General features: G+C 40.8%; 3 protein-coding genes and 3 long non-coding RNA genes across 9 annotated transcripts; 2 read left to right on the plus strand and 4 right to left on the minus strand.

The window, feature by feature from the left end:
* Positions 1-11,246: 11,246 nt before the first annotated feature.
* On the minus strand, positions 11,247-73,989 carry syne3 (spectrin repeat containing, nuclear envelope family member 3). Of its 2 annotated transcripts, none has more exons than XM_031321449.2 (19): positions 73,844-73,989; positions 68,876-69,033; positions 66,038-66,210; positions 62,786-63,095; positions 58,477-58,632; positions 56,091-56,450; positions 53,012-53,148; positions 52,103-52,277; positions 47,923-48,105; positions 45,294-45,437; positions 43,884-44,018; positions 42,277-42,438; positions 41,300-41,472; positions 39,209-39,734; positions 31,279-31,422; positions 25,067-25,252; positions 23,713-23,763; positions 14,494-17,187; positions 11,247-13,895 (listed from the first exon to the last, which is right to left on the minus strand). In XM_031321449.2, the coding sequence occupies exons 2-18, from the start codon at positions 69,017-69,019 to the stop codon at positions 17,005-17,007; spliced, it is 3,342 nt and encodes a 1,113-aa protein (XP_031177309.1). In that variant the 5' UTR covers positions 69,020-69,033; positions 73,844-73,989; the 3' UTR covers positions 11,247-13,895; positions 14,494-17,004. The 2 variants fall into 2 exon arrangements, with proteins under 2 accessions (XP_031177309.1, XP_035850880.1); XM_035994987.1 differs by lacking the exon at positions 73,844-73,989 and adding an exon at positions 73,298-73,774.
* Positions 68,293-89,088, plus strand: LOC118493793. The gene is made up of 3 exons (XR_004895803.1): positions 68,293-68,303; positions 70,656-70,659; positions 88,900-89,088. It is a non-coding gene; the product is annotated as an uncharacterized LOC118493793 (long non-coding RNA).
* Positions 80,101-174,208, minus strand: gabrr2a (gamma-aminobutyric acid type A receptor subunit rho2a). Of its 3 annotated transcripts, none has more exons than XR_004895796.1 (10): positions 139,321-139,637; positions 134,958-135,064; positions 108,151-108,218; positions 103,981-104,204; positions 98,426-98,508; positions 93,907-94,047; positions 92,010-92,162; positions 83,588-83,796; positions 80,226-81,241; positions 80,101-80,186 (listed from the first exon to the last, which is right to left on the minus strand). XR_004895796.1 is itself a non-coding variant. In XM_035994993.1 (10 exons), the coding sequence occupies exons 2-10, from the start codon at positions 139,440-139,442 to the stop codon at positions 80,903-80,905; spliced, it is 1,446 nt and encodes a 481-aa protein (XP_035850886.1). In that variant the 5' UTR covers positions 139,443-139,587; positions 173,918-174,208; the 3' UTR covers positions 80,115-80,902. The 3 variants fall into 3 exon arrangements, 2 of the variants coding, with proteins under 2 accessions (XP_035850886.1, XP_031177320.1); XM_035994993.1 differs by adding an exon at positions 173,918-174,208 and having other exon boundaries at positions 80,115-81,241; positions 139,321-139,587; XM_031321460.2 differs by having other exon boundaries at positions 80,115-81,241.
* LOC118493789 lies at positions 95,121-96,286 on the minus strand. Its single transcript, XR_004895799.1, has 3 exons — positions 95,620-96,286; positions 95,487-95,488; positions 95,121-95,449 (listed from the first exon to the last, which is right to left on the minus strand). It is a non-coding gene; the product is annotated as an uncharacterized LOC118493789 (long non-coding RNA).
* Positions 147,750-164,368, plus strand: LOC116065820. The gene is made up of 4 exons (XR_004108822.1): positions 147,750-147,760; positions 150,747-150,750; positions 154,098-154,101; positions 164,290-164,368. It is a non-coding gene; the product is annotated as an uncharacterized LOC116065820 (long non-coding RNA).
* A 29,111-nt stretch (positions 174,209-203,319) lies between the features above and the next one.
* Positions 203,320-244,901, minus strand: rragd (ras-related GTP binding D). The gene is made up of 7 exons (XM_031321461.2): positions 244,617-244,901; positions 236,402-236,691; positions 234,792-234,991; positions 233,648-233,762; positions 223,065-223,207; positions 211,615-211,763; positions 203,320-204,068 (listed from the first exon to the last, which is right to left on the minus strand). The coding sequence occupies exons 1-7, from the start codon at positions 244,741-244,743 to the stop codon at positions 203,917-203,919; spliced, it is 1,176 nt and encodes a 391-aa protein (XP_031177321.1). The 5' UTR covers positions 244,744-244,901; the 3' UTR covers positions 203,320-203,916.
* Between the last annotated feature and the right edge of the window lie 2,216 nt (positions 244,902-247,117).

The raw sequence follows: 247,117 nt of genomic DNA on the forward strand, positions 1-247,117 counted from the left end.
TAGGTAAAAAAATAGTCATTGGGCATCAAAAAACTACCAAAGAATACTTTCAAAAGGAAGTCCTACATTTGTCTTTGTGTTATATAACACCAAACATAATTTTTTTCTGTGTTTACTGCTATAACAAGAACTCCTACGCACATGCATGTTGGTTGATGTGAAAACAAGTCATTATCTTCTGCAGAGCACTCTGGTTTAGTATTCCTTCTGGTTTAATTTGTACATAAACAGCAGCTGAACGAGGCTTCAAAGTGATGTGCAGCTGAAGAACTGCGGTGCGTCTCTTCCTGTGCTGCAGTCATTAAGTCCAGGCTGAAGCTGGGTCTGCTCTCTGTACACTGTCACCACATGGGAAATGAGGATCATATCAGTGAAGCATGTTTATGCACTTCAGACAGACAACCATTTATCAGTTTACAGTGGAGCTACGTGGCTTAAAGCTATAGTGCGTAGTTTCTGTCTCCCCCATGAGGAATTCTAAGTGATGACAACAAAAATGTTGGCGCGTCCACATGATACAAGCCTTCTGTGATCGTGCACCCCCCCCTTGCAGTTGCTAGTAGCCAAGGACGACACGGAGGATTAAAAAAACATGAACTCTTCAGAAGAGGTCATTATCTTTACTCGAGCTTCTGCGGACGCCACAATCTTCTGAACATAGTCATACTGAGAAATCCAGAGAGAGTTGTGTGGAACTGATAGTCTTAATTAGATTTGTAGCAACTCATTTGGCGATGGCTTGAATGTAACGGACATTCATTAAAGGTGCACTATGAGTTCCTGCATGGTCACTTCTGTTGATGTTCCAAATACCAAACAAAACAGAGCAAGCTCACCTCTCCCCCCATGTTTCCGTAACTGTCGTGACTAACTGACTAATTGTCACTAACCCCCACCCCCAACCATCTTGTCGGTGATTGGCTGGAACGTGGTTTGTTGTATTTTGGTGCACAGCCTGTGCCCCTAGTGTTTGTTTGACATTTACGACCAGCTAGCGGATCAAGGAGAGATGCCTACGATTTGAGACAAAAATTAAATTGTGCTGAAACCATGCAGGAACGCATAGTGCACCTTTAATATTAAAAAGTTACACACTAAAGCTTTAAGAGGGGTCGATGTAGACAGACTGACAATGAATTAAAAAATACTTCATTGGCGCCCTTTTCGGTTTGTGCAATTTGGATGTTTGAAGAATGATACGAAACCAGTTCTGTTTAAAGGTCCTCATATCATGCTCATTTTCAGGTTCATATTTGTATGTTGGGTTTCTACTAGAACATGTTTTCATGCTTTAATGTTCAAAAAACACATTATTTTTCCCATACTGTCTGTCTGAATATACCTGTATTCACCCTCTGTCTGAAACGCTCCGTTTTAGCGCCTGTCTCTTTAAGACCCCCTCCCGAAAAAACAAAACAACAGTCTGCTCTGCTTGGTCAGCATTTCCACGTCTTCCATATCTGCGCTCTCGGCGTCTTTGTACCATCATTGCACATCGTTATTAAAGAGCAAGATATCTGGGCAAGCACTGCCAAACTACCATTATATTTCTTACTGTCGGAGACAAATTTCCAGTATTGCAATGAAATCGTGAGTCCTGCTAGAGTTGGGGCGCGCTCCCGTCGTCTCAATCGTTTGCTGTAAGGTTGTCATAACACTCAGTCCGAGCTGTCTTAAATCAGTCTTTTATCCCGTCTTGACGTTCCGACAAAATATTTAGTGTCTGGTAGGCATTGCCCTGCCTCCAAATGTTGTTCATTGATTTTATTTCACATTGTGGACTTTAGACTTTTGTTTAATTTATTATTACTTTGTATTTTAAAAGAAGTTCATCTCCACTTTTAGTGCCTCTGTCTCCAAGTCAAATAACATTTGTATCAGCAGGTTTTAAATGTAAGATCGCTACAAAAAAAGCATGTTGGGTGGCCGGGTCGAGTCAGTGGGTAGAGCAGGCGCACATATATTGAGAGGTTTATGCCTCGACGCAGAGGTCCAGGGTTTGAATCCGACCTGTGACGATTTCCTGCATGTCTTCCCTTTCTCACCTAGCTGTCCTGTCAAAAAAAAGCATTTTGGAAAAAGCCCCAAAAAAATCATCTTAAAAAAAAATAAAAATGCATTTTGGAAAAATGTGTTTGCTTTTGGAGAGTAATAATGTCAACATAACTTTGGAAAGAGCCTGGCTCTTTCCAAAGTTCAAAAATAAATAATAATATTTTTTTTTTATACTATGTACACAAACAGAAATGTAAAAACAATTTGTAATTTTTGTTACTGTTGACTCTTGACAAACAAAAAGGCTGTTGAAAGTTAAGGGAAGTCCAGGCATTTACACTTAAAACAGAAAATGTATATTGTACAACACGATAGAAAAACTTGACATTACATAATAAAAAGGAGACATCTAAGAACTGTATGCCAGATATTTAAATACAAGATAATACATTCCTCTATAACCTTTGGAGGGTCAGCCTACACTAACCCACACAAGCTAATACACAAACTAGGATTTCTATAAATAAATATAGATGAGATAGAGGCAGATTTTCTGAGAAGACCCCATTTGCATGCTGACCCACAAAAAACCCAGTTGGGAGGTTATTTTCTCCCTCTCGGATGCTATCTTTTGAAAATCAGTGTCAGTGCACCCCCGCCCACACAATATAAAGCAGAGGCACACGTTACATGATACATTTCAGAGTGCAAAGTGATCATCTTCCTACTGAAAAACACATTTTTTTCGCGGCAAAAGCCACTGAAGTGAATCAACGCTAAAGTTGGTCCTAATCTTTGCAGAGGCTAAAATCTAAAACCCGCCAGCCGATATCATCCGGAGTAATCTGTTTAAAAGCCATCTGGCACATTTCCCTGCAACCAACTGTTTAACAAATAATCAAATCACACGGCAATACTTCCGTAGAAACAATGTGCTGCTTACAATGTATCATCTTACAACCAGCACACAACACGACTCATCCTGTCACAGGGCTAAAAACAGCTCTGCAAAGGTAAACTGTCCCTCTTTGAAAGCATGTGGTGTCCTTGTATACAGTATATGGAAAATGTGGATCTAAGTAATGTGTGTAATGTGTAATGTGATGAATGTGACAGATGATGTGTAATAATAGGTGGTAGAGCTGTCAGTCTTCCTCTATAATACCATTCAAATTCCATTTTTTTTTTTTTTTAATATTCAAATATTTAATGCTCATATGGAGCCTGTTATAAATATGTACTACACTACTAAGCCAAACGGTGCTGTCACTACTATTTTAGTGATTTAAAAGCAACCTGTTTCTTGCAGATTGTCATGTAACTGATAATACAGCTATTAGAAGGTAATATATGAAGTCAAAGCTAACTCTGACAGCTGTAGGACAGCTAACATTAACTTTAGCTGTCTCCATGAAGCTCCCAGCTAAGCTAACGTTACTGTGCCTCGCGACGCAGTTAGAAAACAAGAACGAGCAAACTAATGTTAACATAATCATTTTGGCTCGGTGGATGTCGATTGTAAAGTCATGTTAAAGCTATTTCCCATCCTTCTTCCGATTTCCAGCCGCAGCCTGTCACTCCCCCGTGTACTAACATTACTCGGTACGTAACGTTAGCTCTGTAATGTTGTACTGATGTTACTCGGTACGTAGCATTAGCTCACAATGCCTTGTGTTTCTCACTCCCGTAACTTAATGTTCATCAGACATGAGAAGAGGGAGATTAGCTAATGTTAGCCAACCTATTTATAAAAAAAAAATCACATTTGAATACTAATTTCAGCATTCGAATGGTACTGATTTTTTTACTATTCGAATTATATTCGACTTTCGGAATTCATTCCAACAGCCCTAATGGGGGGGTCCTCTGCAGTTACTCTCAACTACTCTTCTTTAATATTTAAGTTCTGATGTTGCTATTCTGTTTATGGCATGTACCTTTGAGTTGGATAACAATGCACAACAATAATGTAAGGAAGACATGAATATTAATATAGTAACGGGGGAACCCTGAAAATAAAGAAACTTATTAAATAAAAAAAATAAAAAATTCTTCTTTTCAGTTATTCATTTTTTATTTTTTTATTTTGTTTGCTTATTTTGGGGTTTTTCATCTTATTACCGCTGGTATTCTGGTACTATCCTCTGGATGTTTTACTGCTGATAGAAAGTCGGATCTCAATGATGGACAATAAACTATATATCTTCTGATGTTTCTCCTGCTGGATGAGAACACAATTGTTGTACATTTTAACCCTCTGAGGACGCAAGACGAATATCTCCATCCTCAGGAACTACTTTAGGCTTAAAGCTTACATTCAAGACTTTAATTAAAGCCACTTGAAATTCATTTTTTTTGTTTCTGTTTGACTACAACCTTTTTAGACAGAAGACATTTGAAATGTGGAGGTAGGAAAAGCAAAGGTCTATATAATAAAATGAATGATGGTTAAATTTCATTTAGCTTTGATTTCAGGGTCAAGGTATGGTTTATGCTGGCTTAATGTCACTCTCTTACTGGAACACTTGAATAGAATAGAGAACCATTAGCATAAATTACTGTTTTAGTAACACCTGGGTCAAAATGTCTGCTGAGAGAAAGCTATACTAAAGGTTCTCTCAAGCAATTTAGTATTGCACTTCCATAGTTGTTGAACTTCCAAGATTCATATAATGTTTAAGAAAAATCAATTCAACAGAGGCCAATGCTGTGTCTCAAATCACGCACTTCTGTTTTTACACTTGCTATTTTGATTACATAGTGCTTTTTCACATAATAAAGATATTGATGGAGAGATAAAAATGGCTCCGCATATGTTGTTCCATGCACTGCTGTCGTCTCTCTGATGTGGATTTAAACATAGCTCCATGTCATATGTAATCACACACTTGTGTTGGGTTCATTGACCCTGTTGGCGTGTGCGGCTTCTTAGCTGTAACGCTATCTGGAAGTGGATCAGCGTTGTAATTGCTCGTGGGGAATGCAGAGAATGCCACAGATGAGAGGGGGCCGTTTACAGAGGGATGTCAGTCTTACTACATGTGTCAGAAGGCTAAGGAAGCTGTTATGTTATGCACTGTACAATTACAAGGAAGAACGATAGCTGCAAGTTGCAAAACAGTTAGCCAGGAAGGTCTCAACCGGGACGTTTGTATGTGGATTCTCATGTTTCTCGCAACTCAAACATTTGTGACCCATTTAGTGAGTGTGTTCTCATTATGTTGGTGGCAAAGCTCTGTACTTTCACATAGGGATAACTGAATCCAGATTTTTGGGGTTCGCCGAATACCGAATCCACTGGTTAAGATTCTGCCAAATCCGAAACCGAATCCTACTCCCATCCTCAGTCCCACAGGTTTGTAGCTGTGACTGTCCTTCCTTTGCCGTACCTGAAGTTGCTGCATTTTGGCTGCTGTCTGTAGATTCCTTCATGCACAATTCGTATTCTTTCGGATGTTTCATACGCAAATGTTTTAACAGCAGCGATATTGTGCATTCACTTCACTTTACACACGCACACGCAAATATATAAACACGTCACAAACAAATTCCACCTCTTCCTATCACAACCACAGTGCTCCTCTCCCTGTCCATTTGCTGTGTCACTGCATGGACACACACACACACACACACACACACACACGCTACAGTCATCGTCAGTTTCGCACATTCCCATGCTCTGACACGCACACACGCAGACACACATACACATGCACATACGCTACAGTCATTTTCAGTTTCACCCAATCCCATGCTCTGACACACGCACGTTACAGTCATCGTCAGTTTCACCCATTCCCATGCTGTGACACACACACACACACACACACGCTACAGTCATCGTCAGTTTCACCCACGCACACGCACATGCACACACACTCAGTTTCACCCATTCCCATGCTCTGACACTGCATGCAGTCAGAGGAAGGACGAGTTAACACTTGACTGCACAAACACAGAGCTGTTTGTCTCCTCTTACCACAGTGACATGTCAGGAAGTATTACTGTATGCTCAGTGAGTGTCCACATCTGAATTCAGAGCATGATGAAACTGTTGAAGACGTTGTTTAAAGACGGCAGCATGGGTAGGACTAGCTTGGAAATCAACAGTAACGATCATATAAAGATGATTTAGTGTGTGTACTTATTAACAACAGCAGGACTTGTAAAAAACCAAGATCAAATATCCTAATGTAATGTGATCATTCTTGTTCTCTTTTCATATAACCTCTGTTTCATTTTGCATACTGTAGATGACAGGCTCTACTCATTTCACTTTCAAATCAGCTCAGCTGCAGTCCTCAGACTGTTGATAGAGCCTTATATCACCAACAGGTGTTTAATACACCCCACTACTGTACTGTATGTGAGAGAGTTATTAACTAGTCTCACATTGCTAGACCTATCTCCCAAAACGTCCCAGTTAGAGAGGAAATGCCATAAACATAGTCTTTGTATCTTTACAATCATTCCCCGAAAGAACCAAGCAGACCTGCCTTGTTGCACCATTCACATTTTCTTCAAAACTTTCCATTTTCAGCGTGTAGCTTGCTAGCTCAAAGTCTGTTGTTGTTTCCCGAAGAGAACAGAGTTTGAGAACGGCAGACGAGAAGAATGTCAGGGACATCGGCGCGGGATGTCAAGCAATTATTCTGGAAATGTACTTCTGTTGCTCCAGACTCTTTAGAACATCTTCTCTTTTCACTTCACTGTGGTCCTTTAACCTCCATGACGCCCAGCGCACACATACAGACTCAAACACTGGCGATACAGAATGCTATTCATTGGTAGTACAAACATTGAAACACACTGTACTGTTGCTGCCCACCACTACTTGATGACTCAAAAAGCCCCCAGTGGCATTATGTGGTGAAGTTGAGAATGCAAATGTCCTCCTCTGACAACCAGAAGACAACTAATCACACTTGTTTTGAGTCCCTCTTAACCCTCCTGTTGTCCTCGGGTCAAATTTGACCCGTTTTCAAAGTTTCTACATCAGAAATTTGGAGTTTCTTTCAAGCGAATTGCCCCAAAATAACATGTGTTGTTCCATACAACGCTCTTCTCGAGTAAAATGAAGGGTCAGATTAGGGCTGGGCGATATGGAGAAAATCAAATATCAGCGATATTTTTGACCAAATACCTCGATATCGATACCGCAACAATATTGTAGCGTTGACTATTGGTGCTTTCACTAAATATTTACACAATGAGATTTTTGATAAATAATCATCAGTAACGTGGATATAATGACTAAATGGGTAAAGGCAAATAATAGAACAGTTACAACAGTCTGTTAAGTTCAGAAAATGACATCACTTTACTGTAATGCAGCCTTTAAAACCAGGAAAAGACAACACTTGCCATTTTCTCTCTCTCTCTCTCTCTCTACCTCATCAGCTGTGTCATCAGCTGAATGTGGGCGCTTACTCTTTCAGTTGAACCAACCAGATTTGCCACAATCTCCGTGAGCCATCGCGTTGATGTAGGGCTGGACGGTTAATCGAAAATGCATCGACAACGGAATTCTGATGCTGTTATCGACGTATTTTTCCCATGACGATAATTTCAATAATGTGTTCCTGTTGATAGGCCTAAAACATTCTACCGCGTGTGTAGTCACGTGACTTCTCCCGGACCAGTCAGCCGCATGGAAAGCATAACGGAGGATAACTCAAACAACGAGTCCGAGTCAACTGAGCATGTCTGTCGTCTGGAAACATTTTGGCTTCAGAAAAGATGATTTAGAACAACGTGATTAACCCTCCTGTTGTCCTCGGGTGAAATGTGACCCATTTTCAAAAAGTTTCTATATCAGAAATTTGGGTTTCTTTTTAACCAAATTGTCAAAAACAAATTAAGTGGATTGTTTTGTACAACGCTCTTCACAAGTCAAATAAATTATCAGTTCATTACTTTGATTGAATTTGGGTGTTTTGTTCAATTTTAAAGCATTTGATTGAAAAAATAAAATTGATAAAAGAACGTTGAAAAAAGTGACAAAGATGTCAGAAAAAAAGCTTCAAAAACGTGGGGAAAAGCACAGAAAAATGTCGACAAAAACGTCGGAAAAAGTGACAAAAAAAACGTGGAAAAAATTGACTAAAACGTTGGGAAGACCTTAAAAAACATCGAACAAAAGTGACGAAAACATCGGGGAAAAGTGTCAAAAAAGAAGACCAAAACTTTCTGACCCAGAAAAACTAAAAGTTGCACGGGAAGACAACACAAGAGTTAATTATCGTTCATCTATCGTTATCGAGGTAGAACGTGCAATTATTTGCGTCATATCGTGCAGCCCTATGCTGTTGCATTCAACCTTTAAATCTGTTCTCCTCTCTGCTGCTGTCAGTTGTCATTTCAGGCAAAATCCAAGAGACCCTCCTCCACCCCGTTCACCTCCTCTTCCCATCATTCCCAGCGCCCGGGGTTCCTCCATCAGAAGCCCCACTTCACATAACTTAAAGTCTCCCGAATGGACTCACAATAAAGGGAGACCGAGCATTTCGTTTTTCTTCCTGCTATGAGATCATCTAATTCAACTGATATTAAAACAAAAAACTTTGGTTCACTGGCGTTCCCTCACTTATCTTTACTGACGTTCTGCTTTTTTCCCCCTGGATGTTATCTCTGTTGATCTCAGCATTATGCTAAGACTGGTAGAGCATGCTGGGATGTGGAGTGAGTGGATTCAGGTTGATGGGCCTATCTGATGGGCCCTGTGTGTGTGTCTGAGTGAAGAGAGAGACACACACACACACACACACACACACACACAGTGCGTTTCACTATCTTTGTGGGGACCCATCATTGACATAATTCATTCCCTAGCCCCTTACCCTAACCTTAACACTGTATTCCCGGTTTTTGGACCCCACGAATATAGTCACACACACACACACACACACACACACACACACACACACACACACACACACACACACACACACACACACGAGATGCATCATAAATGATAGACCTGGCTTACTAAAAAAAGATGCAACTCTATAATTCAAGAGAGATTACGTAAATCTGAATGATAAAACATATGCAGTAGCCGATTCAGAAAAAAGTGATAGCTTTTAACCATATTTCAGCGCTATGATACACATAGGGTTTTAGCCAATTATCATTTGAGAGTATTCTGCAGAAGCATACAGAGCAGTACACCGCCAGAGTTTCAGCATTTTCCCCACAGAAGTTTATGCTGTACATAATGTGTTTCACACAACTGGTATAAAAACCTTCACACACACACACACACACACACACACACACATTACAGCCAGACTCTGTGACCTGCTAATCCTAAAAGACTTGTATCAGTCTGTGTATAAATAGAGTTTTTAATCCTTAGATGTTCTAAATGCTGTTTTAGAGACAGGTTCACCTTCACAATAATGACAGACACAGGACAGATGGGATCAAGAGAGGGGCATGCAAGAAACATCTGGCCCATAATGCTTTAACTTAAGGTGTGTACAGACCAAACACACAGCACACACACACACACACACACACACACACACACACACACACACGTATTTGTTGTCCACAAAAGACATACATTTATATTGTGATACAGCAGTATTCATTATAACAGTAATCAGTATTTTTTTTATCTATTTAGAAAACGTGAAAACATTTGTGGAACACAAAATGTAAAAGCTTTGATTAACTGGCCATAAACTGAGTAACTCTGTGGTTTGGCTACAGATATCAGAGTTAGTTTCTAGAAATTATTTTATTCTACATTTTTCTACAGTGCTGCAGATGGCTGAGGACTGGCACCTTGTTTGGTAGAGAAACTGCTCTGGTATTTTTGCTCCATAGAGTTGGCAGAGCGTGAGCTCCAGATTGCAGCACAGCTCGGTGGGCCTGGCTGAGAAGCCGAGGTGAGAGCAGCGTAGGAGGCGTATGGACACACACAGGCATGTAGATCACACGATGAAAACATCATGATAATGTCCTGGAGAAAATGAACTGTGGTAGCAGGAGATAGTAACAAGTACATTTATTCAGGTAAATACTTAAGTACAAATGGTGAGGTACGTGTTCTTTACTTGAGTCTTCTCTTTTCATGCCACTTTCTACTTCTACTCATTTCAGAGAGAAATATTGTACTTTTTACTCCACTAATCTGACAGCTTTAGTTACTAGTTACTTTACAAATTAAGATTTTTGCACACAAAGCACATGTAGTTTATAAAATATGTTTTATTTTAAACTAAACTACCCAAAAATGTCCAGCTGAAATGATTAGACCATTAAAAAGCAAATTCTCGCCTCGTTACTTGCAGGAGTTTGACCATGGGATCGTTTGTGTTAATTTGCGTTACTTGTGCGAGATACCAACAGTGTTTCTTTCTGCCATTTTTCCCCATTATCAATATGGCCGCAGTAACCCCTATCGCTGCTTAGAACCTGTTGCGGAAATCCCAGATTCGAGGTAAAAAACAAACGCATCATCCAGAGGCACAAACAGTCCGGTGAATTTCACCGCCCATTGACGGCTACAATATTTTTTTCTGGCCTTTCTGATTCGTCCGGAGAATCTCAACACTGATGGGATTTGGTGACACAGCGTCACGCAAATGTTGACCGAATTTTGCATATTTACGGCATTCTTGTTGTCTGGCGAACAATTCCCAAGTTTGCGTCTTTGCATTAACTTTGTATGGGATTGTGCCACGCGATAAATTTGCTTTGGTTTGAACAAACTATTAGTGTGTAATTGTACAACATGAACTTCTGTGTCCACTTTTACAGTATACTGTATCATTTGATATTTAAACATAAGGATGGTATTATTCTACTTTTTTTTTTTTGTCAGTCAAAAAATTCCACAAAAAGACAAAAACTAGAAATGTGTTAGTCCGTCTCTCAATACTTTCTGCCCCACCGGTGTTTATATAATCAATCTCTTATAGTTCAAGCTCTTTAAAAGAACAGTCCCCCATACTGGAAAATGAATTAGTTTAAGTATAGATATAAGATGTTCAGTAGTTTGTTCCTTCCTGTGTGTGCAGTGGAGATATATAAATGGTTACATGTTCAGCCTAGCTTCACACAAAGACAGGAAGTAGATGGAAATGGTTAGTACAAAAAGTGACAAATGATTCCAAAGGTGTCTTACCTGCCTGTATGTATTCATGTATGACGGTGGTGGAAAACAGAGAGCCCCTGGCAACGGTAGTCACAAGATCATATTCTTTACATTGTTAAACACAAAAAATTTATTCCAGCACAACATATTCAAACTGCATTTTTATTTCATCAGAATAAAAAAAAAACATTGGTTAAATACGAGCACTCTTGAATAATATGAGCTTTTGTTCTTCTTATTAAATAGACTTAAAAAAGCTCTCATTTGTCAATCATGACCTGCATATTTTCATAATGAATACCTCGATCTGAGAGCAGACACTGGCATTTAGGACATTTTTTTTGCATAACAAGTGTACTCAAACTATTCTGGCAGCTTTTCTGCTGTATGTTTGCCACACATGCACAGTATGTGTAAAGGACCAGTTGTGCTCAGGAGATTCAAGTCGTTTCATATGTTGCATAAGGTATCAATGGACACAATGTAGGATTTGAGCCAGGCATTGCATAGGCTTCGAAGCGACATGCATAACAGACAGAAGGGCTTCGCAATAAGCAGCAGTGATCATTGATTCAGTTTACAATGCAGCATTAACACACGACAAAACCTTATACCTAACTTAGTTATTAACTGTTATATAGTACATGAGAGTGCTTTATAAAGCTACATACTGAATAAATACAGAAAGTTATGGCACTGAGTACAGCTGATTAACTGGAGGGTACACACAAAGCTTTAAGGCCATGGTAATTGTATGTCTGCATTAATATGTGATGCAACTTTTCAGCTACTTGCAAGCAGGGGCGGAGCAAAGGGGCTGGCTTCTGGGGCTCCAGCCCCCAATGTTTTCTCAAAAGCCTCTAATCTTTTAGGTTTTTAAAATAACTTCAACTTTGTGTCATTTCCCCCTCAGTCACTCCGACAGGCCCAGCAAATCTATGGAGTTAAAGTTATATTATTGGGGAAGTATCGCCTTCATTTGAAGATTAGTAATGCTGTTCACACCAAATTCCTACCCTACCTATGTTATGTAATTTAAAAAGAAATTCACATCAGACAATTTTTGCCTCTCGTTAGGCGGCAGGAGTGAAAATAATTCAACCTCAACATTTGTGGTGTTCTGGTTCCAGAACGATGAAGACAGGAGAACAGTTAGATACAAAAGAGAATGTAAGCTCTACAAGATGTTTTTTTCCAAATGATGTACAGGTTTTTAGCTATTTTATTGTCAAATGTCTTAAAAAAAAAATAGTGCATATAGCTGCCATAAATGAAGCATGCCCCCTATCTTTAGGCTGAGCCCTGAATGATTACGTCTGGCTCCGCCCCTGCGTGTACGTTTTATAACTGACAGTCTGTTCTAAACACCTGGAGAACTTATGATTGCAAACACCTATAGAAAACTTGTGAATGTGAACGTTACCAAAAGTGTGAACAAAAGACATATTTGAACCGTTTTAAAACTTGTACACTACTAATACCTATAATAACTTGTGTCATGGTCCCAACTCAACGAAACATAAGTTACTGAGAGACATTGTAGTTTAGCCTAAGCAGATACAATGTAAGGCCGGGTCATGCTGCCAAGTATCAGTAGGATTTAAAAGGAAGCTTAAAAGTACGTTAGGGCAGCGCTAGAGACTGAGGCAAACATCATTTAAAGGGAACGTTGTTCCATACCTAACAGCTTAATCTAAAGGATGATAGACAGTATCGCCCATTAAAAGCTAAACTTTGCTTTCTGCCATAACGTGAGCACAGCGTTCTTTTCTGTGGGAAAGAACTGTGCCCTCACTCTGATTTGTGCCATTGAGGGCAGTTAAAATATCGTGTTCGAGTTATACTTTCATGTCTGCCTGAACCAGAATTGTGATTTAATGAAATTAAAATGTAACATCTTTGTGCACTTTCATGCCCAAGCAAAAGCTGAATTCAACATTAAATAACAAGTATGGCAGCTAAAAAATACTAAAACTGTAAACAATACAACATGGCTCTTACACCGGAGTACTTGTGAAATTACACATTCACTTGATTTGGCCACTGTTGCCACAGCAACATGCTAAATCAATCACACACAAACAGCCAAAAAAAGGGAAAGTAGCTGTGTGTGTGTGGAGGTGTTTGGGTGTATATTTAGGGGTGTGTGTGTGGAGTGGAAAGAGAGAGTGATTATTTTGGGTTCTAAGTTGCTAAGTTTTACAGCTCGGGCATTGGCATCAGGAGTACACTGTGCTCCGAGAGAATGTCAAGGGCTTTCTAATTGTTTTCACTGGTGGTTTAGGCTGTGAAAAACACTGATCGCGTTGTTCAAGCTAAAGTAGCACCTTCAGAAGAGAACAGCAGTTGAACAGATCTCATGACATGCTTGTACAGTTAAAAAAAGAAAAGAAAAACAAAATCATGGACACCTCCTTATTCCTGCATCAACAGTGGCAGATTAGCGGTCAGGAAATCCGTGCCAACTGGATAAAAATAAAAGATTGAAAATCTTAAACTTACATGCAAGAACACAAAAGACCTTTGAGTATGTACTGTCAAATATTCTACTGACAGGGGCACCTGGATAGCTCACCTAGTAGAGCGTGTGCCCCCTGTACTAAAGCTCAGTCCTTGTCGCAGCGGCCGCAGCTTCGACTCCGACCTGCGGCCCTTTGCTGCATGTCATTCCCCTCCTCTCTCCCCTTTCACAACTTCAGCTGTCCTATATAATAAAGCCCTAAAATGCCCCAAAAATAATCTTAAAAAAATAAATATTCTACTGACAGAATCAACCTAAGGAGAATTTTTGGTTCTTTAAAAGGTGCTCTAAGCGATGTTGGGTGACGTTACTTCTTGTTGACGTTCAGTATTGTCAAACTAGAGGAGGCTAGCTCGCCCCTCCCTCCTCCTCCTCCTCCTCATCCCGTCCCCTGCCCCTCCCTTCTGTGCTTCCTGAAACAGTCAGGAAACAGTGTGGAAGTAGCCTACGTGCTAACGCTGCTGCGGTGCTGTCGGTTATTGGCTGGAACACCGTTTGTTATGTTTGGTGGTGCAGTTTGTTTTTGTTGCCGTTTGTGGAGCCTGGGCTGAGACCGCATTTTTTACAGTGTGTTCAGGGGACAGGCAGCTAGCAGATAGTGAGGAGATGTTTTTTTACAGTGTGTTCAGGGGACAGGCAGCTAGCAGAGAGTGAGATGTTTTTTTACAGTGTGTTCAGGGGACAGGCAGCTAGCAGATAGTGAGGAGATGTTTTTTTACAGTGTGTTCAGGGGACAGGCAGCTAGCAGAGAGTGAGATGGTTTTTTACAGTGTGTTCAGGGGACAGGCAGCTAGCAGATAGTGAGGAGATGTTTGCTGTATGTGACAAAAACTGTTGTAGCCTAAAAAACGCGTGACATCGCTTAGAGCACCTTTAAAGTACATTCTGCAAATGCTAAACTAATATCGAAACGTCCTTCTTAACTAGAATTCAGAGCACTGGATGAGGTGTACATGATCCAACATTGTAAGAGTAAATATTGTATCATGTGCTTATGAATCTTCATGTGTACCACTTCAACTAAATTGTTTCTGAATGAGTGGACCACGTGTGTGTCTACACCGTGAGCAACCTGATCAAAAACTGTTCACGTTTCACTTTTTCAGCCAGACTCTAAAGAAACCCCCAATCAGATGAGCTCAGGACTTTGGCCCTCGACTCAAGCCAGCTGATGGTGGACTGGTCGAGTCTCCAGAGGCTGGTTTCAGAACAAAAGGAGCGTCACCTGTTTCAACAGCCAATAGCGAAGTCATCTGGTCAAGACAGCTACAAACTATAGAAATAAATTGATCCATGATCCATTTTAGTTCAATGTTACAAACTGTCAGCTGGTTGGAAAAGCAGAGTTTTACACAGAGGCTCAACGACCATCCGCGAGCACCGTATGTGGTGGAGCGAGCTACAGTGACTGAAGAGAGCGAGCGGCGTTAGAACAAACCCGTGAATCAGAGAAATAACATGTTTTTGCCGTTTCCTCACTAGAAATGCAGCTGTAGCAAGCATCTCACTATCACTAGCGTTATCCACCTTCATATTTAGACGCAACACATGATAGATCCAGCTACAAAAAAGCCTGAAAGTCGGAAGTTAGACAGAAGTACAAAGAGTGGTTGCTATGGAGATGATACATCGTCATGAAGGTGTCCGGTCTTCCTCACTTTTCTCTCACAGTCACAACACAAGGGTTAGCATTAGCCAAGCTGCTCCCAGTATGAACACACAGTGACAGCCCTGGTTGATTTCATAATACTAGGAACACACGTCATTTTTTTTTTTTTTTTACCTTAAAATAGTTTAAAAAAAAAAAAGATTAAACATAACCATTTCAAATATAAAGCTGCACTTTGTAATTCTTTGCAAACTAGTTATTTAACATTGCTACATATCATTAGCACAGCACTGGCTGAAGCATTGCTTTACCTCAGGGAGTGTATGTTGGTACCGCTGCAGGGTGGAATTAGAGATATATGTCAACAGTGTCATGTCCAGGTCTGTTGCTGTAGTCTTTGGTTTGGATCTCCTGGTACATGTTCCACATTATACGGACCGATTGACTTTGGCTGAGCATCTCTCACCTGTGTATAGTTTCACCTCATAATCCACCTGTTGGTTCCTATTGGCCGCCAGGCTGGGGTGGGTGTGGCTTATATGCGTCACAGGGCTGAAAAGTGGAAGTGAAGCAGACATGAGAGAACACGACACATGTTGTCGTCGTGACGTTTCCCCACGGAGTTTGTGTTAATGTTACGTCCTCGTTGTGAATGTCTAACAAGTGAACTGTCAACTGAGTGTCAACGCTGTTTGCCGCTGCACCGACTGACTGAGTGGAGAGGAGTGGGCCGGCCAGCGTCGAAGCTGAGGACACGCCGAGACAATGGGTGCCAGGTAGGCCTCGAAACTGCAGTCAGGCGGCTAAATGGTTAGCTTTTCTTGTTTTTAAATGAACGAGTAAAAGCAAGCTCCGGTATAATCCTAGACGTAACGTGAGTAATCAAGTTTCCACAGGGTTGCTTATACCATGACAATAGTAGGAATTTAATCGACTACCGCTTATTTGCATGAAAACTATGATTTTTATGTTTCTAGTATGATGAGAAGCATTTATTGTTTAATGAGATTTGTTGTTTTTGTGTAATAACAAGAAAGTTTCAATGATATAATGTTGTTATAGCCAACATAGATACGTTGGTTAAGTAGTAATACCAAGAAAAATATATGTAGACATGAACAGTTTCTCTTTTTTTTGTCATGATGGCAGCAATAGGCTGCTGTAAAGTGACTTTTAGCAAGCCCTGATAACGGGTTATATTAGATATTATTAAAACAAAGTTATTAAAGGAACGAGGAACATCATTTTGTCTCCATTAGATAAACTACCATATTGGGAAGGCATGCCAATGAAAGATGACAAAATATGACTTTGGTTAACAGATGTTGCAGCTTCTGCGGGCTGGTTATAGTACTAAGAAAGAAATTCTTAGAATTCAATTCATTTGATTTGTAGTCCTATTGGACCTTTGTATACTCTTCGTGATAGATACTTTAAATGTTAACAGATCACGATTTTTAAACTATAAAGAAGCAAAGGATGTGAGGCTCAGCAGAGCTGACATTTAGTCTAGAATGTGTAAAACGGTTGTTTGCACGCTTTTCTAGGTTTTGTGTTCCTTCACAGACCGTGGTCCATCCTAGCAGAGATGATATTAAAGGAGTCCTTTTTTAAAAATGAGTAAAAGTTTTGTTGCAAATCCTTTGGATTGGACTGAAGGTTTGTGATCAAAGAACAGTGGTTAACATTTCCTACATAAGCCATGGTCTATTAAAGCATCGCACGTTTCTGTAGAGAGCGAGATAAGATATTACTCTATCCAAGGAGGTTATCCTAAGTGGGCGGTGGTCCGTCGTAACGGAGCATGATGTTGAAGGATCGGGCGAAGTTGTTGGAGAGGGAGCAGCTGTTGCCGTGGTCCATGAGGGGCAGCAGGAAGGCCAGGAGCAGCAGAGCCAGGAGCAGGAGCCACAGAAGCAGTGCCAGCCGACACACCCGCTGCAACAAGCCGGGCTTCTGCAACAACAGCAGCAACAACACATTAACGCTAGGGCTGGAACGATATGCCTTTGGGTGCCGATACGATTTGTATTGCGATTTTCATTTACTGCGATTCTGGAAGTATTGCGATTCGATAGTATTGAATATTTTCTTGTTCTTTAACAAAAACAAAAGTTGAATAACACACTTTGAGACACAATATATCATGAGACATTTCTAAAAACTGTTTTTCAGAAAGAACGCACATGACATGTCAGTCAGTCATTTGTAAAGAAGAACATTATTACATTACACGTCATTTAGCTGACACTTTTATCCAAAGCGACTTCCAATTGCTGTATACTGTATGTCAGAGGTCGCACGCCTCTGGAGCAACTAGGGGTTAAGTAAATGTAAATGGACTGTATTTATATAGCGCTTTTATAGTCTTAACGACTACTCAAAGCGCTTTTACATACACATAGTACAGGAACCATTCACACACATTCATACACTGTGGCTGGGGCTGCCGTTCAAGGTGCCACCTGCTCATCAGATAAACATTCACACAACTTGGGGTTCAGTGTCTTGCCGAAGGACACTTCGACACTTTGGATCGAACCACCAACCTTTCAATTGGCAGGCGACCACTCTACCAGTGAGCCACAGCTGCCCCGAGCAAGTGTCTTGCTCAGGGGACACAATGGTTGATGTATCGCAGTGGGAATCGAACCCAGATCTCCCACCCCAAAAGCATGTGTCATATCCACAATAAGCTCCCGCAAAATCAGGCATTTTGGGCCGCAACAATCTCAAAAAAAGGCAGCGAAATCCTGAAGGGACTGGACAGCCCAGATCCAATAAGGATGTATAGCATCATCATTCAGAAGCATACGTCAGGTCATGTGGGAAAACGTTTTAAGAAGTGCTTGGGAAAACAGCACTCTGATGCTAAAACATATGTATTTTGACCAACATATCATTATGTGGATTTGAATAGATAGGAAACACTTATGAGAAACAACATAATTTTATACAAACCTCAAAAATAAATAAATAAAGAACTCGCACAGCACTCTCTCTTTAAACCTGGTCTTAAAGACTGCACCTCCATATGTGCCTAAACTGCTTTTCTGGATTTCTGCTGCAAATTCTTCAGAATTTTTAGGATTGTTTTGATTTTGTGATTATTTATTAGCTGGGAAATGCTTAAAAATAAAAATGTTCTTATCAACACGTGGGCAGATCTACATTTAAGCCTGGTAAGTGAAGGGAAAGTGAAGAACCATAAGATGAAAGCAGTTCACCCACACACTCCCAAACATCCTGCACACAGTAAGTGATGAGCTTTAGGCCCCGACACTCTTTCCCATTTCTCTCACACTTGTTATTCTGTGAATCATGTTTACCGCCTACGTCCATCTTTCACCTCCTGAGCACTGCGTCACACAGACTCACTGGAAAAAAAACTGAATGTAAAACCACACAGTTGCCTGCAAAGTTAAAAAATTCACTGAGGCCCAGCATCAAACGCTAACACATCAGGCAACAGATGGGCGGTTTCTGTGTAAGATTGTTATGTGAATATTATTTGCTTAAATAAACTACACTGACACACTGTAGTACTAAGAAAAACGTAGTGTAGTTCCCCCATACACCAGTGTGAGAAAAATATCATTCTGCAGTTGTTTTTGTTCAATTTTTAAAGATTCTTGTTGTGTTGATGCTTTCACTGTATTCTTATTTCGGTTTCTGCTTTGTTCTAATGTTTGTGCTCATATTTTTACCATCGAAGGGGACATAACAACCCTGTTTTTAATGTAAAACACTTTGGGTTTACGTGTGTGAAAGGTGCTATATAAATGAAATTCCCATGGTATGATTGTCACACTTTAGAAGCACAATGTGCCTTATTACTTATGGCCATTATAAAGTGTAAATAATTCTAGGGATCTATGTTTGCTAAATGCACTATATGCTGTGTAATGTATCTGTATTCATCCAACAGTTTCAACATTTATGGATATTGTTTTAACCCTTTTAGATGACCAGTGCCAATAATCCCTCATTGCACAGGAAAACTGTGTGCATGCACTACCACATCAAGTACAACAGGTCAAAGTCGAAGTAGGAAGTGGTTCTATAAACTGTTCGGGAAATAATTTCACTGTTTGTCTTTGTTTTCTCTTCCAAACATTTGACTAACCTGGGAGTCTGATTGTCTGACCTATTGTTGGGGATACCGCCGCATTCCGACATCACAATTACTGTGTTGAGCACAATATTACATCTTTATAAATACTATTTTACTATTTATACATTTTTATTCCCAACTTGTATATATACGTTTGTACACTCTTTCCTTTGTATTTTTTTCTTTATTTTATTATATATATAAGAATACTTTATTTGTTCTTGTATTCTATCTTATTTATTATTTCTTGTATATTCTGTATGTGTGCTGTGTGTCTGATATTTTGCTGCTGTAGCACTAAAATTTCCCAATTTGGGATTAATAAAGTCTATCTAATCTAACCTAAACTAATCTAATCTAATCTAATATCACAACCGATAGAGCTGATGGCGAATCTACAAAAATAAGTTTGTTGTAGAATCCAAGTCACCTAGCATTGTCTCTGTTAAGTTATAAACGCTCAAAATGCCCCAAAATAACCCCTCATACATCACCAGTGGATTAATGAGTAGGTTTTGGGCACACATGTGGAGGTAAGATAATGATGAAATCTTCATAACCATTTTCAGGTGTTTAAATGATGATTAAACCTCATTAAAAGGTCTTCCGTTTAGTTCAATCTTGACAACTCAGTTCCGCAGTTTTAAAACGTTTATTTCTTCCTGTGCTGATTTCTCACTGAAAGTTTAATATAGCTACTTGCATATACCTTTAACATAACTGTCTTTGATTAAGCTTAATGGATCCTGCAGACAACTTGCTACAATGTCAAACAGGCTTCAATGAATACATGAATCATTTGACGGAGAGCTTGATAAGCGTCATGAAAACATGAACACAAATCCAAACCAAACAACGTGGTCAAACACTTCAGATGGACAGAGGGAGAGAGAGAGGGAGAGATGGAGAGAGAGAGGCTGTGTGTAAAGATTAATGATTGATGGAGAAAATGAAACTAGCTAATCATAAGTCCATATGACAAACACCCACAGGACAAAGGTATGTGTCTTATCTGCACACACTACCTCACCTTACTGTTAAAGATTGATTAGAACTGATAAACGTACGTCTTATTTCGGACATCATTTTGACAGCTTCATGAAGCCCAACACTAGCAAAGCAGACAGGGTGTATACTGTTGAGCTGACATGCAAAAAAAAAAAAAAAAAGATGCCTGTCATTCCAAAAATAAATACACATTATTTCTTCCAATAGACATCAAGGAAGAACCCAAGGCACACGTCCCTCCTTCTTCAGAAAGTTACTTCCTGAAGAAGCCTGGACGCCGAAACGAGTTGAAGTTGTTTTTTTTTTTTTTTTTTTTTTAAAATCTCATTCTATTGAGAATGTGCCAGATGTATTAAAGGCATTTCAAAAGAATAGTTCTTGGAGACGAGTGCCTTGGGTTCTTCCTTACTGTCTATTGGATTTGTTCATGGCCCCTAACCAAAGAGCACCGTCTGTTGTTCACGAACACTGTAGTTATAAAAAAGCTCTCCAGTCTCTTCCAATCAGACATTATTTCTTGATTCAAAAGACTCATAAGGAGAATTATGAGTCTTTTGACTCATAATTCTCTGAATTATAAGGACCTTAAATTCAGAGAGACTTTCCCAGCACACCAATTAATTGAATCTGGCAAAGTCATAACTAGCTGCTAAATGGTGGGTGTTTTTGCTTCATTAGAAAAGAAAAACAAATGCAGTGACTCAACAAAGCATCCAGTCAAAACAATCAACCGCCCTCCCCCGAAGATAAAGGCTGATAAAAGCGAGCAGCAGCAGAAGCCTCCTCCTGTAAAAAGTGTGTGAAAAGACACAGGAATGTTTGAAGGGCGGTTTTAGCTGAGGGGTCAACAGGGTGCTTTCATCTGCTCACTGAAGGAATGAATGAATGAAGGGTTGGGGGGTTGGTTTGATATGCTTGACTTGGTGCCAGTCCTGGGTGGTCAGGTCAGGTGCTTGGCTCTCCGCAGCCCAAAGACTTCTGGGACATTTCAATGTGTGTCATTGAATGCACTCGGGCACTTGGTTTAAATCTTTAGGACAGACCCAAACATTTAGAATTAGAGCAGGTCATTTTGCCTCACTACTCCTCCACTACACAGGAAGAAAACACGTTATGTTCCTTTGTTCCTAAGAACTGGGTGGTTATGATAAACAGCGATAGGCACCACAGCTTAAAAGACAAAGGAAAGAGCGCTATCTGCAGAAGTTCAACTAATTCTTCTAATACTCCTCGAGGGTTGGGTACCGAAACCCGGTTCCACTATGGAACCGGTTCTTACGCAACCGGTAGGAATCGGACCGGATTAGAACGCAAATTTCGGTTCCTCATTTTGTTTCCACTTAATGTGTCGACTGAAATATTTTCCCTCTGTCGCTCCGAAATGGACGTAAAAATATCACACTTTCTCTGTAGTCTACCGTTAGCTAGCTACCGTAAATGTAGACTACTTTTAAATGCCATATTTTCCCTGCGGGCTCACCAAAACGGACGTAAAAGCATATTACGACTAGCACAGCTATAAAAGAGCCTTTCTTTGAGGTCATTTTTCAGTTTTTCAAGAATCGGTTTAGGAATTGGAATCGTTTTAAAATTACCAGTTCGGCATCGGAATCGTAAAAATCAAAACGGTACCCAACCTTATACTCCTAAGTGCTGAAGCAATTAGTTGATTAATCAATTTGACAATTTTCTTTTTACTGTTATTATTAAAACAAAATAAATACATAAAGTGGAGACAGGTCAACCAAAACATCTGTCTAAAAAGGTAGGTCTTTATCTGATTTTCAAAAGACAGATGTGTTGCTCTCGTCTCTTACATATCACTCTAAAGTGAATATCTTTGGGGTTTTGGACTGTTGGACATAAGACATTTGAAGATAGCTCTTAGGAATTGTGAAGGTCACTGTCACTATTTTCTGACACGTTGTAGACCAAACGATTTATGGATAAATCAGACAAATAGACAGATCAATCCATAATGAAAATAATTAGGAAATGCAGCCCTATCTGATTCCCAGGTGGATCAGATGTTCTGTATATTAAAGTGCCCATATTATGAAAAAAATAATTTTTTCTTGGATTTGGGGTGTTATTTTGTGTCTCTGGTGCTTCCACACACATACAAACTTTGAAAAAACCCATCCATGCTGTTTTGAGTGAGATATGGGTTTCTGAATGTGTCCTGCCTTCAAAACACTGCTACAACACACACAAATTCACCCTAATCTACAAAATAAATTGTATACAACTACTTACATGTCCCTGTTCTGCAGGTATTACACGCAAAGTTGGAAGTGCGCCCTCGTTTAGAAGAATTCTCCCAGCTAATCCTGCCTCGTACAGGCCGAAGTTGGAGAAACAGCTAGCTGATGTGATCCTTACCTAGCTACTGAGCATGTGCAACTGACAACAAAGATGTTACAGCAGTGAGAGGTCTCACTCTGTAGCTAAAACAGACACATGAACACAGGGTGAAAAGAGGAGCTGCAGCAATGTGCAGTACAACAAAAAGATGGTGTTTTTTGAAAATTAAACCATGTAAACCTATTCTGATACAATCTCAAATTACAATTAGGAACCTGAAATTGAGCATAATATGGCCACTTTAATGTATTGTTGCTCTCTTCCACCAGAGCTACAGTGCTTCCAGCATGCTGCTGTTCTCTCTCTGTGTGGGTCTACTCAGGTCAACCACATTTTGGATCATTACATTTAATTATTATTAAGGTGACGCTTTTATCCAAAGTGACTTCCAATAAGTGCATTCAGCCATGAAGGTACAAACTCCGAACAGCAAGAATCAAGTACATTAGCCTCAAATAATCCTACAACTACAAAGAGCAACATGTAAGTGCATTTCTTTTTTATAACAGTCATCATCATGTCTTTTTTTTTCTTCAGAAAATCCATTTCTGCAAAATCAGTTCAGGTGGATGTTCCACGAGTCCGTTTCAGATGGTGAAGAGTCTGTTCGTATTCTTACACTCTTTTCAACACTAATAAGACGGAGGCAGTAGACACGGCTATATTCCACAACTGTGTGTCTATAATCAATAATCTCCTGCTACTTTAAAATACATGCATGCCACTTAATAGAGTACTAGCTGTACAAGGTTTTTCAACTAAAGGTACTGTATAAATGCATTATTTTAACGTAAGGGAAGACTTGGTGTGAAAGTGATTACATTTACATAAAATAAATGCGAAAGTTTGAGGAATTTCATATTTTCCAGTGCTTTGGGTATGATCATGGTAATCCTACTCTCAGTATTGAGCAAATGGATACTGATAATAATTTCTGCAACAATTGTGATGTCCAGTTATTTTGAGTAATCTCTTCCTAAATAATTTGATGTTACCTTTTGCACCTTTGCAGCGACGGGCGGCTCCTCTTGTTCGGCTTGGACTCTCTGCAGAGATATGAAAAAAAAAAAAACTCAGCAAGAGGTACAAACATCATACTACAGCAACACCGTTGAACTGACAGGTGACATTTTAGTGTCATGTTGCACAGCCCAGGGCGTTGTTCTTAAAAATGATGTTCGAGATTCTAAATCCTTTATTAATCCCACAATGAGGAAATTCACACTGTTGCAGCAGCAAGGGATAGTGGGAAAAGTACAAGACACTCTAAAGATAATCAAACAATAAATAAATATAAGTAAAGAGAACAAACAGTAAAATGTATTTACAGTATTGCACATTATTATTGCACGGTTGATTGATGTGGGATTGAGAATACTTTTTCATTCGGTTCCACCACATCTGGAGAACACTGTGCAATCAGCATCCAGTGTACTGAGCAGCAGCTTCTTGACAGATGTGTGACAGGGAATCCTAACCGTCACTGTGCAAGCAGTGCTCTAAATGATGTTGCACTACCACCTTGTGGTGAAAAAACAACAGTGCACTGAACGGGGGAATCCCATGACAGCTCATCACTGAAAGCACATGAGTTAATGCAGGACCCTGACATACAACAGCAACTATAGACAGTTTCCTGAATTGAGCAGAGTTTAGGGCTGTCCTGGACTAAAGAACTTCTCAGTCGACTAACACTCAACATGATTTTGTCGACTAATTGATTAGTTGATTTAATTGACAGATCTGTAAAACTTAAGTTTCTCCTCAAAAAATCATGCAAAAGCATTACTTTACATTTAAGTAAGTAAGTGGCCTGAAGTTTATACTTGTGCGTTGGTGTGTGCGTCGATCTCTAATGGCAGGGCCGGCATGTGTGTGTGAGAGAGTGCGAGACTTCGGAGCAAGTAGTGACTTAGTGACTTAGTCATAGTGAGAGAAACAAAGAGTCTCCCCTGTGCTTTCTGACCACGGTGGGAAATCTATAGCAGGAGAAGTTAACCCTCTCCTTGATTTTATGTTGTTTATGGAGAAGGAGAACCAGGAATTGAGTCGGGGGAAATGCAACGCTACCAAGCCACGGCCGAGTGACGTGCAATGCCGCGATGTGTAATTAAATTGTTTTGATAGGTGCACGTCAGGCTACGGTGTAGGGTATGTATCTCCACGTACCTATGTGTGTACCTACACCGTCGATTTAACAAAGAAGCATAAATTGGCCTCAAAAGGGGGCAGCCCTAGTACAATCTCATTTTCTCATCATCAGCCTGAGATTATTCTCCCCATCCCCGCTATTCTCTGTGAATTGAAATGCAAGCAGTTTTCACTCTACATGGTCAGCTCTCCTCTCACCTTGCCGCCGGTCCTGGCCCTGACCTCTCCCACATCCTTCAGTTTGGACTTGTAGAGCATCCAGCGGTAGCGAAGTTCCTCCAGACCCACGTCCTCTGCCGGTCCAGAACCAGCCTCACTGCCCGGACTCTCCTGGAGCAACAGCTGGAACTGCTCCTGACCCCCGGCCACACCTGCCTTCAGAGCCTGCACCGGGACAAAGCAGAGACGTTTCGCTATGCTTGACTAGAACAGGAAGCTCATGGTGTCTGAATGACAAGCAACGTAAGGTGCAACAGAACTAGACCTGTAAAGATTAATCGTCCATTTATTTTGATAAAAATGTGCACTACTTTCTTTTTTTCCTCTTTTTGGCATCATACCTGCAGTGATAGAGCTTTCACCATTGCAGCCCCCTCCCTCTGGAACTCCCTACCCATACACATCCGTTGTGGTGAAATGTATCTAAGTACATTTACTCAAGTACTGTACTTAAGTACAAATTTGAAGTACAAATTTTGATTTTTGCAAACAAAACACATGAAGTTTATAAATACAATGTTTTATTATAAATTAAACTACCCAACAATATAACAGCCTACATGTCCAGCAGAGATGATTAAACACTTAGTTGATTGATAAAATAGTTTTGATCGTTTCCCGTAAAGTAAAAATTCTCTGATTCCAGCTTCTTAAATGTGAATATTCAGTAAATGAATATGTTTAAGTTGTGGAAAAAATAAGACATTTGAGGACGTTGTCTTAGGCTTTGGGAAACACTTTTTTTTCTCCACAATTTTCTGACTTTTTATAGACCCAACAACTAATTGATTAATCACAGAATTAATCGACAAATCAATTGATCGGACTAAAACCTTGACCACAAGAGGTCAGTGTAAAAGGGCCTTTCAGCTTGATGTTTAGTTACTCACAGGTCAGCATAATTGAGGCTAAACATTACAGCAGTTTACTGTGAGTTAACATTTAGAATATATTGACAGATCACACCAGCATGACTCTTTTTCTCAAGCAACAAAAACATGCTGCTGTGTATTCTAGATTACACGTTACATTTCAGCTTGTTTTCGCCGCTGCCGCCTGCAGCTGTCTCGCTTTTCACTGGACCAATTTCAAAGATTGTTGTTCCCATCAGTCACTTAAGGGCCATTCACATTGTACGTGCAAACGGCAGTGCTGCGCTATGAAACCCATTATTAATGGCTTGCGCGCGCAAGAACTGGTCTGCCGCTGCGCTGAGAAAAGCGCAGCGCAAGTGGCATTTTGCGGCTGGCCGCTCTTGCGCGTGCCGTGGTCAAAGTTCAACATGGTTCAACTTTGACCGCGGCATGCGCAAGAGCGGCCGCGGTACGCTGTGATGTGTCTGAATAAAAAGAAAAAAAGTAAACACCGAACACACGTGGATCCACAAACGGAACAAGACTTTCCTATGTTTCAAAGACAGAAACATCGTCTCCACCAAATCACTACTGTGTATCCTACACAATGTTGCATGTAGCCTACTGCAGTCTGATGTAAACAGCGAACGCAGACGTGACGTGCATTCAAATATTGGCGCATGTATGACGTAAATTTGCGTTGAGCCCGGCGGCGAGCACAATAAATATAGTTGGGAATAGGACAACCTAGTGGCGAGCGCAGCGCATTCCGCGTACAATGTGAACGGCCCCTTAGACACAAAAAAGGAAGGAAAATAGATCCAGGTTGAAAAAACCACAAAGTTACACTTTAAAATATTGTTTAAAGTGACTATATGTCACTTTTACACGTTTCTCTAACTGTGTAATGTTCCACCTGATGATCGTAAATTTTAATTTTTTTATTTAACCTTTATTTAACCAGGTAGGCCGTTGAGAACACATTCTCATTTGCAGCGGCGACCTGGCCAAGAAAAGCGTAGGCGTGCAGGACAACATACAGTTTCACATTCAATACAATACAAGAATACAGATTACAGTAGTAGTACATAAAGTACAGAATTAAGTGGGCATTTCAAAGCCGATGCAAAGTGAGGTGTAAGGAAGTCGGTGGATATGCGAAAGTGATAAGGTAATAACACGAAGGACCTGTAACAGCAAACAAGTCTAACAGTGAAAAGAGTGCTAGTTTTATATACTGTTTGTTAAGGCCTCTGCCCAGGTGCGATTTTTCCCGCAAAGTCACAAAATGATTTACTGCAGGTAGACGGCGCTACAGAGCATTCTGAAGGGTCACAGATTTTGTTGCATCACCGGAAAAGCCTGTGTTATTGTATCCAGCCAGGTAAAGGGTAGCAGGAAATGTCTTTATATAGGCCTAATTGTATTTTAATTTTATTTTAGAGGTTATCTGCTGTAGCTATGGCTGATACTGGGGCAGGACCATCACAAAAAAGAAGTACATTAAACGAAGAACAACTAAAAGCTAAAAGGGAAAGGGAAAGACGACGGGTCCCACTCAGTCGGGCTTTCAACAGATGGAGACAATTACGGGATTGTAAATGATTCCAAACCGACCCCGAATTGGCCCTCAGGTATGTAATATGTCTATTTTATTCTCAAAATAACTTCACAGTGCACAATGCGTTTGTACGGCAGTAGACAACATTGAATTACGTCCCCCTTCCATTTAGCACGGACGTGTTATTCCTTTTAGTCCGTGTTTGTGTTGGCCTACTAGTTTCTTTTCCCTTGTCCCCCTGTACTTGTGTAAAGCGTCCGTGGGTTTGATGAAATGTGCTATGTAAGTTATTATTACGTTGGTTGCTACAACAAACTCTTAATGCTTTGGCTTGTGACACAGTGACAGTGATATTGTTACCCGGTTTAGCTCCCGATAACATCCAAAAGGGCTAAGTTACCGTATGCAACACTTGAAATGCAACGACGCATCTGTAACGTGACTATATGACCTCCCGGTAACGCTACCTTATCTCAGGGGTTAAAGTGAAAAAAAATCCTGAGCCTGAACTTTTTTTTTTTTTTTTTTAGACGGACTTAATGGCACCATTTATTTTCAAGTATTACGGCTGTATGTTAAAATTGTAACTGAAATACGTAAATAATGTAATGCAATAAATTGGCACAAACGTATTTTTAAGTCGCAGACACAGTCAGTCATAGACAACGGTGTGTCAGCTGTAACAGTTGCTCCCGGCAACATTGTGGTAAGTTTGAGTGCACAGGCAGCGGCTCTATGACCGGGATCTAACTCATGACAAGCACTTTCTTACCGCTGCTGGCATAGAGTAGCTTCCTTGAGCAAAACGTACAGAAACAAGCAGCAGGCTCTCTCAGTTTCTGGCACCAACTGCCAAAAGGCTCGCCGTCTCTACCTACTTCTTCTATCCATGCCCAGCGCCATTTATTTTTGAATCCTTTACGGGAGGAATCACACTGTGTGCCGCACGCCGGAGATCCGGCACGGTGCCGGAATACTTTATTATATGCTTATCTACAGTGGGCAATAAAGCACTGGAAAGAAAAGACCTTTACGACAGCAGGTGAAAGCGGCCGCTAGAATCAACACAAACTGAAAGTTACAAATAGCCACTCTAAGGAAGCAAAAAAGTGGAGCAAGGGTATGGTTAAGAAACACCTTTCCACCACTTGGATTTCGTAGGACTTTTTATATGTTATAGAGGAGACTTTAAACATTTTCTGTTGCAATTTGAGGGATTTTCACCCCTTTTTTTCCTTCACAAAATGCTTGTACTAAGAGAAGGTTTGGAGTTTCCGGATCCTTAGGCTATCCATCCTTTAATATTAAAACACATATTAGTGTGAATACGTTTGATTCTCCAAACTGTGTCAGATTTCTGCCCCGAGACATTCAGTTCAATCACAGTGAATTCAATTTTCTTAACACATTAACAAACCGTTAGCCCCTTTTCACTGCAGGAACAACCCATAACCTGGGGGTCGTCATAACTCAAACTTCTAGGAACCTTTTGAGGTTTTGGTATTAGGTTCTTCGTTGTGTTATGTATTTTTCAAACTGGGACATTTTTTTAATGAATGCCATTCAACAGGCAACGGCAGGACCGACAATGTTGTTTTATGTGCTGTTTAGGAGGTGAGTGAAGTTAGCAGTTGTGGGACAGACAATTTCTTTTCTTTCATGTTTTGGCTGAATCAAGGGTAGGGCAGGGGTCAATGCACGCCAGTTTGTTCCACAGTGCACACAATTATCCTTTACTACTGTGATGATGTCTTTACAGGTCTCCCTTATTCAGAACGCTGCTGCTCGACTCCTCACTAAGACTAAGAAAGTGGATCACATCACTCCAGTTCAAGTCTTTACAAAGGCTTCCTGTCCCTCCTGAATTGATTTCAAAATACTTATTTTGGTTTATAAAGCACTGAATGGTTTATTTCTGATCTGCTGCCACTTTATGAACCACCCAGACCTGTCAGTGGTCTGGGACAGCTCTGCTTCCTGTCCACAGAGTCAGAACTAAACAGGGAGAAGCAGAGTTCATTTTTTATGCTCCACATATCTGGAACAAACTCCCAGAAAACTGCAGGTCCGCTGAAACTTTTGACGTTGCCTTTCTTTAAATAATTGTTAATTTCTTACGCTGCATTGTAACTTTTATTCTTGTATTTCATATCTGTCTTATTCTATTTGAGCTGTTTTTATATTTTTTTATTTATATTAGATATGTGCCACAAATAAAGCTGCCTTGCCCTACCTTTATTTTTTTCTATAATCTTGTTTCCTCCTTCAATTTTTTCCCTGCAGTTTGGATGTGTTGCATCCCCATTTCTGCTGGCCTCTGAGTACAGTAATCTTTTTTACTTCAGCTGGCCTCCTTTTCACAAATACTGAAGGCCGGACATGTTGGTTTGTGCAACAAGCATCGCTCTACCTTCTCCATACAGATGTGGTCGTAAAATGGCTGCGTCTGCTGTTGTATTTGCTGAAGTTGTCTTTGCTGTGATGTGAAGTCACACATGCTTACTACCAGGCATTTTCAATAGGTATCACCTCGTGAGCAGTGCCCAAATGGAGCTGCAGGAACCCATCCCCCAAATGGGCAAAAAAACCATAGAAAAGCAGAACACAAGACAATTGATACAGGTTGCATTCTGTTAAGTTCCTGCAGTGAAAAACGTATATTTGTGTTGCTTTGGTTTATGATAGCACTGTTAAACTTAAAACTAAATTATACAATCAACTCAAAGTTTGCGCTAAGATCATTGGTCAACCTGTTGCACACTCCTTTCATAAAACGATACAGTTGTATTGTTGCAGCTTGCATCTGAACAAAAACATATCAGTTCAGTGCCGACTGTATGTTCACATTTCTGCCATCACATTCTCAGGAAGCACAAACAGTGTGAAGTATATAACATGTGCAGCTTTTGGTCGGATTTACCAGTGCACAGATTATACTGTTTTCCCGTCCGTTTAATGTACTCATGCATTTATACATAAGGTTTCTTATCACTGCCTAACACGTGGGTACATTTACGCAGACAAACATATCAACACCACAGGTGACCGACCTGAGCAGTACCTTCACATCGTTTACATTACAGAGCATTACCCAGAGCATTTTATTTTTTATATTATATTCCATTAAGCTTTCTGTAAAATAGGATCCAGAGTACTTGGCCTCATTCATTACTTTAAGTGCAATTCCACTTAATCTATCATTACATCACTCTTAAAAAGGCATATACTAAGGCTGCACGATATGAGGAAAATATCTTATTGCGATTATTTTGACTGATATTGCGATTGAGATATGATTCACGATATTGGAGGGAAAGATAATTTTTGTATCATTCTCCCATTTTTATTGAAAAATATTAAACATTTAAACAACTAAAATGATTATAGTGCGATTTATTCGAGGATCTGTACTAAACAAAGATTTCTGTCTGTAGGATAGGATTTGTAGGCCGGGACATCTCTGCAGCTCCACAATACTTCATTCAGAATGGTTTGATACATATTTTGCCTTTAACAAATACTACCGACTAATAATCACTTATACAATTACAATTTGGCATATCTAAACAAAATCAACAATTACTAGTCATACGCCTTAAGACATTAGCTAATGTTAGCAATTAATTGCGGTTAAACAAAGAAACTGCGGTTATGTAAAAAAATTTTTTTGACAATTAGAAAAATATGTTAAAACACACTACAGTCTTAACATCTACCTCCAAGAACGAGAGGCGGTGTCATACTTGAACTACAGACTGAGCTGTAAATAAACTCACCTTGAGTGTGTCCTGTCGGATCTTGAGTTCTTTGGCGCCGGGTGTTGCTCCCTTGGTGCAGAGGATCCCTGAGAGGAGTTCATTCTGTTTGGACAGCCAGGCCTCAAACCCCCTCTTCTTGGATTTGTACCGTCCTATGCTCTCCTATGAAACCACAAACAACTCATAAAAACTCTTGCACAGCACACACTAACACTGACACAATCAACAAGTAAGTAGTCCAGGAACACCATGTTGTGGTATGATGGGACTCCGTACGTGCTGAAAGATCAACTATACGGGCAGCGGAAAGGAAATGGCAGAAATCTAAACACCCAGATGATCTGCTTACCTATCAGTCTCTTCTTTCCTCCTTCACTGCCTCTATTTCTGCAGCCAAAATCTCTTTTTATCAAACCAAAATTGAATCCTCTTTCTCGAACCCCAAAAAACTTTTTTCCATCTTCTCTAACCTCCTAGATTCCCCCAGTCCACCTCCTCCCTCCTACCAACCCACTTTGTCAACTACTTTGTAAAAAAAGATAGATGACATACGCTCTTCATTCTCAACCACACCTCCTGAAATCATCTTACCATCCATCACTTCCAGTACTCTTTCCTCTTTCACCCCTTTATCTCCAAACCAAATTCTTACTTTGATTACCTCTGCCCGCCCAACCACCTGCCCCCTGGATCCTATCCCTTCTCACCTTCTCCAGTCCATTGCTCCGGACCTCCTTCCTTTCCTCACCCATCTCATTAACATCTCCTTGTCAACTGGCTGTTTCCCCGATGCTCTCAAAGAGGCAAGAGTGACCCCACTGCTCAAAAAACCAACACTCGACTCCTCTGATGTAAATAACTATAGACCCGTCTCCCTTCTTCCATTTCTATCTAAAACTCTTGAGCGTGCCATTTATAATCAACTCTCTACCTATCTCCACCACAACAATCTTCTTGATCCCCACCAGTCTGGCTTCAAGGCTGGCCACTCAACAGAAACTGCCCTCCTTGCTGTCACATCGCTAGAACAACCTCTCTCTCTTCCATTATCATCCTTCTGGATCTTTCTGCTGCCTTTGACACAGTGAACCACCAGATCCTCATTTCGACACTCCGAAATCTGGGTGTCTCAGGCTCTGCACTCTCATTACTCACATCTTACCTGGCAGACCGAACCTACCGGGTAACCTGGAGAGGGTCTAGCTCAGAACCTTGCCCACTTAAAACTGGGGTTCCTCAGGGATCAGTCCTGGGTCCCCTCCTCTTCTCTCTGTACACCACCTCTCTCGGGTCTGTCATTCAGTCGCACGGCTTTTCTTATCACAGCTACGCAGATGACACCCAACTAATTCTCTCCTTTCCTGAGTCTGAAACTCAGGTAGCAGCACGTATCTCGGTCTGTCTGACTGACATCTCTTCTTGGATGTCCACACACCATCTGAAACTCAACCTCGACAAGACTGAGCTCCTTTTCCTTCCAGGGAAGGGCTCTCCTACCCAAGACCTGACTATAACAATTGACAACTGTATAGTAGTCCCCACCAAGACTGCTAGAAACCTGGGTGTAACACTTGACGACCAACTCTCCTTCACTGCTAACATTGCTGCAACCACCCGATCGTGTAGATACATGCTGCATAACATCAGAAAGATACGTCCCCTTCTAACGCAGAAGGCGGCTCAGGTTCTGGTTCAGGCTCTAGTCATCTCACGTCTAGACTACTGCAACTCCCTCCTGATTGGCCTGCCTGCATGTGCCATCCAACCCCTGCAGCTCATTCAGAATGCAGCGGCTCAACTTGTCTTCAACCTCCCCAAGTTCTCTCACACTACACCTCTCCTCCGCTCTCTTCACTGGTTACCAATTGCGGCCCGCATCCGCTTCAAGACACTAGTACTTACGTACAGGGCCACGAACGGATCAGCACCCGCTTACATCCAGAACATGGTCAAACCATATACCCCAACCCGCCCACTTCGTTCTGCATCAGCCAAACTGCTGGCTGCCCCCTCACAGCGAGGGAGAACTAATCACTCAACGAAATCCCGACTGTTCACTGTCCTGGCTCCCAAATGGTGGAACGAGCTCCCCATCGATATCAGGATGGCCGAAAGCCTACACATCTTCCGCCGAAGGCTAAAAACGCATCTTTTCCGACTACACCTCGGATAAAAAAAAAAAATTCTTGAACTTGCACTTTCATTTGTCTCTTTGTACCTTTGCCTATTTAAAGCTACTGTATTTGCACTTACTACTTGTGGTCTGGAGTTTGAACCTTCACAGTTGAAAGCACTTAATTGTAAGTCGCTTTGGATAAAAGCGTCAGCTAAATGATGATGTAATGTAATGTAATGTAACAAAGGGAACACTTAGACAACATCAGGTCACATGTCAGGGGATGAGAATATTCAACCAGTCTCTAATAACCTCTCTCTACAGGAGTATAGACAGCTGCATGATAAGGTAGTGTTTTGTCTCTTTTTGAAGGTCGGTGGACATGCCACACGTTAGCATACTTACTTACTCATCCCAGAGAGAGAGAGAGAGAGAGAGAGAGAGAGAGAGAGAGAGAGAGAGAGAGAGTCAGAGAGAGAGAGAGAGAGAAAGAGAGAGTCAGAGAGAGAGAGAGAGAGAGCGAGAGAGAGAGAGCGAGAGAGAGTCAGAGAGAGAGAGATAGAGTCAGAGAGAGAGATAGAGAGAGAGAGTCAGAGAGAGAGAGAGAGAGAGAGAGTCAGAGAGAGTCAGAGAGAGTCAGAGAGAGAGAGAGAGAGTCAGAGAGAGAGACAGCGAGTCAGAGAGAGTCAGAGAGAGAGAGAGAGAGTCAGAGAGAGAGACAGCGAGAGAGAGAGAGAGAGAGAGAGAGAGAGAGAGTCAGAGAGAGAGAGAGAGAGTCAGAGAGAGAGAGAGAGAGTCAGAGAGAGAGAGAGAGAGAGTCAGAGAGAGAGAGATAGAGAGAGTCAGAGAGAGAGAGAGAGAGAGAGTCAGAGAGAGAGTCAGAGAGAGAGAGAGAGAGAGTCAGAGAGAGAGAGAGAGTCAGAGAGAGAGAGAGAGTCAGAGAGAGCGAGAGAGTCAGAGAGAGAGTCAGCGAGAGTCAGAGAGAGAGAGAGAGAGTCAGAGAGAGAGAGAGAGAGTCAGCGAGATAGAGAGAGAGAGAGAGAGAGAGAGAGAGAGAAAGAAAGAGAGAGTCAGAGATAGGTTGAACTAGGCTTTTAGCATCTGTGTTTATGGCGCCTGCAATATCTTTGTTTACCTTAAAGGTTCAGCTAAACATAACGCCTCCAGAATAAGTTTAAATATACCTTCAGGAAGACAGGAACTTCAAAGAGTTGGGATGGCACTGCACAATAACACATCTTGGTTAAACTGTACTGCCTGCTTAATTGTCTCCTCAATTGAGTGTTCATTAAATGCTCCTGTGTAAGTCATCAAGGTCTCCCGAACCTTCTTCACGTATGTGAAATGACTTGTGCTGCTCCTGAGTTTTTCTTTAAATCCATCAGTGAGAACGAACGGTCATCTGTCACCAGATTTCTGTGCTTCTTTTTTTTCCTATCAACGCATTCTCATGAACGGGTCCGCATGATATCATACTAAAATGTGTGCACACCAAAACGTATAATATCCTACGAAATTAGGAGACCGCCGGCTGGTCATGTGATGCCGGGTGGTCACGTGACGCCGGCTGGCTACGAGCTCCATGACGCCCACCCATCCACCCTGACCTCCTCCCTTCGCGGCCAGCCGCATTCTCATTCTCATAGTGGCCGTCAATGTAGTGAATGCAGCAAAATAAACGTGGAATGCTTACGAATTACAGTGCTTACCTTTTTGAACGAATAGTTAATGACAACAGGCTGTTCCTATCGATGTGATTTCATTTCAAAAACAGTTCTTCTGCAAGACAAGTGCCAAATGGGTGCAAAGATGATCACAGCCATTCAGAGCTTGCCAATATCCTACAACTAAAACTGGAAAGATGACAGAATAAACGTCTCAAGACTGATGCCTGAACAGCTGCAGCTATCGCTGGAATGAATGGTGAGCTCTGAACTAACGGTTCTTTTTGACTAATTCTACTTCTCAATACTTTTGAGCCGAGTTTGAGATTTCTGAACCAGAACGGCTGTCGTTGGATGTCTAATTTGAGATGCGTTGTGATGCCTAGTTGCTCAAATCTGGCTGTTGGACGATTGGATGGATCAGTTGCTGCAGTTTGAGCAGTTTGGTTGTCACAACTGTCACATGGCTGCTGTCAAAAGATCTGCTGTAAAAGTTCTTTTAATATTAATGGAGTAATATTTGACATGTAGGACAAATACTGTGCTGTGTTAATAACACTTAGCTGCACAGCAGACAGACAATTGTGTCTCTTCCTAGCCATCTCCAGCTCCATATTATTCTATGTCTTCTTATTTTCCATTCATAGTAGATTAGCATAAATCCTTTTGTCAACATTGTTGAAGGTTTTCTGCACAGTACTGGCCAAACATTGCAGAATGTTGATCTGTGGTTCAGCCTTGACAGGCAGCCGGGGATTTTTATGTTACATTTTTTATTCACGTTTTATCCATTGTCAATCTAAGTGACTGGATGTTTCATATTTCTCTCATCCTCCTGACATGGGAAAGAAAATCCTTCCTGTTAAATTACCAGTACAAACAATGAACCACTGTGCTGGAAAATTCTGGTTAGTTGAATAAAAGATTTAAGGAAAGAAGCTGACTGCGATGCCCAGAGAGCATTGCCCTAACAACTCATGAAATACTTTCAGCTGATTGAATCAGTTCAGTGGATCAGTTTGGGATGAATGGTGAGATGTTTTGCAGCAGCCTGTAATACTAATGAGTATTGACGTATTTAGCACATCATTAAGGAAGGAAAACCATAACCCTTTGGTATTGTTCAATTATTGAGGAAACTCCTGTGTTTTGGAGTAGGGTTGGGTAACATTTTACCATTATACCAGTAATAAAACAATACTTTTAAAACTTTAGGTTACTTTTTTAAAGAATATTTTTTGGGCATTTTTAGGCCTTTATTGACAGGACAGCTGAATAAATGAAAGGGGAGAGAGGGGGAATGACATGATGACATTTGAGTCAAACCCGGGCCCGCTGCGCCGAGGAGTAAACCTCTATATATGTGCGCCTGCTCTACCAACTGAGCTATCCGGGCGCCCAAAACTTTAGGTTACTTAACGTAACCCCGGTTCTTTGATAACAGAGTGAGGTGTTTCACTATGGGATTCACCTCAGCATGACCAACTATGGAAGCTCCGATGACACCACGTCTGTCCGTGACAGACAGGTCGAACTGTGCTAGGGCCACGCCCCCTCACATAATCACAGTCGACCAGCTCCTTACAAATCATTGCAGATAGGTTTCTTTCCGTGTCTCTGCAAGGAGGGACGTGTTGGTGAAACACCGCACTCTGTTATCAAAGAACCGGGGTTACGTTAAGTAACCTAAAGTTCTTTTTCTAACTTTGTTCGGTGTTTCACTATGGGAGATATAGACCACTCCCGGATTGCATGAATCTCCCGAAGCCAAAATCATATTGAACCGAGAGTCACACTGACCCCGGCGCAGTAGCCTCCAACACAGCCTGTGCCAAGGACGGTGCGGAAACATCCAGCCTGTAAAACCTCACAAAAAAGTGTGAGGCGTAGCCCAGCTTGCCGCCGCACACATTTCCTTCACTGACACACCTCTGAAAAGGGCCCATGAAGTGGCCATGCCCCTTGTAGAATGAGCTCTCAGGGACGGGGGGGCCTGCAAACCTTTACACTCATAGGTCAATGGTATGGCCTCCACAATCCAGTGGGACAGCCTCTGGCGGGACAATGGCTTACCCTTGTGGGGAGTAGCCCAGGACACGAACAGCTGATCCGCTTTTCTGAACCCAGCCGTCCGACTCACATACATGATTTATTTTAAAATGTAATAACACTAACGTATGTTACCAATCAATTGCTGTTAAACGACAAAAAGAAGAAACCACTAGATGGCAGAAGGGTTCTTTACAACAACATTGAATGCACCATGAGCTTACGAGTTGCAATTAAACGCACCATTAAGTCTCATCAGTGTTGTTTCATTGATAACTCTGGCAGAAACCATGGTGCAGCTAGTCTCCTCTGTGTGGTTAGCTACAGACTGTTGGACGTCCCGGTGAAATACAGCCACACGTTAGACCATTTAGCTCTCAGCATTTTAACCGTGTTTAAAAGGCACACTATGCAAGATTTGTACCTTAATATAACAGCTTCAAAGTCACTTCGATGGTAAACAAACTCGTAGTAGGGCGAATCACCTCGATAGCAAAGCAGGGGAGGGACGCCTCTGAGAAAACCAACAATGCAGGTTACGGAGGTGGCACCCCGCTAAATCTAGCAAGAATCACGAATTGCTTTACTACTGTCGGTTCTGCGAACATCCGTTACACCCACCGGAACCTTTTGGACATCAGTGACCAGCACCAGATATCTATTTCGAGTGTCTTTCACTATACGCACAACATCCCAGACGACACAGCGAGACCGCCGGGCTCTTCGTGGATTGTTGTCGGTCTAGGAGGCGGCGCAGACGGAGGAGGGAGAGGAATAGCAGGGCCGCAGGTCCGGTGTTATGCTAAAGCTAGCATAGCACACAAGCCACCTCTACCGAGCCTCTATCTCTCCAATGCCAGATCCCTGGTGCATAAAACGGACGACTTGGAATTACAACTCGCTGGAAATCGCTATGTTTGTGACTGCTGTGTTTTGATTATCACTGAAACCTGGCTTCACCCGGGGATACCCGATGCTAGCATGCAGCTAGCAGGCCGCGCTCTGTATGCACGTGCATGAGAACTGGTGTAATAACGGGACAATTATAGAGAAACACTGTTCCCCTGACTTCGAGTACATGTCTGTAAGATGCCAGCCTTTTTTTCTACTGAGAGAGCTAACAGTAGTGATCGTTATGGCTGTGTATATTCCACCCAACGCCAATGTAAACACGGCGCTCTCTCTCCTGCTGGACAATATAAACCAACAGCAGCGGACCCAACGCGATGGTGTTCACATAATCGCAGGAGACTTTAATAAGGCCAACTTGAAGACTGTACTCCCAACATTTTACCAACATGTCGAGTAAACTTGCTTGCGTTCTATGTTGTATGTTGTTGCGCTTGCTTGTTGTATGTCAGTTTTTACCACCACCTGCCTATACTTTGTACTTTGCACTTCTGGTTAGACGCAAACTGCATTTCGGTGTCTTTGTACTTGTACTCTGCACAATGAATGAATAAAGTTGAATCTAATCTAATCTACGAAGTTGTTGATCCATCCATTGTTGATAATAAGACCAGTCCTACAGGGGGGAGGGGTTCAGGCCGTGAGTGCAGAGACAGCTCTGCGTGAGTGGTATTTACAACAGTAACGTTAAATACAAGTACTCCACAGCGACTCTAGGGGTAGCTGTTTGACAAAAATGGAAACTGCATAGTATGCCTTTAAGCCAGCTACTAGCTAAGGGTAGGCTAACGTTACCTGCTGCCACATGAAATGTTAACTAGTGTCATGTGCAGTGGTGCTTCTGTTGCCTGTAACATCCGTTTCGGAGCACCAGAGAGCAGCGCAGGCATTTAAGTGGCACCAAGACGAGGCACCAAACTCTGTGTTCGGTAGATACCAGCCATTTAGGGTTTCAGTACCCAACCCTATATCTGTCTCCCAACCGGCGGCGGCAGATGGCAGCCCACCAAGAGCCAGGTTCTGATGTTCTGTCCGAGGTTTCTCCTCACCACTGTTGCACCAAATGCTTGCTCTTGGGGGGGGGGGAATTGTTGGGTCTCTGTAAACATTAGAGTGTGGTCTATCTGAAAAGTGTCATGAGATAACTCTTGTTATGATTTGACACTATAAACATTGAGTTTCTGATTCTTCGCCCCTCACCAAAGCTTACCTTTGTGCTTAAAGCTGTTCCCCCTCTGTCTACGGCCAAGATGCTGCTGCTGCCCCCTGTTGATTCATCACTGTTGGAGCTTCCATCAGCGACGGAGTCTTTGGAACCTTTCTGACTCGCTCTGCTGAAAATGCCCCAGGCAGAGGAATCTACTTGGTCTCCTTTAAAGGAGCGTCCACTGTGCTTGCCTGTCCTGGATGGACTGAGTTGTTTATGGTCTTGTCCAGCCAGAATGAGGAGACCTTCACCATGGCCCTGGGTCAAACTGCCCTGCCCTGTCATCACCCCCTCTGCTGCCTGTCCCTCCAGGCTTCCTCCTCTTCCAGGTGCAGAGCCAGCCAAGTCTTCATACAGCTCAGCTGGCTTGTCTTGTTGTTGGCCTCTCTGGCTCCTGGAGCCTCCTGTCCTGAGCAGACTGTCTCCCTCCCCCAGACTAAACTTTGCTGTTAGGGATGGGCCATCTACAGACAGGCCTCCAACGCTCCAAAAGTCAGTCTCTGTCTGCTCTGTGGAGCTGTTCAGCAGTCTGGGAGAGAAAGAAAGAGAGAAGTTAAGTGTTTTCATAACTCACCGGGTCATCCCCTGGAATTTCTGACATACAACTTTGAGCAGCAATAAGCAGACGGTCAGAAAGAGAGAATATCACTCCAGTGACTGAGCTTGAATGGTTATTCATGACCTTTGAAACAGCATTTCTCTTGTCAACAAGAAGTTTGACAAGAGAATCTCAATTTGAAATGTGGCTGGGAACTTTGTAAACAGTAACTGGACCTGATAACATTTTTTGGCCAAACTTCTACCATGAATCTGTCAGACATAGAGGTTTCAAACCACACTTGGTTCCTTGGTAACTAAATGTAATAGCAACATTCAAGAAGTGGTCAAACACAAATCTGACTGTTGAACAAAGTATTCAAGTATTGATATGAAACATCATGTTTACAATTCAAAAAATGTGTCTATGTAATACAAAAACAATAGCTTGACTTCCCCAACGTGTCTTATTTCACTCATTCTAACGTCTTTCTGGCCAGTCCTCCCAGTCTATTTAACCCCGCCCGCCCCGAGACCAGTGTGCAGCATACCCTTCACCTAGCACCATCATGATTTCATTCTATGTTTAGTTATTTCCTTTGTTAGCTACTGACAACATGCACCACTGTTGAACTATTATTTAATAAATATCACCTTGGTTATTATTAAGTTGGCTGTGCATTTCCCTTTTTTGTTGTGGCCTGTGAACCGGTCGTAACATGTTGGGGACTCGTTTGCCGTGAGTATAAAACCAGGACCTGTTTGTGGTTTTCTTTAATTACTCCTAGTTAGTTTCCATTGAGTTAATTTGGTTTCGTTGAGCGCTTTATTTGTTTGCATGAGGGCACGTGTCATTCCGGTTTGAGCGGCTGTGTGTGGAGACAGCCTTTGCGCCCTCCTGTGAAAGTGACGCCAGGTGTGGGGGAGTCCCCACGTGACTGGGACGTAAGTAGCCTTATATGGTATGTTTGTTGTGCTCTGGGAGATGTACTTTGACGTCTTGAGTTTAGGCACATTTGCATTTTTTTTTTTGGTTGTGTGGTTATATCTAAAATAAATAAACTAATAACAAAATGATGAATAACAAAAAAACTGAATTTCAACTTAACACTAGGCCCATTCGAAAAGGGATAGGTAGAAGCCATAGGCTTATCAGGTCCTACCCCCAGTCTTTACCACAACGAAATCACAGTCCAACAAGATAAATCAAACAGACCATTTCATACAATACAAAAATACTATTACATGTTCGTCCTACTTCATCTAGCCATTAAGAAAAAGAACAAAAAACAAGCACAATTAACATCAGTGAGATTTTCACTCTTCTTCCTCACCTCTGTACTTAATAAATACATCTTTTGTACCTTTTTTTTTTTTTTTTTTTTTTAAAGTGCACTATATTCACACTTTGTTTGATCGATTCGTCCAGACTTTTTACACAAAACAGGTCAGAGTGACTTGTGACTGTAACTGAGCTTTGTGATAGTCTTGCTTACCATCGCCACATACTTAGCATACCAAACTGCAAAAAAAACAACTCATACTTTTTTCAGGTACCTGTGAAGATTGAGACTCATATTGTACAGGGCCAACCAGGACTCGCGTAGGCGCTTTATGTCTCGCAGAATGTGGACCCGTCCCTCTTCTGAAGTCCTCTCCAAAACCCCCTGACCCTGGACCTCCATCTGCTGCAGCTGAAGCTCCTTCTCTGGAAACTCTCCCAGTGCTCTCTGTGGACAACGACATGGCACTTTAATCACAGAGAGGGGATCAACAGCTATGGAGGCTCAACAGCCAGACTGTTTTTAATCATGCAGCAATCCTCATGCAGCTGCCATGAATCCATTTCATACAGCGTAACATCATTGTACAGGTAGTATTTCAAAACTGACACATGGTTCATTACTTTTAGTAAGCAGTCGCAGCACACCTATACTGTATGTCACATGTCTGTCTGTAAATCCAGCTGAAGTTTCTTAGTGAAGAAACAGTTTATTAACTAACACAAAAGCCCAAAACATAATCTTCAAAAACAAAAACATACTACTCAATCCACAATTTATTTAAGAACTGGCAACTGTCCTATATCCATTAATGTGTACATCCCCCTTCCAAATCCTACAGTAATATAAAAGTAAGGCCTTAAGACTGAATACTTTTCTCTAAAAAGTGCTGATTGTAAAACAAGACAGACAGACACGTTTGTTTCACTATCTTTGTGGGGACCCGTCATTGACATAATGCATTCCCTAGCCCCTTACCCTAACCTTAACCATCACAACTAAATGCCTAACCTTAACCCTTACCCTCACCCTAACCATAACCTAATTCTAACCCTAAAACCAAGTCTTAACCCTCAAACAGCCCTTTAACCTTGTGGGGTCCAGCATTTTGGGCCCCACAAATATAGTCACACACACACACACACACACACACACACACACACACACACACACACACACACACACACACACACACACACACACACACACACACACACACACACACACACACACACACACACACACACACACCTCAGCTTCGTGCTGGCGGCCCTCAGTGCTCCACTCTCCCGAGGGGCTGTGGAAAGACTCCAGCTTCTGCTTCATGATCATCAGCCACTTCTCTATGTTCAGCAGGCTGTCGTGAAAGCTCTCGTGGTCTGCGATGCTCTCCTCACTCTCACGCAGCTTCACCTGCAAACAAAAGAAACAGATCAGCTGGACTGTCAGCGGCTGGGGAAAAAACATTTAAAAATGCATGGAATGCATTGGAAATATCTGCAAACAGTTGCCACTATGCAAACAGTAACTTTCCATTACAATACTGTAAAATTCATTTTTACCAAGACATCAAAATAAATCCTCGGTGTTTGTTTTGCCCTGTGTAACTGTTTCATTGTAACAGATCAGTGTACTCGGTCACTTTGGAAACAATATATATCAGTTTTTAGTCTGAGTAGGGTCCAGTGTTGGTGCCATGTTGTTTCGTATGGAGCCAGTTTACTCGAGAATCATGCTGGCAGTATGTTTTGGATGAAATCACACAGTATTTGGTGAGTGGAGGGATTGTGAGCAAAAGTGCCACATTTGGGTTACCACAGTGTGCACAGAGAGAAACAATTCAATTCACTTTATTTATCTGTTAGGAACTGCATTTGTATAAAGTTCACATATCCAGCAACACAACACAATATACCACACACATCACATAGCAGCAGTCCAACAGTGATCAGTAGGTAAAACTCACAAAGCACAACACATGAATCAGGCAATACAAAAAAAAAAACATTAAGAAGAATATTAAAATGTGTATATAAATAAATGAATAAATAAATAGATCAACTATTCATGAGTCAAATGGATGTAGGCACGGAACTCGACATGGCTCTCTTAGTCCTGAAAGTGAGTGAGCTGTATCTGTGGCCTGAGGGTAGTATTGGCTGTACAGTGTGCGAGTGGTGTCTGAGGCTATTTGTGTTCCTATTAGTCTAGTCCTTCAGTTGTAAATACTGATCAGTGGTTCCCGATTAATGAAACATTTGTAGAAAGCTGTCAGGACTGACTGGTGAAACTGAAGTTTGCGGAAATACATGCGCTGATGAAAAGATAGTTTTCAGTGAAAAGGGTGCCATCAATCCAGGAGTGGGCTTGTGAGATGGCTAGGGTAGCCGCGTTTGAAAAAATGTCATAGAAACGGTTTGCCAGATTGGATGTCTATACTAGAAAATGGAGAAAGTACCTGAACTTTCTGGAGGGCTCCTAAGAGGCTTTTTGCTGGGGAGAGACGTGTACGATGGGCTTAGTTTTCTTAGCGTCAGCACTGTGTATGTGTGACACAGCACTGTGTGAACATTAACGCCATTTCAAACCAGGTAAATAACAACAGAAGTAGGTTGGATGCCGTTAACTGTTCTGTCATATTGCTTTTTACAAAACTTTATACTGCAACGCAAGCTCAGCTGGCTTTGTTTTTACATGAAGGCCTCTTCTGCTCCGTGAGTTCGCTGGTCTGTGTGTGCGTTGCTGCTGTATTGTGTGTACAGGATGTGGATTTACTTGATAGATGCGCCCTGAAGATGCATATGTGAAAAACAAATGAGTCAGAACTTTATCCATTTGAAACCACTCTCCTGTCTTACCCTGGCTGCCTTGTGCAAATGCTTCCAGTCAGCATGGAGCCTCTCAAACTGAGTCCTGTTGCTCTGACTGGACGAGACCAGCGTCTCCAACGCTGCGATGTGGGCTTCACAGTCCTCCAGGTCCTTCTGGATCACCTGAGGACACACACAAGACACACAGTGTGACAGCAGGCCAAGGGAAATAACACAACAAAGCACAACTATCAGTTCAGGCAACACTTTAACATTCTTTTAAAAAAAAAAAACATCTAATCTGTAGATACTACAACATTCAGTTTGAAAATTTCAGCACAATCGTTTATAATAAATGTAATCACTTTGACAACACACAGTGTTCACAGTGATTACCAAACCCAAGTTTCAAGGCCCTGCAGTCGATTCTCATCGTGAACTGAAATTAACTGAAACCAGTGGCTGCCTGAAGGGAGCAAAAAGCATAACACCACAGCATTCAATCACAAATGACTGTGATGTTAAGTGTTCAAATGTAGTAATTTAAACACACGGCATTATTCATGTTGTCTGTTATGGATCAGACAGTGTAACTTCCTTCCATCAAGCACTAGTGTCTAGGGCTGTCCCGAATACCATTTTGTGTGCTTCGAAGCTTCGGTACGAATCAACAGCGAATATTCAAAACTTTGGCCGCCGTGGGGGAAAGTCCTGCTATTTTTATTTAACCCCCCAATGTCGCAGATGTAGACTTTATAGTTCACAAATGCTTTTTTTGGTCAGATCGTTTATCGATCTTGACATTTCCGACTGCACTCGATGGCAGCTTCATTTCACGGAGAAAGAGAGAAAGAAAAGAGACGGAGGGACTTAGGAAACCGTCAGCTGTTACACAAACTCCTGGGCAGTTCAGTGCTTCTTGTGTTTTGTGTTTTACCCTCATAGGGTTTTAAAACTTTCTGGTGGTAGCGATAAAGGCAGTGATGTTTCCTGTTTCCTGTACGGGACTCTCACACCGCCTCAAAACACAAGTCTGATCGGCGGTTACATGACTGGCCATCGCAGCGTGACGTAGGGTTGCATTTCACCAAAAGCTGAATCGGTCTCAACTATATTACAGTACTGTAAAAAAAGAAAGAAGAAACATTCGAATCCCAAAATTGGAATTGAAAAACTACACAAAGAACGAACGTCTGAACAGTTAAATATTCGGATCCAGCCCTACTAGCGTCTTTGACTTTTTTGAATATGATAAAGCCTACACTGCAAAAAGAGTAATTTTCTGATCTTCTCACTGTGGCTATCTACTGTAACTTTAGAGAAGTTGCATAACACTTGACTTAAATTCATCTGCCTGAGCTGATGGAGGCTACGATGTGACAGTGTACACAGAGCCTCTTGTGTTCCGGCACACATTTGGGCTGACTTGGCCCTGGTTTAGTCTGGGATTAAACTCACCCTGAACTGGTCGGACTGGCTTTTCTTAGCCAGGATGTCAGGCTGGAGGCCGTCAGCTGCCACCAGTTGGTCCCGGTGGCTGGCCAGCCGCGAGCGAATCAACTCTGCGGCGTCACCAAAGTCCTTGGTTCTTGAGATTAAGCCCTGAGAGTGGGGGGGGGGGGAGAGAGAAAGAATGAATCATCAAGTGTTGTTGTACAGCCGGTCATGTCCGGACTGTATGGTGAAGCATTGTATGAGGAGGATGTCCTCTTTGTTTTCACATTTTGTTAACAATTCACATTTCCAAAATAGTCTTTTGTACAAAAACATCCCGTGGTCAGTTTTCAATCGAATTTCGTGGAGTTATTTTGTGACCGGCACCTTCAGACACCGCCTACCAAGAGCCTGGGTCTGTCTGAGGTTTCTCCCTAAAAGGGTTTTTCCTCGCCACTGTCGCACTAAATGCTTGCTCTTGGGGGAATTACTGGAATTGTTGTGTCTTTGTAAATTATAGAGTGTGGTCTAGACCTACTCTATCTGTAAAGTGTCTTGAGATAACTCTTGTTATGATTTGATACTATAAATAAAATTGAATTGAATGAAAATGTACATTTAATGGATTCCTCTGTGCCATTTTCTATGAATAAAATCAGACTTAGAAGTGCCCTGCTGTCTAAAACATTTGATTTGGAGGAAAAAAAGATTGCTCTTAGAAACGGTTTATTTATACTGTAAATATGGCAACTACTACTACATGTGTTTCTCTTTTTTACATTTTTTATGAAACTTAGAACACTAATACTGTACTGGTCAGCTGAAGAAATGGCTTATAGATAATCAGATATGTACACATTAGACTACTGACTGCCTGTTGACTTTTGCTGCCTGCCTGCAGATTGTCTTGGTTTTTTAGTTGCTGTCTTTATCTGATATGTTGTGTTGTTACTTGTTGTTGTGTATTGTGCCTGTCTGAATGTTGGTCTGTGTATGTTGCTTTTACGTGATGACTGTAATTAAATCACACATAATACGTTGTTTTTTTTAGGTTGCCATTTTTAAAACTGACCAGGGACAACAGATGACACTTACTTTGCTGTTGATTAATGAGCATTGTGCCTGTCAAACAAACAAATAAATGAAAAGAGATTTTGAGTTTGGTATGTGGTTTCTCCCACACCCTCAGATATTTTATATTTCTTCAGTGTGATTAGTATTTATGTGTATGAAACAAATAAGCAAACAAACAAACCATCCAGCACAAGGAGCTTGGGCCTTCTAAACTATTACTGCACATTACATGTCTTTCATTACATTACATGTCATTTAGCTGACGCTTTTATCCAAAGCGACTTACAGTTGCTACATATGTCAGAGGTCACACGCCTCTGGAGCAACTAGGGGTTAAGTGTCTTGCTCAGGGACACGTTGGTTGATGTATCACAGTGGGAATTGAACCTGGGTCTCCCACACCAAAGGCATGTGTCATATCCACTGCGCCATCACCACCTCTTTCAAACACTATTTGGAAATATTATTTTAGATTTCATTTAATAACATTGACTTTTTGTCAGGATGTGCTCTGAAAGTTGCCAACCGTGAGAGAAACAAGAAATATAAAATATTTGGTTGTCCTTCAACTGATTTCCAGGTGTTTGGAACTTCTGCCGCGTGTGTGAAAGAGTCGTATAAAGCTTTAGTGTCTCCAGAGGGGGAGGTGTGTGAAGTCTGATAAATGTCCTCAGTCACTTGAGTCTGCGTCGGTTGGTTTTGAAGACTTCACATTTGATAAGAAAAGAAATCTGGAGGTGTGGAGTTAGAACTAAGTGTCCCAGAGCTCTGTAGCCCGCTGCTCATCTCGGATGCAGGCAGGATGCTCCAGGCTACATAAGCTGCTACTAGCATAAACACACCTGATTCTCAACCTGCTAGCTGCCCAGTGGCATATAGGATATAGGAGGATGCTATAGGAGTGCAATGCTAATACTTTTTAAAAGCTTTGTAGACAAAAACAGCCAACATAAAAAAAAAAGAAAAAAAAAGTATCTCCTGGGGTAAAAATCTCATAATGTGACTGCTGCTAGGACCCACGACTAAAAACCAACCAATCGAGATATGTCTTCAAATATCACATTTAAAAAGAGTTTTGAAAATAACGACACAGAATACATTGGCCAACGTAACGCTGTAAGCACAGTTTTTGACTAAAATGCCAGCTCTATAAGTTATTTATTTTTTATTTTGCTGAATTCCAAAATAAGAGGGTGGTGCAGGTGGATGGGCTGAGTTTTTTTTTTTTTAACATTACAATTACAAATTTGAAGAGTTACATTAAGAGGCAAAACAATTCAGATACGTAATTTCAATGCATAAATATTCAGTAGAAATTCAATTTTTTTCTTTCAAAATCCGATGAAACTGATTGACTTCCATATTACAGTATGTAAACATGTAATAGTAGAATCCCACAATACAAGTATGAACATGGAAATGAGCATAATATGGGACCTTTAAGATGGGCCCCTTTACACAAGCTTCAAATAGCTAACCAAGATGTCCCATTTCACATATCTGCATTATGACTGTACTTGTCTTTGACTTTTGTGAATAAGATGAACTGAACAAATGAATGGCAGTAGCGTGTCCGTACCTGTAGCCTGCTCTTCCTCTGCAGCAGTTGAGTGTGCAGCAGCTCTCGGTTCCTGACGGCAGAACTCAGCTCGCCCTGCAAGCCGTCAGACCTCTCGGGACCGAAGACCGAGTCCAGCAGGTCCCCCTTCACCTGCAGCAGACTGAAACGCTCCTGCAGCTGGACACTGTCCTTCAGCAGACGCTGAAACAAAAAGGACCAAAAAGGAGAACACATCAAGTCGGTTGCAGTGGTGTTGAAATTAATCATTGCATTTCCACAATTCCGCATTGACAGACCATAATCAATTATTGCCCAATAAAGTAAAAATTCCCACAAATGACCATATTTCGCCGAACACCGAGGTCTTGTAAAAATATTAGTCCTGTGCGAATCGACATGTCTGTGATTTGGCGGGGTCATATATAATTTTTTTTCAAGGTTATGGTTTCCTGTGCGCATTTTTATCCCTCTCGCGAAGACGGATATGGGCTGAAAGGTGGGACCCTGATGATACTAATCCCGTGTGAAAAGGGCACTAGTCGGATCTTTTATTCAGGCAACCTTTCTTTAAATGCTACACTGCTGGTATTGACATAGTTGAGTCTAGTTTGGTTTATTTGCACAAAAGATATAAAGTACTTACAATAGATTGTGTCCTCCCCTTATACAAACGAAAGAAAAATACAAAAAATAAAAAGATTGTGCAAATATGGATATAAGTGCATTTACTTTAATTTTATAAACAAATCAATATAGTTACTCACGCATTTTAAGTTCAACTTCGGAAAATCTCTCCAGACAGAATTACGTTCAGAACTTCATACAGATTTTTTATGAGTATACTTCAGTACTGCCACAGTGACGCAACTCTTACACAAACTTTGACTTTGAAATTCATTTGACTGTAGACTTAAAATTGAGAGTTATAAATCTTTCTGATCTTTTTTTTAGAAGGCAGGGATGTGGGAGCAGCAGGGGGATAGCAGGTATGTTATTGCACTGACCTGCTATCGCCCTCCTCTTTCCGTCTGTCTTTTTTTACTTTTATTTCCTTGGTGAGCCTTGGGGACACAGTGCATCCCAATTCACGACAATGTATTACGTGACAATGTTTATCCCCTCATTGCTTTATGTGATTGTGTAACCGTAGAGAGAAGCTTGGTGAGAAAGCTGAGGCTGACGTGCAACAAAGATGCCCTGTGAACAGGTTTCTGAACTGAACTTGTCAGAGCTCCCACTGTCTCTGATGCAACAAATTGAGCCATAACTGAACTGAATGCCACAGAGTTTTGAGTTTAAGGATGAATTGTTCAGTGTAGGTCTTCTTTGCGTGGTATGCCTGCGTTTTGGGTTTTAACTTTCCTTTTTAACAAATACCATACCTCTTTATATTAGGGCTGCTCGATTTTGGGAAAAATCATAATCACAATTACTTTGGTCAATATTGGAATCACGATTATTTAACACGATTACTCATTGACTTTTGAAAAGATGTTGCATTTTTTGTTATTTTAAAAACAGTGAAACAGTTCAACAAATCAACAGTGAAAACACTGGGAAATGTGAAACTACCCTTAATACTATTCCCGTTGAACTTTTTTTTCTTTTCATTCAGAACACAAGAGTTTAAAGAGTTTACTTGCAAAACGTAATGTGCAAAATAATCGTTTCTCTCGATTACATTTTTATTGTGATCGTTAGAAGCCAAAATCAAAATTGCGATTCAAATTTGATTAATTCCACAGCCCTACTTTATATATTTTTATAGTGACTTTAGAGACTATATATATATATATATATATATATATATTTTTTTTTTTTTAAGAGGTATATAAGGAAGGGAATTACAGTTTATTTGTGATGACCCAATTGTAAAATTCCCTGACATCAGAGACATAATCAGACTTCAATCAGATTTGTTAGCTTTCTCTGTCTTGTAGATAACTCTCACAGTTCCATAAAATATGTATGTATTTCAGACATAAAATCAAAGATGTGTGGCAACCACTTCTGTGTAATTTAGAAAGGGTTGGAGCACAGTACAAATAGGTTTGATTTGTAATTAGTAGGGGTGATCTAAGATTAGATCTAAGGAGCCTGATCCGACTGCCAATGAAAGCAAGAATGCGACGTGTTCCGTCGGTCAATTGATCTCCTCGGCTGAATCCAGAACGTTTCAACAACAACTGAAACAAAAGCAAAGCCATAGTCTCATCATGTATCTCGGCCTATAATGTGGTTGTTTTGTGTGCGGGCAAAGTTATAACAAGGAAGGCGCGGGGAGGCTAAATTTAAAGCAAAGTGAAAAAAAAAAAAAGTCAAGTTGTGCCGCTGATGATTCTCTGTAGGTTCATCACTATGAAGCGACACACAGAGGTGGAATGTAACTAAGTACATCTACTCAAGTACTGCACTTAAGCACAAATGTTGAGGTACTTGTTCTTTACTTGAGTCTTTCCTTTTCATGCTACTTTCTACTTCTACTCCACTACATCTCAGAGAGAAATATTGTACTTTTTACTCCACTACATTCATCTGACAGCTGTAGTTACTAGTTACTTTACAAATTAAGATTTTTGAATAAAACATGATGTTTTATTATAAATTAAACTAGCCAACAATATAACGGCCTACACACAACTGTTTGGATTGTTTCCAGTTTCTAAAATGTGACGATTTTTCTGCATGTCGTTCGTTCGTTCTGTCTGTCTGTCTGGAACAATCAACCTACTTTAAAAGAGGAAAAAATGTATAAATAAAATAAAACACAAACATAAAACACAATCGTATTCAAATCAATCCAATTCCAGTTTGAAAAGAAGCAGGCAGAAGCATAATAATCCTGCCCCTACTTCACAATATCATATTATTACAAAAACAAATATATATGCATATTCAAAATTGTAGGTCATACAACAACCCACACAATACTAGAACACACTGTACATCAATACACTTACATTACCATTCAATTCCTATGTTTAGTTCTCTTCCTGTCTTATTGTTCAAGTATTGGTTTCTTCTTTAAATCGGTTTTTGAACTGTATAATATTAGGGCTCTGTTAGATTTCATTGTACAGTCCATTCCACAAGGTCACCTCACACACTGAAATACACACGCTGTTAACAGTATTTCTCACAAGAGGTTGTTTAAATATGAACGTACTTCTTAGAAGACATCCCCTATTTCTATCTTTAAACACTGTATGTTATATGGTAAATCATTTTGTTTAACTTTAAACAAAAATATACCAATACTCCTGGCCACCTTAGTGCACAGATATTTAATGTGGGGCTTCCAGCACAGTTTGTGGTCAAGTACAACACCAGAAATTATTTTCATAGACTCTTTCAATTATTTTGTTATCAATTACTATTTTAACATCTGTATTTATTGTATGATTTCCAAATAACATTAATTTTGTTTTAAATAGAACTTACTTGAATCAAACCAAAGTTTGAATTTATTAGTTTCTTTTGTGGCCATTTCCAACATGTGCTGCAAGTCATCCCAACAACCAAAAATGTGTGTCATCTGCAAAAACAGAAAATTGTAGTAAATGTGATACTTTACAAATGTCATTAAGGTAAAGGATAAACAGTTTTGGGCCCAATACTGACCCCTGTGGGACGCCACAGGAACTGTTGAGGCTCACTGACCAGTGATGACCAATTTGTACAAACTGACTCCTGTTTTCAACGTGGCTTTTTTTTCCAGTTATAGGCCACCCCTCTGATGCCATACCTTTCCATCTTTTGAAGTAGTATTTCGTGATCAACAGTATCAAAAGCTTTTTTACGATCAATAAAAATCCCCACTGCATAGTTTTTGATTTCAATACAATTCATTAATTGTTCTACTAACTCCATTGGTGCCATAGACGTTGATCTACCTGATCTGAACATGCATTGACTGTCCATTAATAACTTAATTTCATCAATGAAATTATCCATCCTTGTGACAAAGAGTTTTTCAAGTATTTTTGAGAACTGAGAAAGCAAGGATATTGATCTATAGTATTATATTAGTATAGTATCTATAGAGTATTTTTAGAGTGTGGTATTAGTACTTTTACTTAAGTAAAGGATCTGATTACTTTTTTCCACCACTGGCAACACCCCTTCACATTACACATTATGTATATATTATAAAAAAAAATATCATTATAGCTTCTTTCAGGAAATGTGTGTGTTTTACCTCCATAGTCTGGACCAACATGGCGATATGGGAGAAGTCAGTAACCTCAGCAGAAGCCTCCAGAACCTGAGAGACCATATGGCTCCACTGTGAGTAGACCAGCAGTGGATCCTGGAGAATGTTTCTCAGCCCCGACTCGGACTCTGAACACAGCCTCGTCACTCTGCATTTCACACTGCAACATGAGCACACGAGACATATGCAACATAGACAAAACAACATTTTGGTTATAAAGTTATTTTAAGGGAAAATAGTTACATAATGTTGTTTTAAAGCATGGATTTAGTGTGACAAACTTAAACTAGCCGTTTAATTTGGGCTTTTATTGTGAAGAATAGAAACGGAAGGAGTGAAGCTAGCGTTATGTGCTGTCGTCACCGTGGATGTATTATAATAGGTTTTTACTACGGGAGTTAATAATAATAATAATAATAATAATAATAATAATAATAATAATAATAATAATAAAAGTGTGTGGGCCGCCTTGGTTCATGCTGGTTGAGATTACGGAGCCTTCATGTTTTTACTACAGTAGTTTGCGTGGCTGAGCTCAGAGGTCTTGGCTGGTTTACTTTAGATTCCTTTGAGACTGTTTAGAGCCGTACAGTGCCTCCCCCCCCCCACGTAATCCAGTGAATGACTTTATTCAAATCCAGGATTTTGGGGCGATGATGTAATTTGAAGATTCATCCAAACGTAAAAAAGGTATTATGTGGCCACATGTGGGCCACAGTTCAATCCAATTCAGTTTATTTAAGAAGGGGACAGTGCAAATTAATAAAACGCATGATTATACTGTACATAGCTTAAAATGCCAGAATTGGCCTAAAGGCTATTTTTCATCTGTAGTGTCCCACAAGGTTTTGACTTCAAGGGTTTTTAAACAATGGTAGGATTCTTGTCACAGACCTCTGATGTTCTTTGACAACAGCCAGGACATCATCTGAAAGGTGGCGCGAGTCCTCCGAGAACCTGAAGAGCTCCTTGAGCTGAGCCTTGAGTAGTTCCACTTGCGACTCTTCCCCTGCCAGAGTATTCCTCACACCCTGCAAGACAAAAACACGGAACACAAGCAAAGTGAGCTGTTCATATCATATATCATACCATTCAGACCATAAATAGTCAAAAAGTCAGCCTGCTAGTGTTACTTCGGATTTGAAGTTATAGGAAATTCCTGGCAGACACAATATCTCTCTGTTGGCTGAAAGAACTACAAAAATGTCAACAAACCTTTGGAAAAACGACTGCGGAGTGTGTCAATAAAAACCCAACAATAATACATTCATTCAGCCATAGAAAAAGCATCTATAGACTGATAATGACGAATAATGGTCACCACATGAACGCCGTTTGATGGAAAGTCAAAAGCTTTACTGGATATGTTTAACCTGCTAGGAAAAGGACATTAAAGGACAGAATCTGTCATTTCTGTTGGCGATATGACTATGATTCAAAATTGTTCTGTAGATGTATTCAGGCCGGGACTCTCATCAAATGTGTGAAATTTGGCAAATATCTGACCATGTGGAGTAGAGTTACAGTTTTCTTTTTCATGTCAAAACATCAAAATGCATTTTCAACAACAATACAATAAAACTGTATTTTCTTTACGGTTAGGGCCATTACTGGAGCATGTTCTATACAATTGTTTGGCATTTCTTACCATTTACTGTCTATGCCAATTCTCAGTAGTAAATTATTTCAGCTACAATGGCATGTTAACAATTTAGATAAACTGGAGTTGTTTACAATCCATTTCAGGTCTAAAACTAAAAGTAAAAACAGGTTTTGTCGCAGTGAGGTGACAGCCCGTCTAGATTGCAGCAGATGAAAGACAGTTGAGTCCAACAGCTCATTTAGCGTTCCAGTCACACCCAACAAAAGCAGCTCCACGGGGTAGGTTTCTCTTTCTAATCCTGCAAACATGTACATCAAAACATATGAAAGCTAAACTCCATAGAGGCAAAGTTTGCCACGTTCATTTCCCACTTTTCCACAATACAAAACTGCTTCTTAATCCATAGCCAGCGGTTTGCCAGACAAAGACAAAGAGAGGGATGAATGTGGCATGTGTCGCAGTGTGAGTGACCCAGATAGAAATCATAAGGAGATTGTGACTCTACCACACCTATCTGAGGAATTCAGTGGATCCACTAAAGTGATAAAGCAGCTTCACTGACAGGGCAGCAAGACTCCAGTGCGTCAGGCATGTGAGATAAGGTTGTAAAATATACTGTGATGGAGAAAAGAATCCAGTTAAGAGTCATCATGTCAGGGCGCTAGGCCTGCACAATTAATCGTGATTCACCCCTGTTCGCAATTCAATTTTGAAATGACTTTTTTTTTTTCTTTTTTGATAGGACAGCTGAACACATGAAAAGCAAGCAGTTAAAGAGTGTGTTAAGAAATCATTCCGTTTTTGATACTGTACTTAAATTGGCAATTGACAAACTCCATTTCTCTAGAGACTGAAGCTGTAGCATGTTGATTGACATATTTTAATTATGTAAAGACATGTTCAAGGAGTTCCGATAGAGCCTGTATCAGGGCCATATTTAGTTCAATGTGTTATATGTCACTATTTTTGGTAGCCTACTGTACTTAAATGGCCAGTATGTACTTTATTTTCTTAATTCATTGAAGCCTCTGTGTTTACAGGCTTGTGGTGATGCTCAATGTGCTATAGGTGGCAAAAAAAAAAAATCTATGTTTGGTACTGCCAATTTGTTTGGTTTTGTCATGGTTCATGCGTGCAATAAACATTACACTTCGTGAGAAAAAAATCGTGTGGGATTTCCCCCTTTCTGGTCTACATGTCCCTGCCTCTGCTGAATTAGTTTTATCCCCAGTGGGGACAAAATGTAGCCCCCCCCCCCCCTATAATAATGGTAAATATTCTTTAATAAAGTTATTTGTTTAGGTAAGCTGCCTTCTGAGTATCTTTGCAGAGTCTTATCCATAATCCACATAGAAAAGGTCTATTTTCATTCCAGCTCTCAAAAATTCACTATATGCTGCCATATTGGTAATCGGTGAATATTTTGCCTCTAAAATTGGTCGCAAACTCAAAAATCCCATTCTGGTCAGGCTTATCTTCCTTGTTGGTAGTCCTGTCTGCTTCTGCAAACTGGAGGTGTGCAGTTTAACAGTATTCCTACTAGGGATGCACAATATTAGGAAATATATCTAATTGCGATTATTTTTTAGTGATATTGCGATTGCGATTTGATTCACGATATTGGGGGGAATGATCATTTTTGTATCATTATTCTCATTTTCATTGAAAAAAAAAAAAAAAAAAAATTAATTGTGCAGCCCTAATTCCTACACACTCTCAGTGCAAGTCATATATGTTATACATCCACCTGACCGTAATATCTCCAGAACTGTCACTGATAATTTTACCTTCTTTTCGGTGTATTTGCATTCTCAAGATTCATCTGACACAGAACTTTATGAGAATTACATCGCAGAAATACTTCACAGGTTCCTGCATCACTTGAGTAGCCACTGGGGCTGCACAATATATCGCTTTTTTTTTTTTTTTTTAAATCACAATCATGATATCAAATGGCACAATAAACACATTGCGAAAGGCTGCGACACATCGCAGAAGACACTTAGAGATCTTTTGTGCTAGTTGAAAGATTATATCAGTAGAAAACTGCACTTTAAAATGCAACTGTCATTGTTTTTTTATTGGCGCCTTTTATATTCAATTCAACTATCAATTTGTTCAATAAAAATGTTGGAAATTTCCTTTCATCTGTTTTAAATTCAACATGCAAGTTGTTGTATTTTAGCAGAACACTGAAAGCAGTAGAAATGCAGAAATGAGTACTCTTTAATAACTGTTCTTTATCGCATATCTTCCTCATATTGTGCAACCCTAGTATCCACCAATACATATAACACAATAGGTTTCCTGCATCTAGACTACATTTCCACTAAACTTTATAATACTGCTGATAAGTTTAGAAAAACCTACGGTGTATTTCCTCCACTGGCCCACCATCTGCTCCTCGGTGCGCTCGGTGCGGTCCCTGGCCTCGCGGCCCTCCTCCAGTTCCTGATCCAGCCCCTGCAGCAGCACCCTGAGGTGGCCGATGTCTTCTCCCAGCCGCAGGCATCTGGCCATGTACTGACTGTGGGAGTCCAGGTTGGAGCGCAGGCCCTCCTCCGTCTCACACAGGCCCTGCCTCAGCCTGTGCCAGCCCAGCCTCAGCTCCTCGGCCTCCTCCACCACCACCTCCGCCCCGGAGGGAGAGGTGTTGCCCCGCACCGCCTCCGCCACCCCCTCGATATGCTGCAGGGTCTTCTCCTCGCCGGCCACGCTGTCGTCCAGAACCTGGCACAGGGGCAGAGGAAGAAAACATTACAATGGATGCTGTAGGTGGAGCTGTCCACTGCTCCTAATACTTAGGCTGGGTTTAAATGCAGTAATTCAATTCTACTACATTGTACTGTGTGTATGTGACGAATAAGAATAAAGGTATAGAAAAAGTGCTCGTTTTGCCACTGACAGGCTCAGATTAATATTCTAAGTGTCTGACAACATTATGGAAAGGATTTCTAAGGAGGTCGACCTTTCTGTTAAAGAGTAAGATCCTTTTTTTTAAACATAAAAACAAACGTGAAATTGCGTTCGCTAAACCCAACAGAGGCCTGTACTACGAAGCAAGATTTGACGTTAACGAGGTAACTTCAGGTTCAACCCAGGGTTTTGTGTATCACAACGGTGGATCACTTGTTAGCGGGTTACATCGCCGTCGTCAGTGGCAAATGCATGATGCACATTTGCCCCAAATGGTTACATTGCAGCTCGATCTGTCTGCCGCTTACAGCGTTCACGCTTAATACTGGACCAATTTCAAAGACTGTTGTTCCCATCAGTCACTTGCACACAAAAACATAGGAAAATAGGGTTGAAAAAAACCCGAAATTACCCTTTAACAGGTAAAAACAGTGAGCGGTGGAATCACTCTTAGTATAACAGCTCACACGGTAAACTCACTATTATTTATTCATGGAGTTCACTGCATTTAATTCATAATAATTTCTACAGCACTAATTTCCTTAGCAGAACAACAGAGACATGTCAGACTCACCACTCTGCTGCTCTCTATCTTTTTAAAAACACAAATGCTGTTTTTTTTTTAATTTACTTATTCATTACCTTAGCTTTTTTTGAGAGTGGTTAAGTGGCCATAAAGAAATATAGGCCTATGTGTTGGCTTGGATAACAAAGGTAAAGTTGGAAATATATTTTACATCTTGGTTTCAAATCAAAAAGTATTTCTCTATAACATGAAATATTTGTGACGACTAAAATAAAGGCCAGTAGATAACAAAGGCCAGGTAAAAACAGTGAGTAGTGGAATTACCCGTAGTCTAACAGCTCACACGGTCAACGTACTATTATTTATTCATGTTCACTGCATCCAATCGATTATAATTTCTACAACACTAATTCCCTTAGCAAAACAACAGTTATGTCATACTCAACACTGTCTGCTACTTTACCTTTCTCTTTTTAAAGACAAATTCTGTTTCTTATATACTAATTCGATTTTAATAATTATAATTAGATTTTAGGATACTTTATGCCTGCTCTGTCTAAACGATACAGTTTGATTACAGGTCCCATGGCATGAAAATTTCACTTTGAGATTTTTTAACATTAATATGAGTTCCCCCAGCCTGCCTATGGTCCCCCAGTGGCTAGAAATGGTGATAGGTGTAAACCGAGCACTGGGTATCCTGCTCTGCCTTTGAGAAAATGAAAGCTCAGATGGGCCGATCTGGAATCTTCTCCTTAAGATGTCATAAGGGGAAAGGTTACCTCCCCTTTCTCTGCTTTGCTCGCCCAGAGAACTTGGCCCACCCATGAGAGAGAGAGAGACATCATGGCTTGCAAACAAGTGAAGCATGGCAGTTGGTCTGTCAATGTTTACTTTGGTTTGGTCAGCAATCGTACTACTATAGTTTCAACCATTTATCCACTACGTTTAGCTAATTATTTCAATCATTTAGTCAGTACTTTTAGCTAAGCATTTCAGCCGCCTAGACAATACTTTTAGCTTTAGCTCCAAGTATCCGGGGTTGGGAATCACCGCTATAGACCACTCTTATTGGATCCATTTTTTATGCTCTTTTGATGTCATGCGGCACCATGAGGATAATTATAATTACTCTCCCTTTGGTTGGTACTATTGGAGTTCAAAAATGCATGTCACACAGCTGGGAATATTTATTCAAAATCCAAATAGAATTCTCTCCCATTTCTTGCTGAAAATAAACGGATAAAGACTAAATAAAAAAAGGTTTTGAGAGATCAAACAGCAGCTTCCTAATTCCGCTTTAGTGCGTCTCACTTGTAAGGCTTTGAGCTTGTTCTCGGCTGTATCCTCCCTCTCCATCAGATCAGTTAGCTCCTTGGTCTTTGACAGCAGCCAGGACTGGAACCTCTGAACGCAGCCTTGGTACGTCTGGTGCTCCTCCGCCATCTTCTGAAGCAGTGACAGACGCTCCTAGCACAGCAGGAGAATATTTAGCAGCGCACTTGTTCAAAACCAATGAACATCTATCAGCACACATCACAGACTTCATATTTGTGCATCTGAGCGAGGAGCGTGAAAGTGAAATTGTATTCTCCTGTGACACTGAGATCTGTTGTCTGTTATCTCAACTACAAGACTTTTGATAGCACGTTGATATTTTAGATAAGAACACAGAGATTACCAAAAAGAGAGTTCAGAGGCGGGAGGCGCTTTCAGAAAACATCATCCCGTACACAAAGCGTTATTTAAATCACAACATTCCCATTTGGAGTCAAAAGTGCAGATTTGCCAGCAGATGGTGTGTTCACGTGAATGCATGATGTAGGTTAGGGCTGCTCGGTTATGGACGAAAAAAAAAAACCTCATAATCACAAACCACGAATATTTAACACGATTACTCGTTGACCTTTGGAAAGACGTTGCATTTATTTAACTTAAAAAACAGTGAAACAGTTAAATCAACAGTGAAAACACAGAACTGTGAAATTTCCCTTTATACTTTTCCCGTTTGAAAGTTGGTTTTTTTCCATTCTGAACACAAGACAAAATAGGAGTTTACATACAAATCCCGATTACAATGTTGATTAATTGCACAGCCCCAATGTGGGTACATAAAGATGGATGTGGATGTAAAATCTGACAGCCTCATGGACGGGGAAAGCAGCGGGCATGCATTTGTTACTGTTGACTAATCCAACAGTATCTCCACTCTGAATGTTAATCATTCCCGTCTGAAACTCTGAAAACAATAATCTCTCCCTATGCAGCATCTGGATTTGCTTATAGATATACAGAATAAATATCATCGCGCTTTTCATTAACCTCAAATGTATGTGCAGTTGTGTGGCTGAGGGACTTGCTCATAGAAAGAGTAAAGTACACAAGTAAACATGAATTAAAGATTGAAATGATTGCTGTAAATGTAAACTAAGGGATCGCTGATTTGTGGGCACTGTATGCTCACTTTGATTCAACGCAGGGCTGTGCAACTCATCAAATTGTGATCATGATTTAGATCACAAAAATAATGTAATCGCAAAAAAACAATTAGTTTAAACTCTTATTTTGTCTTTTGTTCTGAAGGGGAATTCAAAAGGTTCAACAGGAACAATATTAAGGAGACATTTCTCAGTTCAAGGTGTTTTCACTGGTCATTTGTTTAACAGTTTCACTGTTTTTTAGGTTCAATTAATGCAACATCTTTCCAAAAGTCAATAAGTAATCGTGTGATTATGATTTTTTCCCAAAATCAACCAGCCCTAACTTAACATGTCACTCGACATCAAATATAATGCGAATCCCACTAACACAATCACACGCATACGTAGGGTGGGGCATGGTTTTGATTTGAACAATTCTGATTTCAATTCCGAGTCTTCCTTTCGATTCCGATTCTTTGAGGGGTGGAGTTGAAACAAATTTTTGTTATTTTGATTCAATGGTGATTTACAGTTTTACCCGGCTTTTTCAACGTAAAATAAAGCCATTTTAGAGCGCCGCTTACTGTGCTCCGTGGCTGCAACACAACAAGCAAGCGGAAGTACGCTGGCTGCCACGGAAACCCAAACTTGCGTGTGATAATTTTGGAACCGATCGGACTCGAATTCGAGTAATTTTTGAAACTATTCCAAGTTGGAACCGGTTCTTGATAGGGATGTCCAGATCCGATCACGTGATCGGAAATCGGGCCCGATCACGTGGTTTCAGACTCGATCGGAATCGGACGTTACCTCCCGATCAGGACTCGGATATATATGTATATATATTCTCATTATTTTTTAACACATCTATAGTTATGCGGTGGCACAGAGTTAGACCCTTTTGACTCCACACAGAAACAGCAACGCGTGCGGCATGACATCACTTTGTTCCAGAGACGCTATTGGTTAAATGCCGGCAAAGTAGAACACGGAAGCAGCTTGAAGCAGAAAGCGCGAGTATGTCTTATGTCTCATAGCAAACTGTGAGATATGTAACAGAAGTGCTCTGTTTGTTAACAGAGTTGTTGAATGTTAAAATAAGGTGAATTAAATAAAAAATAAGGAACATCCTGGATCTCTTTTTTCGCTCTTCTTTATTCTTTTTTTATATATTATAGAAGTATCGGATCGGGACTCGGTATCGGTAGATACTTAAAATCAAATGACTCGGACTCGAGGACAAAAAAACCTGATCGGGACATCCCTAGTTCTTGATGCCCAATCCTACGCATATACGGCAAACCAGATAGCTTCCACCGCACCATAATCTCCTCTAGGGAGTAGAGATACTAGAGCTGGGCAATATGGAGAAAATCAGATATCACGATATTGTTGACCAAACACATCAATATCGATATAAATATTTTTCACAATGAGATTTTAGATAAATAATCATCAACAATGTGGTAAACAGTTTCAAGTGAAATTATACAGAAAAAATAAATATTTGTTTTCCAGCTATATACTGACTGTGAGTTAGTATGTGCTTGTTCTTATCAACGTGATTTTATATCACAATGTCTCGATATATGATTTCATCACGATACGATTCCATTGAAAGACGATAAATTATCATATTGAATCATTGCCCAGCCCTACTGTATACGTGTGTGTGTGTGTGTGTGTGTGTGTGTGTGTGTGTGTGTGTGTGTGTGTTTTGGTCTTCGTCGATTAGTCATTCTTTTTAGTCTTTCATGCTGATAAATTTATGTCCAAAAAACTTATGAGTACATTTCTGTTAAACGCAGTATTTAAAGTGGTGCTTTTTGCATGATTCTCTGTGGAGAAACTTTTTACAGATGGTAAATGGACCGCATTTATATTGCGCATCTAGTCTTAACGGCCACTCAAAGCGCACAGATCTGTCGATTGAATCAACTGACCGATTCGTCGACAAAATCATGTGAGTGTTAGTCGACTAAGAACTTCTTTAGTCCAGGACAGCCATAAAAATGACAGTCTCTATTTCAAGCCACCGGCATCGCAGCAGACAGTGTTTCTCGAGCTCTGTGCTTCCTGTTACAAAGAAGCTGTTCCTCATTTGTTTTAGATTAACATCCTTTCACTGCATGGTTCATTCTAATTTTCTTCCTGCGAGTATTTCTTTAGTTCATCCATTAAATTGTCTTCTCTCCTCTACTGCTCAGAGTGTTATTAAAGTGTTGTTAAAGTATTATTCTACGCATGTTCTACCAGCTAACTTGTGTGCACTTTCACATAAACCACAAGCCCACGCACCATACATCCTTTCCACTAGCATAAGCAGAGCTGTCACAGACTGGGTGCAATGCTCTGATCACTGACATGCACAAACAACAGTACATGACTTATAATTACTCCAGTTCAATCCATTTTGATCTATCCATTTACATGTCCCACAAGCACTGCAGTCACAGCCTACGCTCCCAGGCCAGAGCTTGGCAAAAAGGTTTTTTCTCTTTTTTTTTGCCCCCTCTACTTGGAATACACTGCAGCAGGATCTAAACCTGTCCAGCTTGATCCCGCTGGGAAAAAAACATCTTTGGAATCTTGTTCTTGCTTTTAGTATTCTAAGTCTACTTGGCACTTTCGTTTAAATATTGTATATACTATTTGGTAAATCTTGTACGTACTACTGTAATCTGTCTGTCTGTAACTGATGTTGTGTATTGTCCCAAACAGGTCTCTCCTGAGAATGACACCCTGCGTCTCAATTAGATTACCTGTATAAATAAAGGTTAAATAAATTGAATATACAAAACACACACACACACACACACACAAGCTACCTATTGGACATCTTCCACATGGGGTCCGTGACCCCTAGGGGGTCCTCAGAATTAGTTTTTCAAAAATTAAAATAAGTCTGAAAATAATTTTAAAACATTGACGATAAGCTTACTATAGGTAAGGTAGCCACTATGGTAGCCATACAGTTGAGCTTAAGGTTTTACTGTGCTTTCCACATGTATGTTTAACGTAAAAACATGGTGTATGAAGAGTGTCCATTTATTTTTCATCCATGTGTGAATGGTTTAAAGAAATGCCATTAAACCAGAGCATGTTTTTCTCCCATCCCGTAATGCTGTGTGGACTAGCCAGACCTTGTCCCCGCAGCGCTGTTGATGAAGGTCTAGCAATGACCAAATAAATAAGCCCCTCACCTCTGCTCTGTCTCGGACGTCGTTGTAGGCCTCCTGCAGCCTCTCCTGGGCCTGGGGCTCCACGCTGGGGTCCTGGGTTCGGTTGTGGAGCGCGGCCGCCTCGTCCAGCAGCCTCTCCAGCAGCGCCGCCTGGCCGTGGATGTCGCTCACCACCACCCTCTGCTGGTCCACCTGCCAGAGCTTCTCCTTCACCCCCAGCTGCAGCTCCACCCCGACATCCAGGCCGCGCTGCTGCCGCGTCAGCCACAGCTCAAACTCCTCGCACGCCTTCAGGTACTCGCCCCAGTGGAGCCACACCCACTCGATGCGACTGGGGGGAGGGGAAACACATAACATAGGTGTGATTGGCAAAGGACAAAAAAGCAGGAAAATATACGGCGCACCCATGACGCTGCGACAGCCCCCTCCCCCCCTCATTTTTAAAAAAAAATAAACCATTAAATGGCACTTTCTGGAGAGTTTTGTGCAAAGAAATGGAGAAATTGAGTCTTACATGATATGTAGGTATTAGGGCATTTAGCATTTACATTACTGTTAATCAGTCATCACTTGATCACACATTGCATTACCTTGTTATAATATAAATAATAATAGTGCCACATGAAGAGACAGTGCAGCATATGACAGTAGCAACAGCTGAGAAGATTTGGGTCTGTGGTGACCAGGTCCACCTCACACAAACTTCCTTCTCCTATTCTCTCTCCTTACTACCACACCCACACCCACACCAGCCCACATTACCACGCCCATGCAGCCCCACCCACGGACATTTACGGATTTTTAAACATTTAATGTAACTGGCAAACAATGCTTTCTACTTTTTAAAGAGCACACGTTTATAACAAATTTTTATTTATGCCGTTTGTATGCTGTTACTGTCATTCTCTACAGTATGTAGGTATGTAGTATGTATGTTGTCACTGTCTGTTCAATTGTCCGTGTTTCTCTGTTGACACTGTACATATTAAGTTATAACTCTAACTCTGCAATTTAAATGTTTTTTATGGCTGTCTGTGATTATACTTCAGGGTTTTTCCTTGCTCAGAATTTGTCTTTTGATGTGTACTCCTATAGGCCTACACTTCGCATCAGGCGTTAAAACCAACTGTACCGAATTAGACTACTATTTAACGCGAGACGTTTTTAACCGCTAATAAAACTGTCTCAATTTAATACTGATGCCGTCAGACGGCCGCGCGGACAGACAGCAGTCGGAGTTCCGGCAGAGCTCTGCGCCGGTCAGCAGCGGCTTCTCACTGTACAGCCGGTCCCCCAGAGCAGCATGATCACCGGGAGGGTACAGCCTGAACCCTGCAAACAGAGATCCCGTTTGAAGGTGACATGCTTGATTTTGACTGAACGTCCCAATTTAAGTACTCACCATCGATCGACTGTTAGCTTCAGCTGGCTAACGTTAGCTGTCAACCTCCCGACTAGCTAGTGATCTAGAAAGGATTAGCCCTTCAGACCGCAGTGGACTTCAGTGGACTCTCCATCCAATCTCCCGACTGGACCTTCGTCTACCACAACTGCCGGACTCTTTCAAATACATGTACTCCCTGTCTCCGCCGATCACTTGGTAGCGTTGGTCAGCTGTCAGCTTACGCCAGCTAGCTTCTGTTAGCTTTGACCGACTGACGGCTCGCCCAGCACATCTTTTCGCTGTAGAGCTCTTTTAGCCATGTTTCCCGGCTCAACACTAAGATGGAAAATGGTGCTCCTAAAATATTCCTCACTGCAACTTCTCAACGTCATCTGCTACGTCGCTTCAGCTTGCATTGCCAACATAAAATAAAAATATTGTCCCGTTGTCGGCTTCAGCTAAGATAGTTCGCCCCCACACGTCCAAAATTCTTATTCAAATAACCTTCCGCAACGATTGCAGGCTCTTTGGTGGAGCTCTGCTTTGAATGAAGTTACATTGTGACAAATTAATGTACCACTTGCGGAGTGATATGAAGACATGAGTCAGAGGCACAAAAAACGTTGACAGCAGTGACCGGTCATTATGTTTACCAATACCCCCGACCTGTGCCTTGCGACCCCCCCCCCCCAAAAAAAAAAAGAAAAGCGGATTTGCATGATTTACGAGAGCTTCATTTTCAGGTCAGAAAAGCCGGATTTCCGGAATTATCCGGAAGAATCACACCCCTGACATAAAGAAGGGGCATTCAGACCCAGAAAAGTGATTTTTTTCCGCAGGGTGGTGCGGAGGGGGGAGTGTCACTGAAACGGCTCAATTGTGTGACGTCCTGTTGTGTTCTTAAACCCCCCCAACAAAGCACAAGTAGACTTTAGATTTCACAATTAGTTTTCCGTCAGATCGTTTATAGATTTCGAATTTTCCCGAACGCACTTGGAAGGCAGTTTTATTACACAGGAGGGAGAGAAAGAAAAGAGACGAGTGAGACATAGCGAGTGCTTTGTTGTTGCAGGAAACATTTGGCTCCCGGTCAGTTCAGTGCTTGGGTTTCGTTTTTTTTCACCCTCATAGTGTTTTAAAACTTTCTTGTGGCAGCAACAAAGGCAGTGATGTTTCCCCGTTTCCTGTACGGGACTCTCACACACGCCTCTGATCGCTGGTTACATAATAGGCCACCGCAGCGTGACGTGAGGTTGCGTTTCTCCAAAGTTGAGTCAGTCTCAACTTTTCACCACAGGAACCATTGATTGGCAAAGCCCCACAATTTAGTCAAATACTGTAACCAGCATGTTGATACCAAAAACAGGTTTTAAAAAGGCATATGAAACTGTCAAAGAGCCCCTATTATACTTCTTTTCAGCATCATAGTTGTACTCTTAGAATAGGTTTACATGCTTTGATGTTAAAAAAAAAAAACACACACACATTACGTTTCTCATACTGCCCATTGCTGCAGCTCCTTCACCCAAAACACTGTCTGAGCTCTTGGCCCGCCTTCCCAAACAGCCCAGTCTGCTCTGATTGGTCAACCAAATTCAAACAAGCCACTGGGCGGGCTGTGCTTACTCAGGCGACACCTACAGGTAGCACATAGGAAACACTGGGCTGGCCTCACTAATTGAGGAATTTCAAACAGAAATGTGGGCGAGACGTTTTCTGGCAGCTCCATTTGGAGTGAAATGTGTTTTTTTTTTTGTTTTTTTTGTGTGTGGACCAATTACCTGAAAACACACATCCGAAGCTATTCGAAACAGAGCTTTAACAGCCTAACTGTAAAGGCAGCCAAAGCTGGCCTGGTCCACCTGAATGCGGCAGTGAGTAGGCTGCACCTGTGACAGTGGATGATATAGGTGCAGGTCTCCTCCCACAGGCTTTTCAGGTCTTTGAGCTTGGCGTGGGTGTGGTTCCTCAGCTCTTCGTCTCCGCTCTGCAAAAGGTTCTCAGCTGCCACCAGCGCCATGTCCATCTTCACACGACCCTCGTGCTCCGACTGATGGATTTTCTACACATTAAAGTAGAACACAGGGAGTAGCATTATAGTCGATATACAATGTTGACACGGTGCACGGTATATTAGGCATTAACAAAACTAAATAATACTCTCAAACGTGAAAATGACTGCGAACTACTTAGAATGCGAGGATTGACAGCAGCTTTCTCACACATGTATCATTAGTGCTAATATTTCTTAAAATTAAGACCACATGTCCCATAAACCCCTTCACTTTCTGTTACTCTTCCTGCCTAGCATCTTTGAACGAAAATAACATGTTGGAAGTTATTTCATTTTTAGTTCACCTGAGATACTATATATATATATATATATATATATATATATATATATATATATATATATATATATATATATATATATATATATATATATATATATACACACACACATATCAAGATATATATCAAGATATATCAAGATCAGATATATATAGATCAATCATATCTAAGGTGGTTCATCTTCCATGGAAAGGGGAGTAATGTTACTGTACTGTCGTTCCCGACTGCACTTGAATGCAACTTTATTTCAGAAGAGAAGGAGAGCAAGAAAAGAGACAGATCGACTGTTCTTTGTTGTTTGGCAAACATTCAGCTGGACACTAACTCCCGGGGAGTTCAGTTTCTGAAAGTATTGTATTAAAAATGAGGTGAGTTTAATTCACCTTCTTATGACTGAGGACATATCTCAGTTTTTTTTGTAAAATGACTGTGTCTGTGTCCATAATTTCTTAAATTTGTTTTGTGTATTTATCTACTAAAATGGAAATAGGAATAGGATCCTCAGATACTGTACCCTGCTTGAAGACCAGAAGCTGCAGCTGTCCCCACTCTGGAGTCTAATGACAGAGTACTCCAGCAGCAGCTGGGGTCAAAAGTAAAGGGTCAAACAGTAACCCCCTGTCTGGACCGCAAATGCACGTTAGCATAGCGCTCGCGTGCCAACAGCGTTCTTGAAACACTGAAGCGACTGTCTATTAGGGCTGGTTATCCCCACTGATTTCCCGATTCGATTACATTTCCAATTTGATTCTATTTCCGATTCAATGTCGGTTTGGGATATTTCAGTGGCAAAACCAATAATGGATATGTAAGGGACTCTACAATTGTACAAGGTTCCCTCTAACCTGCTGCATTATTAAAACTATCAATGTTTACATTAAGAAATTGACCCCAATACATGAATGTACTTTTTTGTTTAACATGAACACACAATAACATGCAGCTCTACAGACTCTACAGTCAGGGAGTATTTAGTGACATTAATTTAGATATCTTGAGGTAATAGTCAAGGGACCCCTTTTAAAATGTCCATGCCAGTTTATCCCTTGCAAAAATGTAGCCTCTTTGGAGCGTTATTTACCCCCTTCCTGATTAGCTATTCAATTCAATTCAAATCACTTTATTCATCCCCAGGGGGAATTAAATGACAAAGAGCAGCATATTCCACCACCTACAGTCAATATCTAATCATCAATAAAATAAATAAATAAATAGTAGTATATAAAAAGAAAAAAGGGGGAAAGGGGATGGAATGAGTGCATCAGTCATCAGTCTACGGAGTGTTGTAGTGCAGTCCAAAGATTTGCGAGAAGGGGGGTGTGGGGTGTTGGGTTGGACAGCCCTGGGGACAAAGGTCACCTTCCTCCTCTGGGTCTTACAGCCTTGACAGCAGAGTCTGCGCCTTGAGGGGAGCATGCTATATTTGGTACCAATGGATTCCTAAGGTCTTCTGGTTTAATATGATACAGACAGGGATTCTGGATTTTATGAATCGATATTGTAACATACAAATGAATAACGATTTAAACCCAGCCCTACTGTCCATACCGGTTCCGTCTTGTCCACCAATTTTCAAACACTGAGCAGCAGGGGAGGGAGGCGTTGGTGACCTGAGCACAGTTGTCTAGTGCAGTTTGGCCATGAATAAACACTGCAGCTCCTCTACACCCAAAAAGTTCCCGCCGTGTCTTGCTTCCCCAGCTGCTGGGCAAAAGTTAAGAGAGAGTCTGTGGGACTACAAAAGCATACAGAAGCAGAGCGCGCTGCTGTCTGCTTCTGTCCACATTCCGCACACTCAAAAATGTTGAATAAATAGACTTGAAGCGTAAATAAAGGCTTCAGGTCACGTTTACGCCTGACAGAGGTGGCTGAGACGCCAGCCTGCAGGAGCCGGTGCAGACACAAACACATTCTTATTCCCAGCGCGTCAAAAAGTGAAGCTTGGTCCAGTGCCTTTGGTGTTTGTTACTGATGCAAAAAGTCTCTCTTAGCGTCATATTTAGACGTGCTTGGTCGGGACTCTTGGCGTCCCTTTTTGACGCTCTGGGTCGGGACGTGCGTTTAACTGACATGCGGGAGAAGAGCGGGAGAGTTAGGTTTAGGAAAAGATCGTAAGTGGGGTTACAAAATGTACGTTTCAGTGACACGCGGGACCCGGTGCGTCCCACACAGACGCTAAAGGGTGATTTTTGCGTCAGTATGTGATGCTGAGAGCCACTGACCAGGCGTCCGTATTTCATCAGTTGGGAGTGAGAGCGGTTGTGCAGGCAGCTGCATAAATTAAAATGAGAGAGTATCTGTTGCGTAAGACGCGCTAGAGAAGAACGCATCTGATATGCTTGCAGTCTAGCTAGGGGGTTAGTGAAGCATCTCACCTCTGTCTCTTTGAGACGTCCCTCCAGGGCATCACGGGGCCCCTGGGTGTTGTCGTTGGCCTTCAGCCTCTCCTGGACGGCCCGCATCCAGGAGAGGGCTGCCTCCAGGCTCTCCATGAACTCCTGCTGCTCCTGCTGCGTCATGACCAGTCCCGCACCTCAAAAAAAAGAACAGAACTCAGACTCTACATCGGCTAACACTCAACGTTAAAGAGGAATTCCAACAATTTTAATTTGAAGGAAAAGAATATTACTTTTTTTTTTTTTTTTTTTTATTTACAGAAAGCCCGTGTTACAAACTGGGAGCTTGAATTTGGAAAAGAACTGGACGTTTACAAAGTAGGCAGGGTCTAACAAAAAGTAATTACATAAAATAAATAAATACAATAGATATTGTTAGGTTGCAGCATGGGAAATGAAGAATTGTATTTGCATGTTGTTTGTATGAGGAGCAGACACACTTGTTGTGACTGGTAATTCAATTCTTCCACACAGACAAGAAACCACTGACCACAGACAATCTCTCTCTCTCTCTCTCTCTCTCTCTCTCTCTCTCTCTCTCTCTCTCTCTCTCTCTCTCTCTCTCTCTCTCTCTCTCTCTCTCTCTCTCTCTCTCTCTCTCTCTCTCTCTCAATTTTCAATTTCATGTTGCTTTATTGGCATGACAAAAAAAAAAATGCATTTGCAATTTGCATTTGTGTTGCCAAAGCATAAGAACAAACATATATAAACAACGACAAGGAGTAAATATATCTGATATAATAATACAAGTAAACAGGATAATTATGATATAGATGCAGATACTAAACACATTCTGTGCATGTCCCTCAAAGGGTACATTGAAACAATAATATATATAAAAAAAAAAAATAATAATAATAATAAAAAAAATACAGATAAACAAAATAATAAAAAAAAAAATATATATATATATATATATAATCTCTCTCTCTATATATATAGAGATATATATATATATAGAGATATATATATATATATATAGATATATATATAGATAGAGATATATATAGAGAGATATATATATAGATCTCTCTCTCTCTCTCTCTCTCTCTCTCTCTCTCTCTCTCTCTCTCTCTCTCTCTCTCTCTCTCTCTCTCTCTCTCTCTCTCTCTCTCTCTCTCTCTCTCTCTCTCTCTCTCTCTCTCTCTCTAGATAGATAGATAGATAGATAGATAGATAGATAGATAGATAGATAGATAGATAGATAGATAGATAGATAGATAGATAGATAGATAGATAGATAGATAGATAGATAGATAGATAGATAGATATATATATATATATAGAGATATATAGAGATATATAGAGATATATACACACACAAGAGGTTGATGCGTAGACTCTAAAGGTAAAGACGGAGCCCCGCAAGCAGATGGGAGCGTACCTATAAACCCACAGCCCTGTGTTCCCACATTTCTAAGATGTTTTTCAAAATTAGGCCCTATGTTCCCACATTTCCTTTTTCATAAATTTGTATCAGATTTTATCCCTTTCTCCCAATTTGGTAGCCAATTACACCCAACCTATTATCCAGTAGCAATGGACTACGGATGGAATGTAACCCTAACCCTAACATAGGGCCTAATTTTAAGAAAAATCTTAGAAATGTGGGAACATAGGACTGTGGGAACATAGGGCTGTGAGAACATCGGGCTGTGGGAACATAGAACATAGGACTGTGGGAACATAGAATATAGGGCTGTGGGAACATAGAACATAGGGCTGTGAGAACATCGGGCTGTGGGAACATAGAACATAGCACTGTGGGAACATAGAATATAGGGCTGTGGGAACATAGAACATAGGACTGTGGGAACATAGAATATAGGGCTGTGGGAACATAGAACATAGAACATAGGACTGTGGGAACATAGGACTGTGGGAACATAGAATATAGGACCGTGGGAACATAGAACATAGGGCTGTGGGAACATAGAATATAGGACCGTGGGAACATAGAATATAGGGCTGTGGGAACATAGAACATAGGACTGTGGGAACATAGAATATAGGGCTGTGGGAACATAGAACATAGGACTGTGGGAACATAGAACATAGGACTGTGGGAACATAGAATATAGGGCTGTGGGAACATAGGCATAAAGATGCAACATTGTTGCATTTTTTTATGTTAAACATTTAGCGTTGCCTGATATTATTCGTCTTCCTTTTGAAGATCATTTTCTGTTGACTATTAGTTCAATATTTAAACTTGAACTGCTTCCCCTTGGTTTTCCCCCGGGTTTTATTTTATCGTTAGCGTCCTCCGGCCCTAGACATAGAAGGGACGTAACACATTTGGTTCGGTTTGCGTTCACACTGCACTTTGTCAAACGCACCAAACACTGGAAACACACGTCACGCGATCGAGACGGTCGCTTGTTTATTGGACAGAATATCCGAAACTCGCCGACACTTCTGGTCTCCGAAATAATGGAGCAACACCACATTTATAACATCTCGGGTTTTCTGGTTCTGCTTTAGATATTCTAATATTTTAGAAGAAGGCGAACAATGAGCAGCTGACAGACAGCGAGTGAAGGAGAGAGAAAGATGATGATGATGTTACACAGACAACCAGCGATGTGTGGTCAGAACATGTTATGGATCTGAAAGTTATCATCCCTTAAATCTAGTTAAGTCCGTAAATTGTGTGCAAGGTTGAAATTGCAGGCTAGTCAATGCTCCGTTTTTGGTATTTATAAACGGAATGGCTATCAACGGACCAAACGAGGTAGGTGTGAAAGCGACCTTAGACAGCGATCGGTTTACGCATCAGTGATGTGTTTAATCAAGATTGCCCGGGATACGTTTGAATCTCAGATTTCAGGGAAGTGCACAGACATCTTCACCTTCAGCAGAGGAATGTGAAAACACCTCTCTAGTGTTAAACTGTGCACAGATACAAGTCAGTATAGTCAAGGTCTGACATTTAGTTTAAAGTGCTCATATTATGCTTGTTGGCTTTTTCCCTTTCCTTTATTTTGTTATATATCTTTTTTTGTGCACGTTATAGGTTTACAAAGTGAAAAAGCCCAAAGTCCACCCCAAAGGGACTTACCATCTCCAACAGAAAACACTGTTCACAAACTGCTCCAAACAGCTCTATTGTAGTCCAGCCTTTACTTCAGAGACAAACGTGGTCACTTTGGAACACACGTTATAATGCTCGCCTAGCTACTGTCAGGGCACGCCCTCATACTCTGCTTCTGACTGGCTAGTAGTCCTTACCTAGGTACTGTCAGGGCACGCCCTCATACTCTGCTTCTGACTGGCTAGTAGTCCTTACCTAGGTACTGTCAGGGCACGCCCTCATACTCTGCTTCTGACTGGCTAGTAGTCCTTACCTAGCTACTGCGCATGTGCGACTCCCAACAAAGATGGAACAGAAGTGAGAGGTCTCACTCTGTAGCTAAAACAGAGAGCTCAACACACAGGGTGAAAAGAGGAGCTGCAGCAATGTGCAGTACAACAAAAATATGGTGTTTTCTGAAAATTAAACCACATAAACCTATTCTGGTGCAACTTCTAAATACAAGTATGAACCTGAAAATGAGCATAATATGAGCACTTTGAGTTTTTGAGTGAAGGGGGACTTTAAATAAATTGCCCCGTGTCTTATTATGAGCATTTTTAAGAACAAGGTAATGGCACAATTCCAGAAATTCCATCGACTGCATCAAGGCCAGTCAGGCATTGTGCAGAAACTCAGCGTGCCCTCAGGAGAGACAGCTGGAAGGAAACATTTTAAGTGAACATAACTGTCAGAGGTGGTCTGCAGTGAATGTATGAGAGGGAGGAGTCCTGGCACTGCAGGAGCACAAAGAGGCACCACATCATTTCTTAGAGGGGAAATAAAACGCAGGCGGCATGGGCCATTTCCCAGCATGACTCATTTCTCCCCGCCACAACATTCCTTCCACCCAAATATCTACTGGTTTTGCCTCTTAAAACTCCCTGTCTTCAGTGGAAGACAACAACAAAAAATATTTATACTTATGATGTAAAAATAGTTTAAAGAGCTTGACCTTGTTGTTGTTGTTTTGTTCCATTTCTAATGATTTCATTTTTAGTACAATTCTGTCATTAATAATAGCATTTCTTCTGACAACTAAATAGTTTTTTTTTTTTTAGTTATTTTTTTTTTTTATTTAGTTTGAGGGGACAATGACATTTAAAAAAAACATTCTGTAATCGAAATGAGCTGGGGTTAGCTTAGCGGCTAAAATGGCACCTGTAACAATTAGTACCGATTGGGAAAATGTAGGCTACTTACCTGCACTCTTTCACGGTTTCACTTTATTTCTCTTTCGTTTGAGTTTTAACAAACTCACAACATACATGCTGTGGAGTTATTTTTGTCTTGGGAAAACTGTTTAATTAAATGTTAAAACGGCTTGCCATGAGTAAAGTAACTTTTGGGTTCAATTGTAGCCGCCGCCCGCCCGCTGCAGTCTGTTTAGATACATTGAAGCCCCTCCTCCCTTACTTTGACAGCTCGTGCAGTAAACTCGCATTAACACTAACCTTAATCCAGTTCTCTCACATGTGCCACTCACGGCGGTAACATTCACTATTTGCTTGTCATACTAACTGCGGTTACCGTGCTCGTTTTTAATTCAAGGACGCTTATGTAGGCTATATTTAACGTTACACAGCCTAGTTAATACTTCAGCCTGATATTAATGACCTATATGCTATGCTAACTTGGAGGTGAAGATTCAACGTTGTACCGCCAATATCCCCGACAACAAACCAACCTCCGCAGCTCATTTAAGTGCAGTAACGTTAAAGTTAACCCGGCGTAACATTACGTTAAGCACGAACTGCTCCAGGGAGTTCCCACGTTTGTAGGTTGAGGTAGCTAGGCATACTGTCATTAAGCTAGCTGAACAACGGTGCAGATGTATTGGTCAGATAATGCTTTGTAAGAGTAAAAACACTTACGGTTTTGCGTTCATCAGGTGTGAGCAGCAGCTAGCGTGAACGCTGTCCTGCTGTTATGTGTACAGTGAAGTTATGGCAGGCAGGAAGTAGAGCCGAGGGCACTGGGGGTTGGAGTCAACAGCTTTTCATGCTGCCTTTAATGACTCCTTGTAAACTACACGACCCGAAATTACAACGGAAATGCAACCTTCGTTTATTACTAAACAAAACGGCATAGTGGCGCTTTCTTAAAGAATGAAACGAAGGTGCTGAGGGTGGGACATCACGGGCTACACTAAGGTATTGTATTTTCCAATATTAAGGGGATTTCGCAAACTAGTTTTTATTAGGTTTCATCAATTTAAAGAAAGGGGTTATCTTGTTCATGTTCCTTAAATAAGGTCCCTAACATGCACAAAAGTTTACTAAAGTAAATTATAGACATCAAATAAGCTTCCTCCCCAAATAAACTGCAACAACAGCAGTACTATAAAAGGTGCAAACAAATTTGAAGAAAATAAAAGTTTTCTCTTTTTACATTTACTTATAGAATTTGTTATGGGTTAGGAATTGTGTATAATTTCACAGTGAACTGCAATCTTAGTTACAATGTGTTTCTCTTCACTAATAAATAGTATTTGTGCTTTACTAAATATCTATCAAATAGGGAAAGTTCTGCGGGAAACCAAGTGATGCCTTCAGGTTTTGAGAGCAACCAGCTAGCCATGGGCTTTTGACATAAAATGTAAATGTTTGTGTTTGTTATTTTACAACTTAGCTCTCTCCTGAAAATACAGATATTTCAGTTATTTGTGAACATATTTGTTCATGTTATGTCATTTGTAAACCAACGCAAATTAACAGTAAAATGGGAAGAAAGAGCTCCCAAAATAGACATAATAGCATGTAAACTTCAAACACGAGTACTGCTGCTATGAGAACACAATGTTTTTCATTGAGCATTTATGTATCAGAAGCATGCATAAGAGTTATTTTTCATCTCTTTAATTCTAATTTCAACTAAAACTGTGTGTCAGTATTTCTGACAGTTCACTTTAACCCTCCCGTTGTCCTCGGGTCAAATTTGACCCATTTTCAAAAAGTTTCTATATCAGAAATTTGGGTTTTCTTTCAAACTAATTGTCCAAAAAAAATAATGTGGATGGTTCCCTACAATGCTCTTAACAAGTTAAATAAATAATCTGTTCACTACTTTCATTGAATTTGGGTGTTTTAATCAATTTTATAGCAGAGAAGAAGAAAAAACAGTTGATAAAAGAACTTTGAAAAAAGTGACAAACGTCAAAAAAAGTGACAAAAATGTCAAAAAAGTGACAAAAATGTATAAAAAAAAGTGACAAAAATGTAAAAAAAAAAAAAAAGTGACAAAAATGACAAAAAAAGTGACAAAAATGTATAAAAAAAAGTGACAAAAATGTAAAAAAAAAAAAAAAAGTGACAAAAATGACAAAAAAAAGTGACAAATGTAAAAAAAAAAAAAAAAAGCTTCAAAAGGCTCAGAAAAAGTCGACAAACGTTAAAAAAAGTGACAAAAACATCGGGGAAAGCCCCAAAAGTGTCGAAAAAAGACGACCAAAACGTTGATAAAGGTTTTTCATTTAAAATTTTGACACAGAAAAACAAAAAGTTGCAGGTCAACGTGAAGACAACACGAGGGTTAAACTCATACGAAGTTCCCTTCATTGTTTATTTCAGCGTTTTCCGGCAGCATATGAACTCATCATCAGCACAGATTGAGCCAGAAGAAGGAACTATTCCAGGCCAGCTGCTGACTCAGAGCCTCACACGTCACTGATTCAGACCGCGAGCTGCGTCTCAGAGGTTTGTTCCTATTGGTAGGAAAGAAATACTTATGTACTTGTACTTTTATGTTGTAACAATTTTTTTTTAACCTAAACATAATGACCAAAAAGATGTATACTATTCTATCATTGACAACATGCTACAACAATGGATAGTACTCTATTACATATCAGTTTGCAGTACTTGGTAGCCTTCTATAAATATATAAAACCACAGTTTAATTCCTGGCATTAATTATTGATTACATTCGCAGAAATAGGGCTGCTAAAAAGCCAATAATGGAATCTCACACATCTTAAAGGGCCAGTTCAGCCATATGAATAGCGGTTATTTGCCAACATTTTTAGATACACTTACTTCAGATGATCCATAGATCTTACTTTTTATATAGAAATGTCAAAACCCAAACTATCTACATGGCTAGATGCCACCATGGGTAACTGAGAAAATGTATGGTGTTGTAATTTGGGTCAATCTACCTACCTTTAAACTACAACTGGTAAACATTTGCTTTGTAGCCATAGAAGACAGGTGGATTTAATCTAACTTGTGTCTCTAAACAGCAGAAGACAGAATGTATTGATGAACAGCATGCAATTTGGCATCTTTGTGTCTCCCGATATGCCCTCCCTTTTTTTTTCAGTCACATCTGTCTCCTTCCATTTCTATCTATGGAACTCATAAACCGTCCTAACAGATACATTATTCAAATTGCATTATTATTATTATTTTGTAAACTGCATGTGTCAGTTTTGTTCAGTTATTTTATGTTTTGTGTGTTAGCCTTCACATTTGTCATGCAAAATAATTGGTCTTTTATTCATGTTAAAATGATTGAATGTTTAAATTTTCTCAGGGACAAAAACAACAGTAAAGTGTTTTAGCTTTTCAGTAATAATGATGCAAGAAGGCATAAAACTCAGGGGGGGGGACTGTGCTCATTACAACTTCTCTTTTATAAACCGAACCTATAAGTCATATGCGAACACTCTTATCAAGACACATTGTTTCAGCCACTGTTAGTGCTTTTTATAGAATTAGATTAGCAAGAAACTGTATCGGAATGAAAGCCTAGATCATTACCAGCTACTCAAAGTAGATAATCATGTTTTCACACCTTGAGAAGTGCAATTAACATATCACCAGGCAAATCCAGTTCTCAAGAAGTTCTACCTTGTAAGTGCAACATAAACAAGAAAGCTGATTCCCAATCTGTACTTAACTGTTATTTAAAAGACAAGATAAATCAATCCCTCTGAAATGATATTGAATTAAGTCATTTTATTAAGCTAGCTTTTATTCATTTTGTTTGCGAACAAGGATACATGACTACAGTGACTTTAGGACAAAATGTCCCACTGGCCAACAAAGCTTTTACAGTACATATTATAATACAAGTATCATTACAGTCATCTCTGGTACTTGGTACATATGTCTGTCACATGCTAAGGCAATGAACAATAAATAAGATGGTCCTTTAAGTAATCCAGCGTTGCGTTGTGCCAATTACTTTGCTACAAAAGTTTATCAAGAAGCCAGTTTAGCAAAAAGTCACTATAGTCTTTTAAAACATCAGAACAGCATAACACTATCAAAACCAGTACGAAATCAGTGGAAAATACATGATTTGCATGTTCAGTGCCGCGGAGGTTGAGATTGGTTGATATAAATTTTTTGGGGCAATATTATTTTTTTAGGCCTGTTATCTCAAGATCATAACTTAAATGTCAAATTCCCTTAAAAGATCAAGGAGTGTTGTGGTGCTTAAAATAGTTATCCTAAGATGTCTCTATCTTAAGATAAGAGCTCAAGTTTTCTGTTCACTTCACGGGTGCCACTTTTAGTGTGCTTCCATCCACCTGCATTTTTAATTTGAGCTTAAAACACCCGTGTGGAGCCCAACACGTTCTCACTCCCAATTCGTCAAATAATGACGCTTGGTCAGTGGCTCTCAGCGTCAGATACCGACGCAAAAATCACCCATTAGTGACTGTATGGAACTGTAAGATGACGTAGTATTAAGAGCAACAACGGTAGCAAGTAGTATGAAAGACCGAAAATCCAACATATTCTCACTCCCAGCGCCTCAAAAACCTACGCTATTTGACGCTCTGGGTATCCCTTTAGCGTCATTTTTCGACACGCTTGGACAGGACCAATTTGGCGTCATATTTCAGACTGTGGGTAGGGTTACAAAATGTACGTTTCAGCGATACGCGGAACAAGAACAGGACGAAGAGCGACAACGGTAGCAAGTAGCATGAAAGACCGAAAATCGGCTTAAGGAGGCAGGTTGGGGTGGTGGATGCGTCAAATGATACAGGACTTTTACCCATGATACCGGGGATTATGTCCTGTTCTTGTACCGCTGATACGTACATTTTGTAACCCTACCCACAGTCTTTACCTTAACTAAGTGGCTTACCCTGCACTTTGAAATATGACGCCAAATTGGTCCCGACCAAGCGTGTTGAAAAATGACGCCAAAGGGATACCCAGAGCGTCAAATATCACCGTGGATGGGATTATATTGGAATCAGCCCCCTGCATCTGACTGAGACGCTAAAGGAGACTTTTTGCATCAGTAACTAAAGCCCAAGGCCCCTGACCAAGCGTTGGTTTTTGACGCGCTGGGAGTGAGAATGTGTTATGGAGCCATGAGGAGACTGTAACGTTTCTCAAATTAATACATGAAACAAACAGAACTGTCCCAATTCCCACCTGGTTTTCCTTTGTTTGAGGTTTGTCTTGCGCTCTTTTAATTATGTCATGTTGAGCCATCTTCTTCTGCAATGGTGTAATGGCACCTGACTGCAGAATAAGTGCCCACTAACTGTTCATCTCGATGCACCAAACTCATATTCACATAATAGTAGTGGACAGGAATTTATATTAAAAGATGCGCTACATTTTGATGGACCTGACTTAAATGTCAAGGCAAAGAAGAACGATTCATTGATGAAATCCACTTTGAAGGACGATGAAGTATGGAAGCCTGTTATCCTCAGATAAAGATACATTAAAGTTATCAGTTGAAAACAGTTTGGATCCGTGCCAGCAGTGGAGTTCTAGGGAAGGTTCAGAGGTGGTTCCTTTGGTCCAGACTGACAAATGTTAGATGGATTGTCAATTTTCTACAGCCTTTTATTTTCTACAGAGGGTGAATCCTACTGGCTTTGATGATCATCTGACTTGATCTGCCTCTAGCGCCACCATGAGGTTGCCATTTTTGGTTTTGAGTAGTGCTGGCCAAATGAAGCCTCATGAAGCTTCATGAACCAACTTTATTTTCTGAGCCCACTAGATGGCGCTCTCTGTTCAACAAATGGTTGAAAGCACGCTGAATTGCCATTCCTTGAGCCTTTTTCTTTAACCCAAGAGCGCCATCTAGTGGGCTCAGACAATTAGGAAAAGGGTTCGCGAAGTTTCATGAGGCTTCGTTCGGACATTACTAGTTTTGAGTGAAATATCTTGACAACTGGGGGAATGATTATCATGAAATTTGGTACAGAGTGTAATAACTTTGGTCGTCCTGAGTTTTTATCTAGCATCATCATCCAGTTTGATTTTTTTTTTTAGAATACTTTGGTTTATGACCAAACACCAGCAAAACTAATGACATTCCCATCAGCCTCAGCTGGACTAACACGTTTGCATGCTAAACTAAGATGGTGAACATGATAAACATTGCCTGCTAAACATCATCAGAATGTTTACATGTTAGTGTTAACATTAAGCTTAAAGCACCACTAAATACACCCTCACACATTGAATGATTCATCAACATAAGCGATTTGGACCAAAAATCGTATCTTATTTTTTAGCTGAATGGCGATACACGATATATATCTCGGTATTTTCTACAAAGTGGGATAAATGTTCAGTCAAAGCCACATATGAGAATCTGTTCTCATAAGTTCACGTTAAGTCCAGTAACTGGCGGACGCCACAGCAGAACGTTACCACCGAAACAATGGTACAATTAGAAGTTTTCCTCCCCTGCCTAACAAAATATACAGCTGTGCAAATGAGAATTTAAAATGTAGGCAAATGTCAAACACAGGCACGACTTTACTGAAAAAAATGGCTTATGTAATGCAACATCCAACTATACCAATATTAGTCTCGCATTGTCAGACCTTCCTCCACAGCGCTGCGGAGGAGGTTCTGGCTAGTCCACACAGCATTCCTGGATGGGAGAAAAACGTGCTCTGGTTTATTGGCATTTCTTTAAACCAATCAAAATCGTCTTGTCCGGCGATAAGCACAGGACGGAGCCACGGTGCCACTGCAAAAAAGCCTTGCGAAGGAACTTGTTTTGGAGGAACGTGTACGTTCAAAAGTAGTTTTAGTCGTGCAACAGAAAACTCAGATTGGACACATAGTCAAGCTAGCTGTCTGGATTTACCCTGCAGAGATCTGAGGAGCAGTTAACCATAGTGCTCAGAAATCTACCGGAGTTTAGAACGCCAACACAAAGAAATTGTGAGTTTCAGGCGGCATCTGAACAATCCCGGAAGTGAAACATCGTCGACATAGCCTATACCGATATAAACGATATTCTCATCCCATATCACACGTTTAAAAATATGTCAATATACCGCCCAGCCCTTCGTAATACCATTTCTTTGAGATAACAGGCTTAAAGAATATGGTCAAAACGTGTTATCTTGACATAATAGAAATTAAGTCGTCATCTGTTTATAATTAAATCATGACTGCTAGATAATGGGCTTAAAATTCTTAAAATCATGGTGAATCTCAGCTTGACAATCATTACAAATAAATGTAAATACAGAGACCCATCAACTGAGTAGCTCAGAGAACGAACGCAGGCAAAGCGTACCTTATCCCTATCTATCAATGTTACAAACAAGTCAAATACAAAAATGCACTTTTTCTCCAACCAAAGCTGCCATCATCTCAGAAAAACAAATGCAGTAATGACGACAACAAGCTTTTGAACAGCAGTTGACAGTAAATGAAGCTGAAAAGGGCCGAAAGAATTAGCAACAGTAGTTTAAAAACAGCACTGAAATTATGTTTTGCTGTACAGTTTAGAGCGTTAATGAACATTCAAATTGCTGCATGAGGAAACATCAATCCCATAGTCTCAGTGCTGAATTTTTGCAGAACTTGCACTTTGCAGAACCAGACATACAGTACAACAGCACAATTAGTGTCCCATTTTGATGCAGCATTTGTACTGTCTGTGTGTTAGTCTCTCTGGCCCGGGTCCAGACTCAGGAGTGTCTTTCAGCAGTAGACGGACCAGTAGATAAGGTTGAAGAAGATGTATGAACCAGGGAAAATCATCCGGGAGTATTTGTCAATGGCGTGCGTGTTCTGGATGATGTTGAGGGCGCGCAGGCTGCTCTTCTTCTTCTTGGTGGTGGTGGACTCGCTGCTCACTGACAGGTGGACCACCATGTGTTCGGGTTTCTCTGGAACCTCGTGCAGCTCTTCCTGCTCCTCCTCTGGCCCCATGGGCTCCTCGGTGTACCCGGCCAGGCTGTTGGTGTCTGCCTCGCTGTAGGTACCATCCAACATGGTCATGGTTCGCGTCTGGGAGATCCCGCAGGTGCAGGGCAATGACTGGCAAAGAAGAAATATACAATATATAATCATTATTGGAATTTTAAGGGAATGCACCAAAGTTTAGTTTAGTTTAGAATATCAGGCATCAGTCAGCAGGGGTGGGACAAAATATCGATACGGCAATATATCGTTGTCCTTTTTCGTGTGGTAAAAGAATCGATACGCTGGCGACAAATACCAATATTTTAATAAATTAACTCAGGCGCTCTAAGTAGACTTCCCTGCTCCCAGCGGCACTACTTATTGGCTCCTCGAGGTGGCGCTCAATGCATAAAAGGGGGAGCCTGGCATGGTGGCTCAATGGTTAGCACTGTAGCCTCACAGTGGGAAGGTTTGGGGTTCAAATCCCGGCCTTTGTGTGTGGAATTTGTGTTTCTCCCCCTTGTCTGTGTGCAGAAGAAAAAGACCTTTTTAAAAGTCTCTTACTACGATTGTAGCTTCTAACTGAATCTCTGTGGTCTGACATTTAGTTTCTATATCTGCTTTATTACCCTGTTTCATTTATTGACTATAAAAATGCAGAACATCACCAGCCTTATCTTTCTAAATGGTTTACAATTACTTTGGTGGAATTGTGTTCATTCATCGCAAAATAATGTGTATGTATTGATATATAACCCTGTTTCTGGTCTTATAGATTCTGGCAAACTGAGAATCATAATCCATAGAGAGTTCATGTTGCTGCTCACAAATAATTCACTTCTTACCAGGATTTTTTGGAGTTACTTGATCGGGCAAAATTAATTAAAAACACACAGACAATCCATTCCAGGAGTGTTCAGTGTGCAGTAAATATAATGAGTCTTTTCATTCCCTAAAGTAAGTACAGAAATCAAACAGTGGATCAGTGAGTGAGGAAACAGCAGTGGACATTGATCCACTGATAGTCCCAGACCTCCCATGGTGTAGAACCCGACAGCCTGGGCTCATGAAAATTAATATCTATCTATACTGACATCCCCAGATAACCCCGAAAACTCACACCCATTCACTGTTTCTGTGAGAGTAATTTGACATTAAAACATTACCAACTTTACCAACTTTCTCAAGCCCTAAAGTTAACTGTAGAATACAAACTCTAATTGTTCTTGCTCTTTGTTAGCCTGGTCCTATCAGAGAATCTGGTTACTCTCCATTGACAAGTGTTAACTTCTTTGAAGGCGGGTACTCTGTTGAAGTTTAAAACTATTGGATCTGCCCAGAGCCACTCTGGATCTGCCATAACCAATCGCTAACGTTTGGTCGTGACGTCGGCTTAGCATCGCTAGCGTTAGCCTTAGCCAACTCCTTCACCACTAACGGAGCGAGCTGGAATATCTAACTTTTCTCGAACCCCATGGGGAGGAGGGCCACAACATCATTGCCACCAACACAAATCAGCAAAGATTGTTCTTGTTCGGGCTTTAACTTCTGGATATTCGGCAGCGTTGCCACAACGGACCGAATGGCTTCGCTTGCATCTTTCTCCGCCGCCATTACGGAACTACAACTCAAACTAGCGCACAACCTCAACGTCATCATTCTCTGCCACTCCCTCTGTTCGCCAAAGATTTGACTGCAGAAAACCCAAGAATATACAGCAAACCCAGACGTGTACTGAAGGAAAATGAAAATTGAGCGGAAGTACGTAGGAGGGCGGAGCCAGGCTAGCACTTTGCATCTGTCTTATTTACTCTTGTTCTTTTTGTATGTATCCAGACAGCCTTACAGAGGCTCTTGTAAGTGAAATTGCACAAAGTCAACAAGAGTGGCTGGGCCTTTTGGAGTCAGAATTATCTGACCAGCTAAAGAGACTTTTCTGGCTCATGAGCGGAGAGAAAGATGCCCCTTTTTTATTAATATTGCATGCCAGTTTGAAGTTTTTCTCACAGCACGATACAGCATACAACACAGTGTTTCTACACTGATATATATGATATAAAAAAAGCAAGAAAATCTAAATCCCTGCACACATTTTTTACCTCTGCATTTGGTTTTATTTGTCGACATTTCGGGCCCAGGGACGTTTCTCAAGACACGTTTATTACGTCGACAAATAAAACCAAATGCAGGCGTGAAAAGTGTGTGTGTGGCAATTTCGATGTTCTGGCTTTTTGAAATGGATCTTCGAGGGATTTAATTATCTGCACCACAGAGGAGACCAAGCAAGTGGTGTACGTGTTGCTGACTATTTGGCTAGCTACAATATCAACACTGACCATCACATATTTATTGATTATTTTTGCAGTGGTTTTGGAGAAAGCTACAGGCAGCAATACAGGAGTGAGCAATACAGGCACATTTGGAATGGGCATTGCACCAGTCGAATCAAATTCTGTGTGAAATACTGAAGCAGAAACAAACCTGAGATCGTGCCCGCTCTCTCCTCTTGCGCTCTCTGCGGTCCTGGACGGTGGACAGGTAGTTGACGGCGGCGTACTCCAACACAGACAAGAAGACAAAGACGAAGCTGACCCACAGGTAAATGTCCACCGCCTTGATGTAGGACACCCGGGGCATGGATGCATTCACTCCGGTGATGATGGTTGACATGGTGAGCACCGTAGTGATGCCTGGACACAAGATACACATAGTTCTAGTTAAACTAGTACTGAATATGAGTTTGTCTATTTTTACTTTCACAGTGTAGATGCAGTATAAGGGCCTGCTCTGGATCAGGAAACTGACCCGGTATTTGGCAACTGAAGCTATACACTCAGGCGTGAAAGTAATAACAGGACCAGTTATAAAATATGATGCAATGTGGTCCAACAGCCCTGCAATAAGTACAACCCTGTAAAATTCCCAGTCAGCATGGTTTCGAAGATTTGCAGTTGAGAGGGTATCAGTGGTGGAATAAGTATTAAAAACGTTTACTTAAGTAATAAGGGTTAACCCTAACCCTAATCTTACGCTCTCTGTGTGTTGCCGATCTCAAACTTTGTTTTGGGAACCAACAACAAACTTCGAGCTAGCAAGCTACACTGAAAATAGCAAGTTTTGAAGACAATTTGGATCGTGCAACAAGGAAGTCCTGCTTGGTTCTTTCGGGGAATGATTGTAAAGATTTACAAAAGAATATTTTTACGGCATTTCCTCTCTAACTGGGACGTTTTGGGACCGATTGGTGGGATTGCTGTGGACGAAGTACACACGGAGATACACTGGTAAGAGCCAATGAGGTTTACCCATGTATCAGCTAATTTAAATAGCTCACGTTACTGTATTGTGTCAACAGTTAACTTCATTTAATATTGCATATCGTCACCTTCCTAAAATAATGGCCTAAGTCATTTTTTCAGGTTTTTCAGACAACACAAAAAACTAAATGGCCTAAGTCACATGCTTGACTTAGGCCATTATACTAAAGGTGTGGAATCACAAGACCTGTTCAACTGAGGATGTAGGCAATTTTACCAGAAGTGGCCAGCACCATGAGGAGATGATTTAGCAAAAAAAATCATTTTTGTCAAAAGTAATTTTTTCAGTTTTTTCAGAAAACACAAAAAACTAAACGGCCTAAGTCACACGCTTGACATAGGCAATTATACTAAAGCTGTAGAATCACAAGACCTGTTCAACTGAGGATGTAGGCAATTTTACCAGAGGTGGCCAGCACCATGAGGAGATGTTTTAGGCAAAAAAATACTTTTTGTCAAAAAATGACTTAGGCAATTATTTTAGGAAGGTGACGAATGGCGTTTTCTTTTGAGAGCCAGCGTCGCTGCGTCCATAATTTAGCGCCGCCCGTGAGGATTGTGATTGGTTTAAAGAAATGCAAACAATCCAGAGCGTTTTTTTCTCCTATCCCAGAATGCATCATTGGTTTAGCCAGACCTTACTCCACAGCACTTTAGAGTAAGGAGTAAGGTCTGGCAATGCGAGACTACCCTAACTGAAATGCAGCATAACCCTTCAGTCCATGGGGACTTGATGGACGTTAGGGAGTTGTTGCATCTCTGAATGCAGTTATTGTGGGAATTAATCGCAAAACTCTATAAAAAACTGGATGTTTTTTGTTTTATGAATAGCATTTAAGATTAATAAAAGTTGGTATAAATGATACAATGTTGCTGTTGCAATTATTATTATTATTATTATTATTATCCCAACTGATTCCATGAAAAGACCAAAAACAAACAAAATGTCTCTTTCCTCCGTCTCCATCTGACTTCCCTAATCCGTCTGTGGCTCGGTTCCAACTAAAGACATAAATCTTACAACTATATAGTTTCATTCAAAAAGAACAAACACTCAGTCATTTCCTAAAATGAATGGTCCCAGTTAGGGTTGCACGATATTGACAAAATGTGATATTGCGATATCGATTATGAATATTGCGATATCGATATTAATTTTGATATTTTTAAACATATGTAAAATTACTAAACTTATGGGAAAACGCATCAAAATAGATTCATAACAGATAAAAGAAGTTTTCTTACAACACAAGGTTTATTTCAACTGACGGTCATATTGGACTGGTACAACATGAATAAATAAATAACGACCATGTCTACAGAACAGGACATGTTTACTGGTTGTGCAGTATAAAAACAATAAATAAAGAGCATGTCTACAGAACAGGACATATTAGAAACAATACAAATAAATATAAAAAAATATTGCATACTTATCGCAACACTTTCAATATAATATTGCGCAACGTGATATCGCGATAACGATATTGAGTCGATATATCATGCACCCCTAGTCCCAGTATAGTTTTGAGCAGAAATCACTGAGACTTTGGACGGCATGTTGGGTCGGTGGCTAGCACTCTCGCCTTACAGCGAGAAGAAAGACCTAGTTCAAAAGAGCCGCGAGGTGAGCCATGAGAGGATCCCAGCGAGGGGGCAACATACGCCTGTACAGCAAGTACAGCAAGAGCCCCAATGCAGAAAATAATTCAAAAGAATAAGTGAGAGGGGTGGAACGTGGGAGGTTGGTGTATGCATGTGTGTGTTCCAGATTGGTGGAGCCAGCTTTCATCATTTCACAGATAGAGTTTCCTCAGGCACGCACAATCTCTTCAAAGTACAAAAGTAGTTATAAGAAAATAACCTATTTTATTTTCCCTGTGAAGAGGCGCAAGAGAGATGTGCAACCCCATATATATATATATATATATATATATATATATATCAAACAGGCATCGTAGCGTCAGCGAGACGTCACTTATGCGACTTTGGGGTGAGTATTCTTTCTATTAGAGTACAGAGCTCAACAGTGACCTTCCACTTTTTTAACGGCTCTGGTTCCGGAGGTGTTTTTTCCCCATTTAATTGTTTCATTGAAGTTTCAAAAAATTCTTATATAAAGAGTTTTAAGTCTGGACCAGCTACAAGATGAATAGTGAGCATAACACATTTGATTCGGCACAAACATTTTTTTTGAAAACGGCCAAAAAGGCAAAAGGTACAAGACCGTATACAGAAACTATCATAGACTTCAATGGTAGAAGAACGCTCTAGCCATTTGCGGTTTGGCAGGTACGGTAAGCATTTCTATGGTAACAGCGAGTTGGACAAATCAGAGACATTGCTGTTATGCTTAGGATTGTGGGTAGTGTAGTTTCTCTCCATAAGATTGCGGATAAAACATGTTTTTCTTAAAACAAAGTTGATTTCATATGTACCTCTGGCTTCTACAGGAGCAGAAACTTCCGTTTCACAACCTCGTAGCTCATGGTCAGTCTATCTAAATCCTTATGGAGAAAATCAATGGGATTTTAACTTCCACACTGCTGAGCTCTATTATAGAGTCTGAGGGTACGTTCCGAACTCCTAGTACTGTAGTTCCCTGCAAAGTGGACTTTAGGGTATTCCGCCATGTTAAATAAGATTCCAAAAACTTCCCAAGTTTATAAGCTTCAATTTAACTTTCTAGCTAGAGGATTACAGCTGGTATAACCAAAGTTCTCCACTGTACCTCAAATCGGAGAAAACAGAACTTTCAGGCATTACCATTCCATATGGGATTAATCATATTTTTTGCATATGAGCAATATCTTTTTTTAAGATTATTTTTTAGGCATTTCTGCCTTTAATGATAGGAAAGCAATGAAAGAGGGAGAGAGAGGGGGAAGACATGCAGGAAATTGTCCCAAGTCGGACTCGAACCGAGTCTCTCAATCATCATTTTCCTCCTCTTCCTCATCTTCACTGAATAAACTTTGAATTCTGATTAAGAATCTTTATCGGACGGACCTTCCCTTTGCCTTTGAATGCTTAAGTGCAGTCAGCACCAGTGAACGCATGCAAGGCCAGAAGAGAGCTGAAATGTGTTCCTGTGAATAATCTTCAGCCAGCTGGTTGATGTTGATTAGTCTATCTCCCATGTCAAAGATGATGTTGACAGTTGATGACTTTGAGTTGAGGCATAATATAGGAGGATGAAGAAAATGTCAGAATCTATTGCTCTGACTCTAACTGTTCTGATATGAGGCATTTTTGTTTGAATATACTGCATGTAAATGATCACCCTCACATCTGTTTCTTCATGTTTTGAACAGATCTCTGGTAGAAGTTCTTTTGACATAACTCCAGCATCGCATTCTATCTTGAAAGCAGTGACGGACTGGAATCAAAAAACGGCCCTGGCATTTGCAACACACTGGCCCCTATTTTTCAACAACCTAGCTTGGAAATTAGTAACTCTGCCTTTCCAGTTAATCTTTCCACGCACCTTGCGGCTGCATGCATAAAATAACTTTATCAGTAGCGGCCCATAGGGGTCCATAGGGGTGCGGCCCTTCTGGCATTTGCCCAAATTCCAGATGGCCAGTCCGTCAATGCTTGAAAACTTGACCAGCTTCTATGAAAATGACAGGCCTTCGGATGTCTTCCATCATATCATGAGAGCTCCAGTGATCCAGAAGTAAATGAATGAGCCTTCTTGTTTTCATCATTTGTGAGAAACCCATTCCAATCAGTGGGTCGATGAACATTCAGCCCATTAACTATAAAACATTCACCACAACCTCTGTGATCTCTCTCAGCTGATTTTGGTGAATAAAGACGGTCAATGTAAGTGTCTGTGCTGAATACTGTTTAAGCTGCAGCAGGTAGACTTTTGAAGGTGCACTCTGATATAGTCTTCATTGTCCGTGGTGCATCGCGCATGTAGAATGAGGAGTTTCCATCTTGAATGAGAGCACATTGGCTTGGAGAAAGAAGTTGTGCATTCTCAGCATCTTTGATCATGTGATTAATTCCTTTTGCTTTGTTGTTTTTTTGCGAAAAAGCCATCGATTGTTGAAATGGAGTATGGCGTCAGAGTCAAGGGATAGGTCATTAGGTCAGAGATGCTAATTTGTGACTTAAGTTCTTGTGATTTGATGAAGATCTGAAAGATAAACCCACGTGTGGCCTTGTACTGGATCACTTTCTGGTTTGATGCCACAAGCTTCCTTTTAGGTGTGGTAGACGACATTGTCTTGAATCTGTCCCTCTTGATGGGTTCAAAGAAAATGACCTTTTTTGTTTGAAGTCGATCACGGATGAACTTCTCTTTTTGAGTTTTGCCATTTTTCAGGGCATTCGGCACATCATAGCGCACCTCTTCTGGCATAGCTGCTCCTGAACTCAAACTTGTCAAGGGCTGAGAAGTCTCAAGCTGAAATGGGTTGATAAAACTCTGAAAAGCTTGTACTGTTTGCTGCACTTGCTCCTCAGACCGAGTGATTTCACGTGGTCTGAGATCTCTTTGTTGCTTCTCTGTATGTTCGCCTCGGCCACTTGTCATTTCCCACATGGCTTCTACAAACTCTCCTTTGGCATGGGCAGTCAGGATATGACGTTGGCTCGCTTCATAATTACTGGTTATTCCACAGATCCCAGCAGAATATGTCCAAGACGCTGAGTTTGACTTGAATCAATCTAGAAGTAGAGTGGGCGCCTTACATGTAGAAAAATATAGGACACCAAACTCCCAATAGAATCAATATCTTTCCATAACCAGAAAAATAGATCAACTTACCTCCAAATTGTCTTTGCTGAATAACTTCAGGATGTGACATGAAGGGTTAGGGTGTTGGTTGGTTAGTGCAGTGATGTAGTCTACCCACTTAAAAATGTGCAATGATACGCAACAACATATATTTTTGTGACAGAACTTTCACTTCAGATATTTGTATTCACAAATACGGGGTTGAGTAACGTGACAGCAAACAAAACTAACACTGCAGAACATGCAGAGAGACTTTTCTCATCTTTCACTGACCCGCTCCTCACTGAAGGCAGTGTGTAGTGTGTAGTACATAGTGTGTAGTGTGTAGTAGGTAGTGTGTGTGTAGTGTGTGCATAGTGTGTAGTGTGTAGTGCAGGGGTCTCAAACTCAATTTACCTGGGGGCCGTTCGAGGCAGAGTGTGGGTCAGGCTGGGCCGCGTCTTCAACAAGTATATATAAGTAACAAGTATTCTTTGTTGGCTTTCTTAAATAAATCTTGTTGCCTCAATAGACATTTTTTAAGACACGGTTCTTTCTATCATCTCCCTGGTATGTTGTATACTCCTCAGCATGTCTAGTTGAGTAATGAAGTCTGATGTCATATTACTTGTACACCGCAACTTTCTTTGTGCATATGAGACATGTAGGGGTGCTCCGTCTCCCACTTTCACTGAAATTGCCTGTGCTCGTCGCCAACCTTTCTCTTCACGGCACGTTTTGAGAGAGACATGACTGGAACTGGGTGAAGGCATATATTTTCCGTCACTCTGGAACACGTTTCAACCAAGTGACTAACGTTGATACTTCCCCAGGTACTTCACGGTTGGCTAGCTTGACAACCGTTGACAACAAACGCCGCAGTCACAAGACTAGCTATGGTAGCCCGTAAGTGCTAAACAAATAAAATAAAAGCGTGGCAAGCGCGGCACACGCAACGACTCAGCAAAAAGGTGTGTTTCAGAACAACGCGCGGGCTGCACTGACACTAAACTTTGATGTCAAGTAGGGGGGCCACAAAATATCAGCCCGCGGGCCTCAATTGGCCCCCGGGCCGCAAGTTTGAGACCCCTGGTGTAGTGTGTAGTGTGTGCGTAGTGTAGTGTGTAGTATGTAGTGTGTAGTGTGTAGTGTGTAGTGTGTGCGTAGCGACCGGGCCCCAATGCTCCGCCTACACTAACGCCAGTATCCTCCCTTCACCACATTTAAGACAAATATAAGGAGCCTATTTTATTTTGTCCTCGTTGCTTTGGGGTCAACTTTTGTGATCCAGGCTCAGGTCCCTGATGTGAAAGCCCTCTTACTGCTTTATATTCCATTATACTTTTGATATAATATATATAAAAGTGTATCAGAATGCAGGATATTAGTCTTTGGTGCTCAAAATAACCCTGTGGGAGGACACCCAGACCCCACACTTTGATATGCCCCCCCCCCAGACTACACCACTGGGTTAGTGTGTTGGTTGGTTAGTGTGTTTATGTGTGTAATTGATTTGAGGTACAGTGGAGAACTTTGGTGATACCAGCTGTAATCCTCTAGCTAGAAAGGTCATCTTGGACTTAAATTGAAGCTTATAAACTTGGGAAGTTTTTCATGTACATTTGAGGCAGTGGTAGATATAATAACATTCTTGAAAATGATCACTTTTGATGACAATTTGTCAGGCGGACAGACATTTTTTTTGTCTTTTGGGGTATGTTGAGGGTGATATTTGACAGCAAAAAGGCAGCAATCCCCAGAATCTTTTTCTGCTAGTTTCCCCTATGTGTCAGGATACACCATGCAAAATTGTAGTGTTAAATGACCATTTATGTAGCTGCAGTACCTTAATATTCACAATTACATCATTCCGCCAAAAGCTTTTCCCAAAAAGGGTGTTTTTGGCCCCTGAGACCAAACGGGGCCGAGTTGGGGGTGGTCGTTATCAACTTGTGATGGCCTAAGGTATAATCGTATAATAGTGAAAAAAAGGTAGCAAAAAACATCCTGAGGAGTGGACCTGGCTCCCGGCCTATAAGGCAGTTACACACCAACCAGACGGCCGACCGTTGGCAGAAAAGGCAGTTGGACTGATCAGTCTCTCCGAGTTGGTCAAAAAAATGCCTCGGAACACACCGAAGAGACGAGACGTAATACGTCTCCATAACAGCAGGCGGCACTAAACTGTATTGTCGCCCAAGAAATGAAAACCGGCAGCTGGTTGGACGAACGCATCACGTGGGTTTGTTTTCTCCGGAAATTCAAAGCCAGATTGTCATGGCTACTCATTCAGAATACAATCTCATATTGTACTAAAATAGTTCACCGAAACGTGTTTCTGAAAACATTTTAAGAGAGAAATAGGCTGTACAGTTATTGAATCTGTCTTCGTTTCAGATTGACAAAGGTCAGTTTAAAAGATTTTCGTCAGATTTTGAGAGGCTTAGTCACGCTCATTCCACTCGCCGTTTCTGGGTGAGTCCCCACTGCCCTGTCTCCTACTGAACATGTCAGGTCGGCCAAAATGAAGGCCGACAGCCCCTCAGACGGACGACGGCACGGAACACACCGAACAGACTTGAGTCACCGACCTCGCCAGACTGTCCGACGGCCGATTATCGGCTCGGTGTGTAACTGCCTTTATATGACAAACTGAGACTTTTGTCTTTCTGTCTGAGACTTTTTTTTTTACAATGTGTTATTGCTACTTTAACTAACCCGTGTTAAGTTCTTCCACCATGCAAATTTTTTATTTTTTCATTTAAAATGATTTCTTTGAAATAACTCAAAAAGACATCAGTTAAATCATCTAACTGATGTCTTGATTTGACAGGGAGTTTTTTGTTTTTTTTCTTACCCAGGGACACCCTGGCCGGCACAGCCCGACGGTCGATCCAGAACGACACCCATGATAGCATCACCATAAGCGTGGCAGGAAAGTATGTCTGCAGGAGGAAGAAGAAGATGTGGCGTCGCAACGTGAAGTTGATGTAGAGACGGTTGTACCAGCCTGCAAATACAGCAAGAGACATGCTCAGACAATGCCTCAACAAGTAGAAACTGTTTACACAAAACGTCAACATTTTACATGAGCTTTCATTTTACTACATTTAAGAAACGTGCTTATTAACATATACAGAGTACGTGAAATCCTTATCATCAGTATAATATGTGATTAATGTAATGACACATGTAATAAATCTAATGATGTCAAAACACAGAGTCCTTAAAAGGGTCCTGGAGCAAAATGTAATATCAAGGTATACATAGTCTAGGCTGCGCTCAAAGTTCAACTTTGACCTTGTTGCCGCAGCCTTGCCAGAGGTGGAGCTAAAAATATAAACTTTTGTCCTGAAGGTAGATGCTAGAGGAAAGTTTATGGGATCAAAGTAGCCGAAATATTTGTGTTCAGTGACTGTAGGCCTATACTTGTAGGCAGAAATGACTGGAGACATGATTCATATGAACAAAATAATTGTTATCGTGTGTGTGTGTGTGTGTGTGTGTGTGTGTGTGTGTGTGTGTGTGTGTGTGTGTGTGTGTGTGTGTGTGTGTGTGTGTGTGTGCAAGGATGCATGTGTTGTTTAAACATTTGAGGGGACACTATAACCGGGCAGTCTGGGAGTCAACCCCCAGAAACATTTTAAGCGTCAAACACATAATTTGCTGCATTCTGGTGACTTTTTATGCAACAATGTGTAGCACAAGTAGACACAATTATTGTTTTCCTTTAGATCGTGTATAGATCGTTTATAGATTGAGACATTTCCTACTGCACTTAAAGGCAGCTTTAATTTCACGGAGAAAGAGAAAGAAAGGAGACGTGTGCATTTTTGCCCACTGCAACACAGACAAGGTTAGGATGATATGGTCCACTATAGGTGTCTAAAATCGTGTGGTATATTTACACCCACACATATATTTGTGTGGGTGGGAAAGAAGATAAATAATTGTTTTTAACTGCTCTTTAATGTTTTATGTAAAGCACTTTGAATTGCCCTGTTGCTATGTGCTGTAGAAATAAAGCTGCCTTGCCTTGCCCTACAGGTAAGAAGGATATATACATGTTTTTAGCCACCTGAACGGTTATTTTTACTTCTTTTGGGGAGTGGGTTGTCTTTCATAATTGTTCATTTCTTATACTGCACGATAACTTTTAGTCTCGTATTTTATCTGTTTTTATATTTTTAATTGTTTTTAAATGCTCTTTAATGTTTTATGTAAAGCACTTTGAATTGCCCTGTTGCTGTAATGTGCTGTACAAATAAAGCTGCCTTGCCTTAACTTCCTATTTTTTTAAGTGGGACAAATCTACTTTTTGGAAGCATTGAGGGGACATATCTCCTGCATACCCGCTGAAATCTACGCCTGTGTGTGTGTGTGTGTGTGTGTGTGTGTGTGTGTGTGTGTGTGTTCTTGTTTAACTATATTCGTGGGGTCCAAAAACCGGGAATACAGTATACTTGTGGGGTCTGGACAGCTTTGTGGAACCAAAATGCTGGACCCCACAACCTTAAAGGGCTGTTTGAGGGTTAAGACTTGGTTTTAGGATTAGGGTTAGAATTAGGTTATGGTTAGGGTGAGGGTAAGGGTTAAGGTTAGGCATTTAGTTGTGATGGTTAAGGTTAGGGTAAAGGGCTAGGAAATGCATTATGTCAATGACAGGTCCCCACAAAGATAGTGCCACGCACTGTGTGTGTGTGTGTGTGTGTGTGTGTGTGTGTGTGTGTGTGTGTGTGTGTGTGTGTGTGTACCTGTGCTGCTGTAGAAGGCCAAGCGAGAGGTGGTGTGGAACTTCTGGATGAGGAACTGTGATAAGGAGATGCGATCATCAGTACTGAGAGACTCATCACCGTTTTTCCAGTACAGCATCAGGTCTTCATCTGTGTAGGCATCTGAAAACCATCGCACATAATGTATTTATGTATTTATCAGGACAATGCACATTAAAAGGTGCTGTAGCTAGGATTGCGAAGATCCAGGACTCAGCCAAAAAATGTGAACATCGACAACTTCTCAGTCGGTTTCCGCTAAAGCCCAAAACGGTCTCCAAAGCCCCTCCCCCCACAAGGGAGAATGAATGCGTGTGCATGAGCAGTGATTGACACGCAATTATACACCCCCCCTGGCCCTGATTGGTGCATCTGAACAGGGAGCGGTGGATTTTTGCAAATCACACTACAGGCTGTAGGTGGTGCCAGAGGAGCCGGATTATTTTTTAAATTACCTGCTTCATGTAGTTCTAGGTCTTTGGTGTTTTTTGCCCCCAACGTCTCCTCCCAGGCAGCACGGCAATGGTTATGTTTAGGGTTAAGGTTAGCAGCCTGGAAGGCGCCGTTGGAGGCAAAAAACACGATTGAGCGTAGTTCTACTCGAACATAGGGTCAGTTTCAGCAAATATGACAGAAAGTTAGTTTTATAAGTCTTACCTACTGCACCTTTAACTGAATGCACCAACCACTGTTTATTTCTGACTGGTCTTCAGTGAAGTGTTTAATTCATTTATTTCATATCTTTTTATTTAGTTTCGTTGAGTTTTCAGTTCATTTGCTCACATGTTCCAAAATTATAAATGAGCATAAGATGTAAAGTTCAGTCCGTTTTTACCTACTGCACCTTTAATGAACATAGCCATTCAGCAAATTTTCAGCTATAGTCCTAGTTACCTAGTAATCATGTCTTTATGGTGGGAGGAAACCGGAGCACCTGGAGGAAACCCACGCAAACACAGGGGGGAATATGCAAACTCCAGACAGAAAGGCCCTGCCCAGACCAGGGATTGAACTCTGCAGTGTCCTACTTGCTGTGAGGCAGCAGTGCTAACCATTGAGCCACCGTGCCGCAAACCATCGTGAATGAAATATGGTCATAGGCTCAAGTCATTTTTTACAACAAAGTAGTAGTAAAACTAGTTACCATCCATTTTAATGAAAATAAAATGCCCCCTTATACCAATGAGACATATATGGAAGCTACTCTCTTGCCTGTTTTTGATTATGTAGATGTGATTCATAGGCACACTGCGTCTTCAACGTTAAAACCCCTAGATTTGGTCTATCAATCTGTACTTAGATTTATTACAGATGAAAGTTATAACACTCACCACTGTCTTTTGTATGATATGACTGGTTGGCAATCTCTTGAGATGAGACAAAATGGTGTCTGTAAAGCACTTCTTGATAAATTACCCTTATTACATTTCCATATTGTTAACTCCATATGTAAATCCATTTTCTACTCGGTCCAATGGATGGCTTTTACTTGAGGCCCCTCGTAGTCGGACTGGGCTTGGCAAGACTGCTTTATCAGCTCGATGGTGTTTTAAGCCCCCAACGTCTCCTTCCAGGCAGTGATGCGACCGTTGACTTCAAGGCACCTAACCATAACCATAACCATTGCCTAATCCTAGTGCCTTCCAGGCAGCGCTGCCTGGAAGGAGACGTTGGGGGCTTAAAACACAGATAAACGCTTTTTCATCTGCTGCTCCACATTCCTGGAATGTGGCACAAAGCTCCTTATAATTGGCCCCTCCCCCATCTATCAGTCAATGTAAAGCTTTGATAAATGACTTCTATGTATATTCTTGTGTCTGCCTTCCCTGATTGTTTAAACTTTTTATCTCTTGTAATTTAAGTGTTGTTGTCTATTTGCTGAAATGCGTGCTGTGCACTCGGCCCAATTGAAAATAAGGGTCTCCCTCAATGGGCCCAGAGTTTGAAATAAAGGTATCATTTGATTCTGCTCACATGTCTTCCACAGTTGCTATTTATTCATGAACATACTGTAGGTTGATGAGGAGCGGATGACTGGGTGCATCTTTCCAGCGAGAAAAGAAGAAAGGGCTTTTGATGGCCAACAACCAAGCAGCAGCCTGAGGCAGAAGTAAACAATCTGCACCATGAAACTAGCAGTAGAAGGAAGCTGCAGCAAGCTACAGTGTGGTAATTCTTTGAGTAATAACAGGTGACACTGACCAATTTAATCTCAATTTCAGGTTCAACTGAGACCACCAAGGGCAGTGATTTTACGGGGCAGGCATGCCTCCTCAGTTTGGCCTCATGCCCGTCAAAAAATGATATGCTTTTTGCCCGGCCAGCACTGCTCCATCTGATTTTGCTGATTTCTTCTCTGCCTCTTTCCTGTCAATATGGTGTAGTGTCTTTTATTGAGACAAAGACAGAAATATGTATATGCATTTGTTTTGTCAAATTTATAAAGCTGCACATACAGCGTTCTGTTTTATAAATCTTAGTTTTAAGTCCAGCTGGGCGCACACACACAAGGCTCGTAGAAACGAGAAAAGAATATTATTATTATTATTATTATATATATATATATTTTTTATATATATATATATATATATGTGTGTGTGTGTGTGTGTGTGTGTGTGTGTGTGTGTATGTGTGTGTTTGTGTGTGTATGTGTATGTGGGACCTGTCTTGAATGAGGACCAGCAATGTGCGGGGTGGGCGGGTAAATGGGGGCGGGGGTGGGAGAGGTGCGCGGATGGTAGGGTGGGTTGGAGGAAGTGAGCCAATAAGCATGCAGCATGCTTCTACCAAGATCTAATAATTTCTCTTTTTAATGTATGTTGTATGTCATGTCTGTGTTTTCTGAATGGACTTTGAGTCTGGAATAAAAAGTTGATGATGATGATGATGATGATGATTGGCTGTCTAACGTTACACGTCGTAGAGACAAACAGGAAAAACTTGACGTTACGCACAGAGACGGGGCTCACGTAGGAGGAGCTGAAAAATAAGTAAAAAGATTTGTGCCGTTATGTGTAATGTTGTCATTTCTTTTTGCTTTATAAGGTTGGTATCGAAATAAAAATCCTTTAGGAAACGGTATCGAAGTCACGATATTGGTACCGGTACCGGTATAAACATTTTTTGAAAGATACCCAGCCTTACTCATTAGACATTACTCAAAAGAACAATAAGGAGCACTCCTATTTCTGTCTTCATTGAAACTAAGATGTCGAAACCCGGGAAATAAAAGAAAAGGAAAAAAGTCTATTAGTTTGCATGACAAACATGAAGATGGAAAAGATGCACAATGGCTGAAAGTGACCGTCAGAGAAAAAAGAGATCTTGAATCCGCTTGTCTGTAACAAAGGAACTAAGTAAGGTTGATAAAGAACTTAGTGAATCAAGTTAGAAACAAGTGATCCTGACCATATGAGGAATTGATGGAACAACTATTGGTAAAAGAGAAATGTTTGGGCAAAATAGACAGAGAAGTTGAAGAAGAAACAAAGAAGCGGAAGTGGAATGGAGATAACTGAGAGGTAGGCTGTGCCTGAAATGTATTTACATTTTAATTAAATTAACAGTTGATATAATATTAAAAATGTACAGAGTTTTTCAAGCTTTTAAGACACAGATCCTGCATTTAATTGTACTTGTCGTCATTGGGATAACCTTCCCTCTGGTATTTGCAGTATTTCTTTTGTGTTTGTTTCAGCATTTGTGGTACTATTCTTTTCTCTGATGCCGTCTGTTCTACCTGGCTTTTGCTCAGTGTGCTATTTTGTGTAAGCATTTTAGCCAGATGAATTCTGAAACTCATAATTCAGTGCGCTTGCTTGCATGTGTGTGCAGTGTAGATTCTCTGGCTTTATGGCCGAGAGGACAAGGTGCGTGTGTGTGTGTGTGTGTGTGTGTGTGTGTGTTTGTGTATGACACATGCCTTTGGTGTGCGAGACCTGGGTTCAATTCCCACTGCGATACATCAACCAACGTGTCCCTGAGCAAGACACTTAACCCCTAGTTGCTCTAGAGGCGTGCGACCTCTGATGTATGTAGCAATTGTAAGTCGTTTTGGATAAAAGCGTCAGCTACATGACATGACATGACATGACATGTGTGTGTGCGCGTCGGTGTTGGGGTGTAAGGGTGCTAGTGCCCTTTCTCAATTTGTGTGTGTTTTTTTTTAATTTACGGAATTCAGAAATAGAAAACTATTTAATAATTAAATAACAGTTTAAGTCAATTCCTGTAAACATCCAAACAGTCATTCCTATGTATATCAAGTTCAAGAATTATAGAGTCTCGGTTTCTAAGGGTAATAAATCATAAGAAATTAACTAATACTTAAGTTGACTCGTATTCCCTTTAACTCATGAAATGTTTGATGTTTTCTCCCCCCGAATTGAAGTAAAACCACATGAACTCTGATAATGTAACACATCTTCTAATTTGGTTCTGGACTGTCCAGGAATACGAGCACTTGATGCTTTTTGGAACCGTAGATGAAACATTTACTCACAGCTCTCCAGCTCCAGTGAGCAGGTCTGAGAATCCAGAGGAAAGCGGCTGAAGTCCATGTTACAGGCTGCTGTCACCGTCACTCTGTTCAACGACAAAAACAAGAACAGACACACAAGGTGAGAACAGTCATGGGAGTGCATGCATTCAGTAATGTCACTGAATTATCTGAATTCAATCACACAGTCACTGGAAAAGACCTCCACTGTACTACATGAATACCATGATTACCAATCAATGACATTCATACTAACTGAACCCATTCCCTACAATTCTCACTACTTCACCTTCTTCTTACACAATTCAAGCTGGCAACCCAGTGTAGCACCAGCCTTTCAGCATACAGCATTCACACCGCAATTTCTTTTTTCTCTAGTTTTGAATGTTGCATGAAATTACAAGATAAATAGGATTGGGCAGAAATAGTACAAAGTAAAAATTGAAATAATAGATATAGTCACATGCTGTGGTTCTCCTAAACACACGAACACAGAGCTGAATGCAAGCACCGTGGATGAAGCATGTAATTAATGCCTTTTAAGCTTAATTCTGCTTTATTACAATGGGGTATTAGTTCAGACAGGTTGTCAATGTCACGCTTCCATTTTAGCCAAACGTCCATCGCAGTTTTGGTTCGACCTGACAAAACTTGTTGCAACAAACATTATGTTAGCTAGTTCACACACAGCATACATTACATCCTCTTTTTAAAAAATAAAACAGTCTGTTGTAGATCTATTATGCTTTTTTCTGTCACTGGTTAGTAGGGTCTTTCTCCTGTCTCTCCCAGATTACCACAAAGTTGCACATGTGTTGATCCAACATATTCTCACTCCCATCTCGTAAAATACGGACGCTTGGTCAGGTTATTGACACTAAAAGTCTCCTTTAGCGTCATATCTAAACGCGCTTTATCTAAACGTGCTTGGTCGGGACTGTTGGCGTCCCTTTTGACGCAGTTATGTTAAAGAAAAGCTCGTGGGTTGGCTTACGTTTCCGTGACTCGCGGGAAGAACGGGACGGTTAAAGACACACGCGGGGCACGAACCCCGGTCTCCTGGGTGAAAGTCCTGTGTTTGACCCATCCACCACCCTGACCAACCTCCCTATGCGGAATTTCCCCCTTACATACTACTCGCTAAACCCCGTGTAGCTGCTGCTCTCCCCGGTACGTTCTACAAACACACTGAAGGGCGCTTTTTTCGTTGCATCAGACGCTGAAAGCCACTGTCCAAACGTCCGTATTTTACGAGTTTGGAGTGAGAACGGGTTGGTTGATCAATGCAATAAGAAATGGTTCAAAGACAGAATCACCGTCATTTCAGATATATAGTTAAACACGAAGGTCCGAACTATCTGTGGTTTCTGCTGTGCTTATTTTCTGTACGGCGACGCTTTGCTAGTGTCTTTGATAAACCAAATCTAACGTTACAAACAACGACATCTCACCGCTGGTCGGACTGACTGTTAGTCAGTAGTTTTGGATGTTATTTTTTTCAGTCTGTGGCCTAACAGGTAAAGTAGGTCTGCGACCTGTTGTACAACATGTGGTAACACTTTACTTGAAGGTATTTACATAAGAGTGACATGACACTGTCATGAACACATGACACAGTCAGGACACAGTCATGACACATGAACCCTAACCCTAACCCAACCCTAACCCTAACTATAACTTGTCATGATAAAAACCGAATGACACTTACTAAAAGAAGCGTTATGTCATAAACGTTTATGACTTGTTTATAATGTTTAAGTGTAACCCAACATGTTAGTCAAAGTGTTGACATATGACAGCATCAAACATGCATTTTAGATGAATGAAATGAGAGTGTATCCAGTTGGTCCTCATTCCTGTTTGCTAAGCGCTGTTTAATTGTATATATGGAACGCAGGGGTTTTCTACCCGGAAGTTATTGTTAACAGACATTGTGATTGGGTCCATACAATCAAACTACTACTTTCCATGAATAATAGCTCATTGGCTGTTTGTACAGGAATGATCGCATAGAGTAAAGGAAGTAATGATACTATTTAGGATAAGAGATCAGATACTGGCTCCAAAAAATATGATGCTGAAGTTTTCAATTCACACTATGTTTAAATAAATCCTCCTATTCTTCTGGCTTTCTGGCAGCTATGTTTCCCCACATCTTCTTGTTCTGTTCTCCAATCTGCTGTCTGGATACAAACAGAATGTGAGAAAGACGTTCATCTGCAGACAGTAAACTATTTACTGTACATCTAACTTTTTGTTTTCCAATACTCCATCACATGATGAATTTATGGTCCCAGTTTGACGTACTGGTTGATTGTAAGTTGTACGTATGTACGTATGTCCTGTGTGGAGCTGCTGGTTAAAGTGATCTGTCTGACTGAAATATGACTTATGTTACAAGATGTCTTTTGAGTAGATGGTTGAGAGGCTTATACGTGGCACGAGGGCAAGTGTTTGTGCAGGTCTTCAGTAATGGCTAACAGGCTGCAAACCACACGTCTTTCTACACAGAAAACACTATTGAGGAAAATGACGCTGAAAGACTTTTCGTGTTTGCCTACAACACGACTTTTGTAATATTACTTACTTACTTACTCCTCTTCATCCACTATGGGACATAAGGTTTCAATGAGCACTCTCCATTGCATTTGGTCCCTGGCAGCATGTTGGACCTCTCCCCATGACAGGTTCATCTGTTCCAGCTCTTGTGTCACAGCTCTGAGCCAGGTGGTTTTGGGCATCCCAGGTTTTCTTTTGCCAGCTGGTGTCCATCTTTTAGCAAATTTTGTGATGCAGTCCTGCTCCATCCTCAACACATCTCCTAGCCATCTCAGGCGTCTGTGCGTAATCTCCTTGGTGATGCTCCGGCTTCCCGTTTTCTTATACAGTTCATTGTTGGAGATCTTATTAGGCCAAAAGATCTGGCATATTCATCGGAGGCATCCATTATGGAACACTTCCATTCTCCTCATGTCTATTCTGACAACTCGCCAGCTCTCTGAACCGTACAGTAGAACAGACTTTACATTGCAGTTATATAGGAGCATCTTCGTTTTAAGGCTGTATTTTGTAATATACACTATAGGGCTGGTCCGAATACCATTTTTTGAGCTTCGAAGCTTCGGTAGTAATGAGCATCGAATATTCGAAGCTTCGGAGAGAGGACATATTATTATCTCTCTATAAATTGCAGGAACGTCTTTCTGTCTGTCTGGGTTTTATGCGAATATCTCTCGAACCGTTAGTCCGATGGATTTCAAACTTGACCTGTGTCTTGCTACGGGCACGAGTAAGTGCAGTGCCAGGTTTGACGTTGTTTGGATTATAAATGCAAAAGATATCGTTAAATATATATCGCTAAAAGAAGCACACATTGGCTTTTGCCGCTCTAGCCGCTGGCCACTCCCCCTCTCACCCTGAGGACCAGAGACAGAGAGCAGCGGAGCTTTGGCAGCTACAATGTGGCATACACCTCAGACCCACAAAAATGTCACTACTTTGGACTGTCTTTGACTTTGAATAACCAAACAACAATTCACGAATTTAAGGACGTATCAGAATCCCACACATGAAAAGCACAACCACACAACAAGTGCAGACAGAGCGTGGTGCCACTTATAGGCAGGCTATTTATCTTATAGAGCGAGACGTATCTGTATATATGTGTGTCCGTGTTTGGGGGGAAGGTAACCTGCACATCAGCAGACACCACATGCAGAACGCACAAGACAACACCGTCTCTCTCTCTCTCTCTCTCTCTCTCTCTCTCTCTCTCTCTCTCTCTCTCTCTGCACACCCACACACACGCGCGCACACACACGCACGGTCCGGTTCTGGTGGTTGATGAACGCAGATGTGCTGATTAGCGTTCATAACGGGCCAGGGGGGTAGCGCACTGCCATGAGTCCATGACGCTAACGTCTGATTACTGTTGGATATTTTGTGATTACATTTTTAAAAATGTAAAAGAGAGTATTATATTTTGAACATATTCAAGCGCGAATGAGAACCGTTTGGAGGGGGATGCCAGGTTGTGCAAAAAAAAAAAAAAAAAAAAATATTCAGGTCCAGCTCTAATACACTATGAGAGACGCTGGATCTGCTCGCGGCACACGAGGAGGCCATCCCTCCCAATGGACCAACACATTCTCACTCCCATTCTGTCAAAAAGCGACGCTTGGTCAGGTGCCTTTGGCGTTTGTTATCTACGCAAAAAGTCTCCTTTAGCGTCATATTTAGACATGCAACAAACACACCTTTGGAGACCAGAATGGCACTGGACCAAATTGACATTCTCCTCCAGTGATAGAAACAATCACTCATGTTCATGGTGAGCCACTAACTTACCTGGTGCTTGTGTAGGTGGGAAACAGTTTGCTCACTCCCAATAACATATCCACTTTACAGACACAAGGTCCCTGATCTGTGCCAGCCAGCATGAAATTTCAGTTTCATTTCAGTATTTTGCATTGAGTGTTTGTTTTCAGAATGTTATTCTTGAGAAAGCATCTGAACTTGCACTTCTTCAATAGTAACATATGGAAACTCTCAGGCTAAGCCACGTCATTACTCAACACAAGGAGATAATAAGGCCTCAAAATGAAGACTTGAACTTTCACAACAAACAAAATCATGCCTTGTTTCCCTGACTAATATGATATGAAATTCCCATCACATCACTTGTGGTCTGATCTCGCTTTGCTAGACCTATCTCCACAGCCAGCGCTGGAGTATGGTTTGGCTGCACCAGTTAACATTCTGCTATAGGGGAAAAAACGCTTGGCTTGTTTTTATTTCTTTAAACCAATCACAGTCGTCCTAGGATGCAGCGAATGGTGCCCTTGCAAAATAGATAGTGGAGATAGCGGAGGGGTAGGAGAATGTCAGGCGGTGCTCTGCTCCGCATGGTGCTCCGCATGGTGCTCTGCATCGTGCTCTGCATGGTGCTCCGCTCCACATGGTGCTCCGCATGGTGCTCTGCATGGTGCTCTGCATGGTGCTCCGCTCCACATGGTGTTCCGCTCGGCAAGGTGCTTCGCTCCGCATGGTCATCCGCATGCTGCTCCATCATATCAGCGGTAGTTGGGGTTCAGTTACCCGAGAATAGGTGACTTTGAGCCGGGTACAGAGCACTGTGAGCTGCCGGTCGCTTTGGCAGACATTACGGTTAAGTTTAGGCGACTAATAGTGAGCATTATGCGGTGACGAAAGTTACGTTTAGGCACTGAAACGATTAATTAAGTTAAGGAAAATGATAGTGGTTTGGATTAAAATACTCCCAAGGAAGACGCATTTCCCTGGGAAGCGAACTCCACTCCCTGGCTTGAAAGTCCTGTGTTTTAACATTCATCAATCCATCCCGACCTCCTCCCAATTGTGGCCAGCTGCGTTCTAATACAGCAGCAATCAATGTGGTGCATAGTGCAACAACAACAAAAAGTGGAATTCTTCCAAATTACAGTGCTTAACTTTTCATAGCTTTTGGAACGTATGGTTCATGACAAAAGGCTGACATGGGTGAAACATGTGAATAAGTCAGATGCTGAAACGCTACAGACCTCAAGCTGTACAGGACGTGTCCGTCAGGAAAGACACGCAGCATGATGTTATCAGTGGTGGTGTCGTGGATGAAGGACCTCTTAGAGTGAACAAAGAAGACATCAGGGACCCAGATCTTCTTCACCAGACGGCCATCAAACGTCATGCTCTTGTTGGTGCTGCTGGTGAAGGACAGGCGCTCATCCTTCCAGTAGTGTCGCAGGTACAGAGTCATGGTGAAGTCCTGGTGGAATTAAAGGAGAGAAAGTAATGTTTATCAATCTATACCCCTAAAACATTACGTTTTTAGTCTGGGAGCGTGGTATCCTTTTGTGAAATCCAATGACTTTAAGTTAAAGACCCAATGAAATCTTTATAGTCATGGTGAAGTGCTGGTGGAATTAAAGGAAAGAAGAATGATGTTCATCGGCCTACACCCCTAACTTTTTTTTTAACTTTTTTTTTTTTTTCCAAAAACAAAACATACATCTCACGACACGACATGTAACCCCCCCCCACACACGCACACACACACAGTCCCCATCACCACCTCCCTATACAAAATTTAAGACAAGATGAAACAACAGCCACAACATCCAATACAATAAAATAACAAAATAGACAACAAACTGTAAACCAAATAAATATTTTATGTATATATGATAACACCATGAGCACATAACATATGTCTCTCCACAGTGCACGGCCTCCTAGGAGCCCTCCAGAAAGCTCAGGTACTTTCCCCATTTTTTAGTGTAAACACTCAATCTTGCAAACGTTTATATGCATCTTACATCTTTTCAAACGCTGCTACTTTAGCCATCCCACAAACCCACTCTTGGATTTAAGGCACCACTTCGTTCCTCCATACTCTTGGCAGAATTCCGTCAAGCTATCATTAAACTGGTTTGGCCCCATTTATGTTTTTGGTCTATGAATGTGCTATCCTTTTATCAAAACCAATGACTGAAAGGTCCTATTACATGCTGCTTTTTGGATGCTTTTATATAGGCCTTAGTGGTCCCCTAATACTGTATCTGAAGTCTCTTTTATATAGACCTTAGTGGTCCCCTAATACTGTATCTGAAGTCTCTTTTATATAGACCTTAGTGGTCCCCTAATACTGTATCTGAAGTCTCTTTTATATAGACCTTAGTGGTCCCCTAATACTGTATCTGAAGTCTCTTTTATATAGACCTTAGTGGTCCCCTAATACTGTATCTGAAGTCTCTTTTATATAGGCCTTGGTGGTCCCCTAATACTGTATCTGAAGTCTCTTTTATATAGACCTTGGTGGTCCCCTAATACTGTATCTGAAGTCTCTTTTATATAGGCCTTAGTGGTCCCCTAATACTGTATCTGAAGTCTCTTTTATATAGACCTTAGTGGTCCCCTAATACTGTATCTGAAGTCTCTTTTATATAGACCTTAGTGGTCCCCTAATACTGTATCTGAAGTCTCTTTTATATAGGCCTTAGTGGTCCCCTAATACTGTATCTGAAGTCTCTTTTATATAGACCTTAGTGGTCCCCTAATACTGTATCTGAAGTCTCTTTTATATAGACCTTAGTGGTCCCCTAATACTGTATCTGAAGTCTCTTTTATATAGACCTTAGTGGTCCCCTAATACTGTATCTGAAGTCTCTTTTATATAGGCCTTAGTGGTCCCCTAATACTGTATCTGAAGTCTCTTTCCCAAAATTCAGCCTTGGTACAGAATTACAGCCACTAGAGCCAGTCCCACAATGAGCTTTCCTTAGGATGTGCCATTGTTGTGTCTGTAGCTTTAAATGCTATTGAGGAGGAGAGGGGGGGGGACAAGGTGGAGGGTGGGGGGTGTGGCTTTGACCAACTACCATGCTTCGCTTGTTTTAAAGCCATGATGTCTCTCTCTCTTTCTCATGGGTGGGCCAAATTCTCTGGGCGGGCAAAGCAGAGAAAGGGGAGGTAACCTTTCCCCTTATGACGTCATAAAGGGAAGATTCCAGATCGGCCCATCTGAGCTTTCATTTTCTCAAAGGCAGAGCAGGATACCCAGGGCTCGGTTTACACCTATCACCATTTCTAGCCACTGGGGGACCATAGGCAGGCTGGGGGAACTCATATTAATGTTAAAAAACCTCATAAAGTGACATTTTCATGCCATGGGACCTTTAAAGACCCAATGAAATGAAGTGGTGCAAAAATACATGTGTCGAAATGGGTGCATAAAGACTCACCAATGAAGAGTTTAATGCTTAATATTTCCTAGGGGAGGACCCTTCACTTTATATGTGTTCCTACCAATGTTGAATCGAAACCCACGCCCTCTGAGAAACATGACTGACAGGAGCTGACCAACCAGGGAAATCTGGCTGCTGTGGCCATCAAAAAGCAGCATCAGTTGGGGAAAGACTGGCTGCTCTTTAACTGCTTCTGGTCTTCAGTTGTCAACATTTAATTAGATTGCCTTACTTTTCTGTTTCCCTTCTCGTGTTACAGTTATTCTGTCCAACTGACAACTTCCCAACCGACAAAAATGGGGCTCTCAGGCTCAGAGAGACAGAGAACCATTTCCATTAAAGAAAACAACAACAACCCTGTTGTAAGTGGCATGGGGTGAAGTCACTTTAAAAAAAAAAAAAAAAAAGGAATACACTGTCTTCACAACCATATCTGCTGATAATTTTATACTCCTCATTGCATTGGAAGAAACAGTATAGGGCTGACTGTGCATGAATACTGTATAGGATCATTCAACAAGTTGTTTTACACTGATTTGCTTTTTCAGTCATTCCAAAAGATGAACCAAAATTTCAGTAAAAAATATGTTGTGTATGATCTTGGCTACCTAAGAGCTTGCGCTCTTTCTGTGCACAGCTCCGCCCTGGGACGCTACCATTACTTATTGAATAGGAACTGAGGAAGATCAAAGAATGTGTCCTTACTGTGATATTGGGGAAGGAGAGAGGGTAAATCATTTTTTTAATGTACTGCCCATTCTATAATGGTGGTATATAATGATCGGAGTTCTCCTTTAAGGGCACTGCTAATGGGGATCTAATTTAATTGAACTAAACTTTTCTGTCTTTCCACCAGATGGCAATTTATTATACAGCAGAATTGATTTTTTAGATTGTACTCATTACTTATAAAGCACATCATCGCCCCAGATACATATCAACCTGCAACACAGATCCTCAGGCAAGAACCTGCTGGCTATACCCATGGCTACGTTTACCATAATGTCTAGCTGTGTAGCAAAAATAGCAAATTATCACATCAGCAGCAGCTTCAGTGCTCTGTCTGGGTCTACCCAGAATGTATTCAGGCACAGTATTGAGTGTAGGTCACCTGTGTTTATGCAGCAGTCAGAGCCCAACACACAATCCACCGTAGTTACGCATGTGAAAATTATAAAATTTTTAATTTGAAGCGTAAAAAATGCTTCTGTTAGCAATTTTATATTAGTTTATTTTACATTGTATATACTTACATTAAAAGCTTTTTTAGCCATTTCATTTTAACCCGAATAACATGTACATGTGTGTTCATATGTACACTGTGAAGCTTTGATGTAATTTTACAGTATCTTACTGTTTTAATGTTATACTGGATCATACTGTAAATGGCAATGCATTCTGGGAGAAAATAATAACATTACAGCGCTATCTGCAAATGTTACAGATTACAGGTATTTACTGTTAATACCAATGCATCTTGGGAAAATAAAAGAAAAGGCGGGAATTACACTGCTGCCAGTATATTACTGTAAATTAAAATAACACAGTAAGAAACTGTCTATTTACAGTAAAATAGCTTAAAATTTAAAAACAGTATGCAAACTGTAAATGAACAGTAGTTTCCTGGCCAACCTGCTGCCAGTATATTACTGTAAATTTACAGTGAAGAGTTTTACAGTGATGTGGGTATGAAACTGTATATTTAGTTCAGTTTAATTAGTTTATTGAACATTTAAAAAAAAAAAAAAATGAAAGATAAATAACATTTCAGTACAGGTAAGAAAACGAACAAAAACAAAATCCTCAGCAAATATCTTTCAAAATTGTTGTAAATGATTCAAATAAGGATTTGATTATGTACTCTACTGCATATGTATTTCACATATGTTTCTCTCATACTGTGACATGCATCATCTTTAATATTCTGTCACATGATAAACAGCTATGGATAAATACAGGTTTTCTTACCATATCAACCTCAGAGATGCTGTCCAAGCTCTCCACCTGAACGTCCACTCCAACAGGGATGGCAGGCCCTGCCAAACAAAGGAATATCATGAGCAAATAGATGAAAGTACACTGCAGGCGGTGCCACCCCGCTGGTTTATGAGAAAACTTTCTGAATGTCACCAGTTGGCTGCCTTCCTCTGCTCAGTTTAGAGTTGAGTGTTTTAGTCAGGGGTGGAAGTAACAAATTACATTTACTCTCGTTACTGTAAAGTTGTTTTTCTGTGTACTGAAGTAAGTCAGGGACTGTCCTAAAAGTTCATTATTCATTTCCAACTGTATTGTAGTATATGACCATTCTATAACTTTCTATAAACTTTGCTTAAAGGTTTGTTATAAGGGAGTCCTATGAACTTTACTCTACATTTACTGAGAACATCTGGAAATTGTTAACATGAGTAGGGGTCCCCCCAAGACAGAAGAGACCTTTTTTGGAGTTGTGCCAGATAACAGGCATTGATTGGTTAGTTATCCGTCCAATGATATACTTACAAAATTACGTCCTATGTTGATACAATGCATAGGATATATACGTTGCTCACACAAAGAAAAGTCAGAGCGACAAATTTTGAGGTTTGGGTTTGGTCGTTCTCCAAGCTCTCTGCAGGAGTTTGTAAAATTGATGCTGAATCTTTGTTTGTAATAAACCTTTTTATAATCAAGAAGAGTGTCGGCGGATTCCTCTTCATACAGCATCACAGCATTACTATTTAAGACACCACAGTATCCTTAACGGTTACCAGAGGTGGGGGACTCAAGTTGCACGACTTGACTTGAGTTTGATTCGAGTCGCCAATTTAATGACTCAAGACTTGCTTGACTTACATTAATAAATGACTCGACTTGACTTTGACTTGGTATTCAAGACTTGAGACTTGACAGATGACTTGAAAGGACTTGACTTTCCATTAATGTAATAGCCAAAGTCTGTATTCTTTTTGTAAAGGCATTGAGAAGTTAGGCTACGTTTTGTTTTCGGAACATCTTTATGCTATACGCGCCACCCTGGCAAGTTGCAACCTTCCAGAGCGTGGCAGACCAGCAGAGACAAACGTAGGAGGCAGCCGTCATGGAAGGGATTATGCCCAAAATAGTGAAATTCGGATTTAAGGAGTTTGTAGTCGATGCTCGTTGTAAAAAAAGAACAGTGGCGTGCAAGGATTACAACTCCAAAATTACTGACACAAGAAAGCAACACAAGCAAAGGTAGGTGAATGTGTCTTTTAGCTAACGTTAACGGCAGTTAACGTTAGCTAAAAGACACATTCACCTACCTTTGTATGACTTGACTTGTGACTTACTGGACTTATAGCAGGTACTCGACTTGACTTGCTTGATTCTCACCACAGTGACTTGAGACTTGCTTGCTTGCGACTTAAAGGTTAAGACTTGAGATTTGCTTGTGACTTGCACATGTGTGACTTACTCCCCCCTCTGACGGTTACACAATTTGTATTTACAATCAGTTACAATCACTTCTCCCTGTGACATGAGTTATAGTGACCTAGCATTCACCATTCAGTGAATGGGATTATATAAAAAAACGCATTTACTTCCACGTGAACTCACGCTGACGTTTGGCACATTTTCTCAGTGTGATTTAACCTGTGTGGAATCCAGGAATTCACAGCTGTCTCAATTTTAAACAGTGTACGAACAAGAGATCACAACACATTATGCAAATCCACAGGAAGTGGAGCAATAACCCAAGACTGAATGCTGTTTAAAAGTTAATCCTTGTATTGTCTTCCATTAGACTATGCACTTGTTGTCCTCCCGGGTCAAAACTGAAAATCAACACTTTTTCTGACGTTTCTTGTCCCTTTTTTCAACACGGTTTTTTCAATGTTTTTGGCCCTTTTTTTGCCGACTTCTTTTCACTACCATGTGTCAACACCACTAACGCCAACTTATTACTAGTTTTACACTTATTTTTGGAATTCATGGTCAATAAACATCATTAATAGAAAATTATGCCTAATCCTTGTGTTAGAAACTATGAATTATTTAGGCTAATATTAACGGAAGGATAATCACAGAAGGGTATGTGCCAAAGTTTAGTGAGGATACAGTTTCGAAACATTTCAATTTCTTTTTCAAATGCTAAAAAATTAAACAAAACACTCAAAATTCAATGGCAGTTTAGATCCGATCTTTAGTTGTACTTGTGAAGCGCGTTGTATGGAATCATCCATGTTATTTTTGGGTAATTAAAATTAGGTAGTTAAAAAGAGACCCATATCTCTGATATAGAAATTTTGAAAACAGGTCAAATTTGACCCGAAGACAACACAAAGGTTAATTCAATGGAAAAGATTAAATTCAAGCAGCACCTGCTGCAAAAATTCTTCATTAAAACCAACAGCTTTGAGCATTTTCAAAGAAATGTTTGTTCATGTGCTTCCCATTCTGCTAGGATATCTTTTGTTGATGGCTATGCTCATACTACATGTTGGGTCAAGTTGAGGTTTTATGAGTAAAATGAAGGAAAAAAATGTATTTAACCAACTCATTGCCTACATGAACTGTACCTGGAGAAGGTTCCAGTGTTCTATTTACTACATCTCATTCTGCTTTGCTGCAACTGGATTTTAAATGTAAACGAGCAATAACAACTTCAAATTTTACTGAACAATTGTCTCAGAAATAATGCGATTTACAATATAATTGTCTCTTTCAGTCAAATTTTTTAAATATTTGTATGTATTACTTTTGCAAAGAAATTATAAAGTTTTGAATGCATTGCAGAATACATCTTTTAGTTATAACACTGCTATATGACCCAGATAATGTAATAACACAGGTACATAGCCTATTAAGTAAACCACGCCTTGAAACTATAGTGAGTAGTTTCTGTCGCTCCCATGAGGAATTCTAAGTAATGACAACAACACTGTCAACATGACACAAGCCTTACGTGATCACACACCACCCCCACCCCTCCTCCACGCAGTTGCTAGTAGCCAAGGAGGACACGGAGGATTAAAAAAACATGATGGACTCTTCAGAAGAGGTCATTATCTTCACTCGAGTTTCTGCGTGCGAAAGTCGCCGGACGACACAATCTTCTGAACATAGTCATACTGAGAAATACAGAGAGTTGTGTGAAGCTGATAGTCTTAATTAGCTTTGTAGCAACTATTTTTTTCTTAAATGAACATAAAACTGACAATTATCATCAACAGTCATACCCCTTAGGACCTTAGCTAATGTTAGCATTTAATTGCGGTTAAACAAAGAAATTGCGAGTAGACAATTATATAATAATTGGTACAGGCCTAGTGTCATATCTCTTTAACATCTCTGTCATGACCTCTAACCCTTACATAAAGATATCAGCATTGCATGTGACCCACTCACATATCACCAGAAAGCATGCACACACACTGCATAGATCCAGCTGAAGTGGAGGGAACATTTACAGCCGATTTGAACCACTTTGCATCACTTATTAATACAGTCTACAATCCAAAGAGATTAGCGGAGATGCTAAACGCTAGATTAGAGCCATCAAAGCTCTTCAGATGAGGGGCTGTGGAGTGATCTGCGTTTGGGATTATTCTTCACTCACTGGGACAATGCCATCAAGTGTGGTGCACTTCTTTGTCACATTGGGCATACATGGCTTGATGCTCTCACAGCCTGGTTTTAGAGCTCTGGTTTTAGAGCTCTACTAAACCAACTCCCTACTACCTGCTGCCACCCCTAAACACTCCCATAGGTTATACAGGTATACAGCTTATATAGGTTACACTGTATATGTATATGAAAATGTGTTTGCTCAAGGATAATGAATGTTAACAGCGCTGCCAACCCTTACTAAATGGCATGTCAGCGACATTTAACTTAATAATTGTTTGTTTTTTAAATGTGGCCCATGGCATCAATTCTCGATTGAAAGTGTGTTCTAATGCCCAAAAACTGCATTTGATTTTTTTTTTTTTTTTACTTTGTAAACATCACGTTCAGCGTCCCGTGCGTAACTGAAAATGAAATTGATTTGAACCCAAACCATGATGTTCTTCTTAACTTTACTAAGTAGTTTTGTTGCCTAAACCTAACCAAACTACAACCGTTTCACAACGTTAACGAGGTGTTTAAAACCATGAGGTTATGTTCTCTGGTTTAGGTATGAGGACAGCAAATGCTTCTTTGGGTCGTATTAGAGGGGAGGAATAAACAACCTATATCGGTATATGGTATATGGTTTGTTGCAGCCAACACAGTTGAGCAGCATCTACATCTCCCTGACCTGCCTTCATTGGTGAAAGCAGGTATAGTGTTTGCCCTAAGCCTCAGTATTGTTTGTCACCACTATAATAGTAAAACATCTCCATACAGCCACCCTAATTTAGGCAATTGCCCGCTATTAAGCTTATTAACTTAACAACAAATGAGTTAGTCTGGCATAACATAGTTTTGTCAATGAAAACAAGTGGACTCCGGGAGGGTAGTTCCTTTGTCAGGCAACAAAGGAACTGGAAATAAATATGCATTATGTAGTAAATAGTCCACGCTATCATATTTGGATCAGAAATGTTAATTTTCATCAACTTTACAAAGTGTGTGTTCACTGCGGGTAGCATTTGACTGTTTGTGTAAATCATCATGCATGGTATTCACCAAAATACTTATGTTATTTCCCACTAATACCAATATTGAGCAGTACAAACATGGGAGGATTGTAAGAGTGCATTTGAGTTTCCTTACCCCCTAGGCTGTGTGTGTGTGTGTGTGTGTGTGTGTGTGTGTGTGTGAGATAAAAGAAGAGAGGGCATACAGTAGCAGCTGTGCTCATGGTGGATCTGAGAAATAACAGCCTAAGGAGATGTCCCGGGGAGACTAGGTGTGATGGAGAGGAGAGGAGACAAGGAGAGGATAGTACAACTTAAATGTCTTTTTTCCATTCAATATCCTTGTACCTGTTTTATACTTTGGAGTACGTTGAATGTTAAATATCAATATCCTGTTTTCCATTTACATCGTGCACACAAATGGAAAATTAAATTTCAATATGATTTAATGATTTAATTTTAATATTGGCAGCCACAGACTTCCATACTCAACAACACATAGTTGTTGTGTGATAAGGCAGACAGTCTAAAAGACATAAAGAATACACTCTTTACATCTATTTCAGACAGAGGAGCTGAACAACTCATCAGTCTGGACAGACTTAATGTTGAACAACCGCCCCATATTGATGGCCAGCATTCCAACACGTCTTTATGGAGACTTGAGAATCGGCATTAGGTTGTGCTGCATTCAAGTTACTGTATTTTAAGGGGTTAATCGGCATAGATGCATAGTGATGGGTGTGACATATTGAAATAAACTGAAAAATACTGCCAGGGACAGTTATTAGAAAGTTAGTTACTATAAAGGACAGGTTTTGTTTTTACTCGCAAAACAAAACTGCCATGTTTTTGAATTGTGTTCTGTGACTATGCCTATGATTATGAAAGCAGTGCGTCAGTGTTATTGATTGGCTGTTACTAACTGTTGTCTGTTCGCGTTCTTTATTGGCTGTTCTCACAAGGACAGTTGATCTATTTCTGTCTCCTCCAATTCTGGGAATCTGAGTTGACAAAGACAGTTATTGGAAAGAGAAGAAAGAGCAGCTGTTGGCAAACAGTAAGAATGAAGACCTGAAGATGATTTTTTTCTTTAAATGACTGAAACCTGATTGCCCAAAAGTGTGTCAGTGTTATAGATTAGGTGTAACTACAAATGTAGCCTACTTCCTGATGCCTGTTCACATATTTTATTGGCTGTTCTCACAAGCACAGCTGATGCATTTCTGTGATGTACTACTGAATATGTATGAAAAAGTATAAATGCTAACAACCCTGCCACTTAGCATTGCTTTATTATTTAAAGGTGCTCTAAGTGATGTCATGTGCTTTTTAGGCTACAACAGTTTTTGTCACATACAGCAAACATCTCCTCACTATCTGCTAGCTGCCTGTCCCCTGAACACACTGTAAAATAACGCGGTCTCTGTAGACAGCCCAGGCTCCACAAACAGCAACAAAAACAAACTGTGCCAACCTGCACCACCAAACATAACAAGCAGTGTTCCAGCCAATAACCGACAAGAAGGAGTTGGTTCAGGCATCACCGCAGCAGCGTTAGTACGTAGGCTACTTCCACAATGCGCGTTTATGACTGTTTCAGGAAGCACGGAAGGAAGGGGGAGGGGACGGGATGGGGAGGAGGGAGGGGCGAGCTAACCTCTGTTTTGTCTGAAAATACTTTGAACGTCAACAAGAAGTAACGTCACCCAACATCGCTTAGAGCACCTTTATTTGCTGCACCGTCAAGGCAGCAAAAAAAAACAGCCAACCCTTACTGAATGTATGTCAGCAACAAATTGTTTTGGACACATACAAGTGATGCATATGCACATGAATATTTTTAAAGTTTTACTTATAACTGAAACATTGTTAAGTGAGCATAATGGAGATTATAGGCGTTTTTTCCCCCTGCGTGTTCACAAACGTTACTGGTGCAAACAAACCATCAACAGAGAACAGAAATAACTTATATTAAGTTATTTAAAGACCTGTCGATCAATTTTAGAGTGCTAGAGAGTGACCAGCATAGCAGAGTGTAAAACACAACACATGCTGCCAGCGTTTTCGACACTTTAGGCACTACATGTTGTGCCATTTTGGTAACGTTGCCATCCTTGCCAATGTCGTGCCACATACTAATACAACACCGAACTGCCAACAGAACACTGCTAAAAATAACCAACATTATTCACACTGTGTATTCCAACCCGTTGTCACTCCCAACTTGTAAAATTTGGACGCTTGGTCAGTGGCTCTCAGCGTCAGATACAACGCAAAAATCACCCTTTAGCGTCTGTATGGAACGCACGGATGGGTCAAACAACACAGGACTTTCACTTTTGTCCTGTTCTTGTCCCGCGTGTCACTGAAACATACATTTTATAACCCCACCCACCATCTTTTCCTAAACCTAACTGTCCAGTTCTTGTGCCGCATGTCAGTCGGCACGTCCCGACCCAGGGCGTCAAAAAGGGACGCCAAGAGTCCCGACCAAGCACGTCTAAATATGACGCTAAGAGAGACTTTTTGCATCAGTAACAAACATCAGCAAACGACGTCAAGAGTCCCGGCACTAAAGGAGACTTCTAGTGTGAATAACAATCGCCAAACACACATGACCAAGCATCCATATTTTATGCGATGGGAGATTAAGAATGTGTTGTGTTATAGGGTAAAGAGGACAGAACAGAACAGGAAGGAAGGGAAGGAGTGGTAGCCACTCACTCATTCACTGTGCAATACATTAATAATCTACTCACATACATACCTGGACACTCTAACTGCTCTTAACTGCTAATTTATGCTAAATGTCATTTATTTATTAACTGTATAATAACACAATACCATACAGTCGTATATATCTATATATTTATCTTTATTTATCTGAAGTTTATTGTTGTTTACTGTTTGTTTACTTTTTGTAAAAAATATTTAGCTAAAAGTTTATTGTTATTGTTATTCTTATACTGTATTTTTTCTATATTGTATTTTTTATACATCTTTATTTAAAGAGTGTTTTGTAAGATGCTGAAATCTGCTGCTGGAAATCTAATTTCCTTGCGGGAGTCATCCCAAAAGGATCAATAAAGAGAAGTCTAAGTCTAAGTTAAGTTACAGGTAGTTTAAAGCTGAATAATGAATTATCTTATTTTGCCACTTGCAGGGAGAGAAACATGTTCCTAATACAACATTGATGACATATAAAGTTGTTATGGCCAAGGTGTTAGCAGACAGTTGCCTAATTACAAACAACAGCAGGCTCTTTAGTGTATGCAGTGCAATAAAACAACTTATTTTTGCTGCAAAGCTGAAGTAATCTGTTTTTCTTTCCTTTTCTGGCAGAACCCCACAACAAGCTAAACACACACAGACACACACACACTTGCCAAATTATGGCCTTAAGTTGATATGGCTAATGTCTTAGCAAACAGTTCCCTGTTTATACATGCAGCAACATTAATATTACTTTGGGGTCATGTCTGTGTAACCTTGCAGGGTAGCTGGATTCTCCCAAAATCACCGGATGAGAGGATAACAGGATCCCACATCACACAAAAATCCATCTTGTCAGGCTTCAAGTAATGCGTTTCTGTCTGAACAGCGGATCGCACCAATCAGAGTCCAGTGAGGAGCTACTGGCAGCCACAGGCGTGGTTTAGATGTGTGTAACGGCCACAACTGTTCGTTCCAAACAACAACGTAATAGACAGATGGTTCACCCAATCACGTGTCAGGTATTTTAAGAAAGTGCGTGCCCCTTTCCAAACAGTTTCCGATGAAGGCTTCTTAGATAGTTCTGTGTTAACTGGCGTTTCAGGCTAATTTTTATGTCCACCTGATGAATGTACTGTAAGTCCAATATTTACTAACTTTTTTGCTCTGGTTTGGTCTCCACCAACCCCTAAGAAAACAATCTATCTTTTTAGCTGCTAAATGTTCAACTATGTTCCCCAGCTAGTCTCTAACTGTGTCTGTCAGCTGAGCAGGTAGAGTACAGTGGGTTTTTCAGCTGCTGCTTGGTAAAAGGCTCTGTAGCTGAGAGGAACTGTAGAATTCTATGTGAGTTTGCAGCTTTAAAAGCAAAATCACAGTATTTGTCAATCTGGATGGTATTTACATGCTGTAGTTTGATCCATTTTTGACTTTTGGTCATGATAATATTTTACTTTTTTTTGGCAAGAACATCAATCAAATTTCCAAATCTGACAGAAATCATCTTATGCTAAATAAACCGGCACAAAAGCAAATGAAGTAGTCCCAGAGACATCCTTGTGCACCGTTTCTTCAACACAATACATGGTGATACACAGTAACACCCACAATTGTGTAATATCAGAAATTCCCTTCAATACAGAATCTCAAAATACTTTCACTGACACCGGATGCTCTTTTACAACCAGTTTTGGGCCCCTTTTTATTTCTGTGTCTGTTCTTCCATTGGGACAAAGTGTCATGTGTAGGGTAACAGCTGCCTGATGGCGTAACAGATTGGTGCCTGTGCTAATCTGAGCTGTAAACAGGAGAAACCGCAGCCAGCTTAATCTGCTCATCTCTGCTGGAGTGGGGCATGCCATGCAGCGAGGCATAGCTAGGCTAGGCTAGGCTAACACTGCAGGCAAGCTGAGTTAGACTGGGGGAGGTGAAGCAAGCAGCTAAAGCTATATACTCCAGTCAAAAAAAAGCACTTTATTTTTCCCGTGAGGGAACTTCATTTGTGGCCAGGCACATTCACACAAAACATACAACAATACATAGTCAGTAATTTTATGTGAGAATAAAAAAAAAACTACTTAAAAATACTAAAAAAACTGTGGGTAAGAGAAGAGGGGTGGGAAGGGATAATAGGTTGAGGTCTGGAGCGATGGGGGAGGGGGGGGGGTTATTGTTTGTTCAACAGTCTGGTGGATGCTAGTCTATATCAATGACGTTCCACTTCCCGGATTGCTCCGAAGTCGTCGAAAATTCCGCCGGATGCCCCTCATTTTTGCCAGATATCTGTTACCTTCCGCTTTCTTTGTTTTGGCGTTCTAAACTGCGGTGGATTTCTGAGGACTATGGTTAACTGCTCCTCAGATCTCTGCAGGGTAAATCCAGACAGCTAGTTAGACTATCTGTCCAATCTGAGTTTTCTGTTGCACGACTAAAACAACCTTTGATCGTACATGTTCCACCAAAACAAGTTCCTTCCCGAGGCTATTTTACAGAGGCACCGTTGCTCCGTCCGGTGCTTAGCGCCGCCCAAGACGATTGTGATTGGTTTATAGAAATGCCAATAAACCAAGAGCATGTTTTTCTCCCATCCCACAATGCTGTGTGCACTAGCCAGACCCTCCCCCGCAGCGCTGTGGAGGAAGGTCTGGCAATGCGAGACTAGATGGATGCTGGCACAAAGGTAGGCATGGCTCGTTTGGATCTTTGGGGCAGGGAACGGAATCTCCTCCCTGAAGGTAACAGATGGTACTGGTTGGTCCGATATGATGAGTCTACAGTCACTGCAAATTAAGCCGATATCTCCAGATGGTAGCTGATCCATCCATCAATGAGCAATGCTTAAAGCTTTAGCTAAAAATAAATAAATAAGGAAAACAAAAACTGTGGTTGTTGTTGATGTTGTGACGTTCCCATGAGCTCATGTCCCCTCACGGGATGGAATGTCACTATAGTGATAAACGCAAATGATTAGAGCTGTAACAATTCAAAATTTTGCTGTAAAATTAATTGTCTCAGAAATAATTGCGATTAACAATAAATTGTCTCATAAACTAATAAACTCATTCACTTAAATTTACAATCCATTACAATTCTCATATCGTTGCAATTTTTTTAAATATATATATATATATATATATATATACACACACATATCTATGCAATCCACCCGGTGATGATAATAATAATAATAATAATAATAATAATAATAATAATAATAATAGTAATAATAAAACAACAGAAGCAACCTACATAACTAAAGAAAAGTAATCAAAACAGAATGAAAAAAAAATGTATTTATAACTTTTTAAAACAAATTCAAGTTTTGAATGAATTCCAGGCTCCATGTTTTGGTTATATCACTGTCATGTGACCCAGATAATGTAATAACACAAATACACGCCTTCATAGGCCTCATGCCTAGGAAGTCAACAACGCCTCTTTATTATCATAAAACCTTTTTCTAACTGTATCTCCCCCTCGTCGTTTTTGTTGCTATGAACGTGTAAAGGGTCACGTCACAGCAACTAACAATATATACAGTCCAACTAATAATCACTTACAATACAATTACTATTTGGCATATCTGAACAAAATCAACAATTACCAGTCAGTCAGACGCCTTGGGACCTTATCTAATGTTGGCAACTAATTACCGTTAAACAAAGAAACTGTGATTATGTAAAATAATTGACAGTTAGACATTTATGTAATAATTGTAACATGTCTACCAATTTACACATTTCTGCTGTTTGTGACATTTAATGTAATAAGCTGAATGTCTTTTTTGGCAAATACAAAATCATTTAATTATGCACGTTTCAAAAGTGCCTTTAATTTGGTTTGAAATAACAAAAACGGCAGCGAGCCTAAATCAACACATTACTACAGTTACCTTTGATGTAGCAAGCTTGAAACAATCTTCTAATTGATTCTCTACAAACTGTGACAGCAGCAGTCACAGCCCTGTTGTTTGGTGGGTATCATGCCATACTATTTAAGACTTGCGGGGGTTGAGGTTCAATCACTTGATTTATGATATGAGTTTTTTTTCTATGGGTTCTATGACATGCTGCTTTTTGAATGCTTTCATATAGGCCTTAGTGGTCCCCTAATACTGTATCTGAAGTCTCTTTTATATAGACCTTAGTGGTCCCCTAATACTGTATCTGAAGTCTCTTTTATATAGACCTTAGTGGTCCCCTAATACTGTATCTGAAGTCTCTTTTATAGACCTAGTGGTCCCCTATACTGTATCTGAAGTCTCTTTTATAGGCCTAGTGGTCCCCTAATACTGTATCTGAAGTCTCTTTTATATAGGCCTTAGTGGTCCCCTAATACTGTATCTGAAGTCTCTTTTATAGGCCTAGGGTCCCCTAAACTGTATCTGAGTCTCTTTTATAGACCTTAGTGGTCCTCTAATACTGTATCTGAAGTCTCTTTTATATAGCCTTAGTGGTCCCCTAATACTGTATCTGAAGTCTCTTTTATATAGGCCTTAGTGGTCCCCTAATACTGTATCTGAAGTCTCTTTTATATAGACCTTAGTGGTCCCCTAATACTGTATCTGAAGTCTCTTTTATATAGACCTTAGTGGTCCCCTAATACTGTATCTGAAGTCTCTTTTATATAGACCTTAGTGGTCCCCTAATACTGTATCTGAAGTCTCTTTTATATAGACCTTAGTGGTCCCCTAATACTGTATCTGAAGTCTCTTTTATATAGGCCTTAGTGGTCCTCTAATACTGAGAATGAATGACTGAGAATGAATGTTAGACACATAAGAGCCACTGTGCTTTGGCCTTCAATCATACACTAATAGTTAAACTGCATGTATCGATTGTTTGGACACTTGGTAACAGCAAAACATGCGGTGAAAATATTACCATATACTGAAGCAGTATTCAAAGTTAAGTTTTTTTTTCACTTGTTTTGGTTTGGTTTTGGTTTATTGGTTTGCACATTCATAAAAAAAAAAAAAAAAACAGTACAACATAAATCGCAACATAGGTTTTTCACAACGAAAGAGAAAGAGTGTGTGCTGGAAAGGTCAGAAACCCGTGGGGGGCTTATAATGAAACCTCACCAGGGGCCTCATGTATAAACGTTGCATACGCACGAAAAGCTTGCATACGCTGGTTTTCATTCTGTGGCATTTGTTATGTCTAATATTGTGGAAAATTTCATTCAGGGTCCCTCAAGTGAGTTGCTGGAACAATGTAATAAAGAACAGCTGAAGAAGATTGCTCAGCACTACTCTATTGTTGTTGACCCCAAGTGCACAAAGGAAACCCTGAAGGGTATCTTAATGACCAACTTGCAGGAAGAGGCAGTACTGGGGGACGAGGGAGGTAATAGTGGTGTAAGTACTGAAAATGGAACATGAACAAGAATTGGAGAAAATCAAATTCAGAAGGGAACAACTGAAATTTGATTTGGAAGTTCAAAAATTGACATTGCTGAAAGAGGGCAAACTTTCTGCATCAGCTTTGAATTTGGAAACGCCTCATTCATGTTTTGATGTCGCAAGCAATTTGAGGTTGTTGCCAAAGTTTAATGAAAGTGATGTAGATATTTTCTTCAGTTTGTTTGAGCGGCTTGCAGATTCAAGAGACTGGCATGATGAGGAGCGAACTTTGTTGTTACAGTACATTTTTACTGGTAAAGCACAGCAGGCTTACTCAGATCTGTCTTCTGAAGCCTGTAAAGAGTACAGAACGGTAAAATCAGCTGTCTTAAAGGCATATGAGCTCGTTCCTGAGGCATATCGCCAACACTTCAGGGGCTGCGAAAACACTGGTGAACAAACACATGTTGAGTTTGCCAGGGATTTGAAATTACATTTTAATCGTTGGTGCTCTTCTTCAGGTGTTACAACATTTGAGACACTGTGTGATTTAGTGGTTCTAGAGCAGTTTAAACACTCTGTGCCCAATTATGTTGCGACTTATGTTAACGAACACAAGGTCAAGTGTCCAAGTGAGGCTGCAGTGCTGGCCGTATCTTTGGTAAGTGGTACAACAATGAAAACTTTCCCAAGGCAGGGTTTATGTCCCCAAAGTTGGAACAGCATTCTACAGAAAAAAAGTGACCCAACTGTGTAATTATTGCCATCAAATAGGTCATTGGAAAAAAGAGTGTCGCGAGTGTTGGCTGCCACTATTCAGAGTCCTACACCTGGTATTGTAACAGAACTGGTGGCTCCATTTCAGATGCAGGTTAAACCAGTGGCAATGTGGTGGCAGATGCTCTGTCGCGTGCACCATTGTCATAATGTTTGTTAGAACTGCCTATGGTTTTCATGTTTCAAGTCCCTTCACCACTACAGTGCTTCCTTGGATTTATGGCCAATGGATTATGTAGATAATGCGCTGAACTCAATGGGTGTTAGATGATAATGACGTGGTCGGATGTTTAATATAAAAATGTGATTTATTGTATCTAAGAGTTTTGTTTGTTTTTTTTCAAGGTAGTGGTGGGACATTGCTCTTGAGGAGGGGGGTGTGACGGCTCCTAGGCCTATTAAGTCCCTTTGGTTGCTGGGATCTGGGGATTGGCTCAGGGCTTAATTAGTGTCACATTGTTAATTACAGTAGAAATGGTTGACATTACAAACCACAATATAAAAATATAGCTTAACAAATCACTGTAATTGTAAAGGCAGCTTTTATTTCTTTACCCAGGCATTTGGACTTGACTGAATAGAGTGCTGCACAAGTGTTTTAAGCTTTATATGTTAAGCTATATTTTTATATTGTGGTTTGTAATGTCAACCATTTCTACTGTAATTAACAATGTGACACTAGTGATTCAACTACCCTTTTTTTCATATGCAGACATGTCTTACCTTGACCCACAGCAGTGTTTTATGTGTGGAATGTACACCGGATTGTAAAAGGTGAACTACATTATTTAATTCATCAATTTAACCCCTAACCCTAACATAATCTTAAAAATATTGCCAGTGTTATTTGTGGTTTATGTAGTTTTTGAAGTTAATGCCCATTTCAATGTGAAATAAAGGTCTTTCTAAAGCTACATTTGTTTTTCTGAAGCAACTATAGGAACAGACACAATATTGTAGTCATACAAGAAGACATTGGTAATTTGATAAAATTTGTAATTGATTAAAAGTCTATTTTGGCTTTAATCAACAAAAATATGATTTCTGAAATGTTACCATACTTGAATGTTGACAAAGGATCAGGGAAATGTAGTTTGTGCTTTTCTTGTGTGTCTTTATGTACTTGTCAATTTTAATCACCATGAAAACACTTCACCAAAATCCTTTTAGATTAATTTATAGACATATTTATTTTGACATACATAGTCAAGTGTTTAGTAGGTAATTGAAAATGCACTAGGTGCTGTTTAATCTGTGTAAGGTTATTGCAAATTCATTATAACAAAAGTATTATCACAAATTGTTGGTTGATTGTGGTAGATGAGAGGCAGCTGGAACCCAGACTCCCACACTCTGGACTCCAGTCCTGCAATACGAGACAGACAGAGAGAGGGAGGGAGGAGAGACAGACAGACAGACAGAGAGAGGGAGGGAGGGAGGAGAGACAGACAGACAGAGAGAGGGAGGGAGGAGAGACAGAGAAGCTACCTAGGAGCAGCAGGCCTAACAGTAACACAAGAGGACACATCTATTACAGGACTCACATTTTGAACCTCTAAATACCAATGACTGCTAAAATGCTAAAAGTTGGTCTGTCCTTTCAGCGAAGAAGCTGAACCGAAAATGATTTTCTGGCATCGTTATAATCAGAACACATTTGAGAACTTTGGATGTGGTCAATGCAATCTGTTTTCCACAACAAGATGAATGGCACCAAATACGCTGCTCTATACACCAGGTCTTCTCTCTGGCTCTGGTCATTCAGTTTTCAGTGTGGACACCTTTGTAAAAGACAAACATGTAGTTAAGGCATGGTAGATCACAATGAATTATATAAATATATGAGCTTGTACATGAAGGCATGCTTCAGTTGAGGACATGCAGTATTAAGTAAACATACTCCTACATGTCAAATTTATCTTTGACAATGTGTATTGTACGCAACACTTTTTTAGTGATATGTACATTTTAGTAATAAACAGAATTTGTAAATATAGATTGTAACATGTATGTGACTCATCTTAAAACAGACTATGTGCTGACAGAAGATCTTCAAATAGATTAGCAGACACAACTACAGTAAGTGGAAGAAAGACCTCAGTGTAACAGCATCAACAACAGTGGTTAATAACTCCTGCAGCATGCTTGTTGGGTACATTAACAGTCTGAAATAATGCATTTAGAATTTTGAGAAAAGAATATTGAACCTGGTGCTTTATACATTTGGCTGCAGAACTGAAGATTTTTGAAGATAGAACACTTATGTAACTTTACAATAATATATATATTTTTTCATGTGCGACATTTTTTTGCAAAAACGGATATTCTGGCCTACTGCCCCGTCCGTCGACGCGCTCCAGCGCGGCTTTGTCCGAGGTGAGGGTGACGGGTGATGCTGTGTGGGTGTCTGTGCCTGTCCTTCGGGCGCCTCCGGGTAACGTTGCCCAACTCTCGGGCGGGGTACATATATTTCAGTATATTCAAGTAAAAGCATCTTGTCCCGTGCGAATGCCCCACACAAAACTCAGATGTGAGGGGGTACTTTCTAAATCACACGCGGTCCCAAAATGATTCTAATCCCGTGCGAATAGGGTTTATATGAATTTGCACTATAACGTTAGCTATATCAGGCTTTGACTTTAAGCTAACATTACCATTATATGCGCATCGATTAGCAATAACATCACATATGGTTAAAAACAGATTACCGGCGAGACCGTTGTGCATACCTACTGTATACGACTGTAACGTTAAATATATTAATTTTAATCCGTTTATACGGTCTGGTCTGCATAACGTTATTAGTTAGCCCGCTAGCTTGGTTAGCAAGGTGCAATCTAGCTAGCTAACTGATATTCATTGGGATGCTAACGTTGGCTAACGAAAAACGGTATTAAAACAAAATGTAACGTTACTTACCGGAAAAACTGAACTGCCGACTCCTTTGAGTGTCTTGTCGTACAACCGAACGTTGAACAAGACATTATTAGGCGACCAACTGTCACAGTCACGAAGACGAAAGCTGGTCAACCCCCAAAGTGAAGTTTACGTGCCATGGATAAGCTTTGCTAAACCTCTGTCATGATTGACAGGCCGCGAACTGTCAATCACATCATAGCCACGCCCTAAACCACCCCCTGCTTTATCGCCGATTTTAAAATCAACGAGACCATAATTCAAAAAATTAACATCATTCTGTGTTGCAGAAGACTTAAAACTAGCGATTGAGAATATAAACTCTTAATTGAAATGTTTACTGAGGTAATAAATCAAGTGAGAAGTGGGTCATTTCGCCATAGACTTCTATAGAAATGGACCTCCTTTTTGCAACCGCACGTTTCGCCCCCTGCTGGAATTCAGATAGAATGCAGGTTTAAGGCACTTCCGTAGGATTGATGTGGATGTGTTTGTGTATTTGAGAAGTGTTTTATTTTGTACTTTATTGGCTTTTTTCTTTGCACTTTTCAAATAAAAATCAGAAAAACGCACAGACATATATGTAGAAAAAAATTCATATAAAATCAATTTTTGAGTCTTTTGGCTTCTGGATTTTTTCTGTAGTAAGCTGAGACATGTGGCTAATGTCCTGGATTGTCTGTCACCTGGAATATGTGTTCACAGCAGTGTATTTTAATCATTTTACAGATGTATGACTTGGACGGAAATAGAAACCCTCCATTCTAGCCTCTGTAACTCTGTGTCAGTAAGGCCTAGAATCACCCTGACACTTGGAACAAAAACTTGAGAGTGTTTTCATTCCAGTGATACCAGGCACATCCCTGAGTGTCAAAGTATATGGGAGCTGTACCAATTTTAATTTGGGTATGACGTTTAGACCAAAAAGCTTGAAAATGCAGGAGATTCTTAAGACGTTATTCCCCATTGAAGTTCCACAAAAATCTTGTGTTTGCATTTTCAATGCGTTTTGAGGTGAATTTTCAGGGTAAGACGGAGGGGGGAGAGGGACGGAGGGGGGAGGGAGGCACTTCAACAGCACGGCGCTGCACTTCAAGTGACACAAGCGCTTGTGCTGGTTGAGATTGCTGTTAGATTTCACTCTGATGTCAAAAAGACAACAAAGTTTGCTTAACTTTTTCAAAAACGCTGGCCAGTCGGATCCCAAACAAGCAAAAACCGCTTCTGCCGATCAAGAATGTGGAGACCACGGTGGGTTTTTTGGTTAATTTAATAGTCCGATTGGATAATTGCTGCTTGTGAAAACGATTGTTGCAGTGTATTTTTTTTTTATTTAAAATTTTTTTTACATTTCGCACCGATGCAGTGCATGTTCTGAAATAAAAATAAACATTGCCCTGATGTACACACATCATTGTTTAGGTTTCTTTAGTCAGAGAAGCTACCTAGGCAGTGTAATTTTTTTTTTGTTCCGTTACCTCGAACACCTGTTTTGACTCGCCGGATCCACCCCCCCTCTGCACTCCGGGACCTCCCACTTTACAAATTAAGCACTGGATTGGCTAATGAGGACTGATGATTGACACGGGGACCAACTGATTGCTCACATGTCCATAAATAGGAGAGCCTGGGCAGTCATTCTCTGTCTTTCCCCCAGGTCATGACAATGCACAGGGTGTGATGTATAAAAATCAACTTGACGAGCAGACGTGACAACGATATCCTATGGAATAAGGCGGCTGCTGACTGGTCACGTGACGACCGCTCATATGAGAGTTAAGTTTAGCCTTCTTTACAGTTAAATTTAGCCAACAAAAGGTGATTGGAAGCTGGCTTCAGAGCCCCGTGAGCTGTCGGCCGTTTCAGAGGCTGTTGCTAGTTGAGTTTAGCTGACAAAAGGTGACTTTGAGCTGGGTACAGGGCTCGCGAGGCAAGGGTCGTTTCAGCAGCGATTACAAAAAGTTTAGCCGACAAAAAGTGAAGTTATGTGGTGCCCTCAGTTAAGTTTAGGCAACAAAACGACTAGTTAAGTTTAGAAAAAAAGATTGTGGTCTGGATTAAAACACTCCAGGGACACGAACAAAGTCTTGTGTTTATCCGGGGACGCAAAGTCCGCTCTCCTGGGTTGAAAGCCCTGTGTTTTATGACCCAGCCATCCACCCTGACCTCTTTACGCAATCCACAGCGTTGTTATTACAGCAGCAGTGCAATGTGATGCATACAGCAAAAAATATGTAGCCTGGGAAAACCCTGACGAACTTCCGTCAAATTTGAGATTTGCTCTGCAAATCAGTCTGGCCAAGAGCCCATTCAAGCCCATTACCAATTTTTCCAAATCGAGGCACCAATCACAACCGTTGAGGCGGGCTTTACACAATGGCGATAGCACAGCGACGGCAAGCAGCTTTTTGTTTACATTCAACATGACATCCACCGAAGCGCAGCAACCCGTTGATGGCGCTGTCGCTGCTACGTCACCCGGATCGTTGGTCTGATTGGTTGAAGGACTATCCAATTGCGCCCAGAGACATTTGAGCGGCGTCCGTTGGTGACGCCCCTTTGGAAATGGGCTGTGGATGAACCTTCCCCAGACTCACTCTCAGTTACAACTGAGAAGGGTCTGGTGTTAACCAGGCTAAAAAATATGTGGAATACATACAAATTACAGTGCATTACCTTTCGTAGCTATTTCAATCAGGAGAGACTTTGTTGCATATATGCAAATATTTATTGTAGATAAGCATAATATGAAATGTACATGAAATGTACAGAGTCTTTGGGGATTAGACTCCATCGTTAAAAATATTAAAGGGGTAGAGAAACAGACATATTCCCCCCTTGATGGAGCCTAGACGCTGGTGATGGAGAAGAAGGAACCCGGAGGCCGAACGAAGGACCTGTCTGCCGGAAAGGGACTCAGGTTGCGGTGGTTGACGACGACCGGAGGTGGAAGGGGAGGAGGAGGGTTGCACGTTTGCCTGAAAAGACAGCTGATAGCAAGGAGAGAGACATTTAAAGCAGGATGTCATGCTGTGATTGGATCATGAATTTCATGGCCAATTCTGATTGGTTTACTGAAGAGTGAACACCTCTTAACAGCTGAATAGATTTAGGGAGTGTAGTATATGACTATTCAATAACTTTCTATAAACTTTGCTTAAATGTTTGTTATAAGGGAGTCCTATGAACTTTGCTTTACACTTACTGAGAACATCTGGAAACTGTTAACATGAGCAGAGTTTCCCCCAAGACAGAAGATACCTTTTTTGGAGTTGTGCCAGATAACAGGCTACGATTGGCCAGTTGATATACTAACACATACACCCTCCCACGTTAGGTCATACAATGCATAAGATATATACGTTGCTCACACAAAGGAAAGGCAGAACGACTTTTGGAAGAATTTGAGTTGGTCGTTCTCCAAGCTTCCTGCAGGAGTTTGTAAAATTGATGCTGAATCTTTGTTTGTAATAAACCTTTTTATAATCAAGATCAGTGTCAGCGGATTCCTCTTCATACAGCATCACAGCACTACTATTTAAGACACCACAGGAGATATAGTGGTGATTGCAGTAATTAGAAGTCTTCCTGAAAGAATTTGCGCTGACCTTCATATGTACGAATTGTTCATGACAGACTGACTAAATCCAGCAGTATGCCTGTAGGAGCTGGGTGGAGGAAACAACCCCACCTGACTTTGTGACCTCCAGTAAATCCCCAACACTGCTAAGCCACCACATTTTCTGAAAACTACACAGTGGCTTTGGTATACCGTTAACAGATCATAACACGAGTCGCTCCGAGCCCATACATCAGATCTGGCCGATGGGCTTTCTCTCGTTTTCCCTTCAGCGTGGATTAACAACAAGCTTAATGTGTTATTTTACTCAGGATTAAGAGCAATAATACACCCCACACGTTAGCCACACTCGCTGCCCTCTATTCACTGAAAGACAACCATGTACAGATGTAACGGTCTTTGCAGTGCATACAGTATGTACTCATCAGTAGAAGTCATGGTGAGATCAAAGGGTCTGCATTACAAGCTGGGGGTGTGAGATTTGAAAGCCATGTGTGTTTACCAGGCAGTTGCATTATGGGACATGTTGGATCAAGTGTTTTGGAGGCTTGACCTAGGTATCTCAGCTATCTTACAGTGTGTCTGCTTCGGCTACTTCTGTAAGTACACTTACACGTAGTACTCTGTGTACACTATGTACTCACTTGTGTTGCGCCTACATTTCGACAGGGTAGCGTTGTCTCAAATCGCACACGGCCATTATGCAGAGACCGGAAATTACTCTTCTTTCTCTTCTTTTTAATGGTAAATTGCGTCCGGGGGGCATTACCATTAACTATTTTCGTCCGACAATATATATCTACCGGCTTCTTTTCTCATTATTTAACTGCAGTGTAATGGTACTTATTTAAAAATAAAAGTATGAATTACATTTGCATAGTTTGGAGTTCGCTGTTTCAATCACAACCGCTGCAGCGTCCTCGCCTGCCATATTCACAAATTTGAAAATGCGTTGGCGGTCCCGCAGCTCCCGCTCCGTCGCAAAGACGGGCGACAGTTGAGGATGATTTGTGGGCTGTGTGGGCGGTCGTGTACCAATTGGGAGATTGGGTGGTTCGATCCCCGCCCAAGACACTGAACCCCGAAATTACTCCAGATGCTGCACCGGTGTTTGAATGGAAGTCGCTTTAAATAAAAGCATCAGCTAAATGAAATGTAATGTGATGAGTAGTGTCCATCAGGGATGTAACGATACACTCAACTCACGATTCGATAGGATTCACGATTTTAAGTTCACGACACAATTTTCTCAACGATTCTCACAATTTTTTTTTTAAGAGAATGAAATGACTGAAAAATATTCCTTTATTTATATAAAATGTGCAAAACAGCAGATGTGTCCTCTTATCAAAAGTGCAACTGAAATAGTATTTTATCTTAAATAACAAAAATAAAATGTTTACATTAAAGATTAAAAGAAAGGCTTGTTTATTGCAAAGGCCATATGGTTCAATTGAAATTATTTATTTATAATGTAAGAACAATAATTTATAACAACTTTATTCACCAGTTGTTTGCTCTTAACCCTCTGAGGTCTAAGGGTATTTTCACATATCTTTTTAAATCCACCTTTTTAAGGTATTTACATATAACTGATCCGTATGTGTTTCATATCAAAATGTTCAGAAAAAAAACAGCTTTCCATACAGAGATGCCCAATATGCCAGATAGTGATAAAATGTTGTACTAAGATTCATGGTCCCCTGAAGAAAGAAATCTGAATTATTTTGGATTGCCCCCTGTCCGTTTAACTTGCATTCATTGGGTCACAGTTTTTCCTTGAAAATCGGCACATGGCAAGCTACCTTAAAAGTATTGCCTTCCTTAATAAACACTACCACAAATTCCCATGGTCCCAGGATGATAACACCATTTTTTAGATGACCTTCTTACTGATTCTTTGGCATAATTATTAGACCACATTTTCCACCTAAAGGTTGGGTTGGTGACTATTTCCAATAAACACTATTTTATATGTTGTTTGAAATGGTCTTTACACCCCGACAGCAACAAATGACTTATTGGCTCTGAAAAAGCAGCGAAAAAAGATCCGTCATCTGTAGTTGCTGTAATCCTGTAACAACACCCACCAATCACTGCCTCGCGGTCTGCTTGGAAAGAACCAATGAAATGCCTCCTTGCCACGCTGTGCGTACTCTACCCCTCCCATGTTAGAGCCTGAGCTCAAGTTACGTCGTCGGTATGATAATATTAGCTGTTAGCTTAACGGTGAGTAAAACTGCGGTCCTTTCTCCGCTCTGCTCTGAGTGGCGCAGCGGTGCTTGTGTGGGTCGGAGCCCCGAGGAGATACTTTCAAATCTTCCTAGCTTTTCAACATCACCAACCCTGCCTTTAATTATAAGCTCACTTGAGTTAATGAGGCATTGATTCAACCATCAAGATATTTGTCAGGCAAACTTTGTTGAAACGTTTCTTTCTTAAATCGTGTATAGGCAGATTGCCATGAAAATTCCTAAGCATGTTGATGCTGACATAGGGATAAACCCTTAAAATATGCAAAGATTGAAAATTAGAAGGGTGATATAACTTACACCTTCAGCAAACATACAGTACACTGATCCATATTAAAGGAAAAATAGGGTTTATTTCATCTTTGGTTTTATTTTTGAAGCTCTAGCCATCGGTTCGATCAGTTATGATAACATTGTACTCGCCTAAAGCAATCACTGACATTTTGGAACGTAGTGTCATTGCTAAAGATGAATATGACGAAACACAAAACACAAGCCAACCAACAGGTTGTAAACAAGCCCCCAGCTTACATATATTTTGAAAATTTTGAAATTAATGTCAAACATTAAAATTATGACCCAAGCCCGAATTGCAATCAGTTTCAGTTTTACCACCAAAATGAAAGTGGTTTCGATAATCTGGGCAAACTGTCCTATCATCTGAATGCTTGTTTTTCTTGTCTATTCTTCTCAGCGATGTTGCGGGATTTAAAAATCTTGTTAATAACTGCAGTGAGTACATGTTATCATGTTTGATTAAACTGATGCCTTCAGCTACACAAGAAAGACCCACGTTGTAAAAAAGAACAACCCCATAGTTCTTTCTCATTTGGTTTGGAAGTCTTTCTGTAAAGAACCGGTGGAAATAAATTGTGGAATGGTCCAATATGCTTATCGGTGAATCCCAGAAGTACCCGGCGTCCCTGTACACTACGCAGCTACAGCGGATAACCGATTCCATTTCAAAATGACAGCTTGCACCCTTTGCACAAGTTCAGCTGCTTCCTTCTGGAAAGAGGTTTTTAATTCCAAGGTGTAAAACCAAACAATATAAAAACAGCTGTGTCCCAGCTGCAATCACACATGATTAACAAGCTGTAAGAAACATTGCACAATTTGTACAAAATCTTTCTGAAGCCTGCATTTGTGTATATACACAAAATATTTCTGGAGCCTGTATTTGTGTATATAATATCTATTCATTTATCTTTTTTTAGAATATTTTATTCAGTTTTTACTTTTTCAGGTATGTTATGGTGATCAGTGCTTTCGTTGATAAGCATCTTGAATAGCTCTGGAGCATTTTAACTGTTTTATGTATTGTCCCATTGTAAATGTATGTTGTCTGTGGTGTGTCATGGATGCCCTGCACTTTTTATCTGCGCAACACATTTACCTACGGGTACAAATAGAGTAACCTGAACCTTTTTTCTTTATTAAATGCAACTTGATATGCATACTTACCAACATCAAGTCTCTACAACAACAGGTTTATCTTTGGGCTTTGAGTCTGTCATGCTTTTGCCTATGTGGAGGAAGGGGTGGGGTGTGTTGGGAGCATTTTTCAATTTTCAGCCTCTTTCATTCTGATGCGGCTAAGCCAGTAGCTTACTGATCTGTTTTGGTGGAAAAAACATACTTAAGTATTATTTAATATAAAAAAAACAAGCTACAGGTTTAAACACATCTGGAGGGGACATCCCTTTCCAGGGAAACAGGATGGAGTATGAGAGTCAAATACTAATGCGACTAGAGCCGTGTATCCTCGGGACTTTGTGCCTGGACCAGGGCTATTTTTAGTCCCATTTCCACTGTGACCTCCTGCTACATGATCTGCCTTTCTCTGAAGTAGCAATCGCTTTAACAGGGGAGAAGCGGCCTCACTTAATGACGGTTGCATCTTCTGCTGCCAACAAGGTACAACTTCAGAGGAAGGCGAGTCAGAGGAAGATTTATCCCTTTCCCGCTCTATTTCGCAGCAGGGGTTTGGGTGGATCTTAGTATGCAATTCTCTTCATGAAAGCGATCCAACAAGTTTCATTTGATTGCACAAAAGAGACACAAGAGGCATACACTTCTAAGCATATGAACAAAAACAGAGCCGTGAGCTACTTTCTGAAGTATTTTAATGATAAAATACCACTTTAGATTCAACTCATACCTTGAAAAGATACCAAGTATGAAACATCTTGTGAACTGCTGTCTTCGGACCGCACACAGAACAACACCGATGGGATGTTTTATAACTTGGGGAGCAACTTCTTAATGGTTTAGCATCTACCGCACTGAGATATTCATCTTAAAAACCCAGAAGAGGCAATGACATTGTCAGCCTGAATAAAAAGAAGAAGCTTTAGATCTAGTTTTTCTTGCGATCCAGCAGGACAATTAGTCGGTTAATTGCAGTCACAGCAGGTGTAGGCTGAAGATGCTTCATACTTTGAGATGATTCCAGGAAAGGGATGGATACTTTAAGTTGGTACAACATCAAAGAGCCCAACTTATCAGAGGTTCTGACACCCAAGACTATTACGAGACATGAGGGCAGACCGAAGTGCTGACATGCAATTGGTTTTCTTAAGCTTGAGGGAGGACAGGCCACACACACTCAGGTCAACCAAATACAATCTTTCCTCCATCCCTGTCTTCATGCAGGTCGCTTCTAGTTCCAGGCTTCACATCCAACAGGATTAAAGGTTAGTTTAGGCTTCTTTATTACTCCCCGAGGGTAAATTTGTTGTGCAGACAGGGTACAGCAGTCCAGGTAAAACTCAACATCAACTTCATCATAAAACATCATAACAGACACTCTCAAACAAACTTTGCTACAATACAGCCGACCGAAACGGGACAAAGTTCAGCCCAACACATCACTCCCATCGTGTCAAAAAAGTGACGCTTGGTCAGGTGCCTTTGGCGTTTCTTATTGACCCGAAAAGTCTCCTTTAGCGTCATATTTAAACGCGCTTGGTCGGGACTCTTGGCGTCATTTTTTGACGCTCTGGGTCAGGAGGTACGTTTAACTGACATGCAGCACAAGAACGGGAGAGTTGGGTTTAGGAAAAGATGGTGGGTGGGGTTACAAAATGTACGCTTCAATGACACGCGGGACAAGAACGGGACACAAACCCCAGTCTCTTGGGTAGAAGTCCTGTGTTGTTTGACCCATCCACCACCCCAACCAACTTCCGTACGTGGATAATGGTCTTTCATACCACTTGTCTACCGTTGTCGCTCATATTACTACATCATCTTACAGCGTAATGGGTTTCCTCAGGAGGGTGGCTGGCGTCTCCCTTAGAGATAGGGTGAGAAGCTCAGTCATCCGTGAGGAGCTCGGAGTAGAGCCGCTGCTCCTTCGCGTCGAAAGGAGCCAGTTGAGGTGGTTTGGGCATCTGGTAAGGATGCCCCCTGGGACACCTCCCTAGGGAGGTGTTCCAGGCACGTCCAGCTGGGAGGAGGCCTCGGGGAAGACCCAGGACTAGGTGGAGGGATTATATCTCCAACCTGGCCTGGGAACGCCTCGGGATCCCCCAGTCGGAGCTGGTTAATGTGGCTCGGGAAAGGGAAGTTTGGGGTCCCCTGCTGGAGCTGCTACCCCCGCGACCCGTTACCGGATAAGCGGAAGAAGATGAATGAATGAATCTTACAGCGTCGCGGTCGAGCTACTGCTCTGCCCGGTGCGTTCCATACAGATGCTAAAGGCTGATTTTTGTGTCTGTATCTGATGGTGAGAGCCACTGAAGATCTCTAATTGCTATAGATGAGGTGCATCACGCGTTCCAATTTTATTCAATAGCATAATCACTGCAGTTACAAAACTATCTCTATAGAGCTTGGTTCTACCCCTAGAAGCCACATAATGACGGCCAGAGCGGAGTAGCTGTAATTCAGCATGTAAAGGATGGGACCAATCCAAAGAAATTGAGTTGGCCTTGTGCTTAAGATGTATGTTGAGTTAAGACTCACCTATCAGCCTACTAGCCCACTTTATGATTTGGTTGAGGGAGTTTTTGTCCTGCAGGGATAGGCTCCCAAACCAAGACACAATGGAAAAAGACAACCCAGATTCAATTAAGGTTTGATGGAAAAGGGTCAGCGTTGTTACATCGATGTTAAAACTAGACTATTTTCACTTTTTTTTTTGCAGATTGCCTCGCAATTCCTACTAAAGTTTATTTTAGAGTCAATGACCCAATGTCCCAAGAGACTTATAATTGTCTTTCAACACACTCCACATGCTGGCCTTTGATTATTGTAGGATCACGGGTGGGAGCATGCTTTGTAATATCAATAATCATATCCTTTGTTTTGGATATGTTTAGCTCTAAAAAGGAATCATCACACCAACTGATAAAATCATTAACAACTGGGCTATAAAGGGGCACTCCACCAGTTTTTCTTTCTTTCTTTATGATTATTGTTTTGGCAGCTTACAATAAAACTAAGCAATTAGGAAGATGAGATGTGGTTAAAAGATCAAGAAAAAGCTAGTAAGTAGACCTTGTGTCTACTTACTAGCGTGTAATGTGTGTCCATGTGTGAATGTGATCATGAATAAATGTCTGTATGTATACAACAGAAAAAAAATAATATAATTATACACCTACCTCCAAATGCTGGCCTCATGGTGAAGTCGTGATCGTCTACTTTGAGCAGATGCTCTGTCTTTGTTTTGCGAGACTTTGTCACATCTGGAGGCTTCTTTGCCAAGGAGCTAGAAGGAAAATGACATTCACTGTCAGGGGGGTAGGTATGTGACTATTTTTGCATTTGCCAGACCTATATTCACAGCGCTGTGGAGTCAGATCTGGCCACACCACTGACACATTCTGGGATAGGAGAAAAAAAACGCTCTGGGTTGTTTGCATTTCTTTAAAACCAATCACGATCGTCTTGGGCGGCGCTAAGCTCTGGACGCAGCGAGGGTGACTCTGCAAAATAGCCTCAGGAAGGAACTTGTTTTAGTGGAACATTTGCATCTCGCAAAAGAAAATGCTACATACAATATTAAATGAAGTTAACTGTTCACACAATACAGTAACGTGAGCTATTTAAATTAGCTGGATACATAGTTAAACCTCATTGGCTCTTACCAGTGTATCGCCGTGTGTATTTCCTCCGAAGCGATCCCACCAATCTTTTTCAAAACTTGACACTTTGAGCGTGTAGCTTGCTAGCTCAAAGTTGTTTTGACACACATTTTTTTTATCCTGCAAATAAACTGTCATCGATCCAAACTAGTAAGTGACAGACTGTGGTTTGGTTTTGAAGAGATAAAAAGCAACGCACTAACACCGGAGAATATTGATTCAATCTGCCGTGACAACTGAGAACAGGAACTGCATAAATTGGCCGTGTATTTCCAACCCAATTTGTTTTTTCTCTCACCTTCCATGTTCTAGCACATTCACAAAATCTGCATTCCAGACTTCCAAAAAAAGCCCACACATACATAAGATGTCCGCAGCTGAAAGCTCACGCAGAAGCTACTTACCATATTACGGTTGAGAGAATGCAAATGCCTTTTTAGAAACCCTCAATCAACCCTGTGTTCGAGCAAAACAGTCCCACTGACTGCAGACATTCCACTCCTAAAATTGTATTTGTGTCCTTGGTTGGATGGACATTGTGCTGTGATAATTATCAGTATACAGTGTGACTAACTGTGATGGTGGTGGAGCTGTTCAGACCACATGCTGTTAATCACCTCTGAGGAGAGATGGGCTTGACATGGCGGGGCCCTGGCAGAGCTATAACAGACAGATATACGTTTTCTCTGCAAGCGAGCAGAAGAGAAGAGATAAAAGATACAAAATGAAATGAAAATGAAAAAAACTGCCCTCCCTGCCCTCGTGTGTCCAGTTGGGGTTTTATGTATGATGGAATCTCACACATGCTGTGCATCAGACTCTGATATTCCTATTTGTTTCTAAATCAACCACTCAAGAATAGTGAATGACTTAGGGTTATAAGGTTTAGCGTTCATCCAGTCAGAAGAAGTCTGAGTGAGTCACTGTCGCATTCTCCGCTTAAGCACCAAGTATCCAAGTCTTTTCATCTCTCATACAGTCTGGAAGACAATAACTACCTGATGAAAAATAACCTGTTGAAGGTTCTGTTTACCGAAACGTGAAATATCTCGAGTAAAGAGGGCAGTGTGTAGGAGTCTTTTATTCTGTATTGACGACCCATGATCTCCTCCTACGTGCCTGTCGATCTACAGGTCTGCGAAAGCTCTGCTCTTCTTCTTCATGACAAGAATTTGAAACAGATATCAATTCAATCAATATTTAATAGGGTTCAAGCTGTCATTATGCTCTGAAAGAGTTGTTGTGATTCGCTTGCACAGGGATTTTTTTTTATCATGGCTTACACTGTAATTTAACTCATGAGGCCTTTCTTGAGTAGTTTCCAAATTTTATGAAGGAACCGTTGTGTTGGTGGTTTGATTCCAACAAGTGCTCCAAAAAACGTTAAATACGTAACTCCCCTCCAGAACAACACGTGAACATTTTTACGTCATCCGAGGGAGAACAAAGATTTATTGTGAGGAGAGATCACTCGAAGTCAGAATAGTAAGATGTGACCAAAGATCGTCTATTACCGCTCTAAACTGTTCTAAAGAGAATAATGGCATTACTGTTTTGAGTTTTGGCATAAGTTTGGGCCTAGAAATGTAAATAGTTTGTCCTTGATATGAGTTATATTGTTCAATATGTTGATTTTTGCACTGGATGACTCCAAATATATAGGAGAACTGTTTTAGTTTTGTGTAGCATTGCTGTGTGTGTGATATCAATAAATATGACATTATTATTTTGAGTATTGGCATAAGTGAATGTCATGAGGGCAAAAGCGTCTGGACTTTTTTTTGAAAAAATGTAGATATTTTGTCCACTGTATAAGTTATAATGTTTATTTTGTTCACTGTTTGACTCCTAATACATATGAAAACTCATTTGGACAGGAGATTGGCTTAGCTTTTATTGCTGTGTGTGATATCAAAAAGTGAGATTCATGTTGCGTTTTATTTATTCATTTGTCTTTATCGTCCTACAGCCTTTTTTTTTTAACATTCAAGTGATCTCACTGCAGCACACATATTCTAATAGCCCACTTTTTCCTGAAAATGGTGTTCATAGATTGACTGTGGACAACAGGGTTGATGTTTTACAAGCTATTTTAGAAAATAAAACCAGACGGACCAGAGGTTGTCAAAAATCCTTTAGGGCTCAGAGGGCAGGTTATAGAGAGAACAAGAAAATGAAAAGAGCCGAGATGCAACGGCCAAACTTCTGACCAAAGAAAATGTGAAAAAAAGCACCAGATCTGACGTGGAAAAGGTGAGAAGCTGAGTAGACTAGCAAGTAGAACCCACGGATTGAGTAGCGGGCTCAGTTTTAAAGCTAGAGTAAAGATACTCGTATCATTTCATGTCCTAAGGCATCCATTTGCACCATCCATGTCATCCTATCTTATTGGAAAGGGGTTAAATAATGCTCCAAAGCTTTTCCCTGAGCACAATTTTGCAGAGGGAAAATGTGACATTGACATTTAAAAAAAAAAATTGTATTTGAATAATTCTGCATAATGTATGCAAAACAGAGCACTTTGACACTTGACTTGGAAATGGTTGATAAAGACTCCATTGCTGGTACTACAATGGCCAAGCCAGGAGCTTCTTGGTAGAGCTAATGGGTGGGTGGTGGTGCTTGGGGGTGGGGGGGTGTTGTTGAGGAATTATTGGGTCTCTGTAAATTAGAGTGTGGTCTAGACCTACTCTATCTGTAAAGTCTCCTGAGATAACTCCTTTTGTGATTTGACACTATAAACTAAATTGAATTGAGTAGGTGGGTTTGGATGAGGGGCCCAATTTGGAAACTGATGATCTTTAATTCTAATTGGCTGGCCTGCTCCACCCTGCAAAGTTGTTTGGGCTCTATGTCAATGTCATAATTTACACAGCCACAAGAGGTCTTTGTCTGGTAAACATAAACACTTGTTGTTTTAGGCATTTAAACAAATGACGGATGCTGTTGTTTCTTAGGAGAGGACAGTCTCGAACAGTATGGCTACGTCAAAGTGTCCTTCTGAAGCCCAAAGTCCTCCCGATGAGCAAGTCAGTGTCTTGCAGGCAGCTTCACCTCCATCATTGTATGGATGTGCGTAGGTGAATGTTTGGCAGAGCATTCATATAACCGCAGTTCATTAACCACTTAAAATACAATTATTTAAATATTCATGATTGATCCACTCCTTTGTGATAAATTAATCAATACATTTGTTAATAATTTTGTTTCTGAGTGTTACCATAACCACGATTCTGCAAGGATGCCAAAGAGATCCACTTCTGACACACCTCATGAATGCAGTGCACAAAGCTCAGACTTCTCCTGTCACTTTTTACCAAACCAGTAAAGAAAAACATTATTTTACCCCTACAGTGAAATAATACTCAGAAAAATTAAAAGAATGTCAGGAAAGTTACATTTCAAACTTTGCTTTATACCATATCGATAAAACCTAGACTACATTTCACCTACATAATGCATCTGTTCTTTTCCTTTCTTTATTTTTTATTTGACAGGGACAGTGCATATGAATAAACATTTCAGTAAATATGCCAGATTTAGCCAAAAGGCTAGTTTTCATCTGCAGTCTCTGGCCAGATGTTACAATAGGCTCCCTAAAAAGTAAATAAACAACCATCTGCAGGTAATTTGGCTCAATATGAGACTTCTATTGACTTCTGTTTCCTTTGGTAATTGTTAATGTTTTAATTATATTTGTAATTAGGGGAGCATCTTAAAGCCATCATTGCATAGACCCCAGTTAAAGAAGGTCTACATTAACCAGTAATGTGATACATTTAGTGAGCTAATGACAATGAAATTGAAACTATTTATTTTTATCAGCTGGATATTTGGATAAATCTCATCTACATGTGTTTAGGTATTTCTTTTCACTTACGTGCCATGCTTTTGGGTCTCCACGGTGCCGGTCCATCTCCGCACCCGGTGGCCGTGCTTACGGCATTCCCCGCTAACGACCAGGCATAGAAGTAATATCAGAGGTTTGGTCAAATAAGGCATATTGACGGTGCAAATCCACAGGTGAGTCCCTTGAAAGCCCCTCTCAGTCGGTTCATTCCAGCAGGGCTCAGCCGGCAGCGCATAGTTCTCAGCAGAGGATGGATGTGTCCTCGGTCATGGCATCAGGCTCTCTGCCGCGCGACAGCTGCAGGAGAGGAATGTGTTTGTGTGTGCGATGCTGTACACTGTTTGCACTTATCCTTACGAGAGAGAGAGAGAGAGAGAGAGAGAGAAAGGGAGGGAGGGGGAGAGAGAGGAGGCTGAACATCTGTAGCCTACATGCTTCAGGGGGAAAACACCCCCCTACCTACACACACACACACACACACACACACACACACACACACACACACACACACACACACACAGATTATTTGCAGCCTGGCATGACACAACAGGAGAGGCAGATTATTCCTTCCGCTTGTAAATAAAAACCTCATCATAGGAATCACGTTTCACTCCACTCAGGGACATGTTGGAGCGGTTTAAAGACAACCCCCTATTTTCACTTAGTGCAAAGCTGCAGCAAGCGTTTCTGGGGCCGTGAGCAGAATCATCACCACGTCATATTTTAGGATGCGATGGCTGCTGTTGGTTTGATTCCCAGCTCCTTCATTTCATTTTAATCATTTCAATAATTTAAGTGTTGGTTATAGACATTCTTGAACCATGACTTTCAGTTTTATTAAGAATTTGATCAGGGCATATACTGTAGTAGCGAGGATCAGGACAGTGTAATGTAAAATTGAGACAAAATAAAATACAGTGTGTGTTCATGATTTAGGTGTCACCCAGTGCAACTGTGTGGCTTATTGATGTGTTTTTAATGAAGTTCACTCCGAAAGACTGTCGAGTCTCCATCCATCCATCCATCTATCCATCCATCGTCATCAGATTATCCGGGATCAGGTCACGGGGGCAGCAGCTCCAGCAGGGGACTCCAAACTTCCCTTTCCCGAGCCACACAGACTGTCATGTCTGTTTGATTTATTTATTTCTCAATGAAATTCAATTCAAAGGGGCATGAATGGGGCATGAAAGTTCCAATAACAATGTTGCCAAAGCGGGGCGGCCACTAGCTCACCCAGTAAGAGCGTGCGCCCCATGTAGGCTGAGTCCTGCAGCAGCGCGGGTTCGAATCCGACCTGCTGCCCTTTGCTGCGTGTCGTCCCCCATCACTCTCTCCCCCTTTCCTGTCTATCCACTGTCACTGAATAATAAAGGGAAGAAGCCCCCAAAAATAATCTTAAAAAAACAATGTTGCCAAAGCATCAATTTGTTCAAATATTCGGACAGAACACAATAAACAGTACTTACTCTTACCCCATTTCTCCACCAGGCTTTCTGCGCTGCGTTCCGGAGGTACCATGACCCCCGCCAGCAATCACAGCCGTTCAAGTCAATGCTTGATAGTCCACCAGCCGCGTCACGCCGTAGCACGGGGCGTTCCGACAGCTGGGCAGGAAGTGGAACAGCGGGAGTATCCAGTGAATTTACTAAAAGACACCCCCCAATATCGTATACGTCTCCTCTGCGTTATTATAGATCCCACCTGGTTTCTTGGCAAGATCCGCCATATGAAGCAGCCCGATTGGTTGAGGTTAGGCATTGAACTTGAGTAGTTAAGGTTAGGATAGGACGGTTGGTCAGGGGATAGGACCTGAACAAATTAGGTTCCGTTACCTCGTGCGAGCCCCGGCCAATCATAGAGGACAACGCCAGAAGAGAGAAGGCATGGAGTTTAAAGCCAGGAGTGCTTGGAGTGGAAGGTAGATACTAGCTTAATAAACATGTGACTGTTCTTTCAAGTACTTGTACAGTAGAGACAATAAAATCTGTGAGTCAGGCAGGCAAGACGCTCCGCTTTTGAGAGCTTCACTCTTTCACACGGAACTCGCGTGATCTCGTACCATGAAAACACCATTTCGTCAGGCTCCAACCTAATGCGTTTGTGTCTCAACTACCAGCTTACCGAACTAATCATTTTCTGGTGAGGAGCTTTTGGCAGCTACGGCCATGGTTCAGATGGCCTGCCTGTGCTTGAGGCTGAGGAGGACTCTTTTCTACCTCCTGGTATTGAAGATTGCGGTGACCAAGTGGTCTAGTAAGTTTTTCAACAAGTTCGACCTGCTGACAGGCTACTGGTATGTCATGTTATCTAAAAGAGCATGATAGACGCTCATTATTATTATGAGGGTTATATTCAGAGTGATGCCATTTGGTTTGTGGAACGCACCGTCAACCTTTCAACGTCTAATGAACATTGTTGTTGGAAATCTGGAAATTTGTTCTGTGTGTCTGAATAATGCAGTCTTCCACTCGGCTAATTGGAAAGTCCAACTTGACCGCGTTGAAGAGTTGTTTGACCGCTTGGCTCACGCACGTTTAACTGTTAGCTACTGTTACTTATTTGGGCTGTGTGGTAGGGAAAGGCAGAGTGTGTCCGGACTATGCCTTGTCCGCAACAAAGAATGCATTTTTGTAGGAATGTTTCTACCATTGTTTAGCTCCTCAGAAACTTTCGACAAATATCATTGGTCCTCAGAGTTACAAAAAGCTTTCGAGAGCCCAGAACCCAGCCGAGGACCTGCAACACATACACCATACCTGCCAACACTCCCATTTTTCCTGGGTTTCTCCCGTTTTTTAGCCATATCTCCCGGACCCCTCCCAGTTTGTTATTTCTCCCGGGAAATTCCCGTAATTTGCATGGCCCAAACTCTTTTATAAATAACTGGACCAATAGGTTTGTCTAATGTTGACCAGTTGCCAGGTAACCTATAACCCAGTTGCGCAGTTCAAGCTTCGCGGAACGTTCAGAACCAAAAGCAAGCCGATAAAAATGGCAGGTGAAGGCGGTGTTCCCGCAAAGAAATCGAAATATAGCTGTAAATTTCAACAGTGTTGGGCGCAACAATTTACATGCATCTTACCTAGTCATATCGACAACCTCCAGAGAAGAGGCAGATAAGGGCACACAGGCGATTTCATCCTTCATCATGAAAGGACAGATAGAGGCAGAAAACATGATGCAAGCCGGTCGCGTCATGCCCCCACACAAATATCGAAACTATATAAATATTGAAATATCGTACTATTTGAAAACCAAATGTTGGCAGGTATGACATACACACTACACTACAAGGAACCAAGGCAAAGGGCGCTGGGGCTGTCGCATTCTCCCATCCCCCAAAATCTATTTTTTTTGTATCTTTGTGATGGAAATTAATGTTGAAAACTTTACTTAATTGCTAAATAAGTAATACATTAAGTGGAATATTTTGAACCAACTGTATTATTAAAGCTTTATGCTTATATATTTGACCTCCAATCATATGATGAAATATTAGATACTTTTTTTAACTTTCACATTAAATAGCACACATTCAATTACTTCTCTACTTCCCATATTGCCAACACAACACAAACTTATACCACGCAGATGGCAGCAAAGCAAACGTTCCACCTGCAGAGCTGGATGCAGATGTTTCCCAAAGTTAATGACTCACCCAGCAATCACTGACTCAACATCCAATTCCCTTTCATCGCCCACTCAACCAGCACCCACTGTGCAGCCTCCCAGAAATGCAGCTAATCCTGGATTTCCCTGCCAATCGCCCCCTCAATCAGCAACTGCATGATCTGGCTTGTCGCCAACGCTGCCATGGGATGGGATGAATTATGTAAAAACTTTGGTCTGGCATCACCATATTAAAATGGGATTTACCCTTCTGGTTAATTTAGCTGCAAAGCTCCCAGTTCCTCCTGCAGCCATTCTCATGCTGTTGATAGTTTGGTCATGGGTTACTCTGGAGATGAACAAAAGCTCTGTACAGGGCTACACGTTACTCTCCACTGTAACATTCATATCTTAGTTTTAGTTTAGTTTTTATTCTGCAGAATTTCACCAAAACAAACATAACGTAATGTACAGGAGGTTTATTTTAAGTAGGGTTGGGCAATATATCGATCTTATATCGATATAAGATATCGATACTGTTACACAAGACTAGATATTGTCTGAGGTTTTGAGTATCGTTATATCGTGAAATGGCATAAGTTTAGTCTTTTCCTGGTTTTTAAAGGGTGCATTACAGTTAAGTGATGTTTTGTGATATTTTGCTGAACTTACCAGCTGTTCTAATATTTGCATGCGTCATTATATCCACATTATTGATGATTATTTATTAAAATGTATTGTGTAAATATTTTGTGAAAGCAATAATAGTCCACCCTTTAATATCGTTGCAATATCGATATTGAGGTATTTGGTAAAACATATCGTGATTTTTGAGTTCCACCTATATCGCCCAGCACTAATTTGAAACCTCCAACTAAATAATGTTAAAACTTTACAAGATTATAAAGAAAACAAAATTAACATACAGAAAATAATATGACTACATAATAGTGATGAAAATGTACTAATAACAAAATATGAAATAAAAGCAATGATCACAAAATGATCATTTCTATCTAAGGCTTATCTATCTAAGACAACTTCACTTTTTTTACTTCAAGGCAACATGGGAAAGTTTATGTCAATGTCAATTTTATTTATATAGCACTTTTCATTACATGTAAACCCAAAGTGCTTCTGTTAAGGGTAGATGTCGAAGAGTAGTCGTGAGCAGGTCATGCGCCCCGTCACAGCTTCACATAAAACAAAATACTGCATGTACATTAAAACAAAGCATGAATGGAAATAATAATACACAACAAGATAAGACAGACACACAGACTGACACAGACACAGACACACAGACACACACAGACACAGACACTGACACACACACAGGTGAGACAACAGCACAATTGAGAGAAGCAGGGAAAATGCCAGTCAAATCAAATAAAATAAAAAAGATTTACAGACCCGGCATCTAATTTAGTCCCACGTACCCATCCAAGCTGGTGGATAGATTCCCAGGAAGGGACGACAAGTTTAATGAGCCTTCCTCAGCTACGGTCCTCAGTCTTCTTCAAGGATACTACACCATCCATCCATCTTCGTCCGCTTATCCGGTATCGGGTCGCGGGGGGAGCAGCTCCAGCAGGGGAACCCAAACTTCCCTTTCCCGAGCCACATTAACCAGCTCCGACTGGGGGATCCCGAGGCGTTCCCAGGCCAGTTTGGAGATATAATCCCTCCACCTAGTCCTGGGTCTTCCCCAAGGCCTCCTCCCAGCTGGATGTGCCTGGAACACTTCTCTAGGGAGGCGCCCAGGGGGCATCCTTACCAGATGCCCGAACCACCTCAACTGGCTCCTTTTGACGCGAAGGAGCAGCGTCTCTACTCCGAGCGCCTCACGGATGACTGAGCTTCTCACCCTATCTCTAAGGGAGACGCCAGCCACCCTCCTGAGGAAACCCATTTCGGCCGCTTGTACCCTGGATCTCGTTCTTTCGGTCATGACCCAGCCTTCATGACCATAGGTGAGGGTAGGAACGAAAACTGACCGGTAGATTGAGAGCTTTGCCTTCTGGCTCAGCTCTCTTTTCGTCACAACGGTGCGATAAATTGAATGTAATACCACACCCGCTGCGCCGATTCTCCGACCAATCTCGCGCTCCGTTGTCCCCTCACTCGCGAACAAGACCACAAGGTACTTGAACTCCTTCACTTGGGGTAAGGACTCATTCCCTACCTGGAGAAGGCACTCCATCGGTTTCCTGCTGAGAATCATGGCCTCAGATTTAGAGGTGCTGATCCTCATCCCAGCCGCTTCACACTCGGCTGCGAACCGATCCAGTGAGTGCTGAAGGTCACAGGCGGATGATGCCATCAGGACCACATCATCTGCAAAAAGCAGCGATGAGATCCCCAGCTCACCAAACTGCAACCCCTCTCCACCCCGACCACGCCTCGATATCCTGTCCATAAATACTACAAACAGACGTTCCCAATTTACCTGCACTACCAGTTTGGGCTTACCAGGTCCGTCCAGAGTCTTCCCCCACCCCCTGACCCAACTCACCACCAGATGATGATCAGTTGACAGCTCTGCCCCTCTCTTCACCCGAGTGTCCAAAACATACGGCCTCAGATCAGATGAAACGATTATAAAATCGATCATTGACCTTTGGCCTAGGGTGCTCTGGTACCAAGTACACTTATGAGCATCCCTATGTTCGAACATGGTGTTCGTTATAGACAATCCATGACTAGTACAGAAGTCCAACAACAAACAACCACTCTGGTTTAGACCAGGGAGGCTGTTCCTCCCAATCATGCCTCTCCATGTGTCTCCATCATTGCCCACGTGCGCGTTGAAGTCCCCCAGCAGAACTATGGAGTCCCCCACTGGAGCCCCATACAGGACTCCATTCAAGGTCTCCAAGAAGGCCGAATACTCCGAGCTCTTGTTTGGTGCATACGCACAAACAACAGTCAGAGTTTTCCCCCCCACAACCCGCAGGCGTAGGGAGGCGACCCTCTCGTCCACCGGGGTAAACTCCAACGTAGCGGCGCTCAGCCGGGGGCTTGTGAGTATCCCCACACCCGCCTGGCGCCTCACACCCTGGGCAACTCCAGAGAAGAAAAGAGTCCAACCCCTATCCAGGAGTATGGTTCCAGAACCGAGACTGTGCATAGAGGTAAGCCCCACCAGATCCAACTGGTAGCGCTCCACCTCCCGCACAAGTTCCGGCTCCTTCCCCCACAGAGAGGTGACGTTCCACGTCCCCAGAGCCAAAGTCTGCTGCCCGGGTCTGGTCCGTCGAGGCCCCTGACCTTCACTGCCACCCATGTGGCAGCGCACCCGACCCCAGCGGTTCCTCCCACAGGTGGTGGGCCCATGGGTTGGAGAGAGAGGTGCCACGTAGCTTTTTTGGGCTGTGCCCGGCCGGGCTCCGTGGCAAACCCGGCCACCAGGCGCTCGTTGACGGGCCCTCCATCTGGGCCTGGCTCCAGACGGGGGCCCCGGGCTTCCTCCGGGCAGGGTCACTCTATCTCTACCTCGTTTTTTCAGAGTTTTTGAACCATTCTTTGTCTGGCCCCTCACCTGAGACCACTTTGCCTTGGGAGACCCTACCAGGAGCACAAAGTTCCAGACAACACAGCCCTCAGGTTCATAGGGACACACAAACCTCTCCACCACGATAAGGTGATGGTTCCCGGAGAGGACACAACAGACCCAAATCTCACGGTAAGCCAGTCTGTCCTGCTCAACACATCAGATTGACATTCACTAACTGTGTCTCATTTGCGGTTTAGTCCTCCAGTCTGTAATAGTCTGTAAAAGCAGGTATACTCAACAGCACAAGACAACAGGCATGAATACTGGTTTCTCCATTTTTTTTAATACATTTTTTTTCTTCCTTTTCCACCTTAATATATTGGTCGAGAAAACCTTAATGGAATACCAGTATTAATATTATTACTAACATCTAGTCTAGCAGAACTTATGTGGTCTGTAAGTATCATAAATAATAAACAGAGTAATTTCCCAATTTGGGATTAATAAAGTCTATCTATCTATCTATAATATAATAATGTTATAATAATAATAATAATAATAATAATAATATAGATGTATCTCACAAACGACCACAAAAAGATGCAAAGCGATCACAAAGAGCAAAAAAAAAACACGTTACAATTACATTGATTGAAATATTTTTTGCCATGTAGTGGCATTGTGGAAATAGCTTATAGGCTTAGCCTTAAATAACCCTACGGCCGTTGCCATTAGAACATCTGATGTGATGTAGTTGCATGTAATGCTGCTAATGTTCAGTGAGTAGACCACTGCAGTCGCAACAACTGAAGGTTTGACATTACTTTAAGGCACAGGCATTCAATAAAGAACTAATATTGCAGCTCTTCTCCGCCACTTTATTTCTTGAGCAACAGTAAACAAAACCAGCAGCCTGCTACAGATACAATGTATAGTAGGCAAATACTCTGAATAATGTGTTGATGAGATCCTAAAATAAGAGTTTATGCTACAATGTAGTATGGTGTAAAAGCCCCCCTCCCCACAGCCCTTCTACATGGGAGCAACACATGGAAAGTAGTACTGTAGACGTAGTTGGTTTAAACCAATGGGAGAAAGAATGAGGTGTATCACTTCTGGATTAGTATGGATCAACTTAAGTAGAGTTCCAGGATAATTGCTTTGCTGGATGTCCCTCACCTTCTGCTCGCTTTGTGTTGCTGTTCTCAAACACCCTTCGCTTTGGAAAACAACATATCAGGAGCTATCAAGCCACAGTTTTGAAGAAAATTTGGATTGATGGGATTGCTATGGACAAAGTACACAGGGCGATACACTATGTACACAGTGTTTTTTTCTTTTATCCCAGAATGTATCTGTGGTGTAGCCAGACCCTGCAAGAATACTTCTGGATGTACCTCACTTCTGGGTGCGTCAAATCCCCAAAACTAGGTATATATTGTTTTTTGGGATGGGCATGAAATAAATAAATACAAGGATACCTGGGGCCTGTTTCACAAAACCAAGATAAGGGATTAAGCTGGGATTTATCAGTTATCCTGGATGATTTAAGCCTTGACTCGGTTTCACGAAAGTGGAGGCACATAAATCACCATGGAGATTTATTCTGTACAGCTAGCCTGCTCCCGACCAGGCTAACAGCCAGGATTTATTTAATCCTGGAGCCTTTTCTGATCACCCAACAGTAGTTTTACCCTATTGTTATCAGCCTGGATTAAAATACAACAGGTGCATATTGCTGTTCCTTTAAGTACCATTATTTTTTTTAATAATTATTCATGTTACAGTCATCGTTACTGTTATATTGCTGTATGAAGACTGCTGTTCATATCGCTGTTAGAAGTTTGATGAATATATGATGGCAGTTGTTGAGATAATTAGAAAAGGCTGATAACATTTCAAATGTGTTTTAAATGAAGTCTGTTACTAAGGGCAATACATACAATGTTTCTATAGTTGACCAATGCACCTTGAATTATTTTAGTTGATTCATTTTTTTTTAATTCTTTAACAATAAGGATCATGTTTGTTCCACTTCCATGTGCAGTGTATTTGGCATTCTTAGCACACAAATTGTGTTGTCCAGTAAACTGGGACTATAATTTGGGAGGATTGTACAATTTAAAGAACATATCCTAATTGTACAGTCCTCCCAAATTATAGTCTTAGTTCACTGGACCAGTAACTATCTAGTTATGTAGGCTACTGTACATTCATGTTACAACAGGGAGAGGACACCTCAATGGTTTTTGACCTTATTTTTAGCTGGGGGGAAATAACTGATGAATATACTCTGTTCCATTCATGTTTACAGTGTGCATGGAATTTATCACTTAATTATCTTTATAGTTTCTAGATTTTAGAGTCCAATTTCTTCAGTGTCTTTATTTTCTATGTCCACAAGGGAGCAAGGCATATAATATGTAGAGAAGGAAACTCGTCCTCTATAAAAAAAAATAAAAAAAACGCGAGAAAAAGCGTGGCAGATAATAGCGCACCGACTGAATGATAGTCTAAAAATATACATTAATGAACTACTGCTCTTAACTGAAACCATTCACTGAGTCCCTTGTCATCTGCAAAAATGAACAGTTGTACACTTTGCATTAAAAGCGAGCAGTGGAAGTTAATATGGAAACTTAGGAAATTTATATTGTAGCCCATGAGAGAGAGGGAGGAACAGAGCGAAAGATATTTATGCATCATACTCTAGCGTTGTAGAAAATTGATCTTCGTGGTAAATTTCCTGAGTAACATTATCTTCTGCTTACTTTCAAGGCAAAGAGTACAACTGTTAATTTGTGCAAATGATTAGTAGCCTAATCCTTGAATGGTATGATTATGATGGTTTCAATTCAGAGCAGTGATCAGTTAATGTATATGTTTAGGCTGCTTACGTTTCAGTCATTCAGTCGGTCCGTGATCGTCTGCTACGCTTTCTCTGTTTCATTACAGCGGCCGTGTTTTTTTTTCCTTTTTATACAAATAATGTGTTTCACGTCATCATACTTCCACAAGAAGCTGCTGCTCACTCTGTATAAAGTATGTACAATGTGTATTCTCCATTTTGGCATCAGTAAATCTGTGATCGACCTCGCGGTCTTTTGAGGAAAGCCGTGGACGCGCATCTATCTGAATTACTTCAGCCTGGCTCAACCTAGTCGCTCCTCCTCAGCCTGGCTTGGCCTTTGTGAAACGCACCAAGCCAGGAAGCTCAGATTAGACTAGTTCAAGCCTCGCTTTATCAGTTATCCTGGATTTATATATTCTGCTTTTGTGAAACCGGCCCCTGGTTGGCGATAGATAAGGTGCCTGTTAGCCTGTTGGACAAGCTCACATTAATCCTAGTCTGGGACAATTAAACCATGTGAAACAGATTCTAATGTTGTACTGAAAACACTGAAAACATAAACCTCTCGTGTGGTGCAGCTATACTCATATTTTCAAAACTAAACCATAAAATACAGAAACTCACAATCACAAAGATGTTAGTTTTCCATCAGCAACTTCACAACTTATTTATGTGTATGATTTCATACAATCCCTTTACATCTGTAATACGTATTTATATAGATTTTTTTATGTTTACTCTATGATACATTAACAAGCAAATCATATTCTGAGAGAAACAGTGAACATTTGGAATTAATTGAGTCTCCTGCTCCAGGTTTACATCAATTGTAGTTGTTTTGTTGCAGAACAACCTGTCCATTCATCAGAATAAAAGAGATTGGTGTGTGTACACCTCGTACTGACAATACATGATTTAGGGCTTGGCTGTTGAAGTGGCGAGATTGGATGAGGTAATGAGTACTTTGAGCCTTTTCAAGTTGCCCACCATCAAAGTACAATTGGAGAAGAGGAAGCCTTTTTGCTTACCAGCAGTGTTGTGTTCCCATGCGGAGAATGCTGCCAGCTCACTCATTTAGCTTTTCAAGTACATTCAATACTTTCCACAGCAGTCTGCACTCGTCCAGTCCCGAAAGTTTACATGTTGACAAACTGAACTTGTAATTATCTGTGTGGCAGACATCAATATGTGCTGCTAAGTGAAACTCCATTCAGAATGATGGGTCTGTAACAATGGTGTTAATAAACTGAATTACCAATGAGAGAGTGTTATGTTTGAATAACAGCCACTAATCATTTCATCCTTGGATTCGGTTAGGCTCACTTTTGATAGAAGCTCATGAATTACCTCAGCATGTGAACATTATTATTGTGTGTGGAATGATGAATTACTTAAAAGATAAAAAATAACATTTACCTAAAATACGTTACCCCAGAGTTGTGGTTATGCCATCCGCCTCAGGGTAACACTGTGGCAGTTCCGGGCTTGCCCTGGGAGTAGGGTGACCAGGCCGGTTTGACCGGGACAGTCCTGATTTTGAGTTGAGTCGAGTCCCGACAAAAGCCTGTCGGGACGCTAAAATGTCCCGGTTTACACCAACCACTATGAAATTGTCCCGGTTGTCAGTGATTACATAGCCGACATGGTCTTATTATAGCCTGATCGTTAACTAAACCCATGTAGAAAGACTAATAAAGCATCCAGGGTATGATTTTAACAATATGTGTGTGTCAGTCAATCGTAGCGGTCTGCGTCTGCATAATCTGTGCAGCCATTGTTACAATGTGTATGTGTAAACATTGTTGCAATGCCTCTTCTTATCTTTCTCGTTTTAACCAATCCCTCCAGGATTTCGCGGCCTTTTTTTGAGATTGCCCTGCCCGCTGCAGAGAGCCGACAGGATTGAAACAGCAGCAGCTTTCAGCGACTTTAGAGTGAAAAAACGTTACCATGTACTTAATGTTAAAATGTATACAGGTTGGTAGGATGGTGTGAAATGTTTTGCAGGGTCTTTTGCTGTACGTTTTGTTGGTAAATGTGAGATGTTCAAGTCACACACGTCTCATCTTCATATCAGAAACAAGGAAATGAATTTGGCGACGTACGTAAATTCTGATTTGAACACAACTTGTGCATAATGATGTAGGCTACCCACCTTACCTAATGCTTTAGTTGATGTGTTGTTCATGCATGAGGTCATGAATGAGAGGCTATGAACTCATGTCAATTCCTGATGATTCACAAGATATAAAAGGAATGAAGTAATGCACAAATCATGAATTAATTCATGCATGAATTCATAATTCCTTTCCCCTTACCATGAAGTGTTACCATAACTTTAGTTCAAGCCTGTGGGAGCAGTTCCAAATAATTTGTTTAGTGCCATGCAATGAAAACTACCTTTTCACAAAGTTTTTCACAAGTTCAGTGGGTGCATTTTCCAAAAGAATGCTTTAGTTCTGAAAAATAAAGTTGGTCCCACACAAAACACACTCAATGTCTTAATATTATTTCTTAGATATGTAGGCTACATACCAAGAAAATTCATGAATATTAACTGAGATACCCCATTATGTTGTGAGCAGTAGGCCTACGTGTGCTGTTGGCAAAATTATGTCTAATCTGTCTGTCTATCTGACCGTGCACGAGCACTACGGTCGCGCGCAAAGTGTCCCGGTTTTAGTTCCGGGAAATCTGGTCACCCTACCCGGGAGTCCTGTGCCAGCCGGGAGCTGTTGCAAGTGCTGGGTCAGCTGCCAAACATACTATCTCTGCTGTTCAAGAGCGATCCACTGATGACCTGTGGCACTGCAAGGAGCTTTAAACCCCAAATATTTAGAGCAGTGATAATGCAATCTACTAAATTTGTATGGTGGTGGTAATTCCAACCCTACGTCTACTTTTGATTTGACTTGCTGTAATAATGTAATGTTGTAATAAGGAATCTACAAAGTTAGCACTGACCTCACCTTATCAGATAATAAGATGGACAACTAATGTTTGACTACCTTTATAGAGTTGGGAAAGCAAGATCGGTATTCACAGACAGTACGCTCTTTCACAACACACAAGTTCCATCTGGTGTTGTTCACAAATGTATAAAGTGCCCTTTTTCGCAACAGATGTACTGTAAATAGGTGTAACAAATAGCATTAGAATTATATAACATAATGGCACAGACAGGCTACACGAACAGCTGCTACATACGCTTACATTGAGGCTCCAAACACTTACATAAATTAATGCTGCAGTACACGTCTTACAGTACACATTAAGCGTAATCAAGCTAGAATGAGCTGCCTTGCCTTCAGTGCCTTCAATGCAAACAGCTTATATGTTCCATTTAGCTCCAAGCTGACCATGTGCACATTGCACATAAAGAACTCAAAGCCAACGTGTTCCAAAGTGTTTCACATTATAGAGTATTTAATAAAGGGGGACAGATTAAGCACTTTAAATGTCAAGAGCTAAATAAATCAAAGGACATGTCAGGCACAAGTTAGAGCTATTAAGTGCCTTTTTTGGATCTACGTGAGAGCATTATGTGCAAACTGTAGAAATACAATAGATGTCTGACAAATGCCAGAATACAATGATTGTATTCTAGTAATTATTCCTAAGTGTTCTCTTTCATCACCTGTCAGGCCACTGTGATGCACAACACAAGACTTTTGCAATGAAGAAAACAGTTTGGTGACTTGATCAATCAAGTATTCCCAACTCAATTACATGTGCCCTAGTCCGGATAAAAGGAAGTACATTTCCAGGATAATTGCCTGATACCCCACGCGTGGCTCTACCGTGTGTTGTCCCTCGCCTTCCTCTCTCTGTGTGATGCCGTTCTCAAACTCCGGTCGCTCCGGGAAAAAACAACAACAACAATAAACACGCTGACAATGTCACATTTTGAAGAACATCACTATTGAATAAAGGGAAAAGCCCCAAAAGATTGTCTTTTTTTTTATATATATATATATATATATATATATATATATATATATATATATATATATATATATATATATATATTTTATGCATATGTATGCATTCCATCAGGCCTCATGTTTACTGATTACTCGCTACAGATTTGTAATAAAGAGAAAGGGGAGCTGAGGTGTAGCAGATAACAGTATATGCACATTCATTGATTTTTGTTTTTTGAAAGCACAGTAATGCAGGCGTTTTTTTCTGTAGAGAATACAGAGAGCCAGAAAAAAAAAAGACATATTGGATAATGTAAATAAGAAATCATAATCATCATCATCTATGGACAACATTTAGCTGCCATAGTGATTTACCGTGCAGTAGGCTACAATCCACTATGAGTAAGAAACTACTGTCCTAAGGCTGTCTCCGCTGAGAGTCAAATTCATTTCATTATGCTCCATTTCAGTAAAAGTCACTTGCTGTAGCTGAAAAACAAAGCTGATTCAGTATGCAAATTTCTAGCTTTCTAAGAGAGTTAATTAGTTTAATATTATTTTTGCAGTAATAGAACTACTTATGTCTTGCTGTGTGAAACAGAAAACAAAACCCCTAAAGCCTTAGAGAGTGATACATTTTTTAAGCTAATATGTTCCTTTTGTGCTCGAGAGTTTTAGAATTTCTCAGTAAATTAAGGAACTACAACCAAATAATAGAGCTGCAAGCAGCACTGAGCGGGTTTCGGGCTTCACAAAGCTTCGCAAAGTCACTACAGCTGCTTTAATTCTGGAGATAAATGGGTGAGACCACGCACACCTGTTTCATCACTATATTTATGGTAGCCGTGGTGTTCCATTGTCGTTTCGAGCGCAAAGGCTCCGCAAGCTGTCGCGGCACGTGGTTGTGCTTGGCTGGGAAGAGCAGGTTCGTCTGTACAAACATCTGTGTTATTCTTGATGTACAGACCACAGGGAGTCAAACAGCCTTAAATAGTGGTCAGAGAGAGACACCACACTGGGAAAAGAAGAAAGATTTGGCTGGAGAGTGTGGAGATCGTTTTGTCAAAGCTAAAAAAAAACGGCTTCATGGAAAGTGTTCTTAACAGTGTTACAGGCAGACAGTCATTTTGATTTGTAGATAACCAACAGTCAAGTTAATGATTAGAGTGGATAATTGTAATGTTTCGTGGTACGTCTGTGTTTTAACATGGATGTGTTTACTACTGTTACCAGGCAGCCTGCTTTCCTTTACTTCCGGTCTCTCTTTCTTCTCTACTACTTCTTGCTTATTCACAGATTAGTTTGTTTGAACGCCCTCTGGTGTCTCGGAGAATACTGCATCGAACAATGCGTTGAGCATTAACGTCTCTGTGCGTGCTCGTAGCACGTGCGCCATCCACGGCGGTCGGTGCTTAACGCTCTGTTAACGCTCAAGTTTTTGCTTGTGGAATTAAGTACTGTATTTTCCGGACTATAAGTCGCTCCGGAGTATAAGTCGCATCAGTCAAAAAATGCGTCATGAAGAGGAAAAAAACATATATAAGTCGCACTGGACTATAAGTCGCATTTATTTAGAAATTTATTTCACAAAATCCAAGACCAAGAACAGGAAAGGCAAGTTATTCAACTACACAACAGCACACAGAACAAGGGGCTGAATACGGTAGGTGTCCGGTATGTTAACGTAACACATTAACAGTTATTCAACTACACAGTAGCACACAGAACAACTACCAGGGCGTGGAGACGTAACTGCAGCGTTGACGAGCCTCTCCCAGCAGGACGCTGTTCAAGCACCCATCTGTGGACTCGTTCCTCCAGCTCTGGCCATCTTGCTTTCAGCCCGCGATTAGCCGATTAGCTTTCTTTGTTTTCTTCATTGCAGTTAGACTAACCTTTTCGCCAGTCCCTCGCAAGTTTCTCTCTCACTCCAAACTTTCTTTGTGCTGCTCGATTACCGTTTTCGCCTGCGTATTTTACTACCTGCAGAATAAGATTTTCTTTTCTTTCTCAGTTGTCTTTAGGAGCAGCATATAGTTGTCACAAGCCTAGAGCACCTCTCGCGGCTGTAGATGGTAATGTTTTCAGTATGAAATAACATTTAAAAACATGTTAAATTATATATATTGATATATAAGTCGCACCTGACTATAAGTCGCAGGACCAGCCAAAGTATGAAAAAAAGTGCGACTTATAGTCCGGAAAATACGGTATATGTCATTATCTTGCACATTATTCACACATTTCTTTCAGATTGCTGTTATAATGAGAAGGAAAATCATGCTGGGGTGTTTAATACATCAGTGCAACAACTGTCTTGGTGTCTCAGGTGCCACAGGTTACCCCACCATGAGTTCCTATCCCAAAGTTTAATGTGTTTTCTTTCAGCACCTCCTCCCTGCAGCTTGACAGAACTCCCCCAGGCGTTTTAGCTGGAATGATGTTTCTCCGTTGCAGTTAATCAGGGCTCAGTTTGGACTCAGAGCATATTGCTTAAGGTTACCATCACACTTTGATATACTGTGCAGGATGGTGTTACTTCAGGACTGCAACTGGCAGGAAATACTGCTTTAACCTGAGGAAGAGTTTGTCAACTTTGGTGACATCTTGTGCAGTTGGCTTCATGGGTGATTTCAAAAGCAGAGATAGAGATAGATAGAGATCTATCTATCTATCTATCTATCTATCTATCTATCTATCTTCATGTAAAGGTTTAAATACACATGTTAAAATTGACACCCTCCTTTTAAGGGAAAAAGAAGTAAATACCTGCCAACACATGCTTGGCTCAGCACAGCCTGCTGCCAGCAAACAAAGGACAAGGAAGAGAGGAGGAAGTTGTGGGGTCCCCTCCCTCCTTTATCCAGGGAGCTGAGCGAGCACAGGTATACTCACTCAAACAATCACCAGACAAACTGGAAAAGAGGAGGACACACACTAACAATCAATGACAGACAGACAGACACATACCAATGGCTACATTTACATGCACACAATATGACACTCAGTACATTTACATGCACACCAATATTCCACTATTATTCCAAATATGACAATATTCCGAATTTGATACAGGTCATGTAAACAGCATATTCCGGTTGGATATTCTGAATAAGGCATTATTCCGAATATAGCATTTTTCGATTAAGACGTCAGATATTCCGGTATTATTCAGGTTTTAGAGGCATTCTTTGGACATGCATACAGCGCATTCGGAATATGCGCCTCAATCAGGGTTTTTAACCGCAGGCTTACGGTCAGCTCTGTGCGTTACTATGGTTGCTGTAAACAAGTCAACCAGCCAACAGTTTGCAAGGCTGCAGAGCCGATAAGAAGGAGAAACACAGCTACTTTTAAACATTATCAAAGACTTGGATATCAACAGGTTTTTGGATATGTGCACACATCGCTACGCCGACCTTTTCAAAAAGCTGGTTGAAGGAATGAAAGAGGGACGGTGTGTTCGCACAGTCCAACAAGTCCGCCACCGCTGGTAAACTTTGTAAAAATCATATTTTGCATGGCTGCACATGTAAACGGGAATATTAGTGGAATATTTACTTTCATTTCAAACAGCTTAATCGTCTTTTTCGGAATATGTCAGTGAATTCTCTCCACCCAGAGGTCCCCATCCTTCATTCATATCATGTGTTGTCTGCAATTAACTCTCCTCTCTTAGCATATGTCGTCTCTTCTTCCTCTGTGTGAATGGAATCCTTGAGTTTTACCTTTGGAGTGTATGTGTAGTCTGCCCTCTTTCAAGGTATTTGTGGTACAGAAAGATTTGGTGCATTGTAGTACTATCCCCAAGACAAACGTCCCCTCTGGGACAATAACATTTACTCTCTCTCTCAACAGAAATAAGTCTTTGTGCTATGTAATGAAAGCAATAAAGTGTTTTCAGCAGGGAGAAAGTAAGGGTAAAGATAGAAGTTGCTGCAGTTTAAGTTATGGTTTCATTTACAAAAAAAAAGCATTGGACGTTCACATAATACCCACAACATTTCTGCCAAGATATAATCTGCAGATGCATAGCATTTTTCATGACAGAGACAATACTTTTTTTTAATGCAAACATGAGTTGCTGTGCATCTGCAGTAAAATTGGCTTTATAGAGGAACAACATCTTAAAGAAATATCGAACAAGGTTAAAAGAAAAATGCTGCCGTTACCCTATTCCCCCCTGGTGTTGATTGGGTGTGCAGTACAAGGCTGATCTCCATAACTCAAGGTTATTTTCTCAGATATTTCTGCAACTGCAGATGAAAAAGTTAAAATTAATTCAGTCGAATTGGGTATTTTACATTTGCATTTATCAATCCAAGTAGTTGCGCCTGAATGGTATATTGTTTTTTTTTTTTTTTTTAAATATTCAGCATTAAAATAACTTATTTCATCATACAAAGAGATCATCTTGGCTACACCAATATATTATTATATTAATATTATATAACAACCCCACACTGTCTTAACAATGAATATTCTGACACAGCCCACAGTCATTAGGCTTCCTGTGTAGGTGTAACTCTGCATTTTCTAAAGGTTGCCTTATGATTGTTAGGGGTCGACAAGTCTGAAATGTAATGTTGGATATGACAATTTCTTTGGTTTAATCTCAAGAGCACTCGACTGACACCAGATCTGGAGGGTCTTTGTGATTAAAATACACACTTTCCACTGCAGTGTCTCCTTCACATAGGAGGTTGACGAGAACCATGTCATCAGCGTACATAATTAAGCTAAAATCTGAATCTTGGATTCTAAATTCATTGGTTTACCTCGAAAAATAATAAAGATGATAGGTTGGGGCACGCCTGTGTTTCAAATGGTCAATTCTGACACGTTGCCATTTGAGGACACTCTTTGTGGACGGTCAGACAGAAACTCTCTGATCCACAAAATTAGACCACCATATACACACACATTCGTTCATAACCCTCTTGATTAACATTATGGGCAAACGAAAACATCTGGCATTGAAGGAGCTTAGGAACATCATGGCTCTGGTGATGGTCATGCTCTTGACAACTTTGCTCTTTGTGTACAAGCACTTGTTGGTCTGCTTAGCACTATGGAAGATCAAGGACATGCAGAACTCCTCGGTGGCTCTCAAGTGGATTGTCTGCTTGAAACACTGCTTGCAGAACACTCAAGATGGCATGTCTACAGAAGAAGCGAGCCTGCCTTGTTGCACGATCCAAATTTTACTCAAAACCTTTTCAGTGTGTAGCTTGCTAGCTCGAAGTTTGTTGTTGTTTCCCCAAGCGAACAGAGTTTAAGAACAGCAACAGACAGAGAGCGGAAGATCACATGCCGGATTTTAGGCAATTATCCTAGAAATGTACTTCCGTTGATCCAGACTACAGTTAGGATGACCACAGATGAAAATCTGTGAATTTTGGGACAGGGGAGTTGGGGGTGGGCGTGGCAACTAACACACTGTGGTATTACTACTTTTTCTTGAGTAAAAGTTCTTAATACTTATTCCACCACTGATACATTCTCACCTGCAAAAGTTTGAAACCATGCATGTACTAACGTTGATCCAGACTAGATACAGGTACAGTGCTCTTGTCCAGCAGAGCTAAAACAATTGAGTGATAACACTTTTCAACTAGGGTGCACAATCTTTAAGCATTTGTCTGGTCCAGCCATCACAGCCAGGGGCCTTGTTTGGATTCAGTCCAGTTGGATCATTTTAGTCATTGGTTTTTCTTGCTTCACCTTAGCTTAATTCTTGGGATGCAGATGTACAACATTGTGGTCTGACTTACGCAGCTGAGGGAGGCACACAGCCTTGTAAGCGCCATCTACGTTTCTGTAGCAACTGTTGAACGGTGAGTTAATGACTTAAGATGTACACCCTATTCAATTATTTATGCATTTAGTTATAAATGGTGGAACTAATTCAATGCTCTTACGGGGCATTGACTAATAGAAAAATATGGATGGAGGTTGTTGCAATTTTTGTCTTCATCACGGGGAGGGACCAGAGAAAATATTTATAACACTGAAGAAAGTATTGCTTTTTCATAAAGTAAAACACAAGATTCAGCCCCCCTTCAACTCCCTTCATTGTGGTAATGACCCAGTTTTACCTGAGGGGATCAAGTTTAATTTCAGGGGAATATGAAGATGTCTGTTCACAGAACACAAACATGATGCCTATATTTATTTTCAAATGTCCTCAAGCAAGTGTCTTTTGTGTTTTGCATTTATTTTCAATTAAAGTAAATATATGGAAAAGGTGTGTATTCTATCTATCTATAAGATAGAATAACACTGCTGGAGGCCAGTCATACACAGACCCCTTCCTAAGTGAAGGGAAGATTTGGGGCTGCAGCAGGATTTGTAAAAGTGCAATGTTTTTTCTAGTCAAAATGTGGGATAAGAAATAGAGCAACAACCTTGGCACCCCTGTCCTTTTATCTTCAGAAATCAGAAATCTAAATTCCTTTCGAAGACCTTTTTAATGTCATTCCGAATTGGCTGTGAAGCCATTCTAACAGTCAACAGGGACAGAAAGGCGCCAAAACCAGAACAGCTTTGTCTGAACAAACTGTAGCTTAAGGCAGTTATGAAATTGTAAATGGGCAGAATGTAACAAATCAATATGAAGAACATGAAGTTAAATACTGTAACAGAAAAGACGTATTTTATGCCACAAATCGCATTCTGTATCTCTTGTCATTGCACATTGAAAAAATATGACCTCCATAAGTTGTGAGAGATAAAACATGCCACGAGGTACTACAGTAGACAAACAATTAAACATAAAACATTATTTTTTGTCTTGTGCATGTGCACACTTGAGTGCACCCTTTACAGGTTTTGACCACTTTAGGGTTTTTGGCAACCAGCACGTTCATTCCAGAGAGAATTAGCAGACAGGTCGGGGATTTCACAACCCTCATTGTGCTTTGGGCATAATTGGAATGACCCAGTTATACATACGGTTTCCCTACACAGTGGGTGAACGCAGTGTGCTTGTGTTTCAATGTCATTGATCCAACAATTGACTGCTTTAACCAACTTAACATTTCTGCACGCACTGGTTCCTCACACCATTCCCTGACCCACAGAGGACACAGGAGGGTTACTATAACAACGTTCACAGTCGGGCGTATTCCACCAGGAAGCGAAACGTGCTCTGGTTTATTGGCATTTCTTTAACCAATCACAATCGTCTTGGGCAGCGCTGAGCGCCGGACGGTGCCACGGTGCTGCTTCAAAATAGCCTCGGGAAGGAACTTGTTTTGGTGGAACACGTGTACGTTCAAAAGTTGTTTTAGTTGTTCAACAGAAAGCTCAGATTGGACTGATAGTCTAGCTAGCTGTCTGGATTTACCCTACAGAGATCTGAGGAGCAGTTAACCATAGTCTTCAGAAATCCACTGGAGTTTAAAATTGCAACACAAAGAAAGCAGAAGTTAACAGACATCCGACCAAAAAGAGGGACATCCGGTGGAATTTCCGGCGGCATCGGAGCAATCCCGGAAGTGGAACGTCGTGGATATAGACTATGGTTCTTCTGACCACAGCACCATCTATCCCACCCCTGTGTATAGGCCTATGCTCAACAGGGAGAAGGTGAAGACAAGAGAAGTCAAGGTCTGGAATGAAGATTCTGTCGCTAAACTACAGGGATGCTCCTTTGATTGTAGCCTACTGATTGGACAGTTTTTTTTAGCGTAGGCTACATACATTTCCTCATTTGTACATACGCAAACATTTAGTGTGAATTATACGCAGAGTTTTATAAATGAGGCCTCAGGTAACTTAGAGTGGAGATTGATATTGGGTCAGGTACACTCTCCGTCTGAGCCACGGTTAAAGATCTCCCTCTGGATGTCTCTGTGTACTTAACTGCCTGCTGTGTAAATGTTATGCTGCTTACATAATATAAGGTATCTTCTTTCCTGGCCCCTGAAGCTGTGTTATAAGCTGCTGTCTGCATAGACATCCGCAAGGACAAAGCCTGCAAGGCTTTAAATAAACTTAAAAAGTCCAGTCACCTGTTTATGTGGGATTTGTTAAGGAGCCCGTGCAGAAGGTCTGCTTCTTTTTATCTGTGAAAATGTCTTCAGTCCCGTGTGTTCGTAAGCTGTCCTAACTTCAGATTACGCTTAGTTTGGCCTAAAGCCACATGGACACTTCAGCATTTAGATGGCGTGAAGACATAATTAATAGACTCAGTTTTTATACTTTTAAATATATAATATCGTAGGTGTTGAAGCAATGTTAACATCCACCACATCTATTATTTCCAGTGGTGGAAGGAGTATTTAGATCCTTTACTTCAGTACTAATACCACACTGAAAAAAATACTCTGTTAGAAGTAAAAGTCCTGCATTGAAAATGTTACTTAAGTAAAAGTATGTAAGTATCATCAGGAAAATGTACTTAGGGAGCGTTCAGTATTTATGGAATGGACCACCGGAGGAAAATAGGGGAGGGTCATGTCTTTTTATTCTTTGTTGATAGGAGGGTCATCCAATTTATTTTGTCTAGGGGGGAGGGTCACCCAACTTTTGTATTCATGAGAACAGCAACATTTCAAAGTGGCTTGTTTGGTGCATATTTATCCATGTAGCTCCATGTAGCTCTCTCAGTCTCGGCCCCTATTGCTAACAGATGGGTCCCTCCTTGTTTAGTCTGCCAGACAATTTGAACTGTAGCTTTAGAGACCGTGGGATTTCCCAAACTGAATAAACCCCGCTCACACATATAAACACAAAACTGCTTTGCTAGCTCCATCGTGTTGTAACTAAGACATCTGCTGAAAAAATAATTTTATTAATTAGCATGATTGCCGTACTGTTTAGTTCAAAAACATCCAAAACACCGTACGAAAACATAACGGACCAGACGCAAGCTTTTATTTTGAAAAGTCAAAGCTTGCGGACTGCACCAAGCCGGGAGGGCATGAGACGGGAGGTCTCCAGGCTGCAGCCATACCCGACTCAAATATCCTTTCGGCCCCGGTGATATTATACATATATAAAGACAGCCTTTTCAAGGCATTTGAGAAGGAAGGAGTGGTAGCATGCAAGCTCCCAAATTGACGCTCGTCTGAGAAATGGAGTTTTGGATAATGTTCAGCTTTGGCAGCTAAAATATACAATGACTGAGGAAGCCTAGTGACGAGTCCATAGCAACCAGTGTTGGATTTGTTATTACCCAGTGTGCTTTGCTGAATGGTCTGGATGTTTTATTTCATATGAATACTAGTTTACTAGAGGAGTAACTTAGTATTTGAAGTAATGCAGTAATGCAGAAAGTTTGCATTTAGTTTCCATGCTTATTGTATTTCCACAACAATGTTAGTGAGTAAATCTACTGAATGCAGAGGTTTAATCACATATGCCATGGCTTAAAAACAATGGCTATCTGTATGTCTTTGCCAAGTGCAAACCAGTACAGAAGGCATCAATAAATTGTTGGGGAGGGTCATCCCTTTTTTACATATCTTTTTGGAGGGTCATCCAAAATGTATTGCTGGTGAAGGGAGGGTCAGGTCTATTTTGACTAAAGATCTCAAAACTCCTCCGGTGGCCCCTGAAATAAATAACGAACAGTCCCTTAGAAACTGGAAACCATCCAAACAGTTGTGAGTGTAATGGTGTAATAATTTCAGCTGGACTCGTAGGTCGTTATTCTGGCTAGTTTAATTTATAATAAAACATCACATTTTATAAACTACATGTGTTTTGTGTGCAATCTGTGTAAAAAGAACAATATTTCTCTCTGAAATGTAGCAGAGTAGAAGTAGAAAGTGGCATGAAAAGAAAAGACTCAAGTAAAGTACCTCAACATTTGTATTTAAGTACAGATCTTGAGTAAATGTACTATGTTACATTCCACCACATCTATTATTTCCATACACCTTTTTAGCGAGCCAGTTAGTTTTCATCTTAGGTTCTCAATACATAGATGTCACAATAGAGTATTGGTGTCATTTATTTAAATGTAAAACTCCATGGCTTTGGCTTCCCCCCCCCCCCTTTCTCAAAAGCCCGTAAAGCAACGATTTTACTGACACTGACTTACGCGCCACACCCCTGCACATACACTCAACAAAATTATAAACGCAACACTTTTGTTTTTGCCCCCATTTTTTATGAGCTGAACTCAAGATCTAAGACTTTTTCTATGTACACAAAAGAACTATTTCTCTCAAATATTGTTCACAAATCCGTCTAAAGCACTTCTTTGCTGAGAAAATCCATCCACCTCACAGGTGTGGCATATCAAGATGCTGATTAGACAGCAGGATTATTGCACAGGTGTGCCTTAGGCTGGCCACAATAAAAGACCACTCTAAAATGTGCAGTTTTACTGTATTGGGGGGTTCCGGGGGGGGGGACTTTTTAGACTTTTTGTCTATTCTGTATTTGTGTTCTTGACTATAGCAGTACTTTGCTTTATTCTTTACTTTCTTTTTAAAATATTTTTTCTTTACTATGCCCCCTATACACCAAGGTTAAAACTTGCTTGGTAATAAACCTGATTTCGATGCATTGAATGGGTGCACATCCACAAAAGGTAAAAAGACATGAGAAAGTAGGAATAGTGGAGGTTGGCGCTTGGTATAAAAATGTTATCAATACCAAGTGTATACAGCTTTTTCTTTTCATCTCTATCTTTGCACAGGAATGCATGAAAGCATGAATGCATGTAATCTATAGTAATAGGTTGGTAGAAAAGAATTCCACCATCCTGAATAAAATAAATGTAATCACCCAAGGTTGAAATGGCCCACTCAAACACTTGTTCAAGTATATACACACTCAACAAAATTATAAACGTGAGTATGCTGGCCATGCAACAACTGGAATGTTTTCAGCTTCCAGGAATTGTGTACAGATCCTTGCAACATGGGGCCGTGCATTATCATGCTGCAAGATGAGGTGATAGTCGTGGATGAATGGCACAACAATGGGCCTCAGGATCTCGTCACGGTATCTCTGCATTCAAAATGCCATCAATAAAATGCACCTGTGTTCGTTGTCCATAACATACGCCTGCCCATACCATAACCCCACCGCCACCATGGGCCACTCGATCCACAACGTTGACATCAGCAAACCTCTCACCCACATGAAGCCGTGAAGAGAACACCTCTCCAAAGTGCCAGACGCCATCGAATGTGAGCATTTGCCCACTCAAGTCGGTTACGACGAACTGCAATCAGGTCGAGACCCCGATGAGGGCGACGAGCATGCAGATGAGCTTCCCTGAGATGGTTTCTTACAGTTTGTGCAGACATTCTTTGGTTATGCAAACAGATTGTTGCAGCAGCTATCCAGGTGGCTGGTCTCAGACGACCTTGGAGGTGAAGATGCTAGAAATTGAGGTCCTGGGCTGGTGTGGTTACACGTGGTCTGCAGTTGTGAGGCCGGTTGGATGTACTGCCAAATTCCCTGAAACGCCTTTGGAGACGGCTTATGGTAGAGAAATGAACATTCAATTCACGGGCAACAGCTCTGGTGGACTTTCCTGCAGTCAGCATGCCAATTGCACATTCCCTCAAAACTTGCGACATCTGTGGCATTGTGCTGTGTGATAAAACCGCACATTTTAGAGTGGTCTTTTATTGTGGCCAGCCTAAGGCACACCTGTGCAATAATCCTGCTGTCTAATCAGCATCTTGATATGCCACACCTGTGAGGTGGATGGATTTTCTCGGGAAAGGAGAAGTGCTCACTAAAGCCTGGTTCACACGGCAGGATAATTAGGCCAATTTTAGCCCCGATTCACCCCTTCCGACAATCTTAAGGATGCTCCGATTATCGTAAAATAATCTGATCAGATATTCCTGCCGTGTGTGGTGTGTTAAAACTGCTCTCGTCTGTTCGGAAGGACGTCGGGACCACTCCGATCTCAAATCGGGGATATCCAACATGTTGGATTTTTTTGGCCCGATTTCTCCTGGTGTGTGGTGTCCCCCGGGGACAAAACGAGCACGCAGCCTGTGGACTGTGGCGTGTAGCCAATCAGAAAGCGAGGTGACGAGGCGGCGAGGAAAGCACCGGGAAACAAAATCAAAACAGCCGGCGGCACGGCGCACCAGAAAGTCCGGTGGACGTCGGAGATAAGTATAGCAAGTATAGTCCATGCTCGCGTTGTCTCCACTTCTTTGACCATCGCCTTTTCTTTTGATAACGTTTTTTTTTTCGGTTAAAAACAAACTACAAACTATCGCCACTGCATCCTCTTCGTCCGCCATGATTGTTTACTCTGAAGTCACGTTTGATCTCGAGGGATTTTGCGAGATTTCCCGTCTGACCTGGGAATGCTCGGGAGTCAAATCGGTTTGTGTGTGATGTGTTGATTTTGCCGTGTGCTGCTCACCACACGCTGTACGACCAAAACTGTTAGACCCGGGATTTTTTATTGCGGTGTGTGGAGTCTCTCAGGATTGGAAAATCAGCCGACAATTTTAAAATCGTCCCGTGTGAACCAGGCTTTACACAGATTTAGACAGATTTGTGAACAATATTTGAGAGAAATAGTTCTTTTGTGTACATAGAAAAAGTCTTAGATCTTTGAGTTCAGCTCATAAAAAATGGGGGCAAAAACAAAAGTGTTGCGTTTATAATTTTGTTGAGTGTGTGTATATATATATATATATATATATATATACACACTTGAACAAGTGTTTGAGTGGGCCATTTCAACCTTGGGTGATTACATTTATTTTATTCAGGATGGTGGAATTCTTTTCTACCAACCTGTTATGTTAGATTACATGCCTTCATGCTTTCATGCATTCCTGTGTGAGAAAAAGCTGTATACACTTGCTATTCATCAACATTTTTATACCAAGCGCCAACCTCCACTGTTCCTACTTTCTCATGTCTTTTTACCTTTTGTGGATGTGCAGTAATGGGTACGCTGCACACTTAAACTGTGACCTTCACACCCACTCAATGCATCGAAATCAGATTTATAAACTTGCTTGGTAATAAAAATAGGATTTGCCTTGGTGTATAGGGGGCATAGTAAAGAAAAAATATATTAAAAAGGAAGTAAAGAATAAAGCAAAGTACTGCTATAGTCAAAAACACAAATACAGAATAGACAAAGTTTATAAAAAGATACACATATGTGCAATTTAACTGTTTTAGAAAGAGAAAGGAGGAGTGCAGCAGTATGGTTTGTGCAGGGTGTGCAAAATATATTGATCAGGGGATGTGCAAAAGTTCACAGTATATATAATGTGTGCAAGGGTCAGGGATAATAGTCCAGGATGAGTGTTAATGTAACGTGTCAACGCATTATCATGAACGGGTTCATATGATATCACATGGAAATGTATGCACACCAATTCATACGATATTCTACGAAAATCAGGGGACCGACGGCTGCAGAACTCCGGTCGTATCGGGAGTAGTTGGTATTTGAGTTTAGCCGACAAAAGGTGATTGTGAAATACAAGATCTGATAGTGTCAACCTTGTTGATAAAAAAGCTCAAAAATTGTTCTGTGATTTTGAACGTAGCATCAGGGAGTGCAATGACTGATTGATTCAGTGCAGTATTTATTGCACTACACACAATTTTAGGGCTATGTGCATTTTTAGCTATGAAATCAGAAAAATACTTTGCTTTAGATGCTTTGACAAAGCATTGGTAGGATACCTGGTGATCTCTCAGTATCTCATAGGACACTTCAGTTCATCTTTTTTTCCATTTCATCTCTGCTTTTCTACACTTTCGTGTGTAGGGCACGAGTCTCACTGTTAAGCCAAGGTTGGGCTTTGACTTTGGGTCGCTTCAGTTTAAAAAGGGGGCAACAATATCAAGAACATCAGTGACAGCGGTATTAAACTGAGTAACTAGCTCATCTGTAGACAGAGAGGCGGAGGTTAACTCTGTAGGGCTAGCAAAAGGACAAGCTATGAAAGCATCAGAAAATTGCCTAGCAGTGGACGGGTTCAGCACTATTTACTTGTATTGTCAATAAAACCTATGTTGTGGAGCCTGCAGGCAGACTGAAGCCAAGTGCTAAGGCTGAGGAGTCGGCTAAAAACGTCCCGCTCCGTGACCAACAGACGGAAGTGGACCAAAAATAAAAACACTTTCCAGTGCTCTTCAACGCATCAATAAGAAGGTTAAAATCCCGTTATGTAAGTTCACTTTCATGAAAGTGGGTATCATTAACTCCGGAATGGACCACAATACGTTTGACGGAGGTTGGGAGTGAGGGTATCAGGTCCACAAGTTTAATCAGAATGTCTGCAAACCTGGCTCCGGGAAAGCAGTGTGTGACTGCATAAAAAAAAATCGTATGCCCCGTGTGATGGAGTGACCTATAGTAAGTAATAGTGGTAGGGGAAAAAAAAAGAGGACGAGGAGTTGTGTTTTGATGGTCGGTATCGGGGAAAAAACATTCAGTGCCGGTCTCAGGGGAACATGGACGATAAGAAGATGAGAGAGATTGCCTACTCAGTGGGCAAGATTGACGTTGAGGCATAGACTCATTTTTGTGACCCAGGCAGCGAGGGCCACCAGAGCGGCCTGATCACAGAGTCTTTGAGAAGCTTTCGTCGCGAAACAGAAGTCTTCGCCTGTGATGACAGCTTGTGAGCTGGCAACGCAGCAGAGAGACCCCGGGCATCACCGGACAACCGTTGAGAGGACGCCGAGCCGTTCGAACACGATGCCGCAGGTACGCCACCAGCCCTCTGCCTCGGGAAAGCCAGTGTGTTACCAGACGCCGGGCAGCCGTAGCAAGGAGCCACAACACCGGCAGCCGCTGCCACAGGGGCTGTGCGGATGTGACAGCGAGCCATGTGAACACCAGACGCCGATGGAGAAGGAGCTGCAGTAGCCCCGGATGTCGATCGCAAGCCAGGACAGTCAGACGGGTTCACACCCAGCTCCCGACAAGGCATCGAAGCGATTGGAGGGGGTGAGAGGAACAGGGGAGGCTTTCGGCCGCGGACCACCTCTGTCCAGGACGAACGGTGGCTCGGCGTTGAGCAGGAGGACGGACGCGGGCAGGCGAACCGATCCCAGGGCGCCGTATCCTCCGCCAAGAAAGTTGAAATCTGCAGTGACTGATCATGGGCCACATCCAAGCAGGTGGTTAGGAGGGCGTCTTTAGTGAGCCTGACAGGGCAAAGAGAGCACTAACCCTACTTATAACACTAATAACATTACCGCCGGCAAAATACCTCTGTATATTAAATCAATACTTATCATCATCATACCTCTGCTAAAGTGACACTAAAAATGTAGTTAAAAAAAAACCCTCTCCAAAACAGGCATGTTTTGAACGGGCACTGCATTATATTTAATGTTGATAGTAAGAAAGAATAAAAAACTAAAACTGCCAGTCTGTGTGTTATATCACAGCCACGTTTATTTCTCCTGCTCGGAATCAGAAGCTGCACTAAATAGTTTCATTATTTGCAAGCAAGAAGCTTCTGATTGTCTTTGTGCAGTTTTGGATCATTTCACTAAAACTAATTTAAATCTTCTCTCCCTGTTCACGTAAGTTAAAACTACATTTTTATGTTCTGACACGTACAATTCCAGTCAATTGTGCAGTGGGTGTGGGCCACACAGGTCAGTCCTCGAACCAAAACAAGCACTTTATTTTTTTTGCATGATGCGTTTGAAATTGCAGAAATCTGCTGCTGCTGTAAAAGAAAAACAGCCTTGGCTGCTTGTCAGCGTTAATATCTACCATGGCTGACCTTTTCCAGTTTGCAGCTAATTCACTCTCTGTAAAAAGCTGGGAAATAAGAGAAAGTACACTTTTGAATCGCAAGCATCAAACTCCACTAATTTGTCATGAAAAAACCTACGTTAAAAGTGGAATTTCAAATACACAGACCTTTGTATTAAAGCAGCAAAGACACAAAACAATCAAACTGTCCAGATCTGGAGCCTCCAGGTTTGGAAAATTGACACTTTCTGCAAAAATTCAGTACAACATAAATCTGATAAGCCACTTAGGTAATGTATTTCCAAAAAAAAATCCCTTTAAGATGTTCCCTCCAGCTGGGAAAATATAATGTGATAATAAGAAAACTTACTGCTTTTCCTTTAGCACATAACCAGATTAATGGAGTCTGGAGCTTCACTGACACGAATTGACACTGAAAATAAAAACACAGTTCAGCATAAATTCATGCAATGGGTCAAATTACTTTGTGTAATATATAAAGTGTTGCTGTAGTCACAAAGCCACAGAGAATCATTTCAAACTCCTCAATTTACCCTCAGCTCAGTGGGCACAGAACACTGAGTACGTTTACATGCACACTAATATCCCATTATTATTCAGAATATGACAGTATTCTGAATTTGATACAGGTCATGTAAACAGCATATTCCGGTTGGATATTCCGAATAAGGCCTTTTTCGGAATATAACATTTTCTGATTAAGACATGTGGGATATTCCGGTATTATGCCGGTTTTAGAAGCATTCTTTGGACATGTATACAGCACATTCGGAATATGCGTCTCAATCAGGGTTTTTACGCCCAGTTTACGGCTTCTTGCCTGTTTACGGCTTATGGTCAGCTCTGTGCGTTGCTATGGTTGCTGTACACAAGCCAACAAGCCGACAGTTTCCAAAGCTGCCGACCTGTTGAAGGAATGAAAGAGGGACGCTCGTATTTTGCATGGCTACCTGTAAGTGGGAATATTAGTGGAATATTCACTTTCATTAGCCATGTAAACAGCTTAGTCGGAATATTGTCTTTTTCGGAATAAGGGCAAAAACCAGAATATTATGTGCATGTAAACGTAGTCAGTGTCACACCGCTGAACTGGCACTTTCATGGGGTACACTGCGGTTATTTTCTCAATTGCGCCGGTTTAATATCTTGGTGACTCACCGTGTGAGGAGAGACGCAGAGTTCTGTTTTGCTGATGCCAAGAATGAAAGCATCTTGTACCATCCAACCACTTAAATTATTTTATTTATGTGGCTTAGTGTCAAAGATTGGTTTTCTATTGGCCGGCAGGCTGAGGTAAGTGTGGCTCACCTGCAGCATGGAGTTTCCAAAGCAGAAGTGAAGCAGACTAAGAGTAACTCATACTGAGTGACTGGAAGACTAGAGTCAGAGAAATGAGGATTTGTTTTGTTGTGCCGTTTCCCCACCAAGTTGTGTTAATGTTTTGTCCACGTCTTGAATGTCAACAATGGAACTACCACTAGAGTGTTGAGGCTGATTGACACCGTACCAAGGACCGGGCTGTACCGAAGTGAAGAGCGGAATGACGCCGGCAAACGACAAAGGTAGGCCTCCAATCCTTACCTTCAGTCTGGCGGACTAGAGGTCAATTTTCGTTACTACCCTCACCTTTCGTCATGAAGGTTGCATCATGACCGAAAGAACTAGATCCTGGATACAAGCGCAAGAAATGGGTTTTCTCGGGAGAGTGGCTGGCATCTCCCTTAGAGATAGGGTGAGAAGCTCAGTCATCCGGGAGGAGCTCGGAGTAGAGCCGCTGCTCCTTTGCATCGAAAGGAACCAGCTGAGGTGGTTCGGGCATCTGGTTAGGATGCCCCCTGGGCGCCTTCAGAGGGAGGTGTTCCAGGCACGTCCAGCTGGGAGGAGGCCTCAGGGAAGACCCAGGACTAGGTGGAGAGATTATATCTCCATCCTGGCCTGGGAGCGCCGCGGGATCCCCCAGTCAGAGCTGGTTAATGTGGCTCGGGAAAGGGAAGTTTGGATGGACTGCAGTTTAGTATTGTTTTGATTGAGTGATTGTCTTATCTTTTGTATCAGCAAATCCCCCCTAAAGGGATCAACAATACATTTATCCTGTTAACAATATACCGTAGGATTGTCTGGTTATTGTGGAGCCACGGAATGATAGAGCTCATGGCTGTGTGCTACAGAAATAAAAAAACCATACTGCTGCACTGGGTGGCAAATTACTTCATTACGATGAACATGGCCGGCTGTAGAGTTGTTTGTGTGTGTGTGTGTGTGTGTGTGTGTGTGTGTGTGTGTGTGTGTGTGTGTGTGTGAAAGATGAAAACGAGACACGGACAACTTTATTAGTACACACAGGAATACATTTATGAATCCAATTGTAAGTATATTATACAATTATAAATTAAATAATATAATCCAACCCACCTTTTCAATTGTGTGATGTATTTCTTTCCAGAAGTTTCTCACTAAAAAGCAATGGAACTGTTTACTTGGCATCAATGCAGGTAATATCAGTGGTTATGGTGTTTTCAAAAGTGTCCATTTTGACAGGTATGTAAATTATTATTGCTAATTTTGAGATTCCTCATATGGATTTATAGTAGTTTTGTTTTTTTACCAGAATTTGTTCTCTGATTTGCAAAGTCTTCATGGTAGAAACTCGCACAGGAAGTGATGGTTGAACTTTTTCCAGTTTGATTAGAATAAACACAACGAGACCTTGGAAGTTAGCATGCATAGCAAACAATTAAAAAGGTGTCTCTGAAAGATGTCACAGTGTGTTAAAGCTGCAGTATAAAACCATGGCAGCACTTGCTACCAAAGACTAAAGCGGCAAAAGGACGAGAAACTAAATTCATGTTTTTGTTTAATATTTTTATTTCAAACAAATACCACAGCCTTTTATGCTCAAACCTCTCGACCCATCCGCCCACCTCCTGTCTTTCCTTTCATCCAGTGTCACACCCTGCACTCCCACAGCCTCAATCAAGGACATTTTTTGCTTTGTATTGTCACTGCAGATGAAAATATGAAGATGTATCAATTACTTCTTACTTTCAACTTCACTATCAGTAAAACAGAAGAGACAAAAAGTACACTGTAATATATATTATAAAGGAATATGTTTCACGGTCTCTCCTCCATCTTCCAGTCAGGTAAGAAAAAATCTATTAACGCTGTGGTAGTCTCGCATTACCAGACCTATCTCCACAGCACCGCGGAGTAAGGTCTGGCTTAGGCCACTTTTACATTGCTACGTTTTGAGCCAAAAGCGATCTCCGTGCACATACAGTTGAGTGTTTTAAGGCTCCAGTAGAAGAACTAACTCCGTTTAAACTAACACGGCCAAACTTCATATCTCATCAACATCCTCGCGTGCTGGGCATGTGCGTGCCGGGGTAAACAGGAGGCAGCATGTATCCTCCACCCATTGCTGGTAGTTGCCATGGTAACATTAGTAGCTTAGTCTCTGAGCACGAGACGTCATGACAAGACTCAATCAGGCGGCAAAACATTGGCGCGTCAGTGCCGGTGTTGCCAAAGGTCTCCGTTTGCGGCCGTTGAGACTGCAACACAACCCCGCTGATTCCAAAGCAAAACGGGGTCAAAAGTGTTTTCAAATGTCTCCGTTTTAGGGGCTCAGAAATGCCAGAGCAGTGTGAATGGGAGGTGTAAACGTAGCAAAAGATATTAGTTTTTAAACCAAAATGTAGCAATGTAAATGTAGCCTTAGTATCGCATTGCCAGACTGGAGTTTAGTATGCCAACACAAAGAAAGCGGAAGGTGATGCTCATCCGGCCGAAATAGGGACATCGGGCAGAATTTGGCTCCGCAAAAATATCAAATATTAAATGAAGTTAACTGTTCACACAATACAGTAACGCAAGCTATTTTAATTAGCTGGATACATGGTTAAACCTCCTTTGCACTTACCGGTGTAAACCAACCAAATGGTTCCAAAACGTCCCAGTAAAAGCCGTAAATAAAACTTGCCATTTTTAGCATGTAGTTTGCTAGCTCGAAGATTGTTGTTGTTTACCGAAGAGAACAGAGTTAGACAACGGCAACACACATCCCGGACGTTCCTGCGGTTACCCTGGAAATGATCTGACGTTGATCCAGACACTGTGGCAACAAACTTTTGAAATGTTGCAAAACGGAAACGTGAATTAGGCGCGTTTCCATCAACTAGTTATGAATGAATAAACCAGGCTACGGCAGATGTTGCTGCTATATTCTATGCACGGTTGAATTAGAGGTTGCTAACCAGAAACACAACAAGTCGCCTTGGCTATCTAACCAATGTTTAATGTATAAGAGAGAAATAGAGAGAGGTCTACAGGAATATTGTTCAGTTGAGCAACTTTTAATTGTTCTTTTATGTCAGATAATACTGGCCAGGTTTCATGCTGTCCCTGAGACAAAGACACGTTACGGGAATATCCAGGAAGACGCTGACCACAAAGGCAAACACCTCAAGCGAGCATAAATTGATTGCGCAATTAAGTACCTTTTTACTGAATTTTGCAGTTTACATCTAGCTTTTCTAATGCGATACAAAATAAGCAAACTAATCTGACACAGATAAATTGTGATACTGTATACAGACTGTTTTTACTATAGTTTACTATAGTTTGATGGTCACTTTTCCTGTGTAAACGCACTACTACGGACTCAAAACTCCTATAAATTAGTATGTAGAATGCTTTAATTTGTTCTGACATAGCCGATCTACAACACACAAGTTCTTTTTTTTTCTTGGACAGTTTGTTTCCCAACATAGTTCAGGGGAATTGTATTAGTTTGGAGGTTTTTGGTTATTACATATTAAACAAATTAGAATTTCAACCTGATTATGTTGCTTAATGAGTTATAGCAATTCATGAAGGGAAGTGATAAATGTAGAGATTATGTGATGTTATAAACCAACCCTGTAACTGTTAGCTTTTGTTGTCTAGGATTTTACCACCAGAGGTTGGCTACATCGCACACTATGACTCAATGAAACCTAAATGATTGGCCACCTGAACAGAGAGAACAAAGAGTGTGATTGTACCTTGTCTCCGGGGGCCGGTGCTGTCCTTTCCACTGACTCTGCAGCAAGCATGTGTCCTTCAGCGGTCACCCGCTCTGGCCCAGGCTGGACCGCTGGCCGGCTCCGGTCTGCTTGCCTTGTCATTTGGGTCATTGTTTCTTGGCAGTGCTACTCACTGGACTGGTCATTTTGGGTTCATTTAAGACGTTGACAAACTAATCATAACTTGGGGAAAGAAAAATGAGAGTGCAAAAAGTCCAAAAACACAATCATCCAGCCATCCTTCCTGAAGCTGCCAAACAAACACGTGCTTCTCTCAGCTCCCCCTGCCACTCCCTTCTGGAAACCCTGTTGCTTTTAAACCAGAGACACAGGTTGACCACACCCCCTTTTTCAGCCAGGTGACCAAATAAGATAACAGGATTAACAGGATATACCTCAGCAATATTTCACTGGATAAATAAATATTTTGACCTGAGGATGGCCCTCGAGCAGGGGCAGGGCTAGAAGGGGGGCACGGGGTGGCACCAGCCCGCCCTTGAAATACGATTGGCCCTTCCTGGTGCCGCCCCCCCCCACACACACACACACACACACACACACACACACACACACACACACACACACACCCACTCCAATCCATTGGTCTAAAGTGCTGTCAATCTGACAACTGTGATTTCCATTGGATCAGAGTACTGTCACTTGGCTGCCTGTTCTGCCAACTTTCCCAGCCCTTGTCACATGACCAATTAATGTTTCCATGATGACTATCCAAAATTCTGATAACATGTAGACTGAGCCTATAGTATAGAAAATGTGTATTGTATTCGGCTATACAATTTGTTTAAAAGGAAAACAAGTGAAACTAATAATGAATGTGATGTTTTCTATAGCAGAATTACATTGTGTTGTTCTATATTCCCTATGTTTCTAAGTAGATTTTCTATGCTGTATTTTGATAAAATGTCACATCCTTGAACCGCCCCTGCCCTCGAGGAGTTAACGGTCAAGTCTTTAGGATTCATTCTGGGGGGGACCATGAATGTCTGTACCAACTTTAATGGCAATCCATCCAATATTGTACCAATGTCTCATTCTGAATCAAAGTGGTCGACATTGCCATCCATAGAGCCGTCTATGACACAAGCCACAACATGTTTGCTCTCCAAATACAGAGTTACATCATTATTAACAAACTCAAGAGAGAACATGCTTATGTGGAATTCATTTACAACACATGCAGTGTTTCCCATGGCTTAAACATGTCGTAACATGTGTTAGACTTGACCTTTGGCCTGTGCTTTATGTTTTCTAACATCTGTCGATTTTAGCTGTTAATGACTTCAACATATCAGAGGCTTCTTAATCTCTGGTAAGACGATGGCCATGCTGGGCGTCAAATTCGGCACAGTGGCTTGGCTGGACGGCGCTAAAAATGGCAAACTAAGGAGCTTTGTAATCTGAATGGGAATGAGTCTGTGTTGATAATCTGTGAAAAGATGATCAACAGTGTATGTGTACTTACTGTAGTAGTGTAAAATGATGAATGAACTCTGACCTCCAGCTGGTGAGAGCAGTCTCTGGACATTTTTTTAAACCAAAGGCAGATGTAGACCCTATAATAAAAACCGCTGCACTTCACTGTCTCTTCAAGATGTTGGTTGTCAGTATCAACATATTAAAAGTTTGCCTTTTAATTGCCCTGAACTGCACTTTCAATGATACTGAAAAATTACTCATTTTTTCTTGTTGAGAGATTTGAATCAATATTTTTTTTTAAAGCAATGTATCAAATGACAATGTGGGGAAAAAAACTCGTTCTCCAAACCATACGACAATGTGAGTCATTTGTTTCCTTCCCTTTGATACGACCCACGGGAGCGTTTCATAAAATAGTGCCCCTAGTGGCAGCAGAAATACAACCTCATATCGAAACCAGAGAACGTCGGTCCCTGTTTTGAACGTAAAGGCCGCCATTTTAAACACGTCTTTAACGTTGTGAAATGGTCACAATGTAATTATGTTTAGGCACCAAAACTAAGTTAAGTTTAGAAAAAGATGGTGGTTTGGGTTAAAATCAGACGTTCCTGAACCTTCACATCCTGAAGGTTATGCGCATGATACTGAACGTGAAGTTCCTTAAGTTAAAAAAAACTTGCCATTACTTTTATTATTAAAGGAACACGGCGACTTATTGGGACTTTAGCTTATTCACCATAACCCCCAGAGTTAGATAAGTCCATACATACCCTTCTCATCTCCGTGTGTGTTGTAACTCTTTCCGATGGCTCCACTGGTAGCTTAGCCTAGCACGGATCCTGAAGGTAACCGGCTCCATCTAGCCTACTGCTCCCAATAAGTGACAACATAACACCAACATTTTCCTATTTACATGTTGCGATTTGTATAGTCACAGCGTGTACATAACAAGGTCACATGAGACACAGCCATCTTCTAACCGTATATAAACTGGAAACTATATTCTCAGAAGACGAAGCATTTCTACTCTCTGCTCGGGGCTTCTCAGGTGCTGCAAGCATATCACTCCGCCCAAGTAGCAGAAGTGGCAGTGCTTCGCCTTTCTGAGAATATAGTTCCCAGTATGTATAAATCACAACATGTAAATAGGAACATGTTGGCGTCATTTTGTCACTTATTGGGAGCAGTAGGCTAGATGGAACCGGTTACCTCCAGGATCCGTGCTAGGCTAAGATACCGGTGGAGCCATCGGACAGAGTTACAACACGCATGGAGATGAGAAGGGTATGTATGGACTTATCTAACTCTGGGGGTTATGGTGAATAAGACAAAGTCCCAATAAGTCAGCGTGTTCCTTTAAACAGGATTTAAACTCTGCTATCCTGGGTGAAAGTGCTGCGTTTGTTTGAACCATCCACCACCCCAACTTTTGGTGCTCTTATATTTCGTCACCTTACTTCCTGCTTTGCTCCCTTCATAATTTATTACGGCCACTAGAAGCCACACACATCACTAGAAATATAAATATAGGTCGTAATTGCTGCTTGTACAAATGACATCTGGGAGCGTTTTTCTGGGGAGGAAAGTCACGGAAAAAAACGTGATGTATACCATGCTAAACGCTAAAGGGAGGTAGAAGTTGCACATGGATTACGTAAAATAAAAGATATTATATTTTGTAGCGTGAAAGTAGAATTGATGTCTGACTGGAGCCCTTTTAGACAAACACACATCAAGCGACTTTGTCGTGTCAAGTGATGCTGCCTGTGGCCTGGATAAAGGTCCCACTCAGCATGCAGAGCTGCACATAAATGTGAGAGCTAGGCTTCAAAACACCATCATCTGTCCTGTCACTAACCTGAGCACCCTGGTGAGTTCACAGGGCCGCAAGTATGACAGACACACACACACACACACACACACACACACACACCTCCCACCATATGCAACAGCAGGCTGCTTGGTTTCGTCAGGTGATCTTCAGATGCTGTTGAGAGGATATTCACTGTGACATTCTCCTCATATCTCAGATCAGAGATGCCCTCCCTCCCTGTAGACACCTACAGTATATGTAGGGTTTATTTTTACTGGGCCCATTTTATCTGTTGGGACTTTTAGGTTTGTAACACTCTTGCACACAATTGCCAGGAGGAGTCAGGGCTGAAGCAGGATCATGTTGTTCATGTTAAAATGGAAATACCAAACTGTATTCACTAAAAGTAGAATAGATCTCCCAGGCAAAGGTGGAGGACACACTAGTCTTGCATTGCCAGACCTTCCTTCACAGCGCTGTGGAGGAGGGTCTGGCTAGTCCACACAGCAATCCGGAATGGGGGAAAAACGTGCTCTTTAACGTTCTTCAACGTTTATTGGCATTTCTTTAAACCAATCACAATCACAGCACGGAGCCCCGGGGCCGCTGCAAAATAGCCTCAGGAAGGAACTTGTTTTGGTGCATGTGTACGTTCAAAGGTTGTTTTAGTCGTGTAACAGAAAACTCAGATTGGACAGATAGTCTAGCTAGCTGTCTGGATTTACCCTTCAGAGATCTGAGGAGCAGTTAATCATAGTCCTCAGAAATCCACTGGAATTTAAAATGCCAACACAAAGAAAGCAGAAAGTGATGGACATCCAACAACAGACATCCGAAATGAGGATGTCTGTTCCGGCTGAATTTATCCGGCAGAGCGAGAGCAATGACACACAGATAGAAACAGATGTGTTTAATGGCACAGGTGTCAGTGGGTTAATTTACCTCTCTCATGCTGAATGCACAATCGCTGTATTGATACACACATTTTTTTTTTTTGATCAACAGAAGTACATTTCCAGGATAAAGCCCGACATCTGTGTAGGATGTCCGCTCTCTGTGTGTTGCCGCTCTAAAAATCTGTTCGCTTCGGGAAACAACAACAAACTTCGAGCTCACAAGCTAGACGCTGAAAATGGCATGATAAAAGTCACAAAAAAAAATCCAAGATGAGTACAAAGCAACACACACACACACACCCTGCATTGACTATTTTGTGGTACAAGGAATTCATTCCCTCAAAGATCCATTTAAAAAATTGCCACACACAATTGTCACCTTTGCATTGGTTTATTTGGTCGATGTTTCGGTCAGAAGGACCTTTCTTAACCCGTTTTCAAAAGTTTTTTATATCACAAATATAATGGATGTACATTGTACGGAACCCATACAACGTTCTTCGCAGATAAAATTAATGAGCACACTAAAACATATGCTATACGAAAATTAGGAGACCTCCGACTGGTCACGTGACATCGGCTACAGAGCAGCAGTTGCTAGCTGTTTAAACCGCCGATTATGGTGCTCCACATGGTGCTCCGTCAGGTCAGCGGTAGGTGATGGTTCAGTTACCCGAGAATAGGTGACTGTGAGCCGGGTACAAAGCACTACGAGCTGCCTGTCATGGTGCTCCGTCAGGTCAGCGGTAGTTGGTGGTCTAGTTACCCCTGAAAAAGTGAGCGTTACGCGGCGATGAAAGTTGAGTTTTGGCACCAAAACGACTAGTTAAGTTTAGGAAAAGATTGTGGTTTGTATTAAAACACTCCCAAGGAACACGCATTTTCTGGGTGAAAGTCTTTCCCTGGAAGCGAACTCCGCTCCCTCCTGTATGTTAATGCCCACCCATCCTCCCCGGCCACCTTCCTACGTGGCCAGCCACGTTCTTATACAGCTGCCGTCAAAGTGGTGCACACAGCAAAAAAAAACAACTAAATCATACGAATTACAGTGCTTAAATTTCCGCTGTGAATTTAAAAAAGCGTTGAAAAAAGTGAGAAATACGTTTAAAAAAACGCCAAAAGTATCGCAAAACCAAATCTCCCCGGATAAAAACAGAAACATGTTTTTAAAGTCCATGGTACTCACACAAGACATAACTCAGGTACATAATCCACAACTTTCTGTCTCTTGACTGACCCCAAAACACAAACCTTTTTCTTATGTTTGTCTGTATATTTCAACAAACATGCAAAATACATCAGTGGACTCCAAAATCAAAGTCTAAATTTGAAACCACTGCAACCAGGCAACACCTTTTCCTCGTGTTTCTCTGTATATTTCAATAAACATGCAAAATACAGTGGTCCAAAAATCAGTCTATACCTCTGTTAGCCTGTGTTCACATTTCACTCCAAATGGAGCTTTTGAATTTGGTTGACAAATAACAACGGAGTGGGCCAGCTGACCAATCAGAGTCAACACATTCTCACTCCCATTGCGTAAAATACGGAGCGAACCCCCCCCCGATTAATGAGGTTGGTCTTCGCCACCCCCACTCCTCTCGACGGCTACAGAAAAAGCGGCAAACCGGCGTAAACAGCTGTTTCTACATGCCCCCCCCGGCAATTTTGAGTGATTTTTACGAATGCTCGGATGAATACATTTAGACAAATAATGTTTTGCTTTAAAGACAGCAGTTTTACTTTTAGCAGCTAGCACCTAGCCTTGTCCAATGTGCTCCAGGCTCTGCGACTTTTCCTCCCCCACCCCCCCCCCACCCACGGGAACCGCACCCTTTCTGTGATCCAGGACCTCCTGATTTACAAACGTAGCTCTGAATATAACATGAAATGTACCAAATTTCACACATTCATGAAAAAAAACATTCCCCAGTCTAAATTATGTTACTTTTTTTTTTTTCTCCCCAACCATCTGGCGCTCCACAGAAATGATCCGACCCCCAGGTTGAGAGCCACTGATGCTGCTGTGTCTCATCCCCCCGTCCCCATAAATCATAGGACCTTTTCAGTTTTTTCATCCCCCTGTCGTGGATCAAAATGTTGGTCAAAGGGTGCATTCTGGCCTGTCTTTCTATGTGGAGTAGTGTCTGTGTGAAACAGCACTCAGGGGAGGAGAGTGCAGAGCTCAGGACGAGGACAGGCTGGAAATCCCAGATGGGAAGCGCTCAGGCAGCACAGGCAGGATTATAACTCTGAACATCAAATTGTCTTATGTAACACATTGTAGTGCAGACGACAGCCACCAGCAGCTGTTATGCAATCCACTGACCTGGCAAGGAAGAGACATGCCTGCACATGTGCACGCGTACACACACACACACACACACACACACACACACACACACACACACACACACACACACACAGGTGTCAAACAGGAACATAAAAAGCGTAGCTCTCGCCAAAATGCAACCTAGGGTCTTTTTGTAAATGTACCTGAGTCAAACTTTCGTTTAAAAGCATATTTAGGATGGAATCGCCACTTTTAAGATTCACCGTATTTTCGTTTTTCGGTCAAATGGCCTTTTGAATGGGAGTGCTAGGGAAACTTTTATGCTAGCCTCAAAATAGCTATTTTTAAAACTCTAAGAAGGCTCGACACAACATGAAACTTTGCTCCAAGTATCACCAGGGGCTCTACACCTTAATGAAAGAATTGACAACATTGTTTGTGTACCCAGAGTTTACTAAAAAAGGTTTTGAACAACCGTAGCTCTTGCTGTTTCCGGCCGCAGCCATTTTATCAGTCAAAAACAATCGATTTCCGAATGCAACATAACAGGGAGGAGAGTAAAGATGGAAAGCTCCTAAAGCTTAGTTCCATATAAATGCACAGATTATTTCTTGTTTTGTCGTTATTGAAAAACAATATTGACCCTGTAGTTGAAAAAGGAGCCTCACATGGAGTCCGTTAATTCGGATATCGACTCGTTTTGACTGCTGAGGTGGTAGCGGCCGGAAACAACAAGAGCTACGGTGAGTTCAAGTTAGTGTTCAAAACCTTTCTTTTTAGTAAACTCTGTGAACACAAACAATGTTGTCAATGCTTTCGTTAAGGTGTAGAGCCCCTGGTGATACTTGGAGCAAAGTCTCATGTTGTGTCGAGCCTTCTTAGTGTTTTAAAAATAGCTATTTTGAGGCTAGCATAAACGTGCCCCTAGCACTCCCATCGGCCATTTGACCGAAAAACGAAAATACGGTGAATCTTAAAAGTGGCGATTCCGTGCTAAATATGCTTTTAAACGAAAGTTTGACTCAGGTACATTCACAAAAAGACCCTAGGTTGCATTTTGGCGAGAGTTACACTTTAATTGAGACTCAAGCTATAGGAAGTAAAAGATGATCTTGGAGCCAGAGGGGCGTAAGTGGCTTTTGACAAACTTTACAGGAGAGACAAAACAAAATTTTGACCACACTTCAATCACCTGTATTATTAACCTCAAACCACAAACATTGCAACCACAGGCATACTTACATGAATGAGTATTTAAGTAATAAACTTATGGCATATTAACACAATGAACATGTTCTAAAACATTTTAAAATCCAAAAAATATGGCAAAAACGTCAGATACGCCTTTTTGGCACCAAACATTTCCAATTCTTCTATGAACATATTGGGCATATCTGCTGAACAATGCAGAAAATAATTGGTCAAAAGGGGAATTGATTGAATAATTAACACTTGAATAACACTTGAACAAGTAATTCATTTTCATTTAACTCATGCATTAATTTTTTTTTCTCATTTCACTTTTCCATTCTGGGCATCTGCTGAACAGTACAGACTGTAATAAAAGTCACTGAATTTGATAAGTACACTTTTGATTGGCAATTCATGAGTTATTCAATTTATTTCATTACATTCATTAATTTTTTTTCAAATACTCTATACAATTGACAGTTCTCTCGTGTTCTTTTTACTCATTTCACTTTTCTTTTTTGTTCAACCATTTCAATATGTACTCCTTTTTCTTCCTCTTTGTGGTGTGTTGGCATCCTCTTCCTGGCCACTTTCAACCCCTCCCTCCTGAACAGGCTCAATGTCTACTGTCTCACTCCCTCGGTCTTCTTCTGTCTCCTCTTCCTGGCCACTGTTAGCCCCTCCCTCCTGAACAAATTCTAGCACAATGTCTACTGTCTCAGTCCCTCGATCCTCTTCTGTCTCCATGTGTCCCTTATCAATTGCATGATCTGTCTCCCTGTCTGTCTCTCTTCCTCCATCTTCTGCTGTCTCCATGTGTCCCTCTCTCTCTTCCATCTCCTCATCTCTCTCCCTCATCTCATGCCGTGTCCCTAAATTATATCATTAATATTTATTAATATCCTACATGAATGCCCTTATACTAATAATTCGGGGTAAGGATTAGATAAGGTGAATGTTCAAACTTATTTTCTATGCAAGTCAGAACTCACTTCCTCCATCATGTGCTGTCTCCATGTGTCCCTCAAGTTGATCTCTCTTCCTCACCTCATGTGGCTGTGTCCCTTAATGATTAACACATTAATATTTATTAATATAATATCCTATATGAGTGCCCTGAATCTATTAGTTCAAGGCTAGGGTAAAGTAGATTATGAGAAATTTCAAAAGAATATTCTATGTCAGAACACTAGGCTAATTAGCATGCACAGTTAGCCAAATCAGACCAAAACAATGAGATTAACGTTAGCCATGCTAGGCTAGGCTAACAAGGTAAGCCTCTCAAGGCATGATTATGTCTTACTGTCATCGCTCTTGTGAGGAAATGCATTCAAAAACAACTCTGACTCATCTTCAACTTCTTCAATATAGGATTCATCAGTTTCATAATATTCATCAAAATCTTTTCTTTTCTGCCTCAGACAGTTCCATGTCTGCAGTTGTGTCAGCCATTTTGAATGCTGTTTTAGGGCACCAACTACACTTACGCCCTTCTGGCTCTGAACAAAAATGTGGGTCCTACATGTATTTTTCAGAGCCAGAAGGGCGTAAGTGGACTTACGCCCTTCTGGCTCCAAACATTACTCACACTTTTGTGTTAGGTCTTTATTGTTTTGTTGCTTTATTCAATACAGGTTGATCTCAGATAGGTCTTTTTGGCACCATTGGATAGAGCTCATCGAGACCTTTATTTTGATATTAAGAACTCATATTCGCCCAAAATGCCACTTACGCCCCTCTGGCTCCAAGCCCTCTAACCCCCCTACCCACCCTAACCATCAGCCGCTGATGGTTGTGTAGAGTAACAGCATCAACCACATAAGAACTTGTTATATGTTTTTGAATGAGCTAAGAACATTACTTGACATACAAAACATGAAATTGAAACATTTAAATTAGAATTTGATTTAAGTAGCTTTTGTATGATCATTGACTAGACATCAAAACGAAGGCCCTCTCCACTCAAAAGTGTGTTTTGCTTATTGTATCTTCACGTGGAGGTTTGTCACTCGCTGTGCAGAATAATTATATGCAGCGTTTAGGCTTTTCTCATTGGGTGGGTCAAAAAACACAGCACGGCTTTTGAATTTAAATTTAACATTGGCTTTTAATTTGGATTTAATATTTGGCTTTTGAATTTCAATTTAACATTGGCTTTTAATTTGGATTTAATATTTGGCTTTTCGATTTCAATTTAACATTGGATTTTCATTTGGATTTAATATTTGGCTTTTGAATTTACATTTAACATTGGCTTTTCATTTGGACTTGACACATGTCAATGTAAATGAGGAGGCGTGGCCCAAAGGCTGGTGGGAGGGTCTGAAACGAAAGGGGTGCAGAGGCACCTTATGACCAGCAGGGGGAGCTGACTGCTGGGGAGCTCACTGTTGAGGAGCATCTGTCTGCAGCTTGGCCACCAGGCTGGCTTATCCTCTTATTTCACATGATAGAAACTGATGATGTAGGCTAAACACAAACCACATTTCATGCAACAACAGTGAAGTTTTCATTTAGATACTATAATTGGGCCCGTGTTAGTGAGGACTAGATCAGGACTGTATTTAAAGCTGATTCTGGTTTCCAACTTCGCCCCAGGTGTGTCTGTTTAAAACATGGACGGAGACAACTTCTCTCTTCTGATATTTTATTTAATTAAGCAACAGTACAAACATGGGTGTGGGTAGCTCTGCTACGTGTGTTTGTGTGTTGTCAGATCTCGAGGACACACACACACACACACACACACACACACACACAATCTCAACCGGGTAGTCATCGTCTGAACTGCGACCTCTCCTTTTTCTTTCTCTCACTTTTTTCTCCGGGTGGTGCGTCAGTGTGAGGTGCGTGTCCGCGCTATTCTCCGACACGTACTCACAACAATCACTCCTGATTGACGGCCTTTTGTACAGCCTGTGTACTTTTTTGTTCATTTGATTTCCGATTTTGAAACGATATCCAAATTTGAAAAATGGGTCATTTTAAACCTTGTTAATATTGATGACAATGTGTTCAAACGGAAAACGTGTGTGAAACAGCAGATGGAAATTATAAAAAAAGAAATCAATTCTATAATCTAGATCGGGAGTTTGCCGTAGCAGCAGCAGCAAACAACTGGAAACTTCTTACAATTTTTGTCTGCTATTTCACCACTAAATTCACTATTGAGACTTTTTTATGCGAGCAATTAACTGTGTAGAGTTTGAATATGGGCAGTTTCACAAACACTGATGGCCAACTGCACATTTTCTCCGATGTTGTCAGAAGCTCCAGTCTGACGGGACAGCCAGCTGGTGGCGGTCGGGATCGCCTCTCTGCCGGCCGGCCAGTGATGCTCACAGACACCGCTGTCAGCTGGAAGTCTCTCAATAGAATCATGTATATTTCCTGAAATATGGCTCGTTTTCCGTTTGAACACATTGTCATCAATATTAACAAGGTTTAAAATGACCCATTTTTCAAATTTGGATATCGTTTCAAAATCGGAAATCAAATGAACAAACAAGTACACAGGCTGTACAAAAGGCCGTCAATCAGGAGTGATTGTTGTGAGTACGTGTCGGAGAATAGCGCAGACACGCACCTCACACTGACGCACCACCCGGAGCAAAAAGTGAGAGAAATAAAAAGGAGAGGTCGCAGTTCGGACGATGACTACCCGGTTGAGATTGTGTGTGTGTGTGTGTGTGTGTGTGAGTGTGTCCTCGAGATCTGACAACACACAAACACACGTAGCAGAGCTACCCACACCCATGTTTGTACTGTTGCTTAATTAAATAAAATATCAGAAGAGAGAAGTTGTCTCCGTCCATGTTTTAAACAGACACACCTGGGGCGAAGTTGGAAACCAGAATCAGCTTTAAATACAGTCCTGATCTAGTCCTCACTAACACGGGCCCAATTATAGTAACTACATGAAAACTTCACTGTTGTTGCATGAAATGTGGTTTGTGTTTAGCCTACATCATCAGTTTCTATCATGTGAAATAAGAGGATAAGCCAGCCTGGTGGCCAAGCTGCAGACAGATGCTCCTCAGCAGTGTGCTCCCCAGCAGTCAGCTCCCCCTGCTGGTCATAAGGTGCCTCTGCACCCCTTTAGTTTCAGACCCTCCCACCAGCCTTTGGGCCACGCCTCCTCATTTACATTGACATGTGTCAAGTCCAAATGAAAAGCCAATGTTAAATGTAAATTCAAAAGCCAAATATTAAATCCAAATGAAAATCCAATGTTAAATTGAAATCGAAAAGCCAAATATTAAATCCAAATTAAAAGCCAATGTTAAATTTAAATTCAAAAGCCAAATATTAAATCCAAATGGAAAAGCCAAATGGAAAATTAAAAAAAAAAAATATTTTTAATTTGATCAATGGAAAATTTTAAAAAATAATAATATTTTTAATTTGATCTTGCTTCGTTTTCTCTTTGGACTTTCAATTTGTCTTTGGACTTTCAATTTGAATTATGAATAAATATTTCCTCCATACAGGAATTCTTCTTCTGATTATTCAGACACACATGAACGCAGCACAAATGGCCTCGCAATCTCGCCATGTTAATGAAAGTGAAAAATAAATTGTCTTCCAACCCCATGATTTAGATCCGCCTCAAATATGTAATGGGTTCACCCTTATACCAACTTTTATGAAAACCTTGCCTAAGTGTTTCTGTAATCCTGCTGACAGACAAACAAACCAAGTGGAAAACATAACCTCCTTGGCGAGGGTAACAAATCAAATGTGAAAATAAGTCAATCTAAATCCTATTTGAGCCCAAATGTGTGCAACAAAACAGCCCAAACCCAACCCAAAAGCTAACACTCTGTTGAACTCTTCATCATCTTCAGTATGCACATATATCATTCCAGTATGCACATATATCATTCCCTCGTGTGTGCGGAAATTACAAAAGCAAATCCATTGAAAGGTTATCGCCATAAATAGTATCAAAATGGGCTTTAATATCAAAATCATGAGGATTAAAACCTAAAGCTTAAAGCTCCATGAACAGTTGGCATTTAGAAGATATACAGGGTTTGTATATGACAACAGCACAATATTTCCATTCAAAATGATTTTGTCCGCCTCTAAATAAATACCTTTTGAATTCAAAATGTGGCTGACACTAGGTACAATGTTTGCATACATCATGTTGGCAGTGGTACAAGCAGCCGAAATGGGTTTCCTCAGGAGGGTGGCTGGCGTCTCCCTTAGAGATAGGGTGAGAAGCTCAGTCATCCGTGAGGAGCTCGGAGTAGAGCCGCTGCTCCTTCGCGTCGAAAGGAGCCAGTTGAGGTGGTTCGGGCATCTGGTAAGGATGCCCCCTGGGCGCCTCCCTAGGGAGGTGTTCCAGGCACGTCCAGCTGGGAGGAGGCCTCGGGGAAGACCCAGGACTAGGTGGAGGGATTATATCTCCAACCTGGCCTGGGAACGCCTCGGGATCCCCCAGTCGGAGCTGGTTAATGTGGCTCGGGAAAGGGAAGTTTGGGGTCCCCTGCTGGAGCTGCTGCCCCCGCGACCCGTTACCGGATAAGCGGAAGAAGATGGATGGATGGATGTTGGCAGTGGTGGAAGAAGTATTCAGATCCTTTACTCAAGTAAAAATACTAATACCACACTGTAAAAAATACTCAGTTACAAGTAAAAGCCCTGCATTGAAAATGTTACTTGAGTAAAAGTATGTGAGTATCATCAGGAAGATGTACTTAAAGTACTCAATGCAGAAAAATCCTCCCATTTTAGAAACTGGAAAGGATCCAAACAGTTGTGTGTTTAATAATTTTAGTTGGACTTGTAGGCCATTATATTGTTGGGTAGTTTCATATTTTATAAACTACATGTGTTCAAAGGTCTTAATGTGTAAAGTAACTAGTAACTACAGCTGTCAGATGAATGTAGTGGAGTAAAAAGTACAATATTTTTTAATAACTTTATTAGCACTTTTCAAAACCAGGTGACAAAGTGCTGTACAGTAAAAACAATAAATAAAAACAAGATCCATAATTAAAATATAAATGCAATAAAGTACTTAAGATTCGACAATGAATAATACAACTATTTATGTTAGCAATAAATAGCAACAGTTGTATAAAAAACTGTTATGAAAAGGCCACTGTAGTAGAAGTAGAAAGTGGCATGAAAAACAAAGACTCAGGTAAAGTTCAATACCTCAACATTTGTACTTAAGTACAGTACTGGAGTAAATGTACTTAGTTACATTCACCACTGCATATTGGTTTGTGAGTGAGGACAGTTTTGTAACGCAGTGAATTCCACTCTAACAATATAAGAGCCTGTCACTGAGCCTACACTCTAAGAAATAAATCCCTAAATTAACAGAAAGGACTCATTATCGGCTCATTACCCGGTCTGTGTCCTGTAATTAAAAAAACATAAATTATGTGTGTAGCTACAGTTAAAATAACAGAACATTTTCTGTTAGGCTTATCATATAAAATCCTTTCATACAAAGCTGCTCAGTTAGTAAACTTCTGAAATCTGAAAATGTCGAAAAGAGCGACAAACGCCAAAAAAAGCTAATTAAAACAAACACGTTGTGTGTGTGTGTGTGTGTGTGTACACGGACATGTGAATATGCTTGTTTGTTTCATATTGTGCTCATTTTCAGGTTCATTATTGTATTTAGAGGTTGTACCAGAATAGGTTTACATGGTTTGAAAAACAAAAAACTCCATATTTTAGTTGTACTGCACATTGCTGCAGCTCCTCTTTTCACCCTGTGTGTTGAGCTCTCTGTTTTAGCTACTGATCCCGAAACACAGGCAGAACAACTAGGCGAACATTATAACGTGTGTTCCAAAGTGACCACGTTTGTCTCTGAAGTAAAGGCTGGACTACAATAGAGCTGTTTGGAGCAGTTTGTGAACAGTGTTTTCTGTTGGAGATGGTAAGTCCCTTTGGGGTGGACTTATTACATGCACAAAAAAAGATATATAACACAATAAAGGAAAGGGAAAAAGCCAAAAAGCATAATGAGCAGTTTAAAATATACAGTCATACAACTTTTAACACAGATATTTCTTAGAGTGTACTGTCTGGTATTCACGTTGCTGATGGCCCTGCAGTTTCACTTCATTACCATCAGATGACTCTCTAATGAGCTGTTACAGCGCCACGGTCTAATTAAGGGGTGTCGGATGGCTGCGACGGGGATGTGCGGAATCTGCTCAAAACCAAATGAACCTGTCTTTATCTGTAAAAGTTAATTCATTCCAACCGTGCCGAGTGAGGAGCTCAAAATGTCAATGCTCTCAGCTTATTAGTTCCTCTCCTCATTTCCTCTCCCAGTTCCTACCTCTAATTGACAGCAGTTTAATTACGGAGAACATTTGAAACAACGCGTTTTCCTGAAAAAATGATGTTGATTAGGTGAAGGTGAAGGTGCCTTGTGTTGTCACAGCACTGCAGAAAACCTTTTGTTTCAGACTTTTCCATCAGAAACTGCTGTTTGCTTTCTGTCTTCTTGCCAACGTTTGTCTCTTTTAACCATGACAACCATCTTTACTTATATTAACCATAGAGGTCCCAGATCAGAAAACACTTATTTCAGCTCAGCGCAGCGCAAGGACCGACGCAGTTGTCAGTTTCCCGTCCAGCGCCCACGTTGTTTAAATAGCAAATGCACCTGCGCCCATCTTTGTGCCCATGGGCGTGCTGGTCTTACAGGGAGGTGTGTTCAGGTGCATTCTTGGCGTATTGCTATCTTGAGGCAGCGGGAATTGATCGGGAATTGATCGTGCCATTTGTTGTTGGTTTTTGACCAACAAAAACCTGGTCTAAAGTCAATAACGCAGCATTTCATTGTTGTTTTAACAGCAAATTGGTAAAATGAGCTTAGGCTCGTGCACAGCGCGCGCACACTATGCTTGTTACACACACAGGGAAGCACACAAACATGCAAAAGATTACAAATGAAAATATTACGGTGCAAATCCGCCATCATAATGGCAATGCGCCAAGGTACAAACGCGCCTGGCTTTTAAAGGGAATGGGAGCTGACACTCTGATTGGTTTATTGCATGTTACGCCCAAAACACACCTATGAATTAATGAAGACATTAAGTACAACCCTTTAGAACCATGCGCCCGGCGCACAGACCCTTTTTTCCGCCGTCAAACTAGCAAAAGTGGATTTGGACACGCCCTAAACACACCTGCGCCATGCGCTTAGATCGTTAAAATAGGGCCCTAAAGGTATAATATGCAGTGCTTTTTTCATAAACGAACACATTCTCACTCCCATTGCGCCAAAAAGCCATCCTTGGTCAGGTGCCTTTGGCGTTTGTTATTTACACAAAGTGTCCTTTAGAGTCATATTTAGACCCGCTTGGTCAGGATTCTTGGCATCACTTTTTGACGCGCTTGGTCGGGACCCTTGGCATCACTATTTGACGCTCTCTGGACTCGCGTCTAGCCCTTTGGCGTCATATTTAGACGTGCTTAGTCTGTGGTTCTATGTCTGTGCTGTCTAAATTTGAACAGTTCATTTTAGTTTTGCTGAGGCCGAGACTAAATCTCCCGCTGAAAGATTTAGCTTTCAGGTTCAAGATCTCTCTGTCCACTGCTTCTAGAGTTTGGCATAAAGTAATTGACATACTTCATGAAAGGTTAGAATTTCAAATTGAGTGGCCAGAGCGACATGTACTTCAAGCTACAATGCCAATGGGATTCAGACAGGCATTTGGATGTAAAGTTGCTGCGATAGTTGACTGTTTCGAAGTTTTTATTGAAAAGCCCTCTAATTTACTAGCCCAAGCACAAACGTGGTCAAACTACAAGCATCACCATACTGTAAAATTTCTGATTGGTATTGCACCCCAAGGCTATGTGACTTACATATCTTGTGCCTGGGGAGGGAGAGTCAGCGATAAACAGATCACAATAGAGAGTGGTCTCCTAAAAAACCTGTTACCTGGAGATATTGTCCTAGCAGACCGTGGGTTCAATATTGCCGATAGTGTGGGATTTTACTGCGCTTCACTACAGATACCTGCATTTACCAAGGGGAGAAAACAGATGTCAGCGTATGAGGTGGCAGAAACTGGTAGAAAAATAGCTAATTTGCGTATTCACGTTGTTTAGTCAGAAGAAAATATCAGATTCTGCAAAGCAGGGCTATGCCCATAGGACACATGGCAACAAAACCAGGTGAGGCACTAGCATTGATTGACAAGAGTGGGGTTATTTGCTGTGTCTTGTCTAATCTTTCGGAGTCTGTCGTCCCTTTGGAGGAGGGGAAGAGGGGGAGGAGAAGAGAGGAGGGAGGGGGGGTAGGGATAATCAGTGAGTCCAGCACCTGAGCCCTCACACATGTTGGTCTGGAGCACCTGCTTGGCTCACAGAAGGGGGGAAGGGGAGGAGTATAGTAGTAGTGTCCAGTACCTGATCCCTGCTGCTTGGCTCTGATGATGATGATGATGATGATGATAAGTAGGAGAACAGGGTGGAGTAGTAGTAGTACCTGAGCCCTGACACACATCAGTCTGTATATATGTTTTCAAATGTAATATTTGTATCCACTAGTCCAACTGTACTGGCGATATGTATTATATATGTAATGAAATGGATTCCAATTTATTATTGCACACCATGTTCTTGTAGTTATTATAACAATCGTTGAAAAATCTATCTGAAAATTAGTTAACACAAAAAAGATCATAAAGTCCACATTTCTGTGGTCCATAACATATCTATATGCAGTACAAATCTGGCGTTTATCTGATGGCTGTGAGGAAAACAGGTAAGGCTATCATCACAGGATTGAGATGCCAAACTGTGTTTATGTGGGTCTTTGCTGTCTGAGCTCCAATTTTGCCCAACAGGGAAATTGTGACTGATCACAATGCCACAAGCTACACAGATTTAGGCAGAATATAGAATAGAATAGAAATACTTTAATAATCCCTGACATTAGGTATGATGGAATATAATGAAAATCCCCTCAAAGTAGATGAAATGTAGACGATGACAAGCAATCTACTTGTCTACTATATATTGTGTCCTGATGAATTAACCAGAGCAAATACATAACCAAAGGGGCACAATATAAACATTAATCATAATTTAGCCTACTGTCAGTGTCCCAAAAATAACATTTTCTGTCCCACATTTGGTTTGCTGTGAACGTGTCACCCTACCTTTTTTACATGTGATGCATCAGCCACTTGCACTGCTCTGTTGTGCAGGAAGCTGTATCTTTCATCTTTACCCCAGCTTCAATGGAAAAAAGATCTGCCCCTACGTGAGAACACGATTCAGATATATGTCTGTGAATAGAATACAATATGACATTTTTTTAAACCTCAAATGCAATCTACACCAGGGACAAAGTGCACATTTGTGCATCAGCACATTTTGATGATGTGCAATATAGCCTACTTATACTAATATGCAATGCTTATGTTGTTGCTGTCTTTATGACGTCTTGTTGTCTTCTGTCTGTAACTAATGTCTTGCTGTTCCCTGTTGCTCTGGTCTTAAAACATTTGGACAAAAGACTACAGTTAAAAATTAACCGGCTGGAAAATTTACAGAAATGTTGAGTAATGTGTGGTATCCTTATAAATACATAAATGAAATGAAAGTGATTACGTTCAGGGTCATTAGTAAGAGGAAACCTTTTGTTGTGAACCTTTGTGAATGCGGGCCTGATGTCCAAACTACCATAACAAAGAGTCAATTCTACTTTCCTCACTATGTCCCTGACTCTGAGCCCAGACACTCTGTGATTCAAACCTGACTGCATCACCCAATTCAGTCATTCCGTTACTTCCCACAGCTTTTAATGGCAGCTGTGTGATTAAGCACAGACTGACAGGTAGGTGAGAGCTTCACCTTCACACACAGCTCTCTTCAGCCGTCTCTGGATTACTTTAAAAGACAGCAAAGGCCCCCTCAAGTTTAGCCAGAACAGTAGAGTGACCTAAATCTGTCAGACATGATGGGCGGCCAATCAACTCCCCAGTTCCATTCCAAAATTGTTGTCCTTTTTACTGCTCAACGAGCAAATAGCCGGCTGTCAAACAATCCAAGAGGCTACTGACAATCTTCAACTCAACAGACAAAAAAAACGTTTTAATACTATAAGATCAATGTGATGAAGGTCCTTCAAAGTCTGATATTTCTCTTTTTTGTCAACAAATCCCATCTGGATGACATGTTCCTTCATTACCATAAACACACACAGACACAGACAGACAGACAGACAGCAAGATAGATAGACAGACAGACAGAGTAGTTTGTTTTGACTCAGTCCCCATTCTAGAAGGTGCAGACTTCTCCAGTCGCCTCTCAGTCAGCCCCGCATTTTTTTTGCTTAATTGTCTATTTATCTTTCTATAAATACTTGTGTTTTATATGTTTGACGTTGGAGGGTGATGGCGTGTGGCTCATGAGTCTCTCATTAGGGTCGGGAAATCAACTCACAAGTCACCTGCAGACTCTGCTAGCCAGCTGGTCGGTCAAGTTTTCAAATGTAAACGTCAGAGTTAAGACAGAGGAAAAGGTGAAGATGCCAATCAGCTACAACCGATGGCTATGATCCTGACTACGGGAACAAGCAAGTCCATCTCTATATCAGAGGAGGCACTGAGGCTAGTGTGAGCTGGCGGGGATGTCGGTAGCTGTGGTGTGCTTCCCATCAGACTTGTCTGGAGTGCCAGTGCCATTTTACCGGGGGACTCTTTTTGTGTGTCAATCTGACGACCACATTCTGCTTTATGATGAATCTAGTCTATATCCAGGACGTTCCACTTCTGGGATTGCTCCGTTGCTGCCAGAAGTCACTCTTTTCGGCCGGATGTCTGTCACCTTCTACTTTCTTTGTGTTGGCATTTCTGAGGACTATGGTTAACTGCTCCTCAGATCTCTGCAGGGTAAATCCAGACAGCTAGCTAGACTATCTGTCCAATCTGAGTTTTCTGTTGCACGACTAAAACAACTTTTAAACGTACACGTTCCACCAAAACAAGTTCCTTCCCGAGGCTATTTTGCAACGGCACTGTTGCTCCGTCCGGGGCTTAGCGCCGCCCATGATTGTGATTGGTTTAAAGAAATGCCAATAAACCAGAGCACATTTTTCTCCCATCCCGGAATGCTGTGTGAACTCCACAGTGCTGTGGAGGAAGGTCTGGCAATGTGAGACTATGATGAATCATGCACAAGTTTAAGGAGCCGATAGGATTACATTTTATGGGAATTGTTCATTGTACGATATCATGTGACAAATACAAATTGATTGATTGATGATTGATACACCATCCTGCAGCCACAGATACTCGAGCACCAAATGGTGCTCCACCACTGAAAATAGTCCCTTAACCTAAACCTCCACAAATTAGACAAAAGGACACTGTAAAATGCACCCCTAACTTCTGCTGCCAAGCAAATAGCCTCTCGGTGCTCCTGTGCTATTTGCACGTATTAAAATGAGGTCATATGCATACATTTGGCGAAAAATTGCCCCCTTTCTTAGCAATGAGCCTCATTGCAAAAACAGTCCAATTCACAATGATCAGCGCTAATAGCTAAATGCACTTACAGTGAAACTTTTAGCGTCTTCACAGAGTTGGTGGTAATGAAGCTCATTTATAATGAGTGTCCTCTACTTTAAATCAAGCCATCTTTTATTACAGTCTAAAGGTCAGGTTTGAAAACACCAACCGCATTGACAGACTGAAGTACTGTTTCAATCTCCCACGTTTAAAGTTGTCGCCTGAAGTTTTGAAGAGTGCCTCCGCAACTCGTCGGTCAGGACCTATAGCTCGCGGTCTGAAAAGGTCTTTTTTAATCTCTGCAATCGTTCTGCCAACAGTGTTCTTGGGTCGAAGGCAACATTTATACATTGCCACGTGGATAATTAAAATCAGATGCAAAAAAAGGGGCGAACTGCACTCAGCTGCAAAACTAACAGCATGTTTGTGTGTAATGTCATTAGTGCAATATCTTTTGTGAATCGGACCTTGAGATGGGGCAGATAGATAGATAGATGCAAATGATAGGCAATTCATAGTGCTATTGTCATTTTTTTGTGACTTTTTGAGTCTTAAAAAAACTAAATTGTCGCTGTCGTGTGAACAAACACCTTGTGTGTCCAAAACCTTTGTTTTTCAGAAAATGGAAAACAGCCCAGGGTTCAACGTTAAGGTTTTTTCTTTGTTTTACTTGTCCGTTTAGGCAAGTGAAAAAAAATTTCTACTTGTCCAAAGTCAGTTTTTACTGGCCCCTATCCAAAATGTTTTGGTTTTTGTTGAAAAAGCTTAAAAACGTTGGGGAAAAAAAGTCAAAAAGCGTAAAAAAAAAATGCAACTCAATTCTTGATTGGCCAGCGGCACAAGCATTGTCCAACTGGGGCAAGAGAACGATGACATCATTTGTGATACGATGACGCCCGAACGGGCAAGTTGGTTGTTATATTTACTTGACCGACGGGGCGTTTTACTTGCCTCGGGCCATCGTGCAACCCTTATTGTTAAACCCTGCAGCCAATTTAAAAACATTTTATTGTGCTATTTACCTCAGACAAAGTCAGATGAAATCCCCTCTTCATTCTTTAAATATTTGTAAAACCCACAGACATAAAGATTGACCAATAGCATTGATTTATGTAAAAAAACATTAAAATGACAAAATATGGAAATACAAATTCTGCCCGACAGCAACGATATTTGAGTCTATTTTTAAAGATCTTCATTAGGAAACAATGGGCTTGGAGCTGAGAGCTACAGACAAGAAGCTGGATTATCCAGCTAGTGGGCCCATATTAAACTCCACCTGAAATATTAAAATGTTATTAAAACCCAACTGTATTGGTTTTTAGTAAAGCATATTTCCAACCACTTTTGAGATTAATTCATTAAAACAATCTCACCACACGTTCCATTTAGTAGCTGTAATGGAGATTCTGATCGTAGAAAGAGTGTTTTGATCTCCGAGATGAGCAGCTGATGAAGATGGTACATTATGATCAAAAGCTCCAGAGAAGCTACTTAATTGGACTTTGTGGTGAGGTTGACCTGTCAGCTACTGCTTTTAAAGGTCATAAAATTAAGCATTGCGTTAGTTCATCCAGGACACGGAAGTCATAGGCCCACTAATTGAATTATCATTCCAGCCAGTCACATCCAATCACAGCCATTTTCACATCATGCAGTCCATTTAAATGTCTCCCTTTTCCTCTCTGCTTTCTGCTACTCCAATGGTGCCTCACACCGCTGCTGCTGGCAAAGCTTGCCTCCACCACTCTAGCCTCCACCTTCCTGGTTTTGGGTGTCATCATAACTATGTCTGAAATAGTTTTGATGTCTTAGATTGGGGTCACTCCGGTGTACAGGGGGGTCTCAGCAGCGTGCTCCCTGTGTCATCTTAGCATGCTGCTTGGCTGATCCAGGGAGCATCATCAGAACAGAGCCTTCATTGCCAAGTATCACTGGATTTCCATTTGTTGCAATAAATGGTTAAATCTATGACGAGTGTTCCTGACTGAAATAAACTACAATCTCTTTTTTTAAAGTTGAAATTTGAACATTTCTACATTTCCATGACAACTGGGCAAACTCATCTGCAAGGAAGAACAGGTGATTTGAAAACTCCAGAAAATCTACTGAAGTCCTTGTGCAGAAATAGTATTTTCATCCACCACAAAGTAATTGCTTTTTTTTCTGTCTGGTTGAAAATCAGCTTGCTGCTTAGGATTCATCAAGTACGTATTTAAAACAAACCAATGACTTCAATAGAATTTATACAACCCAATAGCAACACTGTCTGCAGTGAGCAGTAATGAAGATTGAAGACATGCAAATTAAAATTCCCACACCAAGGAAAACTGTACAATGATCCCCATAGATCAGATATATGCAGTGGAAATACAATATATGAATGAAAATATAAATAAAAACCTAATTTCAGCATTGTAAGCGCAGGGGCCTGTTCCAAAAAGCAGCTTTAAAGCTTTAGTGCGTAACTTTTTGCTATTAATGAACGTCCGTTACATTCAAGCTATTGCCAAATGAGTTGCTACAAAGCTAAATAAGACTAAACAAGGGTGGAAAGGAAGGTTTTCCTCGCCACTGTCACACCCAACGCTTGCTCTTTGGGGGGGAATTGTTGGGTCTTTGTAAATTATAGTGTGGTCTAGACCTACTCTATTTGTAAATTGTCCTGATATAACGCCTGTTATGATTTGACAATATAAATACAATTTAATTAATAAACTTCTGGTGCCTGCCTTAGGGACCCAGGAGCGACATCAGGAGCCGCTCCTAAAGTAGAGATGTTCCGATACTGATACCAGCATCGGAAACACCTCTGATACCGCCTAAAATGCTGGTATCGGTAAGTATTAGGGTTTATGCACCAATCCAATACCACGTAATTTAGCTGAGAATAAAATCTACTTTAAAGTAGTTTATTCATGTTCTTTTATTCGTTATGACTTGCTGTCAAACTGGGTAATAAAAGGAAGTTCTTTGGCATTTATTGTTTTTGTTTGTTCATGTTTCACAGAGTTTTAACAGCTATGATAGCAATCATATCACATCCATATAGGGATATACAGCTGTTAAAACATAATAAAATATAGGTATTTTTTAATGCACTGGTATCGGATCGGTACTCGGTATCAGCCGATGCGCAAGTTCGGGTATCGGAAAGGAACAAATGCATCCGAACATCTCTATCCTAAAGGGATGGGTTCGGTGAGACTGGTAGATTTGGCAGACTGGCATGTTTTCTCATGCATGCTGTCACTAATCCCTGTGCTATCTTCCCTACCTGCCTCCCTGGCTGAGAGCGGGGTGCACTCGCCAGCCTTAAGGGCCGCACCAAGAACAATCACTATGAATATATAGTTTTAAAAATGGTTCTAACTCAAGTGGATGGAGTCCACACCACAATTATTTAATTAACGACAAGGACGGTGGCGAACGATATCGTCGGGATCACTTTTAGAGCGATTTAATGAACGATAGAAACACTGACAGCCAACGAAAATCCATCATCCAACATTGCACAGCAGAGAGATTTGTTCCACACAGATGGTCAGGTGGGCCTACGCGTCTCAGGGTTCAAAATTAACATTTTTGTCTACCAGACAAATGGTTAATGAATATTCAATGTTACCAGCCACTCAAAAGTTTACCTGTTTGGCTGGTAAGTGAAGCAAATCTACCAACCACTTGCATATTATACCAGCATTTGGCTGGTATATGGTGCTAATTTTTAACCCTGGCTATGACCCTTTAGCTCCGTTTATTTTTGTATTTTTAAAGAATAGAACATTGAAAGTATTTCTCATGTCGCAGAAACCACTGAGAGGGAATCAGCCCTTTACTCAATCAGCGCGTCAGGCTGTGGGAGTATACCAGACCCTTCTCCTCATCAGTCGCTGCTTGACTGTAATAACTTTGCCACATAGTTCCTGCCAAAGTTTTTCGTGTTGGCTCACCTTCAGAGTGTTTTGCTGTATTTTTGGTCCCTGCGTGCAACTGCCCAAAGTAAAGCTTTGAAGTGATATGTGCCTTGTCTCCTGCCTGTTTATGCGCTTGGATCCTCATTCTCCGTTAACTTTTCCATCCAATATTAAAGGCTCTAAACACCCACACCTGTTGTCAGTTAATCTGGCTGTTTAGACCTCTTCCCAGGACTGTGTGGCTGAGTTTAGACTGATTGATTGACATCTTCCTGAGTCTCCTGTTAGCGTTGTTGCACCTGTTCAGGCAGGACAATTAACAGCTTTATCATTGTTATTGGTAGAAAAGATTTGTGACCTAATAAAATTCCATCAAAGCTATATCAAATATGTATGTTTTCAATGAGGTGGTATAACTTGGCATGGACTTGACTATCAACGTTCAAATCGTTTTTAGGAGGATTATTTTTTCAAACGCCTTCTGAAAAGTCCATTTTTTAAACTGTATTCTGCACTGTGGTCATATGTGGAATTAAACACCAACACTAAAGCCGTATTTAAACTAGAGATGGTCCGATATCATTTTTTGCCGATACCGATTCGGATACATGAACTTGCGTATCGGCCGATACCGAGTACTGATCTGATACCAGTGTGTCATATATTTTATTATGTTTTAACAACTGTATACTACTATCCCTGTATGGATGTGATATATATATATTATTATATCTTTCTTGTCGGTCTGGCTCAGGTTAAACTCTTTGTGAAACATGAACAAACACAAACAATGAATGCCACAGAACTTTCTTTCATTACCCAGTTTGACAGTCAGTCATAACGGAAAAAGAACATAAATAAACTACTTTAACATAGATTTTCTTTAGGGCTTTATTACGTGGTATCGAATCGGTGCATAAACTCCGGTACTGTCTGATACTGACACCAGCATTTTAGGCGGTATCGGAGGCGATACCGATACTGGTATCAGTATCGGAACATCTCTAATTTAAACGGGATTGCAATTACAGGGGGAGGTTGGGAATAAATTCACTGTGCTCTTTTGTAATTTAACTCATCTTGACCGGACGGAATTTGAACTATCAGGGAATTACAGGTTGTGGTTTGTAATAGACATGGACATTGGTCAGATGGGAGGCAAATATAATGCATCAGGTGAATTTGAGTCAAAAATTGTACTCCTTCTTAGAGTCATAACTCCCAGTCATAAAACCCATATTGATATTCCGCTCTGGTCCTGCTCGGCGCCCTGCTATGCCCTGAACTGCTACAACTATTATTTCTAGTCATAGTTCCATTATCTTTATTGTTACTAGGGGTGTCACGATTCTCCAAATCCTCGATTTGATTACATTTTCAATTCTAAGGTCACGATTCGATTCGATTGTCGATTTTTACTTCTTCTTTTTTAAAGCACAGCTTGCTATGTCATTTTTAGACTAGACTTGTATAGATATGTAATATAATATCTGACCTTTGTTCGCAATGTACCACATTACATTGTCAAATTTAAAACATTTATTAACAACATAATGTAACAATAACATATCTTCAGTCAATTGGAAACTTGACAATTTGTCAATAAAGTAAAAAGAAACAAAAGGTTTACCGACAATCCTGAGAGCAGACTCTTTGCAGCACACAGAGTTTGGTGTTAAAGCCCTCAACGTTATCTTCCAGCGCTGCCTGGAAGGCACTAGGATTAGGCAATAGTTATGGTTGAAGACGACGGTCGCAGCACTGCCTTGAAGGCTTAGTTGGGGGCTTAAAACACCATCGAGCCAGCACAGCAGCTGAGCAGACCGGCGACAGCAAAGAGGGCGACTCGGGCAGTCTGGTAACGTGTTGCTCTCTCTAATGTAACCAATATAAGCTGCTCTGTTTAGGCTACAAAACATGCATGCAGGTTGAAATTCAACCGTGCGGTTTTGTTGGGATAAAGCTAGCAGAGCTTGCAAACTGTGGCTTTTTTTTCGACAACGCGAACATTGTCAACATAACTCACTGGAAATCCAAAATACTTCCACACTTTCACACACTTCAGTGAAAGAGGAGGGGGCTCAAGTTCTGTTGATGGGTCTCCAGTATCTGCAGTTGCCATGCTATCTTTTGACTGGCTCTAGCTAAGTTACAGGAGGTTGACTGACTCGCAGCACTTCAACACGTGTTTTTTTCCGCTGGAAAAGCCGACCGGACGTGACATGGGGGCGTGGCAGTATTGACAATTCCATTTTTTTATTCGATATTCAAGATTGTGACTTAATTTTGATAGATTTCGATTTAAAATCGAAATCGTGACACCCTTAATTGTTACTACAAATGCCACTGTTCATCACACCCCCAACCGGCATCGGGCGGATGCCCGCCCACCGGGAGCCTGGGTCTGTCCAAGGTTTCTGCCTGAAAAGGAAGTTTTTCCTCACCACTGTCGTACTAACTGCTTGCTCTTGGGGGAATTACTGGAATTGTTGGGTCTTCGTAAATTATAGAGTGTGGTCTAGACCTACTCTATCTGTAAAGTGTCTTGAGATGACCCTTGTTATGATTTGATACTATAAATAAAATTTAATTGATATCATTCAGTGTGACTTTGACTCTGGAGGATATCAGTATCTTCGATGTCCATCGGGAATAACCGTCCTCTAGAAAATGATCTTTTTTTTTATTCTCAAGTATTGAAGTAATCCAGGAATAGTTGTCCCTTTAGCCATGGGTATGTTGCACACAGAAATGTAAACCTACTGTATATAGGTTAAAAGAAATGGGGCACAAAAGAGAATACCAGTATCTCAGCTGAAAACAGTTTAGAATTCCTACTTTTTTTTTTTTTTTTTTACAAAAAAGTCAATTTTCACACTGAGCTGAAAATATATAAAAGTAAAGGAACAAGCAGATCTAGCTCCTGTGGTGAAAACTCAGCATCTAGTTTAAAATACAAGAATGTTGCTCCGGACGGGATTTCAATTGCGGGAACACTGGTGAGTTAGCAGAAGAAAAGCAGGTAATTGTGGCTGTTTTTATTACTTACTAAGTTGGGGGTGAAAGTATATCCAGTGGTGGAAGAAATATTCTGATTATTTCTTTAAAGGGGAACTATGCAGTTTTTTTTAGTTTAATTTACCTTAACTGAACAGTTGCAGAGTCATTGGAATGGTTATATGACTTTTTTCGAGTTGAATGGTGGACGTCTCGCTTCCCCCTAGTGCCTGTGAGCGGAAAAAACACCCTTGCAACTTTGGGCCGGCGAGCCGACGGCCTCAGCATCAAGAAGTATCGCGTGACATCAGGTCTCGCGATGTAACGAATTGCTTCACAGCACTACACACATACACGCCCCCATTCAGGAACCGGCTAGCTATAAGAACAAGGTAGAGATGGAGTTTTTCACACTATCGTCATGGCTGAGCCGGCAAAAAAGAAGCAGAAAGCTAGGAAATCATTGTCGGAGGAACAGAGAAAGCGGAAACGGCAGACTGATCGAGCGAGGAGTCAGACACAAGTAAACATAGGAGCTGCTAAATATCTATTCTGAAGCTGTAGGAGGAGCTCTATAGAGAAACCTGCCAGCAAAAAGCGAAGAAATTGCCAAAACTGCACAGCGCCCCTTTAAGTAAAAGTACTAATACCACTCTGTAAAATATAATCTGTTACAAGTAAAAGTCCTGCATTGAAAATGTTACTTAAGTAAAAGTATGTAAGTATTATCAGGAAAATGTACTTATAGTATTAAAGTCAGAGTACTCAACGCAGAAAAATCCTCATATTTTACAAACTGGAAACAGTTAAAACTAGAACGTATTTCGCCCTGGGTAGTTTCACTTATAATAAACATCATATTTTATAAACAACATATGTTTTGTGTGCAAAAATCCTAATTTGTAAAGTAACTAGTATCAAAAAAATGCCAGAATAATTTAGTGCAGTAAAAAGTACAATATTTCTCTCTGAAATGTAGTGGAGTAGAAGTAGAAAGTGGCATGAAAAGAAAAGACTCAAGTAAAGTACAAGTGCCTCGAAATTTGTACTTCAGTACAGTACTTGAGTAAATGTACTTAGTTACATTCCACCTCTGAGTATATCAGAGCAACATCAGCAGCTAACATTCTGTATCTGACGGCTGGCTAAACAGCAAGGGTAATCGTTTTTATACCACCGATTATTGTGGTAAAGAAATGTTTAAGATTTCGGAAGTGGGAGGGGCACAAACAGGATTGTCCCGCACTAACTCTGAGGCACACGTCACTACAGGGCCTAGACTTGTCTTAGGACCTTTCTTAAGAACATTTTTGAGAAAAAAAAACGTAGGAAGATATTAGTGAATTAGGCTCAGTGAACCTTCCCGTACAGTATACTTCATATGGCGCCTATTCAAAAAAGGTTTTGGGCCGGTAAATTTAGTCAGCCTGGCGGACATCAGTTTGTCGTCTCTGCTGCCAGAGACAACCTGTTCTCACTCCCAACTCGTAAAATACAGACGCTTGGTCAGTGGCTCTCAGCGTCAGATACCGACGCAAAAATCACCCTTTAGCGTCTGTACGGGACGCACCGGGCAGAGCAGCGGCTCGACCGCGACGCTGTAAGATGACGTAGTATTAAAGCACCCATATTATGCTCATTTTCAGGTTCATACTTGTATTTTAAGGTTGTACCAGAATAGGTTTACATGGTTTAATTTTCAAAAAACACCATATTTTTGTTGTACTGCAGTGCTCTCTCTCACTGCTGCAGATCCTCTTTTCAGCTGGTCTCTGTTTTAGCTACAGAGTGAGACCTTGTTTCTTCTTCTTCTTCTGTACTATCTTTGATTGCACTGCACATGCTCAGTAGCTCAGATGTAGATCATGTCAGCTAGCTAGCTCCATAGACAGTAAAAGAAAGGCTGTTTCTACAACTTCGGTCAGTTACAAGGCAGGATTAGCTGGGAGACTTCTAAATGAGGGCGCACATGGAAGTAGTTCTTTTGTAGATTATGGTGAACTTGTGTGTGTTGTAGAAGTGCTTTGCTAGGTAGCATGCTAGCGTTAGCATTAGCGTTAGCATGCTAACGCTAATGCTAACGCTAACGCTACGAGCTAATGGTTGCGTTTAGCCTGCTTGTTTCGGCTTGTGACGTCACAAGCCCTGCCGATTTTGAACAGCTCACCCAGAGACTGAAGGCAGGACACATTCAGAAACCGTATCTCACTCTAAACAGCATGGATGGATTTTTTTCAAAGTTTGTATGTGTGTGGAAGCACCAGAGACACAACATAACAACCCAAATCCCAGAAAAAGTGATTTTTTCATAATATGGGCACTTTAAGAGCGACAACGGTAGCGAGTAGTATGAAAGACCAAAAAAAAATCTGCATAACGAGGCAGGTTGGAGTGGTAGATGAGTCAAACAACACAAGACTTTCGCCCAGGAGACTGGGGTTCGTGTCCCGTTCTTGTTCCCTACGTCCCTGCAACGTACATTTTGTAACCCCACCCACAATATTTTACTAAACCTAACTGTCATACATTTGTCCTGACCCAGAGCGTCAAAAAGTGACACCAATAGTACCGACCAAGCGCGTCTAAATATGACGCCAAAGGGGCTAGACTCGAGTCCCGAGAGCATCAAATAGCGACGCCAAGAGTCCCAACTAAGTGCTTCTAAATATGACGCTAAAGGAGACTTTTTGCGTCAATTCCAAACACCAAAGGCACCTGACCGAGCGTCGCTTTTTGATGCGAGTGAGAACGTGTTAACTGAGACGATGGCGGTAGGAGTCGGTGTGGATTGAACAGACCGAACGACTCCCAGCAAGATAAAAAAAAAAAAATCGGATGTGCCCCTCTGAATGAGGACGGAGTCTCATGGATTTGTCGGGGTGCAGCTCAGGCACATTTGGCTGTCTGATGTGACGTCATCAGTCCTCAGTGGGCGTTGCCGAGCTCTCCATTGGTCATAGTCAGTTTGCTCCACCTCCTCTGACTGAGAAGTTTACGATTCTGTTGAACCTTTACTCGGACATCAAAAACCTCCTGGATGGCTTGCTTGAAGCAGTGGAAATTGTAGTCAATCAGTCCTGTGAGGGACAGAGAGAAAACGGTCAAGTCTATTACAGGTCAGACAGCTGAAGACAGAATATACTTTCAGAAACATAAAAGCCAATAAAGTTCCACCATAAACCAGAAATTAGATAAAAACATTGAAGGGAAACTCAACTTATCTTGTTGTGTGAAATCAGTAACCAGTCATGGTTAGTTATAATAAAGGGTGAAAGTGAGGCGTAATTTCCACAAGGGATGAGGGTTTGTGCCCCTCCCACTTTCAACATCTTTTCCACAAAAATATGCGGTATAAAAACGATTACGGCTACTACTTGGCCAGCCGTCATATTCTGGCTGAGAATGTGAATTAAGCTGCTGATGTTGCACTGATAAATAAAATTTCCTACGGATGAATAGCAGACAGAAATAGCCACCAGCCCGTCACATATTTCCAAAGGGGAAACATTGACTCCCTTTTGGAGCTAACATCAAATGGCCACTTGATGAAGTGCAGTTTTTGTCACTTCCGCATACATTTTTCTGCAACCGAAGGTTGCCGCTTGGTTTTACCACGGAGATGCTGCGTCGCAGACTGCAAAGCAGACCTGACTACAGGAGCCGTTTAGCTCAAACTTGAGGTGTGCACCTGGTAGTTGGGTCGGATCACGTAGTTACCAAAAACGAACTGTACCAAAGCGTACAACAGTTTGTTTGTAACCGGAACAAGACCCCCTCCTCAAGGTGATCTCAGCCCAGTTGTTTTGGTCTGCACCCGAGTGTGGTTGCTGTGTTCACACCAGCCCAAACTAAGCTAACCAAGGGGGTAAATGCTCCAGTCTTTGATTCAACCGAACTAAAGAAGGCAGGTCTGAAAATGCCCATATGAACCAAGAGGCTGTTTACATGACACCGTTGTTTTGGGGGTGCTGCAAACGAAAACTTTTGAAACCTGAGTGAGATCTTTTGAATATGCAACTCCATTGTCGTCGAGTAAACTAGCAAAACCGGTCTCTGTGAAGCCAGAGCCAGAAACTAACTCAGATTTTAAGTGGAGACGGTGAAGAGGCGCGTGTGTCTTTTTTAAAACGTAAAAGGAAGAACTTTTCCATTTGTAGCGAGACCATTCGTCATATTTGCCAATGTAGCCTGAGAGAAATATATCAGACTTCAAAGTGACTACTCCACCACACCGCTGAACTGAACATGTACTCATGCAAAAATAATTACCACAGCAATTAGAGTAAACAGGAGACAAACAAGTACACTACGTGATGCCGTTCAGGACATCAAAGAGATATGGCTTCACACCTGCTGAGCCACTCTAATTCATCTGGCTGACACGTTTTATCGGTGTCTATCTCTTTTGGTCCTTATGCACTATGGACATTGTGGGTTTGAATCCAATTTGGCCTCTACAAACATTCTGTTCTTAAAGAAAGCTCAATGCAGTGACTGAATGCTGCAGAGGCAGAGTCAACCTGGGACCAAAGAATTGAAGCAGCCTGTATGAAAATGTTCAGAGTGAAGAAGCAATGCCCTTTAAATCCATCTACCGCCAGTGGATAAGTACCCTTCAGTGAGGCGGTGAACCCCCTGCTGATCCAGGGCAGCTCCCAGCAGCTGACCTGGCCACTCCATAATTTTAAAGCACTCTGTGGAACAGCAGCCGAAGATACACACACAACCGCCAAAGTGTGCTTGCTTTATCTGCTTTCTACAGAACCATAATCATCTATACTGAAGTTATTCAGGTTGATTTGTGCCAGTTGAGACAAAATGACATGTTTATTTGTACAGTATCCCAGGTGTTTTACTGTGCATCTGTGAGGAACAAGTTAGATTAAATAAATTAAAGTAGAATTAAATAAAATAAACACGTAAGTAAATAATTAATACAAAGTTTCAGTTTAATTACAGAGCGCTAATACATTTCGATGAATATATCAAAGGCCTTGGAATAAAGAGTGTTACATTACATATAAAGGCGGCACGGTGGCTCAGAAGTTAACACTGCTGCCTCACAGCAAGTAGGCACGGCAGATCCCTGGAATGGGCAGAGTTCAATCAGTTGTGATTGTAGGGTATGTTGGGGCCCTAGGCAAAAATAGGGGGCCCCTCAAAAGATAAAATAGACTTTATTGATCCCACACTGGAGAAATTCACTCGTCACAGCAGCTCAAATGTAACACAACAAATAAGAAAAATGCACAATAAATATAAATAGAATAGAAAAATACACAAAAAATATAATAGAAAAATATATTTGTGGGTTGTTGCAGTAGGAGAGTCAACAGAGTTAGATAATATAGAGAGATTATTATAGCGAGTATTATAGCAAGTGTAGAGTTTATTGGAGGTAAGTTTTTCTACCGTGTGTAGAGTTTATTTGAGGTAAGTGTATTGGAGGTAAGTTTTTCTACCGTGTGTAGAGTTTATTTGAGGTAAGTGTATTGGAGGTAAGTTTTTCTACTGTGTGTAGAGTTTATTTGAGGTAAATGTATTGGAGGTAAGTTTTTCTACCGTGTGTAGAGTTTATTGCTAGAGTTTAGCGAGGATTAGACATGGAACCTGTTGCAAAGAGAGGCCGTTCAGAGATGTGGGAACACTTTGATTTGATTTCTCCCAACAAGGTTGGCAATAGCCTATGCTATTTTATTGCTTATATGGGATACGCTGGTGTGCATAAGTCTGCATTTAAATTAGCTACAACCTAAGTTATATCTTCATAATTAAATTGTTTGTGACTATAGGCAATAAGGATACTTATTGTGATTTTTTTTGTAGGTCCAGTGTTTGATTTGTGACCAGAAGCTGGCCTATAATAACAACACCTCATCCATGTTGAGGCACTTCCGTGCCAAGCATGATCGTGCCACTGCCTCTGAAAAAGCTGAATCCAGCAGTCAGGGTGAGTTTTTCTGCTGACTCATTTGTTCCTTTTCAAGTGTGAACTCAGTAGTGTCTCAATATACTTCTGTCTTAACCGTTTGTGTTTTTCACATTTCAGTAGGCCTACATGCATGCAATTATTAATGTACTAATAATGTAATTTGTTGTGTTGTAGGAAATCGAAAGGACAGGATAGATGAAGCACTTGTCAACATGGTCGTAAAAGACTCACAACCCTTCAGAATGGTGGATGATATTGGATTCAGAGCTTTTGTGAGCCTTTTGGATCTGTCCTATATTCTGCCGTCACGACAAACTCTGAAAGGCATGGTGGAGTCTAAGTTTATGGAGGAAAAGCTGAAGGCCAAGAAAGAATTGCAGAAGGCTACAGCTGTGAGTCTAACCTCAGACATGTGGACATCAATCCATATGGATGCTTATCTTGCCATCACTTGCCATTTTATTGATGGTGATGACAAATTGGCCACTATTTTGTTATCCGTGGGGAAGTTCCCAGAGAGGCATACGGCAGCCAACATAGCTGCTACAAAGAATTCTATCATGGAGGAATGGGGGATTAAGGGAAAGGTGAGATGCCTTGTGACTGATGGTGCGGCAAACATGATAGCATGTGGGACTATTTTGCAGGTCAGATACAGCATTTGCATTGCCCATGCTTTAAATCTGGTTGTCAAGAAAGCCATTGACCAGACTCCGGGTCTGGAAGAAATAAGGGGCAAGGCAAAGAAGCTAGCGGCATATTTCAGGATGAGCACTGTTGCCAGAGAGCGGCTCCTCAACATCCAGCAACAGATGGGGGCGCCTACTCACAAGCTCGTGCAGGAAGTGGAGACTCGCTGGAACAGCACATATGACATGATGGCCAGGCTATATGAGCAGAGGGAACCAGTCAGTGCTGCAGTGGTGTCACTGTGCACCGATTTGGTGGCTCTGACCTCAGCAGAATACCAATCAATAGCTGAATGCCTTGGAGCATTGTCTCCCATAAAGGAAGCAACAGTGGAGCTGTCAGCAGAAAAAACTGTCTCTGGTTCCAAAATAGTGCCCCTTGTGAGAATGCTGAGGCACGCCATAAGTGCCAAACAGCGGGAGGTGAATGATGAGATGGCTAAGCAGCTATGCAACAACCTCACACGGCTCATGACAGAGAGACTGAGTCACTACAAGACAGCCAGTCAACACTCCCTGGCCACTCTCCAAAACCATGGGGTTTTGCAATCCTGGGAATTCTGACAATGCTGTGAAAAGGCTAACAGCAGAATGTTCATTTCTTTTAAGAGACAGCAGCACTCCACCTGAACCAGCAACACAACAGCCTGCTGAATCCTCAGGTATGAATCTATGGTCTATATTGTCATTGTCAATTGTTTATATTGTATTTTTGTAGCCTAATGCATTTTTTTGTCACTATTCAGGAAGTGGCCTATGGGATTTACTGGACCAACATGTTTCAGAGACGAGGAAGGTGAAAAGCGCAACTGCAAATGCCACCTTAGAGGTGCAGCGGTACCTCAGTGAGCCGAACGTACCACGTTCAGAAGACCCCCTCCAGTTTTGGGCACAACACAAACATGTGTACCCTCATTTGTACGTGCTGGCCCGTAATATACTTTGTACACCTGCCTCCTCTGTGCCATGTGAGCGGGTGTTCTCTAAAGCTGGCGAAGTGGTCAGTAAGAAAAGAAATCGGCTCAGCCCTGGAACAGTGGAGAAAATTCTGTTTCTGAATAAAAATGACATTTGATGTAGCAGAAGCACAATAATATCCCCCTGACCTGTCCACAAGCACTTTCACTGTCCCATAGTATGTCCTTGCCACTGTCAAAGCACTGCCCCAATCAATTGACGCATACAATTTCTATAAACACCACACTGGCAGCTGACTACATGTCAGACTGTTAGATTGCTCATATAGCGTACGCCTTCTGCACTGCCTATCTCACCTATTTGGCTGAGGAGACAATGTTGCTCTAGGCTACGTCCTCAATATAATCACAAAAATGTGTGTGCAATGCGTTCTTCATTCATTTCCCGCCCAAATTGATGTATTTGTTTACAAACACAAGACAAGTTCACAACCAAAATCCTAACTTTATTGTTTGTGGAGAAGGCAATTACATTTTATGCAAGGTCACAAATAGGCTTAGTTATTTATGTCATTATTTATCCATGAATTCATACTCAAAATGTATTCATCTTTGACTCAAAGACATTCATGGATAATATCTGTGAAACAGTTTGTGACACAATGCTATCCTTAACTTCACCACTAGATGTCCTCAGAGTTCCGAAGATTCGAGTATTGAACCTTTTTTCGATACAATTGGATTGAAAGCTTCACTGGTTCAGAAAGCTTCAGTTCGCCATCACTAGTACATACCAAAAATCCAGAAAGCAACAGGCAAAAACAAATTCTACAAACGCAGAACAGGATCAAAAAACTGGAAATCAGAGACGAACGGTAGACTCCAGACACGAACACACTAACAGAACACAGCAAAAGAAAACAATGATCCGACCCCAGACAAAGACAACACAGAGACTAAATAAACCAGGTAACGAGGACTAACGAGGGACAGGTGACACTAGGCTGGGAAAACAGGTGAAACACATTAGGGCAATCACAAGAGAGGGAAAACTAAAGACAGGAAGTAAACTAGACAAGACAAGGGAGACAAGACGGACTTCAAAATAAAACAGGAAACAGAACTAAACAGAAAATCACAATCATGACAGAAAGCTAGACTCCAAAGGAAATATACAGAAATGCGGAGTGACCTATGGAATTTACAGAAGAAGACAGATGAAAGCAAAGCAATTAAGCTACAAACATGAAAGAAAATATACAGAAACAAGATGTGATCTGTAGATCTGTTCAAGGGAAGTTTCATGGTGTTTTTTTCCCTATTCACTTGGGTTTTTCGATGTTTGAATTAAGAGCATAAATGCTTTGTTTGCATAAAAAAATGAAATCTCAGACAACTTGCAATGGTGTTTTTCTTAGTTATTATGTAATATGGAATACATCACATATCATATATACACTGGGAACATTTAAGAGTGATTAAAAAATGACACAAATAATGCTTAATTTCACCTTAAAGTTGGTATTTTGCATATATATATATATATATATATATATATATATATATATATATATACATAAAAAAGGCACTGAGCCTCTACTATATCCTTGCTCTGACCCTAGACTATAGATCTAGAAACTTAATTTCCTAATCTTTGATTGCCTACTTACAAAAAAACTAGGGGAAAATGGTCCAACGACTGAGCAAGATAGGCAATTTGGCGGCCATTTTGATGTGCAAATTAGAAGGTCAAAAACTCACAATTTCGCTTGGGTACCAGTTTTTTTGGATTCAGCACCCTTGAAATATATAAAGTAGGCCGGTTCCCGACTTGTACCCATAAATACTCCTCACTTTCACTTTTTTGGTACATCCCGTCTAGACTAGTTGGCAACCTTTCATTTACAGATTTGTTCCGGTATCACCGGAGGTTCCGCCAAATGTCCCTCACCGTCCGCTTTCTTTGTGTTGGCATTCTAAACTCCGGTCGATTTGGGAAACATCCTCTGAGCTAGAACCAATTATCAAATTATGTTTATCTTTTTTTTGAGTAAAATTCTGATCACACACTCGACAGCCATTTTAAATTCAGAGCTCGCCTCCCTACGTGCACATGTCCCACCAAAACAAGTTCCTTTTCCGAGACCATTTTGCAGAGCCACCGTCACTGAATCTGGCGCATAGAGCTGCCCAAGACGATTGTGATTGGTTTAAAGAACTGCAAACAACCCAGAGCATTTTTGTAACACTTTACTTGAAGGTATCTACATAAGAGTGGCATGACACTGTCATGAACGTGTCATAAACATTATAAACAAGTCATAAATGTTTATGACATAATGCTTCTTTTAGTAAGTGTCATTCGGTTTTTGTCATGACAAGTTATGGTTAGAGTTAGGGTTCATGTGTCATGACTGTGTCATGACAGTGTCATGCGTTCATGACAGTGTCATGTCACTCTTATGTAGATACCTTCAAGTAAAGTGTTACTGCATTTTTTTCTCCCATCCCAGACTGTTGTGTGGACTAGCCTGTGTGGAGATAGGTCTGGCAATGCGAGACTACAGAAATGTTAATTAAAGTACACTGTCCTAATAAATAAATCTTCAATTTTATCATGGCAGATTATGGGTAGTTAATGTATGATGTCCCAGTCTAAAAGGGTTTATTAATGTAAATTAACACTGTCTCGTATTGACCTTATGTGGCCTATCCATTTTTTTCCAAGTGGCAACTTCCGTGCCTGAAAAGTTAAGCCAATGCTGATGTGCCTTAAACCTGCATTGTATCTCATTTCCAGCAGGGGGCGACTCCACCGGCTCCAAAAATGAATGTCTGTTTCTATAGAAGTCTTAAGATTTCAGGCTTTGGATGTTTCTTGCTGAAATGCACCTTGGGGTCGTAGTTAACACCTACCTTAAGATTTTTATATACATTACACAAGCTTGACCCTTGGACTTTTTATCAAAGAACCACATATTTTCGCCAAAACTAGCTCCTTTTCTCTATATTTAAGTGCTGAGCTCAAGTACAGGAGAGCATGGTGAATGACTGTTGATGCATGCTGCATTGTAAATGTACTGACCTTTTCTCTCAAAGCTTTCCTTGCGGAGGAAGCAGACCATGGCGAGGAACTTGGTGACCTCCTTCAGGTACATGACTGTGGTGTTGTTCAGGTGGATGATGGCCATAGACTCCTCGTCATAGGGTAAACCAGCTTCACCGTCCGTCAGGCTGAAGGAGAGGAGACAGAAAAACATTTTGTCTGAACTCCAGTGAGGAAAAAATTATCTAGGGCTGCACATATATATCTTTTTTTTTTTAATAGTCATCACGATATCAACTGGCGCAATACACACATCGCGAATGGCTGCGACATATCAAGGAAGACACTCAGCAATTCTTTTAGTTCAGTTTTCTTTCAATAGTAGAAAAACTGCACTTTAAAATGTAACTGTACTTCTTTTTTTAGTGCTGCCTTTTATATTCAATTCAGTGTTGAAAAATGTAGGCAATGATATCCTTTTAATTGTTTTAAATTCAACAAGCAATGTGTTGTATTTTAGCAGAATACTGAAAGCAGCAGAACTGAGTACACTTTAATATCCTAAGTATTCGTAAGTAATGTCGTTATGGCGATATTCAACAACGTTTACGTACGTCGCATATTTTCTTCATATCGTGCAGCCCTAGCATCATCATCTCCCATCTAACCCTGTCCCTGTTTCAAACACAGGGAGGACTTCTATTGAGGAGACATTTTCACTTGTTTAAGGAAACACTCACAGGTCAATTTAGGGACCTTAATCAGTGGTACTGGCACATGGTAGGCTGTTGAACTAATCCAGGAAGGGTTGCCATGTCATTTAGTATTTTTGCAATGATGCACTGACTACAATATCTTAACTCCTCTGTATTAAATGAGCTACTACTTCTCTGATCCACCAAGCATACGAAGGCAGAGCCTGATCCTTCCATTTAAAAAGAATGAGCCGAAGGGCCAGTAGGGAAGCAAATGCAAGGGAGTTGAGATTGGGAAATTTAAAGGTAAATTCCCTCTGGAGCCACTCCAAACACTGCAGTTACAGGATTAGGTGGTAGGAGTACAGGGTTTTCCTGACTCAAAATCGGCCTTTGGGTAAATACTAGTAAATACTACTGTTAAAATCCTCGAGAGTCCGGTACAGCTCGACTTTCGATGGTAAAACTTAGATCAGTGCTCCTATTCATGTTTATGTTCTGCTTGTTCAACAGTTGTTGGGTAAAATGCTGATAAACACACTTAGAGAAGATTTGAATTACTGTTTTTTCTCAATTCTTATCATTTTTGCACTGGTGGTCCTTTGGGGATGGCTAAAACCTCTTTGGGAGGCGCCAAAAATTCCTATACGCAGGAAGAACCCTGGAGTACATGTCCAGAAGAGTCAAATATAGATGACCAAACGGGGCAATCGACTGACAGGAGACTAGCCGCATGGATAATTGCAATCACATGCAAAATGTAACGGCCTTGTTAGCGCTGTAATATCATCAGGGCAATATCTTTTGTGAATAAGACTTGAGACGGGGCAGATAGAGGTTGCAAGTGATGTGGAATTCATACTGCTGTCAGCGGCCACAATCCAGGTGTGGGCGGTGTACTGTAACGCTTTCATCACTGTCACCTGTTTCATGTTCTGCCACAACACAGATTTTGCAATAAGTAATTACCGAGATAAACACACACGAGAGATTCTGAGAGATCTGCTTGCCACAACACAAAATGAACTATGTCACACCCACACAGGTTATACTCTTCTTTTAGCAAGACGAAAAGTGTTCAAACTCTCTCTTCATTAAATTAGGAGAGATGTAAAAGGTTATGTCAGCTTTCATCTTCAAAGATGTAGATTAAAGTGTAATGTAATACCCAGTTTGGCTGGTATGTTTGTGGTATGTCAGATCGCGAAAGCAGCGGCAACTTTGTTTCAGAGGTGACAAAACTTATATTTAAGATATAATACAATACAGTTCACTCACAACTCAAACACCTGCATGGCTGTTACCAATAGCCTAACTCTGAGATAAATCACATTACATTTACCAATTAACTTATGGGACAGGCTACTCCTACCAAAACACATGTAGGCCTGTACCTCCTTCTCATTCTAATTAGGAGCCAATAAACATGTTAAATAAAAAATAATTAAAAAAAATAATTACTTCTTTAAGATATGTTCCCTTACATTTTTACACTTTCATTCTTTTATTTTATACCTGCCTTATTCTATTTTGGCTGTTTTCATAACAAATGTTTAAAATGCTCTTTAATGTTTTATGTAAAGCACTCTGAATTGCCATGTTGCTGAAATGTGCTGTACAAATAAAGCTGCCTTGCCTTGATAATAGAATGAAGAGCAGTAGAATCATGTTTTAAGTGGAGTATAACTTTTAAATGTCATAGTACCGTGATATAATACTGTGACCGCAAAAAACAAATAAAATACTGTGATATACATTTAGTTCATAGCGCAATCCATTCGTTGTGAATTTGCCCATCAGTGTGCCGTTGCAGCAAGGACGCACACAGACCGGATTTTAGTATTCAGCCACACAGCCTATATATTATTATATTTCATAATGTAGAAAATAAGGTTGAAAGAGAAGAGATAGAGAGGAAAATGGAAGCAGTGATGGCAGCGGTTTAAAGGCAGATAGGAGTCTGAGAATTTAAACAACAAGCAGAGTAGAAGGACACAGAGAGAAACTGATCACTGCACAGAGAGAACATGCTGCTCTTTTTAGAATTTCTCTAGTAATTTATTCTGTTTGTCACAAAGAAAGAAAACGAGATCTGATAAATACAAATTTGTCTTCCTGGTTTATATGTTCAGGTTTCCTTTCTCTTTTTGAACCGAATGGGACTTTTCATTTCACAGTATACATATGCTGTAGCATCAACACTTTGATACCAAAGAAGCCCCAAAAGCCAAATAAATGGCCAAGTTAATTAGTATGGCTCTTTCATCATAGGGCTTCACAAATGGCCAAAACGATTGAAAGTGTATGTGAAAACGTAGCATCAGAGCCTCAGCTCAGGACAAGGAAAACTCAGAACAGATAAACAGGAATTTTAAAACTGGGTCAGAACTCAGATAAGACAACCTCATTTGCAAGTTCTGTTTTCTGCTGTGGAGAAAGCACCTGATATCATCTGTACTGTTTATATTCATGCCTCGTATTCATTTTGAGTCTACTCTCCGCAATCTCCAACTTCAAACAGCAATGAGAAAAACAAGACATTACCTGCTACTACCGTTCCATCTGCGTACACGTTGTCACATAAGCAGCAGTAACTCCATTTCCACATCTCCTTTGAATGGATTACATCGCATTCATTTGACATTTTCTCTAAAGAACATACAATGAGCGCATGTAAAGTCCACACAAACAGGAGATAGATGTTAACCAAAATTGTAAGCATGTCCCTCATGCAACAAATGGCATTAAATAGTAGGGATCAACCAATTATCGGCCTGGCCTATCATCGTGGCCGATATTTGGCAATTTGCACATTATGTGTATCTGTGTTTTATTTTACTGATGATAACCAACACAGTTAATTAACTAAGTGTGCTACTTTGGCTCCGCTACAGCTCTGTAAGCAGTCTGCAACACAAACTGATAGCACGTTAAAACTTCAGGAACTTTGTTTTATTTCATCATTTTTTTTGACTGCGTATTATGTTTAAAGTTTCAGTTTTATTAAATAAGTGCTTAAAGCATTTAAACAAACTTTTGTGTCGGAGTTTGTACCATTCCAAATGTTAATTTTGACAACAATATTCTCATTTTTTACTGTAAATGCATACTGTATTGGTTCCAAATATCGGTTGGTCATTAAGTGTCATTCGGTAAATTATGACACTTTTAATGCAAAGTTAGCACTGTCCGAGATGTCTTTGTCATGAAAACTTAACATTAACGAAGACGACAATCTCTGTGTTATGACAACTTGACATTAAAGAGGCGCTATGCAGTTTTGGCCATTTCTTCACTGTTTTCTCGCTTTTTGCTCACAGGTTTCTCTATAGAGCTCCCCCTACAGCTTTGGAATAGATATTTGGCAGCTCCTATGTTTAGTCCAACACGACTGAAGCGTGGTGTCGCAACGTCATACATCCATGGTTGATGCTCCACGCCCTTGACCAGCAGCTGATTGGACGAACGCCTGACGTGGGTCTGGCTTCTCGAGAATTTCAACAGAGTGTCATGGCGGCTCGTTGAGAATACGATCTAGTATTTTACGAAAATAGTTTTTCGAAACGTGTTTCTGAAAACATTTTAAGCGAGAAATAGGCCGTGCAGTTGCTGAATCTGTCTTTATTTCAGATCGACAAAGGTCAGTTTAAAAGATTACTTATATACTTGTACTGGATAGTCGCGTTGCGTTCAACGGATTCATTTGCATAAAGATGGGCTTCGGCCAGCTTTTGGACGCGCAGCATTTTTTCAAATGCAGCGCCGCCTTCCCGGAATGTTTTGCGTGCACGTTGAAGTCGCTTGACGTCACCCATAGGATAGAGTGGAGCGAGGCGCGAGAGAAGCGTTGCACGGTCAAATGGATCTCTACCGTCACTCTGCCGTTTCCTCTTTCTCTGTCCCTAAGACAATGATTTCCTAGCTTTCTGCTTCTTTTTTGCCGGCTCAGCCATGACGATAGTGTGAAAAACTCCATCGCTACCTGGTTAGCCAGTTCCTGAATGGGCGTATGTGTGCAGTGCCGTGAAGCAATTTGTTACATTGCGAGACCTGATATCACGTGATACTTCTTGATGCTGAGGCCGGCCCAAAGTTGCAAGGGTGGTTTTTCCGCTCACAGGCACTAGGGGGGAGCGAGACGACCACCATTCAACTCGAAAAAAGTCATATAACCATTCCAATGACTTCGAAGCTGTTCAGTTAAGGTAAATTAAGCTAAAAAAAAAACTGCATAGTTCCCCTTTAAACTAGACAATACAACCTGTCCATGTCTTTGTAATGACAACTTGACATTAACCTAGACAACATAACAATTATCAAACTTTAATGAACTATTTAGCTTTATGTGTTAACATTACATTAAACTGTCATCAAGAGGTTTGTTTTTACATTGGCTGTCTTGAGAGCATTATAATTATGTCATGAATAATTTTCCTTGACCTCAAGTAAATTTGGACCTGTCATGAAGTTTTTCCTTAAGTTTGTCTAAATTTACAAAACTGCGTGGGAAATGGAATACATTTAATGGAATACAGTTCTTCACAGCTACTTGAACACATTTTGTGAAATGTATTCAAGTAGCTGTGAAGAACTGTAACAGTTTCACAGGCAATTATGTTAACACATCAGGCAGCAATCTTCATAAAGGCAAACAGACAGCACCAAGCGGAACTTCTGCCGGTCATATCTGTACCTGAGGCATTGCCGGGAACAAACATATGCGGAAGAAATATGATACAAAAGCATTTCTATGCAACAGATGCAGGATTAAATATAATTATCAAAATAAATAAAACACCCTCATATGTTTCCATGGCCACTGGCCTAAACATGACGACATTTGTAGTCCTAGAATAGTTTCAGGGCTCCAAAGAAGACAGACATCGTAAGAAAAGAAAAAATGCATCACTAATGTGAGTTTAGTCAAATGTGGATTCATTTTTGTTATCAAAAAGAGAAAAAAACATAATTGTATTTCACAGACAAAAGAATTGGCAAAGGAATATTTTAGTCCCATTTGAGCTTTCCAAGCGTGTAGCATGCCAGGTTTCTCACAAGAGAGGAGTCCAATAATTAAATGAGGTGAAAAAAAAGACCATTCACTAATGCCTCGAATTAAGGATCATATCCCAGCTGTTTTGTCATGATAATGATGGCAGCCTTCTGTACAACAATCAGCGGATTTATGTGAGCAGGCCCAACTGGTGGCCAATGAACATGTTAATGGGGAACAATTCCAGGACACAGGTAAGTGCAAACATCATTAGGGCTTACTTAATCGGGGAGTTATGGTTAACTAAATGGTACGTATTTACAAAGAGAACATAATCCACAGACATCTGGCATCCACCTCCATCCAATACAAAATTAGCAGGAGTCTTGTTTGTGCCCTCGGCTGCCGATTCCGCATCGCAGCTGTGATGGGTTAAATATTCACTCACTTCAGGCCATATGTGGCCTAGTTCAGTTAAAAACCCCAAACGTGATGCCTAAGGTGAATCCCACACACACACACACACACACACACACACACACACACACACACACACACACACACACACACTTCCCCTTATTATCTTGATAACAAACATGGGTCAAACAAGGATCACCTGGCCCAGGGGAGGCATTGTGACCATACGTCATTCCACATTCAGTTTTGGTGGTTATATTACACTTGCCTGTGTGTTCCCAATCCCAACCAAAAAGTTGTTGGTTTTGAAGCCTTTCCCCTCTAGGCTGGTTACTTAGATTCTGTCCACAGGTGTGTAAGCTTAGACATTGTCTTCTACTGTAGCTGAGAAGCTCAATGCACAGAAACACAGGCAAATCAGAAAAAACAGAAGAAATTGAAGAAACATCTCAACACCACACATTAGAAATTGAAATTTCCAGCATTTAAACATGGTGAAAATAAGTTAAACAGAAGCAAGAATTATGCCATATGAGAGTTGCCATAATCACCAGTTGACACCATACATCTTGTGTTCACGTTAAAGGACAATTCCGGCGTAAAATGAACCTAGGGGTTAATAACATATGTGTACCGACTCAAACGTCCTCTGGGATCTGTTTTCATGCTAATGGAATGTGTCTCTAGTTTGAAACAAGCTAACGCAAACCAGGGGTTAGCTGCTAACGCTAGCTTTCAGGGCAGAGGGTAAATCACTATTTGATACCACTAACAAGGCTCGAAATAGCACCACACATAAACGGTAGCATAATGAGGGTCCCTACATGTGAACCGAAGCATTGAGAACTTTGTAAGTGTACAGACAGTTTATTACAAAGATAGCTTACAAAGACAGTAGCGCTAATGTTTACATGCGGCCGCCATCTTGGATAACAGTCATGACCAGTTGAACGACAAACGCCGCGCAACCAGTAACCAGTAACATAGCTCAAACACAGCGTTTGAGATTTAACTGCTCATGACTGTTATCCAAGATGGCGCATGTAAAAATGAACGCTACTGTCTTTATAATCTATCTTTGTAATAAACTGTGCACTTACAAAGTTCTCAATGCTTCGGTTTGCACGTAGTGACCCTCTTTATGCTACCGTTTATGTGTGGTGCTATTTCGAGCCTTGTTAGTGGTATCAAATAGTGATTTACCCTGTGCCCCGAAAGCTAGCGTTAGCAGCTAAACCCCGGTTTGCGTTAGCTTGTTTCAAGCCAGAGACACATTCCATTAGCATGAAAACAGATCCGTCACAGAAGCCGCTCTTCGCTGTGCTCCGCTAAAAATAAGCAGAGTGTTGCAAAGGCCGGATTAGAAGTACAAGGACTAGAGCATCCAGTCCCTCATATCGTTTTTCCATCACATATTCACACACCTTTTGGTCAATCTCATGGAAGCGGCCGGTTTGGCAACCACGGCATGTTTTTCTTTAACTGTTGGCGTTTTGGGCCTGCCATCTCCGTACATTAAATTCTGTGACACAATATTTAGTCGCTGCTCAGCAGTTGATTGGCGACTCTGCTGCGTTCGTCATCTTAAAGTATGAATCAAAACGTCTTCTGATTTGTTTGCTAACTTGGCTAACTACTCTTGAGCCGTTTTGTTCGGGACGCTCACCATGTCTCTGCATCTTTCAAACCCATGGTACAGTTGGGAGTTTGATTGACGGCTCCAGTCATGAGGGGCACATTCAGTTACTGATATTTGGCGCCACAATGTAGAACCGCGTCCATACAATTAGATAGATAGATTAGAGGTGCAACGATGAATCGATGAATCGATTAGTTGTCAACTATTAAATTAATCGCCAACTATTTTGATAATGGATTAATCGGTTGAGTCATTTTTTTATAAAAAAAAAAAAAAGATTTCTCTGATTCCAGCTTGTTAAATGTGAATATCTTCTAGTTTCTTCTCTCCTTTGTGACAGTAAACTGAATATCTTTGAGTTTTGGACAAAACAAGACATTTGAGGACGTCATTTTAGGCTTTGGGAAACACTGATCCACATTTTTCACCATGTTTTGACATTTTTATAGATCAAACAACTAATCGATTAATCGAGAAAAAAATCGACAGATTAATCGACTATGAAAATAATCGTTAGATAGATAGATAAAGATAGATACTTTATTCATCCCGGGGGAAATTTTAGAAATTAAGACATCCAATGTAATATAAACAGAGGTTGGGGAACTTCTACAGACATTTCTTTTATTTATTTGATCGAGCTGGAGACTGAAACCTCTTTCAGAGAGTCTCATTGATGTCACCCAATAGGGAGAGTGTGCTCTCTACATTGTTCTCTTACTGCTGCCTTTGATGTCAAAAACAACTGAAATAATGACAGGTGAGAGTTAAAGTGGGATTTCTGTGTCGTGATCAAGGCTGATCATCCGATTCTGCTTTTAGCTACAGAGAAGACTTGCTTGATAGAAAGATAACATCCCTGCCTTCTTCGTCCTTTGCCAGCCCTTTCTCTATCTCCAACTGGGTCCTCGTCTATAAAAAAAAAAAAAACATTCCAGACGCTTCGCCTTATTTGCCCCATGACAGAGTCACAAAAAGAAGAAGGTGGGTCATGTACTTAGTTGTACAGTTCTGTCCAACAATTCTGGTTTTGTCACAGTTTTCCAACGTGTTTTTTTTTATCTTATTGTGTGGCATGTACAGAATGAATTGACGTCAAATATTTAGATGTGGTGTTGATACACAAGAACCATATGACACCTGTCATGACAACTGGCCCAATTATTTTTAATGTAAACCTCACTGTTCCATGTCCCCACTGGTCCAACATCAGTTGAAGCTCCAGAAAAGCTGCATAATTGTCAGAATCTGACAACGTGCAGTATACGGAAGTGTCCTAAACCTGCGTTCTATCTAACATGGGGAAATGACCCTACTTCTCACTTAAATAAAACTTTGTGTAAACTTTTGTCTAACACTGTGTGTTTTTACTTCATCAAAGTTAATTGGAACACTTTTGTCACCTAAAAATGTCTTGTTCAGCGTTTTGCCAACCAAGCAAGCTAGCGTAACTCAACGGAAAGTTTGACAATTTTCTGTACTGCCGCACATGCAGATGAATTGAGTTTACCGTTATTGTTGACTCTCCACTGCATGACTCGCTTAAGAAGGGTTGAAAGTGTTTAGCTTAGCACAGCGCCATTGCAACCATTAACAACACTGGCTTGGCCGCATCATCCTCCACAGCTCCGGCCTCTTGTCAAAAATCGTCAAGTCCAATTTCAAAATACAGCCAAATTGGCAAACTCGAGGCTTCATAACGGCAGTCCATAAACCAATGGGTACGTCACTGATGCTACTTCCATTATTTTTTTTATGTATGCTTTCTCTCTTGTCTCATGATGGCAAAGTTTCATCTGTGGTCACATTGTCACAATGGACAAAGAGAACCTCATTAGTGAGGCATTAGAATATCCGGACATCTATGACCCACAGCCCTGGCTTCATAGATATATAAATATTAATAAGACATAGCCTGGTGAGCCAAAGTTTCAGATATTGCTAGAACAGTAACACACAAAATGTCCCAAAGCAGGCATCCAAATTCACTCTATTGCTTGTGTGGCCCTGTTTTTGTGCTGCACCATGGCACATCTGACGTATGCCGGTGGTGTTGTATGACCCTGTGACAGGTATGACACACAGCAGAAGGTTTTATGACTTTACACCTTGATATAAGTTGTTCACAGATCTAGATTAATTCCAGTAATTATGCTCCCAGCTGGAGTGCTAATTGAAGCGAGAATATAGAGCAGATCGGAGAGAATCTGCTGGGGGATAGAGAGAGTGTGCTTTGGGCTTAACCTCACATTTAACTCTAATATCCAGTTCGCAAATTCACTCTGAACTCACAGAACACCATGCACACTTCACCTTGACGAGGACAATGATATCACATCCAACAGCTACTGCCACATCTCAAGGCTCTGATGTTTTTTTTAAGATCTAAATGATTTCTATACTTATGATCACTGGTTAAAGACAAGTTCACTACAAGTTATGTCTTTATTTTTCAGTTTTTCTTCATTTTCTAATACAATCTTTTTTTAATATACATTACAGTATACACGCATTGCTAATGATTGATACTTTTCTTTACCTTTATTTAACCAGGAAAAGACTCATTGAGATTAAAAATCTCTTTTTCAAGAGTGTCCTGGCCAAGACAGGCAGCAGTACAACCACACATACACACAAACCCCAAAACACTAAAAATATAAAACAACTGAATCAGATAATCCCTCAAAGTCAACCACAATCCTGAACACATCAGGCAAACATCTACAGCCAGATGTGGCTGCCTCCAAGTCAATCAACATCCTCTTAAAAGCGACCAATGAGAGCAGCTCATTAAGTTTCATGGATTTCTGTAACTTGTTCCAGGTAGGGGGAGCAGCAAACTTAAACGCCCGTTTCCCCAGTTCAGTTCTAACCTTTGGAACAGACAGAAGGAAAAAATCCTGGGAACGAAGATTGTAAGTCCCGATACTATTTACACTCTATAGGTCATAAAGAACATTTCTTTTGTAGTGTAGTTTAGTTCATGCCCACAAGGCTAGAATTTGTCGACCCACATCGTAACAACTTAACTCATTTGTACAGTTTCAGATAAAGTGATAGATTAAAGCCTCCTGTACGAAATGTAAATGTAAACTTTCAAGTGTTCTATGTTTATAAAATTCTTTAACTGCTTATTGAATCATCTCAAAAGGTCTTTGTTAGTTCCTGGCATGTTGGCACTTTGAAAATACAAGCTTTTCTTTTTTCATCTATAAATTGTGAGTTCAAATCACTGTTTTTCTTTGTTTTTGTTGTTGTTAAAAACATTATTTTCGTCTGTAAAGATTAATCTAAGTTGTATAGTTTTAGGTCTGGCCTAAAGTGTTACAGTATGTAGCTCTGTAGCTCCTGCGATAAATGACTGTGTAAAGTTGTTACAGTCCATCACATCCAGTTTCTATAGAACCTACTGGCTGTTCATAAAAAGGAAGAATATAGAGTAAGAGTATAGCAGGTTCATCAAGTTGAAAAATCTCCAGTAGTCATCAAAAAGTTCACATCCATTATTCCAGGATAATCCTGAAGCCTCTCCCACACACTGATTCTGATGTGACCCTGTTGTTAAATTGGGAATGACTGAATGAAAAACCAATTCTTAAAAGACTTTCCAACCATGATTCCATTCTTTTGGCATTTAGGAGGCCAACTCACACTATTTCTGATGGAGCTGCAACAATGTGTTATGTTTTGTGACATTATGGAACCTTTTGTTACGTTACGGTCTGTTGAGTGTCTGTTGGCTTACCCATAGATGCAGGAGATGTCAATGACCACATCGATCATGTCACAACACAGTTCATACGTCTGCATATCCACTGGACTGCTGTCTGTGGCGATGTAGATCTTACTGACCACATCGAACAGGAAGGCCTTCTCAATGCCGGAGTTCTGAGAACAGAGGCAGAGACAAAGAAGAGCATCACTTAGAGTCAATCATTCATGTTACCACAACTGAGCTCTAGTGGCCATTAAAGGGATTCTTTGCTGATATTTAACCAACTTTGTATCGTAAGAATGTTGGTAGTATGTGTAAATTATTAACTCCCCTCCATCTTACCAGTGCCCAGATCTCCCTACTCACAAGCCGATATTATAAGAACTGCATACAGCATTCGAGGCGGAGCCCTGTTCATTCCTATGAGAGTTGCTCAGTGACGCATGAAGCCTTCATGGAGCAACATATTACCCGGATGATCAGCACTACTTTCACACTGTGTGGCCGATAGAGCAGGCGCACTAGAGACCTCCTCGGACCAAGCTGGCTATTTCCGACTTGGCGCTCTGCTAACTTGAAAGGAGATTAAATGATTTAATCGTGCTGCTCTTTTAGACTTTCCAAATTTTATCGGACCGAATGGATCAAATTCTGATAGTGAAATGAGTCATTTTGCGGGGGTTGTGACACTCAAAAAATGTATCCACTGATTTCCTAGTCTCGCATTGCCAGACCTTCCTCCACAGCGCTGCGGAGGAGGGTCTGGCTAGTCCACACAGCATTCTGGGATGGGAGAAAAAACACATGCTCTAAGTTTATTGGCATTTCTTTAAATTAATCACAATCATCGGACAGAGCAACGGTGCCTCTGCAAAATAGCCTCGGGAAGGAACTTGTTGTCAACATGTGTATGTAAGGTTGTTTTAGTCGTGCAACAGAAAACTCAGATTGGACAGATAGTCTAGCTAGCTGTCTGGATTTACCCTGCAGAGATCTGAGGTCCACCATAACCATAGTTAACCATAGTCCTCATTAGTGATGGTCAAATGAATTCGTGAACCACTGTCTTTATTTTCTGAGCTCACTAGATGGCGATCTCTGTTCAAAGAAAAAGGTTAAAGGAATGGCAATTCAGTGTGTTTTCAACCCTTTGTTAAACAGACAGCGCCATCTAGTGAGCTCAGAAAATAAAGACAGTGGTTCGCAAATTCATTTGACCATCACTAGTCCTCACTGATTGACCGGAGTTTAGAACGCCAACACAAAGAAAGTGGAAGGTGACGGACATCTGGCCAAAATGAGGGACATCCAGCGTAATTTCCGGCGGCAACGGAGCAATCCCGGAAATGAATCGTCGTGGTTATAGACTACTGATTTACAGACGTCTCTTACTCCATGTAAGTCTATTGGAAAGTCTTTTAGGGCTAGAGGGCTGGGAGTTTGTAATTCCACTGTGTTCAATTGGCTTCAAAGCCTGGCATTCTTCCTGGGGGCCTGGTTAAAACAGTGACAGAGCCACGAGGGTCCTGACCAAGCATCCATGTATGACGAGTTGGGAGTGAGAATGTGTGTGTTTTGATGCTGTTACCCAGTGTCCGGACTGGGCAACGTGGTTAAAATCATTATCACGTTAATCTTAACATTCATCACAATTCTCAGTAATACAAATCATATTGTGTCGCTGTCAGGCGAAAACCTTGTATGTCCAAATTTGCTGCTTCTCAGTTAATGAAAAAAGCCTCATTTGAAAACATTTTATTGAGCAATTGTTCTCAAAGTGAGACAAAATCACCTTGTCACTGTTTAAAAAAGTGTAAAACCCACAGACAGATGCTAAAAAATCAAATGATGAAAATATGGAGATATAAGGATTCTTTCTGACAGCGACGATATGTAAAAAGTAAAATTACATTACATAAGGCAAAATGTTTTTACATAGCCTACATCAAACCAAAAAAACATTTATTTTGTCAGTAACTAGCTACAGCATGCTCCAAAACATAGTTATGAAATCGTACCATCATGCCATAATTGCTGAAATGGGATAAAAGATACTAATACTCTAATCAGTGTCAGTGTCAGCCGATGATAGAAACAGATGATTACTGCTTCAAGCACATAGGCTTGGCATTACATTATTTAACTAGCTATGCACAGAATATTTTTGTCTGCTTATGTCGAGAAAGCAGAAAAAGGCAATGAATTTCAGTTGCACTTTTAAGTATTTAGGTTGGTGGTATATATCATAGTAATATGTTGTATTGCACACGTTGGATTCTGTGGCAATTTATTTCAGGGTTCAGAAAGAGCCGAGAGCAGAGAGGAGGTTATTTATCCGTCAGACAAACAGACAAGAGGCACATTGAGAGTAATACTTAAAATGTCGTTTTTTGGACAGCTATAGTGAAGACAGAATGTTGTTGAGATCTGTAGTTGTGTAAGAATCAATACCTCATGAAAACAAGTATTAACCTTCACATTCCTAGAAACCAGCGTACAGTCCATTTCATCACAATGTTCCAGTACAGCTATCATGTGGTTTAAATAAAACACTTTGCAGCCACACAAAATATCAAAAGTAAATAGAGTCTTTGTAGAGTTACCATTTTGCACCAACCAGTGCTTGAAGTGGAGAAAAAAAAAGATGCCGGTACTCTCTTGCATTTGCAAATCATTATGACATTTGAGATTTCTACGGTGAAAAACAAAACTTGGAGATATTGAGCCTGCTCAGCTCATTGCGGGATGCCATCTCCGCTGTTTCGGCTGCCTTAATGTGTGCTTTCGAATCTCTGTGGTCTTTCAATTTTTTGCGCAGTGACAGCTGTTGCTTCGCCTTGTCTGTATCAAAGGCTTGAATTAAATATTCCCTTCATTCTCTTGACAGCTTCAGTCCCCTCTCTGTCTGGCCAGCAAGTGACGGGATGCTGCTACATGTTTTGCAGCCCAGTTTGTTATCTTTAAAAATGAGCCAGCTGTTTGTGCAGCAAAAATACATCATTTGGTCCCTTGACCAACAGTCAGACCATCCTTGTGTTTCGTTACTCACGTTATTGTTGAATGTCGGTGTCACTGACTAAGGTAACGTTAAGGTTGGTAGCTGCAGACCAGCGTTAATTTCATTGACGAAGACTATGACGAAAAATATTCGTCAACGAACCTTTTTCACGGACGAAAACTAAATAAAAACTAAATAAAAAGTCAGATATGATGACGAAGACTGTGACGAAATATAACAGACACTTTAGTCAACAAATAAAAATGAGACGAAAATGTTAGGGAGGGACAAATGGAGAAGAGATCTAATCAGAACCAGTCTTTTTTGTGGGACAAGTTGGGAAGAAATCCAATCAGAGCGAATCTTTGAGGGTAGGTTGATTGATGCGGAAGCAGCAGAGCCATTTTAAAAAGCCGCGGCATATGCAGGTGCAACAGCTAAACAAACGCAGCAGCAGTTACACAGAAGGACGAGTTTGCAGAACTTTGCACAGTTTCGAGGACGTCTTCACAACAGTAAGGTTGTTTACATTATACTTAGTTGTGTTTAGTTGCACAGTCTTAGTTACACAGCTTTGGCTGATTTCAGTTGACTTCGCTCGTTAGAAATGCGCTAACGTTTTGCAGTGCACCCGGTCCGAGGGCAATGACATGTCTCATGAACAACAGGAATGTCAGAGCTAGGTCTAGCACCAACCGTTAAATCTGTGTCTGTATTGCATATTCAAACCTTAATACCATTCCATAACAGACTGATGGATACTTCAAATGACCAAAAATTCTGGAGAAACATTTAGTTGACTAAATCCACTGTAGATTTAGTCGACTAAAATCTGCTAATATTTGGTCTACTAAAACTAGACTAAGACTAAAAGACTTAAGACTAGACTAAGACTAAAACTCTTATATTTAGTCGACTAAAACTAGACTAAGACTAAAAGATTTCAGATGACTAAAATAAGACTAAAACTAAATGGTGTGTTATTCAAAAGACTAAGACAAAGACTAAATCAGAATTTGCTGTCAAAATTAACACTGCTGCAGACTCCCCATTAACGCTAGCTGTTCCGCTCACACCAATGCTAACGTCAGTTTGAAGCTCATGAATCGTACCTGATGTTTCTGGTTGGACTTGGACCTCTGTTGACATGTCTGGCTCTGGCACAGGCGTTCTTTTAGTACCTTTCTGAAGCCAGGCGGCTAACATAACGACTTACAAACTCGACACACTTCTTTTTAGTTTTGTAGGTATTTTATTTATTTTCTGAGCCCACTAGAAGGCACTCTAGGTTTAAAGAAAAAGGCTCCAGGAACGGCAATTCAGTGGTCCTTCAACCCTTTGTTGAACAGAGAGCGCCATCTAGTGGGCTCAGAAAATAAATAAAATAGGTAATAAATTCAGTTCAATTCAATTTCAATTCAATTTTATTAATAGAATCAAATCATAACAATAGTTACTGTATCTTGAGACACTTTACAGATAGAGTAGGTCTAGACCACACTATATAATTTACAAAAACCCAACAATTCCAGTAATTCCCACAAGAGCAAGCATTTAGTGCGACCGTGGTGAGGAAAACTCCCTTTTAGGGAGAAACCTTGGACAGACCCAGGCTCTTGGTGGGCAGTTGTCTGACGGTGCCGGTTGGGGGTGTGATGAACAGTGGCAATAATAGTCACAATAAAGATAATGTAACTATGACTAGAAATAGTAATTGTTGTACAGTAGTAGTTCATGGCGTAGCAGGGCACTGCAGGGTGAAGCAGGACATAGCATGACGTAGCTGGGCGTAGCTGGGCACTGCAGGCCGTAGTTGGACGTAGCCGGGCACTGCAGGGCGTAGTTGGACGTAGCCGGGCACTGCAGGCCGTAGTTGGACGTAGCTGGGCACTGCAGGGCGTAGCTGGACGTAGCAGGGCACTGCAGGGCGTAGTTTGACGTAGCTGGGCACTGCAGGGCGTAGCTGGACGTAGCAGGGCACTGCAGGGCGTAGTTGGACGTAGCAGGGCACTGCAGGGTGTAGTTGGACGTAGCAGGGCACTGCAGGGCGTAGCTGGACGTAGCAGGGCACTGCAGGGCGTAGCTGGACGTAGCAGGGGACTGCAGGGCGTAGTTGGACGTAGCAGGGCACTGCAGGGCGTAGTTGGACGTAGCAGGGGACTGCAGGGCGTAGTTGGACGTAGCAGGGCACTGCAGGGCGTAGTTTGACGTAGCAGGGCACTGCAGGGCGTAGCTGGACGTAGCAGGGCACTGCAGGGCGTAGCTGGACGTAGCAGGGGACTGTGCGTCGTATTGAATTAAGCTTCATGAAGCCTCATTATGCCATCACTACCGCTCAGTTCCTGTATTCACTAGGCTTCAATCTTCAATTGGATAGTGGCACTTGATACCAATATAGATTATGTATGACTCCACAGATAGTTATAACTGTACAATATCTTTTTCATGTCACAATAATGTATTAGCAAAAAGGTTAGCAAAACAAGTCCATAGTGACTTTTCAAAATGCTTATATGTTGCTTGGCAAAAAGCCTGGTGGATTGATGATAAACTTATATTGGATTTATGGCCACGACTAACGATTATTTCTTATTATTGATTAATCTGCAGATTATATGCTTGATTATTTGATAAATTATTTTGTCTATAAAATGTTCAAAGATGATGCTAAAATAATAATAATAAATGTAACCACAAGCGGCAATTCGCGGGTTCAAACCCTTTTTTCAGCCAACAGAAGAAAGCTACCCAATCGCCAAAGTCAAAGCTGTAAGCATCATTGAGCGGGTTTCGTCCTTCACAAAGCTGAGCTAAGTCACTTCCGCTGGTTTAATTCTGTAGAAAAAGGGGTCAGACCAAGCACACACCTGTTTTATCTCTACAATTAATGCAGCATTTCAATACGTCCCACCATTTCGCCCCCCTTCATCGGATTTTAATGAAAAAATTGGTACGTACGTTCAAGTCTTCGTGCCAGATGTCTCCATCTAGTTTCATAATAGCTTAAATTTGTATAGCATCCTTCAAGGGATCCAAGGATGCTTTACACATGATGGCAAAAACACGTATTTGCTGGGGATAACATAATTAACTGATGTTCATAGATGTAGCATTCCAGATTTCTGCTGGGAGATAGTTTCAGAGTGTGGAGGCTGCCACACTGAAGGTTCTGTCCCTGAAAGTCTGCAGGTTGGTGCAGGGAGTGATGAACATATACTCAGCGTTCATTCCAGTGTTTTTAACACAGCTAACCTAGCAGTCAAACAGGCGGTTAGAAAAGGATTATTTAAGTATGAAGCTAAAACTGATGCATTACATTTTTTTTTTTGTGGACCGGGCCTGATTTCTTTTGGCTTGTGTTCATTAGACATTCAAACTGTAAATGCTAAATGCTTTGGGTCTTTCATGGAAAGCTATGGTTCACCTATTAGTGCTTGATTGATTAAATGACATTAGTTAATGGGTTGAATAACTTTGATGGTTTAAATGCAGTATAACTCTGCCTAGTAGTAACACCGATTGAGGACAAAACCAAAGTAAAGCTTAATGGCTCATTTCCATTGTGATTGTCAGAGTTGATGTGTTAATTAAATCTTCAGCTTTCTCTGACTCACTTATGTTCTGTCACATCTTCCTCTCTCATTGTGAGTGAGGGCAATGCATATTGTTTTAGCTCACATATTTAAAGTTTTAAACTTCACAATTTAATCCAAATTGTTCATGGTGAAATTTTGGCAGACTACAAAATAAGAGATGTTCTCCTGCTAATTAAATTTCAAGCCTTTAAGACAATACAATAGATGATGGTTCAGTCTCCCCTTAAGGCAAATTTAATTGGAAAAGCAGTAATTAAGATAAGGTAATTATTAAACAAAGCTTTCTCGGCAGTGAACTTATGTTACCTTTAAGTTTACCTAAGATTGATTTTTTTGTAGAAATGTTTGTTTTTCTTTGAGAAAGTGCTTCTCCCTCTAGGGCTAGGATTAACGATGTTGGTGCCAGTGCTCAAAGTGACTCTACATTTTACTCTTAAGTGTACCTGCACTTTTTCTTGCGTACCGCTACTTCTCGCATGTAGCCGGTACTCGACCAGAGAGATTGGTAATGACCCTAACGTTACATAAACTACACTACCCAGAGGGCACTACGTGACTTATCTCAGATCTTGACGAATTGCGTAAAGGCAAGCAGTCGGCCCACCCTATCAGAAATTCGCTTCTCTACGGACACTAGTTTGAAAAAGCTGTCTGATGCCTGCGGCCTGACCGTAACAGATATTTCATTGCTGAAAACCTAGAAACTAAAAAGAAGTGTGTCGAGTTTGTAAGTCGTTATGTTAGCCGCCTGGCTTCAGAAAGGTACTAAAAGAACGCCTGTGCCAGAGCCAGACATGTCAACAGAGGTCCAAGTCCAACCAGAAACATCAGGTACGATTCATGAGCTTCAAACTGACGTTAGCATTGGTGTGAGCGGAACAGCTAGCGTTAATGGGGAGTCTGCAGCAGTGTTAATTTTGACAGCAAATTCTGATTTAGTCTTTGTCTTAGTCTTTTGAATAACACACCATTTAGTTTTAGTCTTATTTTAGTCATCTGAAATCTTTTAGTCTTAGTCTAGTTTTAGTCGACTAAATATCATAAGAGTTTTAGTCTTAGTCTAGTCTTAAGTCTTTTAGTCTTAGTCTAGTTTTAGTAGACCAAATATTAGCAGATTTTAGTCGACTAAATCTACAGTGGATTTAGTCAACTAAATGTTTCTCCAGAATTTTTGGTCATTTGAAGTATCCATCAGTCTGTTATGGAATGGTATTAAGGTTTGAATATGCAATACAGACACAGATTTAACGGTTGGTGCTAGACCTAGCTCTGACATTTCTGTTGTTCATGAGACATGTCATTGCCCTCGGACCGGGTGCACTGCAAAACGTTAGCGCATTTCTAACGAGCAAAGTCAACTGAAATCAGCCAAAGCTGTGTAACTAAGACTGTGCAACTAAACACAACTAAGTATAATGTAAACAACCTTACTGTTGTGAAGACGTCCTCAAAACTGTGCAAAGTTCTGCAAACTCGTCCTCCTGTGTAACTGCTGCTGCGTTTGTTTAGCTGTTGCGTCTGCGTTTGCCGCGGCATAAATCAGCCTACCCTCAAAGATTCGCTCTGATTGGATTTCTTCCCAACTTGTCCCACAAAAAAGACTGGTTCTGATTAGATCTCTTCTCCATTTGTCCCTCCCTAACATTTTCGTCTCATTTTTATTTGTTGACTAAAGTGTCTGTTATATTTCGTCACAGTCTTCGTCATCATATCTGACTTTTTATTTAGTTTTTATTTAGTTTTCGTCCGTGAAAAAGGTTCGTTGACGAATATTTTTCGTCATAGTCTTCGTCAACGAAATTAACGCTGGTCTGCAGCTACCAACCAGAGGGGACTGAAGCTGTCAAGAGAATGAAGGGAATATTTAATTCAAGCCTTTGATACAGACAAGGCGAAGCAACAGCTGTCACTGCGCAAAAAATTGAAAGACCACAGAGATTCGAAAGCACACATTAAGGCAGCCGAAACAGCGGAGATGGCATCCCGCAATGAGCTGAGCAGGCTCAATATCTCCAAGTTTTGTTTTTCACCGTAGAAATCTCAAATGTCATAATGATTTGCAAATGCAAGAGAGTACCGGCACCTTTTTTTTTCTCCACTTCAAGCACTGGTTGGTGCAAAATGGTAACTCTACAAAGACTCCATTTACTTTTGATATTTTGTGTGGCTGCAAAGTGTTTTATTTAAACCACATGATAGCTGTACTGGAACATTGTGATGAAATGGACTGTACGCTGGTTTCTAGGAATGTGAAGGTTAATACTTGTTTTCATGAGGTATTGATTCTTACACAACTACAGATCTCAACAACATTCTGTCTTCACTATAGCTGTCCAAAAAACGACATTTTAAGTATTACTCTCAATGTGCCTCTTGTCTGTTTGTCTGACTGGATAAATAACCTCCTCTCTGCTCTCGGCTCTTTCTGAACCCTGAAATAAATTGCCACAGAATCCAACGTGTGCAATACAACATACTACTATGATATATACCACCAACCTAAATACTTAAAAGTGCAACTGAAATTCATTGCATTTTTCTGCTTTCTCGACATAAGCAGACAAAAATATTCTGTGCATAGCTAGTTAAATAATGTAATGCCAAGCCTATGTGCTTGAAGCAGTAATCATCTGTTTCTATCATCGGCTGACACTGACACTGATTAGAGTATTAGTATCTTTTATCCCATTTCAGCAATTATGGCATGATGGTATGATTTCACTATGTTTTGGAGCATGCTGTAGCTAGTTACTGACAAAATAAATGTTTTTTTGGTTTGATGTAGGCTATGTAAAAACATTTTGCCTTATGTAATGTAATTTTACTTTTTACATATCGTCGCTGTCAGAAAGAATCCTTATATCTCCATATTTTCATCATTTGATTTTTTAGCATCTGTCTGTGGGTTTTACACTTTTTTAAACAGAAGAAAATGATTCATGAAGCTTCATGAGGCTTCATTTGGACATCACTACTGAGCGGTGAACTGTGAACAGAAGCTATAACAACCCATTACCCATTAGGCTCACAACACTCAAGCTGAACTGACAGGCACTGACATTTGCACGACAGTTGACAACACAGACAGAGTAAAACAAGTAAAAATACATACATATTACATGGACACTGGAATAAGATTTCACCTAAAAAATGTATGGCCTGTTTTTGAATTAATGGCATCAGCAGAGGTTTGCAAATGTTCTATTCAGTATGACATGCATATAATGAATAAGGCTCTACAGGCTCCTTGGCAATCAAGCCTTGAATTGGAATCAGTGGGTAAAACAGAACCAGAGTACTGTGGGCATATTGGTGGTATGCAGTGTTACTTTGCCAAAATTAATATTATTCAACATATAGCATAGCTTTTTACAGAAAATATTCACATGTAACCCCCAATGTCATCATGAATATTTTCATAGGTAACTGTAACTTAATCACACATTGTTTCCCCAGTAACTGTAAAAGATTACAGTTACCTTATTTTGTAATTAAATCACGTAACGCCTTTACGTGTAAGTAGTTACTCCCATGCATGATGTGATGTGGTGACGAAAAGCATGTAGCAGCCATGTCAGGGGGGAAATCTAGTTTATATGCTTTAGTTTTCGAATTCATGAATGCTCTTTTGCAGGGTAAAATTCAGTAACATGAATTTGAAAATCAGAGGTGACATTCGATGCAATAAAACTTGTAAGTTATGTATCATTCTGACCTAGTGACTGGGTTGTAAAGAATAGGACACATATACACACACACACACACACACACACACACACATGCTATATACTGTGCTGTGCCTAATCCAACTTGATTATTAAAATGTGGGGGGAATACAGCAGCACACTGGGGTAAGGTTTCCATAGAGATTTGACTGAAATCCTGTAGTCGGTCTTTAGTCAGATTGATTTGGTTCAGTAGCACTGCTTGGTTCACCGGTGCCAGGCCCAGGTGCATTCTCTTTATGTCTGTGGTGCAGCGTCAGCATGGTTGTGTGACACAGCAGCCGGGTTACTCACAGATATGAAGATGTTGAGCAGATTTTCCAGCGTGGGGAGCTGTGGAATAAGCTTCTGGACCACTTTACTGAAAGCCTCGAATATGGAGTGATCGTATATACTGGTTAAATAGATGCTGTGGAAATCAGAGAAACATTTGAATCAGAATATATTTCAATAACAACCTACTGTATGTATTGATCGTTCTTAGGTTTGTACACAGGTGGACAGAAAACAAAAAAACAGTCACCAATCAAAATATTAGCATTTCAAGATGATCCCACACATTTCTAAAAAAAACATTACAGACCCAACATTAAAGTTCCTGTAGAAAATGTAAGTAGAGGCCTACTGAGCATATTCAGCTACTATAGTCTGTGATAGAAATCATCTTTTTTAGGGCTGGCTTTCTTTTGAAAATGTCCGATACTAGTGCAGATATCACAGCTAACTTTTAGTAGCGATATCAAAACAATTTAGTGAAACCTTACTTTGAGGAATATAGATATATTTTTCTACAAAACTCTTGTTTTTTTAAAAAGACAAACGTCTCACATGTCTCTAAGCACAAGCAACTGCACAAGAACTGTGCCTGAAAATGGCAACATTAAGATTTAAATCAGTACTAGACAGTTGTGGATACTCTATGGGCTGTTTTTTTCATTCCCAAAAAAGTTCAGAGGTTCAATAGCCAGCCCTGATCTAGTTTTCTCGCAATTTCTTACTGTCTCTAGCGCAGCGATTATCAAGGTGGTATTAAATAACCAAGTGGAGTCTTTGAGTTCTGGTGACTCTGCAGCAATATCAAGTTAAATTAACTACAAATAATTTACCCAAAGAAATTGTGGAAATTACTACTTTTTGACTAAGTTACATCATCCCCAGGTACCGTACAAAACAATGTTCACTAAATATAAATCAATATGAAACATGTCTGAGCCTATGTGGGTTTCAAGGTCTAAAACGCATCAAATGTGGGTCAGGTGAGTCAGTTTGTCAGTTTCCATGGCATGAAAATATCAAACAACACTGACTTAAAAGACTGAAGATTTATGACTCTATATACAATTTTAAAATCTAGGCCTACTTTTATTACAATCTGTACAATCCATACAAATTGTGAAACCAAAATCAGTCCAAAAGCTGCAGGTAAGGTAAAGCCCACCTCAGGTGTATTCTTTCCAGGCCTGCATCTGCCAGGTCATCGTTGGCTCGTTTGTGAATGTCCCTCTGCTTCTCGATCTTATGGTCGTCTGACAGGCCGTCCACTTTGTGAATGAACACCTCGAAGTTGATCTCTGGGTTGACTTTGTAGGCCCGGGTCACTGTGAGGTGCAGTCTACTCAGAGCCTCCACATAGTCGTCCTATCACGACGAAGACAAAAGATTCACACAACTGACCTTTTAATATCATCTGCGGTGCAGATTTGGAGTTTGAACGACAAAAGTTTTCTTGGTAAAAGTCAGTGCTCAGCTTCAATCGGCAATGTAATAAACAACCGACATAGCCGAAATCTTGGTGTAGTCGTGGACTCAGACCTGAAGCCACATTAAGACAGTTACAATGTCAACCATGAGAATATATCAAAGGTAAAAGGACTTAGGTCTCAGTAGGATTTAGAAAAACTGCAGCTTATCAGAACGCTGCTGCTCGAGTCCACACTACACCACGCTACATTTACATTGCTACAGGGATTTTTAAGCGGAGTTTTGAGCCAAAAGCCAACTCCGTGCACACAAAGTGTTTTTAGCTCCAGTAGAAGAACTAATCTTCGTTTAAACTAACACGGCCAAACCTCAAAACTCATCAACATTCTCGTATGCTGGGCATGCGTGTGCCGGGGTAAACAGGAGGCAGCGTGTATACTCCACCCGCTGCGGTTAGTTGCCACGGTAACGTTAGTAACTTAGTCTCCGCGAATGAGACGTCATGACCAAATCAGGCGCGAAACATTGGCCGTCAGTGTCGGTGTTGCCAAAGGTCTCCGTTTGCGGCCGTTGAGACTGCAACACAACCCCGCTGATTCTAAACCAAAACGGGCTCAGAAGTGTTTCCAAATGTCTCCTTTTCATTGGCTCTAAAAGGCCAGAGCAGTGCGAATGCGAGGTGTATACGTGGCAAAAAGTATTTGTTTTTAAACCAAAATGTAGCAATGTAAATGTAGCCTAAGACCAAGAAAGTGGATCACATCACTCCAGTTCTGAAGTGTTCACACAGGCTTCCTGACCCTCAAAGACTTGATTTCAAAATACTTATTTTGGTTCTTCGGTTTATTTCTGATCTACTGCCACTTTATGAACCACCCAGACCTGTCAGTGGTCTGGGACAGCTCTGCTTCCTGTCCACAGAGTCAGAACTAAACAGGGAGAAGCAGAGTTCATTTTTTATGCTCCACATATCTGGAACAAACTCCCAGAAAACTGCAGGTCTGCTAGAACTCTCAGTTCTTTTAAATCAAGGCTGAAGACTTCTCTGTTTGATGTTGCTTTTCTTAAATTAATTGTTCATTTCTTACACTGCATTTGAACTTTTTCTGGTATTTCATATCTGTCTTATTCTATTTTAGCGGTTTTAACTTAACTGCTCTTTTATATTTTATGTAAATCACTTTGAATGGCCTTGTTCCTGAAATGTGCTATACAAATAAAGCTGCCTTGGGTTCTTGTATCACAGATTTATTGTATCTGTGTCAGCACATAAGGAACAAGAAATGTTCCTTATGTGCTGCTTAAGTATGTTTATAATGCATTATCGAGGTGGATTTGTGGGCTGACCTGTGAGTCGATGACAAAGATTAGCGCCCCGGTGCCTCTGAAGATCATTTCATAGTCAAAGGTGGGGTCAAAGAAGTCGATCTGGCCGGGGAAGTCCCAGATCTGGAAGCTGACGAAGGAGCTGCTGGAGACGTCCTCTCTGCAGATCTTATTGGTGCTCTCCAGGAACAGGGTCTCATTGGGCGACATTTTATGGAAAACCACCTTCTGGATGGAGGACTTCCCGCTCCTCCTCAGGCCCATCAACAGTATACGAGGTTTGACCTCTCCGTTCAGAGAATCGCTGAACACTACACAACAGCAAGGGAACAGAGGCACTAAGTTAGGGAACCGCTTATAACGACACAAGTTTTAAAGATTGCTTCAACGCAGAGTAATTATATGGCAGAGTAGTCCTCAAATAATTTAAAGGTTATATGCCTTAGATTAGGGCTGCATGATATGAGGAAAATATCTAATTGCAATTATTTTTGACTGATATTGCGATTGTGACATGATTCACTGTATTGGAGCAAATTCTCTTTTTTGTATCATTATTCTTATTTTGATTGAAAAATATTAAAATAAAAAACAATTAAAAAGTGTGATTTTTGCGAGGATCTGTACCAAACTGTGATTTGGATATTGCACTACTCCGTATTGCGATTTCGATAAAATTGCGATTAATTGTGCAGCCCTACCTTGGATTAAAAAACAACAACTAAAAACTCAAAATCAAACAGCCACTGAGGTACCAAGGGAATGAATCTTACACGGGGAATAAAAAACGTTTATTGTCCAGGCAAGGATGGTGTTTTGGGGGATTTATTTCTCCAGTTTTTGGCAAGCAAACAACAAAAGAACAATGGCGTCTCTTTTGCCCTGGTAAAAAACCATAAGCCCTTCCTAGAGCTGTAATCGGGCCTTAAAAGTTCGGCCCGACAAGGCCCGAGCCCGACAAGTACATTTAGATTGACAGCTTTTTAAAAGCCCGAACCCGTTTACAGCCCCACATTATTTAAATGTGCGCACGCACACAGCTCTTTTGCCTTTTGTCAAGAATGTGTCATTCATACATTTTTTAACATCACTTATTCATGACTAACGTAGGCTATCCATTTTCGTGCTAATCGAAAACACATCCCCTGACCGCTCATTTACCGCGCAACCCGAAGCGCAAGCTTGAGCCTGTGTAAAATTATAGAAATTAAGACAAGGCAAAGATCTTCGGCTCTAGCCCTCCCCGGTCTACCTGGTAATATTCCTGCTCACCCATATTCGTAACTTCACCTGGTGGCTCAGGCTAAGAAGTTCTTTCAAAACAAAAGCACTAACAGGTACTTAAAGTAACAAATACTGTACCAGATATTAATGTCATAATCAAACTTATTCAGCTGTATAATTCAAACAAAAACAAACAACTATTAAATATGTAAATATAATAACAATAGCTATGACAATGTGATTAAATACCGGCAATACTGCTCATTTGCCGTTACCGTCTTCTTGCTCTGATAGGATATTATTTTTTATTAGTTTGTTGTAAATCGGATGTTTTACAACCAAAACGATTTCCACTGAAGTTGCTCCGTTTCCTAGCGGCTCTGTTGACAAATCCACTTTCACTTTCAGTCATGCGTGTTGCTGCTGTACGTAGTCCTGATGTAAACACATCAACACATCCCAAATGTTAATAACACCAGTATTATCGTGAACAATACACTATGGCTCACCCTCGCTACTGAGCCTATGATGGCAGTTTGTCTTCTGCGGCTCTGTGGGGGCTTTAAGTCACGCGGGAACTACGGGACGGTTGGGTTTAGGAAAGGGCGTACGGTTCCGTGACATGCGGGAAGAACGGGTCGGAAAGAAAGGGTCGTGGGTGGGTGTACGGTTCCGTGACACGCGGGAAGAACGGGTCGGAAAGAAAGGGTCGTGGGTGGGCGTACGGTTCTGTGACACGCGGGAAGAACGGGATGGTTGGGTTTAGGAAAGGGTCGTGGGTGGGCATATGTTTCCGTGACACGCGGGAAGAACGGGTCGGAAAGAAAGGGTCGTGGGTGGGCGCACGGTTCCTTGACACGTGGGAAGAACGGGATGGTTGGGTTTAGGAAAGGGTCGTGGGTGGGTGTACGGTTCCGTGACACGCGGGAAGAACGGGTCGGAAAGAAAAAAACGACTATAGCAAGCGTGACAAACGGGACGCGAACCCCAGTCTCCTGGGTGAAAGTCCTGTGTTTGACCCATCCACCCCCCCAACCAACTTCCGTACGCGGAAATTCGCCCTTACATACTACTCGCTAAATCCTATCTAACTGCTGCTCTCCCCGGTGCGTTACACAAACACGCTGAAAGACGCCTTTTTCGCTGACAGCCACTGTCCAAAAGTCCTTATTTTACGAGTTCGGAATGAGAACGGGTTGCATGAAGACATTCATGTCTGAACTACTGTTAGCAATGTGGCACCAACGCGTATTGAGCTCACGCATCGTACACGGGAGGGGTAGAGTACGCACAGCGGGGCAAGTGGAGTGATTGGTGGGTGTTTTTACTAGTCTGGCTATCACCAGACCAAGCTCAATCTTTTAAGATTGAACATTAGTCTGGGGAGTCTGCTCTGTATTTTCTACTGCACAAGAGGCGGGATCAACGGGCATAGTTCAAATGACTCTGTACGCAATTGGATAGTCCTTCAACCAAACAGACCAACGATCCGGGTCACGCACTTTGCTAAGCCGGTCAGTAGTAAGGCAAACACATCCTTCTTTTGTAGGAATTGTTCCAGGGCAAGTTTCTGTTCTGTTTTCAGAGAAAACTTCGACAGCGGCATCAACGGGTTGCTGCGCTTCGGTGGCCGCCATGTTGAATGTAAACAAAAAGCTGCTTGCCGTCGCTTCTCTATCGTCATCGTGTTTAAACCCGCCAATAGCGTGGCAGGTGGATAAGCCAGTTTGTGATTGGTCCCCGCAGATTTGTAACGGAAGCAGGATAGAAAAATGTACAGGTTTTCAGCCTGAGCTGCATTGAGAAATCAAATCGCCGGCAGATCGGGCTGGGTTTACCCAGTCTATGTTTTTACAGGATTGTTTGTTTTTCAGAGCCCATAAAGTATTTCTTGCTGTCGGGTTGTGAAGACCATTTCAAACAATATATAAAAAAAGTGAATATTGGAAATAAATACCAACCCTGCCTTTAAGTCCTTTATCAAAGTGAATTACTGTGAATTCAAACACTGAGAATTTGTATAATGAGAGCTAGGAGGCTGGCGTGTGAAAACAATGATGCAACAGCAGAAAGCCTCTTTACCCACATTAAGTACAATAAATATCAAAAGAACTTCAATTTCTCTTCTTGTACAAAATCTATTTATTTTAAAAGTTCGTCTAAATGTCTATTTTCAATAACATTCAAGGCCTTGATGGGCCCCTTAAATTCACCAACTTTGAAGGATTTCAAGGGACACCCCGTATAACGGGGCCATGGCTGAAGCAGCAAATTTCATCTTAATGCAAGAATAAAAATGCAATTTTGGCACCATAATAATAATGGAGGGCGATGGGGCAAAAACTAGAAAAATGCAATGCTGACGCCTCCGCTTCTGTAATAAAATCTTGATATATAGAAATTACACGCTGACAAATGCATGCATCACAAAATGTGAAATACCTTCCATTAACGAGGGTATCTGCTCCAATACAATATGGATTTGCAGACACCCTATAATCTCGTGAACTATATGCTCTTACAAATAAACTACCAAGTATGTAACTACTAAACTAAGTATTATAAAGGAAACATTGGAAAGTAGGTTACTGCATTGTACTCTCGCATGTCAAAGTTCAATTTCTGGTAGATTACTCAATTTGTTGCGCTGTTAAAGGGCATCCATGACACACAGTTTCAGACACCACAGACAAAATATGATGGGACAATACCAATGAAAACACTTAAAACTGACCACCGTAAAATCTAAAAACCAATGAATGAATAAACTAGTACAGCTTGTATTAGGGGGATTCATCATTCATCATCAGGGGATTCATCAATTATCTAGGACAATTATTAAGCATATTAGCTTCACATAAATTAACTAAATTAGCCCTCATGTTGTCTTCGGGTCAAATTTGACCCATTTTCAAATTTTTTTTTATATCCGAAATAAAGGAAGTCGGAAGTTAGGTCAAAATTTTTTGAAAAAGCGAAAAAATCATTGAAAAAAAACTTCAAAAACACCGGAGGAAAGCGTCAAAAACATTGAAAAAGTGACAAAATGTAGGAAAAAAATTGTCTAAAACGTTAAAAATTGCGCCATAAATGTCGACAAAACATTGAAATAAGGGACAAAGACATTTTAAAAAAGCGAAAAAATAGTGACCAAAAAACGTAAAAAAACAAACAAAAAAAAAAACAAAAAAAAACACAAAAGCGTCATAAAAAAACTTTGTAAAGAGCAACAGGAGATAGGGAAAAAACTTTTTCATGGTCAAAGGGAAGACAACACAAGGGTTAGGAGGACCAGTTTTGACAATTGTTTGTTAATTCGTAAACTTACAAATTGAAAAGAAATGGTCCACAAAAATGTAATTATAATAACATGTGTCACATTGTCCCTGAACAATGCAATATGAACAATGCAATATACTTATGGTGCTGTGTATAGACATCTGTTAGCGAACGCTGCCACCTAGTGGATATGATGCTGCTCAACTATCCAACCAGTCACATACTGTACATCCAACAAGACTACAGCAGATAAAACTACAACAATACAACTGACCTGACTGTCACAAAACAAAATCCCAATTAGAAAAATAATCAGTAAAAAAAAAAATATAATACTCTGATTGAACTTTACATCCTACGCTCATTTATAATTTTAACATGTGAGCAAATTAACTGAAAACTCAATGAAACTGTAGTAGTAAAAAAGTAAAAATATATGAAATAAATGAATTAAACTTCACTGAAGACCAGTCAGAAATAAACAGTGGTTGGTGCATTCAGTTAAGCACACATTGTTGTGGAAATGCTTCAATTAAGTTTGAAGTTCTTTAACCCTTGTGTTGTTTTATTTCATTTTTTAGCATTTGAAAAAAAAAAATGGAAATGTTTCTAAACAGTATCCCGACTGAATGTTGAGATATACTCTTCTGTGATTATCCTTTCTTTAATATTAGTTTAAATAATTCATAATTTCTGCTTTTGTAACTCAAGAATTAGGTATAATTTTCTATAAATTAGGTTTATTGACCATGAATTCCAAAAATATGTGTAAAACTAGTGGTGATAAGTTGGTGTTAGTGGTGTTACATGGTAGTGAAAAGAAGCATTAAACGTCAAAAAAGCGCCAACATTTTTTTTTTTTTTTTTAATAAAAGCGCCAAACGTGTTTTTTTTTAAAAAAAAAGACTAAAACGTCAGATAAAGTGTTGATTTTCAGTTTTCAACTGGCAAGTGTATGGTTGAATGGAAGACAACACAAGGGTTAAGAACACAGTCACAGGCGAAAGGCTTGCTCTCTGTGCTGTAACAATGTCCCCTGCTGTGTAGTAATACATATCCTCACACTGTTGCCAACACCAGCGTCTGTACACAGACCCAGCGACCTCCTGGAAAACTGCCCACTCTGCTCCAAAAGATACAGTACTAGGCTAGTTACTAGGCTTATTATTCAGCTTTTCATGCAGCATAAACCGCCACAGGTTGGTCTCATCCAGTAAAACTTATTGGAAATGATTCTGCCACCAGACCTTCAAATAAGTGTGCCTATTTATAACCCTGAGATAATATATTCTAAACACACATCAACACACACTAAAGGGATAGAAGCATATGTTTCTCATGACTTTTACTTTGATGAGATAAAACATTAAATGTTTGGTGAATATCAGAATTTCAGAAACACTTATTGATCCCCGGGGCCAAGGGGAAATTGGGTTTTGTTCATTTTTTTTTTTTTTTTTACATTTGCTCCATTCTAAAGTAGAAATATAAATAGATAAATTATGAGAACAAATAGAAATAAGAAATAAAACAATATAAAATGCAGAATAATATGTAAACATCTGTACATTCTACTATAATATATAGCAACTCTATATATCCAAAAATAGTAAGAAGTACGAAATAAACCGAAAATAAAAATATGTACATTTGGTCAATCCAACACAACGTGGAAAATGATACATATAATTATGCTAACAATGTTCCTACTTGTTACTACTTGAGTATTGATCGGTTTTTAACACATGATTTCCAGTTTTGCAGACAGCAAGTAAGTAGGCCAAATGTCAGATAACATTACATGAGCTCAAGACCAAGGATCAAGAAGACCATCTCCCTCCATATACAGCCACCTGTTGTCACAGCTGTTATTATTATACACAGAGTAATGCAGGCTGTTAACAAACCTAGTCTAGTGAGTCTCAAGTCAAATCTAGTCCCGCAGCATGAGCTCCTAATGTGGTGTAAATAAAGCAGCTTGGGCTTTACATTTAAATAGTACAATGGCTCTTGAAGCATATCCCTACCATATAGCCTAGAACATGTGTTCAATGTGGCCAACTGCTTCTTCTTTTAGATAGATAGATAGATAGATAGATAGATAGACAGATAGATAGATAGATAGATAGATAATGTTATTCATCCCGAGGGAAATTTCAGGCATCCAGTAGCTTAGACAACCATAACACAACAAACACACATATACCTCACATACATAAAGATCACTCACAGAAATTTAAAGAGTTAACAATTTGTGAAGTGATTACAAAGTGATTACAAAGGTCTGGTATGGACTGACCATTTTATTTCCAAATTGTATATATTTTAAATATTGCTCATGTAGTATTCTATTATTATTTCATGTATATTGTTTCCTATTATTTAATGTTTACTCGGTATGTGTGCTGTGTGTCTGATATTTTGCTGCTGCAACACCGTTATTTCCCATTTTTTGGGATCCATCCATCCATTCATCTGTCCATCCGTCCATCCATCCGTCCATCCGTCCATCCATCCGTCCATCCATCCAATGCAATGACCAGGATAGGGTGCTATGGTAGAGTGTGTGCAGTGGTCGTAGTGCAAAACTGAACAGTGCAGGGACTGAACAGTGCAATGGCGTATTCTTAAATATTAACTATGACTATGAAAAGACAAGAATGTAAACATAATAGAATTGCTTGACAAACAAGAAAAGAAATAATATACTTTAAGAACAATATATAACAGGGAATAAGTTATAAGAAGTAGATGTTAGGAAGTAGATGTTTTTAATGTACTTTAGTGTTTAGTGTCGACAATGCAAACTATTAAACTGTGAAAAAAAATCTGTTAAATAGTAGTCAGCTGTTACTGTCACACATCTAAAATTACATATCTAACGTTGGTTTAACATTTAACAAACAAACACACCTTTTCAATGGAATTCCATTGCTAGGCAACACCCGCTTGTTGACTTCCTGCCAGTTGATGTCATTCACAAACATTGCAACAGATAATCGGAAAAAGGTGAATATGTCAATGCAGATAATCAACTTGGGGCCATGTTTGTTTACAACTTACATCCAGGTCCATGTAAACTCAAACCTTGTTAAAGGTAGAACTGTTAGCTAGTACACTAATGTAATGCAAGTTATGTCATCAGAAAATGACGTCCACTGAATGAATGTAAAATCAATGTGAGCAAAACTAAACTAACTTAACCCATAACTAACTTTCGTCAGATCTAATAATTGTAACGTTAACGTTAGTTGGTCCCAAATGGACTTCTTTAGCCGGTTTTGTCTTTAAGCTTTTTGAGCCTTATTTATTTAATATCTGCTCTAGCTTATCCAACTTTTAGACACATATATGGTTATAAAATAATGGTCCAAAGTAATGTGAAATTACATTTTTTACTGAAAAACGTAGCATTTGTTTGAGGTTGGACCCCTAAACCCCCCGCCAAATACGTGCACCTCCACCTTCCACAAACCTAGGGAAAACACTGGTTAAGTTGCCAACTGACGCAGAGGTAAATGCTATATTCTACAGCGTGGGGAAACCCATAGACAGTATATAAACGGGGAAACCATGTAAACTAGCTTCAGTTAGCTAACGCTAACCGTACGGGCGGGCTAGCTAAAGTTAGGACCAGTAACATGACACTCCAGCAGCGAGTACAGAGCCGAAGTGAAAGTGTCCCCTCGCTCTCTGCTTGTGACCTTCCTCAGCAGCAGAAATATCCGCCTACCTCCGTCCTCACAGCCAAGCTCTGCGTCTGAAAACGCCTCCAGGTCGTCTTCGTCGTCGTAATATCCCAGGGCTGTGTCCTCCTCCTCCTCCCCGCTCAACGCTGCCGAAACCATCTCATTCGACATGCTTATACTTCTTCTCCCTTCGCCTTGTTTTGGGTTTGGTTTCAAGCCGCGTGTGGTGTCCAACTTTCCCACATTGTCACCTGATATGTGAGAGCCATTCTGGTGAACTTTCACCCCCCTCCAGACTGACTGAGTCTGACACACTGCAGCCGCTCCTTCGGGGGTCCAGGCTATAGACTCACTCTGTTAGGTTTATGGATGAGAGTTTAAAGTCAGAATTCTGAGAAAAAAAGTCAGAATGAGACAATTGGTCTTTAATAGATGTAGGCATATATTAAATACTTACAAGAGAAACCAGCCAAGCGTAAATAGTTTGCTATATTAATATGACATCAATGACATTCTGAACCAGTGCCTGAATTGGAACAAAAAGGTGCCAGTACCCATAATTCAGCAGTTGCCTAACGTGATCATTGCATGGGTCTTGGATAAAGTTATATTTGTACGCATATCTTGTTAATATACTGCACATCCAATGTATTTTTGAATGCATTTCAATACATATGACGTACATGTCCACAGTTACATAAATGTGTGTTTGGTTAATAAAACACTTTTATGTAGCTGTTGATACAAGTCAAATTGCACACAAATATAATGCATAGGCTATATGCTACAATAAAGCCAACTGGAACCAAGATATCTGTTGGCCTACAAAATAAACTTGATAATGAAAAGGAATACCAAAAGGCAATTCCATAATGTATACTAACTTGATTTATAATGAATCACATAGACTGCATTTTTCTATTTATCAAATGTCAGCTTGAAGAACAGTGTGTCAAATCAACATAAATTGGGTTTAAATAGTTTAAAAGCCTTGATTTAGATGGCTATTTGATGTTGAAATTACTAGTACATGTTAAAATATGGCTGAGTAGCAACCCATGCGTATAGCGACACACACAGCCTTCTTCAGGTCCGAGCCCTCAGTACAGTTTCACCTTTAGTAGAGACAAGATGATTGCAGACTGCTGCACCCTCAGTGCAAGAAGGAGCGCTACCGCAGGTCCTTCATTTCAGCAGCAGTCAGACTCTTTAATGCAACATCATAATGTAGCACTGCTAGCTGTTTCTGCAATATGAGCCATCACTGGACAATAATCTGCACTATACATATTTATTTATGTATTACTCTCTGTTACCTTCAACTGTGCAATATGTCATTTCTATTCATCCGCACCTTACTCATCTCCGTTTATGTGTTTATATACTGTCTGTTTATATAGGGGTGTTTATTGTGTAAACGTTTGTTTTATTACTATTATTATTATAACTAATTCTATTTTTTTTTCTATTTCTTATGCTTTATGTATATATTTTTTTCCTATGTCTACTTAAAGGTGCTGTAGGTAGGATTGGGAAGATCCAGGACTCAGCCAAAAAATTGGAACATCGACAACTTCTCAGTCCCTCCCCCCTTTCTGCTAAAGCCCAAAACTGTCCCCTCCCCCCACAAGGGAGAATGAATGCTGTGCATGAGCAGTGATTGACATGCAGTTAGACACCCCCCCTGGCCATGATTGGTGCATCTGAACAGGGAGAGGTGGATTTTTGCAAATCACACTACAGGCTGTAGGCGGTGCCAGAGGAGCCGGATTTTTTTTTAAATGGACTGGAACTGGAAACTGAAACATAGGGTCAGTTTCAGCAAATATGACAGAAAGTTAGTTTTATAAGTCTTACCTACTGCACCTTTAATGTGTATTTGTGGTATTCTGATGTGTGTACATTTCTTTTCTTTTGAGCTGCTGTAGCACTGGAATTTCCCGTGTGGGATTAATAAAGTCTATCTTATTTTATCTTAAAAACCTGAGCAAGGAGCCAGTGAGCTCACATAACAAATGCAGTATGCACATAGTATGACCACCAGATGGCTCTACAAAATATATAGAAGAAAGAAAGGATAATGTGAGAATAATATAATGAAAAACAAGATAAGGTAAAACATGGGTGAGCAAACAGAAAAAAAATATAATAATATATAACCATTCATTTCTGGTAACTGCACCAGACCACACATCAGAACAACACGTTGAAGTGGTTTTGAATGAGATTTTAAAATAATGATATTTATTTTGGGTCAGCTCTAGACGTATCCTCATCCTATCCTGGCTGCCATTGCCGCCAATCATCAATTCTTTTCTTTGAAAAATCAACTGATCTCCATTAAAAATTGCTTTTATCTTAAAAGTATTTTGCAAGTCCAGCAAAAAACACTTTACATGCTTGATAGTCCTTAGTTTCATTGCTTGAATCCTTGGGTGGCATGGTCTATGGCCTTGATATGCTATATATATATCTATGTTTACATAACTCATTATTTTTAGTCTTGTTAGCATTTTTCATTACATTCATCAGCCAGATACAATGT

The sequence above is a fragment of the Sander lucioperca genome, chromosome 18, assembly GCF_008315115.2.
Source record: "Sander lucioperca isolate FBNREF2018 chromosome 18, SLUC_FBN_1.2, whole genome shotgun sequence".
NCBI classification, from domain to species: domain Eukaryota; kingdom Metazoa; phylum Chordata; class Actinopteri; order Perciformes; family Percidae; genus Sander; species Sander lucioperca.

Excerpts from the sequence above, each read along its gene's own strand:
- gabrr2a (XM_035994993.1), bottom strand. The coding sequence starts at position 139,442 with ATGCCTTATTTGACCAAACCTCTGATATTACTTCTATGCCTGGTCGTT. Across the intron at positions 135,065-139,320 it reads GAGACCCAAAAGCATGGCAC|CTCCTTGGCAAAGAAGCCTC; the intron begins GTAAGTGAAAAG and ends TTTTCCTTCTAG. Across the intron at positions 81,242-83,587 it reads GAGAGCGGGCACGATCTCAG|TCATTGCCCTGCACCTGCGG; the intron begins GTTTGTTTCTGC and ends CTTCTTTGCCAG.
- rragd (XM_031321461.2), bottom strand. The coding sequence starts at position 244,743 with ATGTCGAATGAGATGGTTTCGGCAGCGTTGAGCGGGGAGGAGGAGGAG. Across the intron at positions 236,692-244,616 it reads GCTTGGCTGTGAGGACGGAG|TGTTCAGCGATTCTCTGAAC; the intron begins GTAGGCGGATAT and ends GCTGTTGTGTAG. Across the intron at positions 233,763-234,791 it reads CTGGAAAGAATACACCTGAG|CATCTATTTAACCAGTATAT; the intron begins GTGGGCTTTACC and ends TGATTTCCACAG.
- syne3 (XM_031321449.2), bottom strand. The coding sequence starts at position 69,019 with ATGACGCAGCAGGAGCAGCAGGAGTTCATGGAGAGCCTGGAGGCAGCC. Across the intron at positions 45,438-47,922 it reads AGAGGAAGAGCAGGCTACAG|GGCTTAATCTCAAGAACCAA; the intron begins GTACGGACACGC and ends CCCCACTCTCAG. Across the intron at positions 25,253-31,278 it reads TCCGACAGGACACACTCAAG|GCTCTGAAGGCAGGTGTGGC; the intron begins GTGAGTTTATTT and ends GTCCCGGTGCAG.